Source organism: Myotis myotis, unplaced genomic scaffold, assembly GCF_014108235.1.
Source record: "Myotis myotis isolate mMyoMyo1 unplaced genomic scaffold, mMyoMyo1.p scaffold_m19_p_10, whole genome shotgun sequence".
Taxonomy (NCBI): domain Eukaryota; kingdom Metazoa; phylum Chordata; class Mammalia; order Chiroptera; family Vespertilionidae; genus Myotis; species Myotis myotis.
In genome coordinates this window covers 71,425,341-71,713,698 of record NW_023416314.1, presented here as the reverse complement: position 1 = coordinate 71,713,698, position 288,358 = coordinate 71,425,341, and the positions used below count along the sequence as shown (strand labels likewise).

The 288,358-nt window shown below is 39.2% G+C and overlaps 1 protein-coding gene across 3 annotated transcripts; it reads right to left on the bottom strand.

The window, feature by feature from the left end:
- Window positions 1-96,560: 96,560 nt before the first annotated feature.
- On the bottom strand, window positions 96,561-271,504 carry LRRC4C (leucine rich repeat containing 4C). 3 transcript variants are annotated; one of them, XM_036326154.1, is made up of 5 exons: window positions 239,543-240,150; window positions 239,126-239,445; window positions 193,537-193,616; window positions 123,853-123,903; window positions 96,561-99,473 (listed from the first exon to the last, which is right to left on the bottom strand). In XM_036326154.1, exon 5 carries the CDS (start codon window positions 99,429-99,431, stop codon window positions 97,509-97,511), a length of 1,923 nt encoding a protein of 640 aa, XP_036182047.1. In that variant the 5' UTR covers window positions 99,432-99,473; window positions 123,853-123,903; window positions 193,537-193,616; window positions 239,126-239,445; window positions 239,543-240,150; the 3' UTR covers window positions 96,561-97,508. The 3 variants fall into 3 exon arrangements, with proteins under 3 accessions (XP_036182047.1, XP_036182048.1, XP_036182049.1); XM_036326155.1 differs by lacking the exons at window positions 239,126-239,445; window positions 239,543-240,150 and adding an exon at window positions 271,425-271,504; XM_036326156.1 differs by lacking the exon at window positions 193,537-193,616.
- Window positions 271,505-288,358: the final 16,854 nt, after the last annotated feature.

The following is a 288,358-nucleotide window of genomic DNA, read 5'->3' as shown; positions in this document are numbered from 1 at the left end:
GGCAGAAATGCAGGAATTAAGATGGGTAAGCACCTGTGAAAAGGCTGTTCCGGGCTTTCTTCATTGTCCTTTCCTACAATCTTTTGTGATTTCTCTCTAATGTGAACAAATGGTTGAGTGTTTCTTTTATCATAAGAAATGTGGGTCTTCATGAATTTCTGTACTATTTCTTCTTTGGTATAATTTCCCTCAAAGTGAGTTGAGGAAGAGAAAGTAAAATATCACAGCCATTCTTCCTCCCAAGGGAAAGTCGAATATATTTCCAGTGGGAAAAAATGGATTTTAATTCTAAAATTTTGTGAAATAAGACCAGGGCTTGAATCCAAAGACATGAAATTGAGTCCCAGCTCAATCATTTATGAAACTATGTGATCTTGAAATGTTATATCTCTTATCTGAAAAGTTGAAGATTAAAGAGACTAATTCAAAAGTTGTTCTGGGGATTAAATGAAATGATCAGCATTAAAGGTACGCAAACTGTACTGTGAATGCATGTCACAGCTCTGCTGAAACTACTCACTTGGGGTCACCCCACATAGTTTCTTTCTCTCATGTATTTGTAAGTTGATGTTCATGTGCACAGCCTAATTTAACAAGATTATCTATTCCATTTATCTATTCCTAAGTCATCTATTCCATTGTTAAATAAGCTCTGGAATTATTTCAGAGAAAGCCCTTTCCTTTGAAATGAGTAATACTGCATTCTTTCATATAAATTTTAATTTTTGAAAGTCTCTTCTTCTTACTATACTCCTTCAGTATCTGCCAAATTGCCTCAGAAACTACCCTTAAAAATATTGTCCTAACTTTATGATGCTCTTTCCTGTAGGTGACTTATTTTTTGACTTTAAGTTTTGTAAGTAGGAATAATTATAGTTGCAACCTCTGGATCTCCGAATGTGCATTTTATTTGGACCAACTGACAACACTACTGAACTCTCATCTATAGATTTCTGGCTTTGCTGACCCAGTTTCTCCAGCACTAAGATGAAGTCATCCCAGAGAGAGCAGTACTTTCGCTTGGGAATATATGGCCCCTGGGGGATGGATGAGCCTCCCAATTGAGGAGCATGGACAGCCGTCTGTTAGCCCTAAGAAAGGAATAATGAAATCCATCCTGGGAGGCAGGGAGCTTTGATTAGATTTTTTGTTAGATGAGGCCCTCTCCATCCCAAATGATCTCCTGATTTTAATTCATTTTCTTCAGTGTGACCTAAGTCAAGGTCTCAAAAAATGAAAAACTAACCTGGCACTATGATAGACTTTACTCTAATATTCAGGCTTCTTTAATAATGCAAAATAATAAACACTCGACTATTTTTGCTGAACCATTAATATTATGCTCTGAGTATGTATTTGGAGGCGAAACAAAACTGGAGGTTTATCTAGCACATCATTTATAATATTTAACATACTAATTTTTTTCTTAAACAAAGCTGTTCTATACTTTTATTGTCCTGAAGGTGTTAAATAAATATGAAATAATCACCTATAGCACGAATATATTTTATATTAGTTACTCAGAAGATTTTTTTCTCTATACTGTACATTATAAATTTTCACTTATATATTAAACTAGGGATCATCGATTTACTCACATTTTCCAATGGGCAATGACCACATAAATAATAAAAATGAAAGTATACTAAAAATGGCCAAGGACCCAGTGTAAGTTTTATGAAAATATATGATAATGAGAGGAATAATAAATTATGTAAATTATATATCTCTGTCAATTAAAGCTACCACATCTAATCCTGGGGTTTAAAAATTAATATGATAGAGCAGCCCACATTTATAAAATGATTATGCAAGCATGTTACATTCAATCTTCACATTTCCTTATCCCAAGTGTGTAGAAGAGCTGGGAATATATTAAATTATCAGTAAACATTTTAGAGTCAAAACAACCTGTGTGGGAGGGAGTATTAATAGTTCTATTTAGCAGATGAAAAAATTAGAACAAGTTCAACAGAGATTTCCAGTTTCTAGTGCTGCATGTAAGGAGCTTGGAAATAACTACTGACCCCTAGATTGAAGAGACAGCGAAGCAAATACAGGCTGTCCCGGCTTACCTGAGAAGAGACTCAGAAGAGGAAATCATCCTGGGCGCCAGTGCTGGGCAGTTACATTGAGCTGTAATTGACGAATTACTGGAGGCTTGGTGTTGACAGCTCTGAGAGTTAAAAAACTCCAAAGGGACCCAGTTGCAGGCCCCCTATATTGTGAGTTTTACTAGCAGGAGCCCCACTAGGTACTCACAGTAAATATCAGAGAAAAATCCCCTCATGCTTCTAGAAGGGGAAGGGGAAAAGGAACCATCCTGAAATACACTGGAACATGCTGGTGTTCTTAACAAGGTATTTCCTCAGGAGAACGTGGTTAACCAGAGCCTAATCTTTGGGGGTATTAGAGGGATTAACTGACCTGGGGGGACGAAAAATTCCCAACTAAACATCCCAGCTACCGTCTTCCACATGAAAGAATATAAATACCCAATTGTATCCTACTCTCTCATCCTATCCCATATAAAGGGAAAAAAAAACAAAGTGGGAAACACATGTGTAGTTTATGTCAAGAGGCTTAGTCTCACTAAAAGTCTGAGACTAAACTATAGGATTATCAAATGCTTCCCCTCCCCTACCACCATATTACTAATTAATTATTTGCAAGAACTCCTTTTACCTGGTACATGCCCAATCATCGAGAAAAAATTACACGGCATACCAAAATGCAAAGTAACACACACACACACACACACACACACACACACACACACACACACACACACATTTTGAAGAGAGAGAGAGAGCAAGTATCAAAGCATAAGACCAGACAAGGCAAGAATTTTGGAATCATCAGATCAAGAATTTAAAACAACAGTGATTATTATGCTAAGGGTTCTAATGGGAAACATAGAGAGCATGAAAGAACAAATGAATACTGTAAACAGAGAGAGAAAAATCCAAAGAAAGAATCAAAAAGAAATGTTATAGAGTTCAGACATGAATGTACAGGGATCAAGAATGCCGTTGATGGTTTTATGAGTAGACTGGATACAGTTGAGGAAAGTATCTCGGAGCTTGGGAATATCTTCATAGCAGCATCGCTCTAAGAAAAGTATCCCCTTGAGTCACAAGATGATTGTTGATAAATCTCTGCCTACCTGTTCCTTTTCTAAGTCCATAGAAATAAGTAGAGCTTGAAGAGTGAGGAAGAGTCCTTCTAAGAAATTTCCCACTAATAACTTGAATCTCATTAGCTTCCATTATTTTTGTATAAGTAATAAAGTAAAGGAATTATGCAAAACAAACAAAAAACTCATAGACAGACAAGAGTATGATGATTACCAGAAGGAAAGGGGGGTGGGGGAAAGCAGAAGAGGGTAAAGAGGGAAAAAGAGGGATGGAAGGAGATTTGACTTTGGGTGGTGAACACACAATACAATATAGAGATGATGTGTTATAGAACTGTACACCTGAAGCCTATATAATTTTATTAACCAATTTCTCCCCCATAATTCAATTAAAAAAAAAAAACAACAAAAAAAGATGATAGTTCACTGATGAGCTTAAGTCTCAGCCACATGCTCCACAGTAAACCAATGTTAAAGTCACTTTTTTGAAAATAGGAGGACTACTCAGGGGAGATCTGAGCAACATGGGCATCTGAAGAACAGCAGAGAAATAACCAAGAACAGAATAAGTTGACATGGGAAGGAAAAAATAATGTCTACTTAACACCCAAGCAGGGCATACAGCAATAATTATTATATATCATTGTCATAAGTACATTGTATGGGAGACATTGGTTATACTTATTACACTTCTATAACACAATCCACTGGATTTTCATAACAAATCAATTGAATAATGTCACATTCTAATAAAGCCTAATTAGACTGGCCAACTCATACAAAGAAGATGTATATCTTCAGCACTCAACTTTCCAGATGTTGACATCACACTTTGGCCTGAAAGACTAAAAATAAAACCCAATGACTCCCTTCCTATTGAGTTTCTGCTTGTATTACTCCATCCAAATTCAGGGTGAGAAGTTCCTCTATTTCAAGATAAAAAGCAGCCTGTTCTTGTGTAATTCCTACCACTGAGTACAAATCCAAATGCAAGTTCACCATGTCAACCCTGTGAGTTAGGCTGCAGTGAATCCTTTCACACCATGGGTCTCCAGAGTTTCCTGTTTAGACGCTTTATAGGTTTCAAGAATCTACCTCTTTCCTACAGTAATCAAGGACACTAGGTTCCCTCTACATCCTATCTAATAATAGAGAAACATGGTAATTAACCATAACTTTGCTACCCTTCCCATTGGCTAATCAGCGAGATATGCAAATTAACTGCCAACCAAGATAGCGGCCAGAAGCCAGGCAGCTGAAGTGAACAGGAGGCTTGCTTGCTCCAGTGACAGAGGAAGCCAAGGTTCCCCACCTGCCGCAGCCCAGCTCTGAGCTCCAGATGCAACGTCTGTGGGCTCAGAGCTTAGAGCGCCAGTGATGGCAACAGAGTTTCAATTATAGAAGCTACACAAACCCAGATACCTGCTTTCAGCCAGCCACAGCCTCAGAGCTGGAGCTGGCTCTCAGCTCCAGTGACAGCTATAAAAGGTAAACAAATCCCAGAATAAGAAAAAAAAAAAAAAAAAAAAGAGGCTGGGAGCTTCAGTATCCCACCAGCCTGAAAACGGCCCTCAGCCCCTCACCCAGACTGGCCAGGCACCCCAGTGGGGACCCCCACCCTGAAGGGGTGTGACCAGCTGCAAACAACCATCAGCCCGTCATCCAGGCTGGCCAGGCAGCCAAGCAGGACCCCCACCCTGATCCTGATCACCCTTCAGGGCAAAACAGCTGGTTCCCACCTGTGCACCAGGCCTCTATCCTATATAGTAAAGGGGTAATATGCAAACTGACCCTAACAGCAGAAAGACTGGGAATGACTGGTCACTATGACACACACTGACCACCAGGGGGCAGACACTTAATGCAGGAGCTGCCCTCTGGTGGTCAGTCACTCTCACAGCGGGGAGCTCTGCTCAGCCATAAGCCAGGCTGATGGCTGCCAGTACAGCGGTGATGATGGGAGCCTCTCCTGCCTCCTCAGCAGTGCTAAGGATGTCTGACTGCAGCTTAGGTCTGCTCCCTGCTGGCAAGTGGGCATCCCCTGAGGGCTGCCGGGCTGCCAGAGGGATGTCTGATTGCCAGCTTAGGCCCAATCCCCTGGGGAGCAGGCCTAAGCCAGCAGCTGTTCATTCCATGAGGGGTCCCAGACTGTGAGAGGGCACCGGCTGGACTGAGGGACCCCCTACCCCTGAGTGCACAAATTTTTGTGCACCGGGCCTATAGTAATCATAATAATAAAGAATCAGTTTTGGGGGCGGGGGTGGGGGGCTGAGAGAGGACAATGGGGACAAAGGGGACATATGTAATATTTTCAACAATAAATAATTTTTTAAAAAGTAATATAAACTTACATAAAATGAAAAAAAATCAGTTTAATTTTTATTCTGGAACTTTCCTCAGGAGCTCTAGGATCATTCAGAAAACAACTACAAATGTGAACTGATAGATTATTTTAGTGTTGCTTTTGATCCAAAGAAAGAAGAAATAGTGAGGGAGAGACAAAAGAAGAAAAAACAGTAGAAATGGCTCTGTGTTATTGCCCATATCTAGATTGTTTGGAATTGTTGGAGTCAGGCTTTCTTAGCTCCTTGATACAGCGTGTGTGTTTTTTTCCTGGTAAGCCCACTGAGTCAGTGGTAGAAAAGACAGAGAGTGTTATTAAAGAAAGCTATCACCAGAAACAAACCCCCAGCAAAGACCTTTGAAGATGCTAATGTTTGGCTCAGCACAGACTCTAAACTCACTTTCAATCCCTGACTGAAGGAAGATAACCCTTTTTTAATTTAATTTTCATTTTAGCAGATACTTATTAAGTGTCAACTGTTATTCAGTCACCAGGCTTGTCAGCATTATAGACATTTTATTCTGGAGATGGAACCAGTAGAGTAGAGAAATATTTCCTTGAGTACTTCTCAATTTGCCAACCTAATCTGAATTCCTGTTAAATGACTATAATAAAGCTAAAAAAAAAGTTAACTGTAATCTTGAATACAGAAAAATTAAAAACCTTCCTAGTGCATTGGTAGTTTCTATTATTTATGAGAATCTCAGAGTGAATTAATATGAAGTGTAACAAATTCCTGTGGGAAGGCTGCTAATTGTGTCACTTTTTTTCTCTTTTATTTTTGTGGAGAAAGTGAATGAGGTTTTTCTCAAAAAGCAATATTTTTGGTATCCATATTTTGTAGAGAACTCATTTGCATCACAGGCCCCATACCACATGGCAGGTAGGCAAGTTTCAGGAACAGAGAGGAAAAAATAGGCTTCAGGAATTTCTTACCATGCTGGTATACTTTTAGAACCTTCTGTTTAAGAAGCCAGATCCTTCTAGTACAAAAGCAGATTGCTGCAATAGAGTTCTTCCACATAATATCAAGAGAGACAAAAAAACTCAACATGGATCCACCAGAGAAGACAAAAACACTGAATCTGTCACATCAGTAGCCCCTTGAAAATAGTGAGATAACATTTTAATCATCATTTAAGATTTGTATCCTCAATATAATAATACTGGACTACATAATCTTCAATGTCTTAGTTGACTACATAAAATCCTACGATTTTCCACTCAGCTGGTATAGCCCAATGGTTGAGCATCAACCTATGAACCAGGAGGTCATTGTTCGATTCCTGGTCACGGCACATACCTGGGTCATGGGCTTTATCCCCAGTGTGGGGCATGCAAGAGGCAGCCAATCAATGATTCTCTCTCATCATTGCTGTTTCCACCTCTCTCCCTCTCTCCTTCTCCCTCTCCCTCTCTGAAATCAATAAAAATATATTTAAAAAAAGATTCCATGATTTTCCAAAGAAAAATAAATCTATGAAATAGCCAGACCTTTATAAAATAGGGGATGTTGATAAATTACATTAAATATAGATCACATTGGTTGTAAAATGTGTCAATATTTTATTAGTCATTAAAAGAGAATAAAGGTTGCCACATAATCCTTTTCTTATCTCTTAGCTTACCTCTCAAGCCACAGAAACCCATTCTGTAACTTTTAGTACAGATATTTAAACATAAAGTTTTGAGACAATACCAGGATTCATATTCTGTCTTTTAATGGTCCACCAATGGTTTGTTCACTAAAACCTCAAGAAATTATAGTTGTATCATTGTGACACCTGTGATTGTACTTACAGGCAGCGTTTGCCTTGAAAACTATAATGTGAAAGACACCTGGCAGAAAATAACTTCCTTGTAAGATAACATCCTGATTTTTTTTTAAACATCCAGAGTTTTAATAGTAAAAATGTGTATGTGGTGGGGGTTCTCTTATATATCCTATATAATAAAAGCCTAATATGCAAATTGACCAAACAGTGGAACAACTGGTGGAATGACCAGTCACAATGATGTGTACTGACCACCAGGAGGCAGACGCTCAACACAGGAGCTGCCCCCAGCCCGCACAGCCCCAGGCTAGCCAAGGTGGGTGCCAGTGGTGCCAGCAGGGGCCCTCTGATCACCCCACCAGTTTCCCCACAGAGGGAGGCAACTGGTGGTGGGGGGGGGCAATTGGTGGCAGGGCCGGCCAGTGAGTGGGCAGTGTCAGGCCGGCCAAGGCAGGTGCCCACAGGCTCCCCACCCCCAATTGCCTTACACATCAGCCCTGATCACTGGCCAGGCCTAGGGATCCTACCCGTTGTATGAATTTCATGCACCAGACTTCTAGTATAACAATAAATATTAATGCTATGTGCTGACATAGTTCTTTTGTCTTCTTTCAGTATATAAATAGACATCTATACTTCTACGTGCCAAGAACTGTAATAAGCAAAGAGGACATAATCATGAGCAAAGCTGGTATTTTCTAAGCCCTCAGGAGCAAAATAGAATAAATGAAGGTGACAGAAGGGATAATAGTGCATCCAAAGTCTGGGAAGAGGCTAGAGAGACAGCTTTGAGAGGAAGAAAGGGTGCCCACGAGTTGAGAATAAAGAGCAAGTTAGGGGCCAGGGCATGAGCCTCTAGGTTATCTAAGGGATTCATACCTTTACCCAAAGATCAGCAGGTAGAAATTGAAATGTTTAAAAAGGAAAGGTGAAAGGGTTACATCTGGAAACTATAACTTCACTTATAGTGTCTTCATAAATTATTATGGATATAGAAGGGAGCAGTGGAAGCAGGGAGCCTAGTTAGGAGCATATTATAATCTCAGCGGGTTTAAATTTGGTCTAGAATAACTGCAGTAGATATAGTGAGCAATGTATGGATTTGAAAGGTGATTAGAAGATAAAGTCTATAATATGCAGGTTTTTGTAGGAAAAATAATAACTAGGTATTTAATAAGACATGACCAGAAACAAATTACTCTTTTGTGTACTATGTGCAAAGGTCCATCTGTGTAAAAAATTGAAGATTTGTCTGTAAGTTTCCATGTCCAAATGTGAGACTCACATGTTTTAGTTCACTATTCTTCCAACCAAATATATGAAAATCAAGCTATCACATCTAAAACAACAATTTCAAAATGGATTCATTTTACTAACTTTATTATAAGCCCTGGGATACCATCCATGGGAGGGTTACTAAAATCCCTCTCTTTCTTTCATCAAAGTAGTGATAGATATAATAATATGCCAAACTTTCTGACAGTGAGGAAAGACTAGATAATTCAAATATTCAATTGATTTGATTAATTCAGTTACTGTAACTGCCAATGCCTCTGTAGGAACAATTACCTGAAATGTTTAGAGAATAGAGAAATGTGTTTTTAAAATTATGGGCCAGCTCTGGACAGTTTTTCTCAGTGGTTAGAGCAATTGCCCTCAGACTGATGGGTCATGGGTTCAATTCCAGGTCAAGGGTATGTACCACTGTTTCAGGTTCTATTCTAGGGTCTGATGGGGGAGGCAGCAGTCGATGTCTCTCTCACATTGATGTTTCATTCTCTTTCTCTCTCTCCCTCTCCTCCCTCCTTTCTACTCTCTCTCCAATGATCAATGGTAAAAATATCCTCTGGTGAGAATTTTTAAAAAATTATGGACCGAACAAAGTGTACTGAGTAGATTGACAAATGAAGAAATTTGAGAGTAAAAGGATTAAAAAGAAGAAAGAAGGGTGTAGAGGCAGAAATGAAGGTAAAGAAAGGTTTCACTGGATATCATCAATCTTGCCATCTTGGAAATAAGAAGCTGAGGTCAGAGTTTAGAAGTAATGCCTTTGGAGGTATAAAATTTACAATAAGTAACAACTTAAAAGAAGGAATTTGAAGGTGCCTGGCTGAAGTGAAAAAAAGTGAGAAGGTCCTAGGGAGATGGGACATTAAGAAAACTGAGAGGCCAAACCATTGGGAGGATTAGCATCCATATAGACTTGATATCAATCAAAATTATATGTGCGTTAGTCAAACAGCATGAGCAGGTGCTAAGGTTCTTGATAAAATGTGGAGACTGAAATCCAGCAAACAGAAAGTGAGCATAATGAGGTGGGTAGGTGGGAGGTTTAATTTGCAGAATGGCAAGCATCTCAAAGAAGCAGACTTGTTTGATTTGTTTTTAATATATCAAGATAGAGGATTAATAGCCCATAATAGCAATGAAGGACAATCTTAATCTACTGGAAAGTAGGGGAGCTCTGAAAAGAAAAATGATTAAAGAAGATAAATGTAAGATCCTTAATAAATCCAATCTCATGTGCTCACAATTTCATTAAAGTTTTCAGTTTCACTTCCAGGTCTTTGCCAGTGTACACATACAATGCCTAGTCACACCCAGTGTGTCAAGCTTTCACATGCTTTCATTCATATAGTTAGCTATGTTTATAGTGCCTTCTCTATAGGGCTTACTAGTATAAGGTTCAATATAAGTGAGGCCACCGTGACTCAGTATTTGAGCTTTGACCTCTGAACCACAAGATCATGGTTCAATTATCAGTAAGGGCACATGCCCAGGTTTCAGACTCAATCCCCAGTGGGAGGTATGCAGGAGGCAGCCAGTCAATGATTCTCTCTCATCATTTATGTTTACAACTCTCTCTCCATCCCCATTCCTCTCTGAAATCAATCAATCAACTGTGTATATATATATATATATATATATATATATATATATATATATATATATCTGTTTAATTACATATTGTTTCAGAATAAGCTCAAATGTGTCTTACTCTTCTCAGATCCCTGACCTTCTCCTTCACCACTGTCATTACCATCCATCAGCATATCTGACTGCTCTCAGCTATGTTTTCCATGGCTTTTTGTGCATAGTTTCATTAACAAACTCTACCATCCTGCAACAGATGGTTTCAACACGCTTTCCTCTCCCACTAGACAATGACCACCGTGAGGGCAAGTCCAATGCCTTATTGATCTTTGTAGAACTTCTCTCATTTAGCAGTAACAAAGGATTGCTGACACACATTGAAATTTTTAAAATGTTGGGTCCCTAAGCAGCCACTTCTCTCTACCCTGTCAAAAACATTGAGTTCTTTGTCTTTTGGCAATGGCATATTTATGTATCCATGAGATTTAAAAGAATATAGAATGCAGCTGAAATGAAAAGACTCATTATAGTACCACATTAGAGCTCCTAAGTCATATTTTACAACCGAACTGTGCCACCAATATAATTAGAAGATATTGAACTTTCATTAGTTAGGAAAGCCAGACACCCTTTAATTGTCATTATTTAAATATTTTGCTGACTGTAAGAGCCTCATGAGATAGACATCTCATTTCTGTGACAGACCCAAGGGTCACCAGTGGTATAATTTTGTTTCTCTATACTTCAATGTAGCCCATAATAGTATTCAATATTTAATGCATTCCTAGCTTTCATTATAATGTTAGTCAAGTATAAAGTAATCCAGTTCCCCATTTTAAAATAAAAATTTCTTAGTTTTGGAAGTAGGAGTAATTTATGATTACTCATACGTTTGCATACCTCCACAATAACTCCAGCACAAGTGCTCAGTTCCATGGACAAACACACTGAATGAAGAATTCTCTATATCCCAAGACAACCCATTTCATATCTTTTAAAACTTTAGTTTCATTGAGGAAGATAAGTTCCTATATGAGATGAAACAATACTTTACTCAACAATTCTATTTCTATCACTTGCATAATGCAACATATTTCATTGTTTAATCCCTCTAAAAATATTGGAAAAACAATTCTTAAGTTGCTCCACAAGTCATTATTATTATAGACTAGAGGCCTGGTGCATGAAATTTGTGCATGGAGAGGTGGGTCACCTCAGCCCAGCCTGCACTCTCTCCAATCCAGGACCCCTCGGGGGATGTCCTACTGCTGGGGATCAGGCCTAAACCAGCAGTAGGACATCCCTCTCACATTCCAGGACCACTGGCTCCTAACTGCTCAACTGCCTGCCTGTCTGATTGCCCCTAACTGGCTCCCCTGTCAGCCTGATCACCCCTAACCACCTCTGCCTGCTGACCTGGTCACCCCTAACTGTCCCCCCTGCTGGCCTGGTTGCCCCCAACTGCCCTCCATGCCAACCTGGACACCCCTCACTGGCCCCCCTGCCAGCCTGGTTGCCCCTACCTGCCCCCCCCCCCCCCGCCAGCCTAGTCACCTCACGCAGCCTGTTCAGTCATCCATTTGGTTGTTTCAGACGTGACAGTCCCTGGCTCTTTATATATATAGATGGGCTATTTATGCTCAAATTTCTAAATTATTTAGATATTATTAGTGTTTATATTATCTTGGCTACTCCCTTCCTCCTCAATGTGTTTATAGCCCTTAAGATGATACACACAGAACTTAATCTAATATCTTCAAGGTTGTGTCTATATAACAAAGGAAAACCAGAGCTTCACTCTTCCATCATTAATACTTTAATACAAGATTAATACTTTCTTGTATCTAAAGTATTAATACTTTCTTGTATCCAAACTAGATGGCTTGTTTTTCTGGTGGTGGGTGATGTTGCAAAAATTTTTTTGTAATTTACATCTCACGTTAATCTTTGATACTTAAAATACTGAGAATAAAATGTCAAATGAATATGCTCTTATTTATTTTTTACTAGAGGCCTGGTGCACGAATTCATGCACCAGTAGAGTCCCTCAGCCTGGCCTGCGGGACTGGATCAAAACTGTCTCTCTGACATTCCTTGAGGGGTCCCGAATTGCAAGAGGGTGCAGGCCAGGCCAAGGGACCCCACTGGAACACAATCAGGCCTGGGGAGGGACGCAGGAGGTAGGCCAGCGAGGAAAGGACGCAGGAGGGCTCCAGGGAGTGTCTGGCCCTTCTCGCTCAATTCCAATCGGCCGGACCCCAGCAACAAGCGTCAGCCCCGTGGTAGTCAGTACATGTCATAGCCAGCAGTTGAGCATCCTTAGCATATCGTTAGCATATTGCCCTTTGATTGGTTGAATAGACAACTGGACACTTAGCATATTAGGCTTTTATTATGTAGGATTATATAGGATTGATTTCAATGAGGAAGGGTGAGGGAGAGAAATAGAAACATCAATGATGAAAGAAAATCATGGACTGGCTGCCTCCTGCATACCGCACACTGGGGATTGAGCCGGTGACCCAGGCATATGCCCTGACCAGGAATCAAACCATCACCTCCTTGGTTCATAGGTCAACACTCAACCACTGAGCACTTGGGCTGGGCTCAAGTGGATATGTTTGAGTAAATCAATTTCTATCCCTATGGCTCCTGACCAGAACTACCTGAATTAACAACAAAATAAACAAACGAAAGTGAAACAGGAGTCACTTTATAATTTTAATGTATAAAATTGTTACCTATTATATTCATTTACTTACATGCACTTCATAAATGGTGCATTTGAACAGCCATACTTATTTCGTGTGTCTAGCATACCATTCACCACATTTCCTGCAAGTTCTCTATATGTCTGTCAAACATATGTATGTGTCAAGGTCAGAGCATATCTTGCCTCTATATTCTGGGCGTGTGTTAGAAATGCAGAATCTTGGACCTATCTAATTTCAGAATCTTAGTTTAACAACATCCTGATGATTCTTATGCACCTTAAAATTCTAAAAATACAATTCTAATGGACACTTATGGGTTGTCTCCTTACTATCCATTCCATCCTTTCCTGGAATGTTCATAATTTGGTTTAGAAAAATACATAGTTCCAGCAAGGTGACTCTATGCTTAGCTACACAAACCACACTAAAGTAAATGATACATCCCATCAGAATATCTGTGGAATTTTGCTGGAGATATTGACATAAAAACTTTATTTTAAAATATTTTATGATTTTTTTTAATAGAGAGAAGAAGTGAGAGGGAGAGAGAGATAGAAGCACTGATGAGAGAAACACCAGAATAGATTGGCAGCCTCCTGGGGATCATGCCCAAAACCCAAGCATGTGCCCTGACCAGGAATGAAACCACCAGTGACCTCTTGTTGCATGGTGGATGCTCAACCACTGAGTCACGCCAGCAGGAAAAAACTCTATTTTTTAAAGCCAGTTGGTTAAAGGGTGGATACATGAGCTTGGATATGGTGATTCTAGAGCAGCAGTTCTCAACCTGTGGGTTGCGACCCCTTTGGGGGTCGAATGACCCTTTCACAGGGGCTGCCTAAGAGTATCAGAAAACACATATATAATTACATATTGTTTTTGTGATTAATCACTATGCTTTAATTATGTTCAATTTGTAACAATGAAATTGGGGGTCACCACTACATGAGGAATTGTATTAAAGGGTTGCGGCATTAGGGAGGTTGAGAACCACTGGTCTAGAGGCTAGAGGGGCAAAAAGTAGCCAGATTATTCAGAGAACAATAGCCCATCCTACATATAAGAGAAATTTTCTTTGAGAGGAATCTATTTTGAAAGGGTTTGTGTGTGGGTGACTGTGTGGTTGTGTTTTTGTTTTCTGAAGCAGGGGAGTATGAAAGAAGAGTGAGTTGGATTGACATAACCAGATTTTGAAGACCACTTTGGTTACATGATTGAGAATTAAACAAACAACAAAGCCCTAAGGCAGAGAGGCCAGTTACAATCTGTCCGCAAGACACAGTGGAGTTGCTCATAGTTTGACCATACTGGTGAGTAGAAAAAAAAAGGAAATGAGAAAATCCTAACAAGATTTAGAGGGTAGAATCAATAGCAGAAGTAGAAGTTAGGCTATAAATAGTGAGGAAGTTATTAAGAAAAGTTTCAAAATATTTGGTCTGAGCAATTGTGGAAAATAATCTTTCCTTAGTATGAAAAGCATGGGAGTATGAGCAAAGTAGGGGGCAGGGTGAGGAATTCCATTTTGAACAAATTGGACCCTACAACTGGATTCAAATACCTGCTCATCTCTCTCCATGACTTTTTGTTCATAATCACTATATATCTGGATTGCATTTCATCCTTTAAAAAGGAGGATAATGCAAAGTTTTCTCGATTCCAATTTACCCTTTCCCTGAAACTAGCCGTCATATTTTTGAGGCTTTCCTGATATTTAGTATAACTACTTCAGAAATGTAGGCACATTTTTTTGTTTCTGTAGTAAACATAATTTTAGTGTGGGTAAATTTTCTAAAGGGAAAACATGACCTATAATCAGATCTTTTAGGAGAAAAAGAAATCTTATAAGATTGACTTCACTACTGCTCCATTAATTGTTAATTATCACTAATGAGCAGGAAGTAGAATTTGGTTTAGATCTGAGCAGCCCATAAATCACAATCATCTAGGATGCTGGTCACATGAGCATCATTAGCTCTCCCCAGCATGTGGCCTCCACCTTGTTATTGCAGCTTCCCTGGGAGAGGTTTCCAAATGCTGGAGTCCTCACAACACTGTACACTGAAAGCTGGGCTCCAAGCCCTGAAGGATTACAACTGGCTGCAGTAAAATTTGAAGATTTTTTTCTTCTGTGAATGGATCTTAGAGGGGATAGGTCAGTCTCTGAAAAACAACTACTGAAGAAACATGTACCCCACATGTGACTTAAAAATATCCACGGGAGCCCAGGAATTTCTAAATTTCAGCATTTAATTTTTCATTATTCAGACACTTTTCAGAGGACATGTTATATCTTTTTTAATCTTTTGTGTGGTTTTTGGTTTGTTTTAAAATAGTAGACAATGTTGAGGAGACAATAAGGCAACAAAACTCTTCTGACAAATAATAAACAAATTGATGGTGTATTTATTTAAGCTGCTCCAAATGCTTTTACTCCTTCGAAGATGCAAGTTTTGTTTTTAGAAAAAAACAAAACAAAACAAATAATTGTTTAGCTGCCATAGAACTACCAGCAAAGAAAAAGGGAAAAATTGGTTTCTCTTTGTCTATGTTTCTGAGAGAATAGTATGATTTAAAATTATATAAAAGTGTGCAGCTCCCATGCTGTCTTTTTACTGTGGTAGCTGAAAGGCCCAATCTACACTATAAATGAATATATAGTATATAAAAACAAATATGTAGCTAATTATAACCCCATTATAATTAGCTACATATTAATAGGAAAGGAGCAAAGGGGGAAGCCAGACATAGGCATGCCACTTGGCCAGCTTCACCAGGAAGCTGTGATTTTGCACTCCCCAGGGAACCACTGGCCTAGTCCCTGCAGACTTCTGGGGGAAGTGTCCAACAAAGGGGAGATAGATGCATGCACAATGGTGTTGTGATGACTAGGGAAGGTGCCTGTCAGTCAAACCTGGAAATATAAATCATTGTCCAGAATGGGCCGAGCCACTACAAGCCAAATAAAATTTGGGAATATATAGTCCCCTAAACAAAGGAATTCACTCTCTTGGCTTTTGGCTTTCTGGTTAGTTTGGCTTTGCTCTTGCCCATGTTCCCTCCATAGCCACATGGCCCACAGCCATGTGGACCCCACATGCAATGGACTGATGGATTGTAGTGGGAAACACAAGCTAAACTAGCCTGATGCTGGATTGGACTATGTCCTAACATGGAACAGAAACTTTGGACACAGGTATTTATTTTAGCTCTGCTAAAGCCGAAGCTACACTTCTATGGGGAAATGGGACCTCGGAAGCTCAGAGGTTTAATTCCACAGAAATAAAGCTTTCTACAATATCTCATCCTCCCATGAAGGTCTCCAGAAATTCTTATTCCAGCGATACTCCACAGACCCCACTTCCACTGCTAAAATATCACATATTGCTCTTTAAATATAGTTAGGCCTTCCAAGACAATGGTGTGTGTTGTTGTTTTTCATATGTAAGATGAATATGAGAGTTAGAACACTCTTCATATATATTAAATGTTTTGTTTGAATGCTATTTTCTGTTCTGGAATATAAATACAATGGCTAATCTGTTTTCTGAATTGGCTGACTAAAATTCCCTTAATAAGAGAGACAAACACATAGCCCCCCCCCCCCCATATACACAGAAAGAAAGTGACTATGAAGCAGGAAACTAAACATTTGCATTCAAAACATATTTTGATATTTTTCTTCTAACAGGTGAAAAGAGACAGAGCCCTTTATTAAATTAGATTTTGTCCTAATTATTAGGAAGCAAGGTATTGCTTTTAAAAGTTATCCTAAACTGAAAATACCTTTTAAGTCTTCAAGTTAGTATTCTTAGAAACTAAAGCAATCTTATAAACAAAAATGATTCAAGCATTTTAAAAAATCCATTTTATGAGTATTCAAATTAATACTCATTTTATGAGTATTCAAGTTAAATTGTGTCCAACAGAGTTGAGACTTTATTTTTCTTTATTTCTTATTTGTTTTAAATTAAAATAGAAAAAGAGGGGCAAAGAAAAATAATATTTATGCATTCTTCACCAGGCTAAGCTTCCCATATGTTATGTAATCTTCATAAAAATCCTGGGTCCCAGTATTATTATCTCAATTTAAACAATGAGGAAACTAAGTCGCAAAAAAGTTAAGTATCTCTCTCTAATGATCACATAGTCGCTAAGAGTTTGATTTGAATGTAAATTTGTCCGGCTTAAAGTTCTATCCATGTTTTTTGTTGTTATTTTCTTATTTGTTTTTTTTTATGTTTAGGCTAGCTGCAGTCAAAAGAACTCTCACCAGCCCTAACTGATTTGGCTCAGTGGATAGAGCATTGGCCTATGGACTGAAGGGTCCCAGGTTTGATTCCGGTCAAGGGCATGTATCTTGGTTGTGGGCACATCCCCAGTAGGAGGTGTGCAAGAGGCAGCTGATCGATGTTTCTCTCTCATCGATGTTTCTAGCTCTCTATCCCTCTCCCTTCCTCTCTGTAAGAAAAATCAATACAATATATTAAAAATAAAACTCTCACCAATAAAAATATCTACGAGCATAAATTAAGGACACAAAGCAATGCTGAGAGTGTTTCTCTTAACCTCACAGTTATACTCAACAAAACAAGCATTATTCTTCCCTAGGATTCCAATAACATTGAGTGTGTGTGTGTGTGTGTGTGTGTGTGTGTGTGTGTGTGAGTGATCAAACAACACACCAGGAAGATCAATTTTTCATTGTGATTCCCAATAATACCCCATCTTATCATTTCATTCTACTAGCTATTTAATTTAAGAAGTAACCATTGTGCATTTATTCCTATTTTTGAATAATAAAGAAAGTGTTTTGTGTTTTGATTTTCTCCGAGAAGCTCAGTACCTAGCTAGAAGAAAAAAATAAAGTACAGATATGTAGAAAATCATCAGAGAGATAGCCAGGATGTCAACCAGAGCAGTGCAGTGTGTAAAACAATTTGGAATAAGTATAAAAATTGCTGGCCATCTCCAGTGGAAAACAAGGTATTTTTAACCACACACTTTTTGTTGTTGTTGTTATCTGATTCTAGCCTTCCTTTGGCTCTGAGCTATTTACTATTTTATATGTATCTGTAAGTTATAAATAATCCATGGCAATACACAATAATTCTTATTTAAAGACATAGAAATAAATTTGTCTGATAAAGGTTCAACTGACTTCCCTCCTGCACTCTGTTAGAAGACAGTTTGCCCCCATTTGCACATTCACTTTAAAATTTGACTTCTAAATATATTTGTTCTTGGCATTCTTTTTTGAAGTAGGTGTAACATCTTATCAGTTTCCTGTAATAAGAAGTTAAGTTCAATCTTTATCACATGTTTGTTTTATCTCTGTATGAGATCATGCATTTACTTTTTTTTTGAAAATTATTGTTAACTAATGTCATATAAACATGTTTGGTTGGTGTCAAAAGAATGCAAAGGAACAGATGATTTTTCTCCCGGTGTATGGAAGAGCAGTGATAAGATATATCCACCTGCAGGCTGAATGCCTAAAAACGCTATTTTTTGAGGTGAAAGACACTCTTCTCCATAAACAAATGCATCTGTGATCTATCCACATGATTCAGTCAGGCTTCACGTATTCCAATGAAGTGAATTGATACATCTCTTTAGTGAGTTAGATTTGAAAGAAAACACCACACACACAAAAGGATTACAAAAACATAAATTGGAAAACCTTGACAATTCTGACATTGGTTAACAACATTATATAGTTTCAGATGGACGGTTCTATAATACATCATTTGTATATTGTATTGTATGTTCACCACTCCAAGTCAAGGCTCTTTCCATCACCATTTATGCCCCCTTTACCTTCTTCTACCTCCCCACCCCACCCCCTTCTCTCTTGTAATCACCATACTGTTGTCTGTGTCTTTTTTTTTTTTTTTTTGCTTAATCCACCCTCTTTCTATGTTCATATGATTGAACTTATAATAGAATTGACATAAAATCAGATTAACAGGATAAAAAAATCAATTTGATACATGCACATGAGAGAATCATAACAATGTTCAGAGAGAACTAGTCAGTGTTTTCACCATTTAGACAAAAAAACACACAAAACAATACATTTGTGATGAATTGGCAGGACAAGAAAAAAAAAATTAGTGTTCACTGGAAAGGGGTCTGAACAAGGTTTGGGTATTCATTAGTGAGGGATCTAAACAAAGCTTGGGCTTGGGTAGTAAATGAATCCAGAGGCAACAAGGCTTGCTTACACAGAACTCTTAGCTCTAGGGATGAAGTTGTTTCTCTCAGCCCCCCTAAATCAGAGAGGATGCTTCCAGGGTAGATTTATTTCTTGTATTCAGCAAGACAAGGGAGGGTCAAGGTGACTTTCTGGCACAGGAGGCTGGTCAAGTAACTGAAATTCAAAGTAATCAATATGCTATTGTGAGATATTTGGGGACAGCTTGCCCAGAGTCCTCACAGACTCATCATGTCTTCATTACTTTAACTAGTCAAGACCAGGCTTATAAATCACTTGCCTATTTTTTATAGGAACAGAGAGTTCAACTGATTTCACACTCTAAATACTTCTTTCATTGGACCAATCAGCCAGTTGGTAAATGGAAATGACTCATTTTATGACACATTGGTACACTAGATATATAAAGAATAGTAGATATAAATAATAAATACATTCAAAACATATTTTTAATTTAAGTTCTACCAGTTTACAAGTTATGGCCGCCTACAGGACAATAAAACACGCAGATGGACTAAAAAAAAAGTTTTAGGTAGTTATTCCATTGCTTCACCAAACACATATTAAAGAAAGGCTTATATTAGCTCAGCGTAAAGTCATTTGGATCTTACCAATTATGTGTCCCAAGGAAAGAAAAATTTCCATCTATTAATTCTATAACAACACTTGGTTGCAACTGGTTTAAAAACTTCATTAGAAGCTGTGTCTGGGACATTTACAACTGAAGAAATCTTTTTTTAAAATGTGTTTTTATTGATATTTAGAGAGAGGGGGAGGGAGAGGGATAGAGAGAGAGGAACATCGACTAGAGAGGAGCATCATCGAACAGCTGCCTCTCCCATGGCCCCCGCTGGGGATCAAGCTGGCAAAGTGGGCATGTGCCCTGACTGGGAATCCAACCAGTGACCTCTTGGTTCCTGAGTTGATGCTCACCTGCTGAGCCACACTGGCTAGGCTGAAGACATCTTTAAAGCCTTAAGAGATTAGCCTTTGTAATATTTAAACAGCAGATAAACTAATATTTCAGAATCAAATGATTTGCATAATCTTTTTCTCACTAAAAGATTAAAAATTGGAATTAGTTAAAAGCTCAAATATTTGCTGGAATTGAGGTCTACTATCATCTCCAACACTTAGTAGCTATATCAGCTGTAGAAAGGACCCTTAACTCATCAAAACGACTTCTGTTAAAAAAGGATAGTGATATTAAATTCTATTCATTGAGCTTCACCTCAACCAAAAATTCTGGAGTCTCTTCTTAGCCTTTTCTAATTTGCATTTTTTAAACTAGAAACTGCTTATAAAAATTGTGCCAACAAAACGTCGTCTCTATGGCACTTCCTTAGAAGTAAAAATGTTTTGAAGTTAACTTTTGTGTCTAATGTAAACACATGGAGAAATAATTTGTTGTAAGATGGGAACTGTTTATCAAGATGTCAATGTGCTTGACACAGAATCGTTATGAAATTAATTGTTCACTGAAAGAATAAATGCAAAAGGAAGACCCAGAAATAATGGACAGAGTGTCTCCTTGCAGAATGTGATGAATCCACCATATCATGTGGCTGGCAGTGCCCTCAATTAAATCCAAAGCCAGGGCTGAAAAGGGGAGAAAACTGGTATAGATTATCAAATTGTCAGAAAGAGGTCCCTGATCAATTTTGTGATTAATCAACAGTTATCTCCTATCAAGATTTTTAACAGTTGCACCCTCACTGTAGGGCAAGAACACACCCTCAGAACTCTTGCTACACACACAGGAGATAAATGGAAAAATATCCTGGGGTGAGGATTAAAAAAAGAAGAAGAAGAAAGAAAAAGCATAATCAGAAACCTGTTTTACATTCTGGTACTAGCATTAGGATAAAACTTAAGATAAAACTTTTGCTTCAAAGAGAACACAATTAAATACCCCCAAACTAACTAAAACAAATATACCCCCTATCCTATTGAGAGAACACTTGTAATACATTTAGCAAGATGTCTGGTACCAAGTAAGAAATGGGAACAAGTAGCTATAATCACCTCTCCCTTCCAAACCAATAGGTAATACATTATTAAAAAAGTAGTTATATTACCTCTTAAATGCCAGTAGGAAAAAATACAAAAAACAAAAAAACATTTGAAACTGTGTAGACATTTCCATTACAGTAATTTAGACTCACACCCAATCAATGCAAACATCATTAATTGGGCCCTCCTGCTGGCCTGGCTGAATGGATTGGTACAATGGTGGGAGGCAAAGCAATTCACTTTGGTCTATATTCACGGTCATGGATTACCTAAAGATAGGCTCATTAAAACAGATCCTAAGGGGGAAAACACGTACACTTGACAGTAACATTACTCCTCCAGGGAAAACACATAAATTTGGCCAAGGGCATTGATTCCATATATTTTCTAAAATCATTAAGAAAGGTTCTTGTCCTATTTAATCCTACATGGCAAAAACAAAATGGAAAAACAACATATTCCAAAACCACAAATTAGGAATCAAAAGTGATTTCTGTCAATGAATGAGATGTTAAACCTAGTAGACAGAGAATATATTTTTCAAGGATAAGCAAACATATTTCTCATGAGAAATTTAATCATAAAGGTCAAATAAAGATATTCTCTTATAAAGTTAAAAAGGAATATCTGAGAAGTGTGAAATAAGAGTTTGATGGGAAGCCATTCTGACTTAATCTCTAGGTTTCATTTATTTTTGCTCTTTTCAGAAAGAATAAAACTTTTGACACTCAGCTTGCTAATTATTGAGTGACCTAATTTACAATCTCAGATTTTTGGTTGTTTTATTTTTAATCTTTAAAATAGGGATAATTATGCCAGGGAAACTAAGTTACTAGGGATCATAAAATGAGGAAAGTAAAGCATCTGTCATATCTTCAGTAAACATTACCCTCTTTCCCTAACTCCTAATCATTACAGTAGGTCCTCGGGTTACTTCGGAGATCCATTCCTACCGGGCGACGTAACACGATTTTCGCTGTAAGTCTGAACCCACCTACATAAGCACCTACGTCACTCACATGGAGCACATACACAGCAGTAATGAAGTGAAACAGTAAAAAAAAAAAAAAAAAAAAAAAAAAAAAAAATTAAAAGAAAGATAACAATTCCTGACCTTTACTTGTGGTAAATAAATAATAAAGAACATAAAGCACATATGTACATACGTCGAAATGACGGAACTTTTTTTTTAATATAAATAAATGGGAGGTGGCGACATAACCATGAAATGATATACGTCAAGTCCCACGTAACCCGAGGACTGTCTGTGTTTGGAAATCACTGAGCACTCCCCAATACCTTTCTTTCTAAATGTGTATAGAAATCCAATCCGTGGTTCCACAGGGCAATAGCTAAAACCAGAAGCTATCAAAATCCCAAAGACAAAGGTACTTTATTAAAACTTGGAGGAGAATAAAAAGTAAACAATGACAGAATAATATAAAACGTGAAAGCACCCAAGTTTCTAAAGACATGCCTTTGTCTTGAAAAACACAACAAAAAGTGGTAGAAAGTTTAAGAGGTTCCAAATTTTCTCATTCTTGGATAACAATGGTCTTTTCCCAAAAGTGCTATATTACTTGGCCCTTAATAGCTTCTTTTATTCTTTGAATCCTACCCAAGCAAGAAGGCTCCAGCCACCAAGGGCCCTCTTGGCCTCCAACTATAATACTAGTCTTCTTAGGTGCCAGAGGGATTCCATGCATGTATATTATCCCTTCTCAAAAAAAATGCCAACAAATTAAGACTTTTTATCATCCAATTAATGATTCTAAGATACAATAACCTGAGCCCTAGTGGATCTTCAAATATGATTTAAATTGGAAAAAAAAAGTCACAATGAAAAGAAAGAATAGAAAGATGTTGATGATAATATATTATCCAAGTAATTTGAAGATTATGATTGTTAAGTTTGATACACACATGCATTTCCTTAAAGATGTTTCACACAAGAAGAGATTATCTAAAAGTTCCTTTAGGTTTTCAACGTAAATTTTATTTTAAAATCCGGTACTTAGCTTTGGTCTTACGTTTTTAACGAAAACTAGAAAATATTGACAGTTATTTTTAGGGGGATTTTTACTTCATAATTAATTAAAGTCCCTTAAATATATTTTTTAATTTTTTATTTCATTTTATTTTTTGACACTATCACAGATGTCTCCATTCCTACCCTCCCTTTTCCCACCTCCACCTAGTCCCTACCACCTTTTCCCTCTGGCCATCACCACACTGTTGTCTATGTCTATGGGTTATGCATATATGCTCTTTGGCTAACCCCTTCACCTTCTTTCAAGGCCTTTAAATATTTCCAATGACTCAAGTGGTTTTTATAAACTTAACATGTTCAATTTTCTATGCAAGTATTTCAATACTTTTAACTAGCAAATCTTTTAAAAATGTAATTAAATAGAAATTTTCATTAATCTAAAAATATATTAATAAATATGATGTCACTTTCTTAAAATGTCTTAATAATTTGTTTAAAAACTTAGTATGATTTATACTTTAAAAATTACAATTCTGAATCAATTAACTCATTATATATTTTAAATTGGAAATGAAAAAACTTATCTTTATACCAAAAGAATAAATTCACTCAAATACTACAAATACATAAAATCTGAAAATTTCTTAAAACAAACATTAACGTATAGTTTTGAGTTCATCAGCATCTCTATTTTTGAACATTTCCTACATTTAAAAGAGGCATACCCACTAAGGAAAAAATGATGACATCCCAAAGATGTTTGGAAATCATAACTGCCAGATGTGGTTGTATAAAGACCATTGTCACAATGCTAACCGGATGCATTTTAGGCCACTGTTGGGATGTGATGCTATTTATATCTAGTTTCAAGTTCAATGGCATCTGATTAATTACTTTACTCACTGAGATCTGTAACCCCCTTCAGGCTTCTATTTCATGCATCAACATTTTACTTTTATAATATTTATTTTTATACTAGAGGCCTGGTGCACAAAATCCATGCATTCGGGGCGGGGGGGGGGGGGTGGTGGGCGGTGTCCCTCAGCCTGGCCTGTGCCCTCTTGGAAGCCCTCAGGGGATGTCCTACTGCTGCAAAGGCAGGAGAGGCTCCTGCGACTGCTGCTGTACCACTGCATGAGCTGGCTTCCGGCTGAGTGGTGCTCCCCCTGTGGGAGTGCACTGACCACCAGGAAGCAGCGCCTGTGTTGAGCATCTTCCCCATGATGGTCAGTATGCATCATAGCGACCAGTCATTTTGCCATAGGGGCGAAAACCGGCTCTCCAACATCCCCCAAGGGGGTCCCAGATTGCCAGAGGGCACAGACCAGGCTGAGGGACCAGACCGGTGCACAATTGGGGCAGGGAGGTATGCAGGAAATTGGCTAGCCTGGGAGGGACCACGGGAGGGCTCCAGCAGCAAGCTAACCTACCGGTCAGAGCGTCTGCCCCCTGGTGGTCAGTGCATATCATAGTGAGCAGTTGAGCGGCCTTAGCATATCATTAGCATATTACACTTTAATTGGTTGAACGGCCAACTGGACGCCCAGGCACTTAGCATATTAGGCTTTTATTATATAAGATTTATTTATTTAAATCCTCACCCAAGGATATATTTTTCCATTGATTTTTAGAGAGAGTAGAAGACAGAGGGAAAGACATATAAAAATATCAATGTGAGAGGACCCAGGCCAGGGAGGAGTCTGCAAACGAGGTACATACTCTGGACCAGAATCAAACCTGGGACCCTTCAATCCACAGGCTGACACTCTATCCATTGAGCCAAACTGGCGTGGCGAGGGCTGCACTTATAATAGTTAAATGTCTTTGGTCTAGTTCATAATACTGTAGAACTTGATAAAAGCTTCCGTCCCTTTTATGTTTTACCAATGGTGTAGAAACACAACTCCCAATATCACAATATCATTTGATTGAATTCTGCATAGACAACATATAAAATAAAACCAGGATTAGTCATCTTGGTTTTATTTTATATGTTTTCTATGTCAGAAATTCTGCTACATGTCTTAAATGGATTGTCCAATATCTTTTTCTTTTAATTTTTTATCTGTGTCCTCACATGGCAGAGTGGGAGCTCTCTGGGTTATTTCTTATAAGGCCACTAATCCCATTCATAAGGGCACCACACTCATGACCTAATCACCTACCAAGGAACCCACCTCCAAGTTACATTATATTGAAAATTAGATGTGTGTGTGTGTGTGTGTGTGTGTGTGTGTGTGTGTGTGTTTATAATTCTTTATTATTGAAAGTAGTTACAACAACCTTGAAAGCTGACAGCTTCTCTTCCCACCAACACAGGGATATGGCCTTTAGATTCCTTGGAAAGGAAAGAACTTCACTCTGTGGTCACCTTGACTTAATTATAAACAGCAAATAGGTAACATGGAGGCTCTCATTGCACAATTCTAACTTTCAAATTTACAGCAAAGTTAGAAATCTGATGAAAAGATATTTGAAATTAAGAACTATTGCATTGTCATTACTAACAAAAAGACCTAGATTATCAATATTTTAAAAGATCAGTGTGATTAAACTAGGGTTTGCACTCCTTGGAGAGTGAAAACGCCTCATCTCATAGGGCCAGTGCAGAAGCAGCGGAAACAAGTGTCATTTGTAATTAAAATGAAGGCTTTGGATGTTGTTTAAGGATAAAAACGCAATACCCATCTCTTCAAAATAACGTAATTACACAGATCATATGGGGAATTAACTGAGTTTTGAGGACATTCTTTCAGAGAGCAAAATGACAAGAAAGAAATATTGCAGATGTGCAGATAGTAAAAAGGTCCATGGAAACCAATTATGCATTGATAATCCAATTACCTGTTGCATGCAGATCTCCAATCTGTTAATTATCTCCATTTATTTTGAGTCAGCTTTCAGCCACTGAGATTTGCTATGGTTCATTCAAGTCTTTGCCATAATTCAACACTTTTAACTTGTTTTTTGTAATGTAAGGAAAATGGCCTATCATTTTTTCACAACTTTGATGTGTAGTGTTTTCCATTCCTGTTAAACTGTTTGGATTTGTACTATTTCTCTCTAATGTGAAAGCATGGTCAATCCGAGCTTCAAATGGAACCAACAGTTACTGAATATATTAAGCCAGTATTGACATTGGTTATGGAATTTCATAACCGTATACGGGGCTTTGTAAACCACATAAAAATGTAATCACCTCTCATACGTTAGTATTCATTTTCATCCCAGTGCATATCACCCTGCTATTTCCCTACATGGATGAGGTATGAATAAACGCAGGGGTGAGTAAGAGCAGGTTTACAGTTGTGAGTATGCACAGAGTTTATTGTTATATTATTATGTTATTGTAAACCTACATTTGCCCACCCTGTATTCATGACACAACCCTAAGACAGAGCAGGGAAAATGGAAAGGACTGATTTCTTTTTTTATTCACTAACACTATCTTTGCCATGATTGTGTAGCCTATCAATTTCACTATCTTTGTAGGATAGCCAAAGAGTTACCATAAGAATCTTGCAAACTCTGCAGTAAACCTAATAGGTCTATATGGCTGGGATAAATAGTCAGTGCCATGCTACTAAATGGAAATGATGTTGAAAGGAATATACTGTTTTCTGTAAGTAAAGACAAAATAACTACGTAAACCTGTAGTTCTTTTTTTCCTTATTCAACATGTTTTTGTCCATGTTTCCTAGTTCTAATCCTCAAAAGAGAGATTTGGTGAACCTAACTAATTTGTTCAAAGCTGACCCAATTAATCATGGCTCTGCTATAATATATATCTATATATCCATATCTCTATCTTTATCTTCTCTGTATCTATCATCTATCTATCTATCTATCATCTATCTATCTATCTATCTATCTATCTATCTATCTATCTATCATCTATCTATCTATCTATCTATCTATCTATCTATCATCTATATAATCTATATCATCTTTCTATCAACTATAGTACCTGGGTTTAATCTGGTATAACATGACAACTAAGCTCAGTCCAAAGTACTCCCATTGAAAAATGTATTAAAAAGGTACATGGACCAAAGATCTCCTTTATTTATTTATTTTTTTTTTCTTTATTGATTAAGGTATTATATATGTGTCCTTATCCCTCCATTGTCCCTCCACTCATGCCCTCACCCCCCCCCCCATTGTCTGTGTCCATTGGTTAGGCTTATATGCATGCATACAAGTCCTTTGGTTGATCTATCCCTCTTACCCCCACCCACCCCTACCTTCCCTCTGAGGTTTGACCCTCTGATTGATGCTTCTCTGTCTCTGGATCTGTTTTTGCTCATCAGTTTATGGTGTTCATTATATTCCACAAATGAGTGAGATCATGTGATATTTATCTTTCTCTGACTGGCTTATTTCACTTAGCATAATGCTCTCCAGTTCCATCCATGCTGTTGCAAATGGTAAGACTTCCTTCTTTTGTACTGCAGCATAGTATTCCATTGTGTAGATGTGCCACAGTTTTTTAATTCACTCATCTGCTGATGGGCATTTAGGCTTTTACCAAATTTTAGCTATGGTAAATTGTGCTGCTATGAACATAAGGGTGCATATATCCTTTCTGATTGGTGTTTCCAGTTTCTTGGGATATATTCCTAGAAGTGGGATCACTAGGTCAAATGGGAGTTCCATTTTTAGTTTTTTGAGGAAACTCAATACTGTTCTTCACAGTGGCTGCACCAGTCCGCATTCCCACCAGAAGTGCACGAGGGTTCCTTTTTCTCTGCATCCTCACCAGCACTTGTCGTTTGTTGATTTGTTGATGATAGCCATTTTGACAGGTGTGAGATGGTACCAATTGTCGTTTTGATTTGCATCTCTCAGATGATTAGTGACTTTGAGCATGTTTTCATATGTCTCTTGGCCTTCCTTATGTCTTCTTTCAAAAAGTATCTATTTATATCTGTTGCCCATTTTTTGATTGGGTTGTTTGTCTTCCTTTTGTTAAGTTGTATGAGTTCCCTGTAAATGATGGAGATTAAACCCTTACCAGTGATAACATTGGCAAATATGTTCTCCCATGCAGTGGGCTTTCTTGTTGTTTTGTTGACGGTTTCTTTTTTTGTGACTGCTTGGCTTTTCTGTCTCTGCACATGCTATTTCCCTTATCAGTGATGTCACTGCCATCTTGCACATACAGCCTTTTTCACTGGCTCTTCAAGTATGAAATCAATATCCTCTCTCATGTGACACCTGCCCTGCATCTCTAGTTTCTGTGCTTCCATGGCAGTTTCTTCCATAAACAACCACCACCACAGCAGTAACATCTGTTTGGTTTTGTGTGTGTGTTCTAATGAGGATTTCAATTAAAAGGCAACAATGTCCAGAATGGATCAATAAGCAAAACCCAACCATCTGATGTCTACAAGTGACAAACTTTAAATATAAAACACACAGAGAGTGTAAGTAAATGGATGAAAAAAGATATAACATGAGAACAAAACATAAGAAGGTTGAGCTAGGGTGGACTTAGCCAAGTTCACCTCACTGTGTGTCATTAAGTGTGGGATAATAATAATAATACCTAACTCATAAGGATTTTGTGAGCATTCACTGCGTAAGTATGTAAAATGTTTAGATCAGACACCTAGGTCTAAAAAAGTGGTTAGCTTTGTTTATTATTGGCTTCTATAACAACAGACAGATACACAAAGAGCTTTAGAAACACAACAGAGGTGAACACTTTTGCCTGGTAATTTATTGCAAGAATTCAAAGGAGCGGTAAAGGTACATAAGATTGAGAGGAAACGGGGGGATGTAATTAGTGAACAAAAGTGGAGAGAACATTTTAGAATGTAAAACGTGAAGGAAAGTATATGGTATGTTTGATGAACAGTCAGTGGTTTCACAGATGGAGGGTAAAAAAACAGTGAAAGAGGGAATGGAGACTAGATTGGGAGAGCAGCACAGTTTCTTTTACCGCAAGGGGATTCAGAGTGTTGTCTCTAAAAAGCATGAGACCCGGCTGGGATAGGAGTCCTGCCCCATTACACTTTGGCTGTGTGATTCTTGGCAAAGGATTTCACCTCTCTGCCTCATTTAGTTTATTTCATTGTTGTCGTGAAGATTCAATTAGATAACATGTGAATGTTATAGAGTATTTTTGGAATGAATATATAGATCTATCACTTAGAGGGTTGCTGCATGCAAAACTTAAGAAAGTCAGCTAATCTCTTAGTCTCAGGATCTTTATTTGAAAAAAACAACAACAGGAAGTAGGTATGAAAAACATTAATGCTTATAAAGATAATGCTTGCAAGCTATAAACTACTAGATATACTAACAAATTTAAGTCACCATTTCTTAAATATCTACTAAGTTCTATATCTACTATACTCAATAAATATAAATATACATACTTACTTTTAATCTTTACAATGACAAGGTGACATAGATACTTTTAAAACTACTTTTATCAACAAAGAAATTGAGGCCAAGAAAAATTAATGAATTTTTACAGGTTGACACAGTACATTTAAACACATTTGACTAATTTCAAATTCCATGCTCTGCTTTATTTTACTCTCTTAAACATATTGATATTAGGATTATCATTTATATTCTATTTATATATTTGTCTTTTTATTCTTAGTATATATAACCTGAAATTTAAAAATTGGAAGAAAATAATTAGTTAGGAAATGTTATTACATGAGTAATGGTTTTCACCACTGCTCTTTTCTTTTTTAAAAAATATATTTTATTGATTTTTTACAGAGAGGAAGGGAGAGGGGTAGAGAGTTAGAAACATCAATGAGAGAGAAACATCAATCAGCTGCCTCCTACACACTCCCTACTGGGGATGTGCCCGCAAACAAGGTACATGCCCTTGACCGGAATCGAACCTGGGACCCTTCTTCCGCAGGCCAACGCTCTATCCACTGAGCCAAACTGGTTAGGGCATGCTCTTTTCTTTTTGTATATGCTTGTTAAAAAGTTTCTATGTACTTTTCAAATGTATTTATTTTATTTTTTTAAGGGGATTGTTATAAAGATTAAACTATTCCTCAAGCCATTAGGAGATGTGGGAGGTCAAGGGGAAAAATAGTGATTTTTAACTATGTTACTGTCACAAAAATATGTTCATTCATTCATCAACTTGCTACTGTTGGATCTCCTCATTCATCTCATGTTGATAAGTGGAATAAACTAGTTTTCTTATGAGTGCACCTCTGAAAAGGCATTAAATTAAAATTTAAAGATGTGCAATTTCATGGTAGCTTGCTGTTTGATGTAAATACAGTGATGTCCTCTCCCTTGTTCGTAGTAGAAAACTAAAATATATTACCAAAAGGAAAAATTGCCTGCAAATATATTCAGAGCTTGGCATGGTTGCAAAGCTAAAGATCTGTTGAAAACTCCAAAGATCCAAATTCATGCCTTGGCCAGCATTTTATGTCTCATAGAGAATAAGTAAAAAAAAAAAACACAAAACGACATTATTTAAGGCATTGAGATGGTAGTTAATTGTATATATTATCAACCATTTGAGGTGGATAAAGTTATTATTATTCTACTAGTGGCCCGGTGCATGGATTCATGCACATTGAAAGGAAATTAACTAGACGAAATATTTTAATATTGCTCTTCTCCCTTTCTCTATAATAGAAGTATTAGAGATGAAAAAAAATTAGTAAAATGTATATGAAAATTGTAAAGTGATTAATAAACAACAACATGCTATAACAACAACAAATGCATGATAATTAAAACAACAAAAACATGATATAAAACAAAAAAGATATAAAAACATGATACAAAAACATTGATACAATTATTGGTAAAGTGATTAAACTTATTCTAATATCTTCCCATGTACCACATTAAGAGTAAAAACACTTGACCATAAATGCTTGACTAGTTTCCCTTGTGATGAAGTATTTGCAACTTTAACGTCACACACTCTTTGAGCTCGAGAAAAAGCAACATATAACTGACCATGTTCGAAAATGGGTTCAGGTAGGGATATTCCTATTCTGTCTAGAGTTTGTCCTTATGATTTATTAATAGTCATCGCAAATGCTGGTATCATGGGAAACTGTCTTCGAATGAATTTAAATGGGAGGCCAGTGTCAGATGGGGACAAATATCATGCATGCATAAATCAACATTTATTTTTAAATCGCCAGTGTGTGTCATATGTACCAGCTGGTTGGATGGTCAGATACTTGGTTACTTAGCCTTTTATATAAAGAGATATAGATTATTGATACAAATTAGCCCCCATGAATAGATGTTTAGCATGATTCCAGCACATAATTAATAAATTTTATCTAATTTAAGACTCACAATTTCCTTAGTGATTAATAATCCCTCAATTAACAGGGCCCCGCTCTGTCCCTATCACTCTCACCCAGAAAGGAGTGTTCAGGTCCAAAAAGAACATGCCTGTCAAAACCCAAAGACATCCTTAATTCTGGATAATGCTCCGAGTCCCTGAGATCATGGAATCTTTTTCCTTCCAAGCCCACTTTCATAGCATGTCATTGCATTTTTCTGAGGTCTGTTTTCTACTGGTATATTATAACCTTGGTGGACACATTCTTAGATCAGGAGAGTTGTCAAGAGACAGATATTTGTGTATGTGGGATGTGGATGGAGCTCAGATGGGCTCAGGTTTTTATACATAGATGTCTGAGGTCTCTTCAGAGCAAGTAAGCTGGGAATAGAAAGATAGGAAGGCAATTGCTATGAGTGGGAGACTGCAGACCAGGCAGACCAGACTAGTTCTCCATGTTCAGAACTTTGAGGGATTCAAAAATTCCAAGTTTTAGCCGAAACCGGTTTGGTTCAGTGGATAGAGCGTCAGCCTGCGGACTGGGGGGTCCCGGGTTCGATTCCGGTCAAGGGCATGTACCTGGGTTGCGGGCATATCCCCAGTAAAAGATGTGCAGGAGGCAGCTGATCGATGTTTCTCTCTCATCGATGTTTCTAACTCTCTATCTCTCTCCCTTCCTCTCTGTAAAAAATCAATAAAAATAAAAAAATTCCAAGTTTTAAATTGGACTTTTATGTCATTATGAAAATGACAAGAGAGAGGAAAGGAGAGAAGGAGAGAGAGAGAGAGAGAGAGAGAGAGAGAGAGAGAGAGAGAGAGAGAAGAGAGAAACATCTATCCATCTATCCATTGCCTCCTGGGATTGAACAGGCAACATTTTGGTCTAACATAAAACACTCCAACCAACTGAACCACTGGGCCAGGGCTGCATCAAAGCTTTTTTATCCACTCATATACGAGGGACACAGAGAATTGGGGGGGGGGGCGTAGAAAAGGTAAAGGGAGGTAGAAAAAGGTAAAGGGGAGATAAGTAATGATACAAGGAGATTTGACTTGGGGTGGTGAACACACAATACAATATACAGATTATGTATTATAGAATTATACACCTAATTTTATTAACCAATGTCACCCCAATAAATTCAATAAGAAAGAGGACTGTGTTTTTCTCTCTAAAAAAATAACTTATGGAAATGAAAAACCAATAAACCAAAATCTATCAACCAATGAATCACCTTAATGCAATAGCACCTTCTCATGACACATCTCCTTGGGTGATGCAGCAAAAGGCAAAATTTGCGACTTGCTCCACCATGAATGATCCAGGTAAATGGGTCATAAACTAAGATTTAAAAGTTGAAAAGGAGCCAGAGCTACAAATTGCCGAAGGGCTATGAGCTGCTGTAGGTGGTGCATTGCAGATGCAGGCTCTCTCTTCAGAGGACAAGCACCTGGAGACAGGAGCCATGAACCATGTCAGGGAAATAAATTTAAATCCAGAAAAAGCTCAGCGTGCCTACAGATAAAACTCTCTGCGCACACAGGGGGCCAGCTTTTGTCAGGGTCAATCTGAGGGCTGGCTCTATGGTTGGTGAACCCTAAATGGCCAGTGATAAATGACACCCTAGCTTGGCTCATCCCAGCACTGGTGGGCTCATTTAATACAGAACATTCCATTGGATTAAAAAGAGACTTGACCAGCAGCACAGCATTAATAACCTTTTGTTTTTATACAGGAGAACTGTATAATCTTTTCTCTGGGCTTTAAAATCTCAGATAGGATTGCTGTTGCTTAAGAGTTTTGCTAACAGGAGCTTGGTTAAGTCGCTCATAAGAAAAGAGGCAAGAGCTTATAAATTGCAGACTTCCCAATTCCCAGAGCTACTCAAGAATCTTATACAGTTGAGGGGCATTAATATCTCCTACAACCCTACTGCAGTCTCAAAAAAATAATAATAAAGCGTTATTATTAATAAAAAGAACTCCTTCCTTTCCACCACATGTGCTGCTCTATTATTTTATCTCAGGTAACATTTCCACCGATGATTTTCTTTATGACCTCGGTGCCTTTACCTCTCTAAGCAGGATAATCTTTCATCACTATCAGCCTTGGTCCTAACCTTTGATGACTCTTGGGCTTTTCTGGGACAGTAAATCCTGAATGACTCAGGAGTCTTCCAGTTCCTGCTCCCCTACTGATAAATAGCCATAGCTCTCTGCAGACACCCACTGTAGACTAATGGAAGAACCAAGACAACAGATAAGATAGTGACAAATAGTCTCCCATTGTCTAATCGGTTTTTGAGAGTGTTATTAAAAGTCTAATGAAAGCCATTGTCTGGGGGAGCATGCAAATACCAAGTAGTTGAAAGCATTCTTGAGAGCTAATCTCCCTTGCCACTGATGAGGGATGGGGGTCTGCCTAGTCTAGACTGAAATGTTCCTTATTGGTGGTACCATGATAATATTTACTAAAGTAACTTCTCACTTCTGAGTATCCCAGGAGAGCTAACAGTTAATTAAAATACACAATCTGGCCAGTTATTGTGGCAAGAAATAAGGAATGTTGAGTAACTTAGGAAAAATATATCTGAAGTCTGTCAGCAATCTAGTTACTGGTTCCTAACCTTCCCTCCAGGATTTTCCATGATTGATATAATCTGTTGCTCATTTAAAATTAATTTAAGAAATATTTATTAAATGCCAGTGGCATGTAGGTCAATGTGGTAGGCACTTGGGAATCAGAGAAGAGAGCAGCCAGTCCCTGACCTCAGGTAACTAATAGTCTAAGGAGGAAAAGAAACATTAGCAGATAACACCGAGACAGTATGTCCAGTGATGAACAAAGGTAAGAAAGACAAAGGTGTAATAAAAAAAAAATGTCTATGACTTTGCCCAGAATACCTAGTTGCATTTGATCTAAGGTTTGAGTGATGAATAGGACAGAAGAGGCAAGAGAATTTTAGACAGAAAGAATAATGTGGAAAAAGGCAAAGAGAAGTATGTTTGTAAGGAAGTTTAGGATTGTGGACAAAAAGGGACCTAAAGTAACCACAAAAGATAGTCTGAAATTAAAACCTTTAATTAAAAAGCAGTTTATAGTGGGTAGTCATGTCCTAGGCCAGTATCTTTCCTGACAAAGATCAACTTTGATCTTTACTGAGCCTAAAGTCTTTTTGCATTTAAGATAACATACCTATGGAATGTCAGGATAACTTGTAACTTCCCTTTCTCTGGACCCCTCATGTCTCCAGGGCCAGACCACAGATTGCCTTATTGTTATTATTATCTGTTAATTGTTGACTGTTAACTATCCTGCACCCACCTCTGTAAAAGAAGCATGTCTAGTACGTTACTTTTCATCCAATCCCAGAGGTCCCCCCCTTAGCTTTCTCCCACCTCCCTAATCTATCACCAATGGATTTCTATCACCACTTACATCTCCTTCTTCAATTGTAATGTATAAAACAAGGTGAAAAAATCACCATTCTCTGAAGCATTAACTTAATTCGTTGAGATTCTGCTTCCTGGCATTGTTGATAGTTTGGCTCAAATAAATTCACAAAAATTCTTTACAGGTTTGAATGTTTTCTTACATTAACAGGATTTAGAAAATGAAGAGAAGACTGTACAGTAAGACAGAATGTGTTTTACGTATTAAGCCTAATACAACTTCTGGCCACATTCCATTGGCCAGAAATGATTGTTTTGGGCTCAGTCTACCTACTTGTATGCTTAAAAAGGGGAAACAGTGAAAGAACACAGCATTGCCTCTGCCACAAGACATGCAGGATGGGCTGGAGATGAGTGAAAGAGGAAGGAAACATGATTAAGAGCATTGCTACAATCCTTCGAAGAGATACTAAACATGTGCATTATGCAATAGATATGAGGAACTAGATGGATTTCAGTGATAATTAAGACAAAAGAACAATAATATTTTGTCATAAAGTAGAAGTCAATAATAAAGAATAAGGAAATTTTCAGTATAAACCCAATATTTCTAGTATTGAAAAAGCAAGTAGCTGGTGTGGACATTAACGAAGAGGAGTAGCAGGAAAGGATCAGTTTGGGCAGTCTGTTTGGATATACCCAGGAAATACAATGAGTTGAAGAGAGGACAGGCAACCAGGTGTACATGCTGCAAACCTGTAGAATACAACCACTTACAAGATAAAAGACAGGCTAATAACTGGTTTTTGTCTGAATCTGGACATTTGAATGTAATAATGTGTAAACTCTAGAAATCAGAGTGTCTCCCTACTCTAGGGTTTGCTTTTTTTTAATATATATTTTATTTGGTTTATTGAATTTATGGGGGGTGGGAGAGGGGCTGGCTCTATGTCAAGAATCAGCGTAATGTATAAACTTAAAGTCATCTCAGGTCTTTTATGAACCTGTACCTTTCCTTAGCATGCATGGTCACTGTCTTGTTTTCCCCACATCTGCATTTGCTTTTGAATATCTTAGTCTTTAATGCCTGACTCCCAAAGGGAGGGAATGATAAAAATGAAGGAAACGGAAGGGTGCTTGCCCTTTAAATCTCCTACCTTCCCATCAGTGAGAGGGGAAGGGTTTAATTACAAAGTGGGACGGTCCAACAGTAATGATCACTTACCTCTTTGCACCTCTGAGGTCAAAAGTAGCCATCAGTTTTCAGAGCACAAATTCCTTTTGTGCACCCAGCTCCTGAAATCTGTGTGTAGGCTGCTGCAGGAACACATGCCTGCTACTGTGCTAAAATGTCACATTGACCAAAATTTATGACATTTTGCCTGGCTGATGTGGCTCAGTGGGTTGGGTACAGTCCCATGCACCAACAGGTCACCTGTTCGATTCCCAGTCAGTGCACAAACCCAGATTGTGGGCTCAATCCCTAGCAGGGGACAGACAGGAAGCAATTGATTGATGTTTCTCTCTTTCTCTCTCTTTCTCTCTTCTGTCCTCTCTCTCTAAAAATTAATAAAAACATATTTTTTAAAAACACTCTAGTCAGTTTGGCTCAGTGGATAGAGCATCAGCCTGTGGACCAAAAAGTCCCTGGTTCGATTCCAGTAAAGGGTATGTACCTTGGTTGCAGACTCTTCCCAGGCCCAGGCCCTGGTCAGGGCTCATGCAGGAGGCAACCAATCAATGTGTTTCTCTCACATCAATGTTTCTCTCTGTCTTTGTCTCTCTCTTCCACTCTCCCTAAAAATCAATGGGAAAATATCCTTGGGTGAGGATTAACAAAAAATTAACCACATTTTTTGGAACCAAGCCATTAATAGGCTACAGAGTGCCAAAATAGTTATATCAGAGAGATTTTTCGAGGGCAGTCGTTGTCTAGGTAGACAGACAGATTCTTGGTGCTTCTTACTCCACCATCTCCTAGTGTCCATAATCTGGCCATTGAAAGCATTTTATTTGCCCACATGTTGTTGAATAATTTTAACTATAAATACTTCTAAGGGATAAATTTATTTCTTCCTCGATTCTATCTATATACACCCTTTACACTTTATCTCTTAACTCTACAACAGTGACCAATGAAAGCACTTGAGTTAAGACTGATAGAAAATTGATATCAGTAACTAAAATCAGGATTCATATTCCTGAATGATATTTCGGACCTACTGACCCATTCTTACTGCCCAATATTTGTTTACTAATTTGCCTTGCTAATTACATATTATCTAAATACTTCATGGCATCCATGTTGAAAACTGCATGTCTGTTGAGGCCAACTTATATAAAGGTGTTGCTCAACTTTGGTTAAACTTGATGTAGTTTCAAAATAGGAGGGACTGAGGAAAACAGAGAGAGAGAAACTCATGCACACAGATAACAGTGTCATTATTACTAGGAGTAGGGGGAAGGGATAGGATAAATGGTGATGGATGGAGACTTGACTTAGATGGTGAACACACAATAACAGTGTATGGATGATGTGTTATAGAAATCTGCATATTTTTTAACCAGTGTCACTCTAATAAATTAAATAAAAACATTATCTGCCACATAATTAAGATATATATTTGAGTGGCTTTTCTGAGATGATTTTTACACATTTTTAATCTTGTTCTTCACATTTAATGTCTTTGGTTGTAGTATGTTTTAAATTATCATTATGTACCTCATCACCCATAATTTTGTCACTAGAAATTTGATCTCGAATGAGTTAATAGAGCAATAACCTTATATCACTGTCCACAATATAACTACATGATAGATAAAGCAAGTTTGATGATTAGCCTCTTATATATAAGAATATTTCTTTAAACCTGAACACATTTAACAATGTTGTCATCGTGGACTCATGTTTTCTTTCTTTGTTTGAATTTTTATAGTTTTATGGTAGGCACATAAGATGCATTTGAAAAACATCTGTTGAAATAAATTACATCTTAGTATAAAAAATTTATATGAAAGAATGATAAATCTGTAAATTTCAATTAATTTATTTTTACCATTGATGAATTATGAATCCTGTGCAAGGAGGATTTAGGGTAAGACAAATTTGACAAAAGATTGCTGCTTGAGTAATAAAAATGTATATTTGTGAGAATATACTGTGACTTACAAGGTAGGTACTATAAAGCTTCCTTACATATTAACACAATAGATATGTGATAGGTCCTACTATTGTCCACATTTTACAAATGAGAAAATTATAAGACTCAGAAGGCAAATGATTTGCTGCAGGCATAAAACCTATAGGTGGCAAAGCAAGGGCTCTACTCCATGGTAGTTAGTCTCCTCCTACTCTAATCTCCAGTGTTCCCCAATGCTCTTACATTGTATTTATCTCAATGTTGATATGAACTGCTTTAGCCTGAATGTAGTTCCAATGACTATAAAGAATATAACAGAGGATTTTATAATAATTTTCTATTTCTCACTTGTGTATTTGGCCAATTTCCTAGGTAATGCTTTTCTGAAATGGAGAGGCATTGTGGCTAACTGTAGCAGTCTCTGCATTAGAGCGATAAAGGATGATGTAGATAAGTAGCTAACAATTTGCATTTATCTCCAAGAAAATTATAGCAATGATCCTCATGCAGTTTCTATCACCTCATTGCTCAGAGACCCCTTGCTCAGATATAATCTTTGTTAGGGGGAAAAAAGATCACAGACTATGAGTCACAGAAAAAGCAAACAGAAAACCATGAAAATCTCAACCTTTTTTTGCCATTACTTCATTTCTCATCTAAATGATTTGATCTTTTCTTGCTATAGCCAAACGACTCACAAAAGCTGATGGGGATTTACATGAGCAATGAAATTATTTCCAATGTTATTCAAGGGTGACAAAAATGTTTTCCAGTTGTAATGATCAAATAGGAAATTATGTTTTTTATGTTGCCAAAGGATGAAGCTATTCTCTTCAGCTAAACTACACATTCCTTTAATTAACTCAACTGAAAAAGGTTGAAAAAAATCTCATGATCTTTATCAATTTTTTGTAATTAACTTTTAGACTTTGTTTTGATTGACACATTAATATAAAAAGTAGGATAAGTTCTGAAATATAGTAAGAACTTGAGAATAGAATTTGAAGACATGTAATACTGTAGAAAAGGGTAGGGAATTAACAATGTCAGGCAGATTATACTCTTACAAAAAAGTGAGAGATTAAATTTTTCAGAAGGACAATAAGAAAAATCAAAAGGGCTTGAGATCCTACTGGCAGCACTTAAAATTTACTGACAGAATGAAAATATAAATACTTGGGTATCCAGGTATTTATGAAGAGAGTTGTAAGAAATCTCATTGATCTTTTCATTTTAATGTAAATGCATTACAAATGTTATAGTAATAATTGGATTTAGACTGCTGGAGCTGATCATTTATCTTAAAAACAAACAAACAAAAACTTCTATGTTTAAAACTCAAGGGATTGCTAAAGTAACTTTTCCAAAGAATTCTCTACAGAATTAGTACTGATCCAATTCAACGTTTTATTTTTGTGAAAAAAGATCTCAAGAGAGACATTCTAAAGGAACATGAACTTGAGTTCTGGACCTCCAAGTAATAACTTTTCGAGTCATTCTTGTCACCTATTGTTACAAATTCATCACTTGTCACAATCCTCGGCACACTGACATAGGAGATTCAAATTCTGTAAATTACCCTTGGCCAGGGAAATGGTTGCACTTTTGGGCGGTGTATAGGATACATTAAAATGTTAAGCAAGCCTTAGCCAGTTTGGCTCAGTGGGTACAGTGTCAGCCTGTGGGTCCCAGGTTCGATTCCAATCAAGGGCACATATCTTGGTTGTGGGCTCCTTCCTGGCCTGGGCCCTGATCAGGGCAAATACAGGAGGCAACCAATCTATGTGATTCTCTTACATTGATATTTCTCTCTGTCTTTCCCTCTCTCTTCCAGTCTCTCTGAAAATCAATTTAAAAATATACTGGGTGAGGAAATTAAATAAATAAAATAAAAAAATAAAATAAAATAATAAAATAAAATAAAATAAATAAAATAAAATAAAATAAAATAAAATAAAATAAAATAAAACTGAACTATTACTTACTCCCTCATTCCTGGAACTGACCTGCATTTTCTCACACTAAAGGGCAATGGTTCCCATAGTGAAGCGTGTGACATACCAATGGAGGCTGCAATCTAAACCAGGCTCCGCGATCCAAACTAAAAGCACATACTGAATGGAAAGAGAGGTACATGATCGTCTTGGGAAAGCATTAGCATCATGACCTCATAAGAGTTAATGGACAAGAAGAATGATTTCAATGGGCTGTGTAGAAAAACCTGCTGTTTCCTCTCCACACTTGCAAACCCCAGTGAAACTTTAATGATTAATAGTGATTGGATCCAATAATGATTAGGCAAAGCATCTGCCATGGGCAGCTTCTGGGCACTAACATGACCTTCTGTGTGTTAATTAAAGACATCAGTGATCCAGATAGTCTGGTCTGCAGTATATAACCCCACCACAGGCAGAGGACACTGCCCCGCTTAGGGAGCCATAAAGAAACAAATTGAGCAGGCTTTCTCTTCATCTCAAAATGTAAATTTGACTTAAAGCTTAGTTTTCGCATTTGGGTGAGGAGGTTATTGGCAATGATAAAATTTTCCTTTCAAAGGTTTTGCAAATAAACTTGCATTTATGATTGTAGATATGGATTGATGTGTTTTAATTAGGTAAACAACACTTATCTAAAGGTTTCACCTTGTAAAACACTCCTTTACAAGAAGTTGAAATCCCTGTGCTATATTGATTAAATAATTAGGGTCATGGAACGTGTAAGACTTTGTTCATGGACACCTAATCAGACTGTTAGAGACCTTGGCAATTAAGACCTAATGGAATTAATGGATGAATCAACATTTTGTAATCTAAGCTCTTGATCTGCATGTTTTTTCTTTACTCCAACTCATTCCTTACATGTAGGCTCAGCCTCAGGATTTGGAATACTGGTTCAACAAAAGCCAGGAAAAACAATAGCTTTGTAGTAAACAGAATGTTACCCAACTCTATATTGTTTACTTTATTGTAAATACTGGCAAACCGTGGTTAATAAATAATTATATATTCCTTTGTGATTAAAAAAAAAGACTTAAAGCTAAAGATGACTGTTAGGTGAATTGTATCTATGCCAACTTTAGGTTTTATAAATAGGTGTATGTGGCTATTTAATTGGGTAAGCCACTTAATATAAGTACAAACTATTCAGGCACAAATATGTACATATCAAGTTGCTAATTTGTGGGCTCTCTTAAAGATTAGTCAACTTCTGAATGCAAATAAGAGCATATATACAATATTACATATTTTGAAAAATCCAGAAGGATTTGGAACAAACAATTAGGCACTTATATGGTATAGCCAATGATTAGACTGCTTTTATATTTTTATTTTATTTAATAATAATTTTATTTTATAGTTTATATTTCTAAAATATTTAAATATTTTATTATTCTTTATATTTTATTTTATATTTTAACTGTTTTAGATTTTTAAAAATATTAAATAGATTTAAAAAATCTAATAATATTAGACCAATATTTTCTCCTTTAGTGACTTACATAAAGAAAACCCTTAATATATTTTCGTTCATAACTAACTAGTGGAAACATATGTTGAATTATATTTTAGTAGCATATCAGAACACAGAACAAAAGCCATTCTTAAAATATTTATTTTTAGGGGTAAAAATTATGGGCATTACAAAACATGTATTTGGTAATGTGGGGAGATAATGGAGAGAGAAGAAAGGCATAGGATTTGTATATCTGTTAAAGAGACAATACTCAAATGAACAAAATAAATCATGATTGTAGCAAATACCATATTGCCCTGAACTAACTCCAAAATGCATAAAAGTTAAAAAAACAATGAGAGAAAAGTCAGGAAATAAAGTTTAGTGACCTTGGGGTAATTACAGACTTTACCAAGATGCCATTTCATGTCCATAACACAAGGATATATGAGCTCTAAATTCTTTTCCAGGTCTGGTCTATTATAATCCATGAGTCTCAGACTTGAGCATTTCAGTCAGAAGCTCCTAGAAGGGTTGGTAAAACCCAGAGAACCTGATTCAGTAGATCTGGAGTAGGGCCTCAGAATTTGTATTTCTAGCTAGTTTACCTGGGATGCTGTTGCTGTTAACCATGGACTATACCAGTGGTTGGCAAACTGCGCCTCGCGAGCCACATGCGGCTCTTTGGCCCCTTGAGTGTGGCTCTTCCACAAAATACCACGTGCGGGCGCACATGTACAGTGCGATTGAAACTTCATGGCCCATGCGCAGAAGTCGGTATTTTGTGGAAGAGCTACACTCAAGGGGCCAAAGAGCCGCATGTGGCTCGCGAACCGCAGTGTGCCAACCACTGGTTACTTAAGAACCATTGTAACTTTCATGGATGAAAATGCTAAATAGTTAAAGCATCTAAACAAAGTCATGCTATCGCATTTATTAGATTTTCAGACTGTACTTAACTCCTCAAATAATTCACCAGTTTTCTAGCTGCCATGATGAAGTATCCAAAAATGCGTGGCTTGACCAGGAGAAATTTATTGTCTTACAATTCAGAAGCTACAAGTCAGAAATGAAGGTGTGGATAGGGTTGGTTACTTTTGAGGCCTCTTTTCTTGGCTTGCAGATAGACATCTCCCTATGTTTCACATGGTCTTCTCTCTGTATAGGTCTGTGTTCTAACTTCCTCTTCTTATAAGGACACTAGTCAGACTGAATTAGGACTCACCCTAATAATCTCATTTTAACTTACAGTGGAACCTCAGCTCTCGAACTTAACTCTGGAAGGCTATTTGAAAGCAATTTGTTCAAAAACTGAACAAATTTCCCCCATTAGAAATTAAATTGGATTAATCTGTTCCAGACCCTCAAAAGCAAAACAAACAAAAAACACCCAAAACATGAAAATATTCACAGCACAATTTCTTGAGATCTTAACAATGCAATGCTCAGTGGCAAATTGACTCCTTCTCTCCTTTGTTTGTTGCCTGAGAAACACGTGACTGACCATACAGGTATGAAAGGATTAAGGATTGTCGGGTCAAGAACCAAAGTTTTGTTTGACAACTGAGACTTTTTTTTTTCTGTACACAACTTGGTTGAGAATCCAATAGTTTGATTACCTCTTTAAAGATCCTATCTCCAGGTACATATTCTGAGGTACAAAAGGTTAGCATTTAATCATTTAAATTTGAGGGGAGGGCACAGTTGAGCCATAACAAGCCCAAATCAACACCTTGACAACAGGTAAACCAATATTTTGAGGTCAGGTAGAAGAAAGCCAGAGAAGGAGTCTTCAATTTGGGAGGGAGAGAGATAATGAAGACAGACAATGATAAAGTAGTCACTCGCTATTGCAAGAATTATCCAAATTTAGACAGTAGCATGGTTTTAATCCTTCCTCCTCTAATTAGGGAAATATTCACATTGATGCCACAAGAAGTCCAGAGCTCTTAACAACTCTGAGTGTAGTATAGTCCTTATTGCTGTGACTTATTCTGATTATAACCCTGAGAACAAATGGAGTCTTCTAGATTAGCTTGGAATCTGTAAATTCTAAAGTTCAATCTTAAAGAACAACTTTCCTAAAAATATTATAAGAAACTTGGGACAGAGCAGGGCAAGAGCTAGATAACAGAATGCAGCTAAGTAAGGGAAAAAAACACCTTCCTCATCTATCTGGAAAGCAGTGTGGCTTCAGCAAAAGACTCTGGGTGACACGATGCCATTCTGGGACCTCAAGGCATCCGGAAGTTGTGTGGCAGCCAGCTCTGTACCAGATCAGCCCCACAGTAAATGGCTACTGTGACGATGAGCAGGGGCTGCAGAAATGCCTGGGAAGAATCCATGCCAAAACAGATTCAGCTGCAGAGGCAATTTACCTGCTCATAATCAAGGTCACAGCAGTGAACTTCACAGGAGGGCAGAAGAGGAAGAAAATGGGGGGTGGCTGTCTGAATTTGTACTTGAGCAGATATGAGATAAATACATTGGTTTCATGAAATAACAAGGAAGATGTTGTCACAAGAGCCACTGATGGCAAGACACAGCAAAATATAGGTTATGTTAAAAAAAAATAGGGCGTAAATTGGAGAAAAAAAGGGAAAAATAGGATACAGGAATATGTCTTCAGATGTACAGGAAATATAGCTGTTCAACACTTATACTTTAGAAAATGAAGGACCACAATTTTTCTGATCTGCAGGTTCTCAGTGATTTTTCTGAGTTGAGATATCGTATATTTATTTATTACCCCATAATATATGAATATCCAACTACTAATTCATTTCCCCAAACATGGATAGAGAGCCTGTTTTGTGCAAGTTACTCACATAGGTATTGAAAAACAAAAAGAAATAATACACTGGTCCTAATTTTTTAACAAGTTCATGGTCTAATCAGGTGTGCACGATGCTTTAATAGGCCTTGTCAAACTTGTTTAATGGGTAAACCTTGCTAAAAACAAGTACATGCAAATTTTTAAAAAGTAGCATAAAGATAAAGGAGAATAAACATTAATGGCTATTTCAATCATGTACGTGTACAAAGTTTTTTTTTTCATTTATGTAAGAAATATATTTTCTATTTCTAACTGAAAATAAGCACATATACATATATGTCTGCTTCTCTAGATTCCTGTGTTAAATTATATTAATGCTAGAGGCCCAGTGCATGAAATTCGTGCATGAGTGGGGAGTCCTTCAGCCCGGCCTGCATCCTTTCACAATCCAGAACACTTCGGGGGATGTGGAGCCTTAACTGGCAGTCGGACATCCCTCTCACAATCCGGGACACTGCATGCACCAGTGACCATACTTTTCATGCAGGTGAAAGACATCTTGCTATTGCATGGGCAGCTACATTTTTTTGTCCTAATTATAAAAAGTAGTATATAACATGATCCTTCTGAGGTAGTAGTACCATTTTCCCCATCTTATGGGTGGAAAAACTGAAGCAGAGAGAAGTAATTGGCTTTGTCACACAGTTATAAGTGTCAGAAACAGGGCTGACTACAAAATGTACAAGCCAGAGACCATGCATGTCATCGCTGCATCATCCTGTTTTTTCAGTGTTAGAGTAGCCTTCCAGGTTTTAATTTTTAAATCTAGGAGACTGTTCCCAATGTATAGGGTAGGGTCGCTAGACGTGGCCAGCAATCAGGGCCATCTGTGGGACAACTGGCAGTCATGGCTATTGGGGGCTCACACTGGCACCTGCCTTAGCTGGCCTGGGGCCTGTGGGCTGGGGGTAGCTTCTGCATTGAGCGTCTACCCCCTGGTGGTCAGTGTGCATCATAGCAACTGGTTATTCTGCTGGTTGTTCCACTGTTCAGTCAATTTGCATATTAGGGTTTTATTATATAGATAAAGCATAAGGCTTATGCTATATTATATAAATATGAGAAACAGAATGTGGTCATGATTGTAGATATGTGGGGCCAGCTGTGCTAAGAAAATGAAGTTAAAACAGAGAGAAGAGGCTATAAAAGACAAAGAGAGGAATAACATGGAATGAGCCAGATCCAATGCAAAACAGCCCTGATGACTTTGGTGTTTCTGCATCTATTCATTAATGCAAACTAGTTTCACCCCATCTCTCTGTGCAGTTTGCTTCATGTACCCTTTTTACTTACAGCTAATTGAACTGGTTTTCTTCCAGCTGACTCAGAATGACTCAGAACATATTATTAAATATACTAGAGGCCCGGTGCAAAAAAATTTGTGCCGGGGAGTCCCTCAGCCCGGCCTGTGCCCTCTCACAGTCTGGGACCCCTCGGGAGATAACGACCTGCTGGCTTCGGCCTGCTCCGGGGTGGCAGAGGGCAGGCCCAATCCCTAGGTGCAGTCCCTGGTCGGGCTCAGAGCAGGGCGGATTGGGGAGTTGGGGCGCATTCCCCTGTCATTCACAGAGCAGGGCAGATTGGGAGGTTGCGTGCGATGCCACCCTCAGTCATGCTCAGGGTAGGGCCGATTGGGGGGTTGGGCATCGCCCCCTGTCACACTCAAGGCAGGGTCGATGGGGAGGTTGCAGCGCAACCCCCTGTCACGCACAGAGCAGGGCCCATCAGGGTGGTTGGGGCTCCGTACCCTGTTGCCGGAAGCCGGTCCATCCTTGCTGCTTGACACAGTCGCTGCGGGATAGAAACATATGCACAGCATATGTTTCAAGGGACCTGGCGTATATAGCATACTGTTCTTAATATGTTTGCTCCCCTTAGCGCTGTGTGTTTTAACCAAGGTCACCTCTCCGAGAAAGGTTGTTTCCCCAGGTAGGGATTTTTCCCTGAAGTTAGGGAGGGGATGAAACTCCTTAACTAAGTGCCAGGCGGGTAATTAATCACTTTAACTATAAACAATCATGCTTAAGCTACATAATCTTTACTCCCTGGAATGGAGATAAGAAACGCCCTAACCTTTGTAATAGAAATTGACAGGATTAAAATCAACTGGTATAAATATGGATGTAACAAGACAATAAACAGCAGAACCTCTCTGGAGATCCAGACCAGAACTTGGCTGGAGATCCTGGCTGGAGATCCTGGCTAGGCTGCTGATCAACTGAATACTGTCTCCGTGTCCTTCCTTCTTCGCCGACTCCGTCTACGCCTTTGGGAACCCCTGGACCTGCTGGGGTTGGACCCCGGCACCAGGCGCCCAAACAGGGACCCTTACGTAAGCCCCCCCCGTACTTGGGACGGATTGGATTGCACCGTAGGGTGCTGCAAACCCCCCCCCCCCCCCCCCATAGAGGATAAGTAGGGTAAGCGGGTAGTTAGTACAGAACTTAGATTGACAGGATGGGTCATACTGAGTCTAAAGAAAAAAGACTCTGTATTAATCTTTTAACGCATATGCTTGCTAGCAGGGGAGTTAAGGTTACTCCCAGTCAGACAGAAAGTTTTATAGAAGATGTATATCAATGGCTTCCTGAGGATGGAACTGTTAATTTAGAAACTTGGACTAAAGTAGGAGAGCAATTAAAGAACTATTACAGCTACCATGGCTCTGAGAAGGTCCCGGCAGTTACCTTTTCTCTCTGGAATTCAATTTGTGAAACCTTGGCACCAGAGGCAAAAACGGTTGAACTTTCTCAAACTTTAAATAGTCCCTCGGCTCCACCCAGAGAGGATACATCATTATTGTCTTCAGCTCAATCTAAAAGCAATTTAGCTATGCCTACTGATCGGGAGGAGAATAAATATCATAAATATGACCATTGGTCCTTTCCAGTCAGTAGAGAGGAGAGAGGCCCTCCCATTCAAAACAGGCTCTCCAAATTAGAAAGAAAGCCTGTGGCTCCTATGAGCTCCATGTCTAAATTTCAAAGGGCGATAAGAGAAGCTGAAGCTAATGGAGATCTTGAATTCTCACTCTGCTTCCCAGTTGCATATGAGAATGAGTCTGGTGGGGACGGAACCCCACCTGGGAGCCTATACCTGGACCTGCTGGGGTTGGACCCCGGCATCCTGTCATGCACAGAGCAGAGCAGGGTCAATCAAGGGGTTGGGGAGCTCGCCCCTGTCATGCACAGAGCAGGGCCCATCAGGGGGTTGAGGAGCTCCCCCCTGTCATGCACAGAGTAGGGCCGATAGGGGAGTTGGGGCACCGCCCCCTGTCACACTCAGGGCAGGGCTGATGGGGAGGTTATGGCTCTACCCCATCACACAAAGAGCACGGCCCGTGGGGGGTGGGGGTTGGGGCGTCGCCCTCTATCACCCACAGAGCAGGGCCGATCAGGTGGTTGGGGCTCCGCCACTCTCACACTCAGGGCAGGGCCGATGGGGAGGTTATGGCTCTACCCCGTCACACACAGAGCAGGGCCCGGGGGGTGGGGGGGGGGTGTTGGGGCGCCTTCCCCTGTCACACACAGAGCAGGGCTGATCAGGGAGTTGAGGCGCTGCACCGTGTCACACACAGAGCCGCAGGGTGATCAGGGGTTTTGGGCGCTGCCCCCATCATGCTGATCCCGGTGCCAGGAGGCCTCTTGGCTCCGCTGATCCCAGTGCTGGGAGGCATATTACCCTTTTACTATATAGGATAGAGGCCTGGTGCCTGGGTGGGGCTGGCTGGTTTGCCCTGAAGGGTGTCCTGGATCAGGGTGGGGGTCCCCACTGGGGTGCCTGGCCAGCCTGGATGAGGGGATGATGGCTGTTTGCAGCTGGTCACACACCCTTCAGGGTGGGGGTCCTCACTGGGGTGCCTGGCCAGTATGGGTGAGGGGCTGAGGGCTGCTTTCAGGCCGACTGAACCTCCCAACTGCTCCTTTTTTTTTTTTTTTCATTTTTATTCTGGGCCAGCTTTAGCTCTGGCTTCAGCTCTGAGGCTTCTGCTGCTGAAAGAAGGTATCTGGTTTGTTTCGGTTCTATAGTCGAAACACTGTATAACTCCAGCTCTAAGATCCCGGCCTCGCTGAAAGCAGGTTTCTGGGGTTTTGTTTAGCCTCTATATTCGTTACAATGTTTCTCAAACTGCAGGCTCAGAGGTCGGCAACACAGGCGGGGAGCGTTGGTTTCCTCCATCACTGAAGCAAGCAAGCCTCATGTTAGTTTCAAGCTGCCTGGCTGCCGGCCACCATCTTGGCTGGCAGTTAATTTGCATATCTCGCTGATTAGCCATTGGGAAGGGTAGCGGTCGTATGCCAATTACCATGTTTCGCTTTTATTAGATAGGATATTTCAAAGCAATTATAAATTTACAAATTCTGCATGCTCAACAGTCTTTGCTTATAAAAGCACTGTTTTCATTGACTTCCCAAAGCTTGTGGTAGAATATAGCTGCTTAAACTTTCCATTTGTTCCATCCTTAAATTTTATTAAACAAGCCCAGGCAGTGTGGCTCAGTGGTTGAATGTCCTTGACCCACGAACCAGGAGGTCAGGGTTTGATTCCATTCCCAATGTGGGGCATGCAGGAGGCAGCCACTCAATGATTCTCTCTCATCAGTAATGTTTCTATCCCTCTCTCCCACTTCCTTTCTCTGAAATCAAATATATATATATATATGAAAATCTAGCACAAGTACTGCTACTAAAATATTAGACAAAAAAATATACTTAGAATACTTTGTTTTTGAAGCTTTGGTATTAAATAGATTTGTGAGAGCCAGAATGTTTTGATTTTAAAACATTGATTGTACTATTTTTGGCATAGAATATTAATACTTTTTTTTTGTAATTCTGACTTCAAATTTTACCTAAGCCATTTGGGAGCAATTTAAAAATCCCATGTGTTTGGATTTCCAATGATCAATTTTTTATAGCCACTTCCTTTTAAAGGGTGTCCCAAAATTCATGCAAGAAGTAATTTTGATAGAAAACACAGGTTTATAATTAAAAATTGAAATTTTTTTATTGATTCATAAAGTAAACAGTATAGGATTATGTATGGAATAGCATATCAGGTAAATGGCCTCCACAGCTTTGCTGCCACATACACACTCTTTTGTTGAAATTTTCCATGACTGAAATGCGGCTGCTCAGGCAATAACAGTTAATAGTGCTCGCTATCACGACATGATAATCCAGTTTTTTTGTGCTGTGGAGACCATTTACCTGATATGCTATTCCATACATAACCTTATACTGTATAATTTATGAATCAATAAAAATTTATAATTTTAATTATAAACCTGTGTTTTCTATCAAAATTACTTCTTGCGTGAATTTTGGGACACCGTTTATATAGCAATGTCTATTTCAAAGTGATTTAAAATATAATTTAACTTCATCAAAAGTCTAGGAAGCATATATTAGTTTTATGATTTTTAGCATAGTGAGAATGGACTTGTCCAAGGATGCAAAGCTGGTAAATGGCTATCCAAAAATGACAATTTGGGTCTATATTTTCAGGTTGAGTTTCACTACAATGATCCTGAAGCATGGAGTACAAAGGGACGCTTGTAGTTATCTAATAAGCTAGGTTATCTTATATGCTAATATGCTAGGGTATAGAAATAACTGCATTGACAATTATAAAATAATATAACATGTTATTTTTATCAGTGACACAACACATACACATTCCAAGCAATTTTGATGGAGTGAAAAAGTCAGAATCTCTGCTGGGCTACTTAATAACTACATAAGCAAGATAAAATTCTAGAATCTATTGTAAAAGAAGAATTGAACTGTACTAAACATGTTCAAAATGGCAAGGAAGACTTTATTCAAGAATATTGTAATAGAGGTCAAGACATTGCAATATAAAAGAGAGGTTGAATTCAACTCAGAAGAAAGAAAAAAAGGCTGGAGGCTTTTAAATGCTGGATTAAGTTAAGTGGAAAAGTACTGAGGAATGTTAGGAGAGAACCTTGGTTAATGCGATTATGCCATCTGTATTTGCCAGTTGTCCACCATTAGTTATGTTCCTACCCGCTCACAGAGACTAGAAGACAGGGGTTCTATCTTTACTGATGTTCACATTTCAAAGGATGTCTGCCAGGCCCTTGAGAATGGCATTCCTGAGTTTGTATAGAGGAAGTGGCACATATTTATTGGCAGAATTAAATAAAAAAATTATGAAATGTCTTAACAAATAAAAATACAATATAAATCTAATAAAGTTAATATCCTATAACAATCAAAATTATTCTATTATAGAAGTAGGATGTGCCTCAACAAAATTACTTCTATTTTCCCATATTTTTAACCTTCTTGGCTATCTTCGGATTTTTGAAATTTCATTTTATTTACACTGTCAATATATGAAAGAAGGAAAAGAAGAAAAAAGGTTTACTTTGGTATTAGGGGGGTTTGAATTTCATTATTTCACTTACTAGTAACTTTATACACATGGATTAACTTTCCTGAGCTTCATTTTTCCTGTGGGTTATGTGGGACAATAAAAAGCTTATTTAATATATTTGGAACAAAACACACAACAGATATTAAAAAAATCATATAGCAGGCAAACAATATACTTTCTCGTATTCTTATGGTTTTATAAATGCTGTTCTTCCTGAAATTCCCTTTCCTATCCTGTTTTCCTAGATATGTCCTTCTGATCTTCAAAACTTCACATTATCTCCCCATCAAAGTCATTTCTATCCCCTTACCTCCGACCTCTGCTTGATTTATATGCCCCTGGCATATGCCCATATGGCAATCCTGCCAATGCACTAAAAATAGACTAATTACTTTGGCAAATGGTGAACACATTTTTTAAAAAAATATATTTTTATTGATTTCAGAGAGGAAGGGAGGGGGAGAGAGAGGGAGAGATAAATCAATGATGAGAATCATTGATCAGCTGCCTCCTATAAGCCCGCAACCCAGGTATGTGTCCCAACTGGGAATCAACCATGACCTCATGGTTTATAGGTCAACACTCAACCATGCTGGCTGGGCTGGTGAACATATTTTTAAAGAATTGCTGCTTAAATGTTTTCTCTCCAAAATTATTTCATAGGTAAGTTGTTGTTTTTTTTTCAAATATTTAAGAAATAATTCACATGACAAGTAAAAATGATGGAAAGTTTCTCAATTCATGTTATGAGCCTTGACATAATCCTGAAATCTAAATAAGAAAAATAATAGAAAAAATAAAAAAAATTGCATGCCCATATTCTTTCTAAAATGATGTGAAAATCTTGACTAAAATAATGACTCATAACTGAAATAAAGAATAAATGTGTGGGCTCAGGAAGGGTTTATTTCATGAAAGCTATATTGGGAAATAGTTGATGTAGTTCATCACAAACATTTCAAAGTAGAATAAAAAACAAAATTTACAAAAGATGTTGCGAAAGCATTTGATAAAATGATAAGTTGTTTATTATTAAAAGCTCTAGTTAAACTAGGAATACATATGTTTATCTAGCTCAAATGACTACGGAATCAAAATTAATCATAATATTTTATAGGAGTCATATTTGAAAAGAGGAATTTCAGACTCATGCACCATTACTTCCCTTAAAGTTGTATTCATTTTCTGTTGTTGAGTAACAAATGGCCATCCATTTGGTTGCCGAAAACAATGCCTCTTTCTTAAGTTCCTCTATAGGTCGGGAGTCTGGGTGGCTTGAATAACTTCTCTGTTAGTTTCCAATAGGGCTAAAATCAAGGATTTTTCTCTGGAGGTTCTGGGAAAGGATTAGCTCCTAAACTCAGATTACTGGCTACATTCAGTTCCTCAAGGTTGGAGGACTGAGGTCTCCATTTCCAAGTCGGATATTGACTGGGGGTTAGTCTCATCTCCTAGACACTGCTCTCTGGTCCTTATATGAGGTCTTTTACACTACAAATGTAAAATAAAGGATAAAGTGGAGGGGGTGTTTTAATATAAATAACTCTGGCATAATAAACTAAAAGATACTAAATAGAAAAGTATTTACAAATTAGAAGGTTAAAAAAAAATAAAACAGGGAAAAAAAAACATCATGAGACTCATTAACAAAAAGAAAGAAAAAGGGAAACAACACAACTGGTTTTCAAGCTAATAAAAACTAATAGGAAATAGCAATTTGGTTGTACATTTCCGAGGTCTTAGAGCTGTACCTAACATTTGCCCCAGAAATTCTATCTCATGGTATTTATTCTGAGGAAATGATTAAATATTCAAAAAATCTATAGCAATACTCAGCCTATTATTTTCTATTATAATAGCAAAACTTTGGTAATATGAAAGTGTCCAACATTTCAAGGATGGTTCAATAAATTTAATAGACCCATATATGTGAATGCTATTAAAACTTGTGACATGGAAAAATGCTTTAATAAATGGAAAGTAGGTTAAAAAGCAAACAAAAAAATGTGAGTAGTATTTTCATACTTGGAGAAAACCTATCTTCATAATTGCATAGAAAAATTGTGAAAACTACACATGCATAATAACAGTAATTACATTTGGGTTATAAGATAATTGGATATGTTTATTTTCTTAATAATAGTATGGACTGGCTGTTGAACTGAACATCTCTCCACTAGACTAGGAGCATTTTATAGGAAGGGTTTGAGTGATTAAACAAAAGCCTTCTTCTGTGCTTAATTCTGAGAGGTGCTCAGTAATCGGGTATTGTGTAAATGGCCACACTATGGAGAACTTTCTAGTAATTCTTTTGAAATAAGAAAAATTAATCCTGTCTTATTCCTAGACAATCTATCATCAAATCTCTGTCCATTTTGTGGGAAAACAGCTCATCCTTCTGAGTGAAAGGGACACTTTTGGACTACACCAAAATAAAACATTTACAAGATACTTCCCTATCTCATGCTAAGTAGAACATAATATAATAAAAATAAGTGACAACATTTGTTACTCTGAAGGATTCTAAAACAGTGTTTGACTTAAATACTACGAAACCCAAATTATATAATTGATTTGACACAGTGGAAAGATTTTGGGGTTTACTATGTTTGGAAAGAACTCGAATGGGACCATTTTTTTTCCCTTCAATTTTCAAGCAACACTAAATAAGTGTCTTTGGAATGAACCATATTCATCTTGTTACTCATTTAGCTTATTTTGTTGGGAAACATTTACCTGGTAAAAATTGTTAATGGCATCCTGAGAACCCTGGAGCTAGGAGTAAAGAGATTGCTGTTTGGTGCCAAATGTACATTTTACCCTTTTACTTCTTCTAAATACCTCGATTGCTAATGACTTGCTTCCTCCTGAAATGCATATTTCCTAAGTAATCTGCAAAGGTAGGCTAGTCATGGAGGGACAATCTCTATTAAAATTAGCTGTCTTCCTCAATCAGCAAATGAAGGGAATTTCATTCAGGGGAAAACTTAGTTCTATTAAAGGAAATTGAACTGGCCAATTTTATTGCCTGAAGGGATATTGTCTTAAAGGTGATCTAACGGGCAGTTTATTCATCAAACTATATTGCTCTGTTTCTTTTCTAGATGGTCATTAAGTTGGAAATTTTTAATAGACTTTGTGTTCAAAATAAAACGCAGAAAAAGGCTAAATATAAATATTACCTAAAATTAACGTGGATATATAATGTGGTTCTAATGTGCAGTAAAACTTGGCCAAGTTATTAGAGTTTGAGTTCATTATTTTGACTGCATTTTACTCTATGTACAATCTGGATATTGATGCAACATATGAAAGGGATTTTTCTACAGGTCCCAGGAATTGATAGAGTGTATCTGCCACAGAAAACACCCTTTCCTGACATCCACTGAGATGTGCCTCCCCTTGGCAGGGTCTAGTTGTTAGGGTCTGAGGTCTACTACTGAAATCTATAGTCCTACTGATGTCTGGATGTTAGGTCTATCACAGGGTTCCCATCGGAAAGAATGATGCACTTTTCTTCTGTTCTTGTTTCCCATGTATATCTGAGGTTGGCTTAATCACTTTTTACCATCTCTGAATTTAAAATTAAATGAGGAGATGATTCCAGCCCCTTTTCAGGTACTCAGAGCAATGACCAAATCTAAGCTTCTACATGTGGAATGTTCCTCAGCTCTCTGCTTTAGGCTCCAGTGAGAATACAGTGTGTCTCATATTGGCTCCTGATGAATCATAAAGTGGTCCGCAGATTGGTGTGTGTGTGTGTGTGTGTGTGTGTGTGTGTGTGTGTGTGTGTGAGTGTGTATGTATGTGGTATAAAAATTTCTAGATTTTTTCCATATTTGTTTTCTTTTGTTTAATTTTTTCACATGTTAAGGCTGCTATATGCGTTTTTAAAAAGTGAATACACCTATATGTTTGAAAAATATTACAGAGGAAGGCCAAATACAGTAAAGTGCCAAATTTTTTGATATGGACAGATAGATATAAAATCATCAGGAGAAAATGCTACAAGGGTACACAAAATAAAAATAAAAAAACAGAGCTGAGAGCAAATAGTTCAATTAAGATTGGAAGCTCCATATCTGTTCTTTACAAGATCATTCTAGTCATGGCAGTCTTATATTATGGGTAAGTTAATGAAATAAAGAAAAATCCTATTAATCACCTTATTTTCCAACACTTTTTAACTTAGAATTTATTGTAGAGGAGAGTTTGTTTTTGCCTTAAGTAGCTAGCTCAGCACAGAATCAAGTTTTCTGGGTCATATGTCTTAGACCACATGGAAACCAACAGAGATATTCTGTGGACATTATTACTAACGTTATTATTCTCCTAACTCAAATTGCAAACTCAACTTCCTCTGCTAAGTCATTTCCATTTAGCAGTTAACTGTTCAATATCTTAAAGAGACAGTCATATAAAACTAGTAAGCAGGCAATTTATATGACTGCTTCTATAATAAGGAGGGAAAAATCATAATTGTCTTGTGAAGGTGGAAAGGGTGTTAAGAAAACCTTTAGTCTATACAGGTAATCCACCCAGTCTATTGCTTGGCCCTAGGAAGATAACACCCAGGATTCCACTGTACCTCACAGCTTAGCACTAAATGCTACATATTTTCTAGCTCTTAAATTTGCTCTAAGGAGAGTAAGTAGCATTGATTCTAAGAAGTGCGGTACCTCTAAAATTATTTCAGCACTGTGGGCAAATTTTATGCTAAAATATGGCATTTCTAAGATATAAAACTTAAATGTCAGTGGTTTCACCTCACCTGCTAAAATCACTAAGGCCAATAAGAAAGAAAAAATTATATATATATATATATATATATATATATATATATATGCATAATATGCAAATTGACCAAATGGCCAAACAGCAGAACGACCATCTGGATGACCACGCTGTGACATGCACTGGGGTCAGGCCAGCCCCATGATCAGCCTGCAGAGGGAGGCCCAGGCCACTGACAAGTGGGCTGTGGTGGGTAGGCAGGGCCTCCCTCTGTGGGGTGATCAATCATGGGGCTCCCGGACTGTGAGAGTGCACAGGCTGGGCTGAAGGATTCCCTCCCCCCCCACCGAGTGCACGAATTTCATGCACCAGGCCTCTAATCTCTAATTATCTATCTATCTATCTATCTATCTATCTATCTATCTATCTATCTATCTATCATCTATCTATATCTATCTATCTATCTATCTATCTATCTATCTATCTATCTATCTATCTATATTTGTATTTCATATAAGTTATAAATACCTTTAAATGTTACATGCCCTGGTAAGTAGTTATTCTTCTGAGTCCATCATGGAGACATTAAATTGTTTTTACTTATTGTTTTGTTAGTATTATTATTATTATTTAATACTAATCCAGGGCTCAGGGTTACTTGGCACTGGGGATTCCCTTCAAGAAACAATCCACTTGATGTTCACAAAGCCAGAGCAGTGACAATTGTCTAGATTTCCATCTATAGACTGGTTTCACACAAGGGAAGATCTAAATCTTTGTTTTATTTGCAACCTTATAAAACTGATGCACCTCTTTCAAGGTAATTAAGTTCAAATCACAAAAAGATTTGGCCACGGGGCTCAAGGGAACTGGTAATAAGATATTCAGCCTTTTATCTCCATGCAGTTGGTGTGAGAGTGTTTTGAGCTGATAATGGATAAAAGCAGCAAGTGTATGCCAATGGATTCAGAGTTTCTGCCAGCCAAGTTCATGAATCCATCTCTGTTTTCATGTTTCATTTGTGAACTGGCTTCTCATTTATTGTTTGAAGGGCAGAATCATGCTTTTGAATTCTTCTTTACTTTTAACATTTGATGTCCTTAAATTAAAGTTTATGTGTATCCTCACTATCAACCTTTAGAATAGTCAGAATTATGATCCCCAGTGGCTTCACAGACTAATGACACATTCAAGGACACATAAATAATTATTGTCTAAATCAGTATGTGACCTGAAAGTGACTAGATTTTCTTAGCCACCTGATATGGGCAGTAGCAGTGTGTGAGTGATTTTCTGGCAAAAATCCCAATGCTAAAGTTTATTTACCCAGTTGGAAGATTTTAAAGAATAGGAAAAGGGGTAAATAAAAATGGAATTTATATTACCCAATGCCTTTCATATAGCATTTAGTGAAATTTATTAGTAAGATTTCCTTTCATTTTCACTACCCCTGATAAAAGCATCATCATTTTCACGGTTGAAGTTCCAAGTGGTTGGAATGTATACCTATGCTTCACATAAAAATTTTAGCTTATAAAGATTTGTTTTGTAATTTTTCAAATTAGTGTGATTAGATATTTGAAAAATTAATTCAAATGTATGTTATACCCATAAGGAAAAGTGTTCTTTATGTCTAAAACAAAAAGATGCCCTAGCTGGTTGATCATTGGTTAGAGCATCAGCCCTTGGACTGAAGGGTCTCCAGTTTGATTCCTGGTCAAGGGTATGTAACTTGGTTGTAGGCTCAATCCCATCACATGCAGGAGGCAATCAATGGATGTTTTTCTCTGTCTCTCTCTAAAAAAAAATCAATGAAAAAATATCCTCATGTGAGGATAAAAAATGAAGAAAAGAATGTTTTCTTCCCCACTAAAACTATATTTTTAGCATCTTATTTTAAGTCAAATATTACACCTTTACTTATTTTTTTGTATTATGATTGACTTACTATGAACACATATATAAATAACATATAGATATTTAAAGCAGAACATAAAATTACATCCATATTAACGTAAGGTAATCTATTTTAACATTCTGATGCTTATCCTCCTAGATTTTTAAACAAATATTAGAATATTGTATCTGTTAATTTGTAAGTGATTTTTATCAACAGATTTAAAAGTTTATTTTTATCTTTTTTTTAAATATATTTTATTGATTCTCCACAGAGAGGAAGGGAGAGAGATAGAGAGCTAGAAACATCGATGAGAGAGAAACATCGATCAGCTGCCTCCTGCACATCTCCCACTGGGGATATGCCCGCAACCAAGGTACATGCCCCTGACCGGAATCGAACCCGGGACCCTTCAGTCCGCAGGCCGACGCACCATCCACTGAGCCAAACCGGTTTCGGCAACAGATTTAAAAGTTTATTAATATAATTTTCTGTGTTAATATATAGATACCTTTTACAGCTGCATTACAATCCGTGCTATGCAATGTCAATTTATTAAATTAATCTCTTATTAGTAGACATTAAGATTTTGTTCATTAATCATTTTGAAAACTTTATAGTAATCATTCCTATAAGCACTCTTGTATATTTATCTGAAGATTTTCTTAAGACAATTTGCTAAAGTTGGAATTTCTGTGTCAAAACATACTGATTCAGTACATATTCATCCATCCATCCATCCATTCATTCATTCTTCATTCATTTATCAAACGTTGAGTATGTTTTGTGGACCAGATATGATTTTAGATGCCTGGGTAATATTAGTGAATCAAACAGATTAAAATATATCTAGGCTTGTGGAATTTGCATTATATTAAAGAGAGAAAGACAATTTGAAAAAAAAATAACCTGTTAAATAAGTGTATTATATATTATGTTCAAACTCTCCTCTAAACAAGAGCTGGTGGTGAAACCAAGTTCATCTCCAGGATGAAATCTCAGTCAAACGCAGGAAGATTGAGCAAAAGCAAAATTATATTTGAAGGTTCTCAGGGAGTGCAAGTATGGTGTTTGGGGGATAATTGAAGATCTGTGTGCATCCATCCAAACTGTCTTGTCAAAGACAGAAGACCTCAGAACTAGATGGGGAGTTGTATTTCTAGGCACTTGGTGTCATCCCAAAAGGAGTCAAAGCAAGTCCTGTGAGAAACATGGCATTGTACTAAGTTTGAGAAGCTGAATCAGAACGGCGTGCAGCTTTACCTACTCGGTCAAGGGAACACGATGGAAAAGACCAACTAAAATGCTTTCACTCTAAAATCAGTCATCTGTATACAGCTTTTAACGGGCTACATCAACAGGCCAAAGTTTTAAATTACTTGAATGTGTCCTATTAACTCACCCCTTTCAGTCATGTACAATCATTTACCTCATCTCCTCTCTAGCTTCTAGGTGGCTGATGCTCCGACTCCATGTACTTCTTAAGCAGGGGTTCCTTATTATGTAAGATTGTGCCCCAGAATTTCCTGGGTGTTGCTATCTCATATTTTTTTTTCTGCTTTGCCTGGATACCTAACCCACCTTTTCTCAAATGTTAGTAGCCAGAGACGCCTCAAACATTACTGTGCCTTTCTTTCTCTCGGCTGTGGTGTGGGACCCTAGAGCCTAGATGCACTACTTCTGTTTGTCTACCCAGCACTGACTCATCCATTCAAAACAAATGTTTATGGAACGCCTTTGTATGAACCAAGCCCTATGTAAGGAATTGAGGATACAGCATTGATTCACAAAAGACCATTGCACCAGAGATGTTCCTATCTCGAGAAGAAGACAGGCATGCGCATATGTTATTACAGTGCACCATGGGAAGTTCCATGATAGAGTGCAGTGAGCGGTGCCCTAGGAGCATAGGAGATGGCAGTGTCAGTGGAGTAAAGAGGAGGTGAAGCTAAGAATAAGCAGAGAATTCTAATGACATGTTGGGACTGGAGCAAAACCCTTATTCCGTATCTCTGTTACTCTAAAAGTGTAGTTTCTCGACCATTTAGAGCCTTTTACAATTATCATTTGGGGGCTCTTTCCTGGATATTGCCTTACTATACACGTTCTGGTTTTTGCAATCCTCTTCTTATTGCTCTTCATTAATGGCCAGGCGATCACTTTCCATGACTGTTTTATCTTTGTTTATTACTTTGCCAATATATAGACCTCACCTACATTTAGCACAGACCTGATTTAATTTTAATCCCCCGGTGCTAAAATAGCAGATATACTTGAAATATACATCCTGACAAAAATGAGCTTGTGCTCTGCTACCTCTACCTCTCTGTTCTAACACAGCTGGCATTCTATTAATAAATGCAAGGCATTATTTCAGTTACTTTCCTGAGCATAGACACTCACACATCTTGTGTTCACAGTTGGTGCTGAAGCCTTCTGTACTCCCATGATGCAAAACTTCAGGAGAAGAAAGTGTCTCATTTCCCACATTTTTATCTTTGTTTTAATACATGACTGCATTTTTTTAAATACTCAAAACCTACTTGCCACTCTATCAGGAAAGATGCTTTAAAAAAGTTATCAGGATATTACTTGACTCTAGAATCATCACTCAAACAATATTAGATTGACATTTTACCAAATGTTAGCTAATGTGTTTATTTTTAAAATATTTGCATCACCCTCATATCTCTAATGACATTATTACAAGACCTAAGTAATACATTAATGGTGAGCTATACTTACATATTTTAACTATTTTTATTGATGAGAAAGAGAGAGAGAGAGAGAGAGAGAGAGAGAGAGAGAGAGAGAGAGAGATTTGTTGTCCCACTTATTTATGCATTCATTGGTTAATTCTTTGTATGTGCTCTGACTGGGGATCAGACCCACAAGCTTAGTGTGTCAGATGATGCTCTAACCAACTGAGTACCTGGCCAGGCCTATACTTATATATTTTAGATTAAGAATAGGTGAAAGTTCCTATTTACTTATAAGATGGTATCTGATGTAGGTCTTAAACAATAAAGAAATTTAAACACACACACACACACACACACACACACACACACACACACACACACACGCATGCGCGCACACGCCTCCATGGTTTTGTCTCTGTTCAATTGTTTCAAACACATAATTGTATCTGAGGATTTGAATTACTATAAATATGAACTACCATACACTTAGAATTTGAGGTTAGGTAACATTTTAACATTTTTTTGCCTAAAAATTAATACATAAAATATCCTTTGTAGGTGAGAATGTAGTACATTGTTTGCAAACTATTGCCCCAATCATGCTGCCTAAGAAACACTCACAGAAATTCATGGAATGCAACAAGATAAACTTATTTTACAGAAAGTTTTCTAAATGTTTTAATGAATTTACTGGGGTGACATTGGTTAATAAAATTATATAGGTTTCAGGTATACCATTCTAAAATATATCATCTGTATATTGTACTGTGTGTTCACTACTCCAAACCAAGTCTTTCATCACTAATTATCCCCCCTTTACCTTCTTCTACCTCTCCCACCTCCCTGCCTGCTGGTAATCACCATACTGTGTCTATGAGTTTGTTGTTGTGGTGGGTTTTTTTTTTTTTGCTCAATCCCTTCTCCTTTTCACCCAGCCCCCCAACATCCTCCCATCTGACAGCTATCAGTCTATCATCTGCCTTTAGATAAAATTCCAGCATATGTGTATTTCTGTGATACCCACACAAGAAAAAGAACTTAAGGGCACAAACTTGGAAACCATATTGTGCTGTGAAAATGTTTTGAACGTAAGAAAGTTAACATAAGGATAGGATACAAGAATAGCTAGTGGCATTTGATGACTGGAAATTGTGGGAAAGGGGAAGTAATGATGAAATAGTTCTGACAGCGGTGCCAGGGGAAGAGGATGTTAGGCCAGCAGACATATGACTCTCCAGATGTTTGGATCACATTGATTTATCAGACTACTATGTCTTTTTCAGACTAATTCCTCTGCCTGCTTTATATTCAACCAATCGCATTGAGTTGAAACTAGTTTACAAAGAATGTGTCCCTGTGTCATATAGATATAGACCCGTCAAATACATGTTTGGTGATTTGTTTCTGGTTTGAGAATCCTTAAAGTGATGGCATTGGCAATGAGTTTAAAGCTTTCTCTTGTGATATTATATATTAAGACACTATGATCATGTATTTTAAGTTTTTTAAAACTTCATCTTTCCTGATGCCTCAACATCCCCACGAAGACTCCGTGAGAACCCGGGCAGTTGATCAGGTGCACCAACATGATAAGGCTGGTCTCTGCCAAAAGTGCCCCTTCTTGCCCTTCCCTTACTGTGACCTAGTGACAGTCATATGTACAATGCAATCCCTCATGCCTTCTCTTGTGCACTCTACCCTGGCTCCTAGCGAAAGCACTTGCCCACAGTTTCTGTATGTGAATAATGCACGTGCCACACCCTCCCTACTCCCCACACACCATTTTGTAATTGCAGACAAAAGTAATGAGATGAGACTTGAGTTTAGAACTCTATTCCCACAGTATTTTTTGTCCTGGTGTGTAGGAAGTGTTGGAAATAATAAAGCTATTTTTAAGATACCATTCCTTGGTTTTCTATGGAAGAAGTATCATATCCAGTGTAAGAAAACAATCTCTCCTCAAAAGAATTCAAAAATCCTACCCAAAAGAGACACAATATTTGGCTCATCATAAAGTCCCAGATTTTTGTAAGAATTGTCTTTTTTTCAAAATTGAGAAGAAATAGCACATTTTGAGACTTGTATTATTTTAACAAGCATCACTACAAAAGCAGTTAATTTGTATTGTATTGTATTGTATTGTATTGTATTGTATTGTATTGTGTGTGTGTGTTTAAAATTAAAACAAATTATTTTGACCCCAATATCAAAACAGGCTAAAGCTACATAAGGAGAGAAAGAAAACGGTCAGCTTTAATCTGCTGGCACCACTTTCTAACTTTTACAAATGTACACATTTCCTTTTCTACACCTTAACATACATGAGGGAAGGGGGCATGGGTTCCTGATCATATGAGGAATACAGCTTGGGCCTCTGAAACAAGCTAGAAACAGTAGTATGACATTTTATAATTATATATATATTCAATCTCTGCTTTTTCTGTCTGAGCATGTTGGTTTCTTTTTCCTCTCCAGCTCCAGAAAATGTTCTCCACTGCTTTTCTGTGTTTATATTATAGGAAGATGTTCCCAGTGAGCTTTCCATTTACTACGTTATGTATTCAGCTACCAATAGAGTGAATAATGTCTTTGTCATAGGAAGGGAACCTGATTCAGTTTATAGCTTATGTCCATTTAGCATCTAATTTAAAATGGCCAAGGTGGCTGGTTCATATTTTACCAAATACATCTTGATGTTGGTTCAAGAAGAATTTCTTCAAATGCAGTGGAGGTGTGGTCTGAGGAGACAATGCAGTTGCTTCAGTCATAAATCCCAATTCTGAGGGTAAGAATACAATTCTGATTGTGTAATAGGCTCAGAGTATCATCCAGCTCCTCTTTGCTGTTGTTATTTCAGTTGTATTTCATGCCAGTGTTTCAATGATATATCCCTTACTCTAGGGTGAGATACATTAAAATTACATTTCCATAGATAAAATTTCTATTCCATAGATAAGATTCATTATTCATTGTATATGTTTTCACAACATTGTCACATGTGTCAGTTTTCCTAATGAAACCTATCAATTTTTATTTTTATCTAGAATCTTGCTTTCAGATTAGTATGACTTTTTTTAACGTCGATATAATCATTGTATAGATGATGCAAATGACAGACTTAGCCAAGACCACACATCTTATAAGAAAAAAATGCAGCAATTTTATATTCTCTTTAATGCTTATTTAATTTCACCCTTGGACCTATTTAGTGTCAATAAACCTGTTCTGTGCATTAGAGGAAGAGACAACTTATAGTGGCTAGGTTAGAGTATCAAATTTTCAGAAGAAAATTTACGATAGAACTACCAGCTGTGCAATCTAATACAATTTCATATGGTAACTACATTAATTGTTAAGCTGGGTGCAAAGTTAATGACCCAGTAAGTTTATGAAATTATAGATTTTCTTTATATTTTAATACCTGGAGTAATTGTGAATTCTTCCATGGCTTTAACTGGACATAAGTGGTTGAAAAATGACCTATCATGAAAACCTACAGTCCAGGTGTTCAGAAAGAATTCATTTAGAGTGGAAAATTGGATTTGAACTTTCCTTTAGCAAAAAAGATGTTCACCTGGATTTCACATCAAAGCCTTTTTACATCAAGAAAGGGAAGGAAGGAAGGAAGGAAGGAAGGAAGGAAGGAAGGAAGGAAGGAAGGAAGGAAGGAAGGAAGGGAGGGAGGGAGGGAGGGAGGGAGGGAGGGAGGGAGGGAGGGAGGGAGGAAGGAAGGAAGGAAGGAAGGAAGGAAGGAAGGAAGGAAGGAAGGAAGGAAGGAAGGAGAAAGAAAGAAAGAAAGAAAGAAAGAAAGAAAGAAAGAAAGAAAGAAAGAAAGAAAGAAAGAAAGAAAGAAAGAAAGAAAGAAAGAAAGAAAGAAGGAAAGAAAGAAAGAAAGAAGAAAAGAAAGGATCATCTACCCAATTGATCAAAATAAGGTTGGGAAGGAAGATGGGCAGAATGAGGCCTAAAGAGTTTAAGAAAAAGAAATTGCAGAAACATCTATTGCAGAATTTTATATTTGTGATGGTTAATTTTATTTGGTAACTTGACTGGACTAAGAGATGCCCATATAGCTGGTAAACTTTATTTCTGGGTGTCTTAGTGAGGGTGCTTTTAGGAGATATTAGCATTTGAGTCAGTAGACTGAGTAGGAAAGATCCACACTTACAAATGTTGGTGGGCATTATCCAATCTTCTGAGATTCCCAAATAGAAGAAAAAGGTAGACAAATAACAAATTATCTCTTCTTGAGCTGGGGCATCCAATGTTGTCCTTGCATAGACATTGGAGCTCCTAGTTCTCAGCCCTGTGACCTTGGGCTGAATTATACCACCAGCGTTCCTGTTCTCCATCTTGCAGATAGCACATTGTGGCATATCTCAGCCTCTGTAATTGCATAAACCAATTCTCTCTCTCTCTCTCTCTCTCTCTCTCTCTCTCTCTCTATATATATATATATATATATATATATATATATATATGAGAAACAGAACCAATATGAAATATATATATTTCATATATATATTTCATATTGGTTCTGTTTCTCTTGAGAACCCTAACTAATACCTAATACTGTACTAGAGTGAAGAGCCCTAAAGGTATTATGGCTGGAGAGGGGACTTTTAATTTTTAATTTAAAAAATATTTATATTGATTTCAGAGAGAAAGGGAGAGGGAGAGGGAGAGATAGAAACATCAGTGAGAGAGAATCATTGATCAGCTGCCTTCTGAACCTCCCCTACTGAGGATTGAGCGCATGTGCCCTGACAAAGAATCAAACCGTGACCTCCAGGTTCATAGGTTGAAGCTCAACCACTGAGCCATGCTGGCCAGGCTGGGCAGGGGCCTTTTGAAGTAGTAGAGTAACCTCTAGAATTCGGTCTTTTAAATTACTACATGTCCAAGACTGCTCCTGGCAGCTATGATTAATAAAAGGTATAGACTGATCTATGGAGATCTGAGATTAGTTGTATTAGTGGTTGGGGTTAGCCTTGAGTGGGTTTGATATGTAACACTACAGTGCTTTATGATGCACCATTTTTAATTACTACAATTTTCACTTGTTGTCTCATGAAGATAGGGTTTTTAGGAACATATATTTTTAAAATGTATGACATTAAAAAGTGTTTTCTATTTGGGAAATACATTCTTTGGTCCTGAAACCTTAAGAATATTATGCTGCTCCTCTTTACTCAACCCATGAAGTTTCAAATTAGCCTGCAAGAGTCTCTCATTCTGTGTCTTCTAAATGCCTGATTAGAATTTGACTTTCTCTTTAAAATAGAAATGGTAAGAATACTTTACAACAGACTTGCTGTAGCATGGCCAACACAGAAACCCTCTGTGATTTTCCTGACTTGAGTTCAGAAAGATCTTTCACGTTCCCTACTCACACTGAATGTTCACTTTCATCCTCATTACTTTCTGTTCAGCCTGGATTAGAACGAAATTCACGCTGACGTAAAGGACTCTGGCTGAGCAGTAAACACAAAATTAGGTTTCCTAAAATTTCAGAATTTGTATCAGTGAAAGAGGAATTTTTAAAAATAGGAAAAAAATTAAAAGTTCCTAAGTGGGATTGCTTCTTCTTTTAGATCTATTTTAAATGTTACACATGTTTTTAAATATATACATATAATATTTATTATAGTTGATAAACTCTGAATAATCAAGAAAAAATTTGGATATTCTTATTGTAACATGGGGATGATATGAACTTACTTGAAGGGTAATTATGAAGGAAAAAAGGTTAGATATTGTCTAAAATGCAATGCACACCTTTATGATTATTACTATGTAGATGTGAAGCGCTATCTGGGTTGGTATTTAAGAAGAGGTTACCAAGTCCTGAATGGAGTCAAGAGAATCACAATAACATCTCAAATATAGAATTTGGAAAAATATAAATGCAGAAGGTCTAACCCAGACTTACTGAATCCAATCTTCTGGAGAGGACTCTGAATTCATTTTAAAGTTCCTCAGGTAATTCTGATGGGTGGCCAAATTTGGCTTTCAGTGAATAAATGCACGCTCAAATTGCTAATATTAATACTAATTCTAAGAAGTAATCTCTCTCTCTCTCTCTCTCTCTCTCTCCATATATATATATATATATATATATATATATATATGGCTAATATGCAAATGGTCGTCACACCCTCACACGTAATGACTGATTAGCAGGAGGCTGCATGCACAGCAGGTGCATGCAGGTGGGCAATGCTGTTTGCGCAACTGGTCACCAGGAGATGCATGGAGTACCTCTCGGTCCCTCCTCTCCAGCTCCCGCAAGTGGCAGCAGCGGTGGCAGCTCCCTCTCACCTTCCCGCAGGCACACTGTGGCTCCCACCGGCTCCCACGGAAATGGCAGGAGGCCTACTATGCACGATTTTGCACACTGGGCCACTAGTTTTCTAATAATATGCATTTATGGCTTAGTTGGCAATTTGCCACATGCCACATATGTTACAGTATCATAGCTATCATATAAAGGAAGAGTTACAGGTTAATCTCACCTGATAGATTAAGAAACAGGCACAGAGGTGAAGTAACTGGGACTGATAGCAAAGCTGCAATCCTGGACTTTCTGACTGCAGAACTAGCCCATAAATCTTAACCAGCATACTATCTTAACAATATACTATCCTTCTGAAAACACGAATGCACTTCTGACATTTTTTTCCTATGGAGTTCAATAGTTCTACAGCAACTAAAACCATCTGAGCACATTCTTCTTTGTCTATGTTTTGAGCAATGGTAGGAATGAGCTTTAAACTACAAATCAGAATGAAATTATGAATAGATTTCCCTTAATTCCTCTTTCTCATCCATTTATACTGTCAACACTTTTGTAGCTTTTAGAGATAATTAGAAAACTTTAAAAATGATGAAATGTTCACAAAGCCTTTATAACTATTTTGTCTCTTCCTTTTTAAATACGAACAATAGCAAAGGCCCCTTTTCTTTAAGAAAGCTACTTATCACCAAAAGAATCCAATACTTCCAAGCAATAATCTCTCTCTCTCTCTCTCTCTCTCTCTCTCTCTCTCTCTCTCTCTCTCTCCCCCTCCTTTCCTCCCTCCCTCCCTCCTTCCCTGCCTACCTCCCTCCCTTTATATTCTGGCTTCCATTTTAACTGACTTGCTACTTTCTCAAAACAAACATGGATTTGTTGATGATACAAACCTAGAATTATATTTGAAGAAACAGCTATAGTTACCAAGGAGATGGATTATCCTTGCCTTACTGAGGATGCTGAGCAGAACTTTGTAACAAGAGACCCCAAAACAAAGTGGCTGATATAATAACAAAGTGTACTATTACCTTACATAGCAATTCAGGGCTGTTACAACGGGTAAAAAAGATCAAGCATACATCCTCTTCTATCTTTTGGTCTTTGCCTTCTTCGACGTGTGGAGGCATGGTCCTACTCTTGACTCTACATGTGACTAGATGAATGGCCTTGGGCAAGAAACTGTGTGACCTTTAATGTTGTGGGCAAAATAATGACCCCCCCAAAGACATCCAGGTCCTATTCCCCAGAACCTGAGGACATGTCAGGTTATATGGCAAAGGGGAATTAAATCAGCAGATGGGGAGAAGCCGCAAATCAGCTAACCTTGAAAGACCAAGTTATACTGTGTAATCCTGGTGAGCCCAATATAATCACAAGGGTATTGTTTTAAATCATTAAGTCTGTGGTAATTGCTATAGTAGTAACAGGAAACACTTAGTCTTCATTATTATATTTAAATTCAAAAGTTTTATTACATGACTCAGATTATCTCTGTGCTGCCACACTAAATGCACCAACTCATTTAATTGACTCTAAGAAATATGTATTTGGAAAAAAATTCAGGATTAAGGAAGTTAAACAATTTGCTCAAAGTCACACAGAAATTGATGAAGAAAGTACTCATATTGTTCAAAGGTCTCTGCTGTCTTAAGACATATTTTTTGTCTTAAAAGATCTTAGAGTGGTTCTCATTCATTAATTTCATGATATTTTGAATATTCTAGGAATTTGAATTCTGCCATTGTAGGAAGAAAGCAGCCACATACAATATGCAAACAAATCAGTGTGACTATGAGCCAATAAAGCTTTATTTACAAAAATAGACAGTGGGTCGAAATTACTTCATGGGTTGTTACCAACTATTTATCTAAAATAAAAGAGCTTAAATATAGCGAATTCTTCTATTAAGTTCTTTAGCTGCTCTTGGTCTATAGGTACAGATGGTTAATGAAAGCTGTAACTCATAATGAATTGACTTCACACTAGTACTTTTCGTTGGCGAGTCACGTCCCAGTATGCTACCCTAGCCCCCCACTGCAGCTTCCCTATTTGCACAGCTAACTCCTCTTTTTAGTTTTTCATCAGGTCTCATCTTCTCTGGGACACCTACCCCGATTAATCCATTTAATATGACAACTTTTCTGCTATCTCTGCATGATTGATTACCTGTTACTCTGCTGTACATTTCCCCCTCAGGTATTTAATATATAGCATATTTACTCATTTTGTCTATAGTTTAGTGCCGGCCTTTCCATAATGAAAAACAATCTTTGCCTATTTTGTTAGCAATCTATCACACAAGTGCTTAATATGGCACCTGCTATGTAGCAGACTCTTGATAAATATTTGTTGACTATGCATTGTCCATGGTGCCTTATTTGTTTTTGGTGAGGTCAGATTTGTAAAGCATTAATTTCCTTAAACTTAAAGTGCATAAGTGACCATAAGACATCATTTCATATTAAATTTTGTTTCTCATTGGGATATCACACTTTCACTGTCCTGTAAAATACAAACATGACTGCACTTAACCCATTAAATCTTCCCCCATTCAAATGCATGTGAGGTTTTCTATTCCTATCTCTAAATCCACCTCCTAATACAATGCCAAATATTTGTTGTATTTCTCCCCAGAGAGTCTCACATCAGTGATCATAACACACTTTGAAAATATTTCAGAAACAAGTGGCTATTTAAATGCAAGCTCCAATATGATAATGAAGGGAAGGAGAGACATCGCAAGACACAAGTGGAAGATAGAGCATGCCTGTGTTTATCCTAGAGCTGTATTGGGATTCCAAGAATGATTAATGATGCAATAATATAATAAGAACTCAGTGGCCATGAGGCAGTGGCATTTGCAAATAAAGAATGAGATTGGAAAGTAATCAGCAGCAACTCCGAACTTAGTTAAGGTTCCGAGTTATGCACCACTTTTTATATGATAGTTCATTTCCTTTCATATTACCACCCTAAATCATTTTGCTCTAAGGAAGAAAGAACAGCTGAGTGGAGTATGAAGATTAACGGGCAGTATATCTACCTCAACTTGCTAGGATGAACACCTAAAGTTTAGAGAGCAGACCAGAACTTCTTGGTTTGCAAATTGGACTGGAAAATGCCCCAGCAGACGTTTGCTGCTAAACATACTTTCCAACCCTGGTCATACTGGACCTAATGCAATGACGGTCCTTATTAAACCAAATACAAGCTGTGAAGGGATCACAAATATATTACTAGAAACCTCAGCAAATTGGAAGATAAAACCAACACAACAGGTCTCTACACCACTTTAATCAGGTTGAAAGCCTGATTCTTTGATGCGGGCTATTTATTAATTCAAAGTATATTTCTTCGGACTTCAGCTTCTCTCTTTCTTAACAGCAGCTCCTTTTCAGAAACTTGGACCTGCATTCCTGACTGACTTCTTGATTTCTCCTTCTGGAAATCTCTCCCAAAGACCACTGACACCATAAACCTATCATGCCCACAGTAGAATTGGTCACTCTTCCCTTGGAATGCCTGTTAACAGCACCGGTCACACAGATTTGATTCCTCCTGCTGTGCTTCCATTATCTAATCACCCAAAATCACAACAGTCAAGAGTGTCCTTCAGAGTCTTTCATATTTTGTTCATTCTCAGCTACATTATCCTGATGCAGGCCTTTATAACCTTTCTGCTTTGTCATTGTAATTGCTCTTTCACTTGTCTACTGCCTTCTCTGACAAGGCTTTATCCTGCACCTGGAATAATCTTCCTAAATTATGACTTTGACTATAACTTGTATAAATGCTTTCCAAATCTTCAATATCCAGAAGATCCAGGGTGATGTTGTCTTTGCATTTAAGTCCTCCTAGACATTGTTGAAATACCTTCCCAACAGCATCTTCAAGTTGTAATCAAACACAGAGACCAAACTGGGTCCAAAGCCCCCTTAGCTTTCCAACATTAGTGATATTCTCACAATATACTCTCTGAAATGTCTCCCCTAAACGCTTCTGCCTGTGAAAACTCTACCCATTAATCTCATGCATGCATCTTTTTTGTTAACATATTCCTTTTAAAAAAAAATATATATATATATATATATATATATATATATATATATATATATATCTTACTTTAGTTGAATATGCATAATACTTTGTTAGTTATTTGCCCACTCCCAATTAGGCAAAAAATACTTTGCTGTAGCCATATTTGTGTCCTTATTGGCATCTTTCATGGCTTATCCTACATAGTAAGTGCTCATTACAAGCATGAGAAAATAAGTTGAAGCCAGAAATATGAACAAGGATACGATTAAATATTTCCAAAAGTTAACTTATGGTTTCCAATTTTTTAAAGTTTCACTTTCTATAACAGCTTTTTACCCTATTCTTTAAATTCTAATATCCTATCTAATAATAGACAGACAGGGTAAGTGACTGTGCCTTTGCTATGTCTCCATTGGCTAATCAGTGTGATATGCAAATTAACCGCCAACAAAGATGGTGGTTAATTTGCATATGGTGTGAAGTGGCGGAACAAAGACTGAAGGCGGCTCTGGCCAAAGCAGCAAGGGCTTTGAAGGCGGCACCAGCTGGAGCAGCCAGGGCTTGAAGGTGGCTCTGGCTGGAGTGAAGGCCTGGGTCCCGGGTGCCAGAGGAAAACCGGTGCCAGCAGCCAGGGGAAGAGAAGGCCTATTGCACAAATCTTTTTGTGCAACAGGCCTCTAGTATGTGTGTGATAAATATATATATATATATATATATATATATATATATATATATATATATTTATCAGGGAGGTCAAATATATTAAAATTCAGTTAATCAAATATTTAAAACAAATTTGTGAAATAAAAATTATCTACGTTTTTTGTATAAAAGTACATTAAATAACAAGATCAGAGGGTGGGCTGGCCGGCCCCACCCATGCATGAATTCGTGCACTGGGCCTCTAGTAAGAGTATAAATTCCTATTGTTTTAAGCCACTTATTTGTGGTAATTTGTTACAATAGCCCTAGGAAACAAATACATTATCCAATGTTTCAAAGAAATTCCACATTTAATAGTATGGACAATGATCTCTAATTCTTTTATACCATTTTTTAAGAAAAGCTAAAAAGCCCAAGTATTAATAAGACAAATGTTTTACACCAAACTTACACAATTTTTAATAAAGTGTATAAGCACAATGGATAAAAGCTTGGGTTGTACAGTCAAATAGAACTCGAGTTGAATTCCAGTTTCAACCACTCATTATCTGAGTCTTTGTGTAAGACAGTTAACATCTTTAAGCCTCAACTCTTCATGAACAAAACTGACAAATAACAATAGCTATCTCAAAAAGTTCCCGTGAAAATTAAAAGAGATAATGTTATAAAGTGCCTCTTGGTTACTGGTACATAATAGGCACTCTACGATGTGAGTTGCTATTAATGTTATTTTGGCTTTTACAATATAATTACTACTACATATTATTATTGTCTTCCAGGGCAGGAATTAACTTTTCTCTTGCAAAGTTCCTTCTGTCCCATTAAATTAGAACTTCCACTAGTACGTGCTCTTCCTTTGTTGGGGAAAACACCACTTCCCATAGGCCGTTAATGGTTTTATTTTGCTGATAAGATGGCAAAGGTCTCTGTTATTCAATCTAGTCTAGGCTATATGATATTAACAATCCATTCCCACCCCCACCTTGAACCTCAGAGGTTTAAACCACCAAATGTTTATTTCTCACTCCTCCCACATGACTTCTTGGGAACAGCTAGTAGCTCTCTTCCATACCTCCCACCCTCAGGGACCCAAGATGGCCCACAGTTACCACCTCATGGCAGAGGGTAAGGAGTACCCCTTTAAGAGATAGCATATAACACTTCTCCTTACATGCCACTGGCTAAAGAAATCACAGGGCTATATCTAAATTCACAGGGACAGAAATGTGCAATTTTACCATATGCCTAAAAGCAAATGTATTTGGTGAACACGCCTGATGACTACCACAGTGGAACATGCATTTGTCCCCGGGTTTTATTGCACAAGAGTAAAGCCTTAGAGTTTGTGCCTGTCCTCCATGGAGTAAGTTTACATGAACAGCCCCTACTTCCGCAATGGAAGACCCACAGGTTTGTCTACAGGCTCTGCCTTTGCCCAAGTAGCTCAATTTAGAAGAAAGAGAACTCAAGTTTGAAGGTCTGTTATCTAATTCAGCTTTATAAATAATAAAGCATATGTTTTAATTCTTATCTAACTTCAAAGTCTATTTCTCCATTTTAAAAAAATCTGATGGCAAAGAGAATAATGATTAATAAATGGGATCCCTCAGGAGCCCTAACATTTAAGGGCACACATCATTCTGTACTTTTTGCCAAAAATTTATAACTTGAATATAATCATGAGAAAGCAGGCCCAAATTGAGGTCATTTTACAAAATGTATGGCCAGTCAGAAATATAGAGGTCATGAAAGACAAAGAAAGAATGAGAAAGTCTCTGGGATTGAAAAGAAACAAAGAAGATCTGAAAAGTAAATGGAATGTGGGATCCTGAATTGGATCCACATTCAAAAAATATTTACTTGGATAATTGATGAAATTTTAAATATTATTGCATACATGTTAATTTCATAATTTTTTTATTATCATGTTCACATAAAATTATATCCTCTGGAAAATCTGGGTAAATAATATACGAGAATCCCTTGCTCTTTATCTTTTTTTATGAAATTATTTCAAAATAAGAAGTTAAAAATAAATTTAAAAAGAGAGCACAACCATTTTAAGATGCAAAAACCTGGGCAGAGCCACTCCCAATTTCCTTGTCCAAATCTTTGTCTTTCCAGAATCACTGTGTTCATTTATTCAAAGTATTAACCATCCTCCCCACCCCAATAAATATCCAAAGGGGGGAAAGGTATTCTGTTTTATTACTTTACAATATAAGTATACTATTTAAAATTGCAATTTTGTCTTTGTGAATCCAAAGAAAAAATGTTTTCATTATGATGCCATTTAATCACTATATGTGCAAATATTTGCTTCAAACCCAGTGACAGGTTCTATCCTGGGTGAAGCAGTCAATAATAAGAAAACCAAAGTTACAGTGAGATTACGCAAACATTTGTATAATCAAAAGAGCTAGTTTTTCTAGAGGGAAGAGTGCCTTACTTGTGACTGCTTGGTTCACCTCTCTCACCCAGCTGCTCAGTGTGATTCTTCCTTCCTTCTTACCACGTTTCAAAGGAAACATAACCACTTAGTCAAACGCAGGTGCTTTCACTAGTAGTGTTTCCCCACTAAGTCCAGAAATAACCACTCACCTTAGTCTTCAATGTCTCTTGCCAGGAAGTGTGCCTTTTGAGTGACCTTTTTGCCTACAGGAACACGAACAAACCCACAACATCCCACAAACACACACACCACCCGCTCACCCACTGCTTATCTAAATTATGCATGTAATTAAAAGCAAGCAAGTAAAAAAAAAGTCTACAATGCATTTTTTAAAAAAGGCCCAAACCTCTTACAGCTCAAAGCTCTGCATACCGTGGGGCCTCCTCACTTTTTACCTCCTACAAGAATTCAACTTGCCATTGTAGAAATGTACTTGCCATTGTAGAAATGCTCACAGCTGGCATGCCTCTGCCTGGAGCTGATCCCGCTGCCCCAATACTCAGCCACTCCGCTGACATCAACTACTACCATTATCCTGGAGGCGGTCACACCCCTACTGGTAGCCCAGTTTTCCCTTCTGAGCTCCAGACCATGTTTTCCATTGTTTAACTGCTCTTTTTCAGTTTGATGCCTCAAGGTTCTTTGAATTCAAACAGACCCCAATGGTTTCTTCTACCTTCCCTGACATCCAAACTCGCTCCTTGTTCTTTGTTCTCTAAATCAGTGAACATTGCAGTAATTTTCCCAATTTCATCATTCATTTTCCTTTCCCTTGTACACCTAGAATACATCCAATGCTATATCTTGTTGAATTGAAGACCTGATAATCTCTTGAATCCATCCTCCCCTTTACATTCCCATACTAATGCTCAAAATGGCCAGCATTTTATCTTTACTTATTCTTACTTGTGTATTTTCTCCAGGCTTATCTGTCCCCCTCAGTTGGGGACAGAAGCCTTTCCTGTGTCCTTTTCTAATGTAGATATTAACATCCTCCACTAGACCACTCTTATGCATGTTTTACAATTGTATCTCTAATATTCATTGCTATTTTGTCATTATTTTTTTAAATATGTAAAGCACAGGTGAAAATTAAAAGTGATTATTTTGTTGTCCATGATAAAATGTATAAAAGTGAGTTGTATGACACACAGATTACTTTATAAGAAATCTAAAACCAATGGCTTACTAGTTGACTTATGCAATTTTAGAACATAATAGAGGAAAGAAACTAGAATCTGGATTTGCATGTGTATCTACTCATTTAGCCCTTCACCTCCACAAAGCCCAAACTGGACTGGCTGGTTTGTTAAGACTTTCTCTTATTCTGGACATACCTGCCACATCAAAAGACCTACATCAAAGAATCTACATCAAAGAATCCTGAGGATAAAATACATTTTTCACCTAGATAAAACCTAAAAGGATCCATGGGATATTTATTTATTATTGGACCCCAATTCTAAGATCAAACATATGTCCCAAACTCAACCAGATACCAATCTAAAGTAGGTAGCAATTGAGAAACAAGCAGATGAAACCAGTCAAATGCCAGGACTTAAAAACTTTCAGCCTTAAGACCTGAAGTTGTTGAAGAACTTTCCATTCACTTCATCATAAACACTGCAGCAGCCTCCTCATGTAAGTTCCCTGCTGTGAACCACACAGGGGAATGTAAGCATAAGTTTTATAATCAATAAAATAAAAAACAAAATCTGAAGTCATTACAGTGAATAATCAACAAACCCATTAAAAATCTATTAAATATTAGAATCCCTCTACTGTTTCTTTGTCCTAAGTTTTTATCCCTAAGGCTTTGTATTTGTAATGGCATCATGTGCTGTCCTCCTTTAAAAAGATAAATGCTTCCCTCCATGAGCACAGGTAGAAAGAATATTTACTATTTCTTCAACTTCTTATTATTTGGTTACCTGTTAGTTGTTCATGGATCTTCTTCCTTCAGCTTCATGATCCTAGAGAGCAGGCAGGCTGTTCCTTTCTTCTTTATGCCCAAAACAATTACGCCTTAATGTATCGACTTGCTGAACAGGTTCGTGAAATTTCTGTACTTTAAACTTTATTCTCCCTGAAATCTTCCCACTCTAAAGAGAAACATTCCTCCTGCCGGGAGCTGTCAACTTTGGCTGCAAAATTAAAAGCACCTGGAAAGCAATTCAAAAAACCCCATTGGCTCTTCCCTAAACCAATTAAATCAGAGGAAGACATGGGGATCAAAGATCAGCACGTGTAAAACTTATCTTGGAGTGATTTTAAACTGCAAATTACTGGGAGAATTTGATTTATTGTGCCCAGGTGGAGCATTGAAACCTACATTTTAAGGAGTATTCTAGGTTGTAATTGTTAGAGGTCACGAGTAAATGGCCGTGGTGGGTGTAGTCTCTCTATAATGTATCTATGTAGCTAAACCTGGATTCAACACTGCATTCCAAAGGTTAATGAGGTTTGGAGATATCTTATAACAGCTGTGTACTAATTACATTGGGGAAAGAATCCCCTCCAAAAAAGAATGCATTTTAAGTTGAAAATAATTCCTTTTAACAAGCCTTTATTGTCACCACTATGTTAAGAATTGATAACTGGATTTGGCTATACTAAATCCAATAATTATTTAATTTTTTGTGAATGATTTGTTTTATGGTTGTTCTGTTCTAAACCCCTTGAAATTATAAATGGTTAGAAGCATGGAATACAGAGTTACACATGAATTTTATCCCCGACTCTGTCACTGTCATGATATAATGATGACCTAGTCAAGGACAAATGACATACATGAAGGTGGTCCGATAAGATTATAATGGAACTGAAAAATTCCTATGGCCTAGTGACATCACAGCCATTGCAAAGTCATAGTGTAAGGCGTTACTGTTTTGTGCCCGCGTTAGTCTAACAATAATGATGCTAATGGCGAAAAATGCCTGCGAGAACTCACCTGGGCCTCATTGAGTTTCCCACAGACATCGACCCTTTCTAAACTAATGTTACAACTGGACTGACCCTTAGAGTTCCTATTACAATTGCAAAAATGCCCTTCAGCAAAAACCATTAGGAAACGTTGAAGAAAAATAAGTCTATAATTTACAGGTCCTGGAGTTACCACTAAGGTTGCAGGAGTGGCAGGGCACATGGCCTGGATTTTGCTTTACTTGGGATCTATCATAAGGGTCTAGGTTTTTAAGGGCTTACTCATTATTGGCTTTCACTACCCATCCCCAATGCTGGTGTAGACAAATTTACTATGCTGCCAGTCATAATAGTATAGTACATAAGTTGTAATAGTAAGCTACATCCTCTGGTTATTATAAGTTCACTCTATGATGCTCATGCAACCACAAAACACCTTAATGATACATTGATCAGGACATATCCTGTAGCTAAGTGATGCATGACTGTCCTTTTCTTAGAGTATGTGCTCACATTGTCGGCTCCTCTGTAAAGTGTGGGTACAAATGCATGGATAGGGTAATCTGGGGTCATTTAAGTGAATTGCTTAGTATAGAACATAGCAAGCACTCTATGTATGATTTATTTTTTCCAAAAGCTACCATTTTTTATAATACTGGGCATTTTATAGCTATTTACTAAATAATTATTAATTACACAATAGCAACCTCCCCCCCAAAAAACAACACTAACTTTAAAAAATGTCCACTGGACCTACAGTACTGTGTTAATGTTTTGCAACCATCGTCTTATTTATATCTTACAACAAACTTATAGAAGAGCAGTCAGATAAGGAACTTGACAAGGGTCACCAAGTCTTAATAAAAGAAAGAGCTGAGATTTGAACCTATGGCTGACCTCAATATCAGTGTTCTTTCCATTATATTACAGGGTACCACCCTGGAGAGGAGCCTATACTATGGTCCCATGGATTTAGAGGGCCTGTCTGGCTTTTATATATATATATTTACCTTACCTACTCAAAAAAAAAAAAAATTGAAGTGATTTATATTGAAAGACCAGAGGAAATTGGACAATCAAAATAGAAGTTTTCAACCACAATCAAAGAAGGAAAGAAATATGAAAATGGAGGATGATAGATCTGATAAACAGCAATAAAGCACATACAACTAAGTAGACTGTTCTATTGATATTGAGAATATTTCTTATCTAAGTCATACAGTTCCTTCAGCCCTGTATTAAGAGGAAATCTTACCACCCTATGGATACTACATAGAGTTGAAGCCACACACATGGCTTATTAGCATAACTGGATATGCAATTCTTTCCACCTGAAATTTATCAAGAGCAAAAGGCAGGGCCAGCAACAACAAATGCTCCCTGATAAACTCCGTGCCTAAGAAGGCTTTCCTGCTCTTGAAAATCATCTTTCCTTCAACATCCACATGTGGAAGGACACACTGCTAGATTCTCAACTAGGAAATTGAGGAGGACATTCTACCTCTAAAGGCAACTGAAAAATAATTTCCCAGCATTACATATAGGGTGTCCCCCCAAATGTATATACATTTTTTTCTGATAGCTCAATTGATGTTTCATTCATTTCATATTTAGCCCATTAGAATGAATAATTATTCAAAGTGTGTATGCATATTTTTGGGACACCTTGTATAGGTCTCTGATATTTTCTTGAACAAATTACATATTAAAGTTTTGACCATATTTTTTAAATAACTTTTTTTTCTATATCAGTAAAATTGTAAATGTATGTTTTTTGAGAACTCTAATGAGAAATATTTTCTCCATTGAAGATTGGTTGGTGCATGTGGGTTTGAGGAGAAAAAAATAAGTTTGTTTGTTTGTTTGTTTATTTATTTATTCATTCATTCATTCATTCATTAAATCAATCCATTAAATAGGCATTGAATGAGTGTCTACTACATGTCAGACAGAGGCTAGATGCTGAATAGATAATAGAATGTATATTAAATTTGGCCTACCATTGGTGGAGTTTATAGTTTAATGTGAGATGGGAAAACTTTTTCTATATCCACTGGTGAGTAACTATTTTATGTTTAATGGGTCAAGAGGCAAATCTGAGGCTATTATGTCATAGCTTAGACATCCAGAGGGAAAACAGATTTCCATAAATTTTGTATTGACATGAACCATAAATAAACAGGATGGGGGAGGATGGATTTGGCCCACAGTAGTAGCTGGCTGACTCCTGGTATATATAGTGTGTAAATAATCATCCTTCACCAGTGATTCTTGGCTTAGTGTGAATTAAGAAAAGCTCAGCCTTGATTTATTTTTATGTAAATGTTTTTATCCATTCACTTATTCACTCATTCATCAAAATTTCATAATTTCCTACATTGTGCCGGCCAAATAAAGCTCAATTTTTAGTACATCATGCTACTCTATTTAATCTTAATAAAACTACCCAGTTCATAACAATTGCTATATGGAAAAACATTTTATTCACACAGATGTCAGCTGGAGTAATTCAAACACCATAACATTGAGGGAACATAAGACCCAATTAGGAGATGAGAAAATTTATAGCCATTCCAAGAATGAGAATTCCTTAGAGACATTCTGACTTACCTCAAAGACAAACTTCTAACTACAGCCGTGTGTGGGCTTTCTTAGTGTTTTTTGTAGAGACCAAGAGTGAGAGGAGAGGATCCCAACTTTTGTCCATCCACCCACTTATCCATCTGTCCATCTATCCATTCAGTCATGTTTATTGAGAGCCTCCTATATATTTAGCATTGAGGCTAAGATACTCTATATATCTAGTCGCATGAAACAGAGTACCTAGTGCTTTAACAGGGGCGCCTCTCTCTCCTAAAGGGTAAAGGAAGTTTTCTCAGGAAAGAGCTTGAGAAAATGAATTTATTGTGTTCTTACTGGATCTGCTTATTAACTCAGATGAACAACTCACATCCTCTCCCCCACCACCCCCACCCCACACGGCCCCTCCTCTGTAAACAAAATATCTCAAAAACAATCACTGTGCCCTGGCATTCACACCAATGTCTGTCTTTGGCTTGACTATCTTTCTATACAGAATGATTTTAAAATACCCATCAATTCCACTTAAGTAAAACAATTTTCTGAAATAAATGTGTGACAGGTCTTGGCTCCTGTGGGGCCTTGCTGTGGGCTCTCCTATCTCAGCGCACTGGAAAATAACTCTGGTACAGATTGAATAAAACAACTTGAGAATTCTCTCTTCTAAAATTAATGTTAATCATTATAATAGTTAATTGGTCATAAAAATCAGACTTTATTCATAACTAGGTGCCTGGTGCATGAAATTCATGCACATGTAGGGTCCCTAGGCCTGGTTGGCAATCAGGGCTGATTGGCGCCTCTGGCTGCCAGCTGGAGCCTTCCTTCCCTTATTCCATGCCACCCCCTGGTGGTCAGCACATGTCATAGTGATCGAACTCCCAGTCTCCTGGTCAAAATCCCAAGGGGACACTTTGCATATTAGCCTTTTATATATATAGACTAGAGGCCCGGTGCACAAAAATTTGTGCACTTGAGGGGAAGGGGGGGTTCCTCAGCCCGGCCTGTGCCCTCTAGCAGTCTGGGACCCCTCGGGAGATAACGACCTGCTGGCTTAGGCCTGATCCTGGGTGGCAGAGGGCAGGCCCAATCCCTAGGTGCAGCCCCTGGTCAGGCTCAGAGCAGGACCGATTGGGGGGTTGGGGCACCACCCCCTGTCACACTCAAGGCAGGGTCGATGGGGAGGTTGCGGTGCAACCCCCTGTCACACACAGAGCAGGGCCAATCTGGGGGTTGGGGCACTGCCCCCTGTCACACACAGAGCAGGGCCCATCAGGGGGTTGGGGAGCTCCCCCCTGTCACTCACAGAGTAGGGCCGATAGGGGAGTTGGGGCACCATCCCCTGTCACACACAGAGCAGGGCAATCAGGGGATTGGGGCACCGCCACTGTCACACTCAGGGCAGGGCTGATGGGGAGGTTATTGCTCTACCCCATCACACACAGAGCTGGGCCCGTGGGGGGTGCGGGGGGGGGGGTTGGGGCACCGCCCTCTATCACCCACAGAGCAGGGCCTATCAGGGGGTTGGGGCGCCGCCACTCTCACACTCAGGGCAGGGCCAATGGGGAGGTTATGGCTCTACCCCATCACACACAGAGCAGGGCCCGGGGGGGGAGGGGTTGGGGTGCCGCACCCTGTCACACACAGAGCAGGGCCGATCAGGGTGTTTGGGCGCTGCCCCCTGTCATGCTGATCCCGGTGCCAGGAGGCCTCGCGGCTCTGCTGATCCCGGTGCTGGGAGGCATATTACCCTTTTACTATATAGGGTAGAGGCCTGGTGCACAGGTGGGGGTCCCTACTGGGGTGCCTGGCCAGCCTGGGTGAGGGGATGATGGCTGTTTGCAGCTGGTCACACACCCTTCAGGGTGGGGGTCCCCACTGGGGTGCCTGGCCAGTTTGGGTGAGGGGCGGAGGGCTGTTTTCAGGCTGGGGGTGACTGAACTCCCAAACGCTCCATTTTTCCTTTTTTTTTTTTTTTTATTCTGGGCCAGCTTTAGTTTGAGGCTTGGCTCCAGCTCTTAGGCCTCTGCTCCTGAAAGTAGGTTTCTGGCCTTTGTATACAATGTTGCGAATCTGCTGGCTGAAGTCCGGCGGTATTTGTTACAATGTTCGAAACTGCAGGCTCAGAGGCCTGCAGCCGCAGGTGGGGAACGTTGGTTTCCTCCGTCACTGAGGCAACCAAGCCTCATGTTAGTATCAAGCTGCCTGGCTGCCGGCCGCCATCTTGGCTGACAGTTAATTTGCATATCTCGCTGATTCGCCAAGGAAAAGGGTAGCGGTCGTACGCCAATTACCATGTTTCTCTTTTATTAGTGTAGATTGTTTAGGTGGCCCTGACCAGGCATGACCTTTGCACCTCGGGGTTGCTGATTCAATTCCCATTTGGGGCACGTTCCCAGGTTTCCAGGGCATGCATGAGACAGCCAGTCCGTGTTCCACTCTCACATTGCCATTTCTCTCTCCGTGTCCTTTCTCTCTAAAAATCAATAAAAAATCTTTACGTGCATATCAGCATAAGCAATGGACATATACACCGGGGCACTGGGGGCTTTCCCAGGGTGGGAATGGCTGCCGGGGGCGGGGGGGGGGGGTAATTGGGAAAAAAGGAGACATATGTAAATCTTTGGACAATAAAACAAAATCTTTTAAAAACTAATAATTTTCTAGGTTCTAGGCTCCATCCTAATATTGGAGCTAATCAATGATTTCCAGGTTATAGGATAATTTTCTAATGAGAAAAGACAATAAAAATATTGAGATGCTAGAATTCATGTAATTATATTGGTAAAAGAATAAAGCTATTTTAGGTGTTCTTATTTTCCCCCATGTAAGACATTATTTTCTGTAGAAACATCTAGGAGCTGAATCTCCAGATTAAACCATATTGCTAATGCTAGAGGTGAAGCTCTTCATTCTGCCACCCTCTGCTTATCTTTCTCTGCCCCAGGAGAGAGATATGATGGGAGTACCCTTTGACTGGTTATCTATTAAATTCAGCTTTCTGTCTTCAGTGAAGCTTATATCTTTCTTATCCCAGAAAAGGCATATGACTGTTTCATTTTTAAAGATGACCACTGGTGCAAAATTTATATATATATATATATATATATATATATACTAGAGGCCCGGTGCGCAAAAATTTGTGCACTCGAGGGGGAGAGGGGGTTCCCTCAGCCCAGCCTGTGCCCTCTTGCAGTCTGGGAACCCTCGGGAGATAACGACCTGCTGGCTTAAGCCTGCTCCCAGGTGGCAGAGGGCAGGCCTAATCCCTAGGTGCAGCCCCTCGTCGGGCTCAGAGCAGGGCTGATTGGGGAGTTGGGGCGCCACCCCCTGTCATGCACAGAGCAGGGCAGATCGGGAGGTTGCGATGCCACCCTCAGTCACGCTCAGGGTAGGGCCGATTGGGGGGTTGCGGCACCGCCCCCTGTCACACTCAAGGCAGGGTCAATGGGGAGGTTGCGGCGCCACCCCCTGTCACCCACAGAGCAGGGCCCATCAGGGGGTTTGGGGCTCCGTACCCTGTCACTCACAGAATAGGGCCGATAGGGGAGTTGGGGCTCTGTACCCTGTCACACACAGAGCCGCAGGGCAATCAGGGGGTTGGGGAGCTCCCCCCGTCAGGCACAGAGCAGGGCTGATCAGGGGGTTGGGCGCCTTCCCTGTCCCAACAGAGCAGGGAAGATAGGGAGATTGTGGCCCCGCCCCCTGTCACACACAGAGCCACAGGGCGATCAGGGGGTTTGGGTGCTGCCCCCTGTCACGCTGATCCCGGTGCTAGGAGGCATATTACCCTTTTACTATATAGGATAGAGGCCTGGTGCGCAGGTGGGGGCTGGCTGGTTTGCCCTTAAGGGTGTCCTGGATCAGGATGGGGGTCCCCACTGGGGTGCCTGGCCAGCCTGGGTGAGGGGCTGATGGCTGTTTTCAGGCTGGCGGGTGACGGAAGCTCCCAACTGCTCCGTTTTTTCTTTTTCTTTTTTATTCTGGGCCAGCTTTAGCTCTGACTCCAGCTCTGAGGCCTCTGCTGCTGAAAGCAGGTATCTGGTCTGTTTGGGTTCTATAATCGAAACACTGTATCAACTCCAGATCTGAGATCCCGGCTGCCTGAAAGCAGGTTTCTGGGGTTTTGTTTAGCTTCTATATTTGTAAGAATGTTTCAAACTGCGAGCTCAGAGGCCGGCAAGGCAGGCAGGGTACATTGTAGTCCTCCGTCACTGAAGCAAGCAAGCCTCATGTTAACTTCAAGCTGCCTGGCTGCCTGCCACCATCTTGGCTGGCTATTAATTTGCATATCGCCCTGATTAGCCAATTGGAAGGGTAGCAGATGTAAGGCTAATTACCATGTTTCTCTTTTATTAGATAGGCTATTCCTACACCCCAGGTATCATCTATCTTCACAGTCTAAAATGTATTAACTACTTTTAGCCTTAAAGATTATGATAGCCACTTAGGATCATACTTATGATACAAGCACATGGTTGACCACTGATTACAATGCTCTACATTAGTAGTCAGCTTATGTTAATATATACTGACATTTAGTAAGCCATAGGTAGAACTGGTTGAGTGTAAAAATCACATGGCAAATGCAGTGGCATATACATGTAAGGTATTATTTTTAATCTGAGAAGTAAATTCTAGTCATTTAGTTTTAGAAACTGATTTCATGCATTTTGTTGCTACTTCAAGTGTATTCCAATCTCCATCAGAAACTTTATGCTTTATTTCTACTGACAGTCTCTCTCTTGGGTTTGTCACTTCATAGGATCTGCCTGCCTGTGGTTACTAAGGCATTTACACCAGCAGTTTTCTAGTCAATTGTGTATTTGAATTATAAGGGGATCCTTTAAAAAATGTGGAGCTTTGACTTCACCCTAGGCCAGTTCAATTAAAATCTTTGAAGTATGCATGGAGCTTGCATAGCATTATGCATTCACCAAACAAACAAAAACACAAACAAAAACAAACAAACCCAGTTTTAAAGGTGCTCCTAATGTAGAGTCAGAATTGAAAAAGTTTGAATTAGACATTTAAATGGGAAGCAAAGGCTATGGCTAGAATCTTAATGGGAAAATTATCTGGGTAGGAGATTTCCTTATAGATATGCCTGGATTTCTAGAAAAAGAAAAAATTCCTTATTGCTCATTGTTCCAATTGGAGATTTGAAACTTGTTCAATAGCACTTGGAATATAGATGGGAAGTTGAAATATATGTCAAGTCAGAATCCTCAAAATATTCAATAAAAGTTTTAGTGAATATAGGACACATTTCAACTGGGCTGCCAACTTTCAAATTATCATCCCAAATGTACTTGAAACCAGCTTAATTTATTCTTTTATCTTCTCTTTGATGGACTATAGATGGAAGTAGGACGCAGTGTAATTGTGTTGTTTGAGACAGTAAACCAAGTCTTCTACCGCAGAGAAGTAACCAAGCCATTTAAATGTGTAATGGTTCCCTGAACACCTGTCTGTTTTATTTTTAGATCTTACTATATTTCCCTAATAAGACTAATTGAAAAATACTATTCAACACAACAAATTATGTATTTCTTCAGAAAAATAGCTTTTAACTGAAACATCTAACCAACATATAAGCTCTTAGCTTAGGAAAATGTGAAAGTTACTAGAGAACACTCACATTTAAGAGACATCGGCTTTATTTCTTTCTTTTTCTTTTTCTTTTACAAAAAGAAAACCTTCTTAACCAAAACCCGTTGGCCAGCTTTCTTTTTATAATGAGATGCTTATTAATTTTCTCTGGTGCAATAAAAACATTAAAAAGGCAATAAATTCTGCAGCCAAGGAAGCACCGAGGGATCTCTAAGACAATCGTTTAAGTCATGGGGAGTGTGCTTGTGAATTTGACATATTCATAAATAGCATACTGTCTCAACCTAAAATATCCTAATGGGCAGTGTAGAATGGGATAAGAAGGTAGTTTAAAAAATGCAGATATGGGACTCCAGAGTCAAACTATTAAAATCATTTAATACTACATAAGTGATTGCTCGTTATTGCAGAGACAAATTCATTTCCATACTCTGCACCAGTGGTTGGCAAACTATCTGTAGAAGGTAAATAGTAAATATTTAGGCTTTTTGTGACATACGGTCCCCATTATACCTACTCCATCTGCCATTGTATGGTGAAAGCAATTATAAACAATGAATGCATAAACCAATGGGCATGGCTGTGTTTCAATAAAACTTTATTTATTAGCATTGGTCATTGACAGAATGGTTGGAGTTAGCTGGCCCTGATTCAAATAAAGGGGAAATTCTGGCTCTTGGAACCACATGACTGGACAGTGATTCTATAGAGTTTGCAAGATTTCTGATGTACCTATTGTTTCCTGGTCAGTTGATGTGAGATTTCAAAGGCTTTCTGCTGGCATATTTTAGAAAAAATTGTAGGGATATAATAATGCTAAAAGAAAAACTGACAGAAATAGGCCACATTTAATTCACATCTGGGTTTTCAAAGTCTCTCCTAACCTTTTGAAAAGAAGTTTTAGAGCAAAGCTGAGTAAAGAGTAGGAAGAATATTATGGCATAAAAAAATCCACAAATTAGAAATAAGAGTTTGAACCAATGAAACAAAAGTAGCTGTGTTTTGCAAACGTTTTCTTTTAAATTCACTGACATAATTCTATGGTGTTTGATAACTAGTTCAGTCATTTTACTTTAAAAATCATGACATCTTCACCTGCAACACCTTTGCGTTCCAGTAGAACATAATCAAGTTTTCCATTACTCAAGACCCACAAATTACAGAGAAAAACAAAATGAACTCAAAGTAAACTGTATCATAGTAGACATTTTTTAAAACACTTCAGACTGAAACATACTGCTGGGCAGAATTATGATTGAGTCCAGGAGGTGAGGTTCCAAAGAACTCCTATTCACTAAGCTCTATTTAGTAAGCTTGTCATTAGAATTGTTAAAAAGAGAGAAAGACTTGACATCAACCTTGCCGAATTATAAACTCTGCTTGTTTCATTTACTTCTTTTACATCCCTAGTGGATTTCTTCAAGGCTGCATTCTCAAGGTCTCTGCTTCCAGTCTCTGAACCACATTTTCAAGACAGAAATACTTCAGGACCAGAGTCTTTGTGGGTGATTAAATTTTGGGAGGTATGTTTCCTCTGTGGACCTAAGAAAGACTGAGTGAAATTAAATTGCGGATTTATTAACTGCTTTCCTCAGTTCTTTCTTTGAGGGACTTATTTATCAAACAGGATTGAATAAAGCAGTCTTTTATGTAAGCAACAAGTATAGTGGTAGAGTTCCCATTCCTCAAGAGTGGGCTTTGAGAGAAAGGGATAAAAAGGATCTGCAATTCTGGTCTTAATTTTCCCTTATTTGGAGTGGAATCTTTAAACTCATCTCTTTTCTCTCAAACAAAACAAAACAACAAAAGAAACCAAAAAGCAAAAAACATAGGGTTAATCTTAATATTGGGGCCTTTTGGGAAAGTTGAGGAATGTAGAATCAAATTTATGAACCTAAGACTGGTCTGAGTTGAGAGCTTAATAACTGTTAGCTATTATTATTTTATTAAGATTATAATTAATAGTAAGTATTACTAACAATAATGTAGATAGATGCACAAATGACATATTGGGGAAGGACTGTTTTTCTTAGAAGAAAAAAATAAGGAAAATATATTAAAATATAATGTGGCTTTAAAATCAATGCCATTATTCTTCAATATTTTAAATTTGTTAGAAGCAAGTGAACAGATTAATAAAGAAACACACACACATAATTGGACTCTCTCTTGTGCTGAAGTGTCAAGCTATGAAAATAATAGAAGAAAAACTACTTTTTTATAGTCACTAAAAAGTGATGAAATTTGTGTCTACTAGTAGCAAAAGAAATGAGAATACAAGTATGAGGATGAAGCACCTGTATTTACACGACATACATACATATCTACATACGTACATATACATTCATTCACATAAATATTAGAGTCATATAGTTTAAAAGAAGTCAAATCTTTCCTTTTTTAATGGGAATTTGGAACCCAAAAATAAAAGTTAAAATATTGTAGTTACTGATTGGGTAGCTACTAAGAAAATAAAAACATTTGAAATTGAAAATCTGAATAGTTGGAATTAGAACAGATGCAATGGTTTCTATGATATTCTGCTCTTTTTCTTTGAGCTATGTCTATTCCAAAATTTCTTACTACTGGAAAACAATGACAAATGGGTAAATGCAATGGTGTGTGACTAGATCCAAGGAAAGTATGGCTAAATAACACAGTGTTAGTGCCAAATGCTTAAAGAAAGCATAAGCATATAAAATGAGTATTTTAAAATGCAGGACATTTTCCTTAGCCATACAACAGCTGAACAGAAATTTCCTGGTATAAAAAAAATAAAGAAAAAGAAAAACCATCTGTTTTGCAAACATGTTTGTGGTCATGTTTTTAGGACTAAAAAGTAAAAAAGATAAAAGAAAAACTCATATATATTTAAGTCATTAGACACAGAGTTTAAACGTTTAATGAATTTTACTTAATTAAAATACAGGAACTAAAGGCCATCATCTATAGGCAGGGAGTTTACCTAAATTCTATACTACATTTTCCAGTTTTGAAATGCTCAGATGGTATGAAATGAAATGATGGCGGACTTCTATGGATGCTGTGCTAGTAAGCGTCCAATCAAAGAACCATAAAGAAAGGAATTGAGAGTCTACACTACTAGGTTTATAGGTTTATAGGTTTATAGACTGAGAAATTGTGAATTTTTTAAAGACCCTATGTCTCATTGAAAACTTTTTTTTTAACCTTTACTGCATCCCCAGTTCTGACAGTTATTATCATCTTGATCCAGGTTACCTGCTCATGACTCTTGATTTTTTTTTTTTTTTTTTTTTTTTTTTTTTTAAATATATTTTTATTGACTTTCCACAGAGAGAAAGGGAGAGAGATAGAGAGTTAGAAACATCGATGAGAGAGAAACATCGATCAGCTGCCTCCTGCACACTCCCCACTGGGGATGTGCCCGCAACCCAGGTACATGCCCCTGACCGGAATCGAACCTGGGACCTTTCAGTCCGCAGGCCGATGCTCTATCCACTGAGCCAAACCGGTCTCGGCGACTCTTGATTTTTAAAATTGCTTAATGGTTAGCATAGAAATACAGTAGGTCCTCGGGTTATGTCAGAGATACGTTTCTAAGGTGTGACATAACACGATTTTCGCTGTAAGTCGGAACCCACCTACATAAGCACCTTCGTCACTCACATGGAGCACATACACAGCAGTAATGAAGTGAAACAGTAAAACAAATTTAAAAGAAAGGTAACAATTCCTGACCTTTACTTGTGGTAAATAAATAATAAAAAAAAACATAAAGCGCATATGTACATATGTCGAAATGACAGAAATTTTTTTTTTTATATAAATAAATGGGAGATGGCAACATAACCACGAATCAATGTACGTCGAGTCCGACATAACCCGAGGACTACCTGTCCTCCAAAAATGTATACTCACACTTTGAATAATTATAAAGATATATTTATTAAAGTACATTTCATTTTCAAAATTGAGCTATCAGCTGTATATATAGTGTATATACTTTTGGGGGGACACCCTGTATTTTACTTTGATATGCACCCTAAGAATAGCAAACCAGTTATCAGGTTCTAGTTATCATTTTTTAGTGCTTTTCAAAATGTTACTTATTAATACAAAAGTAATTTGCTAATGTGTAATAAATATACCATGCCATATTTTGCTATGCTGGAATGAGTGGATAGCTTATAAATAACATTTTATGAAAAAAAAAATAAGAAATCACTCTCATTTACTTACCAATTTAATATCATTTCTATTGGAACAAGTATCAAAATTTTGAAAAGCTTTCAGATCCTTGGAGTAATAATACATGAGATGCTAGTAAATGTTAAAGAGAGACCCTTGAGATTGAAGAGATGTATAGTATCACTCCTTGTCTATGTCTTGGTGTTCACAGGAACATGGTTATCTGTAATCTGGTATCTAAAATTTTCATTCATTCCATATTGAAGCGTCCACTACTTTACTTGAAATTATCGTCTATATTCTACTCATGAGTTTAAAAGTCTGCATTTCTTCTATTTATCATTGCTTATATCTGGAAAACTCTAAGCCATTATGACATCAATTAATTGGTTATTTTACAGATGATAACCTAATTCTCTTTCTATAATGGACTCCGTAGTATTTTGAATTTCATGATTTGTTGTTCATTCATTAAATGAAAATTTTATTACTTCATTCTATATCAAGGGATGAAAGAACCTCCTAAGATGGATTTATTAGCCATTTATGAAACTAATCTAAATAATTTGTTTCCTGTTCTTTGAAACAATAGGAAATTATAAGGCAGTATAAATATAGCAGGTCTTCTAATAACATGGTTTCATTCAACAGCATTTTGTTATAATGTTGATGGATGCTGTAGGAACTTAACTCTTATTTACATCAAATAGCCTATGGTAAAATTGGTTTTATTATATGTTGTTTTGCTTAAAGCTGCAGAACCTGTCACCAACATTAAGTGAGGACTTTGTATAGCGATCATGAGACCACAATTCCTCAGAAAATGCTCTTTATTGGCCACTAACAATGCCCAACTCATATGTTATAGATAGGAAAGTTCAGAGCTAGTTAAAAAAAAAAAAATCTAAGTAACTTTCCTGTCATTTCTTCAAACTTAGCTACCTTGAGATTTATACTGATTTCTCATAAATTAATCATTCTGACATAAATGTTTGTTCATATGTGTTTTTATTTTTCATGGTTACCTTTTTGCCTTTAAAGTCTAAATTCCTTAGACTAGTAGCTTCCCTATTCTCTACCTTCACCTTCTAGTTAACATCAATCACCACTTCCACTTTTCAGATTCCTTCAAAACAACCTATCATTGCTTCCAAGTATACCCTGCCAATTAATTTCCTCTTCCCATTGTATTGCAGCCTCTTTTTATCTTCTCACATGGTCCCCACAAACAAATAAGATCATTTCCTAAAACTGTTCTTGCTAAAGTTATCACTCACCAACCATTGCTCCTATAGCCTGAATCCTCTGCCTTGCAGATCATGAGCATTGCAATAAACTCATGTTTCTTTTTTGTTTTAGGACATGCACGTGATTTTGTGAGGAGTAGAGATGGTGAGGCCAGTGTCCTGCAAATTATCTTGCATAATAATATGATTGTTGACATCTCCGGATGACAATCCCCCCTTCAGGGTGAATTGTGCTGGCTGTATTTCCATTGCACTCTATCAAGTGCCATCTAGGAATCATTTGACAGAATTTAATATTACCAGCATATGCTCTTGTTATGACCTTGCTCAACTTAGAAACTGCTTATATGTAGCCAATGTTATCTGCAATTGCCATGAGCAATGAGATAAGCACATTAATAGGAATCATCAAATCAAGCTGACAATTACCAAAGGATAAGGTCAGCAGAAGGGTAACCAGCCATCTTGATTTGCCCTGAACTACGTGATATCTGAGATACAGGACATTCTGTACTAAAACCAGAAAAACTTGGGAAAACCAAGGCGAATTAATCACCATATCACATTGAACAGGACTCTGTTTTGTTCATTGTTGTATATCCAGACCCTTGAAGAGTCCTGGAATTAAATAGGTTGTTCAATTTAAATTCACTGTATGAATGAGGCCATTCTAACATAAAAATAATTGAACTATTCTTTTGTACTTATACCACTTTCGTTTTCTCTTTTCCATTATTTCCCCTTTCCATTCTGTGCTTATAGCTTCAATATAATAATAGCTCTACATATAGACAAATGCACTACACAAGGGAAATTTGATATATTAATTAAAATACATTCACCAAGCCCGGCTCGTGTTGCTCAGTGGTTAAGCTTTGACCCAGAACCAAGAGGTCGCTGGTTTGATTCCCAGTCAAGGCACATGCCCAGGTTGCAGGCTCGATCCCCAGTAGGGGCCTTGCAGGAGGGAGCTGATCAATGATGTTCCTCTCTCATCAATGTTCCTATCTCTCTTTCTCTATCCTTCCTCTCTCTCTCAAAATCTCTGTAAACATATGAAAAATACATTCACCGCCCTAACCGGTTTGGCTCAGTGGATAGAGCATTGGCCTATGGACTGAAAGGTCCCAGGTTCAATTCTGGTCAAGGACATGTACCTTGGTTGTGGGCACATCCCCAGTAGGAGGTGTGCAGGAGGCAGCTGAGCAATGTTTCTCTCTCATCGATGTTTCTAACTCTCTATCCCTCTCCCTTCCTCTCCGTAAAAAAATCAATAAAATATATTTTTTTTAAAAATACATTCACCTACCCTTCTTTCATAGGTCGAAATGAGGAAATACTTTCTACTCTATAAAGCACATTTTTCATCTTATGAATATCTAATGGTATCCCACTAATTTCCAAGGACCCAGTCTATTTCTGATATTAATCTGTAGATTCTTACTCTGTAACATCAGCATTTGCTCTAATTATTAAAGTATCTTTCAAATGACTATTCCAATCACTCTCAGAATTTATTATAAATTTAGTTTTACATTAATTTAAAGGTATTGTCAATAAATTAAAACCATGTTAGCTAATGAGATTTTTATCTAATTACCATAGCTTTCTAATGAATAACCTATACATTTTGCCATTTGTCACTGATAAGCATGGCAAGTTTGTGTTCATAAAATTATATAAATTATGTATAGTATATAAATTATGTATAATCTATGTAAATATTCTGTAGCTTTCAGAGAACTTTTCAATATCATGCAATTATTTTTCTCAGAGGTAGAAGTTGTATTAATCATAATAAAAATATCAGATAATTTAAGTGGTGTTCAAAAGTAAAAATAAAAATGGCACTATGCCTGTAATGCCTAGGAAATTATTTATTTACCCGTATGAGTCGCCCTTAATGTTGTCAGGGTTGGACTCCAGATTACATAACTAAATGCCGTGGAGCAGTGACAGATTCTGATTTTATATTTCTCCTGCAAAACCTGAAAACATTCTGAGAAATGAAAGCCAGGAACAAAATATGCAGAGGATTAGGCTATGTAATGAAAACCCAAAATGCGATTGAGCACGTACAGGCTGGCCTTAATTTTCTAAGGAGAGACTTGTTTGCCACATCCTTGAAAAACCTTCAGATGAGAATACATAGCTACATGGCATTTTTATGGTCAGACTTGACTGCAGTTCATTCTTTAACAGTCCATTTATGTTGAGAAATGTCTTTATAAGCATGTTAGTCTGCTTGAGGGCTGCCGGAAAGAGAAACTTCATTACATCTCTCTTTCATTTGTAAAACTTCCTTTTTTAAAAATAGAACTATCCCTAGGACCTAGGAATCTATTTCAGTATTTGACTTCTGAGGCATTTTGCAAATTTTGTTAAGGTTAACTTTTTTCATAATGATTCCATTAGTAAAGAAACCCATGATTGCCTTCATATTACACATTGTTAGATTTAAAATTTATAACAGCTATAATAAAGATACGTTCCATAAAATATATCATGACTACTTTTATGTATGTTCTAATATATTTCGTTGGATTGAAGTTGCATTTATTTCTTTAAGAGAACTAGTCACTACAAAACTAGCAACCATGCTTAAATCGCAATTGTTGAGTCTTGCTTTATTTTTAACTCTTTTAATGTGGAACTAAGGACTGAGAAGTAAGGAGATATACTCATTGTTACTCAGAAGCTTTACTGGTATAGAGACACGCTGAATGATTGGACTTCCCATGTGGCTTTCCATCATGATATCCCAAAGTTGAAATAGGAGGTTATTCTGCCAAGTTGTCAAGTTAGCAGACAAAAATCAGAATGGGTTCTACTGCCACCATGGAAACCAGCCCCTCTAACTTCAAACAACATTAAATCCCCTCTTTCATCTGGGTGGAAAGCCATATACTCACTACTTCTGCCAACCAGATAGACAGGACTGATGCCATTTAGATAAGTTCAAATACAGCAATTCAGCATCAGATCCATAATAAAGTGTGGTATTAATTACCTGGAAAATAAAATTAAAATATTGGACCAAGTATTCAAAAATAAGCCCTCATGGTTTGGAGTTTCAGAGGCCTTTCTTTTCTATGTAATGTGCAGAATGAATATGAGTATTCTTGTTTTCTGTGTAAAACAAAATTTACAAAACAAATGATTTTTTTTTTCAATATCATGCGTTCTTGTTAAGATGTCTGCTTCCTTTATTGTCTATCTTACAGCAATCGCTCTCTTCCTTTCCTTTTTATTTACTTGGACTGAAACAAAATGAACAGTAGTTTTCCTCACTGCTGCTGAACACTTGTTATACAATTTAATATTATAATTTTATATGTAATGTGGATATATTTCTCAAAGAATGCCAAGAAAGGTTAGGATCTCAGATATTTTGTTGTTAGCACTTGGAGGATCAAAATGACATGAACTGGTTTGTGTAGTAAAATGTTCATTCATCACCTAAATTTGGGTATTAATTGACAGAGCACTTTCCGTAATTCTAGGAGATTTATTTTTTCTTTCATAGAGCCAGATGCATATTATTTTGTATCTTGATAAAACACAGTCAGACAATGTCACATCTGGTTTCTATCTAATACAGAATTTTAAGAGAAAGTAAAAAATACCTGAATTTTCTTAAGGCAACTTCTTAGACTTAATTTTATCTGAAGTATCTTTTGTACAAAAAATACTTTATAATAAAATGTAATGATGTGCATATTGTTGGAGGAGATGCTTTTATGAGATTTGACTCTGTGCTACTATATTTTATGAGAAACAGGCAAAGGGCTTCTTAGACAGATATGACTGCTCACTCAAGCATTCACATGTTAGGTCTGTGATATTTAATGATTATTTTTGATATCCTTATGAAAACTAGTAAGCTGAAGCACCAACTAAACAACTGAACACATCATTTAAAAATTACATTACTTCAGAGCATTACCCTTTATTCAAAAGCATTCATCTGACTCTTCCACTTACCTATTATCTTGAAGATTATTCCAAAGGGTAAAAGATTCAGATTTTTTTCCCATGATGATCACTACTTACCTTGGAAATGTTATATACACTGGGGCATTCCACTTCATATTTATTCGCATTTCAATAATTCCTGTTCCAAAATGCCTTCTTCTTCTCCCATGTAAATAAGCATTCCATTGTCAAGTTTTTTCCTAGCAGACCTATATTCAGAATTTCATAGTATTCAGGTCTCAAATAATATCCTGGTTTTTATCTTATTATAAGGCCTAAGAGCAACCATGGACCAGCAACAATTTTTTTTTTCAAAAAAACCAAAACCAAACAAAACATTGATCAATGTTCAAAGGTCAAATGTCCTATTTCAACCACAGGAAAATATGATATTGATTCCATAGTATTCAGAATATAAGGGGAAGTGATTAAGCCATATCAGGGTGTATGTGTGTGAGCTATGCCAAATCCTCCTAGCACTTTACCAATACAAATATCTAGAAATGTTCAAAAGAATTGAGAAGATTGAGGTCATAGCCAGGTATAAAATGATATAGAGAAAAAAAGTTGGCAAATCTTCTTTTAGAACATCCTTGGTGAATATTCCCAAAGCAAACTGCATACCTTTAGTAGGATATATATCTATAATAATAAAAGCATAATATGCTAATTAGACTGGACAGCTGAATGACCTTCCAGACATCCTTCCGGACAACCTTCCAGATGAAGCTGGGGCTGCGAAGGCTGAGCCCCTTACACAAATTTTGTGCATCAGGCCTCTAGTATGTGTGTAACAATTATTATTATATTACCTTAATTTGGTTAATTATGAATGGCATATTTTGAGTGCATTAAGTATTAGAGAATACTGCCACTGGTTGCCTATGTATAGAGTAAAAAGAGCAGTCAACATAGAATTGTTTTACTGTAAGGATATACCAGATGTATAAATAGTCACAGCACAGTGTGTGATTGTCTTGATCCATCAGTGCAGCTTCTATACTGAGGGGCCAAAAGCCAAGGACGTTATGTGGAGCAAATACAGATATTTCTAATTATAAACATCTAGATTTCAGTGTCCTTTAAATCATACATTTATACCACTTCACCCTTCAACCCCCAACCTGCATGAGAACCTTTTGTCAAATGTGTGTCTATATTCACTGTGGAAGTCAAGTTTGGCGTAACCATTCTTTTATCCATATATATTTGTTTTTTTTTTTCTAAAATGTATTAAATAGGGCAAACATAATCTCTTATAGGATTGAATTGTATGCTTCATTTTCTTACCTAAATTTTTAGCTCAAGTTCACCTTTCATTCTATTCAGTAGGATTTACCTAACTGTTTAGCCAATCCCTCACAGAAAGGAGAATTGCATGCTGGGTCTAACTCCATAGGAATTATAAACTCAAGATGAAAGAAGGGTTAGAGTCAGCAGAGACAGAGCTCCTTAAGAACACAGCAAGTAGAGAAGGCAGGGTTTTTTCCCTTCTTGACTTATGCCACTCTTCTTTATACTAGCACATGCTTGAAATTCCTTGGTGGGTTTGTTTGTTTGTTTTGTATATGGGAATATATTAAGTACATCTGGTACTGAAAAGCTTGATAAATGGCCGCAAAAATATTTTCCTTTTCCCCCCAAGTCTTCTCCTCAGCAAAGTGAATGAGAATCGTTTTCCTAACACGGAAGGCAGGGAATAAGGGAGCAAAAGCCTGAAAGAGAATTGGTGATGAAAACATAGAGGCAAGACCCTTGTGTGATCACATTCATTTGCTATCCATTCCTTCTAGTTCTCTGACCTACTTAGCTAGTAATGATTGGTTTTTCACATCTGGACATCACAAAACTCTGGTGTGAGGTCCAACCTGCAGAGTTAAGTGTGGGTATCAAAGCAGCTCATCCATTAGAACCTGAAGTTTGCTCTAGCTTGGCCAACTCTTGTTTCACCAAAGGGGAGGCAGGTTTTAAGGGTCACTAATAAGAGGTGTAGATTTTCACTTTGCTTCAAAAAAAGGCAAAGTCATACATATATTATATGAAAATATCAGGAGAGTGTCACAGTGCCAGTAACCCCCAAGTTACTCTTTTCCTTGGAAGTTAGTGTATGTTCTCACACTGAAACTTTCTCCAGTTTCTTCAAGTACCTTTAGCAGGTTACCATTGTATTAGCATTGCTATCTCTTGGTATGAATCCAGTCATTCATAACAAGTTCCTTACGTGTACTTCTTTAAACTCTGTAATCTGCATTTGGAAAAAGAGGGGCAGCTCTTCCAGACGGATGGAAGAAACCATGAATCAAGAGGATTCTGTAATAACATTAACCTGATATTTTGAAACACCGGGGTCACAATTTGCAATCTTTCATGTAACAGTAAAACTAGAGCTGTCCCCCAATAACGAACTGATATTTCTTTAATCATATATCACACAGACAGTGATTGACTCAAGGGCATGAACCAGGTCTTGTCAATTGTGTGTCCACGCTAAAAACAATGTTTAACACATGGTAGGTCTTTAATAATTATTGTTAAATGAAACTTAATTTGTTGACACTCAGCACCAAAAATGACTTTTCAACTTGGATAACTTAGAATACCTTTGCATTCAGATGTCATACTTTGCCTAGCCGGCAGAATTTTATGAGATGGTAAAGAAATTATACTAAAACTTTCTTCCAACTGAAATTGAATTTACTTCACAAAATCATGATTTTTAATCTGAGCATTTAAAAAGGGTGACCCTAATGCGAGGAAAAAATACCACAGCATACTTGAATATATAGATCCAAAACTCAAGTCAACCTAATGAGACAGGACCCCATGGTGTTTGATGCTGTGACTGAAAAATAATGTATTTTCTTTCTCAGAAAGTAGAAAATCGAATTACCTTTAAGTTTCTTATATTTGAGCCATACTACAAATGAGCTGTGTCCAGATACAGAAAAACCAACAATATTTTTATTTATAATCTTATTTTTAGCGTTTGAACTACAAATTCTGGTTCTAGAGTTGTTGAAAAGATCATGGGTTTTATAGGTGCTCATATGTAAATTAATCTGTTGTTTGCTTACTTTTTTTTTCTTTTTTCCTTTTCCACTGATGGTCCTCCTCATAAATACAGAACAGGTCATTACATGAAAAATATAAGATCTTGCATTATTTTTCTCGTTCTTTCTTAAAAATCTATTTCTAATATTGCATTCCCCGTTGGACTACTTCATGAGGGCATGAGGGGGAAAATAAAAGAGGGAAAAAAAAGACAAAAATAGACTGGATCTCACCACTAGAATTCACCATAAAAATCTCAAAGTGTAACAGAATTCTTACAAAATTTCCTAGACCAGTTCCTTAGGGAATTGAGATCTATGAAAAATATGGCAATCAGGGAAGGCAGGGACAAGATATGCGAAAATAGGAAATAAGTGCAGCAAAAACAGGTTCTGAGGAATACACATAGTTTTGTCTGCTTTAGATCACAATAGAATTTTTAATAAATAAATTTCTTTTCTTTTTTGTATTTTTTTTGTAAAGACACTTTTTTTTGAAACAGTAGATTTAGCCCAGTCATTTGTGTCATTATTAATAAACTGTCTTTTTTTTTAATTGTTTGTTTTCTGTAGCCGTAAATGTTTTAGATCTGAGTCTCTTGTACATTGTCTTTCGAGTTCATTCGGATCAATAACGGTTCATGCACTGAACTGTGTATTGAATTTATTGTGTTAACTGTTGTTGTGTGGTTGAAGGGAGATTTGTAAGAGTTATAGTGATTTAGGTGCTCATGCTCGATAGCAGGCATGGGCAGGTGGCTTTCCATGGGAGTGTCTCCTGTAATCTCATCATCCACATTAATGATTTCAACAGTCCTTGTGGGGGCGTGATGGTTTTGCCTATGGTGCTGCTTCCTCATCTTGTAGAAAATGACCAGCATCACTGCAGCCATGAGTGTGATGGCCACAAAACAGCCAATGATGATTTTGGTAGTCTTCATGACCTCATCAATTCCTGGGATCCCACTGTTCAGATCAGTCACTGGGATGGTGAATGCTTTTTCTGTTGACCTTGTGCTCTGTGGCATGAGAGAGGTGGTCACATTGGTGGTTTCCCAGTCAATCGCTGGAGTGGGACCTACATTGTTGTCTGTGGTCCGTGCCTCATCCTGAGAAGGTTCCATAGTCTCTACTGTGACAGTTGAAAAGTAAGTAAAAGGAGTGGTGGCTGCTGCAGTAACATTCAGGGTGGCTGAAGCAGTGGTATTTCCAACAGAATTGCTCACCATACATGTGTACATGCCTGTATCTTGCACAGTTACATTCGTGAAATTTAACGTGCCATCGCTGAGCACAGCTATCCTCACTTTGTACGCCCCGTGTGTCATAACTGTTCCATTTGGGGTGATCCAAGATACGGAGGTCAGGGATGTGGAGGCCCGGCATTTTAGCTCAGCTGCCATGCCTTCAGTGACATTGAGGTCTGCTGGGGGCTCCACAATCACAGGAGCATAACATGTGAAATAATTCTGGTCGAGCTCCCCAATGTACCTCCCTTTCAGATTGGGAGGAGTGTTACAACGGGCACAACAAGCTGTGTTGGAGGGGGCCATGTCTTTTATCCACCAGCTGAGCCACAGTATGTCACAGTTACAATTCCAAGGGTTGTGATGTAAGTGAATCCGCTCTAGATGATGCAAGGGTGTGAAGAGGTCATGAGGCAGTAACGTTAGATTGTTGTGCGCCAGGTTGATTTCCACCAGTGACTGAAGGTTATCAAAGGCATTCCGTTCAATCACTTGAATCTGGGACTGTATCATCCACAGTTTTTGAAGGTGCATCAACCCCTGGAAAGAGCCCGGCCTGATAGCAGACAAATGATTCCCAGAAAGGTCTAGCTCATCTAGTTTTATGAGCGGTGTGAGGTTAGGGATTTCCCGTAGGTTGCACATGGCCAGGTTCAAATACCTCAAGTTGGACAGACCTTCAAAGGCACCTTCTGAGATGTATGAAAGCCTTTTCAATTCGCCTAAGTCTAGCCGGCGCAGAGAAGGGATTCTGTTAAAAGCATAAGAAGGGATGCTTTCGATGGGGTTGTTTCGCAACCAAAGCTCCTTCAGTTTAGACAAATATACAAAAGCTCCATTTGGGATGGTAGTGAGACGATTGTCAAAGAGTTCCAGAGTGTTGAGGTTCGCCAGACCATTGAAGGCCCCGATTTCAATGGTTCTAATGTGATTCCTACTCAACTGGAGGATTTCCAGGTGCCTCAAGTGCTTGAAGCTGTTCACTTTGATGATCTGGATTTGGTTCTCATGGAGGTTCAGCAGCCGAGTGTTGGTGGAAATGCCATCCGGAACCTCGCGTAGGTTTTTCCGAACACAAATCACCTTGCTGAACTGGTTGCTGCAGGAGCAGACCGAGGGGCAGGTTTGAGCCCGCACCAGACCAGCCACCACGAGAAGTTGAAGAGCCAGCAGCACCACAAGCAGGGGGTCAAATAAGGCCCTGTTAAACCTAGGACCTATCATTATCTGCTGTGGATGTAAGGTCATCTTGTTCAACATTCATAATTTATCTGGTGTTGGTCCTTCTGGAGCTCAAATGGTCTGCAATACAATAAGAGCAAAAAAAGAGAGAGTTAGATCTCTCTTCCAACATGTCTTTCTGGAACAATGCCAGTGATACAGCGTATCAGCCATCATTTCTCAGACTAGGCAAACAACAAATTTAATATCCTTTATTGAGTAATGAGTCTCATATTTTTATAAAAATGTTCCTGCACTTCAAATTAGCAGCCATCTACAGACCCTATTCCATCAGCTATGCAATCACAGAGAAATGGAAGAATGAAGCGGAAAAACTTAATAGAGTGATAACCAATCAGTGTGAGCTGAATGCATGAGGACAAATGAGGTGTACTCCACCATTCAATTCACTGTCTGATCAAATTGGAAAAGTTCAGAAAATAGAATTTGGGAGCTATACCCACAAATCTAATAGATCCCTTGCAAATTAGTAATAGCTGACATTTTATTTGGGGTTACTCTATGTGCCAGGCACCCCGGGCTATAGGCCTCACAAACAATCCTATCCAGGAAGGCTACATAAGTTGCAGAGCTCAATATAAAATGAAAATGTGGGATGCCTTGTTAATAATTATTAAGAATTTCAAATCCATAACAATAGAGCATGAAGCTAAGTGTAGACCCTTCTGAGAATGGGGCCCTTTGCAATTACACAGTTTGCCTGTCTGATCCTTTCCAAACCTGCATTCCTCTGATGTGGGAACTGTGATATTCTCCATTTTCAGGATGAGTAAGTTTATCATAGAAATAACATGAATACATTCACATGGTAATTACAGAGCCAAGGCTAAGATGTTCCTCTGATCGGTCCAGAAGCATATGATTTCAAATACTCTACAAAAAGGTTGCTGTGAGAATGAAGGCAATATATATATTCATTTCTTTAAAATACTTTTACTTTGGGTGACCTCCACTGTAAACACTGGCAACTTACCTTATGGACCCTGTGAAAATCCACTGAAATAGTGATGTGCATACCTGTACACGAACTTCTAGAGATTCTGCCAAAACCGGTTTGGCTCAGTGGATAGAGCGTCAGCCTGCGGACTGGGGGGTCCCAGGTTCGATTCCTGTCAAGGGCATGTACCTGGGTTGCGAGCACATCCCCAGTGGGAGATGTGCAGGAGGCGGCTGATCGATGTTTCTCTCTCATCGATGTTTCTGACTCTCTATCTCTCTCCCTTCCTCTCTGTAAAAAATAAAATATATTTTTTTTTAAAAAAGAAAAGAAATAGTGATGTGCACACCTGTACACGAACTTCTAGAGATTCTCATATACAAAAACTCATAACATGGCCTACTGCTATCTATAGGTAGACATGCCATAAATTAAATCATTTTCCATAAAGCCTAATGTCTGTTTATAGAAAAGATTTCAATATAACAGAACTACTGCATGTCTTTTATCCCTACTCTTTTAAGTAGATTTTAAGAGAAATGAAATAACTCACTTTCTGCATTTCTTCCAGCACAAGGAGGCATTCTCAAGGAACCTATGTTACCCAGTATATGGCCCACTCCACTGGCATACCAGGCATTGGACACCTGTGTAATGACTTCTCCCAAATCTCTTATCTCAATAAACAGTGACCATTCTATGAATTTCTTTGACTGAGAAAAAAAAAATGGGGGGAGGGGGAAGGTACCAGGAACTGACCATATTCTTATTTAAAACGGCACTAATTTAGTGTTTATGTCATGTTGACTTGGGGAAGTTAAATTTTATCCTTTCCATGGTTCAATCTCCTCACTTGCAAAATGCAAATGTTCAATTCCCCTTATTGTTGTTGTGAGGACAAACTTAGTTAATGTAGATAAAGGGTTTAGAACAATGCCTCCCACATTGTAAGAACTCAATAAATGTTAGACATTATTGTTATTATTATTACTGTTTTTATTTTTGCCCTTAGCCAGGCATTTTACTAACTACTGGGCATATAAAATAGAAGAATATAAACCCTACCCCTGAGCAAATTAAAATTCAAAAGGTGAAATACAGACCAACTGAGGAAGTGAAATAATAAACATTTGCTGTATGTGTTTGAGACCAGGCTGCATTTATACAAAGGCACTGACGGCAGAGCAACTCAATCTGCACTGACAAATTAGGAATTTTCAAAGGGAAGGATTATCTGATCTGTTTTGTAGAAGAAGTAGAGCGTTTCAGGCTGAGAGACCAGCCTAAGTCAAGACAAGGACACATGAAAACTACTAGTCCATCCAGGGAACAGTGACAAGTTCCCTGCAGCAGGAGAATGGAGAAGCCTGGGGAGCAGAATGGGACAGAAGCTGGGGTGAGATCAGGTCCAGACTGTCAAGAGTCATTACACACTTAGGAATCCCTGTTTCATCCTGCAGGTGACATGCTTTATTTTCAGAATGGAATCCTATCATCAGCTTTGTTTTTAAGAACAGCTAAAAAGATCTTATTGTTCCAAGTGAGTCTTGGAGAGAAGTCAATGCCAGAGATGGGCCCAGTTTCTTGGCCATCACTTCCCTGCCCACCACTCAAGGGCTTGAGGTGAAAAGGTGCAAAGGGCTGGCTCTTCTGCTGGTGGGGGGGTTCTCAGTGTGAATTAGCGTTTGTAAATAGCTTCATTTTCATAGAGCACACAAGATGGAGAAGAGGCCCTCCCCCGCCCCCAATAGCAGAAGATGCCTTACTCAGAAAAGGCAGCTGCTATTAGCAATTCTTAAATATATATACACATTTACAAAACCACTGAAAGTGACCAGAGTCTCAAGAAGGTGAAGTTTAAAGTCATAGGTTGCTTTTTGGCTTCAGAGGCTTGTTGACGTCTCTTTCATTATGGCAGCAAAGAAAGTTGACTGATGGGTTCTGAGTTAGTATTTCTTTTCATGGGCTTCCCAGGCAGAACAACATGGGTCCTTCCATCCTTTCTCTGGGCTATTGGGGCTCTCGGTTGACTTTTCACGCCATTCCGTACGATGATCCTTTGTTCCTGGGTCTATTTCCTGCCCTAGCCTATGAACTTAGTGAGGGCAGAGGTCATGTCTTATGGCCTCTTCTTAGCCTGCTGCCAACACAGTACCTACCTTGCTGTCCACACTAAATAAAATGACTGCTGAAATTGTGCAAACAGTTAATATCTAATGACGAGTCTTTGCATATGTGTAAGTGATATATACTAATGTGTCATTCATGTCTGCATACCAACCTATCTGAACCCCCTATGTCCTATTGGGGGTTCTCACATGACTCTTACATTCAGGCCAATAATATCCCTGTGTCCTAATCATTCTAGGGCTAGATATCCCTTTGTCCAGTATCCCCTGAGATGATCATACTAGCCCATCCAAGCCTATTTACCTTGCCTTCTCTCACAAAACACAACAAAGGCTCTTGCTCCACATTTTCCCCTTGCTCCTTCTACCTCCTGGCCAACCCTGGTGTTTCCCCTGTGTGGCATGGCAGGGTCTCTTCTCTTGGGAACTGTCAGTAAACAAATAAACAAACTTTTTTTTTTAATGGTCCTTGTCTCCTGATCTGTTTGTTGGCCTCACCAAACCTGAATTATAATAAAATCTACATTTTAGAACAACTAATTACTATATATCATAGACCCACTCATTATATTAATCCTTTGATGGCTTTATAAGTATTAATGTAGTTGGTAGATTTCATTCCATGAGTCAGATCCTATGCGGTAAATTTAAAAATGACCTTAAAAACACTTTCAGATTTACATTTTAAATAGAATCCTATTTACATTTCCACTAATCATGACCATCAAAGATTTTTCATTTGTGTGACTTGCTGTAGTTTTAGATGTGTTCCCCTTTCCCCAACACACACTTCTTAAGGCAATTGGGAATTTAAAGAAAAGAGAAGAAAGAAAAGAAAGAAGAAGAGAAGAGAAGAGAAGAGAAGAGAAGAGAAGAGAAGAGAAGAGAAGAGAAAAAGAAAGAAAAGAAAAGAAAAACACATAAAATCCCTAATACATTAATTGATTGATGTTTTTAGGAGTAGGGACCCCAGGCCTTGCCCCTCCATTTCTATGACTCCCCCCCCCCCCCCCCCCCCCCCCATCCCATGACTTTCCTTAGAATCTTAGTGTCTCAGGTAACACAGGGTGATAGAACTGGTTGACTGGAAACGGCACAGAAGTGAAGAAGATAAGTCCTTATTCTGCCATTTGCTACCTTTTTTTTCTCTTTAAAATATGAAACAGCAAAAAGTTATGTCCAGTGACCAAGAGAGAAGGCTCTGGTGTGAGACTTTCTAATTCTTTAGGCCTGCTTGAAACTCCAGGACCTTATATTGAGAAGACTCACCTGTCCATACTTCACTTTCCCCATCTGGGAAAGATGAACAACAGTGTTATGCATTCAAAGGCTTTTGTTAAGGCTGTCACGTAATATATGTAACATTACTGGCTCATAATAAGCAACATATAATAAATATTTAATATATATTAGAAAATAAAATGATGGGAATCAGTTTCTTCTCATATAAGACAGGAGTTACAACAATATTTATCATTTGTGTGGTGTGGATTAACTGGTATGATCAGAAACATGCTATCAATAAAACATGCAAACATGATATTACTATTCATTACAGGGTAGATATGCCTGTCCTCTTTTTATCCCCAGGCTGTTCTATTTTTTTACTTCTTGCTTACTTCAAGGTCTTTTTTTCCTATTGCAATTAATAAGATTTTCCATAAATCAGTCATAAGTAATGATTCAAAGCTGATTTATAACCTACAGCAAACAATGCTTAGTACAGTCATTGAATGAAATAAACTACTATCAAGAAAATGTTTTCTACTTTAACATCTAAATTATGTTACTTTACATAAAAATCCACATTTCCACATCTCTTTCATAAGATATTTTTATCACATCAAAAAGAAATCAATTTAAAGGTACGCACTGCACTATCCATTACGATGTCATCTGCCAGCATTTATTTACAAATGGATCTGCATGGGTTTTAAATTAAACTATAATACTTTTAGCCTGGTCCCAGAGGAGAGCTTGACTTTGTCAACAGACCTTTCTTTTTTCTCTACCCTGTGCTTCACTGACCAAGACACACAGGAGGAACTGAGTGCCGGAGAGTAGCTAATGGGGAGGCCTTACTTAGCACAGCATCATTGCTAAGTCAGCATAAATTGTCTAGACATTGGAACTAGTTTGGAAGCAAGGTGGGAGAAAGATACAGTTAAACACAACCATCCAACCCCCCTCTCCCCAATAGACACATACACTCACACTCATTTATAACAACAACAAATCTTCCTAAACACTGAGTACCAAAACCACTTACCACACTCAGCGGGGACACGGAGAACCCCACACCCCATATTACTATGAACATCAACATGACTTTGCTTTTCCACTGTCTTTATAAGCATCTCTAGCCTCTTCTGGGACTCTCCTGCCAAAGCAAATGGTTTGTTTCATTGTTCTTATAGAAACTTACCCAATGATCCATCACCTCTCTCAAGGAAAGCATTAATGGAGGTCTGTGCTATAAGATCTTGAATCAATCATCTTACCTTGCTGTTTTCACCAATCTTGGACTGTTGTGTCAAAACTCTTATGCAGTTCTAATCAAGTTCTTGTGTTGGGAAACCATACAGTTCTCAATAAATTCTGGCCTAATTCTCACCACTTCTCTCACAGACACTCCTAAATCTTTGTGGGGTGGTGTTCTCCTTCACCCTAGTGAACAATAAACTCAGTACTGTCTTGTCAACATGTTGATTGGTGATATTTTGAGAGTCAGCTTTTTACAATACTAAAGGTGGGATATTTATCTAAAACGTGTGTGAACCTCAATCTCTCTTTCTCTCTCTCTGATTGTTGCCTAATCAATATCCTACTCCCTTACTCTTTCCCACGAAAACTTTGTTTAGGAAAATTCACTCCCATCTTTAAAGAAAAAAAAATCACAAAATCATATTATCTGTTTTGGGAGAGGCTGACCCAGCAGTGATGGGTGAATAGAATTTGGTTTAAGCTAGGACTAGACAAAATTTTTCTGAAAAAGGTCCAGATAGTAAATATTCAAGCTTTTCAGACCATATGGTCTCTTGCTGCAACTACTCAACTCTGTGGTTATAGCTTGAAAGTAGCTATAGACAAAAGAGAAATGAATGTGTATAACTATGTTCCGATTAAACTATGTATGGACAATGATATTTAAAATATAAAATTTGAATTTCACAATATTTCATCTCAAAATATTGTTGTTAATTTTCCCCCCAAATATTTAAAAAGGTAAAAACATTCTTATTTCACAGGACACACAAAAACAGATTGTGGGATGCCCTTTAGACTGTAGTTTGCTGAGTTCTTTGGTAAAGAACTTTGGCTGCACCATTCTTATGGCCAGAGACTGGTTAGGTCTGGGCATGTGACACAATTTGGCCTATGAGATGTAAGGATAAATCAGCTGCAAGGGTTCTGGGGAAACTTTTTCTCCCACACATAAAAAGAAAAAAAAAAACATAGGAAAGGAGCAGTTCTTGGGCAGATACGTTCGTTAGATCACTCCTTTCTGCCAGTGGATGCCCCAGAGTAAGCATCATTGGAGTGTCTCCTTCCTCAGTCGTCATGTCTAAGTCAGAGTCTCCCAAAGAGTTGGATTTGCTCACAGATTCTGTGATGATGAGATTCCAAACTCCAAGTGCTCCAGAAGCTTTGGGTTTGTCACATGTGCCAATGTGGAGCAGGTGGATGCGGCTGTGAACGCAGGGCCACGGGAAGTGAACGGAAGAGCTGTGGAACCAGAGAGGGCTTTCACAAGAGACTGGTGCCCACTTAACTGTGAAATAGAATTTTTGTCGGTGGTACTGAAGAAGACACTGAAGAACATCACCTAAGAGATTATTTTGAACAGTATAGGAAAATGAAGTGATTGAAATCATGACTGACCGAGGCAGTGGCCAAAAGAGAGACTGCTTTTGTAACCTTTGATGATCATGAGTGTATACAAGAAACACCATCCTGTGAATGGCCATACTGTGAAGTAGGTTGTGGAAATTTCAGAGGTGGTTGTGGAGGTGGTTTTGGTGGGAATGACATCTTTGATCATGAAGGAAACTTCAAACTCCAGTGGTCCAGGTGGTTTTGGTGTCAGCCGTGGTGGGAGTGGATAGGATGGCAGCAGGATGGCTATAATAGATTTGGTAATGATGGCAGTTATACAGGAGGTGGTCCTGGTTACTTTAGAGGAATCAGAGTCTATGGAAGTGGTGGACAGGGTTATGGAATCTCTGGCGGTGGCTATGGCAGGAGTTGCAGCTTTGACAACTATAATGATGGAGGAGGCAGAGGTGGTTTTGGCCATGGTAGAGGAAGCAATTTTGGAGGTGGCAGATGCTACAGTGATTTTGGCAATTACAACAATCAACATGTGAATGGTCAAAAAACTTGACGACTGTATCTGTGGCTAATTGTATAACAGGTTATTTTAGTTTCTGCTCTGTGGAAACTGTAAAGCATTGCAACAAAGGATTTTAATGTAGATTTGTTTTTTGCACCCAGGCTGTTGATTGCTAAATGTAATAGCCTGATCTTAACACTGAATACATTTGTCTTAAAAAAAAAAAAGCAGCAGTTATTTATTCTGTCTCTGGATACCTTTGTAAGGATAAGATGCCTGGAGTTGCTGTAGCCATCATGTGGCCAAGAGAAGGGGCAGTCTAAGGACAAAGCTGATATATGTCAAGGAAGAAAAATGAAAAGAATTGGCATTATTGATCTTGTGATAAGCAGCTGAATTAATCAATCCTGTAATTGTCTTTCCTCTGCATTTTCTTATTATGTAAAATCATCAATTCCTTACAGTACAAACAGTTATTTTTTCTGGTGACCTATGGTTAAACCTATTCTGATACTTTAATACTCATTCTATTCCCTCTCTATCTCCTTCTCTCTCCCTATATCTTTTTCCCCTTTCCACCTCCTTCTCCCTCTAACCAAACGCAAAGTAAAGACAAATAAGACAACAGAAAAAAATCTGATTCTTATACCATTATAAATCTGAGATCTATCAAAGGAAACTAAAGCTGAAGCCACATGATTTGCTGCTAAGAAAGGAGTGGAAGCCCATCCCCTCATGCTAAGAAGGCTTTCTGCTGCAGTCATTTCTTTGGATGCCTCTTTCAATTTTTAAAAGTGCTAGAATTTACAGGAAAAGGAAAACAACAACAACTCAAATAACTTTTTCTCCAAATCAAATTTATCATACAAATATTTTCTAATATAGTTCGTTTTTCTCCCATTTGGAACACAATTTTGCAAATCTGTTGAGTTTTTTCCACCCCTTATGCAGGAGTATATAGTTCTGCAGGTTTTCAGAGAAAATAATATTTTGTATATATGCCCAAGGCTGACCCTCTAGGCAAATGTAATGGAAATGATACAACATTTAAAGATCTATAACCCAGGGACTCAACCTGTCCAGTCAAAAGCAGAATCTTTGGCCAACTACAATGATCTTGCAATGTTTCTAGAAAATGTTGAAATTTTTTAAGAAATTAAAATTTAGGGTAAAATAATATCTAGATCTGCATTTTAATTTTTCTAGACGACTTATGTGGCTTATGGTAAAAAAATACATATGTTTAATATCTAGAGGTGATGGCATTACAATCTCATTAGATGAGGAGAAGCAGTGAATAAAGATAATGATGTACTAGAAAAAGAGAAACAGGAAAAAACAAAGAAACATGTAGCCATCATGTTGCTATGCTCTGGAGAGTATGAAAAAAGGATTATAAAAGAGCTATATTGGCCAGGCCTTCTAGAACTCCACTATCTTATTGGAGCTATGATATAAATGTATAGGTACATATAAAAAAAAAGTGTACATGTATATATATCTAGGCACTACTGTAAATCAATGCATTCAACATCTAAATGCCATACAGCATTGTCAGAAATCAAAATAGGCACAGATAATCAGAGCAAGTTTTAAGAGAAAGGGTGGTGATGGAGGAGGGAAGAGATTACTTGTAAAAGCAGAGGGGTAGCAGTATGAAATAATAGGAAAGCTGACTTAGTGGAAGCACTAGGCTTACATTGCAGAATTTAGATAGTTAAGTTGACCCAATTGAGGGGCACTGCATGCATAATAGACGGATTTGGATTTTTGTCAATACAGAGACTTAGGAAGAAATCCCAAGGTCTGAAGCAGGAAAGGACATGATGAGAACATTGTCTTAGGAAGGTGCTGTCCTTATATGTAAAACAAATTGGAGAGAGATGATTGGTTGATGGGAAAGTCAGACAACTTTAATAATTGACATCCCTTGCTTGACTTTAGAACTGAATGGAACTGATCATCAATCTGATGACCTAACTACTGAGAAGTATACAGGTTCAAATTAACCCAACTAGTTGAATTTGCACAGGATAAAACAGAACTGAAAGCAAAATTAGCGTCTGTATGTGGTGATCGCATTAAAAATAATAATATATATAAATATATATATATATATATATATATATATATTTATATATATATATCAGTGTATTAGTTTCAGGAGTATAATACCAATTTTTAAAAGAACACTAAAATAACTCAGTGTACACAGAGCAAGCAGGATATCATTTTGGAGACTCATGTGCAAATCAGGAAGGAGGTAGCTCTGATTTCTAGTGCTGCGCATCTCTACTCTGTAAACTGCACACATGGGACTACTTAACACACATTCAGTTTGGACTCCCTGATGGCATCCTGTACTTTCCAACTTGGAACAATGCTGAAGCATAGAAAGCACCTTCCATGTCCCCCCTCTCCCCCCCCTCGCCGAGTCTATATTTGCAGACCTAGAGGAACAAAACCAGATTTAAGATACAATGAGGAGGGTTAGGTTAGCTTATGATTATTGACTGATCTTTGGTAAATTTTTCCCTGGGTTGTGACACTACATCGTTAGTTAATCTTTAAACTTCTACTAGCTTTCTTGTATTCTCTCCAACATATCCCCTGACAAAAAGCAGGCTGAACTCATCAAAAAAAGGTGAAAATTCCAGAGCTAGCTACTAGTAAGTCTGCTCGCAGGAACTGGATAGAGAAGCCAAGGACCACAACTAAAAAACCGGTTTGCACAAGAAAGATCCAAGATGGTGCCAGAAACCAGTTTCAAGTAATTTTTTGACAAACTATTGTTCATCAGCATACTAAAAATCATGCCCAGGAGTGGATATTTAGCATTAAAATGAGACAGGCAATGCGTGGCCAGGCATGTTCCAAGCATGTCTGGAAACCGCACGTGCGTCCCTGCAATTTCATGAACTCCCCATCCTTTTTTGAAAACTCCACCCCTGCCATCTACCTTCCCCCAACCCTTTAAAGCTTTCTGGACTTCCCAAAATTGGAGAGAAGGGATCTTTAGGGCATGAGTGTGTTTTTCATTGTTTGGTTAAGAAGAAATTTCCTGATCTGCTTTACCAAAAACAGTCTCATTCTATTGGTGTAAATGACACTGGCAAGAAGGAACTGGATTTGAGGTCTCTGACTTGCAGGGGTCAGTGACAAAGTGACCTTCTCCCAGCAGCACCTCCCACACCATCCATAAGTGGGAGTGATGATAATAACATTAATAAACATACATTTGGAGGATTATGTCACAGCATATACTGAAAGCAAATCCCCACACCTGCCTCTGCACCTCTAGAAACACCACTATTACACACCCAGTTGCTTGAAGCAAAAAAGTAAAAATCTTGACTTTTGTCTTCCTTTACATCCAGAACGATGCTAGTCATTTGGCTCTATCACTAAAATATCACTGGATCCATCTATGACTCTCCATAGTCACTTTCTAGACCAAATCATCTTCCTGTCTCACTTGGACCATTGAAATACCCTTTTGCCAGTTTCTCTACTTTTTCAATCACTTTACCACAATCAATTCCTCATACAATAATTAGAGTGAATTTTAACTATATAAATATATTCATATCATTCCTCGGTTGAAATATTCCTGTTAGTTCTATACCCTTGTAGAGCATCATGAAAACTGTTTTAGCCTCTAACAAATGATTATCTGACATCTGCCCACTGCCCTTACCTTTCAGCTTTCTTCGAACACACTGGACCTCTTTCATTCCTCAAAAACTCCAAACCCCTAACCTCCCCCAAAAAATATACACAAAAAAACCTTTTCATTAGAGTTCTCTTTGCCTGAAGTACATGCCCTTTGATTTCTGTATGGTTAGTTTTCCTTATAATTCAGGTTTCCCTTTAAATTTTGCCTTCTCGGAAAGTCCTTTTTTGATCAGCCAGCCTAAGTAGCCCCTCTATCACCATCAATCACAATGCCTTATTTAATTTTCATCCTACTACATATCATTATTTGATATTTTCTCACTTACTTGATGTTTATTTTCATACTGCCTCTTTCATCTGAATGGAATGTTAAGTTCCATGAAGTAGAGACTTGTCTCCCCTATTCAGTAGTATTTATTTAGAAAAAAATACTCATCGAACATTTGTCAAAGACATGAATGAATGAATCAATGGGCATTCAAGCAGACAGGAGCAGCTTGTAGCTGGTTAAAGCTATAAATTCATGGAGGACCTAAATGATGTCATATATATATGCTCCTTGATCCCTGGCATCTAGAAGAGTTCAATTCACCTAGTAGGAATTTCATTAATTTCTGGACCATTGCTTGTCCAGTTTTTAGCTATTCTCACAGAAGTCCTTCCTACAAAGAAAAGCTAGGGAGAACAAAGCAATATAAAGGTCATTTTGTTGTCTCCTTGCTCTCTTTTTTGTTTGTTTTTCACAGAAAAATTTTCCCTGTTTCCTCCCTCTTTATCTATTATTATCAATAGCAGCCCTTGTTTTAAGTTTAGCCAAACAATGCCCTCTGCTGTATGTGCCTAAAAATAACACAATTTCCTTGAAAATTCCAACTTGGATGATGCCAAAGCTCTTTTCATGATTTGCTTCTTCACACGTACTTCAGATCTAGGAATGTTTGACTCAACTTTCTGGTCACTCCCATGGATATAACGCTTAGAGCAGAGAACAAGAATTCTCATGGCAGAGAGTCACATCATCTCCAAAGCCCTTTTCAATTGATCATCACATTCCTGCTTCTGGAGCTCATTTGAACATTTTATTAGAAAAGCCACAAGTGCAAAAGATCTCCTGATTCTTCTGCCAGAATCCAAAGGAACAACTTGGAATAAGAGAAGAACTGCGGTAGCTGTGCCAGCCCCAACTCAGTCTTAGCAACAAATAGTGAAATCTACTCATGTTCAAAAAGCAGGCCCAGAAATATAGTCAACAACTTGGCACAGCTAAAATAAAATTATTTTTTTTTCTTGCTTAGCCTCATGTGAGATACGCATACCTGGCATGGAATTTCTGCTGCTTGTGAATCCTTTTGATCATATTCACATTTTGAGGTTGATTATTTATGAAGGAATGAAATATAGATGACTGACTTGTTTTTCAAATTAAAGGGTAGGATTTAAGATGTTCAGGGATATGTTTGTATTTTGATGATCGCTGCTTGCTGTGTTGGTCTAGTGAAATGCTTCACTGAAGAATAAAGCTAAAACTTCAAGCTCCACACACAGCTTGTTATTTAATTCCTCGGGAAATGAAATCAGATTGTTCCAATTATCAGAAATGTGCCTGTTTGTAACAATGCCTGCATTCTCCTTTGCACTAACATTTTTGAGTCTGGAGCCCCACCGAGGCATAAAAATTTATTTCCCCTTCCTTCTTTTTTTTTTCAGATTCAGGGTCACCAAATGACTAAGACATGATATCTTTGTATGCAAAGCTGGGGTTTCCATTACATACTTTTCCTGGGGGTGGGGTGTCTTCAAAGTGACACATTGCAGATTTAGTGTAACAATACACAAGGACCTAGACCAGTGATGGCAAACCTATGACATGTGTGTCCGAGGTGACACGCGAACTCATTTTTTTGGTTGATTTTTCTTTGTTAAATGGCATTTAAATATATAAAATATATATCAAAAATATAAATCTTTGTTTTACTATGGTTGCAAATATAAAAAAAATTTCTATATGTGACATGGCACCAGAGTTAAGTTAAGGTTTTTCAAAATGCTGACACACTGAGCTCAAAAGGTTCGCCGTCACTGACCTAGACAATCAAAGTTCAAGAGAACATAACCCACCAATAGTTCCCCAGTGCTCACAGAATAAAGCCTAACTCCCTTACTGCCTTTACCCACTAGATGCCAGTAGTACCCCCAGTTATGGCAATCTACAATGTTTCCAGACATTACCAAATGTTCCTGGGGGAGGGAGCTTTGCCCTCTTGAAAACCACTACCTTATATGACATGCACGACACCATGAAGCTGCACCATATTGCTTTCCCAGTCCCACTGTTCTCCATAATACAGTCAAGGTTGCAGGCTGTTTCTGATTCTAAAAAAGACTCCCTACTTTACCTCTTCAGGGACTTGCTCCTGTTTTCTCTATGGCCTGGGATGCTCTTCTGTGATTTATCTTTCAGAATTGTACCCAACATCAGAGCCAATTTTGCAATGACAATTTCTACTATTCCTTCCTTGGTCTTACTGGCCAGTATTAATACACCCCTTCCCTAAGTGTCTGTAATGCCAAGGAATTTCTACTATTCCTTCCTTGGTCTTACTGGCCAGTATTAATACACCCCTTCCCTAAGTGTCTGTAATGCCAAGACTTATAAAATCTGTATTTGAATCTAAATATTTGGAAATGCATCTGACCTATTTAATCATAAACTTCTTTTACTGTTGTTAATTCTCACTCGAGGATATTTTCCCATTGATTTTTAGAAAGAGTGGAAAGGAAAGGGAGAGACAGACAGAGAGAAACATCAGTGTGAGAGAAACACATCAATTGGTTGCCTCCTGCACACATCCTGACCAGGGGCAGGAATCAAGCCTGCAACTGAGGAACATGCCCTTGATCAGAATTGAACCCAGGACCCTTCAGTCTACAGGCTGACACTCTATCCACTAAGCCAAAACGACTAGAGCTAATCACAAACTTTCTAAGGACAGGAATGGAATGATGTCTAGACAATCAGTAAATATTTGCTCAATTGCATTTCTGAATGGAGTCCATATTTTAATATCTCTTCAGGAGCCAGGCTAATCAGCTAATCTTATAATAACAAATAATATATCAAGTTCATTGATAAGCTCCATGTATGAATCAAAAAGTTAAAAATGGTATATAACTCACTATAAATGGTAAAAGAGGGCCTCAATAACTAGTCTTTACCCCCACCCCACAAACAATAAAGATTATAAATAAATTAACCTTGTGAAGAAGATTTCCAAATACCAGCAAGTAAATGGGTGATTGAAGACAACAGATGTGGGTAAAAATTTACCCTTACCAGCAATAAGCTGTATGCTAAGTAACACATCCACAGTACAGTACCCTGGGACATTATATATACTAAACATGGATATACTAAATGAAATAAAAAAGGAATAAAATAAGGAATTAAAGAAATAAATAAAAGTAGACTCTAGAAAATATTGGTTATTGTAAATTACCAATTACTTAAATAACTAAATGTACACTAATGAAATATAGAGAGTTAAAAAAAGTCAGAGATACATCTGTGAAACTTCCTAGAGATTGGATATCCTGAATTACATACTCTATTGCTGTGAGGATACATGAATAAATACAGTAAGAAGAACAATTCCTGGTATATATAGTCAATACTGTATGAATGTTTGTCATTGTTTTTATTATTGATATTTATCTACTATTGACAACTAAAGCCCAATTATGGAGAATGATTAATAAATCAGAGTCTTCTAACCTGATGCTAAAGCAACTTGAATTATACAATTAAGATGTTTTTGTTTTATTTTTCATCAACCACCTTATTTAATTATAATTTGCTTTTCCATAGTTCAATCCACTTGTTCCTGAGAAGTTCATGAATGGATCGTGGGCAATTTGTGAATCTCTTTATATGCACATTTTTGTATAAATGTGATTGTGTATTTTTATAGGAAGGTTCTTCATTGGTTTTACTATTATGTTCTCTAAGAGATTTATGACTGCAAAAAAAATTAAGTTCTACATGAAAAAAAATTGACAGATTGAAAAATTTGAAGGGTCTATTATAGCTCTAGCTATAATTTAGCAAATTGGCAGTCTGCTCTAAATATCCATTTCTTCTGTGTTTAGTAAGTGTGAGTACCGTCTCATTGAAAGGAATTTTAGAGATAAAACAACAGGTTTAGAGAGCCTTAGGAATAAAGAGGGTCCCTGGGGGAGGACTGCATAGGTGAGGGCTTGGAGCTGACAGAACGCATACATTTACAGAGGATAAAGAAAAGTCACAGAGTACCGGGAGGAAGGAAACATACTTTCACAGAGAACAGAGAAATTTGGACAGATGTTGGAAAGAGGGAAACATATTTTCACAGGAGATAAAGGAATGTTGCAAGATAAGGGGGAGAGAAAGTGTGGGGTACCACCTGGGTTTTGGACTTTGAAGTTGATATTCTGCGAAAGAGTGACTAATTAGAAAAGCACAGGGTCATAAAATGGGGAAGGGATCCAATTAGAAGGGAACATGAAGAGACAAAGAACTACACAATTTATAAACCTTAGAAAAAAGGGGGCTTAATTGGTTACCCCCTGAAGAAGTCCTCTCTACATGGGACTTTGTATTTGCTTCCAATAAATTTTCACCCTTTTACTAACAAGTCCTTTTAGTCTGATAAATTTATTCTTTAAAATTTGCAAGGTAAGAACCTGCAAGGGGGAGATCCGCTCCCTGAACCCCATGCTTCATCATGATGAGCTACCAATATCACTTTGCTGAAAATAAAAAAATATATATAAAATAAAATAAAATAAAATAAAATAAAATAAAATAAAATAAAATAAAATAAAATAAAATAAAATAAAATAAAATAAAAACTAAGAACTAGACCCAGATGTGAGTAAATTCTTCAAGACAAATGTCTATTGTAAAAGATTCTGGAATGAAGCCTTCCTTGGGTGACAGTGATCCTTGGCACACACTTTAAACACTGGTACTTAGGTGACAATTTGTCACCCACATCATCTCTTTATGGACTTTGTGTCGATGTAAGAATCAGGATGCTGGCGTGAGGAAATGGGATCCTGAGCTTCCTCAAGAGAAAGAAATGGGAACTTCATTGCTCCACATCTTTTCTTCATTTGTTCCTCAAGTGAAAATGAACTGAGATAGCTCAATTGAATTGCTAATGTTAATCTAGCTCTTAGAATATTTTGGGTGATAATGACTAAAGCCGAAGGAGACAATATTATGCTTACTAATATCTGTAAAGGTCAAGTGTATATCGGGAATAAATGAGAAATAATTATATTCCATTAAAACAACTATAATCAAATCCTCTGTAACCCACCCTGCTCCACACTCCCCTACCCAAAAACTCTAATGTTGAGTGGAGTTAAATTGCAGAAACTTGGTATGTTTTTTAGCTACTCAGGATTCACAATAGCATGTTCCTTTCTAGGGAATCTGAGTTTGTAAAAAAGGAACTAAATGATAGCAAATAAAAGAGGCAGAACATTTCAAATTACATTTAATCAAAATATGGAAAATTATGTATCTCCTCATGGCATTCTCCTGTCAGTCTGCAGAGGCTAACAGTTATTCTTTTATATTTACATATATTTATTTATTAATACTAATATTTACATATTTTCCTATACAAGTGAATGACAGGGAAAGTAACCAAAGAAGCTTTTGAAAACATAAGTCCTTGGCAAGGCAGGTAGAGAAAGATTTTATGTCAGAAGTTGGCAATGCAGTTAATGACTTGGCTTCCCATATATCCTTGGGGTTGATGATTAGCTGGGAAGAGTTGATAGCCATTAACCCCCACCTGATCATCAATCCTTAGGAAATGCCCTGTGCAAGGTCATCATTGCCATTATAAGTGAAAACAAACAAATCAACAGTAGCACCCAAAAGGCATATGGATATTTTTTTAATGAGTAATGCAATTTAAATTGCTTTGCAAGGAATCTGAAGAGAATAAATACCACATACATAGAGCCATTCAGATTTTAAAACTACCTTCCAGTGTTTTACCAAATACGTTCTTCCCTGATTATTATTAAAATGTGCAAAGCCATGATTTCCTAGACAGTAACCAGAAAGCACTAAACACATCTGGGATTCATTTAACTGGAGAGTGCTGAGAAAAAGAATCTCAAAAGTCATTTCAGTTCTAATAGTATATCATTCTAAGTATGTTCACCAACACTGTGTGAGCTTTACACGGAAACTCCTTTGACTTGATAACTCCTCCTCACTGATTGTTTAAAACACTGCTGAGACAAGCCTAACATAAAAACAGAGTCATGAACCAATGCCAGAGGGCTACATTAAGTGAATGTATACATGGTGATGTGAATAATGACAAATAGTCTGGTGTTCCAAGGGAACTAGTAAATTTTGCATAGTTAGTGAAGGCTACATGGACATGAGATTTAGTAGGATATGTACTGTGGATAAGCAAAAGGTCTCACATTCCAAGAGAGAGAAAAACACAAGCATTTATCCCCTTGATAAAATTTTCTTAGCCGAAACTGGTTTGGCTCAGTGGATAGAGCATCGGCTTGCGGACTGAAAGGTCCCGGGTTCGATTCCGGACAAGGGCATGTACCTGGGTTGTGGGCACTTCCCCAGTGGGGGATGTGCAGGAGGCAGCTGATCGATGTTTCTGACTCTCTATCTCTCTCTCTTCCTCTCTGTAAAAAATCAATAAAATATATTTAAAAAAAATTAAAATTTTCTTAGAGCCTACTAAGTGTCAAGCACAGTGCTCAGTTCTTGACCCTTGGGGTGAAGTGTCTCACATAAATCTCACAGTGTAGTGGGACAAGAAATTACAATATAGCAGGAAATGCTAGAGGAGAATGAACAGTTTTAGGAGGACACACTAAGGGAGAGAAGAAAGAGAGAGAGAAGGGGGAGAGCTTATTGGAAAATAGGCATGTCCTGGGTGAAAAATGTATGGAAGTAAACATGAGTATAGGCAGAGAGAGGCACAGCAGACTACTATTAGGAACATATACTAATAAGCAGTGGGATAGAAGGAATAATAAGTAACAGCACTGTGAAAAATTATCAAAAGAAGTTAGATTCCATATAAAGTCATAAGATGGGTTGTAGGGACTTGATTTTTCTCCTTTTGTTGGAAAGGAAATAAGACAATGAGAAGAATTCTTAAGGAAAAGCACATTTGCAATAATATGGAGAATAGATAGGGAAGAGTTCATGGTAAGACCTAAAGGTCAGCTAAGAAATTATTTTAATAATTTAAGTATGCAAAGATGAGGGCTTGAACTAGGCTTTTCTTTTTATCTAAAATATAAACTGACATGCTATCATGATGTCCATATCTCTGTTCTGCAATCCTCCCTTTGTAAGACTTCTTCATACTTCACCAGCTCCCTAGACTCCTGGTCCATAATTGGATGCTCTGACTTCTATTTACTCTGGACTCCCTAAAACATCAGAGCAAGTACTGCTCATCTAGACCTGGCTCCCACTGAAGGCCTCGGAGCCACTGCCTTCCAGTTTCAGCATGACTTACGCCTTTAATAAATTCACCAAAATGACCCATAAAAACCTGATAAGGAAACTCTCTTTAATTGAGTCTGTGTTTACGAGATCTGAGCAAGGGAAGGAAACAGAGTAGACTCTTACTGTGGTTTCCAGGCAATGTCACTTAATCAGAATACAGATAGTGGGGATGGCCTCCTAATTAGAACTGGAACTGCTTTCAAGTAACCTCAACACTGTTAACATTGCATAATGAGGAAACCTTGGTGATGACATGTCAGATAATGGAAATGACTGTAATCAGTGATTTCCTTGTTTCCCCTTAATGACCACAAAAGAGGGAATTATAAGGCCAATGCAGGACATTTGGAAATTGGATTCTTATTTATTTACTTAAGGCAGTCCTCATTTTGCTTGGTGCCAGTGTTAACCATAGTTTATTCACATTGGAACCAAGTCCTTTTTCTTGCACACTTCTTTTATAACAGATTTTCACTCAGTTACCATGGAACCTTGTAAAATGAGGACTCAATTGTAATATGAACAGGCTTCAGGTAACACAGTACTTGCAAAGGAAGAACTCCTTCTATTTTCCTGCATCTATTTGCCTACAATGCAGTGTATCTAAAAATAAATCATGACAAAAAGCAGGAATACACATGTAGAGCAATAAGGAACTCAGTCCCCTATGGTACCTTAATGGGATAAGAAAGTAGGGGAGCCTATGATTGGCCCTATTTAAGCCATTAGTCAACTATTTTTTCCTTGGTTTGGATAATGAAAGTTATCTCTTGGTTATTTCTCCCACCATCTTTCTTTATTCTTTAAATGATGCATTTTAGAAAGAATAATCCAATAGAAAGAAAGGTGGGTTCTATAGATGCTAGGTGTCATTAATGAGAGACACCTACATTTTCTGTACCCTTCTGTAAAATGCAGACAGAACATATGCTCTTCCTATGCTAAAGAAATTGGGAAAGGATAAAGTTCAATCAAAAGTAAGTGTGACAAAAATTACAGTACACAAAATGAGGGAAGAATAATATATAGTTGTCACTCCTACACTCCTCAGTCCTATCTTTTAAGCTATAATTGCCACATGAGCAGACATGGAAGGTAGGTGGAGATGTAAGCAAAACTCTAAGATCAATGGTTGGCAAACTACTGCCCATAAACAAAGTTCAGCCTACCACTTGTTGTTTTTTTTTTTTTCAATAAAGTTTTATTGGAACACTTAAACACCCATTCATGGATGTATTGTCTAAGGCTGCTATCACAGTAAAGCAGAATTGTGCAGTTGTGACAGACGATATGGCTCACAAATTCTAAAATACTTAATCTTTGCCCCTCTACAAAAAAAGTGTGTTGACTCTTCTGTAGAGTATAGAGAAATATTCCTTTTCTTATCCACCCTCCTCAGCACCAAACTTACCAAGATGATCCATTAGGGCAGTGATGGCGAACCTGTGACACGCGCGTCAGAGGTGGCACGCAAACTCATTTTTTTGGTTGATTTTTCTTTGTTAAATGGCATTTAAATATATAAAATAAATATCAAAAATATAAGTCTTTGTTTTACTATGGTTGCAAATATCAAAAAATTTCTATATGTGACACGGCACCAGAGTTAAGTTAAGGTTTTTCAAAATGCTGACACGCCGAGCTCAAAAGGTTCGCCATCACTGCATTAGGGCATAAAATAAAAAATGTTAAAATTTATATTTATAATTTGTTTCATCTAAGAAATAAGAAAGGGATTAAGACTTACTACATTGGCAATGGAGCCATGTGTCCCATAACATATATGAGGAATCCTGAGCAAAAGAGGAACTTCCACAGCACAGAGGGGTTACCTACTCTGCATGACCTGTTCATATACTTTCAGCACATCGTGACTGCTACTATTCCTGGGCATCTGGCTAGGTGGCTTTAGGGATTATATTATTTATTTTTAATTAATTAATACAAAATGAAGAAAGGGGTTTGTGAGGATTCTTTCAAAGATAACACAGAATGCATACTCTAGTAATTAAGCAAGCCTAAACATACAACAGTTAAAAATGGTAGAGCTAACATTGTATCTCCTAGTATAAGCTCTTTGAGGCAATAGAATGATTATAATTTAAAGACATGCTCACTCAGGTTAATCCTTTATATATGTGTCTATGTATGTGGGTGTATCCATGTATGTGTGTTTGTGTGTCTGTTCATGATCACGCTCTCCAGCAATCATGCCCCGTCACATCCTTGTCCTAACTGTACACTCACTTCTGAAACCACTGGGTGCTCACCAACATCTCTGCCTGATACCTGACTTGAGTTATTTTTCTTTCCATCCCACCCTTTTTCTCCAACCAGAAACACTCAAGTGTTGCTATACAAAATCAATGCTTCATCTGCCCCTAAGATTGAGAATTGTAATTGCACATGTCCCTTTGAGTCCTGAGGGAACAACCTGGAAACAGGTCTGTAAGTATCCCTTCCCTACCTCATTTTCACCTTCCCTGCCCAAAGTTTTTTCCTCTCACCATAATTAGAAATATGAATTAAAATTGGCTAGATTTCAGCTTTAAAACACAAGTACATTGGACCCAAAGAAGAACAACAGACTTTGAGAGTTTTAATATAAGAATCATAGAGATCTACATAAAAATTTCAACTTCCGCCCTAGCTGATTTGGCTGTGAATAGAGTGAATAGAGTGTCAGCCTGTGGACTGAAGGGTCCCAGGTTCGATTTGGTCAAGGGCATGTGCCTTGGTTGCGGGCACATCCCCAGTGGGGAGCGTGCAGGAGGCAGCTGATCGGTGTTTCTCTCTCATCGATGTTTCTGACTCTCCATCCCTCTCCCTTCCTCTCTGTAAAAAATCAATAAAATATACTAAAAATTTTTCAACTTCCTCCTTCACTGTAGGGAGATCTTGCCAATAACACTCTGGATTTCTGTTATGCTAACCTGTAAAATGGGTGTGATATTACCTGTCTTTCCTTTATCATGATTATCAAGGATACCTTAAGACAGTCTATGAATTATAAGATCATTTTAAACTATCAGTATTGGACTGATTTTAAAGACCAATCATTTTTTTTTACTTTAAATCCATACTAAAAACAAAACAATTCAGAAGGTGGAGGAAGGAGGGAGACAGCAAAAAAAAAAATATATATATATGGTTTTCTAGCTGATATACACTCTCTGAGTATTTTACATATGCAATTTTACTTAATCCTCATAACAACTGCATGATCCTTCAATGAGATGCTCTGATAATTACTTACCCAAATCACACCATCAGTAACTGATCCTACATCTATCTAAATTGACCCATTTTAACCACTGCACTGCATGTACACACTTTATAGCTTTGGATAAATGACTTATTCTTTTGGCAACTTATTTTCCTCATTGTTAAAGGGATAGAGAGAAACATCATGCCACAGGGCACTGGCTACATTATCATCACTAATCCTAATAAAAGTCCATTTTTAGAAGTGCTTTATATTCATGTTTTCTTTGAGAAACTAAGACAGCAATAAAGCACTCTACCAAGCCAGTTGGTTGGGGGTGGATGGTGGAGTGGCGCTAAACTTCAACCACCAGCTCCAAATCCATTTTCCTGCCTGGCGGTGTATTTGTGTGATTAACTAAGACAACCTAAATGAAACTGCATAGCAAAATATCTGGCACACAGTAGGTATACAATATGTAGAGTATGTTTTCTTTCCTAAATAAACTTATCTTTTCTCTTGGAATATAATCAGCATAATAACTATGCTCTATTTAGAAGGCAGAAAATTAGGACTGAAGAGAAACATCAGTCTGGGTTGACTAAATGAAGGAAAAGCTGTTGTTGGGGTATGAATGTAGACTGTGATATGCAGACTGCAAATTTTCCACTAGGTTCCTTCTTGCCAGCATGTGCTATTTGAGCAAACTTCACTCTCAATTCTTTTGTTTTTGAAGAAAAACATTTCCAGCTAATAACACAATTACACTTAAGTATCAGAGCTCATTTTAGTATTATTGCATTTGTTAAATCTAACTGAGTCCAAATTACTTCCTCATTGCTCATAAGAGAAGGGGAGGAGGAAAATGAGGGGCAGGGGAAGGACTGAGGTGGGGTGAGGATTATGAGGGTTAAAGGAAGAGAAGGAGACATATGCACAGAGGGACAGAGACAAAAACAGAGATATCAATGCTGCATATAGCCTCAAGTCCAATAAATGTCAGTTAAACTTGCTGCCCATGGTTTCTATGGAAACCCCTTAAGTTAAGAGTGGAACACAGACATTTTTTGGACTGCAATTCACAAGCTGTTTATTTAATTATGATGAAACATGAGACTTTTTGGGCCAATACTATTATCATACTGATAGCATTTAGAATTCAACAAATAGGTATAGCAAAATAAAAAGTTAGTTTCTTTAAAAAAAAACAAAACTATTAGCTCTATGTGATTTGCATGCAAATAATATGCATCTTGAATTTACAGGACTTCACACATGATTTCCCGAAGGCGAACCCCAAATTATCTAAATGACATTTGCTAAAAGGGAGTTCTTCAGAGGTCTCATGCCAATTAGACACCCCCCATGCCCAGTGAACAAAACCAAGGTCACAGCATATTTTCAATTAAACCCAGGATAGCACCAAAATGCAGCACAGCTGGAAAAGCAAGCTCATTATTACCTCATAGATCATTTGTGAGCAATGAATAGGTCTCTGGTGCTTTGCTGTTATACAGACATTTGAATATAAAAATAAAGAAAACAGCTTCAGATTAGCGTTTGCCTCCCAAAATAAACAACCACTTTTAGGGCATTATTCCTGGTGCCCATCCCACCCCCCCACTGAGAGAGAGAGAGAAAGAGAGAGAGAGAGAAGAAAACACTAGAAGTCATCATTTCTCTGTCTCTAATTAGAAAAGGTTTGCTTTGCCTTTAATTTGGCAACAAGGTACCATCTGAAAGATGGACTCATTCAAACTCTTGTTCCTTCACTAAACAAACAAGTAGTGTCATTCTACTGTGTGTCAGGCACTCTTCTAGGGACAAGGAAGGCAAGAAGATTAAACCCTACTCCCAACTTAATTGTGGACTTTTTAGAAGGGAATGCATTAATGTTGTTGGAAAATATTCAAGGAAGGACAACTATGGCTCATAGGTACTGGACTAAAATAAATCCAGGATCCTGCCTTCCAGGAGATGACAATGTAACGGAGACAAAAAGACACTTGATCATAAGTCACAGAGCAAGAAGTCAGTACTTCCGCCTGATGCCTCCTGATCTCCGCTCTATGGATAGAAATGCCACGCACGGATGCTGTGCTACAGTCAGAGGTAAGCGTGTTTGGGCATATGGCATGATTGGCTGGTGCGGGGTGTGCAGTGAGGAGGGACCTCCAGAAATATTTCCACAGGAGAAACACTAATCCAGCTCCAACCATGAGCCACCACTACCCTTATAACATCTTTAGCCCTTAAAATATGACTGAAGGAGGAGGCACTCACAAGGGAAGGGAATCCCAAGGACAGCCATCTCTGGGGCCAAGCTGGGAACATGAAGGCTGTTTCTAAACTGGCAAAGAGAAACATACAAGGAATTTGCAAAAAATGACTCCACATATGTCTGTTCTACTATATTGCAGCCTCTTTTTAAAAAAAAAACAAAAACAAAAACAAAACCAAAACCATTAGTGGTTTGCAGTTGCTCATGCTGGCAAAGCCAATCATTGCTGTTATTGGAGTTGACAGTGTATAATGAGCCACTGCCCATTAGCTGATGCTGTGGTGTTCAGGATGTTGTGGGAAAGACTGAGCATGAATTGTCACCCACCTAGCTCTCCATTGTGGTCTCCATGCATAAACAGGCAACGTGTTTGACAATCTAAAAAAACAAAAGCATACATTAGAACAACTCAGCGTATTTCTCTATCTGCAGCCACCACTATCACCACAGACAACACTGGTGACAATATTTACTATTGAATCACAACTGTATTTTAACACTCTCCCGGGAAGAAAGCCAAAACAGCTATCTTAACCATTGACCATTGTGAACAATGCATTGCTTAATGCAAATAAAAAATACAATTGGTGTCAGAAGATCTGTAGTCTATACTTGGTTCTGATTTATCAGATGTATGACCTTAAGCAAGTCCCATGTTCTCTCTGTTCCAGTGTCTTTATCAATACCACCTCTGAAGATGAAATGGGATAATGTATTTTGAATATAGATAAGAAATAAGCAGAGCTCTCTGAATTATTAAAGTCAAATGACATGTTAAGAATTTGACATTAGTTTCTGCGGGAAACTCCAATTGTTTCCCACCGCCCCCCCCCCCCATCCAAAACCAATAAAGATATGAACATCTCCTCATCTTCCCCATCCTTCATCCTGCCCCTACTCTCCTCCTAACACTCTGGTGGCCATGGCAGATTAAAATTTAGAATCTGATCTTGAGGGCCTCAGAGTAATCGAAGCAAAGAAACATGAAGAGGTCGAGTTGGCATTTTGCACAGATGATGAAGTAAAAGAAACAATCTTTCATTCCAACAAATACAGTACAGATCTTTACAGCTTAGCTGTGCAGTTGGCATAAGCTGCAAAAAAGAGGAAATCGTGAACAAGAGCAGATAGAAAAAGCCCATGCACTTAGTCATCAAGGCCCAGAGACCGACATGGATATTGAAATCACCAAGAATTCTATCAGGAGCAGGACTGCAGAGAACAACAGGGAGGTAGGTGTTAAAATCTTCAAGGGATGAGGAGGAGTGAAGTGTGTGTCTGTGGTTGACTCCTTCAAGGAGGTGCTAGCAGGTGGTGGAGTCTGATGGTGTAAGCTTCTGAGCTGAGTATTTTACTGTGTGACATGTTTTTTTTTGAAACAGATAACGTAAGTCAAAATGTTTCATAAACTTATCAGCAATATACCACAGATGAATATTATTATTATTCCATAAGTAAAATGGAATAAGATTAAATTTTATTTCTGTGATGATCTGTGCATTTTTTGTCATTGGTTTTAAAAAACGGTTTGGCTGGTTTGGCTCAGTGGATAGAGTGTCAGCCTGTGGACTGAAAGGTCCTGGGTTCGATTCCAGTCAAGGGCACAGGCCTGGGTTGTGGGCTCGATCCCCAGTAGGGGGCATGCAGGAGGCAGCCAGTCAATGATTCTCTCTCATCATTGATGTTTCTCTCCCTCTCCCTTCCTCTCTAAAATCAATAAAAATATATATATTTTTTAAAAATGGGTAACTTAGTCTTATAGAAAGTTTCCCCAAATATCACAGTTTCAAGAACCATTAACTATCCTTCAATAGGGCATATAAAATATGAGTTATAAGTTAATGTGCTTGGGATTTATAATAATGTGAGAGCAAGGCAATGAGTAATGATATACGTGTGTAGAGGGGGCAAAGAAGAGGCGGGAGATACACTTAGGTCCATTGCTAAATCAAGAAGCCAATTCTCATTTCTCATATTAGGCAAAAATTAGCAGCATTAGACCTAGTGACCACTCTGTCCTCCCTGCACGTGGCTCCCAGGAAATCCCTCTCAATTTTTCTCTCACCTCATTGGTCACTCTGCTCAGCCTCTGTCAGTAGCTCTGCCTTATCTCTTGGGCCACTAACCCTTAGAGTGCACCTGGGCTCCCTTAGGGACCTCTTCTGTATCTGTACTTACTCTATAAGTGGTCCCATAGTGGCTTTAAACACCACTACAAACTAAAGACTGCCAAAAATATAAACATCTATAGCCGGCAACACAGATACGTATCCACTAATTTAAGACCTCCAGTTGGAGGCTTTGGAAATAACCTCTCCAAAAGAAACTCTTGATTCTAACTCAGCCTCCACTGCTTCCTCAGGAAACTTGTACTTGCCGTCTCTTCTGCTTAGAATGTTCCTCACCCAGACAGAGCTGTCGCTATATAGGCACATGACAATGGTGCTTCTCTTATCCAAATATCTGTAGGCCTGGCTCCTTCACTTCCTCCAAGCCACCTGCTCAGAGAGGTTTTCCTCAGCTCTGCTGCTTAAAATATAACTGCTCCTTGTCCTCATCCTTCTCTATCCCTTTACTCTGCTTTATTGCTCTTTCAAGCATTTCTCACAACTAGCGATGATGCGTATGTATGTATGTATGTACGTATGCATGTATGCATGTATTTTGTCTCCTAAAACATGAAGTCTCAGGACATAGAGTTCATATGATTTGTTTATTGATGGAGCCCATCAATGGTCCAATGATATAGATAAGGAAACAAAAAACCAGAGAAGTAGAGAAAAGCAGGTGAAAGGGGGAGTATAAACATGGAGATGATGAGGAATCCTAAATCAGAGCATGTGATAGCACACAGAATGTAAGTTGATAAAATTCCAACATTACACGTACTGATTTTGTGACTTACGCAAGTTCCATGGTATTTTTAGCCTTCGATGCCCTCGTCTGTAAAGTGAGGGTGAAAATAATAGAGCCAAGCTCCGAAGGTTCTTTTGTTCATGAAATGGGGTGATGCCCATAAACCAACTAGCTTGGCATATTGCAAGCTCTCAGAAAGAAATAATATGGAGTATCCTCAAAAATGTATGCACACACTTTGAATAATTATAAAGGCAGTGTTTATTAAAATACATTTCATTTGCAAAATTGAGCTATCCGCTGTTAAAGTGTGCATACATTTTTTGGGACACCCTGTATTTTATATTTTCCAAATCAAACGTGGGATTTTCTAGAACAATAAACAATAACTATCAGCAGCAAAGTCTCAATCAGTACCACTTTGAGATTTTAACTAAAAATTAATCTGGTTGCCTGTCGAGGTTATGTGAGAAGGTGTTTATTTCAAACATGGAAAAATCCCTGGGAAGTTAGAGGTCCTATTGAGCCATTTGTATTTTTAAGTTGTTTATTTAGATTCAGCTTTTCTGAATATGGTTTATATGCTGTTGCTACGATGTGACTTAATCTCTCTATCCCTCTGCCTAGTTTTTAATACACTTTAGTGGTGGGGCTGGGGGAGGGGTGGGAAATAAAGCCAGAATATGTAATTCAGTGCAAGACAGGGAAGTTACCCACTTGCTCAGCCATAGCCTTACAGTGCAGTGATACAGCCATTTGCAAATCATGGAAAGCTAATGTGTGCGTGGCATTTTCTTTTACTATAGCTGCTCAGAAATGATTATTTCTCATTAGTTCTATTCTGACTTGCTCCTTTGTCATCTGGCATGCCCACAGAGAGAATTAACCCCTTGCTTCTCATTTTTCCCCATAATATTCTCTTCATTATGCCAGTTACCACCTTGTGAGAACCAAGACTATATCCTATTAATCAGTACATTGCCACTGCAGGATGCTGCGCTGGGCAAACACAGGAAATAAACATTTTTTAAACCTAAAATGAAGTGAATATCTGAATGTAGACATGGCTGAATATATATGCTAATTAAATACCTCTTCAGCCATTAGTGGTACCCTAGTGTAACACCGGAGATCAAGATGTGTGGGAGTAGGAGATGCTACAAAGTGTCCTTGATTTTCAAATAATGACACCAGGTTGACCTCCTGCTCTAGCCCATCTGATCTCTGGTCTGAAAGAACACATGATAGCTGTGGTCTGTGTAAATGTGGCATTTATCTTCATGAGTGTAGTGATGAAGAATGAATCAGGACTGGCATGGTCCTGGCTGACTTATCTCTCCTCACAAATGAAGATAAATAGCACAACATATTAGCCACTCTGCATTATACATATTGATTCCACATTTGCACCCCCACAAACAAACATACACTCGGCTTTCCTCAACCTGATTGTCTTTCACTTTCAAAATATACAGTGAACAATAACAACAGAGAACCTGTGGAAAGTCAGAGGGAAGAAAAATGCTGAAATAACTTTTATGAGATAAGCCATGTGACCTGTAAGCAGATACTGCAAAAGACCCTATCTCCGGGATCTATAACATGGCTGCAAGCCTCAAAATAAGATTTCCACCCTCTGTGGCTGCTGTTGTTAAACTACTGATATGAGAAAGTTAAAAAGACCCCCAAGGTTACTACACTGGGCACTCTCCAACCTATGGAAAATTGCTAAGATGGTGGTTTTTAACACAATGGTTTCCAAGACCTCCTCCTGGTCATCTAACAGATAGTCCTCTTAGTTTACTTTTAATATCAGATGCTATTAAATATCTTCAAATGATAGCACACAGTTTTGATTTCTTAATTGAACTAGTATGTCTTCATTAAGCTTCTAAAATTGTGGTAAGGTGGACAGGGTGCAAAAGGCTGAATACTGATATCATTAGGGATGCTATCCCTGCCCAACTCTCATGGTTAGATGTGGTACTCAATGTCAGCCAGTTATTGGATATTGCCTCTTCTAGGTTCTAATGCTGCAGGATGTAGCATCATTTTAAGTTACTGTATTCAAATTGAAACCTGGCCCTGTTGGGGAGAATTTAGTCCCCTCAATCTAGTTCACTAGAAATGTTTATGTCTAGATTATCAGAAAGCCAAGTCTGTCCTTGCCAAGGCAGTTGGAAGTTCCAGTCTTCGCCCGTTACTGCCCATACCCAAATTTTCCTCAATGTCGTTAGTCCTTCTCTCCATTTAAGAGTGGGCAATGTACCAATGTACCTCTGCCTGCAGGCAGAACAAATCCTGGCCATCTTCTCTAGCGTAATACTCATACTCAGCCTCATGACACCATTGCTTCAGATTTAGCTCTTATCTTATGCTCCGTTAGCTTATACTGTATGCTCTGTCTACTGGAAGTGCTACCAGTTTGGCTCCAACACCATGACTTCATATTTACTTGTGATATTCTTGTGGGACTTCTGTCCTCTTCACTGAGTCTAAATCTTACTCATTATAACATATCCAATAACCCAAGTCCTCAGTGACTTAGGACATGGCTTGTTCTAGACATCCAATATGACCACGTTAAACCCCTCCAGCACTGAGACCCTTTCTGATATGTATCTTATTCAACATTAATTGGATGCTTACTAAATACCAGGGGCTATTCTAGACACTCAGGATTCTGCAGCGAGTCAGACAGTGAAGAATGTAGCATGGAGCTTCTCTTTTAGGGATTAGACAGATAACAAACCAGAAATTATCAGGTAGAGATAAGTATTGAAATAAAAATAAAATAGTGATGATACAGGGAATGACTGAGGGGGAATATTATTACACTGATTTGGTCTGGGAAGACCCTTCTGAGAAAGAGACATTTAAGTTCAAGAATAAAAAGAAAGAACTCAGACATACAAAGATATGGGAGAAAACTGTCCCAGGCAGACAGAGCAGGTTTGAGGGCATTCTGACATCTAAATGTTTGTGACACTCCGAAACTCATGTTAAATCCTAATGCTCAATGTGATGGTATTAGAGTGTGGACCTTTGGGAGGTGATCAATCCTGAGAATAGAGCCCTCATGAATGGGATTAGTGCCTTGATAAAAGAAGCTCCAGAAAAAAACCCTAGCCCCTTCCTCTATATGTGCACACAACTAAGTCTACAACCTGGAAGAGGGCCTTCACTTGACCCTACTGGCACCCTGATCTCTGCCAGCCTCTAGAACTGTGAGACATACATTTCTGTTGCTGATAAGCTACCCAGTCTGTGGTATATTTTTATGGTAGTCCAAGCAGACTAAGACAAAAAGGACATTATACTTATAGAATGATAAGGGTAAAAATAGGCTAGTCTGATAGGAATAGAATAGACAAGCAGAAGAGTAGAATATGTAAGTGAAGAATGTATTAGTTTTCTTTGGGTTCCAGAACAATTTTCACAAATCTGATGGCTTAAAACAATATAAATTTATTCTCTCCCAATTACGGAGGTCAAAAATCTGAAAGCTGGCCCTTGTCCTCATTCCTATGGCTGGCTGTGCCTCCTTTAATGTTACTTCTAGAGTCTGCCCTGCCTATTGTCCAATCTTGTTTTTATTTTTTAATTTTAATTTTATTTACTTTATTTTTTTAATCCTCACCTGAGTATATTTTTTCCATTGATTTTTAGAGAGAGTGGAAGAGAGAGGGGAAAGACAGAGAGAAATACCAGTGTAGGGAAACACGTTGATTGGTTTCCTCCTGCACAAACCCTAACCAGGGTCTGGGCCAGGGAGGAGCCTAGAACCAAGGTACATGCCTTTGATGAGAATTGAACCCGGAACCCTGTGGTCTGCAGGCTGATACTCTATCTACTGAGCCAAACCAGCTAGGGCCAATATTGTTTTTAAAGAAGGCTATTTCATTTATTTTTCATTCCATTGCAGTTCCCTGAAGTATCCAAGCAAAACCTAAGTGATTTGGTTATACCCTGGAAACGGTATACATTCAGGTCATATCCTGAAATGTCAGAGATTTCTCCATTTTCTTCAGGTCAAGGTGACTGAAAACTCCCTGGGAACAAGTCTAACAAATTTCAGTGGCCTGTGTTTGGTACTTAAATCTGTATAGAACTATAGATTTTAGATTCTTTCTACTTCAGGGGCCTCTTCTGAATACATAAAGAGATTAATGCAATCAAAAGAGTACCAATTTAATGCGATCAAAATAATACCAATTTTTATAGTTATGTCTTTTGATGAAATGCCAATTTCAAGTCAAGTATAATTTATCTCCCCCACTAGGTGGAGATTCTGATGAAGAAGTGAGCCTTCAAGTCTTCTGAGTAGTTCACTGAAGGTAGAGGAAAGCACATGGCAATGTGCTGTGACTTGCAATGGGAAGTCCCTTGACGAAGGCTACATTTTCATACTGAGCAGCCATTTAATGAAAGCGTGGCTGGCAACCTATGATATCCTCTTGGATGCTTGGATAGAAACAAACTGACATGAGATCCTTACCATTATTCCTTGACATCAGGCCGTTCCCCTATGAGCTGTTCCCATAAGACATTCCGAAGTGTCTGCATGGTATTTCTTCTGACAAGTGCTTGTCCGGCTTATTTTTAAATAAGCTCATTTGTTCATCATAATTTCAACATCAAAAACTACACTTGTTGCCTGGCTGGGTGGCTCAGAGGTTGAGCATTGACCTAGTAGCAGGGAGTCAAGGTTCAGCGCACCTTCATTGGCAAGTAGAAACATGTATAGATGTTTTGCTGACATTTGGCTCTATTCTTAATGTTGGCTGCATTTAAATAAGGGCTGCTATTTTCATCATGAAGCCTGTGTCCAATCAACCGTGGGTTAAAAATAGGAAAATAGTATAAGAATAAAAATCAAACACGACTTTCTAGTTGGTGAATATTCATCTCTTCACTCATTCATTCACTCATTGTTTTGCTATCTTTAAGTCACCTAAAGCCGACGGAACATGAAATGATTAAGTGGGAATCTGGCAGACAATGAAGTTGGGTGGATCTTAATTATGTCACACTGCAAAGGAGTCAAGTCTGTACTTCTATATAAAGGGAAATCTACTTGCAGATGGAAATTTGGTCACTGACTTTTATTTTTTTCACATCCAAGAGTCTAAATTCCTCCTCCCTTTGTTACTGCTTAGAGAACCCTGATCAGAACCGAAGTCTCAGACACCGAAGAGAATTTTTAACGTGGAGTTAGAGAAGCCATTCTCAGGTTAATGAGCACAGAGCAGCAGGCACTTTGAAGAGTTTATTTGGAGAAAGAAAACGTCTGCAGAAATCAAGTGATTAAGATGTGATACTCCAAGCGAACTCTGAGCCATCTCATTAGCAGAGACTAAGAATAATCTACAAATGTAATAAGAGCCCTCATGCAAGGTCACAAACATCCCAGTGCAGGCCTGTTGGGTGGGACCCACTGTAGAGGAAGACAGAGAATCTGATTGGATCAGGTCAGAAAATATTCCCTAGAAGAGGTGTGAGTTTCTTCCCACGTCTTAAGGGAGGGGGATTCAGAAATGTGTATGAAATTTCCATTGAATATTATTCATAGTTCTCCAGATGTGCATATGTATATTAAAATGTACATACTTTTCTTCCAAAATTTAGATTCGGTCATTCTCAATAATTTTGAATAATTCCTGTATAAATGCCACGTTCTCACAGATTTTCCTTCATGAACTTCCATCAAAGGACTCAGTACTCCCCTGCACATTGTGACTCATCTCCTTTCTCTGAAATTATGTTATTTATTTTTCTCTTTTTAAAACCACATTTCTGCCTTCAAAAGAATATAAGCTCCATGAGTAACAAGCAGGGCGTTTTGTAGCTTGTTTATTCTTATTTCCTGAGCCTAGAATAATGATTGGCACAAAAGTCGCTCTTTGTATTGTCATAAAATCACTATCTAACCTACACCGCTATGTGCTATTTTATGAATGAGAAAATATTGAAATGGAGATTTTTCCCAAGGAACCAAGACACAGGAGATGATACATTCCAAAGAGAATACAGATTTACAATGGAGGTGGCAATAGTGATTGCAAAGCTCATAATCTCTTAGGCACAGCAAAGACACCAATGAACTGGAGAAAGCTCATGAAGATTTTTTTAGAGTTATCCAATGAGTCCCACTCCTGAAGGATGGGGTGGGTGGTTTTACCCACAACTTAGTAGAGAGTGACTTCAAGAAGATTATTAGAGGAGGATTTTTGAGTGAATTGTCAGTGGGCTATGATGTACATCACCCACCCCAAGGAAAACATTGTAGAAGCATTCCTGCCCTTTATCACAAGACTAACAATAGGACTCTAGTGGCAGATAGATATTTTTATTAATTTCAGAGAAAAAGGGAGAGAGAGAGAGAAACATCAATGATGAGAGAGAATCATTGATTGGTTGCCTCCTGCATGCGCCCTACTGGGGATCGAGCCTGCAACCCAGGCATGCGCCCTTGATCAGAATTGAACCTGGTACCCTTCAGTCTGCAGGCTGATGCTCTATCCACTGAGCCAAACCAGCTGGGGTGAAATATCAAATTTTAATCTGATGTCTGTCTGGCTATATTTTTCAATTTTTATTGATATTGCAGCAATGACAGTTAAACTATTAACTTGAGAATAAGTCTCCCAAATGGATAGACAAAAATTATTTTTTTAATCAGCAACAATTCTCAAAGTTTAAATATTTTTAAAATGTCTTTTATTTCTCATGAAAGAAGGGTACATTAGGGGTTATTGAACAATTAGAGGCAATTAGTCCTGTCATGTATTCTGGAAAGAATGTAACTCAGTGCTGAGCAATTTGTAGGATTTGGGAGAAATGAGATCAAACATGCATGCCGTTTTTATAGCCACAAGTTCTTCTGTGTATGTCCTTGCTTTGTTGTTGTGTTTATTAGGGTCAAGTACTATAATTAACTCTTTAGGTAAGGTATGTAATTTACAGCCCTGCAATGATGAGAAAATGATGGCTTATTAAGGTTACGAAACTTGCCCAAAGCTGTTAAGTAGCAGAGCCAGATTTCTTGTCCAAGCTGTCCTGATCCAAAGAGGAGGGACTTTAACTTGAACTTCTAAGCACCACTCTGAAAGAAAGGCTGGGTGGCCTTTGCTGTGATGCTTGTCATGAAATAGGATTTAACTCCCAACGTATTCTTAGCTTTTCTGGAGATGTTCCCATTTGCCTACAAGCTCACATTATCTACAAGCTCCGTTATCCTTCTGATCACGTGCACTACCTATCTCCTTTGTCTTCCATTATAGTTTTGTTAAAGGGCAGCAGCCGCATTTCGCCTACCCTTGATTAAGCAGGCATGCCATTTGTCAGGGAGCTAGGCAAGAAAAGGCCTTACAGTGGTCCCCTGAAGTCACCACTTGGCATGATTCCCAGAAGGCACAGTGCATCTTATCCACACCCACGCCACCTTACTGTGTGCAAGAATATTTATACCAATGAAAAGTTGCAGATCTATTCTGAACCAGATTTTCTAATACAAGCCCAGAGAAAGATAGTTTCACATTATTTTGAAGGTTTGATTTTAATAAAGATTAGCTATCTTTCAGAAGGTTTGTGACAAAGTATGCTGCATTTCAAAAGGAGCACCACCTGCTTTGATGTTCTGAATCGCTCCTTATTCATATTGAAGGTGAGAGTAAGGTGATATAAACTCCCTGCTAAAGGAATCATTGGCTTGTAAAATATCTGCACTGGAAAAGTGACTTAGTGGCAAGGTATCAAGTGTATACATTAAACTGCGGCTGATTCCAGTCCTATGATAGGGTGTGAAGTTAAAAAGAATCTTACATATGTTTATCCGTGTACATGTGAATATGCATATTTTATAAAATTCAGCGTATGATAAATGAATCAGACTGTAAGTTGTTGCTAGAGTTAATATATCCTATGAATAGATGTTGATTTATAATAGCATATAGAAATTATTGGGACCTGCTTAGAAGGATCCCATAGAAAAAAATTCCAAATTGTGGTAGGCACAATTCTAAGATCATCTGAGGTGTACAGGGGACCATCTGAGGTGAGGGCATTTGTCAGTTTCCTGTTGTGGGCACTGGTTATCTGAGTGTGTTCAGTTTGTGAAATGTCATGGATATGTATGCTTCTGATATGTATACTTTTCTTCTTAGAATATTAAATATTAACATACAAAAGTTAAAAGAAATCCCCAGTGTTAGACAGCTGTGATGATCAAACAGGATAAGACATATGAACATGATCTGAGAAAGCTGCAGCACTGCAACCCTATAAGACAATGGTTTTCAAACTAGGCAAGGGCCACTCGTTCGCCGTGGAAGCAATTCCCAGATTATGACCTGTATTTAAAATAAAATAAAAGATAATAGAATAGAGCATATCCAAGTGTATTATACATTGGAATAGTTTATAATTGGCTCATAAACTTATGTGTTTATAACTGGCTTGATATGTAAGTGTACTTCTATTATGGGCCACAGACAAAAAGGGTCAAAGTTTCTGCTATAGGATATCTACTATATATGGGCAGGTAGCCACATGCTAGGCTCACAGAATGTCTCCTACAAATCCTGTCCCTGAAGTGTGAGCCCTTAGACTTCACTGATTCCACATGAATGAAATGAAGAGGCATTTCAACAGGGGAATCCCAGAGTACAATTAAATTACTCCCATTGTATGTTCACCAGTAATGCCCACCTTGGCTCTACCGCTCCTGGACATTGGCCAGAAGACCTACAGCTCTTCCCCCAGGATGTGGTCTAGAATTCTGCAATTGCCCCCGCAACAGGGAAAACTGCTGTACATGGACTCAGTTTCAACCACATTTTTCCGTAACAGTATAGCAGATGTAGTGGGTGGCAGCACTGTGTATCAGTGAAGGCAGGGAATGGAAAATATTGCTCATTTGCATATTCCACAAATAATGGGATGAGGCTAATCATTAATAGCTATTTTTATACCCCTTGATTTAATTAATTCCAGCTGAGATGTTTGTAAACATGTGATGCTATGTTTGGATAAATGTGTCAACGTGAAAATTAGTCACTAATACAAGGCACTAAGGAAACAATTTTTAAAAGCACCAACAGAAGGCAGGCCTAGATAGTCCCCCATTTTTGAGTTTGGGACAGGTTTACCCACAGCAACCACTGGTGGTGAGATTCTATGACAAAAGATGCTCTGGAGAAGTGGTGGGAATGTCGTAAAGGCAAAATCCAGGGCTGAACAGGACAGCGTGAGGCTTAATACTGGACCCTGGTCAAATTCAGGTAGAAAAGCGCAGTTTCTTGAGGTGGGGACCGTTTCACTGTAAACCCACTTATGCATAATATTCTTTACCAAAGAGATTTGGAATAAATCAAAAGACAGAACATGATTGGAGAGAAAACTTGTTTTACTGAGGGGCAGAGGTTATTTCAAAGCTCTTGGCAAAATCAAATATGTACTAAATTTTTTTTTGTTTTGTTTTGTGAATCCTTACCTAAGGATATGTGTGTGTGTGTGTGTGTGTGTGTGTGTGTGTGTATATATATATATATATATATATATATATATATATATATAATCAATGGGGGATATATATATATATCCCCCATTGATTTTCAGAGAGAGTGGAAGTGAGAGGGAGAGATAGAGAGAAACATTGATGTGCGAGAGACACATCTATTGGTTGCCTCCCTGACGAGCCTCAACCAGCACCGGGGATTGAGCCTGAAACCTTGAGGTATGTGCCCTTGATTGGAATTGAACTTGAGACCCTCCAATCCTTGGTTTGGCGCTCTAATCACTGAGAAACGTGGCAAGGATGAATATGCTATAAATAGATTTTAAAAAGGGCTACTTAGAGGGAAAATGGCAAGATGTACAAGTTCATTAAAAGACTAAAATTTAGGGTGAAGGGATGTAGATTGGATTCATGTGACAGAAGGAAAAGAAATGGGGTTCTGTGTAGGAATGTGCAGTGGCCAATGTAGAGGGAACCTTTTATTTTGCTCTGGTTGGGGTCCAAACCTCCTCAGGCTGCACATCAATGACCCCACTTCACAACTGTGTGGACCGGTCACATCTAATAGAAGGAAAGAACCCTGAACATCTCCACAGTGGGCAGGGGCCTTTCTTTGAGCTTATTAAAGCTGGAAACCCAGAGGGCGAAGGTCCCCTGCCTTTTACTCAGCCAGAGGCTCCTGCCCTGGGAAGGGTCAGATGCTCCCATCAGAGTGCATGATCATGGTCCTGCTGGGCTAATTAATGGCCCACACTCCTGTGGCTTAAAACACAACTTAAAAGGCTTCGCACCAGCTGAGAAGTTGGGCTGAGAGAGGAAAGGAACCCAGAATGAAAAAGAATCTTTAATTTTCTGTTAATTACATCTTTTAAATCTATAATTTCCGAGCGGGGCAGGTAGGCAAAATTGAATCAGTGCTGTCACGACACAGCAGTTCTGTTTTAATTAAAAGCCGTCACCTTCCCATTGCCCTTATGTGAGGTAATGTCACCCTGGGTCTCAGGTTTACTTCGGTGTTTCCCTTTCAATTTCTGCACGACCAGTTCTCACCCTTGATGTTATAATGTACCTTTGCTATGGAACATTTTAATTTATAATAGCTATAAAGACTAATGAGTATATACTCCCATGGACTTACGTACATGTATGTACATTTATAGAAGATCCTAAGACTATACAATATTTAGGCTTTTTCTTTTATGGGATGTAGACAGCTTTTAAGTAGGACCCTGGTTTTCTGAAAGAGTGCATGTCTCCTGTTAACTAGCTCATTTATCAGTCACATGGCTGACGGTTCTTTCTATGGAAAACAGCTTCAATATTATAACAGTAAAATTAAAGCACATGGGAGAATACAAGATATTAATATACATATAGATATTATTTTAAAACTCTATCCAGGGGACTGATTCTTATAGTATACTAGAGGCCCGTTGCACAAAATTTGTACATTGGGGGGAAGAGGTCCCTCAGCCTGGCCTGTGCCCTCTCACAGTCTGGGAGCCCTCAGGGGATGTCCAACTGATGGCTTAGGCCTGCTCCTTGGGGCGAGTGGGCCTAAACCAGCAGTCAGACACCCTTAGCACTGCCACAGAGGCTGGAGAGGTTCCCGCCGCCACTGCTGCACTTGCCAGCCCTGAGCCCTGCTTCTGGCTGAGTGGCGCTCCCCCTGTAGGAGTGCACTGACAACCAGGGGGCAGCTTCTGCGTTGAGGGTCTGCCCCCTGGTGGTCAGTGCACATCATAGTGACAAATCGTTCCTCCTTTTGGTCGATTTGCATATTAGCCTTTTATTATATAGGACTAGAGGCCCGGTACATAAAAATTTGTGCACTCGGGGGGGTCCCTCAGCCTGGCTTGTGCCCTCTTGCAGTCTGGGACCCCTCAGGGGATGTCCACCTGCTGGCTTAGGCCCGCTCCCCAGGAGATTGGGCCTAAGCTTGCAGTCAGACATCCCTCTGGCAGCGCAGGAGCCCTCAGGGGATGTCCACTTGCCAGCATGGAGCAGGCCTAAGCTGCAGTCGGACATCCTTAGCATTGCTGAGGAGGCGGGAGGGGCTCCTGCCACCACTGCTGTGTTGGTAGCCATCAGCCTGGCTTGTAGCTGAGCAGAGCTCCCCCTGTGGTTGTGCTCTGACCACCAGGGGGCAGCTCCTGCATTGAGCATCTGCCCCCTGGTGGTCAGTGTGTGTCATAGTGACCAGTCATTCCCAGTCGTTCTGCTGTTAGGGTCAATTTGCATATTACCTTTTTATTATATAGGATGATATGGAGTTTGATTACACAAATATTTGAAAGGTGGGGAGATTCACCTCTAAGATATGAACATTGTCTGAGAAAAATTTATTTAACTATTTAGTAAGTTTTCACCATAGAGGTGTGCACATTTTTTATTTTGGTAGGTAGATGACTGTATGCGCATTGTGCACATAGAAATATGTATATGTGCAATGTGATACGTTGGTTTGATAAAGCCTGCTCAATGTGCTATGCTTATAGTGGGGAAAACAGGCATCTGTCAGTTGAGGTTCTGTTTATCTTTCTGTTGTGAAGAGTTATAATGTTACCTATTATGGATCTTACTCTGTAACCTCTTGACCAAATCAAGTCTCCCACTTAAAAGAGAAGGATATAAAATGCATCTCTGATGAAATTCACACGTCATCCCATTCCTTATAGGCACTAATTATATGGAAAGGCATTTGTTTCTAATAAACCCCTGATGAGCATCAATTATTGTTGGATTATTAGGATGCTAATTTGGGAACTTTCTTTTTTAAAAAAATATATTTTTATTGATTTCATTGAGGAAGGGAGAAGGAGAGAGAGATAGAAACATCAGTGATGAGAGAGAATCATTGATTGACTGCTTCCTGCACACCCCACACTGGGGATCGAGCTTGCAACCTGGGCACGTGCCCTGAACAGGAATTGAACCAGTGACCTCCTGGTTCATGGGTTGATGTTCAACCCCTGAGCCACACTGGCTTGGCTTGGGAACTTTCTAATTGTCCTTCCCTTTTGCAGACCAAGCTATTGTTAGACTAGTTAAAGGACACATTTAGTTTCTTTGTGTAAAGAATACACTGGTAATGCCAATGTGGCTTTACAATAAATACAATAATACAACTCATATAATGCATTCAGTGGTCTCAGATATAGCCTGAATGCAAGGTGTTATTGAACACAGAGTCCTATTTGGGCTGTGCATGATAATAGTGCTAAAACTCTACCTAAAGTGGTGGTAATTGTAAGTTGGATTCTTCTTTGAATATTTGTGTATATCCTCCTGTAGCCCAACACACACATAGGAATTGTTGGAAGGAAGTAAAGCAGTTGAGCCAATGAGTCATCACACAATCCCTGCTTTGTTCCAGGGCGGTCATAGCTGCACATTAATTTGGATGCTAACTCTGTTCCAGTGGTAAACACAAAGGCAAGAACCTTGTGTACCCAAGGAGATGCTTCAGAGGGCCCACTTAGGGAAAACATCTGCAGTGCCTATTTTAAATCAAGGCCTCAAAATTGCATGGTGGGCTAAAAGGGAATATGCCTCATGGTGAAGCTACATTGAGAGGAAGACAGTGGAAATAACCAGAGAGGAAAGGAAAAGAAAAGAAACGATGAGAGGAAAGGTGAGATAGAGAATGGAGGACATTCCTGAAATATCTCTGGGGTGCAAACAGAAGCTATGCTCATGTCTCCACGGTTAGACTGAGGCAATGAGAACTCCAAGGTCTACTGCAAGGACATTTTGTTTCTAAAAATCAGAAATCCAAGGGATGAGAAAAGAGACATTCTACCTGTGGCCACCAAGTGGGAGTTTACCTGTGAATTTACACTCTGCCTCTGAGAAAATGTCAGGCTCACTTTATCTTCCCAACACATGAGCAAGAAATAAAATGAGAGTGTTTTTTGTTCACAGTGCAGTAGGTATAATCTAAAGAGGATGTCTGTGATTACAAACATTGCAGGGATTACGTGTGAAAGTAAAGGAGACTCCTTTGTTGCAGAACTTCTCAGGGCCTTCATATGCTAACTAGAGGTCCGATGCACAAAATTCATGCACAAGTAGGCCTTCTTTCTCCCAACTGCTGGCACCAGCTTCCCTCTGGCACCTGGAACCCTGGCTTCCCTCGCAGCCCCAACTTAGCCCACAGGATATCTGGACGGAAGTCTGTTCTAATTAGCACATTACATTTTTATTATTATAGATAAGCTCTATACTTTCCCAATGTTCAGGGCACAAATAATACATAACAAGAAAGTGGGATCAGGGCTCCCTTTATCCAAAGCATTTACATTGGCATTTGTTCCCCAAAGCTTATTCTGAGAAGGCTAAATTAGATGTTTTAGTTAAGATGCTCATTAAAAAAACTGAAAAAAAGCTATTGTAGGATAATTTTTAGGAATTGTTATATTGTTGGGTAGAGTTTGATAATTATTTCAACAAACAAACTTGATTAGAAACAGATTTCTACACATTTCCATCCTTTCTTTTTACATGTTGGTATCATTTACTTAATCCATAAAATAACATCACTCAGAAGTTCAGCATTAAGCTTTGCTTTAAAATATTAAGATATTAAGTTTAGTGAGGCAGGCAAAAACTTATTAATAGAAATTCTAGTAATAATTAGAATCACCTACTGAAATGTGCACAGGGCACTATTTTTTGCTAGATTTACTAATTTAAAAAATCATTAAAAATAATTTACATTGTGCTTGACGCATGATAAGCACCTGTTGGCAGGAGTTATTTTCATGTTATTGATATTTTATTTCCTATACACATTCAACAATGGAACATTCTGAATATGGAAACAGCTGCCTAGAAAGAAAGGAAAGGAAGTGAAGTGGTAACCTTCCCTGGAGACAGAGTCCACAGAGGTAATCCATTTAAAATGAGGTTGTTAGAGTGGGCCCCAATATGAAATGACAGGGATCCTTGCAAAAGGGAAGATTTGGACAGAGACAGATGTGCACAGGGGGAAGAGTATGTGAAGATACACAGGGAGGAGAAAGCTGTATGACTAGTGATGCATCCACAAGCCAAGAACACCATGGGTTGCAGAAAGTACTAGAATCCAGAGAAGGCAAGGAAGGATCCTTGCTTAGAGAGGTCAGAGAGAGCACACCCTGCCTGCATCCTGACTTCAGACTTCTAGTCTCCAGAACTATGAGGAAATACATTTTTTGTTGTTTTAAGCCACCCAGTTGGTGGTAATTTGTTAAGGTAGCCTTAGGGAAGGAATACACTGTTTTGACATTTCTTTTCAGCACACGTCACAATTGCAACTATTTATTTACTGACTAATTTACTGATTAATTTCAACGTTAGAGGCATCATGCTTCTCTGATTAGTGTCATATCACCTGGTTCTAGGAAAGTGTCCGCAGAGGGTCGGTGCTCATCATACGCAGTAAATTAATGAATGGTTGAATTGAAGGGAAACAATGATCAAGCTTTAAAGACGCAAAACAAGAACAACAACAATCATTTATTGGTTGTTGCGTTTGCTTTTTTTACTCTAAGCATCCTGTAAACTCAGTCCTTCCCAGGAGTACAGTTAATTGTGTCTATAAAGGTCTATAGACTATCATTGAACCCAAATCTCTGAACTTAGTGCCTAGGTGATTATACTTATAGAACATCAGTACATTCCATAAAAAGAGGGAAGAAGCAAAGGATTCTTTGACATGGTAAAAATAGAAAATTATTGCCTGGCCAGTGTTGCTCAGTGGTTCAGTGTCAGCCTACAAACCAGGAGTTCACGGTTCGATGCCTGGGTTGTGGGCTCAACCCAGGGGGTGTGCAGGAGGCAGCCAATCAATAACTCTCTCTCATCATTGATGTTTCTCTCTCTCTCCCTTATTCTCTGAAATCATTAAAAATATATTTTAAAAAATAGAAAATTGCTTTTGCCACCCTCTCCATACATGCATCATGGTTTGGGTCAAATGTTGCTGATGGGAAACTTGACCACATATATTTGTAAACCAAGGCACTCAGTGGATGCTAACATTGGTAGAATATGTTACCTCTCTTTCATTTAGGAGGCAGGAAAGTATTGTAGTTAAAAGCAGAGGTCCCGAGTTCAGAGAATCCTAGTTCAGGTTGCTTATTTACAAAGTGCATGACCTTGTATAAGTGGCATCCTCTTCCAAACCTTTTTGTTTTTTTTTCAACCCCTTCTCCCCAAATTTGGGGAGCAATAGTACTTACCCTAAAGTGTTGACTGGAGCATTAAGAGATGATGTTTGCAAGGTGTTAGCACACTGGGTGACACACAGTAAAAATGCAATAAAAGTGGATTGTATTATTTTAAGTACTGATCACAGAATCCACTGACAAGGTTAATGTCTTCTAGTGTCTGAGGAATACAAAGCTAAAACCCATTACTTAACTCACACATGAATAAACGATTGCAGGCACACAATGTGAACTTGCTTTTAATGTCTTCTGGCCTTGATTACAAACCTTAGGTGTGATGATTTAAATGAAATTATAAACCAGGAGTTACTTTAACGTGTAGAAGCCATATCTACACGTTATTGTTTAATACTAGAATAATTGATTTATCTTAGAATTCTGAAGAAAAAGGAGATAATCCTTTTCAAAATTGTCACCAAACCCTATTAGAAGGCTGACAATGAAACTGAAGGGGGTATTGTAGCAAGTGTACTTGTGTGTATATGCATGTGTGTGTGTGTGTGTGTGTGTGTGTGTGTGTGAGAGAGAGAGAGAGAGAGAGAGAGAGAGAGAGAGAGAGAGAGAGACAGAGAGAGAGACAGAGAGATTTAAATTTTTCCAATATGAAGTCATGTTTATGAAGGAGCCACAGGAAGAGTCCCACGAGTGTTTAATTTTCTTCCTATGCTATAACCATAACAGCAGTCTAATGTCAGATCACATGACAATACTGTTCACAGAGACAAAGGAAAAAGTACAAGAGTCATAACAATAACCGATGGGTTTTTTGCACTACAGTTTATAAAGCATTTTTCTACTCATTAGCTTACTTGATCATCCCAGAGGACAGGTCAGATAGTCCTAAGTAATATTTCCATTTCAAAGTAGAAGGAACTGAGATCCAATGTTTTGATTAAAGTCACAGAGCTATTTTGGGAGAGGGTTGGTACTAAATCTGTAATTTTCAACCTCAAATCTCCTTTCCTTCTGTAATAACTTGCTGCAGTAATTATGTAAAAAGTGATAGGTAGATTGATGATATAGAATATAGTTAGAAAGGGACACTGCATAAATATATCTAGTGCTTACCATTTCCAGGAAAGAAAATTTTAGTTTATCATCTTTCAAAGAACTACATCTTGCCCACCGCAAGTACTAACACCATAAACCGGGACTCGCATAATAGATTTGATTGCGTTGAACTTACATGATGCTGTTTGCCCACAAAGCAAGCACCTTAATGTGACCGACTAAATTTACCATTAAATGAAAATTCAGAAAGTTGTCTGTACATTCCAAATGATTTCAAAATTCATAGAAAAATTGGTAAAAAGAGGTCAATGGTTGTTTTGCTGTCTTAAATCGACATGCAGGCTTCCAGGAAAACCTGAGATCATGTCCTGATTGTCTTGGGATGTCTTCCACTTGGTCAAAGTCAGAGCTGAATTCTTCTACCCAGACAAAATACTGTCCAAAAGCAAGCTGACACGCTACAGAGGGAAGCAATTCAAGACCAGAGACTCATTTTTTAAGGGGTGCTAGAGACTGTCTCATCAAGGCATCCTCAAACTCAAGACGGACCTCTTCCTCTACAAAACGATGGCAATTTCTCACCATCTGGATACCTCAACTCTGGCCCTTCAGGACTCCTACAGACACACTAAATGCAAAGGTTTCCTTAATGCGCTTCAAGAACCTAACAAATCCAAAAGCACTGCTGCCTCGTTTAAAGCTTCCAGAACACAAGGTCTCCTCCCCATTGGTGTATAGTTTGCAGCATTTCAGTCCTTGATTACATACTGTCTCCTGCTCTCTAATTGTTGTGAGTGGTCCTTTCTTATTCCCCCAAAACATTCCTTAGTTACTGAATTCATTTTTAACTCCCAAAACACCTCACCCTGTCACCCTTATACACACGAATTCAGCTGCCCTGAGCTAGATTCTGGGGCTATAAGGTGTCCTCAGAAGCTCCCAGCATACCAATGAAGACCCTCGCACACACAGCTCCTATTGTTACGCTATAAGAGCTATGCCAGCAGGATAAGTACATTGCTTGGGGAGTTCAAGAAGGAATGAGATGGCATAATAATCCAGATGATGTTCCCTGGTGGAAAAGCAGGATGGGGGTGGGAGAAGGTTATTTCAGGTAAGAAGAGTCTAATCAAGTTCTCCTGGTTTTAAAGTGTAGGTTTGGCATGTTTTGAGAATGTCCAGTGATGTAGAAAGACTGCACATGTAGAAAGATGTTACACTGAGTGGTACTCCATACTGAAGGCACTGGGATACTTTTGAATTGTCTTCCCTGTGACAATGCCAGCTCACTGGTGCAGGCTGGGTGTGTCTGTTCACCGGCTCATTGCCAGCATCAGGCACAGTACCTGGCACATGGTGGCCACTTAGGAACCTTTTTCAATAACTAGCTGAATGAATGAATCAATGTGTGAGTGCTAGGTGAAGGAAGCTGCATATGACATTTAAGCAGGAGAATAATAGGATTAGATTGAGTTTTAAAAGACAACTTTATATCCTATCTTGATTCTTCTACTTTCCAAAGTGCTCTTTGCAGAACATATACTTTATCATTTAATGTCTCCCAGTTTTGGCATTTTTCTGCTATAATCCATTCTTAACAAAAAAGAGAAAACATACTGAAAATATAAGTCACATCAGGACCCTCTTCGATCAAAGCCCACCACTCTCTGCCCATCTCACTTAGGGTAAAAACCATAGTCCTTCCAATGGTCTTAACACCTTCATAGGATCCCTGTGTCTTACCTTCTTATCTTTAAATCCAACTTCCCTCCCCCCTACACTGGGCTCCATGGCATTCCCTGAACAAGCCAGGCATGCTCCTGCCCATTCTCTCTGCTTGGAACCATCTTCTCCCATATCCATGGAGTTTATTTCCTCATCTCTTCTTGATCTTTGCTTAAATGTCACTTTCTCATAAGGTCTTCTCTAAGCAATTCGTCCAAATTTCATGCTATATATTTTCCCACCACTATTCTCCCAGCCCTAGTTTTCCTTTTTATATAGCACTTATCTCACTCAATCGTTCTTTATAATCCATATTCCTTTCTGTGTATTTTTTTGTTTTCCATTTTCACTTGACAAGAATAGAGATCATTGTCTGTATTTTTCCCCATTGAATGTCCCCTAAATGTTTATTCTTAGAATTGAGCCTGGCACAGTGTAGGTGCTTTGTTGATGGTTACTGAAGTGCATTAAATGTTTAGATGCTATTTGAATAAGGATTTCCATTTTGATAAATATAAAGCAGTGGAAGCAGTCCAAGCTTGGAAGTAGAAAATGGATGTTATGATAAATGGTAAAATTCTGATAAGAGCCTAAGGTTTCATGAACTAATAAGTCAGCATTTTATTACGAACATCACAAACAGCATGAGTTCAATGGGCCATCAAGTCATCTCATCATCATCTGGACACTGTGCTTCCCAATGGCAGGAAAAGAACAGAGAAGAAAAAGTGAGCCTCCAAGTAATATGGAAATGCTAATGGATTCACTTGAAAAACACATTTGGATAGAGTTTGTGCCAGTTCTGCCCACCTAAGCTGGATGTTTTTAAAAGGTAGATGAGAGAGCAGTTGCGAAATGAGCAGAAGGGAGAATACAACATGAGGATGACTCAAAGGAAAGACTGCAAACACTGGTGCACATGGTTAGGTAATATTACAAAACTACAGCAGCTGGGAACCACCAAGAGCAGGCATGGCCATTTCAGTTTAAGGTATAAGTAAGCTGGAAAGGTTCTAGAATACATTTTGGATTGATGAATTATCCCACCGTTAAACTACTGTCTGGTCTTCTGCAAACATCAACATGCCCTGCGTGTTTTATGTTTGCCCCTCCAGCTCCACTCTCTACCCTGATTGGACAAGGGCTGTAACTATGGAATCCATGGGCACCTTTGTTATCCAATAGGAGACACAGGCAGGAGATTAGAAGGAGGGAAGGGAGGGCAGGCAGGCCATATACTCCCCTGGTTCCATCCTGTGAGGTCAGCTGGGTTCTCTGTGATCTTCAAATAAATGACATTGCTCTTAAGGAGACTGTCTCTGCATAACTCTTTCCTTCTGGGAACCAGTAACCTCTCCCTCTCTCAATCTCTCCAGGCCTAGAAATAGTGACATCTCGCCTAGCCAACATGGCTCAGTGATTGAGCATTAACCTATGAACCAGGAGTTCACAGTGCAATTCCAGGTCAGGACATATACCCAGGTTGCAGGCTCGATCCCCAATAGGGGATGTGCAGGAGGCAGTTGATCAATAATTCTCTCTCATCATTGATGTTTTTATCTCTCTCTCCGTTTCCCTTTCTCTCTGAAATCAATAAAAACAATTTTTTAAAAAAGAAATAGTGACAGCTCTTCTTACACTAGCCCCAGGTTACTTACTGCACCAAATCTTGTGGCTCACCAAACCACCAGACCTTTGAAAAAACATGCTTTGGTACTAATTTGAATGTGCCAGCTGTTTAGTTTCCCATTGGGACCTCCATGACACACATACATTCTTTGAGGCTTAGTTTTCATATCACTACAGTCAAAATAAATTTGCCACCTAGAGCACCAATGACGATTACATTAAATAATCCTAGTAAAATACCTAGCAAAGTAGAAGACCAGAAGGAAAATATTCAAACAACATGCATTTCTTGACCTGCATTGTTTGTAACTTATCACATCCTATATAATAAAGAAGTAATATGCAACCCTCATGCCCTCACAAGATGGCTATCTATGACCACCAGGCCCACAGGGGAGTTAGTGAGGGATGACCAAACTACTGAACAGCAGGCTGTGTGCGACGACCAGGCTGGCAGGGGGGAGAGTTAGGGGCAATCAGACCGGCACACAGAGGCAGTTAGGGATGACCAGGCAGGCAGGCAGGCAGGCAGGTGAGCGATTAGGAGCCAGCGATCCCGGATTGGAAAGGGTGCAGGTTGGGCTGAGGAGATCTCTGAGCACAAATTTTGTACACCAGGCCTCTAGTCTATATAATAAAAGCCTATGCAACCATTATGGTGGAACAACCAGAATGTCTGGTTCCTATGATGCACACTGACCACCAGGGGGCAGATGCTGAATTCAGGAGCTGCCCCCTGGTGGTCAGTGTGCTCCCACAGGGGGAGCATTGCTCAGCCAGAAGCCGGGCTTACAGCTGGCGAGTACAGTGGCAGTGGTAGGAGCCTCTCCTGCCTCCGTGGCAGTGCTAAGGAGCAGTGAGCCAGCCAAGCATTAGGGAGTAGTGAGCAGGGTGGACAATAAGGAGCGAGTGGTCCCAGACTGCAAGTGGGTGCAGGCTGGACTGAGGGAACTCCCTCCCCAGTGCATGAATTTTGTGCACCGGGCCTCTAGTGGTACTTTAAGCACCTGCTTACTTTGTCTACTTTCCCGTGGAGACTAAGAAATTCTTTAAGGGTGAAGTCACAGACACAAAGATCTAGACCCATGCATCTAGCAAGCACCCTGGATGTGTCCATTAAAAGATCACCGAGTGAATATGGTGTGCCAGCAGCAGAAGACAGGACCCCAAGGCATTGCCAGGTAAAACTGGAACATAAGGCCTCAGAATGTGAAGTTATAAGTAGGTACAGTAACAGAATGAGATACATGACATTAATCATTTTAGCCACATCTAGCTAGTAACAATATTGAGAATCTCTGTCTCCATGTGTGTATATGAACATCTTGCCTAATAATAGACAAAGATGTAAATTGACTGTCCCTCCGCTACGCTCACCAGCCAATCGGGAGAGTATGCAAATTAACCCAACAAAGATGGCGGTTAATTTGCATACATAGGTGCAAAGAGGCAGAGCGATGACTGAAGGCTCCAGGCCGGAGCAGTGAGGACAGAAGGCTCTGGGCCAGAGTAGCGAGGATGGAAGGCTTCGGGCCAGAGCAGCAAGAATGGAAGGCTCCAGGCCAGAGCGAAGGCCTAAGTCCCGGGTGCCGGAGGAAAACCGGCACTGGCAGCCAGGGAAAGGGAAGGCCTATTGCATGAATCTCTTCATGCAACAAGCCTCTAGTATTAGATGATTGAGAGACAAGTAGATGGATGGATGGATGGATGATGGATAGATGGACAGATAGATGTATCACAATCTCTTAGCTCTTATTTGACATTTTCTATAAGAAGGACACCTTAGAAATAAACTGTAACTAATTACATAATAATTACACCAAATAATTTTCAATTACCTAAAATCTGTGAGGGGCACTATGAAATGGGTCATTAAAGTAAAAATGCATTTGAGCCTAACCGGTTTGGCTCAGTGGATAGAGCATCGGCCTGCAGACCAAGAGGTCCCAGGTTCGATTCCGGTCAAGGGCATGTATCTTGGTTGCAGGCACGTCTCCAGTAGGTGGTGTGCAGGAGGCAGCTGATCCATGTTTCTCTCTCATCGATGTTTCTAACTCTCTATTTCTCTAAGTGGTAGACAATAAATAAGAGGGATTGGAATATCCATCAATTTGAGGAAATGTAATCCTTGGGAAATTCCATTCTTTGATATTTCTCTCTCTCTCTTCTGAGAAGGGCTAACCAAGTCCGAATGAAGCAAATCAAAATGTTTAAATTTATTTCTGCTTATTAATTTGGAGGCACTTAAAATATAGTCTCTAAAGCAATAACTAAAAATTATTAATAATAACAATACTAATTACAACTTATTAAACACTTACTAGGCTAAGCCCATTACATGCCAGACTTATTTAATTTAATCTTCATAACAGTATTATGAGATAGATATTATGATGTCCATCTTCTCAAAGTATGTTCCTCTCTTCTCGCTATTGCTTTATCCATTCTGGGCTAAACTCCGAGATAGAAAGCTCACTAACCACCTTGCTGTCAGCACCAGAGGAAACAAAAGACAAAAAAAAAGGGAAGAAAAAAACATTACCTCTGGATTCTTTAGGGTACATAGAAATTAAAAAGCAACAAAAACTTGATTGAATGTCTACCTCTTTTTAAGTTCTCAACTTAAGGCCTACTTCCTCACTTAATTAAAATAATTATACTAAGTACCACAGAATAAATCATTTTCTAAAGTTCTTATTTTAGAATGTTATGCAGCCCAAAAGTATAAAAATAATTTTCATCACATGAAAAATGCTCAATGACACGTTTTTAGTTAAAAAGAGAGAAATATACAGCCATTTTTATAGTATGATGATACAGGTACACAAACACACAGATACACAATAGGCAACATGAAGACATTCCAAATGTTAAGTGTGCTCAGCTCTGGGTGGATACATGTATTTGTTTGATTGCTCTCTTTATTTTCACAGCGCTCTAAAATTTTATTTTTAGCTAACATGTACTAAACCCTTACTAAGTACTATTCTAAGGACTTTACATGTATTGACTCAGCTAATCTTCATAACAATGTTAAGAGATAGGTCCAAATATTATGCCCATTTTCTAGATGAGCAAAATGAGGCCTAGAGAGGTTAAGAAGTCTATCAACGGACACAACAGCTATGTGAACTCAGGAGGTCTGTTTTCAGAACCTGAGCTTTTAATCGCGACATGTTACCACCTAGTAATAAGGATGTTAGCTTTATAAATAGAAGAAAAAAATCATTAAAACATTAATTTGTTTTTTTAAATGAACTCTGCAAATTTGGTAACAACCAGGCTAAAGCAAGGATGCACCTACTGGGGTAAGGGCAGAAGGAATTTAATCAAGGTGTGCTTTTCTCTCCTAAAATAGTCATTTCATTGGATTGCAATAGCCATCAGATTTGCTTCAGGCCATTAAAAGGCAAATTGGACATTAATTTTTGCATTTAAGTGCCTTCTTCTTTGTAATTATCAATAATGAAATTACCAAGGAGTCCCCATTAGGGGAAAAAAACAACAAGCCATTCAATTTTTTTCTTCTTTTCTCACATCCCCAGAAATATACCAAGCAGCTGAGTCTGCAGATCCGAATGCTTATCTTGTAATAATCAGTCACCTCATGTAACCTGCCACCTGGGGACAGGGAGGAAGGTTCTGTTACTGAGAGGCCCACCACTGTTCAGGTGTGTGCTTTTAAGACCTTCGGTTCTCTCTCGCAGTTTATGGCCTGGAAAGTGGCTTCCACAACATGATCAAGCTAGGCTAAAGATCTCATTACAAAACCAATCAGAAACTCTGTGTAGCTTGTTGTTGTTGTTGTTCATTGAAAGGTTGGGAAATAATGAGAAAAAAAAAGAAACGCTGTTTGAAGTGCTTGCATTTTGAAAAGGGGAATGTTCAGCAAAGGCCAATATTGTATCCCTTCCTAACCCTCCTCTTCTCCCCTCCCATCCCTGGTCTGGGGCTAGATGTTAGACCTCATGCACATGCTTGAGGTTGGATATCATTCTAAAAGTGAGTGGAATTTGGGATAGCAGCAGTTCAAGCCAACGTCCTTAAGGAGGGTCAAACGTTAAATGCTGGAGAGTTCTGAAAAATGCAATAATATGGATCCCTAAAAGAAGACAGTGCTTCGAGTTAAGAACAATGTAGAAACTGGATTGCAGCCAGAGCATATTAGTAACAAGGAGAATCAGAGGGGAAAATCAGATGATAAGTAGAGTGCTGAGCTATACATATGCTATTTGGGTGACATGACATCCCAGTTGTCCTGGGATAGTTCTTGGATGCACCTGTTGTCCTCCCATAGAGTACATGGACACAGTAAGAATTGCTGATGTGTGTATAGTGGAGTTAAGTTGGCTCATAGGGCCAAGGAAGTTGAGGACTCTGTAAGGAGAAAGAACTGAGGGGCTGTTTTGGAGGAATAATGTTAAATATCAAGATTTCAAATGTATCCCATTCTTATTTTTACTCCTTCGTGGTCAATAACATCCTCTACACAAGCTGTCTCTTTCGAGTGGGAGCAGAGGGAGAAAAAAGGAATTGAGAAGGGACTGTGGTCAATATTTGGACTGATACCAGGAGGAAACAAAGAAATAACCAAAGGAAAAAAAATGAGTAGAGCTTTGGCTGGTCTTACTCAATGGATAGAGCATTGACCTGTGGACTGAAAGGTCCCAGGTTGGATTCCTATCAAGGGCATATGCTCAATTCCCAGTAGGGGGAGTGCAGGAGGCAGCAGATCAATGATTCTCTGTCATCATGATGTTTCTATCTCTCTCCCTCTCCCTTCCTCTCTGAATTCAATAAAAGTCTATTTAAAAAAAAAAAATGAGTAGAGATTAGGAAAATAGCACACAGATTTGAAATAAAGATCCAGAAGACATATAGAATGGAAACTCCACAAGAATTTGTGGTAGTGTTAGCTATTTGCCTGTCATAAGCATCTATAGACCAACTTTTTTTTTTTGAAACATAGTTGGGCAAGTCCTCCATTGCTTTTTTAAAAAATTATTTTTTTTCTTTACTGATTTTTTTTCTTTACATATGTGTCCTTATCCAACTTTAAAATCATTTTTCATGAGAATTTTCAATCAAGAACACCCAAATTGTGTGAAATATATTTATTTTTATAATATCCACTGCAAAATGATATTTTAATTCAACTCAAAATATAGTGGTGTGTGCTATGGTTTCCATTTTGGACACGTGGCAGATAACTGGTTAGAGAGGGCTTTGGATTTCCAAAAGTACTGAAAAATACTGAGTGGTGGAGTCCATATTATCTAATCTAGACTTTAAGAAAGAGGCTGATCTCAGCTAATGCAAAAGTTCATTAAATACACACACTGACACACACACTACTCACAACCATTTATTTCCTATCTCAGAAGAAGAGAAGGGGCAAAATGATCAGATACTGATAACTGCATCTCTAGGAGGAGGATATATAGCCTCGCCACCATCTGTCTTCAATCAGAATAAAGGAATGTTTCACTTTTCTTTCACAAAAGGGCGAATTCTTTCTCATTGTCCTACTGTTAGGACAGACTATGCTCACAGATTGCTGTTGTTGTTGTTTTTTAACAAATTCCAACTCATCCCAAAAGGTAATCTTCCACTTAAAATTTAAATAAGGTGTGCAAGGTGGGAGCTTTAAGCCAGACAGGTATAAACCTTACTGGGAAAACTATCATTAAGAATCTATCATCACTTAATGCCTTGACTGACAGTCAGCTGAGGACAGCAATGGGACACAGTGTGGGCACTTTTAGGAGGAGCAGAGGGACTTGTGGAGGTGAAGAAAGAGACCTGACAAGGAGGCTGGGGAGCTGCTACAAGGAAAAGGCTCTTCTTCAGTTTTGCCATTTCCCCATCCAAGCATGAGCCACCTTGAACTTACTAGTAATTACCTTCAAAAGGATGGTGGGGCTGGAAACCATGATTCCTAACTTCCAAGCTTAACAAGTTGTAGACAATTGTCAACAAAGTTTGACTTCAAGAGCCCAAGAAAGGCTTCTGTGTCACCTCACCCAACATCAGCCTTTCTCAGGCAGAGTATCAACATGTCACCTTCTCACCCCTTTTAAAATACTACTGTCTCTCGGAAGAGTTGCGACTTATACCTTAGTTAGGAATTTCAATTGAAATGTGGAGAAATGAAAGGAGAACTAAGATTTGTTAAGCTCCAGTAAAGTACCAGGTATTGTGCTGGTTTTCCATCTGATACTGAAATAACATTCAATATGGAGCTTATAGCTTCTATTATCCCCATTTTTTTTTTTCAAAGAAACAGCACATGTGTGAGGTGAAGGAACCTGCCCAAGGTAACCTAGTTAGAAAGTCATGGAGACAAAGTTGGATACCTGAGGTCCTGGGGAAGGATGGGCCGCGGCACATCACCAGCCAGCCACACAGTCCCCTGAGCATCTGAGCGTATAACACCTAGGAGCCTGGAATGTTCTATCCCTTTCCTTCTCCCCTTCTCTTGGCAGCTCATTGTCCTCAGTCCTTTCCTGTCCTCATAGAAGCCTTCTCCACCCTCCCTTCCCCCCACTGCTCCCAGTTACCAGTTGCCATACTAGCTCATTTATTTCTTGTATGGCACTTCCTGCAATCTCCATTTAGCCTGCTTGTATATTTGTTTTTAAAGAACCTCTAGGCAGGAAGTGACCTGGTTGCTTCTTCTTCACTCTTCTTGACTCCTCTACATGCGGATCTCGCCCAAGTAGATGCTCAACAACAATTTGTCCGGTGAACTAATGGATGTTTGAATAAATGAATGAGTGCATGATTTAACAAGCAAAGACACCAAACAGGGTGTGGTAAAATAGATTTATCCTATTTCACAGTTTTGCTTAATGCTGTTCTTATTTCTCTGAGTATCTGGCAATTTCTCCTGAATCTCTTATCTTCAAAATGTAACCTTTATTTTACTTTTCTCCCAGCGAGGATGCCAGGGAGAACAGTGACACAGATACACGGGGTGGATGAAGAACAGGACAACAGCAAGGGTGTCTGATCTTCTTCCCATCTCCTCTCCGGACCAAGTCTCCCCGAATTAGAGAAGGCCAAGTCTGTGTGAAACAAAGCCCGAAGCTTTTACCAACAGTGTCTACTGCAGCCTTAGAACTAGATGCCCCTCTGCACTGGATGCCCCTCTGCACCGTCACACACAGGTTATGATGCCAGAGCCTCTGAGTCACCATCACCTTTAGGTTTCCTTCTCCCAAAGACATGGACAGTGCCAGCTTTGCTCCTCCAAATACACAATGACCCTGGGCTGTGGGGCTCAGCCTCATTTTACAGCAGCTCCCCCCAAGCCCTTGCAACTGATACACATCACTGCCAGGCAAAGGTGAGCTTCCTGAAAGCCCATCTCTCCCTGTCATTTCCACCGTTTTGGTCTCCAGGCTCCGGGAGGGAAAGATGCTGATGGACAGGTTTAGCATCTCTCTTTCAGCAAATGCTCTCACCCCTATGCAGGCTGCCACTTGATCTCTCCCTGTGGCTGGGCCCCGCCCCTGTCAGGAAGCATTTAATACAGGAGGCCCTCAGTGGCCCCCCAGTGACAAGGCTGTGCCAGGGGGAGGGAAGCTCGGGATACACTGGCACATTTCAGTCAAGCCAGAGCAAACCTCTGCCAAGCAGAGAAGCCAACAAAGGAGCCCCGGTGACTGGGTGACTGCCTGGGGCTCAAAGCGGATCACGTCTCCCTGTGTCTCCCTGTCTGGGGAAAACAATTCCAGCCACTCAGCAGTGGGGGAGGAGGGGGAAGCCTAAGGAAGCCTGAACCCTGATTTTTTTCTTGGCTTGGCCAGCTGGCCCCAGGCCAAATGCAAAATTACATGTGAACTCTCAGCACCTCTCATGAGGCTCCCTCTCCTGCAGATGAGAACACTTCAAGGTGAAATGCTTTGGGGAGGATTTGTTTTTTTGAGCTGCTGAATCAATGTTCTTAGTTACAGATGTTAGAGTCCTGCACGTCTCTTCATCTGCTCTGTGTGTGTTTGGATGGACACCCCTGTTCCAACTTCCAGGTTATTGGATAGAGTCAAGTACAATGCCTTCTCACCTCCTCTTCTCTGCCCCCAACCCGAGTCGCCCCCAGTTGGAAAGGAGCAGTCAGTTTCAAGCACCCGAGATGCCCACACCACTGAGAAGGCCCCTGGGGATGAAGCAGCCCAGCTGTGTTTGGATGGTGCTGTAGAGAGCACTCAAGGGGCTTTTGCAAGTCAGATGTTTTGATCATTCCCTTGCCCCCTTTGCCTTTCCCACAGCCCACTGCCACCCCCTGGGGAATTAAGCAGTTTCCCTATCACTTGGTTGGATAGAGGATTCCAAACGACTTTCATAGATGAAGGAGTTTTATAATCAATGCCCTGTAGGGAACAGATGCAGCAGCCCAACTCTCACTTCAGAAATCAGCCTTTAGGGAAAAATACATGATGGAGGGAGGGAAACATGGGAGAGAAAGAGAGAGAGAGAGAGAGAGAGAGAGAGAGAGAGAGAGAGAGAGAGAGAGAGAGAGGTAAGAGAAAGGGAGAATGAAAGAAGAGAGAATATTCAGGATTCTTATCTTGGGGTGTAGTGCTTAGGTTTAAAGACCTACTGTCCACAATCCAATATAAAATAATCAATTAGATGACTCTCTTAAAGTGAATACTGAAAGAAATAAGAAAATCTAGCTGAAGCACTAACAAGGCCATTTGTCAGTAACAAAACTAAGAAGAATCAAATGGTATTGTTTCTCCACTTGAATCTTGAGTTATATATTTTTTTAAATGCAAAGGTCTAGGTTATAGAAAGCAAATTGAAATTCTGACTTCCTTTGGTTCTTAATACCCTCAATTGTGCTTGCAAAAGACTTATTCTATATGTCTCTCTCCATTTCAATAACTTTTTATAGGCTTGACTACAGAGGACCTGCATGAACATAATATACTTGGCATCAAGGGATGAGATGTTTAGTGAAAGTCAGGATGGATGTTTGTTCTTAAGTTTCTGTTACCAAAGCTATAAAGAGAAATGCAAACTATTTTTTCATCTGGGCTTAAAGATATCATATTGTGTTGAGTTTGCATTGTTCTTTTACCTTGCACATTTCCATTCATGTATACTTTTATTATTATCATTTTTATGCTTTCAAAAGATTTGAACACAAAAGATTTAAATCATAGCAGCATTTGCTCTGTTCAAAATTGGTGCAGACAGCACAGAGATTTCTTTTTTGTGCTCTACAAAATAAGGAGCTACTAACTATAAATAGGAAAAAAAATATTTTCTACACATGAACATTGCATATACAATATATATATATATATATATATATATATATATATATATATATATATATATACACACACACACATCTGATGCCAATACAAAGTGTGCTCCTGATTCCTGGAAGGAGGCTTCAAAGTGGATTTCAATGACAGGATATGAAGGATGCAAAGCAGTTGACATGAAAGGTTCCTTTTCACACATCTGTGCAAGTCTTTGATACTCTATTGACTCATAATTTCTCTAAGGAATGAATTTTGGCAGTCAATTACCTCCAATAGTCCTGAAGGCTTTCATTCAATCTCTTAAATGTTCTTGCATCAGGGAAAACTCATTATGTAATGGGGAAATATGTCCGTGTCTCAACAAAACCGCCTGTGGATGGAGACCAAGTCTCTACCCCTGTGCTGGGGCCTAAGATTTAGATCCCGCCCCCACAACTCTGATTTTGTCTCATGGTCTTAATGCTTTTCATTTCTATTGAAATCTGGCAAGGATAAAAATATGTGATATCTTTGTGCCTCCTCCGTCACGCTTCCTTTCAATAGTGTCTGGACTATCACCAAACAAAGTAAAGACTTTTCTAAAACCAATTCTTGATCATTGTTGTGTGTGTTTTTTTAACCGTGGGACACAAAATCTTGGTTCTTTATCTACTAGGGTAAACCATTAAATTTCTGTATTTTTGCTTCAAGCAAAAAATGGGACAGAAAAAAAAAAGTATGTATAATAGATTTACAGGGGTTTGTGGTTAAGGAGCATGGGTTCAAATTTCTATTTGGTTTGACAAATGCTTACCTCAGCAGGCCTCAGTTTCCTAAACTATAGAAAAGAGGATCAGCCCTAGCTGGTTTTGCTCAGTGGGTAGAGCATCGGCCTGTGGACTGTGGTGTCCCGGGTTCAATTCCAGTCAAGGGCACATGCTGAGGTTGCAGGCTCGATCCCCAGTAGGGGGCGTGCAGGAGGCAGCCGATCAATGATTCTCTTTCATCATTGATGTTTCTATCTCTGTCTCCCTCTCCTTTCCTCTCTGAAATCAATAAAAATATATTTTTAGAAAAGAGGATCATAATACATTTTTTTTAGTACATATGTCTCCTTTTTATTTTCCCCCTTGACCTTCCCCCAGCCTCCCCTGTAAAGAGAAGTGAAGCAATGAAGAGACATACTCAGTTGTAGGCTTCACACCTCACATATTAGCTACTTGATGGGTAGCAGATTTAAACAACAATCAGAAGAAAAATTAGGTCAAAGTGGAAACCATATTTGATAAACAGAGAGTAACAAAAGATAACAAAAGTAATATTTTTTATTTTATGTATATATGAGGCCTCTATGTGATCATTTGAATATATATGTCCATTTGAAAGCAGAATTATCTTTAGAGGTGGGAAGGACCCTAAGTGGGAACACTATGGAATGTTTTTGATAATAAAATATAATCTGTGAGGATAGAATTGTTGATAGAATTGTTAACTCTGCAAACATAAATGCTATTAAATGTTGTTCATATTATTATCATTTACAAGAACTGTCCATTGTTTCACAGGAGAGCTGCCTGCAGTTGTCCAGCACCCAGTTTCCTGATGATGAAAAGAATAACAATAACTGCCATTTCCAAGGAGCAGAATATTCTAAATGAATCCTTCACACTCACCAACATTGAAACAAAGCCAAATTCTCCCTTGCCTTTTCTGTTTAAGTAAAAACAGCTGCATTTTTCAGCAGGCTACAAAACCCCATGAGAGTGGCGCAAACGGTGTAAAGAGAAATAAGAGAAACACTGAAATGGTATTTTGAAGAAAACAAGAGTATAGAGGCAAATGAACTCGGGGCCAAACCAAGCCTTGTTTCCACTTTATCAAATGACACTCAAATCCAGAACTAAAGTCTCCAATCCTCACCTATCATGAGCATTACCTTCTGGATTTCTTTTTTAAACATTCAAATTTTTAGAACACTGGTTTGGGAAGTGGGGCAGAGGAAATACTGCAATATTTTTTTAAAGTCCCTCCAGGAGGTTCTGAGGTCCTGCCCTACTTGGGAACCACTGGATGAAGGACGGATTATGTCCTTCTGCCATTATCATCAACTCCATCACGTGGTTTGCCCAATGCATAGCTGCACTGCTAAATTCCAGATATGTTTTGATTAGACAGAGATGCATTTAATCAGCAGTTTGTACCATCAGTTAGAACATGAACCTGAAAAGCCACCTTCTTGCTTAGATATGCTTGTAACACAGATTGCAATATAAGTGATGATTCCTGAAGGAAAGGGGTGAGGGATCTAATGAAATCACTAAAATATGAAAGGATGTCACCTGGGGATGCCATTGAGACCATAAAGATTCCTTGAAAACCTTAATAGTTACAGTCATATATCTAGTCCGAGTCAGAGCATCTGGGTACCAGATGATAAGAAAAGACAAATGGGATATTAATAATAGAAAAGCAAAACTTCATTTTTATGTCATTTTCCCCAAAGGATTTTCAAAAGCCACCACTGCCCCATTTCCAAGAAGGAAAGCCTTACATCCAAGGGAGTTGGTAATGTTTGCAGGCTCATAATGTCTTCCATTAGTTTTCTGACCTATTCTTGGAAAACAGCAGCTACTACTGCTGCTACTATTGAAATAATCCACATGCACTTATTTAGCTTTATGTCAATCAACATACATCACATCAATCCACCCCATAATTAATCTTAGAGTTGAGATAAAGGGAGCGCAAGGAGGCAGGAACCAGAATGTGGACCTCGTTTAATGTAACACCAAGGCCAGGTGCCATTGCACCTCCCCTAAACAGCACCGCCCACTCAATTGGCAGTAAAGAGACCCAAGTTCAAAAGACTTCACCAAAGTATCACTTTTCTAATTCTCTTCACCTTCCTAAATTGAATTTTATTTTCAAAATAGGTGTTTCACATTTTCCCATCCACTGTGTAAACACACATTTACCCCACACTCTAAATTTGCCAGACATACAAATTCTCTATGCCTCCGTTTTTTCTTTCATAAAGGGGCAGTTATGAATCCCTTGCATGACTGCAGAAATTCTTTCTCTTGTCACATGGCAGGTGTCACTAATTGGTCATGTGGGCTGGATGGAGTCGCAAGTCTTCCTGGTCAAACCAACTTAGAGAATTTCAGCGTACCAGTCGGAGTTGGCATTCAGAATGAAACCTGTTGGCCATTCATAGTTTACACATTCCCTAAAGTTATACTTGATTTTTTGGTCTAAAATTCCATGAGTTATATAAATCTGTGAATCAGTTCTTAGTTAACTCTGGGCATATGATAACACTATATGGACACAATAATAAACCTGGAAGATATGACCATATTGATACATAAAACATTCCAAGAACAATAAAATAAAAAATCATAAGATTTTCTTGAGTTTCAGACCGCAAAGGGCATTTGACTAGCAAGTCCAAATATATATAATTTCTTAGAACTTCTCGGAGAGACAAAGAACAAGGCTAGAATATGGAGACATGGAACATTTACAAAGCTGGGCAATTTGCCAAAATCACCATAAATGGAATTCTCAATATACTTCAGTAAAAAACTATATCATGTCCTATGTAAAAGCAAATTTATCTTTTGGCTGCCAAAGACACTCTACCTAAACCATGGGTACCATACAGCTTACAGAATCCCAAAGCTTCTAAGAAAGTATTTCTTTAAACGCAAGAATTTTAGAATTCATTGCTAACTAAACTATGCCTAGAAGGAACTTTTAACTCAGCGTGGATGAGAATTGAGCAGGCAAGTGAACTAAACCTTTGACAAGAAAAGCTTAGGAATGGTTTAGCACAGACACTACAAGAGAGAAAAAAAGGATCAAACAAACCAAATGAGAACCTGGGCACTAAAGAAACAAAACCCTCAGGGAACAGATATTCTAATTCTACAGCAGGCATGATTCAATTAGAGAAGCCAGCCTCCAACCAGGTGGACAGGGAAGAAAAGCCAGCTACTGCCATCAGTGTTTAACCAAGAAATAAATGGGGAAACCAAAAGCAAAGCCTGTTGTGTCATGTAAACTGGCCCATGATTTGATTGGAAATGAACCTCTTAGTGGTCCCTTACCCTGTAGCCTACCTTGAAGCTTTCACTCACCTTTCATTTTCCTCTCTTATGCACAACCCCCCCCCACACACACACACACACATGTATTTACACACGCACACATGGGCACCATGGCTCAGAAGCAAAACGCATACAATTCTCATTGTGGGACACATTTCTCATGGGGGCGGGGGTGAAGTAAATCTAAGACTTTACTCAAGTATCCGTTCAGTTAATTGAGACAATGAACTTGTAGTCTAAGCACTGTGTCTGGCATATAGTAGGCAAATATTAACTATCATTATCATGTTAAAAGGACTAATTATTCTATATATACCATTCCATATATGCAATCCTTATAATGACCCCATGATGAGGGGATTAATTGCTGCAGATTGAGCTAAAGTTGTGACTTACCCAAGATCACCAGTAAAGAGGGTTCTCACTCATTTACAGAGGCAGCTGCTTGTGGAGTCTGTTTTTGTTTTTGTTTTGTTTTGTTTTTTTTCTATTGTGTCAGACTGTCTCATAGGGTTTCTAAACACTATTGGAATATTGAAAGGGTTAAAATCATGCCCCACCCCCACCCAAAACAAAATAACTAACTTAATCTGGAACCAAGCACTCTTTTATATTCTATTAGCCTCACTTAGAAACAAAAAAATATAGACGCTGGAGAAATTTACTTCTGCTTGAAAAATTAATGTTGTGTCCACTGAAGCTTCCCGCATTAATAATTCTCTCAAGCATAACACTTGAACTTGAGCCTTCATACTGTGCTAACCTCAAGATGAGCCCCCTTCATTTACCTGCTTATCTGACCCCTCGGAGTTGATGATTAATCACATTGGCAATCACCTATCATATTTATTCACAGGTTCATGCAAAAAATGGGCTTTGTCAATAGACAATCCACACTGCTCTCAGTGGCCAGATATTAATCTTATTAAAATGGTGACTCCATCATGCCCCTTTCTTGCTCAGAAAAGACCAAGAGCTCCAGAGCCCAAGCTCTCATTAATAACATTGGACAGGATGAATCGACCCAAATTCACATTTTCTTATCACTCATTCTTTACCTGGACCCACTGCTTTGGCAAGTCGGAGCTGCACAGGGCGCTTGCTGTTCCACCACACTGCCCCTTTCTTTCCCTTCTAATTCTACTGTCATCCTCCATGGAACAGCCCAGAGGCCTTGGCTATTGCAACAACACAATTATGGCAATCATGCTGTTTCTTACAACCTATATATTGAATTAGACAGCGTCAGGAGACTATATTTTACCTCCACAACAGAATTGCAAGCTCCTGGGAGACAAAGGATCTTCTTTCTGATAATAAATGCCTTTTAGGGCCTAGCACAGTGTTTCACATCTATCAGCACAGGACCGATTTATCCATTCAGGGAACAAGTATCATTAAGCACCTTTTATACACTACGTTAAATATAAGTGTGATGCTGTTACTTTAAAATACAACATGACATGTTTTTACAGAACTGATTTAATAAGGGTGAGCCGATTATTTTTTTGGTGCCTTCAGTAAAATGGGATAAGTGAGAGAAAGTTCATGTTCTAGAGGAAGTGGTGCCAACAGTGGACGTAGGGTGAGAGCTCTTACAGCAGGTACCATTACTCATTGAATGAGTAATTGGGAGAGAAAGAAGAAGAGGCAGGTATTAAAGATTTATAATTACATGTTCCTGAACTTTGGTTGCATATAAATAAACAGACAAGTAAATACAGAGATGGACACACTCATATACACCGCAGACTGTGTACACACATACTCACTGTGAGAAGAGTAGGGTCTGACTTGAACTCGTCAATTACAGCCATCTATTTTCAGCCAAGAGCCACCACCACAATCCCATTACACACTTGCATTAGTGGAAATCTAAGCTCAACCATTCAATTACTCTCCTTACTTGATTATCTATTGTTAGAAGATATACCGATCCTCCACAAGTATTCTATCTTACAATAATATCAATGCATATCAATGCGAATGTCCCCAGGCAGCATAAGATGCACCATCACATAGAATCAGAATCAACCTTTGTATTTATTTATCTATCCCTTTGAGAGAGTTGAAGGCAGCCCATCCTGAAGCTCAAATGAAGTTCCATTTTAAATTCTAGGTTAAGATTCATGCCAGTGTTTATTTCACATATGCACCCACCCGTGTCCATGGGCCTTTCTGGTTCTGAAATATGGAATAATTCTACATGTATTTACACTCTTCCAGCCTGCTTATTCAGCAAGCTTTCTGAATAGAGACTTGTAGGTGCCAGGGATAAATGGAGCTAAAGGGGAATTCAGAATCAGGCACAAGGTCAGAAATGGACCCTCATAAAAGGTGATTACAAAAATACAAACTGTGGACAGGATCACCTTCTGCAGAGACCTCCCCAGAAGGAAGTGAGGGAGTGTGGGTTGGCGATACATGAAAGATAATTGTTCAGTCAGCTGAAAGACAAGTACAAAAGTTCCCAAGCAGGAGAATGCCTATGTTAGAAGAACAGTGATGAAGGCAGGGAGCTGAAAGTTAAGGGCAAAGGGTCACTTTAATTGGGGGGAGGAAGATCTGCTTGCACAGAGCCTTGTGGGACATTATCAATAACAAAGTTCTTTCCCTGACTGAAATGAGCCATTGGTTTTGAGCTACAGAGTGATTTGCTAGACTTTTATTTTTATTTTTAAATATATTTTATTGATTTTTTACAGAGAGGAACGGAGAGAGATAGAGAGTTAGAAACATCGATGAGAGAGAAACATCGATCAGCTGCCTCCTGCACATCTCCTACTTGGGATGTGCCCGCAACCCAGGTACATGCCCTTGACCAGAATCGAACCTGGGACCCTTCAGTCCACAGGCCGACGCTCTATCCACTGAGCCAAACTGGTTTTGGCTAGACTTTTATTTTTAAAGGATTTCCTTTTTCTTCCTTAATTCAGCTTGAAGGACTGATTGGATTTCACCAGAAAGACCAGGCAAGACAATACCTTAACTAGTGAGATAGAAATAATTGGTCATTTTACAAGGATATTAACTTTCCAGAGCTTAATTATGCACTATCACTTTAAAATAGCTTAAGTCTATGAGATTTATTTGTTTATTTATTTATTTTACAATCTGTTGTTAATTTCTTGCAGAAAGTACAAGGGACTGCACCATATGAGCATCAGCCTCAGATGTTCTGCTAGATGACCCCAGGGACCCTATGAAGTAGGTGCTATTTTCCTAGAAAAGAGAAAGTGAACTTGGACAGAGAAACTGTCCAAAAGACCACAGTCAGAAACTCAGGTTATGGAATTTGAACTCAGAACCAAATGCCCCTGTGGGTCCTAATCATTCCTACTGGCTCAACATTTCCTGCTTGATCATTAAAATGTTTATTATTTTAAAAATAAAAGTTCTAGTGTTGTAGTCTTTCACAATTTGGTAAGTATAAATCCATACCACAGGAGCTGGTTGGCCAGATGAAGTTCATGGCCAAATCTGTACTCCCATTGGTCAGACACTCTTGGTTCTTCAACTAAACTACAGCTGCTCATGGAAATGTATGCCCTCTGTGAAGTAGCCTGCTGAACAGACACTTTTGCAACAAGTTGGGTGAGAGTGCAATGTGTGTATTTGTGAATGCATGCACATAGGCACATGCGTGCAAGAGAGGTAAAGAAAGGAAAAGGTCCTGAATCCAGGACTGCAAAACTGTAGCCACAAAGCACATGACTGCATTCCATCCCACAGGCACACAAGGCAGAAAGCACACACCAAGCAGCCTGAACTCGCCAGCCTCACCCTTGTACCTCAGCCTTGGCTGTGGGAGTTGAGGGAGAACCAACCTCATCTTCTTTAGAGTTCAGTTTGCAAATGACAAATTTGAAAACATCAATCCATGGGACTCTAGCTTCTCTCCTAGTCATCCATTCTTTCTTTGACTTGTTCATTCTTTTTTAAACCAACCTTTTTTTCTCCTTGTAAAAGAAAATGCACCTCACTTACTGGCTACAGCAATAAAAGTAAACAAACCTTTCCCTCTACTTCAAAGAAATGATGCCTTTCACTTTTATCTTCCCAAAGACTCTAGTCTAGAATAAAGAGGCTTTCTTTTACCTCCCTCTGCAGTGGGAGTAACAGCCTTCTATTTCAGAAACTCCATCTAGGCGATGGTGGTTTCCTTCTCAAAGGGTCAGTGAAGTCCACAGGGCACACCCAAGTTCAGGTTGAGAATGACCCAAAGAACCCTCACAGAATTCAGGTGTCCATTTTGAACAATAACTGCTTTAAGGATTCATAACTCGGAAGAGAAAAACCTGTTCTGGAGGGAGCAGTGATTTCAGGACAGATGTTCTGGTCTCTAGCGATGTGGGGCAGGAGAAGACTCAAACTTGGGCTGGGACATCAGAGGTAGAAAGAGAGGGAAGGGCTTAGCAGGCAGCAAATGCCACCTCAGGTAGCCCTCACTCCAAACAGTTTGAATCATGCCTTGCATATAGTTTACATGAGCTGTTCAGATGAGGCCACATTAACACAGAATATTGGCTGGGGATGGAGGTGTTAGCATCACAGAGACCCTTGTTCAAATCCCAGTCCCCCCTTTAAGGAGCTGTGTGCTTTTGGCAAGGTGTTTTAACACCTCTGGCTCTCACTGGCTCCTGTGTATAATAGAGCTAGCTAATCACAGACGTGTTGGGCTCATTAAGGAAAACCATGTGTGGGAAATGCTCATTCAATGAAGGACCAGGACAGCCTTCCTCTGAGGACACCTGGCTGATTACATCAAAAAGGGCCTCCACCGTAGACTGGCCAGAGGGAAGAGGCTGTCCAAAAAAGGCACTATTTTGAAAAGAATAACTCATCTACAACCATGTCCCCATTCACAAATCAGCCCCAACATATCCCCTAACCTTGAGAAAATGACTCAATCACAAAGAAATGGTGTCAGTTGGTGGCCATGCCAGGCAGGGAGAGGACAGCTGGCTCATCCTCTCTCTGTGCCCAACAAATTACATTATTAGCAAGGACAGGTCACATCACCTTTCTGGGCCTCATTTCTCTTGGTGCAAAATGAATGAGGTGCGCTAGACTAACCTGCTATAAGGATTCATAACTAGGAGAGGAGAAAAGTCCATTCTGGAGGGACTATCCTCAGAGGATCCAACGTCTAAAGCTCTCTGTGGGATTAATTTTAATCCAAGAGTAGCGTCCATTTCTGATTCTATAAACATGACAGCATTTGACAAATGTCCCTGGTCTCTGTATGATGGTCGGTTATCAATTCCAATTACGGGACTAGAAGAGAAGCAACCTGGGGAAACCAGCCTGCAGAGATATGTGCCTGAGGGAGGGGGCAGAGTTATTAAGGGTAATGATCAAAGCCTGACTATTTAATGGGGAAGCTGTTAGACAAATTCACTGCTCTTCTCTGGGATCATTTCCTTTTAACTCCCTCATACCCTGCAGGGCAAGACACAGATGAGGGCTGGGCTGCTTCTCCCACAAACACAAATGGGACTTGAATAATTTGTACTTACAGTATTAATTGTGAAATCATCTATTTACTTTTTCATCCTCCTTTGCAAATCGTTCTAAAAATAATATCATTTAAATCCTGATCCACTTGCTGTGCCCAAGGGAACTCCCCTGGGAATATCCTAGTCGCCGTGATATTTGAAAATGCCTCTCTAAATTAGCAAGCCTCCAACAGACTCTATTGGCAAATTCAATCATCCCTCTGCCACTCAGTACTGTTTTTTTGTGGCTCCCTTAAAGGGCCGGAGTTCACCTGCCTTCATTTCCACTCAGGCTGAAATGATATGAATATGCTGTGAATTTAGTGGCATCCACTCCATTAATATTAATATACAATAAAGAACCATACCGTATAATAAAAACAGAACCTCTAAAAAGGAGAATAAATGCTTTAGTGATAGTTTCTCTCTTCTTACTATCAAGACTCCAATATAGATCACAGGCGGTTTTAGCATTTATGGTACACAATTTTCTTCCATTCAGGTGAAAATAAAAGGGGGAAGGAGGTACTAGATTTAATTAGCTCCCTAATTCCTGGGTTTCCCTAAGCAACTGAGGGACTTTGTTGCTAAAAGTAGAAGGTATTAATTTTATATTAGAGGCACCACCACATGTTTCTACCTAATGTTGGTTAATATAACTGCAAAGAGATGACTTTTTAAATCTCTGGATTCTACAAACAGGAAATGAGAAATTATTGGGGCTTGTGGAGGAAAGCCATATAGAAGCCATAATGAAGGAAAAAGAACTGTCACAAAACCACATCTCATGTGGAAATGGGAACTCTGATGCTAAACTTTAGACAGATCAACGTTCCATCACTAAAAATGAGGTGGTTCATCTACACAATACGAACAGGCTGAATGGCATAGACCTAAATGAATGAAATTCCTCATAAACCCCCTTTCCTGGTCTGCGTAGCTAAATTGAGGAGACAGGAAATTTCAGTTTGTAAAGTATTTTAACAGTGATCTGTTCTAACCACAGATTTCACATGTGACTATATCATCCATATTATGTGATTGACCGACATGGACCATTCGCTCAGCTTGACTAAACTGTAAACAGACTTCTTCCTGACTCTAGGACCCTCAGTATGCTTTTCTTGCAGCATTTACTTTAGAAAATGTGTAATTATAAATCTCTTCTCTAACCCTTTGACACACAATTTAAAAAACAAAAACGAAAACCTCTTGCCAGTTTTGTCACCCAGAACTGTCTTTCTCAAGGACCTGGGAATCATCTCTTTGAGATGACATCAACCAATGAGATGCCCCGCCCCCTCCCAATTTCAGTGGGAGGGTAGAAACCTAACTTCAGTGGGCATCTTGCTTCAAGCTGAAAAACTACCTCTTGTCACAGGGATATGAGAAATTAGTTTTCTTTTAGATAAAGCCAGTTAACAAACAGAGGGTCCATGGCTTGACCGAATGTTTAGGACTTAGCTCACTCCAGCCCCACCTACTCTTTTTCAGTGCAGTTGAGTTTAGACTTAGTTGTAGCCTCTGTCCCTTACTGCAGTACGTCTTGAGTAGTCTTTCTTGACTGTTTAACTTAGGCTAGAGCAATTTTTACTTTGACATGTCACCCTGCCTATGCTTAAAGCTTTGTGATAAAGAGCAAGGGTCCAACAACTAGTGGGTAGCCATTCCTGTTTTGTTCACCCCTGACTTTAGACAATTCTCCCATTCAATGAACCTCAGTAGGAATTCTGCGAACCAACCCTAGTTCTGCCCTTGGGGTCCATAGAGAATAAGCCTAAAATTTTACACATCATTTAAATATCTAAAGCAGCGGTTCTCAACCTGTGGGTCGCGACCCCTTTGGGGGTCGAACGACCCTTTCACAGGGGTCGCCTAAGACCATTGGAAAACACATATATAATTACATATTGTTTTTGTGATTAATCACTATGCTTTAATTATATTCAATTTGTAACAATGAAAATACATCCTGCATATCAGATATTTACATTACGATTTATAACAGTAGCAAAATTACAGTTATGAAGTAGCAACGAAAATAATTTTATGGTCGGCGGTCACTATAACATGAGGAACTGTATTAAAGGGTCATGGCATTAGGAAGGTTGAGAACCACTGATCTAAAGGCACCTTCCCTTCTCTAGGTTCAGCTTTCCCAGGAACTTGAAGGAGGGCTCTGAGCCTTAGGGCTGGAATCTGGTTTTGTCAAAGGAACTCTGTATGACACAGTACCTCCAGGTCCAGAAGAAGCAATTAGAAGGTTTTTGTTTTATCTCAGGAAATATAAAGTTAAAATGATTCAATAATTCAAGATATGACCCACAGATCAGGAGTCATCAATGATTTGCAAATGCATTCAGTAATGCTTTCTTAACCCTATAAATAAAAGCAATCTAGTGAGTTCTGAGAAGCCCAGGGTAAGGATATCAATACTCCTTTAGACTCCTAAAACCATCAAGGAGAGATACAACATATTCAATTTGGAGGGTGAGGATAATAATAGCTGACATATTCTTTCCTACACTATAGTAAGACCTTAAAAAATTTGTAAATTTAATAAAATTTGTTGTTCTTCCATTTCATTTCTCCCCTGCAGACTTTGTCATAAATACTCCTATATTTACCTTTCCTCTGTAATTATTTGAAGTTTTCCCACTTTAAACTAGGATTTCTCCATTTTTAATGTGTTTCCACATTCTCACTCCTATCAAAAATGTATTCATCTAATGGCCAATTTTATCAGGCACAATTTAAAATTAAGGGTCAACCAATCAATCCAGTAGCCAATCAGGTTCTATTATTTGAAATCACTGGATTCTTACATGCCTTTTCCTTTATAAATGGTTATTACATCCACAGTCTGCTACTCCCTCCCATAGCCCCCTTTTGTTCAGAAGTAATCTTCTAGGTTTACACAGTCTACATAGTATTTCATTTGTATTTTCTTATGGATTAAGCTTTCAAATTAACTTCATTGTACTATGCACTGATATTACCTTCTCTCCAAGGCTTGGAGCTCCTTAAGGGCAAAGCTACTTATCTTAATACTATTGGCCCGGTGCACAGATTCGTGCACATTGAAAGGAAATTAATTAGCATAAATGTTTTAATATCCATATTTGCCCTTTCTCTATAATAGAAGTGTCAGAGAGGAAAGAAAATTAGTAAAATGTATATTAAATTATATATAAATCGATTAATAAACAATAACAACATGATATACGTTGTGCCAATAGTTGGTCTTCAGACATATTCTGTTGAGGATCTCACTTTCTTTCAGCTTCAGAATGTTTACAGAAACAACCGAATTCATGATTGACAATGCCATCAAAACACATGTGTGAGATTGGCAACAGCAAGAGCTTTATATGTATTGAACATGCACAAGTCAACGTTTATTTTTAAATTGCCAGTGTGTGTCACATATACCAGCTGGCTGGTCAGTTGGATGGTCGGATGGACGGACAGTTGGTCACTTAGCCTTTTATATATATATAGATATATAGATAGCCCATAATAACCCATGTAGTGCCTACCACACAGTATATCTCAATAAATATATGTAGATACAAATATAAATAAAAAAAGTATTGTAAAGGAGAAAATAATCAAGACAATTATTCCAACAGTCATATAAAACAGAGAGAGGAATTATTATTATTTTTTTTTACTGTCTAAAGTTTTACATAGTTCTCCTTTTTCCCCAATTGACCCCCCCAGCCATTCCCACCCTGAGAAAGCCCCCACTGCCCCAGTGTCTGTGTCCATTGGTTATGCTAATATGCATGCATACAAGTCCTTTGGTTGCTCTCTAACTCCCCCCTCCCTACCATTTGTCTCTGGATCTATTCTTGTTCATCAAATTATGTTGATCATTATATCCCAAATATGAGTGAGATCATGTGATATTTATCTTTCTCCAACTGGCTTATTTTGCTTATCATAATGCTCTCCAGTTCCATCCATGCTGTTGAAAATGGTAAAAGTTCCTTCTTTTTTAGAGGCATAGTATTCTATTGTGTAGATGTACCACAGTTTTTTAACCCACTCATCTGCTGATGGGCACTTAGGCTGTTTCCAAATCTTAGCTATTGTAAATTGTGCTGCTATGAACATAGGGGTGCATATATCCTTTCTGATTGGTGTTTCTGGTTTCTTGGGATAAAGTCCTAGAAGTGGGATTATTAATTGCCACTGTTCATGGAGGCTACCTGACTTTGCAATATTCAATGTGGGAGAACATCCTCTTGAGTAGTGAATATATAGGTGATTTTGATGCCTTAGGTATGCAGTTACACCTAGATTTTCAGAGTCTGTATCTGTTGAGGATGGGGGTTAATTCTGGTTATTTAGAAGGACATACTAGAAGTAGCCTAAATGATGCTACTGTTAAGTTTTATTATACATGTGTATGTAGGTATCTATGTGTGAAGAGAATGGCCAAACTTACACATCATTAGCTCTCATTCTGCTCTAACCAGATATAACCCATATATTCATTCACTATGGCTCCAGAAGGGATAGCTTTTCCATAATAGGCAACAGGTAAGAGGTATAAATCTATGGAAAAATTATACTGCCCACACTCATGAACAAACAAAATCCTAGTCATAGAGCCTTCCCTTACAAGAAACAATGGTTGGCAGCTGTCTATATCACAAAACTCAATCTCTCAGTTCCCAAATCTTTTCAGCTCCAGAAAGAAAGCCAATGTTTATGAACTTATTACCCATGCCTTGAGCAATCCTAACATACTATACAAAACTGTTGTTGCAGCTGAAATGGCTTTTTATCTTGCCTTTGATGTTCTTGCAAATGGATTCATTTGAGAGTTGAAATGGAGAGTTGGAATGTGGGAACATAAGCGCAGGTAGAGCTGATTTCTAGGCTGTGGGAAACTGTGAATCTGGAACAGTCATGCATAAAGCCAGACACACTGACTTTCCAGAATGAGAGAGTCAAGGGATTGGCAAGTTACTTTTCCTATAATTAAAACATCTTTGATTTCCTAAAAGAGAACTTTAATGAATTCATTAGTCATACCGGATACCAATGAGGCCTGACTTCATCAGCTAAGTTTATCGTTATGGATTTATCCAAGCTCCCGTCATCTTAGGTAACTAATGATTCATTGAGTGTTTCTATGCCACTTGAGTCATACTAGGGGTAAGAGCTAGACTTAAATTAAACTTTAAATCTGTAAACTTCATAAAATTTGTTGTTCTTTCATTCCATCTCTCCCCTATAGACTTTGTCATAAATACTCCTATATTGACCAGTCCCATAGCAACCTCTACATATAGCAGTCAGGCACTGATTCTCCTTGGGGAACTCCCAGTGAAGGGAACCAAACTTCCAGGTAAACCCATGGTTCTCCATATCTGACAATGCTATTGGACACCGAAACCAATCCTGCATTTCAACAACAGTCCATGTTCCACTCTCAGGAATTTCCTAGAACATGTCTAATATCTCCCCTATAGCGTGTTAAAAGAAACATTAAGAAAATGTAAAATCATGACTCTTATGCACATATAAAAAAATTATTTTGTTCAATATGACATTAGGAAACCAAGAAGGTGTTATACCAGTCCAAAGTTGAAGTCAAAACATTACACAATTACATGGAGTAAAAGAATATTGAGCTAAATTGCAGTTGTTGGGGAGAGAGAAGTCAATTGAAATTCCACTGGACAAGATATACTTTGCATAGCCATCAGCTACCTATAAGTTACAGAGGTGCAAAATAGTCCAAAGACAATGAGTAGGACTGGAGTGGAATAGCTTGGATAGGTGTGCTCTAGAGCATAGTTTTTCACTGAAGTACTGCTTTTCTAAAAATATGGATACAAAAATCCTAATACTTTCTATACAATTCTAAATTACAAAAAAAAAAAAAACCCTAAAAACCGAAAGTTTTTATCCTCTATAATAAAGAGGTAATATCCTATATAATAAAGAGGTAATTGACAGTCATGCCCTCGCACAAGATGGCTGCCCCCATGTGGTCAAAAGATGGCCACCACAAGATGGCCAGCAGGGGAGGGCAGTTAGGGGTGACTGGGCTGGCAGGGAGGGCAGTTGGGGGGGACCAGACCTGCAGGGGAGGGCAGTTGGGGACAATCAGGCTGGCAGGGGAGCAGTGAGGTGTCAATCAGGCTGGCGGATGAGTGGTTAGGGGGTGATTAGGCTGGCAGGCAGAAGCAGTTAGGGGCAATCATGCAGGCAGGCAAGTGGTTGGGAGCCAGCAATCCTGGATTGTGAGAGGGATGTCTGACTGCCGGTTTAGGCCCGATCCCACCAGGCCTCTAGTTTTATATATTTGGAATTTATATATGTCTCTTAGTGTCAACACCTATTTATTTTACTGCAGAAATACTAATGCATTTTATTACAAGTATTACCCCAGATACCTCTGAAGGTGTTTCATAATATATACTAGATTTACATATTAGCTTCTTAAAATAAAAAAAAATAAAAAATAAAAAAACCTTCTGAATCCTTAAACCCATTTAGAGACCTGAGGATGGTATACTGACAACTGTGGTCAGCTTATGCCTTAGTCAATTGTATGAATATCTTCCTAACTTCACAATCAATGATTTTAGTTTGGTAGCCTGATTAACCAATGTGGGGTTATTTATAGAGGAAATAAGAAAGCTACAAATCAAGGCTTTCTTGTCTGTGTGTGTGTGTGTGTGTGTGTGTGTGTTTTCTGAGAACCAGTTTTTAGACATTTACCAGCTACCACCTCCCCCAAGGGTTTCAGATAGGGGATTATGCACCTTGATCCCAGCAATTTGCACATGATATGTGAGAATAAATACACTATATTTCCTGTCCTTAAGGAGTTCACAGTCTAGTGAAGAGCTTGTGGTTTAGTAAATACATTTATATTTCTATAAACATCAGATTGTTCTAGGATTTATGTTTCCCCAAGGTGGCTGTTTCATAATAGACATCTGTGTCTACTGTTCATCATAAAATAGATTAAATCTAAGTCAATTCAATTTAAGAACTATGCAGGAATGTGAGGCCACTCAATGCTGCATAAGACATAAATGGTAGATCATATTCAAGATTTAATAGAAATGTGAAAACACACATTTTACTTAGAAATAACTTTTGATAAAGGCTAAAAGCTAAAGGTTAAATGGTTTTTAGAGAGCAAAGATTACATAATCAAAACACAACTTGTTTATATTATATGTACCATAATGTAGACATTAATATTAGCCTTGTCTTTAATGGGCATTTTAAAAATGTAACAAACATATTTAAATGCTTAATATATGTTCCAGGCACTTTGCTACATATCAGCGTTTCAACAGTAAATAAGCATTGCATCTGTTCTTAAGAAACTTGTATACCAGTGGGAAAGTATAATATAAGCATATAAACATGATAATACATCATAATGCCTAATATAAGAGAAGGACTGGGCTGGATACTGATAGAAACAATTAGTTCTGTGAAAAAGAGCTGGGAAAAATCTTTTCAAAGACAATACCATGAGGAAGAATTAGACTTTGCCAGAGAAGAGATAAAGGTCATGCAAGTCAGAGGAAGTGGTGTTTAGCAAAAGATATGAGACAGATTCAAGAATGGAATGGGGTACTAAGATTTTTGTATGTCTTCAAGAGAGAAGATTAACTTAAAGTTGAGCTTTAAGGCTTTTGTATTCTTTTGTTTTGATTTTTGTTGTTGTTAATCCTCACCCAAGGATATTTTTTCATTATTTTTTATTTTTATTTTTTTTAGAGAGAGTGGAAGAGGAAGGGAAAGACAGAGAAAAACAATGATGTGAGAGAAACACATCAATTGGTTGCCCCTGCATGTGCCCCAATCAGGGCCTGGACTGGGGAGGAGCCTGTAACCAAGGTACGTGCCATTTACCGTAATTGGACCCGGGACCAATTGGTCCCCAGGCTGACTCTATATGCACTGAACCAAACCAGCTAGGGCTCAAGGCTTATCCTATCTAATAAAAGAGAAACATGGTAATTGGCGTACGACCGCTACACTTCCCATTGGCTAATCAGGGCAATATGCAAATTAACTGCCAGCCAAGATGGCGGCCGGCAGCCAGGCAGCTTGAAACTAACATGAGGCTTGCTTGCTTCAGTGACAGAGGACTCCAACGTTCCCCGCCTGCCACTGCAGGCCTCTGACCTACTACTCTAAGCAACTATGTAACAAATATAGAAGCTAAACAAAACCCCAGAAACCTGCTTTAGTCTGCCGGGCTTCAGCCAGCAGGATCACAACATTGTAAGCAAAGGCCAGAAACCTACTTTCAGCAGTGGAGGCCTAAGAGCTGGAGCCAAGCCTCAAAGCTAAAGCTGGCCCAGAATAAAAAAAGAAAAAAGAAAAAAAGGAGCGGTAGGGAGCTTCAGTCACCCCCAGCCTGAAAATAGCCCTCAGCCCCTCACCCAGGCTGGCCAGGCACCCCAGTGGGGACCCCCACCCTGAAGGGTGTGTGACCAGCTGCAAACAGCCATCATCCCCTCACCCAGGTTGGCCAGGCACCCCAGTGGGGACCCCCACCCTGATCCAGGACACCCTTCAGGGCAAACCAGCCGGCAACCACCTGTGCACCAGGCCTCTACCCTATATAGTAAAAGGGTAATATGCCTCCAAGCACCAGGATCAGCGGAGCCGCGAGGCCTCCTGGCACCGGGATCAGCATGACAGGGGGCAGCGCCCAAACCCCCTGATCGCCCTGCGGCTCTGTGTGTGACAGGGGGCGGGGCCACATCCTCCCTATCCACCCTGCTCTGTTCGTGACAGGGGAAGGCGCCCCAACTCCCTGATCAGCCCTGCTCTGTGCCTGATAGGGGGGAGCTCCCCAACGCCCTGATCACCTTGCGGATATGTGTGACAGGGTGGGGCACCCCAACCCCCTGATTGGCCCTGCTCTGTGTGTGACAGGGTAGAGCCATAACCTTCCCATCGGCCCTGCCCTGAGTGTGAGAGTGGTGGCACCCCAACCCCCTGATTGGCCCTGTTCTGTGGGTGACAGGGGGCAGTGCCCCAACCCCCTGATTGGCCCTGCTCTGTGCATGACAGGAGGTGGCGCTGCAAACTCCCCATCGACCCTGCCTTGAGTGTGACATAGGACGGTGCCCCAACCCCCCAATCAGCCCTACCCTGAGCGTGACTGAGGGTGGCATCACAACCTCCTGATCGCCCTGCTCTGTGCATGACAGGGGGCGGCACCCCAACTCCCCAATCGGCCCTGCTCTGAGCCCGACCAGGGGCTGCACCTAGGGATTGGGCCTGACCTCTGCCACCCAGAAGCAGGCCTAAGCCAGCAGGTCGTTATCTCCCAAGGGGTCCCAGACTGCGAGAGGGCACAGGCAGGGCTGAGGGAACTCTCTCCCCCCCGAGTGCACAAATTTTTGTGCACTGGGCATCTAGTTTTGTATATAAAAATCTTAATAAGGAGAAGAGAATATGAAAGAAAAAGGAAGAAAAAAAAAAAGAAATCTCCTGGATACACAGCTATAAAGTTTAGGACCCAAAGCTTTCTGAGCTGATCCGAAGTCTCTAGCACCTTGCCAACAGAGAACATTTCCTATTGGGGTTTATCTTCTGATCCTAATGGAGCCTCACACATTGTAGTAGGCAATCATTAAATACATGGTGAAGAAGAGAAAAATAAACACTAAAACATGGGAATGGTCATTTCATTTTCCATTTCGCTTTGGCTGCTGTAGTATGCTAGCTGTATTCTTTCAAGTGCTGGAATTATCCACCCTCTTGGTGCACTAGACTCTGATCTCTCTCCCTATTGAACTCATCTCCTAAAACTCTCCATCCATCCTTGAAGTCCAACTGCCTGGCCCTCCTTATAGTTGCTGAGCACAGCACGTAGAAGTTCCTTCAAGGACATTCCCTGAGGGCATTTGTTTTGCTGCCTTCTCCACTGGAATGCCTACACTGATCTCCTAGTTAAAGATAGCATCCTCCTGCCCCAACACTCTCCCTGACTCTGCTCTATTTACCACACCCTGACATTGTGTCAGATTTGCTTAACTTTCATCTTCCCCCATCTAGTAAGCCCATGCAGGCTGATATTTCGTGTTGCTTACTCTTTCATTCCCAGCTCCTATATCAGTGCCACACATAGAGGGTACGTAGTAAAGTTTCATTAACTAAAATGAATGAAAGAGTAAACTGCACTCCTTGTTCATGTGCTTTGGGGAAGTTTTTTGCAAGCTTTTTAAAAGCAAGCACTACATGTTAATAAACTTAAAGAGAAACAAATAGGAAAAAATCCTTAATTATAAACAGAATTAAAAAAAAAAAACATGGAAATGCTTTACAGGAAGTAAATATATCTTTAAAAAATGAAGTACTAAGGAAAATCAACAAAATACCAAATCAAAATAGTTGCCCACCCAAAGGCCATTCTCCCTTTCTTTCTTAAAAATCCTAGTTTTAGTTTGGGGCTTATAATGAGCCCCAAATAAAAGACTGAGTTCCCTAGAATCGTTTGTACTTAGGTATGGTCACATGACTAAATTTTAACCAAATGGAATATCAGCCAAAGTGTCCTATGAGAATTTCAAATATGCTGCTCTAAAGAAGAAAATTCAGAATACAGATATCTTTGGAATGCCCTATTTGCATTGCCTTTCTGCTTTCTGGAATGTGGACATGATGGCTGGAGAGTTAGCAGCCACTGTGGTTCATGTTTTGACCTTGAAGCTTACCAATTCATTCCAGAATACCAGGAAAGAGACAGAGAAAAAGCCTGGATCCCTCATAATTTTTCACAGACATCATAGCAACTCTGCACTATAGCGGCCCCCCTTTATCTGAGAAGGCAATCCAGGATCCCTGGTAGGTGCCTGAAACCATGGATAGCGTCAAACCCTATACAGACTCTGTTTTCTTTCCTGTACATATGTACACTTCTGATACTCTTTGGCATATCAGAATTGCCAACATCACTACTTTTGCACTTTGGGGCCATTGTTAAGTAAAATAAGGGTGACTTAAACACACAAACGCTGTGATATTATGACAGTTGATCTGATACCTGAGATGACTACTAGTGATGAAGGGCCCAGAGCTCATACAGCATGCATACACTGGACAAAGGGATGACTCATGTCACGGTCGGAATGGACAGGGATAGCAGGAGATTTCATCAAGTTACTTAGAATGGCGCACAATTTAAAATGTATGAATCGTTTATTTCTGTAATTTCCCATTTAATATTTCCAGACGGCAGTTAACCATGGGCAATTGAAATCACAGAAAGGAAAAACATTGATATGGGGGACTACCAAAATAGTCCATGGAACAGAATAACCTGTATATTTGCTTTTCTGTTATTTGCATGAAGTAAAATTCACATTTCATGTTACTATCTTAAAATATCCCTAAAGTTGTGTTTATTTGCCTGACAATCCATTTACCAGATTGGGTAGCAACCATACATGAAACCACACTTACCAGACTTGTTAATGAGTCTGAGTAATTGAAATAGGTACTGTTGTAGCATCACTGCTCTTATTGCGATTGTTGATATATTCACCACCTGTTTAGTGAAGGACATCTGCTAATCTTCATGATTTCTCTAAGTCCTGCATAAATATTAATTAAGCACAATAGCTCTGAAAAACAAACTAAATCCTTGTTATTGTGGACTTACGAGGAAAGCACTCAAGGTAATTACATTCTCCTTTTGGAAACTTCTAGTAGTTTGTAAAAACACAACTTTTACAGGGTAGGCAAGATAAATACCTGAAAATATAAAGAGTGTAAGAGCATTGCAAAAGTCTGGGAAGCTACGAGGAAGCTAAATATTTGGGAATTACTAAATGAGACCTTAGATCTATTCCAGTCTGTACAAAGAGTTAGATTGGGGCTTTGCTCCCAGTCAAAAGATAATAATTTCCAATGCTTCCAATGATACCCACAATGTATGGCATTCTGTTAAGCTCTTTACATATATTAAATGTAAACAGCATATACATTCTTTATGTATAATATATGATATAAACATCACAGAGGCCCTATAAAGTGGATACTATTATTATCTTCATTTTTAAGATGAGGCAACAGAGAGGCAGTTGCTACATAATTTACTCAAGTTCCCACATCCAGTCAACACTGGAAGCAGAACTGAAATCCAACTGGGAAGCTCTAGATTCACATGCTTAGCCCTCAAGTTAGGTTCCTCCTACAAGATGGCATGTGAAGGAACAATAACTTGGGAGGCAACCACTGAGAAATGCTAGCGAAATGGCTGAGTAGAAATACTTCCAACTAAAAGAATCTGGCAAATGATACCCAAGCCATAGAGACTGGGATTGAAATCTAGAGACATCTTGGTACCAGGATGCCAGCAACACCTCCACGTGTTTCCTGCCCTGCCTTTTTGATAAAAGCTGAATGTACTATGCCACTTAAAAGCTAACCTCAACATAGAGCACCGATTCTCAACATATTTTACAAAAGACCAGTAGACCAATATTTTGGGGAGTGTCTCATGTAATCTTCTATAATAACTGTTAGAGTAGCAATGTTCCTTAATAACATCTTTATTCTCACAATTAGGAGATATTCAAGGTTGTGCCTCATCAGAGTTCTTCTCACTTATTGGCCTTTTGATCATTTATTGATCATTTATTGATCATTTTTGAGTAAGAACAAAAGGAATGGAATTTTGGCTAATGTGATGAAACTTGGTGTTGCTGGCACCCATGTGGATATAATACTGAACATTATCTGTGGGCAAAAACCCTGGGAGAACTGGTGTAAGGGGAAAGGACACCATTTTGGGGTCAAGAGGCCAGGAATTTTGGCTCAGCTATTCAGTATCTGAATGTTATTTAGCAGATTCCTTGAAATGATGGTCAACTCCCTTTCCTAGTAGGCAAAACAAAAAGGGTGTTATTAGTTGGAACACCCTGATCCCCAGGATCTTCTTTCTGTCATAAAATCATGATGTCCTGGTATATAATCCTCCTACTCAAAGAGCTGTAAGCATAGGCTGGTCTCATCTCAAGTGGCAGAGAGAGATTGGAGCATTGAATTCATTAAGAAGGAGTTCCTTTCCTATAGATCGCTACACTGATTGAGCATCTACTATGTGCCAAGTTGTCTATAATATGTTTTACATACTTAGGAATCCTTACTGCAACCTACATGGAAGATGACAGTTTCAAATATAATCTCAAATGAGCAAAAGAGGAGTTCAGAGAGAATTTAAGTATTTGTTCAGGCTCACACATCTAGAAAATGGCAAAAAAAAAAAAATGTAAGCCCAGACATAGGTTATGAGCTGGAAAAAAGGGAATTTAAAATCAAACCCCTCATACTCCATGCTGTGGACTCTAGTCCATAGCTCTCAGAGCTACAATGGCTGTTGAACAACTTCAGAAAAATTCATTAGATTGATTAGTCCAATTAACTGAGGAACTGACATACAAAACCAGGCAGGAAACCCCTGCTGGGTCCAAGAAATAAATAAAAACATACCCCTGACCTTGACCGTATGCGTGAAGAGGCCCATGGAAATTTTCCCATGCCGTGAAAAACACTAAGGCAGTCTGAGAAAGGACCAAGCTCAGTCCTGGCTCAAGAAAGAAACAAAGAAAATAATTAAGAACTGCTTAGGAAGGCCAAAAAACAAAAGCGGGAGGTCCAAGAACAGGCGCTCTTTGGCAAGCCCAGAGGCCAATGAACTGAGAGGGAAATGTGCAGAGCATTCAAGAAAGCAGAGAGGGGAAAGGTCTGTGGGCTGAGGAGCACGGCCTTCTTTGTTCACAGCTGGCAAGGAGGTTCATCTGCTTGTTTGTTTTTTGTCAATAAAAGAAGCAAGTAAGAAAAATATGGGGACATTTTCCTTCTTATTTAGTTGCATGTATGCTTATGTGGTTGCATGTACTTTACATAGTATTAAAAGGTTTAAACTACTCAAACATTGATGCTCTTTATATATTATTTTGGGGTGCGGTTCTCACCATCCACTGCTTTGGGTAAAACTGTTTAATTAAGTGTCAATGCAAATGTAAGTCTTCATCTCCTCTGTTTCTTTTTGCATTTCTTTCTCCTTTTTTCTTTCTTCTTTTGCATAAATACGCACCTGCAAAATCTCCAGATTTCTACTATGATTTCAGAGCTGTGCAGAGACTTTCATATTTGCTGCCAGTATAGTACTTGCATAATGAAGATGAACTTGACCGCTTCATTTGTGCAGGATGGTTGACAGAATCTGGCTATTCTTGTAGCAACCATTATCTCCCATGTCCTCAGGGCTAAAATGCACACTTGTTTGTTTTCCAAAGTTAGTCACCCCAAAAGATGAAGACACCAATAGAACACTGATTTTCTTCATTCTCTCCCTGATTATCCCTCTGTTCTGTGAGTCAAGCCTTGGCCTAGGAGGAACAAGGAGGCACAATCTAAGGTTTGTCTTTCTGTCCAACTGGACAATATTTTCTAGAAAAAAAGAAGACAAAGCTTTCATGATACCAAATGGATCATTTTATAAAAATCTATTTTTATTGATTTCAGAAAGGAAGGGAGAGGAAGAGAGAGATAGAAACATCAATGATGAGACAGAATCATTGATCAGCTGCTCCTGCACGCCCCACACTGAGGATTGAGACTGCAACCCAGGCATGTGGCCTGACCGGGAATCGAACCATGACTTCCTGGTTCATAGGTGGGTGCTGAACCATTGAGCCACACCAGCCAGGCCCAAATGGATCTTTTCATAGGAACAGGTTGGTTATCTTCTGAAAGGGAACAGAGAGGTGGAACAAGGGAGACCAGGGAACAAGAACAGCCCAGAAAGAACACAGAATTGCAAGAGAAAGACCCGGGGGCTTCCCAGAAACTAGAATAGGCATGAAATCTTTCTGTGAAATTCCCCAGTTATGAAAAAAAAAGTGAACGTGAAAACAAATGGCATCCTCAACATGCCTGTCCCTGTTCTGCACCACCAGGAACGGAGTTGGTAACAAGTCATCAGAGCAATGGGAAGACCTCAGGCCCTTCGTGGGGGTGGGGAGGACTGGGCTGGACAAGAGGATGGAGTCAGTCCTTTAGAAAACACTAATTACAGGCAGCCGGCAGCAATCGCAGAGCATCTGAGGAGACCCAGGATCAGGTTCAGGTCTGGGGAAGGAAGTCATTAGGAGGCTAATCCATTTTCCTCTATGCTCATTAATAATGGTATCTGGTTGCACATAATCTGTAAATTATGGAAGATCAAAATTTGAAAGTGGTGTGGTTGGGAAGACTGAAGGAACACAAGGGATAGAAAATCTATTTTATGACACCATATGGAGTTAACAGGTCAAATAATTTCTTCCATTTCCTACTTATATATGCAGAAACTTTAGAAAAGAGATAAAAGCTCACATGTATTGAGCGATTACTCTGGTTGAAGCATTTTATTGTTTGTTGACATGGATTATGTCATATAATAATCACAATATGTTTATAACATATTTAATATTAATATCCCCATTTTATAGACAAGGAATCTAAGGTTGACTAAAAGTAAGTAACCTTTTAAGAAACAGTAAATACAGCTAGTAAGTAAAAAAACCAGGACAGAAAAATATTATTTTCAGGTATTAGTAAATTATAATTGAGAGAGACATTGTGATGGGGGGACACAGATTTTATGGTCAAACAGGCTCAGGAAGGAGTCCTGGGATTATCATGTATTAGAAGTGTGTGTGTTTAGGCAAATTTTGGTATCTCCCCAATTTTCTTATCTTTAAAATGAAATCATTACTAGCTACCTTGCAAGTCTGGTATACATATTAAATGAGATAATGCATGTGAAGTGCATAGTATATAGGACAATAATGATAATAGCTACTCTTCACTGTTTTGTGCTTTTAATCTATTTATTAAATGTCACTGAAAAATGACAGGCAGCATCAGTATTTTTACAGACCTTGGCATACAGTGGGCACTCAATAATGTTCATACCTTTTCTCATCCTTTTCCATCTTTCTTCATATAAAAACTATTCATTAATGGGATAATTATCTGATTAATTAAGTAAAATAAGAAAGCTAATTTAGAAGGCAGCAACTTCAAAATATTAAAATTTAATTGAATTAAAATATGGTATATATAGACATATATACACACACACATTTTCTTAATTAAAAAAAAAAACTTAAAAAATGGGCATTATAGCTACCACTGCAACATAATAAAGTTTCTTTTAAAAATGAAATCATAGGCAAAGCCAAAATCTCAGATGAAAGTCTATTACATAGTAGGTAAGTGTCACAATGTGTCACGAAGATTTAACATATGACAGGTATTCTTTAGTGAGATGACATGCAAGATAACACTAAATACCTGAAATTACCTTAACTTCCCGTACAGTGTCATGTGGCCACTGCCCGTTATTCTAAAAATGCTTCGCATTCATCTCTCCTTCTGTACCGTGATTTATTATTCTCATTAATTTTACAGAAGTATCTGCCTATATAAATTGGCTTATTTTATTTCATAATAATACATTTCAACTACATTTGAATTTTATAGATCAACTCAATCCCGAGAAAATAAAATAGCAAGTTTGCTGGGACAAGGACAGACCTAAAGAGGGTTGTGCTCCTAAATATTATTTAGTTTTGTGGGTAATGTAAGTCCCAAGATCTGCTTAGAGAATCACAGAGCATTTAAAATTATAGACACACTTATAAAATAAAAATGTGGCCAGAAAAACATTCTAGCTGACCTCTAGGTTAACAGTTTTAGAGGAAGGAACAGGCTTATGTAGCATTTGAGTCTTAAACCTTGACATTAATTTTAAATATAAATATACTAGTTAGCACATATATTGCTAAATATATGTTTATGTATGCCACTTACATATTAATAAATAAGTGATATGTATATGAATAAATTAAACCAAGGGTGGAGTTCCTGATTCCTCATGATGGCCATGGCCATTCTGGGCCCATCCACTTTGTCCACACGCTCACTCTTGCATCCTCACTGGCCTCCATACCATTCCTCTTTTAAGCCATGCTTCCCACACTCACGGTCTCTGCATTTCCTAGTCCCTCTCCCTGGAAATTTTCCCTCTAAATATCTACATAGCTTGCTCTTTCACGGTTTGTTTGTTTGTTTTTTGTTTGTTTATATTTGCCCAAATGTTGTCTCAAGCTGTCCTCTCTGACCACTCCTTTGGTAATTGCAGTCATTGTTCTCTGCCCTGCCCCCCTCCCCAATATACTTTTCCGCTCCTATAGCTCTCTAATAGACCTTCACTCTCCAAATGGTAACCACTACCCCCGTGTGGCTATTTAAGGTTCTTATTATCTCAATTGTTATTATTACAGTGTTATTATCTCTGATACATAGTTGATAAAAACCGATACACAGAGAGGGTGAGTGCTTCACAAGTGATGGGACAGTGACTAAAACTCTGGCATTTTGACTTAAGTTTCCTTCCTCTTAGCCACCAAACTTTATTGTTTCATTGGAAGTACTTGACCCTGGGCAAATTATTTAACTGCTTGGACACCCATTATTTTTCTCCATTAAATAAGATACATGGCAACTCAAGATTACTGGGCACATTAAATAACCTGTAAGGGTTAGTTACTATTCTTATACTTTTATTAAAACATCCAGGTACCTTTGAAAGGAATGGGAAAAATCCCTTGTGAATGTCAACCATTTACTGTATATCATAACCATTTTCCCATGGCATTACAATTTCTTTGTAAACCTTATTTTAATAACTGCAGTGTAAACCACATATGGATGTGTCATAACGCATTTATTCATTCCCTGTACCTCTAGGCATTTAGATTGCTTCTGAATTCAGTTTTCACTTGACAACAAGCAATGCATTTCAAAGAAACATTTCCTGAATATTCAGTAATATTTATCCATCACCTACCATGTTAAAATGCCTGTAATAGAAAGTTCAGGTAACACAATGAGTGCTCATAATGGGTTGGGACGGGTCCTCAGGGAGGATGCCAGACTAGTGCCGTGAAGGCTCAAAGGAAAGAAGGGAATTTCCTGAAAAAAATAGATCTTGGCTTAGCAGGGAAGCTCAAGGTCTGATTTTCAGGAGATTCTTGTAGAGTTTCAATAGGTAGATAATGTCAATAGAGCAGAAGGAGTACACAGCATGTGAGAAATGGTGGTAAAGGCAGAGGGAGCCCTTTGGGCAAAAGCTGGAAAGTGGCCAAGTATGAACCTGAGTCGTCACCAGCCTGAATGCATCAATAGCACCTGTAGGAGAAGGTGAAGAACTAGAGCAAAGAAATCATAGGAAAAGGCTGGAAATACAGGCTGTTTCCATAGTATAAAATACTCGGTGTGGCAGGATAATGAGTCCATTTGTTATTACGTTTGGAATGGGGAAATCATGATAGACTTCGTTGAGTCCAGTGGGTAACGATTAAAATAGCAAAACCAGCATCACACCTTATCTTGTCGCCAGAGAAGCAATTGAGGCCTGGACTAGTTGGAATGCAAGAGATGAAATGCATAAAGAAATCTTAAATATATGAGAAAGGATGTCTACACTTAAGTAAGCATAGAACACGAGAACACAAGTGCCAGTGTGATGCAAAGATTCAGAACAAACAAACAGAGACTACCAGGTCAGTAGGATGGCCCCTTTCAATATCACAATCTCTGCCATGGCTGAGTAGGGAGGCTTAGGGAGGATAAAGAACCCCAAACTCCCACTCAGTAGAGGTCTGGGTAATGACTCCACTACTTCTTTTTAGAGCTCCCTAAGAAGCAACCACACCAAGGCTAAGCTCAGAGTGTCTATCCAGAGCAAAATGACTGTAAGGTGCCTTTCTCATTTGCATGATTGGACAATCATTAGAGCACCGCTATTTCCTAATGTCACCTAAGAGTCCAGACAAGATGCCAGGAAGAGGTGTATCTGCAGGAATGAAATGTGCCAACCACAATTTTATCTGCAGTGTCTTTTGGGAAATTAATTCCTTGCCCCCTTTCCAAGACCTTCCGTTAAAGTATCCCTTTGCAAAATTAATTATTTTTAAATGACTGCATATTTTCCATCCCACTGTAAGGAGACTTCAGTTTCTATGACTTATCCTACATCGCTTTAGCCTCTATCTACAATTTAATTTTATAAAAGTTTTCTCTTCTAAGATTAAAACCATTATTTAAATAAACTGATGCATGGTTTGTAAAAATTAAAAGTAGCTTTGAATGCTTGTGTGTTTGTGCATGCGTTTTACACAAAGAGATCATATTGGAGACTTGAGGTATGTTTTACCCAATTTAGCTTTACATTCCTCAAGTGTTTTAGCTTCCAGTATTTCCCACGAGATAACTTTCAAAAATCCAATAGCTTTTTATTCTATAGAGGCTGTCAAATACTCAGTAGCCTCCACATTCATTAAAATCCTTATTATATAATGTTGATCTGGGTTATATATAATTCCGGCTCCATTTAGCATTTATATGTGTGGATAAATTGCCTCCCTATATCTTGGGCTTTATTTAATAACCTTTAATCTATTTGTATATGCCACCAAATCCAATTTTTTCATTACTTGCCTGGCTTTTTCATCTTTCTCCAATTTAAACTTTTCAACACTTGTGTTGCCCATAGTAAATGCAATATGACAAATGCAATTTATAAAGACAAGGCAACATAGCCCAAAGATCATGATTTTTAGACCCAGTTAAACCAGATTCTTATCTCAACTCTTTTATCCACTATCTATATGTATGTAAGAAATGAACCTACTCTTTCCTATAAGCCTTCATTCACTGATTAATCTCTATAATTTAAATAATAATCATATTTTTTTCTTAGAGATTTGCTGTTGGGATAAAATATGTTAAATCCTTAGCCTGCATAAAGTAAGTAGTCAATAAATTACTGGCATTTTGTCCCCAAGACAAATTCCCCATTGACAAGTAGCCCATAATGTGGCACTTTGCTGCACTTCCCTTAATTCTAATGATACAGTCTGCTTTGCTCTTTGTTATATTCTCTCAGTTGTTACCTAAAGGGCCACTTAAAGACATGTTTTATGGTTCATCAGTATTGGAGTGACAGATAAAAATGTCATGGCACAAAAGCTAACAACTCATACTCTCCAATATTCCTCTCCTGGCTAATTTCCACTTCTTAAGTCTTAGTTTAAGCATTATCTTTTGGGGAAATATTCCCAGAAATGATTCCACCCCCACATTCAGTTAGGAGAATCTGCAGAACATTTAGTCTGTCATGATATCTGCATTGTATCTAAACTGTAATATAATTACCTCCCCAGGTCCTGCGCCCCCTACAACTTGGAGCAACTTCATATAGAGAGCATACTTTAACCCATTATCTCTATCATCTAGAACCAATGTAATACTGAATAGGCATTGAATGAATTAAGCTATTCTGATTGGAAATCATCAATATGCAAGAAGTTTCATGAACTCCATTCACTTACTTTTACTTATTTTACTTACATAGCAACATAAAGTTAAAACATCCCCCAAAGCTTATTTTGTTTATATCCCATCAAGTGCTATAGGGTGGAAACCCACCTGGACAATGCCAGACAGCTGGAGGCCCATCCATCCTATTAAAAAAAAAATGGAGTTACCACAATAACCCATAAAAATCTGTGGACAGGCCATTATTATTGCCTAGGACTTGAAGTAATTATAAGTATAAAGAGACCAATAAAAGCTATTGTGGGAATGAATTTCTATAATTTCCTATATAAAACCATGAGTAATGCAGTTGAAGATACCTGGAACATTATTCTTAGAGAAACAGACATAAATTATTTGAATAGCAAAAACCTATATCCTAAGAAATCAGAAACACCAATCAAAAAGAATATATGCACCCCTGTGTTCATAGCAGCACAATTTTCAATAGCTAAGATTTGGAAATAGCCTAAGTGCCCATCAGCAAATAAGTGGATAAAAAAAGCCGTGGTACATTTACACAATGGAATAGTATGCACCTGTAAAAAGAAAGAACTCAGCATTTACAACAGCATCAGATGGACTGGGAGACTACTATGCTAAGCAGAATAAGGCTGTCAGAGAAAGATAAGTATCTCATGATCTCACTCATATGTGGAATCTAATGAACAAAATAAACTAATGAACAAAACAGATCCAGAGACACAGAAGCATGGAACAGGCTGTCAAATTTCGGAAGGAAGGTGGGAATGGGTGGGTGGGAAGAGATCAACCAAAGACCTTGTATGCATATGTGCATAACCCATGGGCACAGACAATAGGGTTGTGAAGGTCTGGGGTGGGAGGTGGAGGCGGGCTAGAAGAGGTCAATGGGGGGGGGGGCATATGTAATACTTTCATTAATTAAAATTTAAAAATAAAAAAGTAAAACCTTTGCCATGAACTAGCCTGAATTCCATTTGGGAAATAAAGTGGAAAATATTGATGAGCATGGCTTCTTGAAGACTTTGAATTAAGAGATTAAGCCAACTCTGGTGCCAACATGAAATTAAATAAATGAAAACATAATATGGTAAGCTACAAGGAAGTGAATTTTCCTACAAAAATGAAGCTTCCAAGTAGATTCTATAGTTCTCTGTTTATTTGTTCTTTTTTTTTTTTCAAGAATGACTGGCCACCCATATGTGTGGTAATGATATTGTCTTGAAGTGTGGTATCAAATTGAAGCTACATAATTAGTGGAGGATATAGATTTTTTAAAAGATGTACCTTTTTAATGTTTTTAATTGAGAGAGAGAGAGAGAGAGAGAGAGAGAGAGAGAGAGAGAGATTTGTTGTTTCACTATTCATTCATTCATTGGTTGATTCTTGTATATGCCCTGACCCGGAATCAAACCCACAGCCTTGGCATTGGAATGAAGCTCTAACCAATTGAGCTACCAGGCCAGGGCCTAGAGATGTTCTCATTCATTATATAAACACTTCCTTCTCTGTCTCTGGTCTCTGGAGGATTGCCTTCTACATAACATACCCTGAACATGCATCCTGATTATTGCTGACATCTTTCTTTATATTTAGCTTCAAAATACTATATCTATAGCTGATTTCTTACTATACACATGTCATTATCACTATTCAAAGCAAAAAATTCTACCTGAATGATCTTATATAATTCTCCCCCAAAATACATGACCTAGAAATTATCAGTTCCGTTTTTGAAAAACATTACCTTGAGGCTCAGAGAAGCTCGGTGGCTTGCCACAAATCATACCGTTCGAAAGGGGAATTTGGCTTGAGTGTTTAATCTCAAGTCACCTGATTCAAAGTCCAGAATTCATTCTATTTTGACTCAGACTACTATCCTATTCTACAGCAGCAATTTTAGGCTGGATGAAATTATGCCAATGAATCATTTTTTGGAACTTTCTTTTGGCCAGCTATACAGAAAACCTCCATGTACTTCCTATGAGCAATTTTCCACAATGCCTCAACACAAACACAATCATGCATTCAACTCCAGTCGGTGGTGGAAGGTGGTTGTTGCCTTGGCAAATGATATGGATTGTTGCCAGTAATATTTCCCTAGCATAGCGGTGGCTCTAAGACTCTATCTTTTTCTAGGCCCAATAGGATGAAAAGTCATTTACGATATTTCATGGAACAGTAATAATCCTGCTTATACTTGAAAAGGTTTAAGTTCAATCACAAACCATTTTTCCTTAGTTCTTGGTCATATTCCAATGATTCTATATAGAACATCTATAGTGAAGCAGTCTTTTATGTTGCAAAGAAAACTGGGTCTAAACAGTCTGGGTTATAGTTTGGAGTCTGGCTCTAATAAGCTCTACAATTTTGGGGGAAATAATATCTGACCTCAGGTAACATGAGGGGCCAGCCAAAAGTTCCTTCCAGGATTAAATGTAGTTCATTACACACACACACACACACACACACACACACACACACACACACACACACACACACCTGCAAGTGCTGTACATTTTGCACTTAACAGCTATTCAAATCCCTATTAACTTGGAAGGTATTTATTTAGAAGTAGAGAAATAGCAGTTCTCTGATTTCATAGTCTTTTATCTCAGGATTATGGAGGATCTTACATCATTCATTAATTAAGTCCAACCGCCCCCCCACTTCTGAAAGGTGAGCCCTGAAAGGCTGTTATTTTCTGCCGTCGCCCATATGGTACCATGACATGATATTAACTTTGGAACACAGTGAACCAAGAACCCAGCAACTCACAGGAAGAGCGTCCTGGGGACACACTGTGCAAATGAACTGCGGGGAGGGAGAGGGGAGGAGCTGGAATAGAGAGGTATGTGATTTTAATGGTGGGATTCTCTGGCAGATGAAGTTGGTTTTAAAATTGAGAATAATTTAATTCACTGGTAAATCGATGATCTTTCCTCATCCACCTCCTCCCAGTGGATCATCAAACCCTGTAAAACTCATCCCATATTGATCCCTCTCATTCTATGGAAGCAGGCGATGTTCCTTTGAAGAAGACAATGATGATGATGATGGTTTGGGATCTGTTTACATTTCTTTTCTCTTTCCCCAGACACAACTTCTCGGCAAAGTTAGAATTAGGTCAGTAAGTTTACCACTGATGCCATCCCTCACCACATGTACATATCTGTTTCAAAAAGTCATAGAGCTGAAGCATAGCACAGGTTTGTTAATAACCTGGAAAAAAAAGGTAGATAGAGGAGAGAGGTATCAAATCTGATGGTGATGGAAGGTTTGCAACTTCTCACTGGGATGCAGTACCAACACCAGAATTTTTCAGTCAATTATTTCTTATTGAGAGCAAAGAGTTATGTAATTATACCAACAATGGGTGTTAAAAAGAGAATAAAGGAGTAAAAGAACATTGAAAAAGAAAAAAAAAAAAAGGACTGCAGAATAACATAGGTTTCTAAGCATGGTTATTTGAGAAATAAGAAACCTGAAACAGAACATGGATTTTAATTTTATAGGATTGTTTAAAGCTATGCTACAATAAGAAAAAAATTACCCCTCAGGATAGACCAGCTGTCTGCAAGGTGAAGAGCATAATGAGTCATATGTTACCCCATATAATCCAGAGAGCAACTTGAATGGTGGGTTTATTTATTAATTTTTAATTAAAAAGTGTTTGTGTTAATCTTCACCTGAGATTATTTTTCTATTGATTTTTAGAGAGAGAGGAAGGGAGGGGGAGAAACACACAGAGAGAAACATAGATGACACACATCAATTAGTTGCCTGTTAGTTAGATTCCACATATAAGTGAGATCATATGCTATTTGTCTTTCTCTGACTGCCTTATTTCACTTAATATAATACTGTCCAGGTCCATCCATGCTGTTGCAAAGGGTAAGATTTCCTTCTTTTTTATGGCAGAGTAGTATTCCACTGTGTAAATGTACCATAGTATGGTGATTACCAGAGGGAATTGGGCTAAGGGGATGTAGGAGATGGTAAACAGGGGATAAATGGTGGTGGAAGGAGACTTGACTTGGGGTAGTGAACACACAATACAATATACAGATGATTGAACTGTAACCCTAAAACCTATTTAATTTTATTAAACAATATCACCCCAATAAATTCAATAAAAAAGAAAACATATTAATGAAGGAAGAAGTAAGTCCCATTGTCAGTGTTTCCTTTGGCATTCTGGGAAATAATCTGCTTAGGGTGGCTGCACATATCTATTTGCTCAGCAAAGCTAATTTTAGCTGAGGACAAAAATATGTAGAGAGCAATGACACATTTTTGCTAACAGTGCTAGGCTATCATGCCAGATCAGGCCCTCCCCCCCCACCTAAAAAAACACAAAAAACACCCATGAAATATTGAGACACATCAGAAGTTTCAATTCTTTCAGAAGAGAAGAAAATTATCACTTGGGAGCAGAAAAGAAATGATCCATTTACTTCAGAAATATGCAAAGCAAATTTAATCTCTTTCTCTACCTCTTCAAAGAATAAATGTTTTCTTTATTTTTTCCTCTCCTCCAAGAAGCCTTTTCCTCTGTAGCTATTATACTATTCCAATTAAAACCTCATATTTTAGAGACATAGCTAAATTTTTCATTTTAGCATATATTTAATATTAACCCCAGACCACATATTTCCCAGGATATACTACAACACAGTTTAGGCTGAAGTTTCTTTGGTTATATTGTGGATGTGTGGATTATCCACACATTTAGAAACCATCCACATACTTTATAGCTGTACAATTTTAAACATGTCAGACAGATACCTTCTGGTCATGTGATATTGGGAAATTTATTTAACACCTCTCTAAACTGGTTGTTAAAGTGGGGCTCATGACAGTGCCTGCCTCTCATAAATATGCAGATGAAATGAAAAGATCTTTGCAAAACATTTAGCCCAATACTTGGATCATAAAGAATGCCTACTTATTATTTATGATTGCATTATTATTGCTATTATTTGTGTAATTTTAATAGTTTTCCTGTCTAGCTTATCTTCAAAATCTCATCAGCCATCTACTGCCTCTCTAGATTCACTGAAAATGTTTACTTAGAGGCTATACCATACTTCTAAGTGCCGAAGTAAAGCCATTACCTGGATATAACATAAAGCCCATGGAATATGAAAATAAAGTCATAGGGGGCAATTGTGGAGAGGAAACATTTTATAGTGAAATCCCAGATAAGTCTCTAGATAAGTCACATTACAGTTATAAAAAAGACATAAAGACTAAAAATTGTTTTCACTCTAAGAAAAAAAATCAAAAGACAGTACCAATTTTTATCCTCCCTTTGTTTATAAATCAACATGACACCATATTTTTATCTCTTCGCAATTTTTTTAAAGTAAAACAGTTTTAACAAAAAGCATTGTACTAAACACACACACACACACACACATCCACACACAATAGCTAGACTCTATAGCAACATGTCATCTTCAACCCAATTTCATGAACCTGTTCATGATTTGAAGCCTAAACTTACTTACATGGCCTTCGTTAGTTAGTTAGTTAGTTAGTTAGTTAGTTAGTTAGTTAGTTAGTTAAACTTAGTTTTCACTCTTATTTTTCCACAAGGTATAGGTTTCTCCAATTGCATGTCCTTTGCTGTTTGTATGGGATGCCAGAAAACTGTCTCCATATTTCCATAGATGACCATGACAGGCATAAATGCTGAGACAGTTATAGAGCGAGTGCCCAACAAAGATGGTGGCTACATTCTGCCCATCACAGCTTACAGTGGAAAAGGAAAATTTTCTTCATTCTATGAAACAACTAGCAGAAGGCCACTGGTTCAAAAGTAAACAAACAAAAAACTCCAACAATTCAAAGACCCAGGCTTTGTTTTAAAACATCTTGGCCTATATTTAAGAAAACTAAGTAGACAGCATGAACTTAAGAAAATACAAGGAATCTTTAAATCTCAAGTCAGCTCTTGCAGAGGAAAAAGGAATTCTCTAAACAGAACAGCAGTTGCTGGCTTAAGGAACTATAGGCCCTGCCAAATTGTAATATAGCCTTACATACTCGTCTGTAATTATTGTTTTTCTCATATGACTGCACAGCTCCCATAGAAAGAGATAACATTAACAAATGAATCTTTGCTCCCCCGGAAACTTGTGATGCAGAAACAACACTCACCAGTATCTGCTAACTTTTCTTTCCTGGGCCTAGAGAAGACTATAACGCCTTAGCACCCTCCCACCACTGCCTTCACAATTAGGTGGGGCCATATGATTCCTGACACATGGATTGTAACAGAATATAAGTGTGTCTCTTTTAAAGGAGGCAGAGAGCCCAGCCAGCATGGCTTAGTGGTGAGCATCGACCCATGAACCAGTAGGCCACTGTTAGATTCCTGGTCAGGGCACATGCCCAGGTTGTGGGCTTGATCCCCGGTAGGGGGCATGCAGAAAGCAGTCAATCAATGGTTCTCTATCATCTTTGATGTTTCTATCTCTTTTTCTCTCTCCCTCTCCCTTCCTCTCTGAAATCAATAAAATATATTTTAAAATAGACTCTGGTTATATTTTAGATTGTACACATTTCTTTCATGTGCATTATCTCATTTGACCCCTCTGGCATCCTTATAAACATCATCACAAATAACTTGTCACATGTCATCTAGGTAATCAGTGTCTGAGAATCTGTATCCCAGTGGTACAAAGATGCTTTCCCTTACAAACAACGAAAAGGCTTCTCGTCCTGTAGCCAATGAACTCTCCAACCTCAGAGTGCTCTGCATTATAAATTGAATTTCAAAAAATCACATTATTTAGCAGTGATAATGAATATCAATGTACCTGTAAGACAGAGCTTTACAAAACTAGAAAGATTTACATCTGATGAGCTTAAGGAAAACAGATAAAAAATAAATAAGTAAATAAATAAGTAAAGGAAGGAAGGAAGGAATGGAAGGAAGGAAGGAAGGAAGGAAGGAAGGAAGGAAGGAAGGAAGGAAGGAAGGAAGGAAGGAATAAAGGAAAAAAGAAAGGTCATTAAGTTCCTTGATCCTCCTATATGCCCCTAAAACTCCATGGAGACAATGACTTAAAACCCCAAGTCTTCCTTATCCTTGACTCCTTTGCCCTTGACACTCTATAACCCAGCTTACGCCATACAGAGACACCAAACATGCACATGCTTGATGAAAGCTTTTATAGCTGCCATTACATAATGAATTTGCTGTCAGTCTGTCTAAAATGTGCCTGTTGAATAAATGAGCAGAAAGAAAGCCAATCTTTGCTATAAGCAATGGAATTTTCAACTAACTACAATCAACTTGGGCATACCTACCCTGCACTGCAGTGCATCTCCAGCATCCTTACTCATTCATGACACCTGAACTTTTCAGCAATGAGGAGAACAACATAAGGCAATAAACAATAAAGAAACATTTACTATAGTTTTGTTAAAAAGTTGTTTGTACTGTTAGGATGTAATACAGTAAGTTACCAACCATATTCAAAATCAGGTGTATTTTCCAAATATTTTATCTAAATCCATGCCATATACAGAGATATCTGTACACAATGCAACATTTTTAACTAGAATGTTAGCCATCTTCAAAATGCTTGAACTCTGTTATTGAGGTATATATAGTAAATGCATCATTTTTCTAAAAGGCTCTTGATGATTACAACATGGAAATCTCACTAAATGTTAGGAATAAAATTAAACGTCACATAAGTAGAATTGCCCATTATAGACTTGGAAAGAGAAGGCCAAAGAGGTCATACAACTTACCACAGGTCCCACTGTTGTCTTCACTGACAAGCTGAGTGACTCTGGGTGAGTCCCCTCTCTCTCAGCCTCAGTTTCTTGATCTGCAAAAATGAGGTGATTGGACTAGATGATGAAAGAATCCATACAGCCTGACAATGCCATTATTCAGCAAAACTAGGGGCCACATCTAGAACATTCTCCTTCCAAAGCAACATACAAGAAGATGAAAAGATATTTAAAGGGCACTTGGCACTACTGGTGTTCCAGCCACTGAGACTGGATCTAAACTTGAGACTTCAGCATTGCAGAGGTTGCTGGTGCCCACCACAGACAAGCAAAGCAGGAGACAACAGCCATGGGCATGCTCTTTGCCTGAGAAGGGCTGCGATCGAGTATTGCTTCAGAGTGATGGTCAATCATCTCCTCCCCCTCTCAGAGGATCTGACTTCCTCTGTTGGGCTCTGCCTCAGGCATCTCTCCTCAAGGTTCATTGGAGCCCTGGGAGTCCAGCACTTGACCTAAACCCAAACAAAGATGTATTTCCTTCTGGAAGACTCCCCACCCGGACAAGTCATTCAAAATCAACCTTAAAAACCACTCCAGGCTCCAGGGAGCTGCCTATTTTAGCATCTTTTAATTAGCTGTCTGCCCTTGTCTGTAGGGAAATCTTTGTATTTTATTACAAGTTTATTAGCTTAACAAACAAAGAGTTGGTGTGTTTAGGAAAAAAGGCAGATTGAATGGAGGACCTGCCTTGATCATGGGCCATGCTTTAACCCCTTTACTTACTTCCCATTCCTAACTCTTATGGGAAAGTGTCTTTCTGGCTTTTATTTATTTTAAATGTTTCCATCCCTCCCTTTTTCATATTTATGTTGTTACTATTTTCTAGTGAGAAACCTGAAAGTCAAGCAATGGTTTAGGGTATTTAAAGGATATTTAAATATATGACTCAGCAAGGCAGAACCCAGATTCATGGATGTAGAAGTGGACACTGCCAATGTCCCTATTAAGTTAACCATTAAGCCAGAATTTAATTAATTGGGCTCATTAAAAAAATATGCACAAGTGAACCTGAAGTATTGTGTTCTATTAGCTATAACATATTGAAGAAAAGCTAGTATCGCCTGCCAGCATAGCTCTGTGGTTGAGCATCAAACTATGAAGCAGGAGGTCACGGTTCTATTCCCGCGCAGGACACATGCCCAGGTTGTGGGCTCGATCCCCAGTGTGGGGCATGCAGGAGGCAGCTGATCCATGAACCTCTCTCATCATTGATGTTTCTGCCTCTCTCTCCCTCTCCCTATATATCCTATCTAATAAAAGAGAAACATGATAATTGGCATACGACCACTACCCTTCCCATTGGCTAATCAGGGCAATATGCAAATTAACTGCCAGCCAAGATGGCGGCCAGCAGCCAGGCAGCTTGAAACTAACATGAGGATCGCTTGCTTCAGTGACAGAGGACTCCAATGTTCCCCACCTGCCGCTGCAGGCCTCTGAGCTGCAACTCTAATCAACTATGTAACAAATATAGAAGCTAAACAAAACCCCAGAAACCTGCTTTAGTCTGCCGCTGGTCCGCCGCCGGGCTTCAGCCAGCAGGATCGCAACATTGTTTCGAATACAGAAGGTAAACAAAGGCCAGCGGAGGCCTAAGAGCTGGAGACAAGCCTCAGGGCTAAAGCTGGCCCAAAATAAAAAAAAAAAAAAGAAAAATAAAAAAAGGTGTGGTTGGGAGCTTCAGTCAGCCCCAGCCTGAAAACAGCCCTCAGCCCCTCATCCAGGCTGGCCAGGCACCCCAGTGGGGACCCCCACCCTGATCCAGGACACCCTTCAGGGCAAACCTGCCAGTACACACCCGTGCACCAGGCCTCTACCCTATATAGTAAAACGGTAATATGCCTCCCAGCACCGGGATCAGCGGAGCCGCGAGACCTCCCAGCACCGGGATCAGCATGACAGGGGGCAGCGCCCAAATCCCCTGATCGCCCTGTGGCTCTGTGTGTGACAGGGGGCGGGGCCATAACCTCCCTATCCACGCTGCTCTGTTCATGACAGGGGAAGGCGCACCAACCCCCTGATCAGCCCTGCTCTGTGCCTGATAGGTGGAGCTCCCCAACCCCCTGATCGCCCTGCGGCTCTGTGTGTGACAGGGTGCGGCGCCCCAACCCCCACCCCCCCGCGGGCCCTGCTCTGTGTGTGACGGGGTAGAGCCATAACCTCCCCATCGGCCCTGCCCTGAGTGTGACAGTGGTGGCGCCCCAACCCCCTGATGGGCCGTGCTCTGTGCATGACAGGGTATGGAGCTCCAACCCCCGTCATGGGCCCTGCTCTGTGAGTGACAGGGGGCAGTGCCCCAATCCCCTGATTGGCCCTGCTCTGTGCATGACAGGGGCTAGCGCTGCATCCTCCCCATCAACCCTGCCTTGAGTGTGACAGGGGACGGTGCCCCAACTCCCCAATCGGCCCTGCTCTGAGCCTGACCAGGGGTTGCACCTAGGGATTGGGCCTGCCCTCTGCCACCTGGGAGCAGGCCTAAGCCAGCAGGTCGTTATCTCCCGAGGGGTCCCAGACTGCGAGAGGGCACAGGCCGGGCTGAGGGACCCCCTCCCCCCCAAGTGCACAAATTTTTGTGCACCGGGCCTCTAGTATATATATAATGATCAACCAGGAGAAAAATTGAATAAATGATGTCTAATCCAATAAATAGCAATTTTGTTATTATCATGATTAGGATCATCTATATAAAGTGCTTATTACATGTTGGGCACACTCCTAAACACTTTACATGATTACACAGTTTTAATCCTATAGAAACGCTGCAATGTTAACCCTAAAGGAGGCATGGGGAGATGGAAGAGAGCCAAATAGTGCCCTCAAAGATAGATTTAGTTGTTGACAAGGGACAATCATAAAATTTTCATTGGCTATATTAGGCAAAACCAAGATGGGAAGGTACAAGGAAACCCAGTTTTGCTCAACTGCTATTCATACACAGAAACTGGGAAGCAGATGCTCCCTGTTTGCAGAGAGTGTGCTCATTGCTAAAGGTACTCAGCAAAGGGACTCTCTGACCAGCTCTTGGGGATGCCATAGAAAGACACCCTGGCCCTGGCTGGTTCGGTTCAGTGGATGGAGCGTCAGCCTGTGGACTGAAGGATCCCAGGTTCGATTCCAGGCAAGGGCGCATGCCTGGGTTGTGGGCTCAATGCCCAGTGGGGGCCAAGCAGGAGGCAGCCGATCAATGATTCTCTCTCATCATTGATGTTTCTATCTTTCCATCCCTCTCCCTTCCTCTCTGAAATCAATAAAAATATATTTAAAAATAAAGACATCCTGCTAAGAGATGAAAGTACTGAGAGCCTCTAAGGATCTGCCAAGCCTGCAAGGCTGGACAGAAGTAATATATGAATGCTGAGTGTATATCTATGAAAATCAATGAACCAATCAAGACACAGATGGACAATCTTAGAGAAAATCATACTTGTGTGCGCCTCTCTCATAGCACTCATTATATTCTACCTGTGTGAAATCTATCTGTGTCCTTTTATCTTCATGCTATTAGATGAGAAGTTCATTGAATCTTGACTCCTCACATATGAACTATTAACCTTGGGAAAGATGCTCATTTTCCTCTCCTGTAATAATGGAACCTGTCACACAGGGTTGTCAGGAGGAATACATTTGGTTGTATATTTAAATGATTTAGCCCAGTGGCTAGCACTAGTAACAACAAATAACATTAAATAGAGCTCTTTATTATCATTATTTTTATGACTGTTATTTACTATTATTATTTTTGTGGTTATTTCTAAGCCATATGAATGTCTCAGGTTCCATAACTTTGATAGACAACTTTACATTCTAAGAGATCAATCAAAGCAGCTACATTTTATCTGCCAACCTGCCAATCTTAATTGTCTGAGGAGAGGGAAATAAATCAAACCAACCACCTTTTCGATGAATGACTACATCGAAGAAGAATTCAATAACATGTTTTCAAAGTGCTGCTCTCTTAACTAAAAAATATGGAGTGAACAAAAGAGAAAAAAACTGATATATTTTATTCCATAATGTTAAAATTATTATTTAAAGCTCATTGCACACATGATGAAGGACCATACATTTCTCCTTTTAGTGAAGGAACTATTATATGCCTTTGCAATTAATTAATGTTGCCTCCAATATTCCTATAAAAATGAATGGCAAATTCATTTGAATGTGGCATCTGGAATAGCAGGGCCCCTTGTCCAGTTCTTATGTGTTAATATCAACAAGATGAATTTTAAGTGGTATGTGTGCAAACTGGTTTGAGATAAGCAAATTCTACACTGAAATTTACACCAATATTTTTCCAACAATTTTAACAGTAGAGCTGTTGTTTGAAAGACTATGGTAGGTGTGACATAAGCAAAGCCACTTAAATTCCTATCATTGGCTGAGAAAGTGCCTCATTCTTCATGGAGGTCTTAAAACACATCTTTAGAATCTGAAAGCAGTTAGAAAAACATTCTTTAATAAAAATATCTTATACTATTAATGAGAAAAAGAAGTGCCCAAAATAGGAAGTTATTTGACCATGTCTCACAGCTACTTAATGGTTAAAATTAGATTTATGACTCATTTATTCATTTAGCTCGTGTTTATCGAGAGACCTCCATGTGCCCATTCTGTGCTAGGCTTCCAACATATACTGTGCTTATTTTGTTAATTTATTAAATTTCCATTTGACAACTATTCATTTGTTATCTACACGGTGCAGGCACTGTGTTTGGTACAATGTGCGGAGGTGAATGTAAGTAAGACCTGCTCTCTGCCACAGCACTCTTTTTTTTATTTTTATTTTACTTATTGATTTTTAAAGAGACAGGAAGAGAGAGATTTGTTGTTCCACTTATTTATGCATTCATTGGTTGATTCTTACATGTGTTCTGACCAGGGATTGGACACACAACTTTGGCATATCACGAGGACATTCTAACCAATTTAGCTACCTGGCTAGACTTTTTAAAAGCTAGTGAAGAATGTACCAAGTACAGAAATAGTTATAGTAATTGGTAGAATGTAGTTAATACCAGAAGAAAGCAAGATAATTTGGCAGGTGTTAATTTAATAATTTCCTAGCCTTATTTAAAAAAAACCCAAACTGGCCCGGCTGGTGTGATTCTGTGGTTCAGTGTCGACCTATAAATCAGGAGGTCATGGTTTGATTCCCTCTCAGGGCACATGCCTGGGTTGTGGGCTCGATCAACAGATGGGCAGGAGGCAGCCCATCAATGCTTCTCTCTCATCATTGATGTTTCTACCCCTTTCTCTCTCTCTCTCTCTCTTACTTCCTGAAATCAATAAAAACATATATTTTTTAAAAAGCTGTGTCTATTAACCAATCATCAAAACTGTATTCATCATGCGACATCTGCAAAGAACTAGACAGTTGTAGCTTACTGAGCTAGAAATTTATATGAAAATTTCCATACATATGACATAGATTAAGTAAATAAATTTCTAACTTTTTAATCAATGGTTAGGAAAAAGAATATGAAAAAAATGGGTCAACCTTTTTTGAGACTTCAAATACCCAATATGACTTTGTATTGGGTTAACTCTACAGACTTTTGATTTAGTACTTAATCTCCATGGTGATTAAGGGATGTGAAAAATGATAATGCTGGCATTTCATTGAGGTGCTTCTGGGAGGTGACATATATGACAAATTCATTCTTCTAATTAACTGTGATGAAAGTCATCTCATCCCCTATTAGGGGGAGAAATATAAACAGAAACATGTGGTTTCCTTGATTCCTAATATTTGAACCAGAAAGGAAGATACTAACTAAAAAAGCCTGAAAAAATGTTGTCTGTTATTTGAATAATTCCAGTTTGATCACTCAAATTACTTTTTACATAAAAGGCTATAAGAAGTATCATATTTCCACTTCCATTTTTCATATTATAGATCATTATTTTAATGATAAAATTCACTATTCAATAAAATTTTAAATAAAATATAAACACTAGAAATAATTGGTATGTATGTAATATATATATATATATATATATATATCTATATATATATATATATGTAATCTTCTAGAATTTATACTGACAGAAAGTAGAAAACAATTTGTTTACTATTTCTACCATTACTTATTAGGAATCTGGGCACTTTTAAACACAACTAAGAGGAATATTACCAACTGCTCAGTAGGAGATGAAATGGTTTCCCCAGGTGGAGTTTACGGTTGTCTTATAATCACTCAAGACACCAAAATTTTCTTTAACCTAAACTAAGCTTGCTTGCTTTCAACCTTCCCTCCCTCAATCCTATAACTTTCTCTCCCTCTCTCTGTATATATCTCTCTTTCTCTTTCCCTATCTCCTAATTTAAATATGGACCTTTTTAAATTCACCATGTTTGCCATTAGCAACATTTCAAAAGACATCTTCAGTGCAACCACTGAGTGTATTACATTGGTTTCATTTTGTTAATTGAATGGTTCTTAAGCAACCTCATTATCTGCCCACAGCACTTAGCATTTCCCCATTATAAATCTACCCTAGGAAATGTCTTTCCTGCCAACCAGGAAGGCCAGGATCTGGCTTATAGGGCCTCCCAAACACAGGACTGGTCTTTGAACAAATCTTCACTTATCAAAAGTCAGATGAGGAATAAGTTATTGAGTTTGGACTAACAGAGTCCATACTCTGGGCCACTGCACAGAATCACCAACAGTACCAATGAAACACTGACTTACTCTCTGTTTTATTTGTTTGTTCATTTACTTATTTGTTATTTTTTTCTGTCAGAGAGCCTTTGGAAACCTTAATATCTTGGGTTGTCCAAATATGGGGGTTATGTTATCTGCCAAATGGTTCTAAGCTGTATAAAGTCCTTTCCCTGGATTCCAGTTCTAGGAAGAGCTGGAAGAGAGGAAGAATTAGCAATCTGTGGACACACTGGCTGCACTCTGGGAAAACTGAAGCCGGAAGCCGGAAAGCTTCATCCTGCAAGCAGAACATGAATTTTTGTCTCTTTTCTGAGGAGGTTTTATATACACAGTTTAAAATACACATTAGGAAAAAGCTCCCATATGGAGTGGGTTATTAACCCCATTTGTTTATAACCATGAATTGAGCTCTGCCTTAGTGGTAACTGTGTCCAGTCAAAGCCTTATGGCATTATTAGTTTTCTGTGTTTTGCTCATCTTTGCACCTCAACCCAGAATGTTCTCTGCCTGCCCATCCTTGCCTACCTAAACCAGGCTCAATTTTCTGGGCCAAGCCCCAATGTCAGGGGCCTCCAGACAGCTTTTCAACACTTCCCCACTTCTGGTTATCCATCTTTTGAGTTGCCCCAGCATTTCAACCATGTTCCTAAAATAGCACTTACCACAATACATTATATATTCTAGCCCTACAGACAAGGGTTTTCAAGTTCAGCACTCCTGATTTTTGGAGGCTATATAATTATTTTTTACTAGGGCTGTCCTGTGCAGTAGCATCATCTCGGGGCCTCTACTCCCTGGATGCCAACCAACTATGTCTTAAACCCTTTGAGTGCCAACCAATATTCTAGGACAGTGATGGCGAACCTTTTGAGCTCGGCGTGTCAGCATTTTGAAAAACCCTAACTTAACTCCGGTGCCGTGTCACATATAGAAATTTTTTTTTATATTTGCAGCCATAGTAAAACAAAGATTTATATTTTTGATATTTATTTTATATATTTAAATGCCATTTAACAAAGAAAAATCAACCAAAAAAATGAGTTCGTGTGTCATAGGTTCACCATCACTGTCCTGGGAACTATGCTAAAATTGCCAAGGCGTTTTTGCTGATTTTACAGCAGTTTAGGAAAAAAATTATGAATCACAAGTAAATGAAGTTACATATTCAAAAACTTAAGGAAACCTTTACTACATTGACATATTCAGCAATATCATCATCACTAATAAAAGCAGACTTAGAACCGGACGCCATTTCGAAGCTTTGTTAGCGCTCCCGGTACTTTTGGCAAAAGACAGGAGGAGCGCGATCGCGCTCCCCGGCACTCTAGGGGTTAAAAATTGTCAACTGTCCCCTTCCTTCGGGGAGGGCAACATAGCCCGAATTAACAGCCACTGCTTCAGATCATGAGAACCACAGGGCAGAGAGAATGCTTTTTCTTAATCCTACATACCCAAGAGTGTTAGGCCCCCAGCAGTTAATTAAAATCTTTTGGTCAGAATTAAAATAATCTCATTTCCTAATAACTACGTACTTTATTATAACATGTGCTGAATTCACACTTTATAAGTGAAACAAAGTGACTACTAAATTATACTCTGGATTCAAAGAAAGTGATATCAAAAGTCATTGGAGGTCCAAGTGAAAAAATACTCTTTCTTAAATTTGATTTAAGAAATCAAATTACATATAGTTATACATATGAACTATATTGCATATATGTATACACACATACACATACATACACATATACATAACAGCCTCGCCTGGAAAATTGCATTCAGAAAACTAGATAAAAGTGATGTGCTATTTCTAAATATCCCATCCGAAATTCTCTGTGCACCAAAATATGCAATGAATCTCTAGCTTTTATTCTCCTCAAAGACTCATTCATGAAAACAGTGATGCTTTTTTGGAAATTTCAAAATAAGAGGGACTTGATTAAATACAGAAGCATGGGCACTATGATATCGCCTGTCATCTTGATAAAATATTCATTTCTTCCCAATTTAGTGCAGAACAATTTAGAGTCCTCCGACTCTGCTGATTTCTGCAGACCAGTTCACCACTTATTTGAACTGAAACCCAGAATCACTGTGATCAGAATGCCAACGTGTGATGAGGGACTTTTCCTCACCTCAGAAGTGGACTGGCACTACACATCCTCACTTATTTCCTGAGCTAAGGTTTTAATTCTAGTTTTAAAAGTGAGATAGATGTGTCTTTTCAGGTTTCGCTAGTTTCAAATCCATGAAAATCTCTTCTTCTCACTGGGATCCTGCAAGCAGTAACCGTGCATTGGATACGTCTGAGTAGTTTTTGCAAGGAAGACATGCAAAGACAAGCCCAGTTCCTCCTCAGCAGTCAGAAAGGAGGTCACTCAGAATCAATGTGCATAATCTCCTATAAATTACAGGAGACCATAACTTCAGTGGCCACATTTTATTGGCTGCCTCTTTTTGGTTTTAGCTACATGAGTTATGCTTTATAATGATAATACTATAAGATAGAAGTTATTCCTGCTCCTATAAAGAAGAAGTAATTAAATGCCAGGATAACTAAGAAATTGTGGGGTGCCATTTAACGCCTCAGTGGGTGAGGCAAAATTCACTCCAAGATTCTTCTCTGAGAGTAAACAGCGAGCACCTCAGAGTACACAGACGATTCTTTTGCATCCACTCCTCTTCCAAATGTGAACCACATTCAGAAGCTCACCCTCAACCAGAGATACTGCAATCTTCCTCTCTCCATCCCTCCCCAGACTGTCCTCAGCCCCATGCACAAAGGCATGCAGAAAGAAAGTAAGAGTAACTGAGATGCAAAGGACTACACATTAATAGAGTTCCATTCAGAGGCTGAGGGGCCTTTATACCAGAGATAAGAATGAAATTTGAAAAGTCACTTTCACCTCCTCCGTTGACACCAAATGGATCTCCTTTTCTCTGATTCCAGTTGGAAGGAGTTCCTAGGCACCAATAAGTTACATTGACTGGAAAGAGTTTATATCCTGACTCACACAGGTCGGGGTCCTTCGGATGCTCTGACAAGCCAGTCCTGTATTGCCGTTCTCCTGTAGCCTTTTGTGACACAACAGAGAGGACATGCTTATCGTGGCCTTTGCACATGCATTGTGGAAGGCCCCCTTGGGAGGTGAAGGTTAGGAGGCATGTTAGGCATCTGGACACTGCTTCTGATCAGCATCATGGACTTATCATCTAGATGTCCTGCCTATTAATCAGAAGACTGAAATGAAATGATGCGGGCGAAAGAAAGCATTGGTTAAAATCAGAGAACAATTATTTTCTTGTGGTGGTGGTGTTACTGCCAATCACTTCAAGCAATCGTGTACACACACACACACACACACACACACACACACACACACACACACAGGTACATACTTATACACACAAACACACACAGAGCACCCTATGGAACAGAGACTGCTCAAGACAAATGGATCTTACCACACACTCTAGAGTTCCAAGTCAGCACAGAAAGACTCCATTTTACTGACAGGGGTATGAAAAGGGCAAGTATTGATTTAGGTTTCCAAGAGAAGGCACAACATAAAAAGCCCTTTCTAAAAATATTTACTACATTTTGCTTCCCAACATGATTTCTATGCAGAGCAAAGATGGTTAGAAACCCACAGGATGGCAAAGATAAAATGGTCCCAAGATAACTGTGGGCATAGAATCGATTCTACTTGGCCCTATGACCTTTCATACACAGAATGGAAAGCTCCTATACTGTTGAAGTAGAGAACATATCAGAAATAAAAGTAAAGCAATCAAAAGCTTTATGTAACCCATATATTGAAATATATGGCATGTTTATGTGTATTTTCATAAATAACATATTTTACCAAAGCTCTTTCATATAGACCTGTCACTGTATAAGATATTAGCACTTCCTGTTCATAAATAGTAAACTTCAGACTCGTCTTCCCATACCTTAAGTGCCTCTCAGCTCCTAAATGAAGTATTTGCATCAATACATTAATGATGTCTGAGTGAAATATTAGAGATGGCTGTGACACTGGCGAGAAGAAGTGTGGCTCAAAAAAATTTCGCCTAATCCTCAAATGGAAAAAGAATGGCACTTGGCATTTATACAGACAGTAGCAATTCCTAAATGTCCTTACTGCAGTTGCAGAAGCATTCAGTGCTTACTGACAAAGTTACTGTTTACTTGGAGTCCCAATCTATACTTTTGTGTTCAAATATCTAAGGCTACTTGTGGACTAGAAAATCCAATAGGAGTTGTAAAGAGATTTTATGTCTCTGGACTATATTTGACTTTATAAAGTCAGTATTAGAAACCAGAGGTATACCAGAACACTCAAAAACAACTTCCTCTTATTTATCTTTATGCTTGTTTACTTGATGTTTTGAGCTAAATACCGAGCAAAGAAGCAGAATGGTACATAGAGTGGTATAAAATCAGGTAAATCTTATGTTACATCCCAGATATGATACTTTCTAAGACTTGTTCCTTAATCTCTCTAAGTCTCAGTTCTCTTGTCTATAAAATGAGAATTACAGTTTCAAAAAATATTCTGGTGTTTAAATGAGACTACCAATGTAAATAACTTCGATTGCCATACTCTTACTTCTCTTCAAAAGTATAGGGTGAACATGGTTTGTTTTCAGTAAGGGAGGTGATAAAAATAAAGTGATTTATGCACTATATCCAGTAACTACCCATCGCCTTAGGTTCAAATCCTGGTTCAGACATAAACCAGCTGAGGTACCTAATATGAGTCATTTAATCTTTCTCCATCTCTATATTATTATTTTGAGGTACCCTTTACATTATAAAGAGTTTGCTCCTGCTAAATAACTTTTTATTGCAATAAATCATGCCTTTGACTCCTTGTCTTAATGCTGAAAGCAGATTTTCAAACTGCAGAATGAATCAATTTCTCTGACTCTTATCTTTAAGGTTGATAGTGAAAATAGCTGTCTGGTGAGCAAGCCTGACTCCTGGTCCCAATCTTTTCTTATCTTCCTTTTATCTTCACAGATTTCTGGTTGTATTCCCAGATATAAGCACCAAGGCTGCTAAACCCCAAACTGGCAAAATCCCAAACTGCTGAACAAAGCTCCAAACTTCTGGAACAAATGTTCCTCATTTTATCCTAACTCCTATTAAAAAGATGATAGAACTATTAAAATAAAATGATGTTAGTCATTCACCTTTTAGTTAAAATGAGGATTTGGAAGCAGACTTTGATGAATGTTAGGCAAAAGAGTACATGGGCCCTGAAGGTCTAAATGAAGCACAGAATATGCCATGTACTGGGGAATAAGCAGAATGAAAGGGCTGGACAGGAAGTTTTGAGCCACTTGCCATTCATTTCCATACTTCTTTGAAGATATAACCCTTTGAGAAAAAATTAACAATACATATTGACCTTCACTGCCCTACACATGATTCAAAACTAGGACCTTGGCCTCGTAAACCTTGATGTGCCCAGCACAAAATTTTGTCTAGAAAAAATCAGATACTCTTAAGTAATGGCATAAATATATGAATGAATGAATGAATGAATGAATGAATGAATGAACAAATAAAGAAAGGTATAAATCAACCCATCAATTAACTATAAAACCACAGCCCCTGAACACTTACAAACCTTGAAGGAAGATACAATACCCCTTTCTCATAATTTATTTTACCAAATACTAAATAATGAAGTATTCACAACTGCAGATGGAGAATCTATCTTATCTCTACAGCCAGGATCTGAATTTAGTAGGCACAAAGATGAGGTTGAGAAATGTGCTCCCAGTTACTCTGGCAGAAGGCAGGAAGTCATTTTTTCGACCAGGGCTTTAGCTTCAGCCACAGTTATTCATTCTCTTTTACAGGAGGAATTCATTTATATCTTCAGGCGACAGATGTATCAAGCCATTGGGTGTTTCTGCCCATCACCTCCTGCCAAAGCCCTGATGTTTTATTTCATTAGTGCAGGCACTTTTCATTGATTTGGATACTGTTTAAGAGGGTTAGTTCCAAAGGACACTGTTTTTTGGCTCTTCTATTTTGAAAGGCTATTTAATACATTATTGCAATGAGTTGACCCCTCGCCAGGAAAGAAGCCCCGGCCACTCAATTCTAATAAGTTTCTGACACTATGATTCTAATACGTGATCTAATGATATGTTTTTCTCATAAAATTTGTTTTGTTTAATCCTCACCCAAGAATATGTTTTTATTGATTTTTAGAGAGAGAGTAAGAAACATCAATGTGATCAGTTGTCTCCCATATGTGCCCAGACCAGAGATCAACCAGCAATCTGGTATGTGCCCTGAACAGGATTCTAAACCACAACCTTTTGGTGTATGGGACGATGTTCCAATCAGCTGAGCCACCCGGCCAGGGCCTAATGATATGTTTACTATGCTATATCTGGAATTGACAGAAACATATAGAAAAATTCTATTGGATGAGTAGTGAAGACTAAAGAACACATATCATGCAGGTGTTTTTCTTCCTTTTTTCCTTCCCTCCCTTTATTTCTTTCACAAAATTAAGAGCATAATAGTGTTCAACTACATGCCAAGTATAATAGATATTATAGATGCCCACAAACATGGATCTTCTCCCATCCCTTTTACTTCCCAAGTAAACTACAGCTTTATTCAGGTATCGATCCTCCTCCACACAGGTCTACAAGCAGCCTCCCCAAAGAATGGGTCCTGACTCATCTGAGGCAATTATGGTTGTCTCATTTTCTTTGCTAGTGATTGGATTGGACACAGAGATCTAGCCAATATGACATACAGGGAGGCTTAGTGGAAATTTCTGGGGAAGTTTTCCTTACTCTTAAAAGACTCAAGGAATAAACAAGCTCTTTTGTCCTGGCCTATGCCATGTCCAGGTCTGATGCCAACAACTGTCATAATCTTCTTTGACCAAAGGGGAGTTGGACTAAAGACAAAGGTGACCAGTGAAGAACAGTAAAGCAAGGTGATAGGAAGATGTCTGTCCTCAATGCTGCCACCGTTGAACCAGTGAGATGAACAGAAGCACTCTCCTTAGAACTTCTTGTTCTAGGTGAAAATAAATGTCCTTACTTTTTAAAGCCAGAAGAGATACCTTTGTTAAAGGATGCACAGGGCCCTGGGTGGAACATTAACAGATATATGATTCTGTATTAAAATGAGCCTTCAATAATTCAAGATTGACCAAGTGAACTGCTCCATGTAACATATTGCAGCAATGTGCTCAACTCCTAAGAATAGCAGAATTGAGCACTGTGGTTCCTTTGTATCATGCTTCACAGTCTCTCGATGAATCACTCATTTACACTACAATTGCAGCGATTGCAATCAACTTTCTGGTCCTAGAGTTTAGATTTCAAAACAATTAAATGCTCAGATTCTTGTGTGAACTTTCCTCATCCATAGCTGGGAGTTTGGGAAATAAACAATCCACCTCAAAAACAATCTCTGCCTAATCTCTACAATTATTTTAACTCCTATTAGTTTCTCAATTTTGTCAGTATGCAATTGGAGAATGGTAATTATTTAAATTACCCAATTATAATATGTATATTATATTAATATATATCTGATTTCCTGTGTGTCTTAGTCTTTTTCACCAACTAGAATTTAAGATCACTAGAAGCAATCCCTATATTCTTATAAGGAGCAAAAAGTTTCCTATAGAGAAAATATTCAATCATATATTGTGACCAGCTAAGTTACCAAGCAGACATGGGAAATAACAGTAATCTCAACCTCTTTTTCCTTCAACCAGAAATGTTTAAACTTATATTTAATTAAGCTTACAATTACATCAGACTATAGCCTAAATATGTTCTGAGTTGAAAGAGTGAAAAAGTCTGGATTCTTCCCACTATTCTTTCCTTAGAATTCTGCTGTCCATCTTACACTGAAGTAGATAACACAGAAACCAGGAAGGAATAGTTCACATGTTGCAGAAGTCTTCTCTAGGTCAACAAACCAATACATCTGACAACCAGTACATCAACACAGGCAAAACAGAAGGATTATCAAACAAGTCCACATGATCACGGCAATGAAGAAAACAATGACAAATAGCAAAACTGTGTCAGTTGCTAATCACGTGCCATGCACTGCTGCACCCATTAACTATTTTAATCCTCAAAATAACTCTCTGAGTTTCATCCTCTTGTTATCTCTATTTTGAAAATTAGGTAACCAAGAGACAGGAAGCTCAGTGACTTGCCCTAGGTCTTACAGCTTAAAATCCTATGTTAGAGCCAGAATTTAGGGAAGCAGGTTGCACCTTAGCCTATGTTCTAAAAATACTTCCCCCAGTGTCCTGCTTCCATGTAGGTGAGAGACCTATAGAAATAAAAGAAACACTTATCCAAGGAGCTTTCCTGGGAGATGACAGGGACAAGCATCAAAGGTTTATTATTCATGTAACCACATGGCCTAAACCATTGACATGTATCTCATGTCTTCTGTCCACATTTCCTTATTTTTAAAATTAATTCTGCCTCTTCCCAAAAGATAACCAAAAATGCAAAACATATGCATATACAAAGCACCAACTCTAAAAATATTATATAATAAATTAACAACAACAACACTGAATGTTACTGGTAAAAATAAAGAAAGTATTAAAGTTTACTGAAGTTTTTCTCTCTCCCATAATAAAGTACCTCCAAAATGAGTAGGTTTTTATCGGAAGAGAAGACCATTCCTTGTGGTTGATATATTTTCTATTGCTGAAGAGAAGGAAGCATTGGGGTAGCAAATTGTGCGACTTTACTGAAAGTTTATGGAAACTACCTTCATCTTGCTTAACCAACATTTAGAACGATTATAAATCTGAGTGATAAAAATGAGTTTAAAAAGTTCTGAGGTATGGGCATGGCATGATACAAATACTCAGGTTCTATCATAGGAAACAGATCTTAGAAACAGAAACCTTTGCCACATAGACCTAGAAACGAAAATTCCACACAGTGATGGAGCTGAAGAAAGGACTTTTTTGGCAAGAGGTTGAAATCTCCAACATGTGTCTAATTAATCTAATTAATTCAGCCACCCAAACCCGCATTGGAAATAAAAAAGACACACACACACACACACACACACACACACACACACACACATATAAATTAAAAAAGACAAGACACTCACTACTCAACTCCCTAAGCATAGTAGGTTCTTAATAATACTGTTGTATTGACTGCATCTAATGACTAAAATAGTAGCAACAATATTAGTTTATGAGACAGAGAAGAAATAGAGTAGCCATTAAGAGCACAAATTCTGTGGAAAACCGAATTCTGTGACTGGGTTGCTTGTAAAGCTGAAGATAAAATTGGTAGGTTATTTTGAGAGTTAAATAAATTAATACATCATGATAGAAATTGCTTATTTTCTCCCCACAGTCATTCTCCCAGTCTTCCTTTTAGTACCTTCCAAGCAGCCCTGCTCCGTTACCCAACCTCAGGAGTCGCCATTCTGGCTATAACCTATAGAAATGGCAATCTCAAAAATCATGCAATACCGTGACCCCTTGTCCCACATCTTAGCAGAATCCGAGGCTACCCAGCTAGAGTCCAGACTCCTTTTCTTCCATCTCAGAAAAGGCTGCTCCTGGGAGTGAACTCTGGGTGACAAAATGTGACCGCAAATGATGAATGCTACTGCAGGGTCGCATTTGTAAATGAAGCGGCTGGGCCTACAGCCTGAATGCGGGCATGGCTTCAGAGAGCCAATACCACACAGAGGAAGATCAAACCAAATGGATGGAAAATGACTCCACGAAGGACCCTGGGTCCCAAGAGAACCCTGCAGAGAAATTCGCCTCAGCTTCCCAGACAATGTTCTTTCTATTGTGGGCAAGAACATTGCCTCCAGTGCACAGAGGTCAAAAGGCAGAGCTATGTGCTAGAAGCATGTATTTGGTCAACACTTTAAAAATCCCTTAGAAGTTAAAGAGTTTTTCCCACATTCCCTGATATTTAAAGTTACCCTCAATTCAAAACTGAGATTTTAAAAATTGGTTTTGAAGTTAACTTGGTGAATAAATATAAAGTTGTTGTCATTTGTATTTCTGACTCACCTTAGTCACCCCATAAAACACAGTGCAGTGAGAAAAATAAGGGCATGCAAAGAACTACCTGCACATTCTTTAAGCGGGATTCTCAGTTAGCTTGCATCCTTTGGGCCATAAAAATGTGTTTATGTTTGTTTATTTGTTTGTTTGTCTGTGCTGATGAATACAGGCTTAGGCAAAAGTAGGTTTACAGTTGTGAGTACTTAACATAGTCTATTTGTGTATTATCATTGATTAATTATTGTATTATTTTCTATACAAACAACTGTAGACCTACTTTTGCCCCACATGTACATCCAGGCTCCCTTTGAAGAGCCAATTCCGCTACCTGATCTGGATGGTGGTCCATATCCATCATTCTTCCTCTCCTCTCAGTGTTTCCCCTGAAAACTGCCAAGAAGAGGAATTTTATCTTCAGGATAAATTGTGCTTGCTTCTTCGGAGTCTGTTCCCATTCCCCATCCGGTCCAGGAAGCGGGGGGAATACTTTTCACATCTTCCAGGCATCCAGATGCTCTTGTCTGCCCACCCCTTTGGAAATGCAGAGATGTGAAACATACACAGACCATCCATTACTACAGATATGGCATGACTAATAGGCTACTTCAGGGAAACACAGGACCCCATTGTCCCATACTGCTTTACAACATTGAATTAAAAAGCTGAAGGTCGGGGTCTCATGCCACATATTTACCAGGGCAGCCTAAGGGTTTTATTTGTTGTTGTTGTTGTTGTGGGAACAACTGAGAAATCTGCTGTTTTGAAGGCAACATAGATTTAAATAAGGCCTTCTCTTCTTTTCCTCAACCCCACCCAGCTCTAGCACAGTGAGTGTTTCCTCCTTCTACTCTCCCATAGCACTTTGTGCAAAACTCTATCAGCATTTCCTGCATTGTGCTATACATATCTGCTCCCATGTCTTTCTTCCTTGAGTGGACTCTGTAGGTCTGTCTTTCATTATCCTCTTGGGATAATTAATCTCATTGCTGTGCCCTTTTACTTTGCCTCCTGTATGTCATATTCATGCTTTGCAATGTCATTTTATTATTGCACCTGTTGAAGTAATTTAAATGTGCTTCAAGAATATACAGGACGTTGGGAAATATTTTTTCAAAGTGAACATCACAGATTTAGATATTAACAAAGGGCTTCAATTTCTCCCTGCTTTCTAAATCCTCCATAGTCTAAAAATCCCATTATCTCCTTTGCAACCCCAAATTGTCTCAAATGAAAAACCACACTTCAGCTGAAGTCACAACCAATGAAGGGGATGGCGTTGTTCTCTTTACTAGAGGATAGTCACTGAATATTTCAGCAAAACTCAACTCCTAACAGCACTAATGGTGCCATTTGGCACTAATGCATTGTCAGAAATTAAAATCTCAACAGCACAGTTTGGAGCAAGAAAAAAATCAATAAAATTCAGCTCAGGCATACAATTACGTGGTCAGCATTCGATGGAGGGATTATATGAATACATAAATAAACCATTAAAATCCATCAGCTAGAAATCTGTTCAATTCACGGTGATTTCAGTTGATGTAGGGGCAACAGCAAATCTAAACATAATTTGTTTGTTTGCTGATTGAGAAAGAATAATTTGACAGATTTTAAATACATGTAGATAGTCCATTTCTACATTTTTAGGATGGTTAATAGAATGTTTCAGTAAAAATGTGAAGCACATTTTTCAATGTGTTTTTTTTAATGAATAAATAAATTTAAACTGCTATAGCCCAGTTTTATTCCAACAGTTCCCAAGGCACCATCTAAATTCTTTGGTAAGTCTATCATGCCCTATAATGACTACAATATTGCTCAACTATGGATATGAATGGAAGGAACAGACATTTATTGAATCCTGTGCATAGGTAACTTATGAAATCCTCACAACTCTCAAAGGCAAGTTTATAAACCCCATTTAGACATGAAAAAACTGACTAAGAAAGGATTCATGTCTTGCCAATGGAATTTACTTGGTAAATAATGAAGACAGGATTTAGTCCAAGATTGCTTTGGTTCTTTGCTTTATGCTCATTAATATAAAACTCATTTTGGAATGTTGGATTTTAGAGCAGTAGCCATTCCCTCTCTGTCCAACACAAACACACATCATTTTTATTCTCCTTTCTATTCTGTGCCAGTTTATGTGTTGCCTTCACTAAAACCTCCCCTTTCTGATCTTCAATGGCATGTACTGCTTCTATTACACAAGTCTGTTCTTCAGAACATACCATCATTGTAGGGTTTGGTAACTATTTCTTCGAACTAGTTTTGTGTTCTCACATAGAATATATAATTTTTAACTTGAACAATATGTCAAACTCCATTTATACAATCAATGGCATACATAATCATGGCTTCTAAAAAGTGTTTAATCAAAACTTGTTAACTTACTGAGTTATTATAACTGAATTATTATATTATGTTAGTGCATGGAACTTTATTTTACACACTAGAGGACCAATGCACAAAGATTCATGCAAGAATGGGCCTTCCTTTCTCTGGCTGCTGGCATTGCCTTCACTCCAGCCTGGAGCTGCCTTTCCACCTTCCCATGCTGCCCAGAGGTCTGGAGAGGCTGGGGCGGTGCAGAATTCCTGTGTCCAGCCCCGCCCCTGGCTGCTCAGTGCCTGATTATGCAAATTGACCCACCAACTTTGTTGGGTTAATTTGCATACCCACTCCTGATTGGCTGGTGGGCATCATGAAGGTATGGTCAATTTGCATCTTTCTCTTTTATTAGTGTAGATTAGAGCTGCTTCCTCATAATTAAATGCAAATAATTTTTATGAAGCTATTGTGTTTAAATGAGGTGCTTAATAGGACCTCATAGGGACCTTTTTGTGTAAAACTAATAATCAGACCTTAAGGTACATGAATTTGCAAATGCAGATGGTTCAAGACTTATTTACTTATTTATGATTTTTATGTATTTATGATTTTTCAACTTCATGATTGTATGAAAGTGATAGAAAATCAGAGAAACTGCACTTCTAATTTTGAATTCTGATCTTTTCCTGAGCTAGTAGTGATATATGGTACAAAACTCTCTTGTGATCCTGTGAAGTGGCCATGTGATGATTTTTCCCAGCTGTAGGCTAATGTAAGTGTTTTGAGCAATTTTAAGGTAGGGTAGGCTAAGCTATGATGTGTGGTAATTTAGGTATATTAAATGCATTTCTTAGTTTGGATATTTTCAAGTTATGTGGGTTTACCTGGATGCAACTCCATTGTAGGCAAAGGCACATCTGCATTAGGTTTGTTTTCAAATGGGACTAGAATTATAAACTAAAAAGAAAGGTAGGAAAATACAGACTGAAGTTCATAAAAATAATGTTAGGTTTGTGTACTAGAAAGTGTGATAGACTCCCTGCTACCTTCAAGAACATATTTAACTTTCTATAATTATTGGCTTTCTGCTCCATAAACTCAGTACTTTAAACCTTAATTGATTTTCTTGTTCCTCTTCCATCTGGAGTTGAAATTATATATGGACAGCAAGCCAACAGAAGGAAGGAAACTCAATCTTTTAAGAAAATGATATGGAGCTCCCTAGGCAGCGAAGGAACTTCACCAGTTTTCCATATAGTACAGGAAAGAGCAAGAATGCCTTTCTGGGGAGGGTGGAGTCTTTTCCTAAGCCCCATCCTACCAGAAGGAGAGGTCCTTTGAACACAAACAGTGCTTTGTGCTTCGTTGGTGACTTGTCAAAGCACCTCGTACATGCCTTCTTACAATGAGAAATGAATACCATGAACTGTTGCAGCCAAAGATACTTCAAAGTGAGTCACAAGAGGGTCATGGGTTCATGAGACATCACAGACCTTCAATCCAAGATGACTTGAAAAAAAAGCATGCAAAGCAGACTCTTTTTGTGATTCTGAGTTTATATTAGGAAAATGTTGCATACGGTTTTATGTTTTTATGATTTCATACAGAACTTTAAAATTTATCATGAAACTACATTACTGTATTACATCTTTTTAAAAAGATAACATGGAGAGATCTTGAAAAAAATCAATAAACATTATTTAGGAAAACTCCATGATTTCCGCAGACTGGATTCACATTTATGTAACATTAAACTGTGGTATCGGCAAAGAGATTGTTAAAAATATGATTGCCAACATATGACCTTTTCGGACTCATCTGGGGAGTCTACTTAGATCATGATCTATACCATGATCATCAACACTGGCCAATGGACTTCAGGATCACTCATGGAGTTTTGAAAACATTCTCATATGCAGACCCCCATCCCTGTAGAGTCTGAACCAGCTGGTGAAGCTCCTGTATTGATAACTTTATATTTCCTCAGGAGATCATGATGCAAAACAGGGATGGCGAACCTCTGGCTTAGAAACCTGAGGGAGCATCGCTGAAATATCTTCCTTTGCCGAGCCCTATTGCTTTCAACACTTATAAAGCTATTTTGAATTCAGTACTCCTCAGCTTTTGCCTTCTGAAAGACAAAGATAATATTGGTCCTTAAAGAGTCTGTACTTTAGATAGAACTTTAGCTTACAGGCCTCAAATAGGATTATTTTGAATTTATTTAAAATCTACAGCTAAATGTGCTATTTAGGAGAGTGTTCAGAGTCTCACCCCAGCTGTACTCCTCATGCTACAAACACGATATTTCTCTAATGAGAGGTAACAGCAAGGGTGTCTAGCAGTGAAGTCAACATAGTGTCTGTTTCACCTCAAAAGCATCCCAATCCAAAGAAGTGTTGAGAGTAAATATTATAAAGAACAATAGTATCAAAAGCATCTATTTCTTACTCTGTACCAAATAGTAGGCTAGGTGCATACTCTTTTTCACTTAATAACAGAATGAAGTGGTTTGCTCTTGTACCTATTTACAGTGATTTTTTATGCCTATTTGCTATTATCTCTATTGATGGTGATAAAAAAACAATATTTAGGAAATATAAGTTCTGAAAGAGTTTGAAGTAACAGCATTCAACCAGGACAAAATTTGAAGTCTAACGTACTTCAATCTTACTCATACCACTCCAAACTGACTATTATCACTACCCTACAGCAACAACAACAACAACAAGATCACACTAACACAATTCCACCTTTTCTTTCTCCTTTATTTAACCTTAACTGGAATGGAGAGCTCTGACTTTCCATGGAGAGCCATGTTTCATTGAATGCTACACAATAAAGCTGTACAAATATTGAATACACTATTGATACAAAGCCTTAGTTTTGGGTATTCCAAGGGATGTACATTTCTTACCCCTGTCCCATTCTGGGAGTAAAAGATCCCTGAATGGCTAGTTGTAAGACTTAAAAGAGGGCCTAAGGCAATTCTTGTATTTGAGGCAGACCCTGAAACATCTGGCTAATAAATTCTCTTTTAAAACGTGCAATTTCTCCTTAGACTCTATTCTGCAGAAAGGAAGGAGGTTGTATTACCCAAGACAAATAAAACTAACCCATGTGGGGCTTCTAGGATTAATCCAAGGATTCTCCTGAAAGAGCAACTCTTATGTCCTCCACCTCCTATTCTAGTGAATAGCCAAGCAGATGATCTATACCTACTGAAGGTAAAGATGAGAGAATGCATTCCTTTAAGTGGTTACATACATTCTTCCATTATTAAAGCCAGAGCTCTCCATTCCAGTTAAGGAAAACACTGTCATCTTGGACTGCCATAACTAAACAATGCAGTCTGGGCCACTTAACCAACATAAGTTTATTTCCTCACAGTTCTGCAGGCTAGAAGTTCAAGATCAGTGGGTCTGCAAGTCTGTCTTCTTCTGAGGTCTCTCTCCTTAACCTGGAGACAGCTACCTAATCACTGTTTTTGCACATAGACTTTCCTCTCTGCGCCTGCAAGTCTGTGTTCAAATTTCATCTTATTTCTAAGGTTACCAATCATTTGGGATTAGGACCCAACCTAAAGATCTCATTTAACTTGATTACCTCCTTGAAGACATAATCTACAAATACAGTCACATTCTGATGCAGTGTGGAAGGCAGATCAAAACCTCAAATATACATCTTGGAGGACACAATTCAGGCCATAATAGAGTTTCTATTCCTTTTTTAAACAGAGAAAGACTGTCTTTTATTTTATTCAACTTTTTCAACCCACCAAAGAACCCAATTCTTAAGAAGAGGCAGAGGTAAAGAGAGGAGGAGGGGAGGCCATTGACTTTTATTTTCACACAGTTGCTCCTTGCACAGTCAATTGGAAGCTAGGAATTCAATAAACAAGGATTTCCGCTACTACTGGGTCTACAGCTGCAACTAACAAGATCATTGACTGTTTAAAGGCAGAACGAAGTTGAGAGTTATCATGCGTATCTGGTGATTTTGATCACAGTGCTGTATACAAACAATCTGGGTAAGCCAGCTCTAATGCATTTTTCTATTTTTTCCTTCCTCAATAAGGTGGCTACTGGGAAAAGACTGAACAATAATGACGTTGGAGCATCTACTTTAAGCCAGATGTTGCCACAGAGTTGTAAACCTTCAATTTGAGTAACCTTTAAAAAGTTCTAAGAGGCTTTCATGCACTAAAGGGTTGGACGCATTTTGGATACCCCAAAAATAATTTTCATCCACATGCCCACACCCAGTTCAAGCCAGATATATATCCTACCTAAGGAAAAGCAAGCCTGCTATTCCAAAACCAGTCCCCAGGGGAGCCCCTCCTTTCCAGCAGACTGTAAACCCTAAGCCTCTTGTAAATAAAAATTCTGTAGTTTCCTCCACTTCACCATCTGTTTCCAGCCTTTCAGCAACATGAAACGGGGAGAGACAGCAGGGAAGCTGCCTTTTACAGACCAGGAAAGCGCTTCAGAAGGGTTCAATGATTCTCCCTAAATTACAGAGCACAAGGCTGCGGATACAAGTTACATTTCTTCCCTTACTAACTCTAAAGGTCTATGTCAGGGGTCCTCAAACTACAGCCCACGGGCCACATGCAAATACAAATATTGTGTTTGTTCCCGTTTTGTTTTTTTTACTTCAAAATAAGATATGTGCAGTGTGCATAGGAATTTGTTCATAGTTTTTTTTTTAAACTATAGTCCGCCCCTCCAATGGTCTGAGGGACAGTGAACTGGCCCCCTGTTTAAAAAGTTTGAGGACCCCTGGTCTATGTCATAGACAGGATTTCATAGCTAGCATGTGTTGGTAGGGGCTACCATACCACATAGCAGGCATTCTATGTCAAATATGCTCAGGTCCTGGCCCTGCTTCAACAAATGCAAACTCCCTGCCTCTTCAAGCTACTAAAACAATATTTCTCTCAACCCTAAGCTCCTCCTTGAGGTATGACACATTCATTCTTCACTTGCATCAACTCTCAATGTGGACTCCAATCTGTCAATGTGGATGAGAGGAAATGAAGATCTCACAGGCAAGGACCTTCGTGGCTGACACATATGGGTGTCATGGTGGAATTAATGGACTCATTCATAACTGCATCCCAGATTCAGGGAATCATATGAGAGCATTTTATGTTATTGCAGCCTATGATTTAACAAACTAGGAATGAACCAAGGCCACTTGCTTTATCTCCAAACTCATTAAATCATTAATTTAATTCCAGGCAGACTAGCATGAAGTCTATTCTAAGAGATTGTATCTAAAGTTCATTGCTATAAAATATCATTAAAAACCTTAGCATGAGCCCTATCCAGGTAGCTTATTCAGTTAGAATGTAATCCCAGTATGCCAAGGTTGCAGGTTCAGTTCCCATCAGAATCAACCAATGAATGCACAAATAAGTTAAATAACAAAGTGATGTCTCTCTCTCTCTCTCTCTCTCTCTCTCTCTCTCTCTCTCTCTCTCTCCCTCCCTCCCTCCCTAAAATCAATCAACCAGTCAATCATTTTTTTAATTAAAACAAACAAACAAAAAAGCACCTTAGCCTAACACATCAATCCATATCTGCATATTACAACGGGCCTCTTCCAAACTGAATATAAACTAACACAAATATACTCAGAAGTTTCAGAAAGTTGACAGGTCTCATCAAACAGAATATACAGAAAAGAAAAATGGAAAATATAATGAGAAAATATTTCTCCCAACCCTAAACTCCTACTTGGGGTATGACATACATTCTTCACTTCCATCAACTCTAAATGTGGAGTCCAATCAGTCATGAAATTTCCATGAGAAAAAAAACAAAAAACTATTTGATAGCTATTTTATAGTTAACATTTTTCTCCAGTGGCCTAAAACAAAAAAAGCAAACAGCAATATATATATATATATATATATATATATATATATATATATATATATATATCTCCACAAAGTACAGCATCCTATGAATCCAATTCTGTAACTCATGGAACAAGATAAAATGACTATCTGGAAACACAATGGACTCAAGCTTTCCTTGATACATCCATGTCTGATTTAAAAAATCAAAGTCCAGGATACATATGTAAGAAGATTGCTATGAGTGCAACTTTTTAGGTGATTCATGTAACTCCATCCCAAGAATCACATATCTTTTATCCAAGATCCATGGAATGATTCTGTGAGCTCCCTGCGATAATTGAAAAATTGCATGTGTAGAGTGGAGACAGTAAAAGTCCCATAGCTTTTACTATATTTGTAAGGTATTTAAGACCCAAAAAGAGAAAACAATTGCTCCCAAGCCTGTTTAATATTAGTGCATCCAATAATAATAATAATAATAATAATAATAACAACATAGTTGTGAGTGAGTAATCATAATTTCAATGAAACATCCTCCTTTGATTCGAAGTCTCAACCAAAAATAATCTTGGAGGAAAGCAAGTCTTATAAAGGCATTAATTAAATTATTCAAATTCCATGAACAGAGTGTAAACCTATGATTCATTCTCTTTTTCTATCACTGAAAAGACACCAAATGTATTATAGTATCAAAGGGGGAAAATTCCTGAATGATAATTTATCTTTTAAAAAGGGTGTGTGTGCTCAAATTCAAACCCTTAGACTTAGAATTGATTATCTGTGTTTACTAGCTTTTCTACTCTTAGACACAGATCATAGTTTGTGGAATGCTCACATTTCCCCTGAGTCTATGATTATACAATTATCAGCCAAAGTACTCAACATTACTTTGTAAAACTCTATTTTACTGTTATCAATTATTATAGCCCAACTATAGAAAGACGTCAGGAGCTGAAATTTAGCAGCAAATTCTCAAATGGAAAGCAATGTGAACATTTCTGTAACACATACTCTTTTTTTTTCTTTTAATATTTTAGTTGGGCTAGCATCTTTGCTATGGTTAAAACAATGGTACCTGGCTTTCAAAGGAATGTGATTTTCAAATATTTTCTTGTACAAATTATTGAAGGAGCAATGATTATACCTAACTTAATTCCAACTATGAGTACATCCATCTTATAATAAAAAAAATACCTTTCTTATACAAATTAAAATAAGCCGTCATTGCTCTCTAAGCTCCCATTCTAATTGTTTTAATAACAGTATAGTACTGCTACATTTTAATATCTTGTACAAAAAAAAACTCCAGAAGTAGAATCCAGACTTCTAAATTATGATTTACCAAGATGTGCGTGTATGTATACTTATATATACATGTATGCATATGTGTAAATATATGTATATACACATACAATCAATTTCAAATATTATTAAATGAGAGCTTTTCTGAATTTGAATGCAAAGTACATATGCTTATGTTTATACTATAGGATGTTAAAGGTAATTAACAATTATCAATATAATTTGCTCCACCTAAGACAAGCCAATGTAACTTTAGGTTTCTTCTCTCTGTCTCTGTCTCTCCTAGAATAAATTTACAAGTAGAAGATGATTACACTCTAAAGATTAGACTTTGCTGATTATTTTGAGAATATTTTTTCTTAAGTAACTAAAAATTGATGACTAACTTGGTTGAAACTAGTTCCTTGAGTTTTATTGATTCAAACTCATTTTTCAAACCATGCATATATGTTTTAAAACCCATGCCAGTGTCTTAAAACACAAATGCATGCAATGAATTTAATAGCACTATTAGACACAATCATTTCAAATATTGTGATATTGAATTTTGCAAAAGAAAATTTTACTCCAACTCTCATTGCATTATTACTACAGGAATTAAATCTTGCTTTAAACAATTTCCAAGGTTTAAGTTTTCATTTGGTTTCTTTCAACATTGATTATCTACTATGTATCAAAGAGGTACACAGAGATTTATAAGGCAGGTACCCTACACAGACAAAGCTCAGATGATGTGGAGAAGATAGAGAATAAACATATAATTACTAAATGATTGGTGCCATGGTAGATGTGTGTGTGAAGTGCCGGGGATGGGGATGGTGGTGGTGGTGGTGGTGGTAGAGAACAATAGAGGTCACTCCTAATGCTGCAAATGAAGATAAGGTCAATTTATGCCGATAATCAGTGCCTACATTTTAATACAGGGAACAAAGAAAATGAGCTGTCTTAAAGCAATGACACTTAGTTCAGGACTTTTAACAGGGGTACACAGAAGAGAACATATAGAAAATCAGAGACCATATATTTAGTGCATTTGTCTTTTAATTCAATTACATTAGACCAGACCCTGAACTATTTGAATGAGCTCCAAGAAAAGCCCCATTTACGATGGATGCCACTCTTACAAATCGCATTCCACTCTATTTCATCATAGAACATATTTTATCAGCTAGATGCTATTTGTAGGTATTTGAAAGAAGCCATGAACTCTTACATAAATGGAAAAAATGTCAAAAAAATGTAAAGACAATTTTGTGACAAATGGCCACCATACCCATCATTCACTTGTGATTACTGTGTGATAAAGAAGAATGAAAAAATATATGATTGTTGGAAACAGAAACAAAAATAGATTTGAAGTCAATGTGTTATTTTTTAAAATTAGTTGGTGATTCTGATCTGTTCAGAATCCTACATATGTTCTTTCTGATGGAAATGAAGTGAAAATTTCAACCACTTGTGCAGACCTACTTTCCTCAGGTGGGCAGCAGCTGACATAACTAGTTATCCCTGAAATCTCAGTAGGCAACAAAAGGGAATTCTCCAGATATATTACAAGTAGAATTAAAGTTCTGGCCAGTAAGCTGGGGAAGGAGAAAAAGAACAAAGAAACGATTCTTTCCATAGTCACAAAGAATGGAATTCTTGTGTGATGCAGCTTCGGGGGTCCTTTGGCTGATCCCCAGATGCATGGATAGATACTTCTGAGAAACAGCCAGAGAGCTATCTAGTGTGGAAAGTCACAGCGGGTTCCAGGGGGAGGGAACATTCCCAGCAAGCCTCTGGCCACATCTAGAGCTTCTCTTTTAATGAGTTAATATAAACTTCAAACCAAGTGCTGAATCAATGAATTCACCTACTTAATTTTGTAGTTAATTAGTGGAAGCAAGTCTGAAATGAAGTGCTTATCCTGCGAAATAGCCACACACACAGACACACACACACACACACACACACACACACACACACACACACACACACAGTGGCAACTCTAATGTGAAGAAGGACTTGGTTAGATAGAGACAGGAAAAAAATAAATTTGACAAGCATGATGAAAAAGGAGACAGAGGAAAGCGAGAAGATGGAAGAAAAGGAAATAAGTCATCCAGAATATTTGAGAGGGAGAACAAGAAAAATGAATTTCTATTATCGCTGACACATATAGTCTTGTTACCTGTGAATAGTTCCACAAAATGCCTTAGATTTTGGAAAGAGAGAGAGGAAAAAGGGTCTCAGCAGAGCTTCCAAACCAAACTTTTCATGTCACAGCTACAGAAGGCTGAGAGAGGGGAGGGGACTTGCTTGAGTTCTGCAGCCAGCAACCAGCCTGGTAAGGTTAGCTCTGACCATGGCACTCAGCAGGGAAAGGGCCATCACCAGGCTGCTGCTGGGGAAGCCGTGGTGATATGGGCTCCATTTCCTGTTGTCTCACAACCACCAGCTCAAGGTCTCTTTGGGGCTCTAACGTTTACACCTTATGGCAGCGTTCTTGACTATCGCACTATTGAAGCTAATGACAGACATGGCGGTCATTGTCATAGACTTATATGTGCATATACTACTATACTGCAGGGACAGGGAAAGCAGGCACTTGTATATTTATATATGTATAAATATATGTGTGTGGGGGGGGGAAAGTAGGTTTACAGTTATTCATATGGAAACTAATACAATAATTAATAAATAATACAAGAATAAATTCTGCGTTTTACATACTGACAACTGTAAACCTCCTGTGCTCCCTCCCTCCTGGATGGATATATATATATTCTTTTCCTGCCAAGTGATTACATTAAGAGAACATATTTTAAAATACCATATAGCATCCTAACCATTCGCCTTTATAAAAAGCACATGTTTAACCCTAATAAAATACTAAGAAAAAAATAAAGCTCAATTTTTAAAGCTCAACTTTTTAAATCATAAAATTTAATTTTGTGAGAAACATTTTGCTTTGTTTCCTCTATTTATGATGGCAAACTTCATCAGGACACCTGCCCATTCTGTGGGTTAGCTGTAGGAACCAATGCTACGTACTAGAATAATATGCAAACAGGGGCAGGAGATTTAAAACATTAGGAATAACCACTCCATTACACTCCTTCTAACTTTCACAGACTAGGGGGTTGGAAAAAAAACTCTTGCACACATGAGCATGTATCGCTTGAGAAATCCCGGGACATCCATCACCATGTAGCACTATAGGAGGCAGGAGCAGGTAGACCTCTGAGGCAGCCAAGCCTTTACCCACAGGAGCACATTGCTTTGACTAGGAAGGGTCACATCCCTGCTAAGGAACAGCCACAGGGAACCTGGAGCGCTGAACCACTCCTCTTCAAATAGCAGATCTCTAAAGGGACCCCAGAGGAGACTCAGAAAAAGAAAGTTCTTTTTTATTTCAAAGATGGCACACTGCTAGGTGGATACCCCAACGGAGAAGGTCTCCTTGCCACTAGTAGACTCTCTGAGGCCATCTATTTAAAAAAAATAATAAAAATCTAATTAAAAACAAACACTGCTTGAAAGAAAAAAAAAATGAGATCAGCAGTTGGAAGCTTGTAAAGCAAAACATCACAATTTCAATGATGAAGCAGAGACAAAGCATCCTCTATGTGTGAGGCAGGGAGGAGAGCACACAGACCTGTGAGTCAAGGGGCTGCCCTCAGGGAGCCTTCCCCATAAGTAGAGAATCAAACACTAGGCATACGTAACAATTACCCATGCAAAGTAGGAGACAGGAAGTGGAAAACAGTATGGCACAGCCAACAAATACCAACTAGAATTGAGAGAAGAGGAAGAGCTGAGAGGTAGAGGCTTGGAGCAGAGTCCAGCATTCACCCTCCCAGTGAGGGTTGGCTGGCACAGAGGCAGTGCCTCCAAAAGATAAACAACTGATGATGGGGATGAATGGAAGGAGAAGGCAAATCAGGGCGTGAATATAGTGATCTGGACCTGATAAGTGCAAAAAGCCTGAATTAGGGTGGAACGAGCATGTTCTAGAGATGAGATGAAGCAAGAAGCTACTCTGTCTTGCCAGCCCCAAGGGACAGGAAGTAGTAGTTCAGATATTATAAAATAGTGAGTAGCACCAAGATTCTTCAGTTTTTGTTTTAAAATATATTTTTATTAATTTCAGAGAGGAAGGGAGACGGGAAGAGAGAGATAGAAGTATCAATGATGCGAGAGAATCATCGATGGCTGCTTCCTGTACTCCCTGCACTGGGGATCGAGCTTGCAATCTGGGCATGTGTCCTGTCCCAGAATCGAACTGTTACCTCCTGGTTCATTGGTTGATGCTCAACCACTGAGCCACACTGGCTGGGCCAATTTGTTTTATAAGAGCCTGAGATTGGGGGATAAGAAGTCACTCTACATTCTTTGAAAAGACGATACTGGATCAAATGGATAGTGGGCAATAAGAAGAATTCTCAGCTGTTAAGCCATGCCCTGAGTCCATAGTCTATTGCCCCCATAGGCAGTTCTTTCTCCTTGTATCTTGGATAGTAGAGAAAGGTGAATGGTGCATATCTCAGGAAGGACTGCCAGAGTCAGGTGGGATTCAGGACACTGAGGTAAGCTAGTGGGGCCCCTATCTGTGTACATGTGCACATATGTGAGCAAGGGTTGGCTTTCACAGATCCCACAATTGTAGCATGTTGTGCCTGCTTTTCCCATCCCTGCAATGTCTGTCTCATAAGTAAAAGGGTGATATGCTGAAGGAATAAGGAAATTGATTTGAGGCATTACTGCCTATCTGGCCCATTGCCCAGATGAGCTGAGAACAGCAATTTCATTTAGTAGCTTCTTAGGAAAGGCAGCATAAACAATGTCCAAGAGCTGAAGCCCTTCTTCCTCTCCCACATACCATCCTGGTAGGGAAGAGCAGAGAGTCTGAGGAGCTGTGGGCAAAAAGGCCCAATGCCTCTTTTCTATACATGGAGGAGGCTACTTCTGAGACAAGAAATGTGTGGTACAGCTTTGGGCAGTTGTGCATGTGACTACCGGTATCATCGCATCTTGAGGAAGAAGGCCTGCTCACGACTAATATCTGTAGATGTTTTGAAAGTTCAGTTGCCAGGAAACCAGTGGGATGTGAAATGTTTTTTCACTCTCCCTAACCTATGACAAACAACAAGGCCTCCCCAAGCACTCTGATGGTTCACTTGGGGTGATCTCCAATGGTTACATTTAAAATAAATGGTGCAGACAAGCCTCACTTTCAAATATCTGGAGTTATGGCTGGGAGCTACATTAGGCCCAACGAGAGGCTGGAAACTACTGTGTGAGAGGGTCAAAGCTTAGGAGCCTGGGAAAAGAGGAGAATAACTTAAAAACAAGTGAGGTTAGAGGAAAGAATGACAGATCTTTGGTATGTTTTATTTATTTACTCTTAAAAAACAAATATAACATGCTTTTTTGTGTGTGTGGGGTTTTTTTTGTTTTGTTTTGTTTTTTTATTTAAGTAGTCTCATGTGAGAGACAGCATAGAACAGGATAAAAACCATAGGGTGGCCCAGCTGGTGTGGCCCAGTGGTTGAGCATCAACCTATGAAACAGGAGGTCATGGTTGGATTCCCGGTCAAGGGCACATGCCCAGGTTGTGGGCTCAATCCCCAGGAGGGGGCATGCAGGAGGCAGCTGATTAACAATTCTCTATCATCATTGATGTTTCTATCTCCTCTCCCTCTCCCTTCCTCTCTGAAATCAATAAAAATATATTAAAAAGAAAAGAAAACAGGGTGTACCAGTTCAAAGTTGAGTTCCATCATTTGTTAGCTCAGTGACATGGGCAAGTCATCAAACCTATCTAAGCTTCCCCTTCCCCATGTTTTTTAAAAAAGTGATTATTGCCTTGTGGATTCAACGTCATTACAAACATAAAACATTTAGAACAGTGTCTACATATAGTAATCACTCAATAAATATTACCAATTATTGATATTTTCCATATTCTTATTGTAGCCTTTGTAAGGGCACAATGCGATAAGATATGTAAGATAACCCACTACAGTTCCTACCATATACCAGGTGGTCAAAAAGGGCAGTCTTCTTCATTGCTTTACCTTTTCACAACTTACTCTACCAGCAGTTTGCTCTACAAGAGATTTTATGAAAAGCACCTGAACTTGGTTTAAGTTTCAATTCAGAGCACGTCACTACATAAGTAAGAACAAAGCGTCTATACTTTGTATAATATGGTACACACCATGTAAAGACTGCAAAATAGATCATTCCAAGATCTTGAACTTGGCGAGCAGTCATGTCCTTTGAATAGGCCATGTCCTTTAGTAAATATTTGTATCCAAAGCCCAGATAAGCATTCTCTCCACTTTGCTTATGAAGAAGCAAACAGCATCATGCCATATTCCCTGGACCACTCTCCCTAGGGAGGCAGAATGGAGAGTTCAAGGATGGACTATGTCACTACTGAGTTCTTTGCTGTGACAAATTAGATGAAATCAAACTTGGATAGAAGCACAGCCATAGCTGTACAGATGGCCAGCCACGTGGGTGTTCCAGACAGCTTAGAGAACTTCTACCAGTGGACTTTTATTGAGTGAAGAGGATTGTTTTGTTTTTGCTTTTGTGTTCTTACTTCCAGAAAAGCCTGTAAATTCTCTTTCAAAAACAAGAACCCGTTCCTAGGAGATGAGAGGAGCAATGCAAAAATAGCATGAATGTGGCTCAAGTTGTTCCTTTGAAAAATTGATAGCTACAGCCAGATGATCTGCTGGAAGAACAAGACTCCTTGGATGGTTATTAAAACTTCAATACCTAAATGCAATGGAGCATTACAGAGAAGCAAAAACAAATTAACCCTTCCAGCAGCTTACAGAGTGAAACATAACTTATCCTTTCCACTTTCCACCATTATTAAACTTACGGCATTTATTAGTGATTATCTCTCCAGCACCAAATTCCTCTTGTCTCTCAATAGCCCCTGAATTCTGATGCCTTTGAACATCAACTCCATTCCCTTGAAGCCAGTGTCTGGTCTGTGAGTGGGCATATGGCCTAAGCTAGTCCAGTCAGCTTAGATCTCAGGATGCTCTCTGGGAATAGTGGGACAAAAGTGAGAACCTTTCTTGAGTGGGTGGGTGAGGGGGTGCAAAACAATAGTCTGAGGATGGAAATGGCCCATAGAGCAGAAGTCCCTTTGACATTGTTCACATCTGGATCAAATCACACTTGAATTTCATAACCATGGGACTTTTCAATTGTATTTGTCAGTAATTTTTTTTTTCTGAATCTAGTTAGATTTAGTTCCCTTGTTTCCAACTGGTATCGCAACTGATACCATGACTGAGAGATGAGTCCCACAGGAAAACTCTGCTATGGATGGTTGAAAATCATGAATCTGGCACAAATGCCACAGGAGTTTATTCCAATGACCCTCTCTATTCTTCTTTCTAAATGGTAGCGTTACACCAAAAATGTCAGGACCTTTACCATTTCAAACTCAGAAACGCATTGTCTAACGCTCTTTTCCCCTTTCCATTAAAAACACTGCCCTACATTATTTCTAACTTCATTCTGCCAGAGGCACATGCTACTGATTAATTCATAATACTGTTGTATGAAAATGCCTTATATTTTTTACAAATAATAGCCTGAGTGTTCTCCACGTGCAAGCACTCTGCTAATAAGCATTACCTGCATTGTTTCAGTTATAACTCCCCACAACCCTGTAACATACTTATCTCCATGTTGCAGGTAAGACAGTTGTGGTTCATATGAGTAAGAAAAGTTGCCCAGAGCCACAAATGAAGAAGTGACAGGGCTCAGCTTGGTCTGGCATCTGTGTTTTCATAGCATCAACCTTGTGGAACCACTGGGTGCGCTAAATAAAGAGTCATCATGCAAAGCGCCTGACCCACAGTACTCAGCATAAGGCAACTATTATTAGTCCTGATGGTGCTACATTGTGGGAGGTAGATTTTGATGCTAACATCACTAGAATATGAGTCTGAGAAAAAACACACAGAGAGTTCCTCTGTATCTAATAACACAAAGGTCTCTGAGGACGTCTTTGGCTCTGAACTCCTGCTCCCCTCCTTCAGGTAAGTATCTGGGCGTATTTGCAGGGAAGCCTAGAGAGACAGCCTTGACGCCAACTCTGGCAAGAAGAGAAGGAATTTCTGGGTGTCCTCACCCTTTGGTTGCCTCAAACCAACCAGTGATGCTCAAAATCCCTCCTCTCTCCTCTGTACAAACACCTAGGAGACGTGTTGTGCCTCGTTCCGGGCTGGACTGAAAGGCCCAGGGGCGCCTCACAATGAACAGTAGACAGAGAGCGATGGGACTGAAGCTTTAACACAGACAGAGCCTCTGTCCCTTCTTGGCTGCAGCCAACAGCGGCAGGGTTGGACCTGAAGTGATGGCCCTGTGCCGGCAAAGCACTTTGGCACATGCCTGGATGTGAACGGCTCTAATGAGACCCATTTCACAATTCACTGGCCACGTGCATCAAGCCGGCAAAGGCTTCTTCCTACCAGCCCGCAGTATATCCCATGGCCCAGGTCTGCGATAGGGTCCCCCACCGCCCACTCAACCAGATCTCTCCCTGTCCCCTCACTTCTCTTTCTCTGGTGGTCAAATCAGCTCAATGAGAGGGGCAGCTCTCTTAAAGGGACAGGAGGCATTTCCAACCACAGATCTCTCTCAGGGTCTACAGGAAACTTGCAGAGACCTGCAATGCATGCTAATCCTTCCCCTGGTTAAGAGAGTGGCCTCCTTCATAGTAAAACCATTGTTCTTTCTAATTGTCAGAGACTGCTGCTCTGCACTTGCCTGGAGCGATCCAATTAACATATCACCACAACACCAACCATTATAATATGTTCTGTGTCCTACCAACAAGGGAAAGCCCCAACTCTGCTCACATCCACAGCTTCCCTCTAATGAGGTCTTTAATACATAAACAAACAGGGGAATAAGAAATCCAGATAGAGGCTATATGTCTGACTCACTCTCTGCCTAAAGGCGACCTAGTGAAGTTGGACTATTTTTGTTGTTAATGGTAATAAGTTGAGAAAGTGAGAGAGAAAAAAAGAACAGAAGGAGGAAAAGGATGGGGAGATGAGAATTAAGGACTGAGGGAGATAGGAGGGTGGGAGGGAGGGTGAGAAAGAGAGGGAAAGGCTGCTGGCTGCTTTGGGGAATTGGAAAAACATGTAACTTCTGCTGGAAACTATTGCCATGGCAACATTCTAACAATATAGAGAAGGCATTCATGGTTCCATTCTTGCCTGCCTGAATACCACTGAGTGAATGTTAACTCTTTTAGGGTGACTTCTGACTTTCTGCCTTTTCAGTTAGAAGACATCGGAGTCCCCTGGATCACGCCCCATAAAGCATTTAAATTAGTTCACCCACACTCATGCTCTGGTCCCTGCCAAGGTGACTCTCACTGCAGATCCTCTAAACTGTGAGTATTCTTCCTTCCCAGATTAGAAGAGCCAAGCTCACAGAAATCAGTCCTCTTCTCTTCTCTTCTCTTCTCTTCTCTTCTCTTCTCTTCTCTTCTCTTCTCTTCTCTTCTCTTCTCTTCTCTTCTCTCTTCTCTTCTCCTCTTCTCTCTCTTCCCTCCTCTCCATCCCTTCACCTCCCCTCTTCTCCTCTCTCTCTCTCTCTCTCTCTCTCTCTCTCTCTCTCTCTCTCTCTCTCCTAAAATTAGATCTGGCTTAGATTCAACTGTACGTCATTCAAGAGAGACACGTCTTTACACTTTCAAATGCCATGCACCTTTCTCAAAAACCCCATATTTTATTTATTGAACTTTCCAACATCATTATGAAGTCCTTGGTTCAATGAAAACATGTATATTGTCCTGAGAATGAGTCTATTTTTAGTAGAGTGTTTCTTAGGCTCAAAAATAAATAAATAAAAAGATAAGCTCTACAAACAATAGGCTATCTATTAAAGCACCACAAATCAATCAACTTGTTCAAGGCAAGGCCACCTTTACAATAACCATTGATTTTAATAATTATAGGACAGCCTTAGTCATCATAAGAAAAAGGAACTTACTCTTTTTGAATCTATGAAACCTAGCCCTCCCATCACAGGTAGCTATCTGAGCAACAAATAAAAGAAATATAATCGCATGGCTAAATTCTCCTACATCCCGTACAGTGACCTGGTTAAAATCGATGGAAGGAGACAAATGGAGCCCTGCCAAGAAAACAGCATCATCTCAGCAGTTCGCAGTTTGTCAAGAACCAGAGACCACACTGGGCACCGGCTCTTGGAAGTAAAACTTCCCTGCACACCTTCTGGTGCTGCACCGCAAGGGATGGAGTAGACAGGGAATGTTGCCTTGGATGTTCCAAGACCAACATGTTGAGAAGATTTAAAGGGATAGCTCCATTTACAAAGCACTGTGAAGCAACACTGTTAATGTTCTCTGCTTTACTAATACTAATATTAGGTTAATCACAGCAATCGCTAAACTGGAAAGAAATCATCTAGAAGTAGAAGAAAAACTTTATTAAAACGAACTGGAACAAAAACAGATGTCCAATGCAACCGAGTCAAGGCATCTACTAGTCCAGTCAAAGACTGAAGAATAAAATTAAACCATATTAATGGTGCCTTCCCATTTAGCACTTCCTTCCATCTAATCCAGTGTCTTCTGCTATTACTTAGGAGAGGATGGAGGAAGCATAAAGCATGAAGGTGGAATACCTCCTGAAAATGCATAGCTGGCCTCATAAAACCAGGTGTGTACATACTGTGAAAAGTGACTGCAGCTCACTTTTACTAGATGCAGACACTTTTACTAAGGAGATCATTTTTATTCTCCCATGGTATGACTCCATATTTGGGCATTACTCAAATTTAAAATCCACAGTCTTTTACCAATAGTCTGTGAACAGGAAGATCCATTTTATATGACTGTGCAGCTTGTGAAATGCACAACTTCAAGGAGCACCTTTATTTCTGTGAACAATATTCTTTGAACAATGCCATTGAGGAGTGTGCATTGTAAAGCCATTAGCGCATCCAATTAGCACTAAAGTGTATTTACAGAACTATTATCTATATTTCAAAAAGCCAACGGAACACCGTGCATGTTCTCACACAATTGCATACAGTAATTAAAACATCTTTTCTTTCGGCTCCATTTATATCAACTCATATTAACAATGTTCATCCAGTGCATTTCAAGAATGATGATTGGCAGGTATGTGTTTTCAATTAGACAACATGGAGGAGCAAATTGCAATGTATTTATTAGGCAAAGTAGTTTTGAAACATAGGTCCCTAGAGGAAAAATTATAAAAGGTGATATCATTGGTAAAAATATTGGAAAAAGAATGGCCTACACCATAAATGCAATTGAAGGAACTTCCTCACCCTAAAGATATGCATCCATCCCACTCATGTACTGGCTCTACCAAAAAATATTGAAAAATTCTAGTAAGGTATGTTAAATGAAGGAGATGACAAAATGAGGATCATATCTATATATATAAAAGCCTAATATGTTAATTGACCCTCCAACTATTCAACCAGCCACTATGAGCACCCACAGCCCTGGAAGGTTAGCTTGCTGCTGAGGTCTGGATGATCAGGACTGGGCGAGATGGCCAGACATGCCCTGGAGCCCTTCGCAGTCCCTCCCCGGCCCCAATCGTGCACCAGTGGGGTCCCTTGGCCTGGCCTGCACCCTCTCGCAATCCAGGACTCCTCAGGGGATGTCAGAGAGCCAGTTTGGGCCCGATCCCTGCAGGCCAGGCCAGGCTGAGGGACCCCACCAGTGCACGAATCTGTGCACCGGGCCTCTAGTCTTCAAATAAGTCACAACCTAGTGGGTTTTGGAAAAATAAATAGATATGTTATAACAGTGATAAGAGCTATCACACGTGGATAAATAAAACGCTGGTGTACAGGCGATGGGGAGACTCAGTGGACCAGGGGGATCTGGGAGACTTTCCTAGAAGAGGTAACTTGCTCTGAACATTGACATTTAAAAAGTATGTCATAATAAATACAGAAATTCTCAAAAATTTGGTGCCAAATGTAGCCTGGGATATCTCCAGAGGTATAAAACATTCAGAATGGCAGGCAGACAAGAAATGACATGAATAGGTTGGCCAGACCATATTATCAAGTGAAGAATCTGGATTTTATTCTATAAGCATATTTATAAAATACAGAGAAGGGGTTTTTTTTTTAGCATAATTTCTTAGGATAATCCTTTTGAGGGAAGAATGAATAATGGACTACACTGAAGAAAAGTTGATGTCAACTGAAAGACAAGAAAGTAAAAAAGAAGTCTAGAACAGTAATGATAGAATCTGAACTGAGAGATAGAAAAGCTGTGCTTAAGACAGTGCATGGATTTGATGAGTGGTTGGATCTGAGGGAGCTTAAAGAGACAACAGCATCATTGAATCTAAAACTATACAGCCTCCCCTCTGTTCCACCTGTTAAGTTTGCAAGGCCTACAGAGACCAGGGAAGGAAGTGGGTCTTGATGGCGATGGAGATTTAGGAGTCTTCAGCATACACAGGGGACTGAGGCCAAGGATCTGAGTGTCATCTCACAAAACAAGCCCAGCTGACATCTCTCAAGGATGCAGAGACACTGGGACTAGGACAGATTCCAAGGGGAAGCCCTGGACATTTAAGGAGAGAGCAGCAGTAGAATGAAGCCAAATGAATCGGGAAGCAAAAGCAACCAGCCCCTGGAGCCCTGGAGGAGTTTCAGGAAGCCAGAAGCAGCGATGCTCCCAAGTGCCACAGGAAGATCAAACATGACGAGGACTGAGATCAAACCTGTTGGGTTTGTAGGATATTGGAACTAAACTTCACACTTATTATTAGCATTGACCATATTTCTCAGACAATTCTGAGTTTCCAGATGACCTCAAAGCATTTTGCAAAACTTTTCTGTCTATTACTTATATTGACTGAGGAAAATTTTTCCCATCTTTTTGAGAAGTTGTCCCTTCCTCACTTAGGGGCACATTTGAATATTACTGAAGACTGGCAGAGGTCTATGTGACAACCTTCATTTCAGGAACCAGGGAAAAGGGAGGCCTTCTCCATCTCAATTAAAAAATGCACACTGACTACCAAGTTAGATGACAGAGAGCTATCATGCTTATGTGTTAGACTTACGTCCACAAGTCTGATTCTGATCTAATCTCTAATGTCAGAAGAAATGTAGTTTCTACTTCCAGGTCCACCACCCAGTTGCCGCAAAACCTTAGGCAAGTTATTTAGCCACTTTGATTTTCAGTTCTCTAAGTGAGAATTAAGGAGAAAACAATGTTATATATTTTCAATATACTACCTGTGTATATTAAACGCTCAATAAATCATAGTAACTCTCGCTGTTGTGAAATTATACCCATAACCTCCATAAGAGTTGAAAGCTTCCATAAGCACAGGAAGCTGCCATCAGCTTATGAAAAAGTTGAAATACAAGTTTATGAATCATATATATGTTTTTCATCTTTTTTAGCCTTCATTATAAATCCGATTTTGACATTGGAAAACATTATAAAAATATTATTACCAACTTCAATAGCAGAATCAGCAAAAGATTTTCATTTATATACTCAGTCACTGTGACACATAAAACACTCACAGACTTTCAGTTAAATGTTCCCATTTCAGCGGAAAGTAGTCAAAAGTTTCAATGAAAGGTGAGCTAGCATTTATTGTGTACTGATCATGTGTCAAACACTTATACATGTTAATACTCCCCCAAGGTCAAGAACAGTGATCTCCAGTTTTATAGTGAAGGAAACTAAAGAATAGCAAGGTTCATTGGCCCACTTAGGATCCCTCAGCTCATAGGTTTAAACAAAGTTGGAATCCGTTGTTGGTCTATTCCAAATCTCATTGTATTTCCTCTACAAACCCTCTAGAGATTTCTTTCACCTTTTACTCTATATTTCAGCCATTATAATACCAATTCTGCCTTTCTCTCAGAATACTGTGCTGTTCCCCTCCACAGTTAAAAAAACTAGTATCAGGATGACCAAAAATGTTATGTTTTTTTAATTCCTAGGAATCATGAATTCCTAGGTAGTCAATTGCAAATTCAGATCCTAAAATCTGAGTGTTTAAAGAAATCTTAGATTTTACTTTTATTTAACAGAAAATGTAAGACCAACCTAAGAGAGGTGAGATGATTTATATAAAGTATTACAGTCTATTACTGACAGCATCAAGGATAAAAAAAAATATATGAACATTGCACCACCATTCGGGCCTCAGCTTTCCCAACATAAGGAAACCACTGCACGGTGCACACACACACACACACACACACACACACACACACACACACACAGTGTCAATATACTCATTGATATTTCTCAATAAACTCCTATAAGTTGCATGGGTATATACCTGCAGTTGAGACTTTTGGAAGAAATGTCTCTTAAAGTGAGCTCAATTAGTCAAGGAATAGTCATCAGAGGCACAGTATTTCTCAAACATTTCTCTGAGGAGCTGAGGACAGACCAGAGCAGAAATAAAATCCTTGCCCTCGGAGAGTGTTACAAGCACACTATCTTCGCCATGAGACCTGCCCAATCAAGTTTCAACTGGCGAATTGACCCTTCTCCAGAGAAGTCATTTTGAAGGAAGGTGCAACAGGTCCTTGATTCCTCTTGGAGAATCTTCCAAACACCCTGACAAGCCATCACCTTTTTTTATGTCTGTATTAGAAAATACTTGACAACCTAATGACGCTTTACTTGGACACGGAGTATGTTTTCCACAATTCACAAAGTATATTCCCATGTTTCCTGAGGGAAGGGCATTCACCAAAGCACTCCCAAATGTGCTTTAAAAGTACAGGGCCTTACAAAAAGGGTGGCACCTGTTTGCATTACGACAACCGTGATCCCCTCTATGTATTTCTCCTTTGTAACTCGTCTATGCCAACGTGGTTTTAGATTAACAGCTTCTGTCAAACAAGATCAGACTTGTATTTTTTTTTTTACAAACTGTGCATTCCCTGGACTAAAATCAGAGATGCCCAATTTATTGAACGCCTTCTGTGCCTGGCATATATAATCTGACAAATTCCACGTGGCTCTTTACAACCTCTCTCTTACAGATAAGCATGCAGCCTCAGAGAGGCTAAATGGTGCATATACCACACGTGATCCAGTGGAAAGATGGGCATTCGAACTCACTTAACATGCCATGGTCCAAGTAGACGGAATTTCTCAGCCACATTTTTGAAGCACACTAAAAGGTAAAATTTATCAAATGGTAAGGATGTCCATAGATGGTGTCTTCTTAAGATCAGTGAAGATGGTTAACTTTAGGATACTTTTCCAAAATGAACACAGATTTCAAATGGACTTTGGAATTGAAAAGAAGCAGTATAAGATTCCAATGGGCAACTCTTTCGCCTGACTACATGGTTCTAACCTACAGAGAGGCCATCATCATGAATAAAGCAACTAAAATGGTAGGACCCTTTTTCCCTCAAGAGGGAACAGGTCTCTGGGGGCGTATTGAGGGAATGGACAAAGCACAGAGCTGCTTTTGTAGAGGATGAAATGATGAGCAGAGACCAGGACGGGCTGCCTCAGAAAACCATTATGGAGTTGGTGTTGGAAGATTTGCACATGCAAACAGTAAGACACTGTGTCTACATGAAGTCTTGATTCCAAAAACCAGCAGGCCTTTATCAGATCACAATGTTTAACTAAGAAGATGTTTAACTAACCCAGAACTCATTACAACGAGGAAGGCTGACAGTGAATCCAAATTGTGAGTTTGGAGGCCTTAATATTAGGAATGGAATTTTATGCCATCTAATTAAAATGATAGTACTGCCTAGAAATCTGCATTTATTCTGTGCAGTCCAGGTCCCGATGATGTAATATTCAGCTAAAATTATCCATTGGATGTGCAAAATCTGTCATATGCAACTTTGAGACCAAAATAATTGCAACACAGTAAGAGCCTTTATTTTCCCCTGAAAATCTCATTTAAGTATTATCTCTGCTGAGATTTATGTTTTCTACGCTTTAAGGAGAAAATCTTGATTTCCAGTTCCCAGCTTGAAGCAGCTTTTCAATCTGAAATGATTCTTGCAGCCAGTCTGTCCTGTTAAGAACTCAAAGGGAGAATCTGGCAACCACTGCAAGGCCAGTCGCACATTCCCTCCTCCTCAAGTGTAGCCACTAGACCTGGTAACGTGTCTGGCCAGCCTGTATTCATGCCCAGAAAGTTCATCCAAATTAATCCCAGAACAGCCATAGCAAACAGCCCTCTTCAGAGTGCCTATTATGCTCAGGATTTTGCATAACATTACTCTGAATTCACCAAACCATTCAAATTGAGCTGAATTCTAATTTGTTGATATTACCAACCCCATCCCACAGATGAGAAAACAGAGGGCCAGAAAAATGAAAGGTGTGGCCCAATGCACACAGCTATTAATTAGAGGAGGGAGCTCATGTAAAACGGGAACTTCAAAACTTGCAAAACCCAGCAGTTTCTGGGCCCCTGGACCTCAGCAGAACCCCAGTACACAGCCACCGGCTCAGACACGTTATTTCAAGTTGAGCTCTGAAATAAGCTCAGGAGGTAAGTTTCCAGGTCTCCCGTGGCCATCACTCTTCCATCAGCGCAGGAACAAGTTGCCTAAAACTCCGAGCCAAGTCTGACTGCCAAACCAAAGGAGCTAAATCCCAAACCGGCCAACGTGTCCCTCACTGTAGCGCAGGGGAAATGAGTGATTCATTCACCAGATGAAAAATGCTGTCCTCGGGTGCTCCGTCCTCTCCAGATATGAGGAACCCACAGAAGTGGAGGTGGGTGGGAGGAAACATGGCAGCCTGCAATTTTTTAAAGACATTCACCACCACCCCTTTCTCTCTCTCCCCCTCCCCCAACCCCTTCCTCCTCTCATTCAGAAAAGCTTGCACATGTATGTGAATGTGGGGCGGGGTGGGGGGGGGTGACAATGTAAAGGAGAGTAATGCACTTAGAGGTCTCATTGGTGTAGCAGTGAAGAAATTGTATGTCAAGAAGAAGAAGAAGAAGAAGAAGAAGAAGAAGAAGAAGAAGAAGAAGAAGAAGAAGAAGAAGAAGAAGAAGAAGGAGAAGAGGAGGGAGGAGGAGGAGGAGGAGGAGGAGGAGGAGGAGGAGGAGGAGGAGGAGGAGGAGGAGGAGGAGGAGGAGGAGAAGAAAGGAAAGGAAAGGAAAAAACCTCTCCTGATTGGCAGAGGCCAGGCCAGGCTTCTCCTGTGAAGCCCAGAGCTGAACTACGCAGTAAAAAACGTCAAAGCACACTTTTTTTTTTCTTTTTCTCTTTTCTCAGTTGTGCTAAGTTGCAATTGAGCAGGAACTTGAGTCAGTCTATGAGCAGAGTGGTAAATTAACTGAGGTCATGTAAAAACAGAGCAAACAAGCAAATAAAACAGACAAATAGAAAAACAAACAAAAAACTGCATATCTTACATAAATAAGATATGCAAAAGCCTACAGAGATCTTGGGGGGGGGGGTGACACAGAAAAACCCTAGATGATTATTTTCATGGGTTGGTGAATGTATTGCCTGATCTGTGTCCCTAGAGAAAACATGTGTCCAGGAAAATAAATTAGAGAAGTGCCCAGCTGTAGGCTAGTTTAGTTAAGGAGTAATGAAAAGGATAAGAAGAGATGATGTGAGTGGAAGAACAGGCTTTTAGCCGGGTGTTTCTGGTTTCTATTATCACCTCTCGAGTATAAATCTAACTCCATGGTTCCTGAACGACTCCCCAGGGACCACCACTCACTGGACTAAATATGCCCGACACCAAGCAGGGACCCCGGAGAACACTGCCTTTTATCTCCTTCAGCATATGCCTGAGTTGTGGATGTGGATCCTCTCATTTTTAAAAATAATATTAAAGCGAGGGTTATCTGAGTTCAGCCATTAAAAAAAACACAAAAAACAAACTCAAAACGGATATACATGTTGGGGGTGGGCTAGCCTTGAGGTCCAGCCTGGCAGGAGTTCAGTTTGAGCTCTCAAGACAGATACTTTCCTTGACCCTTTTAGACAAAAATGGCAGCTGTGGGGACAGAAGTAGCAGCACCGTGTATGGCTGATTCCTACCAGTTTGGATTCCAAAATGAATTTGTGTGCTGTTCTGAGGCCTGTGGGAGTCACCTGTCCCATATGGTTTGGCCATTAACCGAAGAGTTATAGCTTCTCTATGCCTCGGTTTCCTTTTTTTATTGGCATGAGATCTCTGAGGAGTCTTCCGGCTCTAAAGTTATATGAGTCTATGATCCTGATAGAAGGCCCCAGAGAGGAATCAGGAAGGGTGAAGGGGAAGAGTTCTGCTAGAGATGAAAGAAAGGAAGGGGATGGAAAGAGGGGAGATCCTACAGGCCCCCAGGCTCTCCAGGCATGTCCCACCTCTTCTTATTTTGCTTTCTTGGCCTCTTTCCCCCCAAACAAACCTGTCACATGAGCAGCACTGCTATGCAACACACAGACTTTTTCTTTAGCTCTTTTACCTAAGTTACCACACCGGATACTCATTTCCTGCTTTTTTTCTCAAGAGCCCTGTCCCAGTGATATTGGGAAGGTTTCTGGCAAAACCCAAGCCAACTGCCCAAGCCATCTACAATATAGGTACAGCCTCTCTGTTATCCAGAGAAGTGGTGAGTTCGAAGGAGGTGGGGTTGAAGAGAAGTGGGTCCATCCCTCATCCTTAGCCCTGGCAAGAATCCAGGTACTCTGGGCCACATTTGAGCAAAAGAGGCTGGGGAAAGTGTAGCCACCTCTCTCCACCACTTCCTCTCCATTCTCACACTTCCTCCCTCCATCCACCAGGAGCCAAAAGCCATCCTTCATCTGCTGGGTTTATGATCATATTTTTTGGCGTTAATACATTCGGTTGATCTGCAGTGTCAGGTTGGATAATGACATTTAAATGAGGCCCCTTCGATTTCCAATGGCTAGACATGTGTGCATCCAACTCCGGGGCTACCATGCAACTTAAATGCATCCAGGAGTGTCAATCACACAGCACGGGCACCCCACACTGCGGTGGCTTTCTTGGGGAGACGTTTTCCCCCCTGATGAACATTTGCAAAGGCATTTGCCCGGGATGCAGACAACCTGCATCGGTGCAGCAAACCGGCTTATGCTTGAGCACAGGGTGCTGGAGCAAATGCGTGGGCCACCCTCTCTTTTATTCCTGGCTCCCTAGTAATGTCTTTAAGGACCACACTCGGAAGGCGAGGGGAGAATGAGACTAAGAACGCTAAATTAAAGGGTCTTTTTCTGCGTTAATAAATAAGAAAGTAAGGATCACTCACTGTATTTCAGACTGAATCACAGCAACATCCAGCTGGAAATCCAGGTGGCTAAGAACAAGCGAAAATGCACAATCTTGACACCAAAAAGAAAAAAGAAGAAAAAAAAAAAAAAGAAAAAAAAAGGAGGTTGATGACAAATCCAATGGCAATTATCCATCAATTTTAGTCAACACAGGCACACATCCAACTGTGCTCTGCGGGGTGCCTCTCCCCCAATCAATGCCTCATTCTGCCGCGGTCAACTTTTTCTTCTCCACAATTTCTTTGCGGATGGATTATTAATTTCCTCGAAAACACCACCATATCAGGTCTTTACTTTCCTAAAAAAAAAAAAAAAAAAAAAAAGCCCCAAACTTTTCATTCCAAAAATATATATCCTTGGCTTACTTTCTCCTGTGTAGAAAATAACGAACATACTTTTTTTTGTGTGGCTCCTCGGTTCTCCATTTCCAGTCATCCTTTTTGGGGAGGGGAGGGGGGAGCAGCGGTTTATTATTTATTTATGTCGGAGCACACCGACTCCCGCGGCTCTGACATTGGTCTATTTCATGTTTCAATGCTCCCAGTGGGCCCAGAGACACATGCGTGTGAAGATCCAGGTCTCAGGGGAGAAGGCTTCGCTCTTCCTGCTCTCCCGCACCGTCCACCGCGTTCTGTTCCCAGAGGGAGCTGCGTCCCGCATCCTTCATGTTGGCAAGGCACCCAACTGCCGCCGCCGCCGGGAAAAAAGTCTCCTTTTACATCGCCGATTCCTCTGTCCAGCTCCCCCCACCCCCACCCCCTTCAGAGAATGTGGGGATCAACTCCCCCCACTCATCACCCTCTTGGCCGGCCCCTTCTCCCAAGATCTGATTAGATTTCTCATCACAATCCAGTGCGCAATTGGATTTTTTTTTTTTTTTAATTTCAGCCACCGGGCCAGCCACCTTTCCCACTCCCTCCAAATGCCCTGTTAGATCCCGTCTCCTTCCCTCCACCGCCTCTGCAATTTCATAATCTCACGTTAAATGGAGGGCGGGGGGCGGGGGCGGAGGTAGGGGAGGAAAATTTCAGGGCTCCGTCAGCTGTCAAGAAGAAATCCATCCTCCACCCCCCCTACTTTCTTTCTCTCTTTCTGAAAGGCTCCGGGTGGCTCTGGCTGCCTCGGTCCCCGCCCCCACCCCGGCACCCGTCCGGTTCCTGCAGGTGTCGCAGAACTCGGGGAGCAGGGCCGGGATCATGGGGGAGACGCGTGACGCGCTCCCTCGCCGGTGGCCCCCGCTAACCCCGGGGTCCCCTTCTTCTCCATCGGCGGGCGGCGGATCTGGGGGGCGCCTCGGGAAAGGAGTTCAAACTGTGCTTTAATTTCACACGGGGAGGGCGAAGCGGGGGAAGGACGCGGGTTAGGCAGTCGGAAGAATCCTATGGAAAGGAAAGCGCGACGGAAAAGGAATCCCTCGTCGCTGGCTCCTCGCAGCCTCCTGGAATGAAACCGCAGCTTTCATCTCCTTCCCAGCTGCGTCGGGTGCATTCGGGAGCCACAAGTTGGTTCCTCGGGGCGCAGACCGTCCCCACGCCGGCTAGTCCTCCGCCAGGAGACACGATCCGAGGGGCGCAGCCACCCCGCGCCCCGCCTCCGGGCTCCCAGCACGGCCAAAACCCCGGTCCCCGTCCATCCACTTCGACTGGAACTCTCTTCCTTCCCCTCCTGCTCCTCTCTCTCCTCTTTTCCCCCAAATAAATAAATGCGGTGCCGCCAGCAGCTCGAGTCTAGGCTTTCCCTCGGCCAATGCCACGTCCACACGTTCAGGGTCCCAGCTCCCCCAAATCGCCTCTCGGACTGCACCCCCTTTCCTTCCCCTTTCCCTTCCCCTCTCTCTTCTGTGATCAGTAAAATACAATTACCCAATTACCTCCCATCATCTTAGCACTGATTGGTCAATTGCATTAACACTTCAAGTCGGGGAAGAGGGCATTGGCGCCTCTGAGGTGGGGCACTGCTGCCACCTAGAGGGCAGAGCCAGAACTGCTGCGTTTCGAAGCAACCCCCATGCTCCCAGGTTAGTAATTGGCAGGGAAACTCAGGGGCTGTGTGGGAGAAGTTGTCTTTTTTTTCCCCCCTAAAAGCCTGCCTATTTTCATCCTGCAAACCAGGAGCTGGAGCTACTATGGGGGAGACAATGAAACCAAATTGCCACCGGAATTCAAAACTCTCACCAAGCACACCACACAAAGCTGCTGCTCTCTGGCTGCAGGGCAGGGGCCTCTGCCCTCCCTGGCCCAGCAGGTGGGTCACAGGTAAGGGTAACCCAGTACCCACTGTCATTACCTGGGATAGGCTGGTCAGGAGGACTCTAGGGCAGTGATGGCGAACCTTTTGAGCTCGGCGTGTCAGCATATTGAAAAACCCTAGCTTAACTCTGGTGCCATGTCACATATAGAAATTTTTTGATATTTGCAACCATAGTGAAACAAAGATTTATATTTTTGATATTTATTTTATATACTTAAATGCCATTTAACAAAGAAAAATCAACCCAAAAAATGAGTTCGCGTGTCACCTCTGACACGCGTGTCATAGGTTCGCCATCACTGCTCTAGGGGCAGCTGGAAGCTGCAAGGGAGGGAGCCTGCTGTCCAGCAGGATAACTCAGCAGGAGGAAGCCCTGGAAAGGCAGGCTAGGAGCCTTCAGCCCATGCAGCCTGGCAGTAAATTGGCCTGTCCCGCTTGTACAAGACATCAGGGCAGTTTGACAACTCAATTGCAGCATCCCTGGCTCCTGGCTGTGGGCCTCTCCAACAAGTCATGGGGGTGGTGGTGGTGGGGGGGGCACATTTCAATTTCACTGGGTCTTCTTAGGTGGAGGGGCCCGCAAAATAATATTATGAATAATGTATGTATGCTGGTTTCTTTCTCTGCTATGTAATTGTCCTAAGGCCCTTTCTGTAAGCTATGATTACTCATTTTATGTCATTCAGATATGTAACCTTGAGATATGAAAAGGATAACATGGGGAATGTTAATTCAAACGATAAAATATTATGCATGTTGGGGAGGAAAGCAGATAAATATTTCTCTTTTTCAAGCTGTACAATTAATGACCTCTGTGACCAATTTCTTTTTGTTTTTGTTTTACTTGTCAGAGATCGGTATATGTACTTGGTTTAAAAGCAGTTTCAAAGAGGCTGTAGGTTACTCTATTCCAGCACAATACGTAACATTTGAGTCTTTCAGTGGCAGATCATAATGAGGAGTGGCATTCGACAAAAAGCAGAACAGTTTACTAAGGCAACATCAGAGGCATATCCAAGTTCACACCAAATGTTCTTTTTCTTCTTTCCTGTTCCCGTTATAGTACAAGCATGTTTCCTCACTTAAAGATTTAAAAAAGAAAGAGAATTACATCTACACATTCTTGGGGTATGATGCACATGCTCAGATGTATTTCAGATGTCAGCACCTGCAAGAGGAATGCTTTTCTTAACGGAGAGCTTTTGTATTATGGCCATTTCTCCATCTATTTGGAGAGCCTCAATGTAGTTACAAATTACATGAATATGTGAATTTGTTGAGGGGTAATGTCCTTGCTTCTGTTTTAAAACAAATGCTGCATTGATTGATTTAAAACACTAGTGGGCAGTTGACTATAACTTTAATTTGCCTTTTGAAGCTTTTGTGTCACATATGCTGATTACAGTTTATCAATGAATACACTATTGCCCTAACCGGTTTGGCTCAGTGGATGGAGCATTGGCCTGCGGACTGAAGGGTCCCAGGTTCGATTCCAGTCAAGGGCATGTACCTTGATTGCGGGCACATTCCCAGGAGGAGGTGTGCAGGAGGCAGCTGATCGATATTTCTCTCTCATCGATGTTTCTAACTCTCTATTTCTCTCCCTTCCTCTCTGTAAAAAATCAATAAAATATATTTAAAAAAATAAAAAAAAATAAAAATATATTTTTAAAAATGAATACACTATTAAAAAGCACATGCACTAGCTGCTCTAGCAGCTTCAGAGGCACCTACGCTCTGGTTCTGAGGTCAGCTAGAAGCCACTGGAAATGAAATGTTTCTTTCTAGGGGCTTTAACAGCAGGGGAAAGAGCAATGATTTGTTTTTCAACGTTGATGATTAGCTACCTACCAGACATCTTGTAAGCCTTTCATAATGAATTAGTCTCTCACACAGAGCAGCAGGGAAGGAGCAGTGCTATTCAGCCAAAAGGAAGAAGAAAAGGCTTCCCCTTCCAGTTTGCCTTCCCATTCAGCAGCTGCCATTTGTCTCCTCACCTCAGCTCCCCATTCACACGGTAGGACCTTGCACTAGTCATCCGGCTTTTATTTTCAGGCTCAATCCGTGATTATTGGGCATCCGTCTGGATAGGTCTTTTTGCTGACTTCTCATTAACATCACTTTATCTAAAATGCAAGACAGCCCCCCGAGAGATTTTAAAGACAGGGCAAGTGAATCTAAAGCCAAGTATTTGGTAAATGACGTCGATAAGTTTTGAATCCAGATCTACTCCATTCCAATTCTTCCAATTTTGCTGGTTTTGAGGAACAGGGGCATACATGTAAGACAGTCATGAGCAGGCAGGCTGCCTTTATCAGCTCTGAATCCCAGAGGTGAGTTTGTAACCCTGTGGGGGAATGGAATTGTCACATCTGTCACCGAATGCCCTTACTCAAAGAGAACTGCAGGAAGTAGTAAACAAGCTAACTGTCATACAAAAACACATGCAAGCTACGTTGTTGTTAAATAGCAACATAAATATATTGACTCCGTAGAAGTCAGGTACTGTCAACAACAACAGGGTAGAAATAATAATTGCCCAATCAGCAATGAATTGATCACATTGTCACACTTCCAACTAGTCCATGCAATTACCAAAAAGCAAGGAACAGGACAAATGCCATTGAGACAGGATGACACCGGAGAAGGGGGGTGCAGTGTGAACCTGGCAGGTTGGTGCTATGAACGCACAGAATTCTGTTTGCTCTCCTGTCTGATTGGTAGGCATTTGGGTGGGGAAACAGAACTATCATGTCACTTCACTGTGTGCTCTACCTGATGTCATCTTTAGCAAACTGCAGAGGACAGCATCTTGTGGTCACGAATGCAAAAATAGCAAAAAAAGAATGAATTTCGTAACTTGGCTTAAAACTAGAGAAAATAGGGATGTGTCTATTGTGTTTAGTCATTTTATTGAATAGGGCATCGGCTACTATATTCAAGCACAAGACATACCTAAGATTTGAGTCTTTATGTTACAGACTCTTTTCATTTTCAATACTGTTAACGGAGGACCAGACTATCCTGTGAGATAATCTTACCAAGCTTGCCTCTGCTGTCACACATAATGAAGGATGCGAATTAACTTCTTTAGAACAACTTTGGAAACTACTTAAATGATAAAACGCTGTATTTAGTGGAACTCACTACATGCCTTATGCTAGATAATAATTCAAGAATGCTGCATTTCAGGGATAGAAGATATCCTGATAGGAATCTATTTTATGTTCCTTGAAATATAGACAAAGATACTAAAGTCAAGTAGATTTGAAAATTTTGGTGTTTTTTAAAAAATATCTCCTCTACAGTGACTACCCCTCTACCCAGGCCCCTCCCCCCTCCCCATTATAGTCATGTATTAATGTTTTAGTCAATGGCAGATGGAAATATCTTGCTCATGTCTATGTTTCTCACTAAACTATGATTGATTTCATGAGCATATGTTTGGTTTGTGTTTTGGGGATTTTGTTGTATTTCTAATACTGGGCACATAATTGAATGAATAAATGTTTATTATGACATTAGGAAATCTGCATTTTTTGTCTCTTACTGAATATTCTTTTCACTGTGGCACACAAAATATTAGATGAGATACTGCAGTTACTAAATAGAAAAATGAATAAAAATGCCACCAAATAGCCTAGCCGGCATGGCTCAGTGGTTGAGCGTTGATCTATGAACCAGGAGGTCATGGTTCACTTCCCGGTTAGGGCACATGTCTGTGTTGCAGGCTCGATCCCCAGTATGGTGTGTGCAGGAGGCAGCTGATCAATGATTCACTCTCATCATTGATGGTTCTCTCTCTCTTTCTCCTTCTTTCATCTCTGAAATAAATTTTTTAAAAGACACCAAATAAAACAATTTCATCAGAGAATTATAAGTTACATATCAGTTAGCTCTTACTGTATAATAAATAATCCAAAACCTTGGAAGCTGAAAACAGCAATCACTTATTATTTCTCATGAGTCTATAGGTCAGTCAGAGACTGGTTAAGTGGCTCTTTTGATCTTGACTGGTTTCACTGGAAGCTGATCTAAAACGGTCTTAGCTAGGACACTGGGCAACTCAGGTCTGTTCTATGTGTCTCTCTCCATTCATCAGCTTGGTTCAAGCAAATTTCTTGGCATTAGAAGAAGTCCAAGGGAGCAAGTAGAAAGGCATGAGTACTTTTCCAAGCTTCTGTGGAAATCATATCTGCTGACTTCTCATTGGCCTAAGCAAATCGCTTGGTTGAGTCCATTGTTAAGCAATGAGGCAGGTCATTCCACCCACAGTGGAAGGGCACTCTGAAGTTAGATGACAAAAGAGAGTGGAGAATGGTGATCTTTGCAATTAACCACAACTTCTCTTACAAATAACAAATTCCCTTAATGATTACTGGGCTTTACAGGAAAGAAAAGTTTCAACATGAGGGACCATTCAATTAACCACTTATTTATTTCAACAGATGGATATTACCCTACCAGGATTTTTCCAGGGTATTTTGGAAGTTATCACCAACTCCTCTGCTACCCCCACTCTCCTGACCACATCTGTTAAGGCTGATTAAGGAACAGCTCACACATCTTCCCAATTCTTTCTACTGTATTCCTTTCCTGTGACCCCTCTCAGGCTCCTCTGTGGGCTCTTTGGCACTCATCTTTCTTCTTACCCATACCATTTCCTCTCTAGGACTAGTTAGCTTCAGAAAAAGAAACACTGTGAGAAAAGTTAAAGGAAGAAACAACAATGGAAACATATGTTCCTTATGTACAATAACAAGAAATCATAACACTGGGAAAATCAGTGGCAATGCATAGAAGAGAATTCATTCTAAATATATAAGTACTTCTTAGAAATAAATTAGATGAATGAAATTACAGATGTGTGGGAAAAATACATTGCTAGTCAATTTCCCAAGGAACTGGTTTTGTTCATGTTTACTGGTGACCAAATACCACAGTGTCTTTGGTCTCTTAATGTATATCTTTGATTCATGGATGAATGAACTGTCTACTTGGTTAGGGAAGGAAAGGGGGCAAACAGTAGGTACGACAATTGCAGGCAATGGTGATACAATATGCCCAGCATTTTGGTAGATGGAAGTGTAAAGAACTGGGAAAGCAGAGGAGGAAGTAGCTACCTCTATGTTGGACAATTCCAGAGGATTTTACCAACAGGAAACCTAAATGTGCTAAAGCTTCATGAATGCTAGTATACAGTTGATGGATGCGGGTTTGTTTGTTTCATAGCCAGAGGACAGAGAATAAGGTACATTTTAAGAAAATATAATTTGTGGCCCAAAGATTAGCAGGGGTAAAGCTTAGCAAAGTTACAGACTAAGCTATGGTAGAGGTGACCAGACTATTAGATGTCATGTGAAAATAAAGAGCGTCCAGATTTTGAAAGTTGTCTTAAAATATTCTTTCTAGGAGACTATTGATCCCAAATGACATCTGGTAAGAAAGAGCATCAATGAAGGGGAACATTTCCACTTTGGGGAGGATTCTTCTTTTCTCAGACCCACTGGCCCACATGACAAATTCTAGGAGTGACTTAAAGTAGTAAGAAGAATGTGGATGGAAACAGTCATATGACAATTTGATTCCCAATTTTGAAGCAATTTAGAGCCACTTACATTTTAGAAGTCTTTTTTTTAAATGGTGACCCAACCACTTCTAGAGCACAATCTCCTTTATCAAATGTTTCTATGGGAGGCGGTATCTGTGCAGAGAAAGTAGATGGCGGTGTTTATTGTACTGTCTACATTAGGATTCCTTGCACCGGGGAGAAAATTGCCTGCAAAGGTATCTTTAAAATTCCACCAGGAATTAGTAGATGGTGTGAATCCAGCTGTGTAATTTGGGAAGACAGCTGCATTTTATCTAGCTAAATCAGCCCTTGATACTAAACAACTCCTAAAGAATGTCACCCTACCTCAGCATTAGCCATGCAGTGCATCTTCAGTAAATGATAGCCTTGTTTTCCCACACTATATTGCCATTGTGTCTTCAGGAAATGAAGTGCACAGATCTCAAAATTCAGTTCTCTTCACATCGAACATGCATTAGCACACCTGTGATTTCAGGCCTCCAGCTGATTTAGTAGCACAGGATTCAAATAATGTTAGACAATCTGCCTTTTTAGGTGCCCAGGTTTCTAACATACATAGCATTTTAGAGGGAAGGGAATGACTGTCTAGGAGATGCTGCATATTTCTCCTAGAAAAATTCTATTGTCTTTACACAGAACATAAAATCGTCTTGATTGTTTGAGTGAAATGATTCTTTGAATACCAAAAATAAGCACAATGATACCAACAGTATCCTATATAATAAAAGCCTAATATGCAAATTGTCCCCTCAGGCAGTCGTTCAACTGGGAGTTTGGCCAGGAGACTGGGAGTTTGACCACTCACTATGATGTGTGCTGACAACCAGGGGGCAGCACAGAGCATGGTGAGCATTGGCGACATGCTGAGACCTCTCGCTGGCTACCTGGGGGCAGGGGTGATGGGGATGGAGGTGCGGTGAGAATGTGGGGTGTCCGATGAGCTTGCTCTCACTCCCCCTGCTACCCTTCCAGAGGATGACAGGGCTCACGTGCTGGGGAAGCCCCATGCTCAGGTGTTGGGCACCCACGAGAAGCCTGCTCTGCACCCATGTGGCCTCTTCCTGGTGAGCTAGGCTGCAGCCACTGGGACAGCAGGGGCTGGTTTGGCTCCTTGTGGGTTCATACTGTGCCCCAACCTGTGGCATCTGGCCACGCTCACCGCATCTCTGTGCGAGGACTCTGGTCCATGACTCAGGCGGAGGAGGGCACGTGGGGACCTGGGGGCCCAGGTGCTGTCCAGGTCCCAGAGGTCAGCTGGGACCTGCTCTTCCATGACAGATGCTCATGCTTCAATCGCTGGCTAGGCCTTGGGACTGCCACCATGTATGAATTTCATGCACCAGGCCTCTAGTTTCTTTATATGTGCTTACTTTTTATATTTAAGTAATTATTTCATTGAAGCAATAAAGAGACATATGAAAACCTGCTCAAAGTCACAAATGATTGGAGAGATGCAAATTAAAAGGACAATGAGGTATCACCTGTCAGAATGGCTATCATCAACACATCAACAAATGACAAGTGTTGGTGAGGATATGGAGAAAAGGGAACCCTAGTACAGTGCTGGTGGGAATGCAGACTGGTGCAGCCATTGTAGAAAATAGTATGGAGTTGTCTCAAAAAAATAAAAAAAATGACTTCAAAAATACAACTAAAAGATAGAACGGATATCACCCAGAACCACAGGAAGGCTGGCTGAGTGGAAATTCTACAACTAGAAGGAAAGAGAAAAGCATACCGAGACTCAGAGGAGGTGCAGTGCGGAAGTAAAATACTAAGGTACAGAGGCACATGCGGAGCAGGCTGGCAGGTGAGGGCCCTGTTGTCTTTTTCAATCGGGAGGGAGTCTCAGGCTCTGAGCTCCAGTTCTGGGCGAGTCTCTGGGGACCCAGACTCATACGGGAGAAGCGGGACTGTCTGGCATTGGTCGGAACTCGAGGGCAGCTTTCTCTTGGAGGTACTTGCAGCAATTGCTGGGACACTGAGAAGCGGGGCCTCTGAAGGCAGGACTGAGAGCAGCCATAACTGCTCGCTCCACCCACCCTGTTGATCCCCTGGGACCCACCCCTCACAAGCCTTGCACGGAGGCATTTTCTGGATAGCCTCAGGCAGAGGTTAGATTAGCACCTCCCTAGAGATTCAGGACAGAAGTTCTCCCACTGAAGACACAGCTGATTCTCACAGCCAATTGGCCTGGAGGTCAATCCCTCCCAGCGATACCTACAACAATCAAGGCTTAACTACAACAAGACTGTGCACAAAGACCACAAGGGGGTGCACCAAGAGTGTCTTCCTCAGGTAATTGGGGAGGCTGAACCACTGGGCCCTAGAGGACACTTAGCACAGAAAACCACTTTATCAACACAGGGAAGCATAAAAAATGCAGAGACAATGAAACAGGACACAAATGACAGAAATGGAGGAAAGCAAACTGCTGGATATAGAGTTCAAAACCACACTTTTAAGGTGTTTCAAGAACTTGCTAGAAGCTGCCGATAAATTTAGTAAGACCCTCAAAAAGACTGGTGAGACCGCCGATAAATGTAGTGAGATCCTCAAGAAATCTAGTCAGACCCTCGAGGTTATGATAAAGGACCAACTGGAAATTAAGCATACAATGACTGAATATTATACAGACTCCCAACAGCAGACTAGAGGATCACAAGAATCAAGTCAAAGATTTGAAATATGAAGAAGCAAAAAACATCCAATCGGAAAAGCAAAATGAAAAAAGAATGCAAAAATATGAAGATAGTGTAAGGAGCCTCTGGGACAGCTTCAAGCGTACCAACATCAGAATTATAGGGGTGCCAGAAGAAGAGAGAGAGCAAGATATTGAAAACCTATTTGAAGGAATAATGACAGAAAACTTCCCCTACCTGGTGAAAGAAATAGACTTACAAGTCCAGGAAGCATAGAGAACCCCAAACAAAAGGAATCCAAATAGGACCACACCAAGACACATCATAATTAAAATGCCAAGAGCGAAAGACAAAGAGAGAATCTTAAAAGCAGCAAGAGAAAGAAAGTCAGTTACCTACAAGGGGTACCCATACGACTGTCAGCTGATTTCTCAACAGAAACTTTGTAGGCCAGAAGGGAGTGGCAAGAAATATTCAAAGTGATGAATGCCAAGAACCTACAACCAAGATTACTTTACCCAGCAAAGCTATCATTCAGAATTGAAGGTGAGATAAAGAGCTTCACAGATAAGAAAAAGCTAAAGGACTTCATTACCACCAAACCAGTATTATATGAAATGCTGACAGGTATCCTTTAAGAAGAGGAAGAAGAAGAAAAAAGATACAAATTAGGAACAACAAATACACATCTATCAACAAGTGAATAAATAATCTGATGAACAGAATGAACGGGTGATTATAATAGAATCAGGGGCATAGGAAGGGAATGGACTGACTATTCTTGAGGGGTGGGGGAGGGATGTGGGGGATGCGGGAAGAAACTGGACAAAAATTGCACACCTATGAATGAGGACAGTGGGTGGGGAGTGAGGGCGGAGGGTGGGGTTGTAACTGGGTGGAGGGGAGTTATTGGGGGGGGGAAAGGAGGAACAAATGTAATAATCTGAACAATAAAGATTTAATAATTAAAAAATAAACAAATAAATAAAGAAAAGCATATTGAACATTTATCAAAATAAAAATAAAATAAAATAAAATAAAATAAATTAAAAAAATGGAACCCCCATATGACCCAGTGATCCCATTTCTAGGAATATATTCCAAGAAGTCAGAAACACCAATAAGAAAAAACATATGCACCCCTATGTTCATAGCTGCACAATTTACAATAGCTAAAATTTGGAAATAGCCTGCATGCCCATCAATAGATGAGTGGATAAAAACAAAACAAAACAAACAAACAAAAAAACTGTGGTACATCTACACAATGGAATACTATATGGCTATTAAAGAAAGGAACTCTTACCTTTTGCAACAGCATGGATGAACCTGGAGAGTATTATGCGAAGTGAAATAACCCAGTCAGAGAAAGATAAGTATCACATGATCTCACTCAGATGTGGAATCTAACGAACAAAATAAACTGTTGAACAAAATAGATCCAGAGTCATAGAAGCATGGAGCAGACTGACCAATCTCAGAGGGAAGGTGAGGGTGGTGAGTTGGGTGGAGAGTGATGGTTATATGGTTATATGCATAGCCCATGGACACAGATAGTAGTCTGGTAAAGGCCTGGGAAGGGCAGGTGTGGGGTTGAGGGGGTCAATGGGAAAAAAGAACCAAAGGGGACATCTGTAATACTTTCAATGATAAAGATGAATTTTATAAAAAAGAAATACCATTGGAGTCAACTTTTAAAATGAGAGGAGTTTGAGAATCTTTGGCTTCACTAGAAAGATCTTTTTAAACCATCAACAACTGTGTGGGTTTTATAAGAGAATGAAATATAAAATGAATATGCCTGTGACAGATGAAGAATTTGAGGTGCATCTTGAAGTTGAGGTCTTTCTTATGAACAGTGTGAACACTGTTGACTTTTAAGTGATTGAGTGCTTGACATTTTACTATGACTTTCACTTAACTATCTTCCTGAAAGGATTTTTATTAAAAATTTAAGAATTTTTATAGAAGTTCACATTTTCAGTTGGATAATAATTATGCCACATTGCAAAGGACCTAAATACTTGTTTTTCCACAGATGGCCAAGAGGAACAATGAAAAGATGCTTAGCATCACTAATCATCAGGAAAATGCACATCAAAATCGCCACAAGATATCATCTCACACCTGTTAGAATGGCTATTGTCAAAAAGACAAGAGATCAGTGTAGGAGAGAATGTGGAGAAAAGGGAACCTTGTGCACTGGTGATGGGAAACCAGAATGGACATTTTTCAAAAATAAGAAAGAGAATGACCATATAATCTAGCCATCCCACTCTGGGTATATATGAAGAAAATGATATTTGGATCTCAAAAAGATATCTGCACCCCCCTGGTTATTGCAGCATTATTCACAACAGCCAAGATGTGGAAACCATCTAAGTGCCTGTCAGAGAACGAACAGAGAAGGAAAACGCATATGTATATAGGAGTATAATTCAGCTATGAAAAACAATTGTGACAACATGGATGGACCTTGAGGGCATTATTCTAAGTGAAATAAATCAAACAGAGAAAGACAAACATTATATTTTCTGACATATGTGGAATCTAAAAAAAAGCAGAACTCATAGAAACAGAGAATGGTGATTGCTCGGGTCTGAGGGAGAGAAGACTATAGGGAGATGCTGGCCAAAGACTATATACTTACAGTTATAAGATGAATGAGTTCAAGGATACAGTGAACAACATGGTTACTATGGTTAACAATACTGTATGATACACCTGGAAGTCGCCAAGAGAGTGTATTATAAGTGTTCTCAACATACACACACACACACACACACACACACACACACACACACACAGAAGTATGTGATGATGGAGGTGATGACTAACTGTACTGTGGAAATCATTTTACAATGTATATGTGTACCAACACATTTTAAATTTAAGGTTACACTTACACAATGCTATATGTCAATTATGACTTAATAAAGTTGTAAAAAAGTAATGAAAGTGTACAGAAAAGAATTATGCTACACTGAAATGTGATTTCTTACTTTCATTCTTATGAATGATTCCTCAATGGTTTTTGCTGTTGCTATTATTCATATTGATTTTGGCAGCTACATAAAAAGACCACTTTTTTTATTCTCAATTCTGCTTCTTTTACGTCTAGGGTTAGAGGGAGGCACATTATGATATTGGGACAAAGCTTATCCTTGGAGAGGCCCATCCACCCTTTCTGTATCTTTTCCTTTTTTCATTCTTCTGTGTACATGCCTAAGGCCTCAATGTTAGGTGCTTCCCTTCTCCAGGAAGAAAGATACTAAGTAAAAAAGAAAATGTGTATAGGTGCTATTAAACAATTGAGTTCAATCTAATCTGACTCATTTATTTATTTATCAAATTTTTATTGAGTATCGATTTCAGGGAGTTATGTATACTACATCTGGGCAAAGTATTAGTAACTTTTCGTTATTTTTCAGTGATGCTTACACTTTTTGGAAAGGGTTAGTGTATTTTCAGAGGGGATCTGCTTGATCCCAGGACAGAACACAGAGCAGCCCATTGGGCATTGCATAGCCCTGAGTTTGAATTTGACATATACTCCTTGTTGGTACTTTAGGAGAACCGCAAATACTTTAGGGCTGGAGCTTAAGGGGAGTGTATAGCAGAGAAGGAGGTGAAATGCCAAGAAATGGACCTTAATATAAAGCCAGACTCAGGAATTTTTTTTTAAAGAGTTTATCCAAAAAGTAATGGAGCATCATTAAAGCTATATTAAGCAAAGACATAACGTGATAAGTGTGTGGTTTTCACAAGACATTACAAAGGGCAATTTGCAGATGGATTAGAGGATAAGAGGAAAACTAGACATACAAGAGCAATGAGGAAACCATGAAACTGTGGAGGTTATGGGACCCAAACCAAGGCAGCCGCTTTGGGGTTGGAGAGAGGAAGATCAGTGTAAGAAATGTCATGGTAGAATCTACAAAATCTTGTTAATTTGCATGTTTGTTGTTTGTTCATATGTTCGTGTGTGCATGTGTGTGTGAGAGCATGTGGAGTCTATACACAACTTCCAATCAACGTAACAAAGCACTTCCTGTAAACTAAGCTCTCAGGGGCTGCTTTGTAGCCCCTATTGGAGTCGCTCAAGCACAGGCTGCAGGCTATGGCTGGGTCTCTGAGTCAGGCTTAGATGAGGTAAGGAGTTCCCAGATATCATCCCAGTTACATTTCCATTGGTTCACTTAGCAAAATGAGATGAGTATGAGCGGTATAGTGGTGTGGTCCTGTTAACTAGTGAAAAAAAAAGTAAAAATCTTCAATTTGTGATTAATTCTTTCCTGTGTTTTTACAACTATACCTCCTTTTCTACTTGTATTTAATAATGCTTTACAATGTATATATCTGGCACAACCAAAAGTTGGAAGCACTATTGAGCCACTGCATATGTTTTCATTTTGATGACAGGAAAGGTGTTAACTCTGGGACCTGCTGGACTGGTGGCCTTTGAGGTGCCCTTTGGACTCTTCAATTTGACGCTTTTATCAGAATATGTCTACCTGGAGAAGTGCCTTCATGATGATCGACGGGATGGTGTGATTGACATTCCTCAACCTTTCATAAAACAAGTCAGTTGTCTCAGACTATGACTGTAAAAAAAAAAGTTCCCAAGGTTTCCAAGCACAGCCGTTGTTTAGAGAGCAAAATTCTAAAGTGAAATTGACGACGTCTTACAAACATTCCCTCCAATGTTCCTTTCACAGCCAAAGACAACAGGGAGAAAACGTTAGAAACCAAATTGCCAGCATCACTCACCAAAGTCAACTAGTTTGGAGGACCCTGCATCCAGGTCCGTGGGCCTGGGTCAGGCCACTTTTCATATGTAACTTCAGGGTCCTGAGCGGCCTGATGGTAGGTGCTGCTGAAAAGCAATAACACTGAGCTACGCTTCAAGTCCTAGGAAGGTGCCTCTAAGTGCCTGTACCATCAAATGCCACAGAATCTCAAATGGAAATGACATGAATTAATTTCCTGAGAACAAAAAGAGAAGGGAAATCAAGAAGAAAGTTTCTTGCAACACAATATGCAGTTTAATGACACCCACTGATTGATTGAAGTGTCAGAAATGTGTCTTTCAGAGATAAATGAAGCTACTGAAAGAGTCTGGGAGCTCTCTAGCCTCCCATATTCACATGAAATATTAACTGATAAAGTCAAGGCAAAATTATGAACTTTCTGTTTTATTTTGTTTTGGGTATCGAGTTTTTTCTCTACCCCAAACTCTAACCATCGCAACAGTAGGCTCCTGGGAGAAAGAGCATATGATCCACACTAAGACATCTCCTTGTACCAAAAACAAAAGCAAATTCCTTATATTGACTTAGGAAATCCTACTTTTCCTGGCATCAGCCTCCTCCCAGCCATCCTTTAACCTTATTCGTGCATCACCTGCTCCTGCGCCTTAGTTTCTCCAGCCATCCAGGCCTGCTTTCTGTGTGACAGTAGGGTCTTGGAAACACCTGTTCCCTATGCCTGTACATTTCCTCCCTTTGCAGGCACTGATCCTTCTTTTTTTTTTTTTTTAAATATATTTTATTGATTTTCTACAGAGAGGAAGGGAGAGAGATAGAGAGTCAGAAACATTGACGAGAGAGAAACATCAATCAGCTGCCTCCTGCACATCTCCCACTGGGGATGTGCCCGCAACCCAGGTACATGCCCTTCACCGGAATCGAACCTGGGACCTTTCAGTCCGCAGGCCGATGCTCCATCCACTGAGCCAAACCGGTTTAGGCGGCACTGTTCCTTCTGATCTCCTAAGACAGGCCACCTTTTCCAGGCTGCCAAAGTACCTTAGTGCTTATCACATCACTTTATTTTAATTTTGTATACAAGTCTTATCTGAGTGTCTTTTATTATTATTATTATTACTACTACTACTACTACTACTACTACTACTACTACTACTAGAGGCCTGGTGCACAAATTTGTGCATGGGTGGGGTTCCTTGGCCTGGCTGGTGATCAGGGCTGATCAGGGCCAGTCCTGATTGGGGCCAGCCGGCCGGGGCGGGAGGGACTGCAGGAGGTTGGCTGTGGGAGCGCACTGACCACCAGTGGGCAGCTCCTGCATGGAGTGTCTGTTCCCTGGTGGTCAGTGCATGTCATAGCAACTTTTCAACTGGTTGTTTGGTCAACTGTTTGTAAGGGTCACTTAGGCTTTTATATATATAGATTATTATCTGCCTCTGCATGAATGTGTTGTTCATGAGGGCAGGAACCCTGCCTTCCTGTGTCATGGCTGTGTTCTCTACTCAGAATTCCCAGAGAAGATGCTGAATTCAAATTTTTGACAGAAGAGCCAAAGGGGTAAAAGTTAGATTTGCAAGCCAACCACAGCCCTGAGAACAAGACACAGTTGAGAGTTGAGAAGGAGGCATGCTGTTCCTCTCACAATAGTCACCCTTAGGTAGGGTTATGCATCCAGTCTTATTTATATTTTGTCAAGTACAACAAAGGGAAGAATTTATGCATTAACTTTTATCTATAATATAAAATATTATATAAAACTTGGGCACTTGAGTCCAATACTGAGGTTTGAATATTGCCTCCACTCCCTCCTAGCTGCGTGACCTTACGTAAGTCAAGTAACCTCTCTAAGCCTCAAAGACCATTTCTATCGCTAGTCATATCTATCCCACACAGTAATGAGGACTAAAATGAAATAACACATGTGAAATAACACAGATGCTGGCATCTGATGAGCACCCATTAATTATTAGTGTTATTTTCTATTATTAATAAATATATCCACCTTTCAGTTACCACGGATCCTCTCTCTCTGCCCTTCCACATGTTGTTAGCTGGCCAGCCAGCTCTGTTTTTTATTTTTGTTTTTTGCTATCCCCTAATAATGCAACAAGGATGACAATGAAAACAGACCCTCACTCTTTAGGAAATCTTCTTGGGTATCTCATTCAGCCATGATGCCTGACTAGAGATTAAAGTTACTTTCATCTCTACAAATAGATAGCAAAATGAATGTTAATGCTGTTTTTGGAAGCATATCAAAGAAGATGTTGTTTAGTCCTTACTTTTTCTATATTTAGTTATTGTATTTTTTTTTTAAAGTCGAACTTTTCTTCTCCCTAAGTTTCTAAAGAAATCTTAAACTGTGGTGTAACCTTGAACTAACTGTTTTCCCTTTCTGGGCCTCAGATTGTCTGTTTTAAGGAAGTATAATAAATCCCAGCATGGCAGCCATTCACATCATGGCAGTGAGGTGAAAATTAGTTTCTCATGTTCAACACCAGAGCCGTCTTCAGAACTCTCCCTGACGCACGCCCACACCTTCATCCACTTGTCAGCTCTGTGGTTCCTCCGTGGGTAACATTTCGTGTGTGTGTCCCTTTCTGTACACTCCACATGCTGTCACACCAGTTCGGCTCTGAACACTCTGCCCTTGTCCCCGACCATCTCTTAGCCCTGATCTCTCCCTCTCCACTCACAGCTGGTGCATCGCTGGTAACACCAGCTGTCATTCAAAGCAGCCAGGGCCATCTACCGAGAGCTTACTATGTGTCAGGCACTGTACCAAGCTCCTGACATGCATTATCATTTAGCCACAGAGAATATCATTAGCTACTTGATTATATCCACATTCCTCGCTCTCCATAATGTGGCCCTAACCTCACTCTATCATTTACTATTTAATGATTGATGTCAAGTGAGACTTGCAATCTCAAAAGACCTAAATTTCTTTATAATTAACATAAAAAAATAACAGTACAACCTCATAATGCTATTGCAAGGTTTCTTAACTGTAGCACTGTTGGCATTTGGGGTTAGATGAGTCAGATAAAATTCTTTCTTATGGCGGGGGCTGGGAATGGTCTATGTGTTGTAGAATGTTAGCAGCATCTATCCCTGTCTTCTCCCCACTAGATGGCAGTATCCCTTCTCCCATGTCCCACCCCCTGCACCTCTCCCACCCCCATTTTGAAGATGGGAGTATCTCTGGACAATGCTTAATTATCCCCTCACCACAATCATGTAGAAGACTACTAGATAGAGTGCTGGGATGAATGAATTAGAGACTTTTACATGCTGGGTATAAACAGTCCCTCAGTTCTTGGGACCATCGCGTATGTTCCCTGTTCCCCAGTGTAACCAGAGGCCTTGTGGCTCCCAGGTTTCATTTCATCCCAGGTCCCCCACCCTCCTTCTGCCTTTCCCACTCTTACCCATCCTCCAGAATGCTTCCCATACTTCTCCTACCAGAAGTTTCCAGCAATTCTTTCCAGCTGACTAATATTTCTCCCTCTACCTACCATAATTCTCGTACTTCAATAATTGCCTTTACATTCTGCTGTCTTGTGTAGTTATTGGTGTAATTGTTTCATCTCTCATGTTGGGATCAAAAGTTCCATGAGAATGAGATTATTTGATGCTCTGTCTTTTTAGCTACTGTAGAAGTGAGCACAGTTTCTGGCATATATTAGTAGCCCATTAAATGTTTGTTAAATTGAATTTAGGACACAAAAGAAATAGACGCCATTAAAAAGGCAATGCCTATGAATGTTAAAGTAACCTAATAAAAAGTTAGAGAATAATAAATTAAAATTCTATCCAGATGCTTGTTGAAATAATCAGATAATTGAGCCAAGAGAGGTTTATTGCTTAAATTATTCATGCTACTGCCTTAGTTCTCTACTTGTCTTTGCACATGTAGGAGCAGCTGAGAATTATAGTTGTTATTTGAAAACTATTAAATGATTTGCCTATTGATGGGATCAGTATTTTTCTGCTAGAAACAGAATTTATCAAATAAAAGAGATCCAAGCAAATCTACATCACTGCTTTGTTAACCAAGAGGGAGGGTCAAAGAGGCAACTGCCAGTGAGAAATGATGCAAATTACAAGTGAAACTGAATTTCCCTACTCTACCTGTCCTCTTAGAAAAAGCCTCTCCCCACTCCCCCGACACAAACTTATTTGCTAGAGTAGGTAAAACTTCCTGCCCTCTAAGGGCTTGAAATCTAGACAGGCTTATACACAGCCACTGTTACATGACACAGTCGTGATAAAGTAGAAAAGAGTTGGATGTCCTCTTGGGAAACGTGGATTGAAGACTCTACATTACCACTTAATACCACTGTGACTATGTTAGGCTGAATAATGGCCCCTCGGAGATGTCCAAATCCTAATCCCCAGAGCCTGTGGATATGTCACTTTGTCACTTTCTGTGGCAAATGAGACCTTGCAGGTGTGAATGAGTCAAGATTTTGTAACGGAGAGATTATCCGGATTATCTAGGTGGGCCCAGTGTAATGACACTGATCCTTATAAGAGGAATAAAAAGAATATTGACTTTTTTTTCTCAGTATTCTCATATAAGAAATTAGAATAAAAATATTATCTCCGGGCTGGTGTGGCTCAGTGGTTGAGCTTTGACCTATGAACCAGGAGGTCACAGTTCCATTCTTGGTCAGGCACATGCCCAGGTTGTGGCTTCAATCCCCAGTGAGGGGTGTACAGAAGGCAGCCAAACAGTGATTCTCTCATAAATGATGTTTCTATCTCTTTCTCCCTCTCCCTTCCTCTCTCTAAAATCAATAAAATCTATTTTTTTTTCCCAAAAAGAATGACAATGGTATCAGCCTCAGAAGGTAGTTTTTAGGGTTAAATGGATATGCAAAATTAATATATGCAAAATATTGGTTACATGCAAATGCAGTTTTTGCCATTCCTATAATTGTTAACAGTTTTATTGAGATACAACTCACATGCCATGCAATTCACTCATTTAAGTGTAGAAAATCCATGATTTTTAGTATAGTCACATTTGTGCAACAATACCACAATCTTGTTTTAGAATATTCTGCCACCTCAAAAAGAAATACCCTAGCCATATTAGTCATTCCTCATCTTCCTCACCCTGCTTTAGGCCACTGCTAATCTACTTTCTGTTTCTACAGATTCACTATCTGTATTCAAATTGATATAGAACTATGACCATATAATTTTCATGTTCAACATTTCCTATAAATAAAATCATGCCATCTGTGATCTTCTGGGTCTTATTTCTTTTACTGAGCATAATGTTTTCAAGGTTCATGTATGTCATAGGACATACCAGTATTTCATTCCTTTTTATCACCAAATAATATTCCATTGTGTGGATAGACCACATTTTACTCCAGTAATTATCACTGTGGGATAGACTATTTTTGTCTGTAAATAAAGGAGAAGGAAGGGGGAGAGGTATGATCTTAATGGATGTCCAGCAACCCAGAAGAGGCAGGAAATTATATTTGACTAGAGAAGGGAAAAGGTGGTTTGAAAGAAGCTGAAAATTTTACTCATATTCTTTCCAAGCTGGCCCTGCCTGGGGTTCAAGGTAAACAGTTGACTCATTCATTCTATATGGAGGCAAACAAATGCAGAAGAAATCCCTGCTTTCTCACTAGCCCTGTACGCAATTCATTAAATCCCTTGAAATGCCAGTTTCCTCCCAACAGCTCCCCATTCCCTCTTTACAGCCCTAGGCTTACCTCACAGGCCCATTGTGAGGAGCAGATGTTCATGAAGGTAAACATATTTTATTAACAGGAATATATTTTGAAGTGCAGAATTGCTTCAATAGTACATTGTGCCAGAGGCATTTTGAAATATTTCCTGTTGACCAAAGAATGCGTTAGCAATCCTTGGTTTTCTTAGGAATTGAAAGAGAAATAAAGAATAAGTCAGGACTCCCAGTTAGCCATGGTGGGGAGTTGAAAATGGTCCCTCGCAGATGCTGACAGCCTGGCAGTAGGACTCTCCAATGTTTATCACTGCTCCACATCACTTGCTCCAATTCTAGGCGAGGGTAATATCTCAATAAACTCATTTTGTTGAAGCAAAAACCCAGTTAGCATATTACAGCGTGTCAATCGGTGTGTGCATGACTCTCATGTTATCTTCTTCTCAGTGAAACAGTAAAGAGGATTTATTGATAAGAACCTAGCTTACATTTAATGAATGTGTACTACATTTTGGAAGTGTGTTAGTTTTTCACATGCATTGACTCAGTAACCCTCCTTTGATAAAGGACCTAAAGATGAGAGAAGTAACTTTTTTAAAGTTTAAAATTATTAAACGAAACTGGGGCCTTTACCCAGTTTAATCTAAAGCCAAAGCGTTCAAAAGGACTTTGGTTTACTTTTATTTATTAGAATTAAGTACAATACTTACATACCATCCTATATAATAAAAGCCTAATATGCTAAGTGTCCGATCATCCAGTTGGCCAAAGTGTAATATGCTAATGATATGCTAAGGCCACTCAACTGCTTACTATGATGTGCACCAACCACCAGGGGGCAGACTGGTCGCCCAGTCACTATGGCATGCACTGACCACCAGGGGGCAGATGCTCCGACTGGTAGGTTAGCTTGTTTCTGGGGTCTGGCCAATCGGGACTGAGAGAGATGGGCTGGACATGCCTTGGTACCCTCCTGTGGTCCCTCCCCAGCTGGCCAACCTCCCATGTCCCTCCCTGGCCCTGATCGTGGGTTCCCTCGGCCTGGCCTGCACCCTCTCGCAATCTGGGACCCCTCGGGGGATGTCGGAGAGTCGGTTTTGGCCCAACGGTGAAACTACCAGTTGCTATAATGTGCACTGACCACCAGGGGGCAGATGCTTAATGCATGAACTGCCCCCTGGTGGTCACTGTGCTCCCACAGGGGGAACACTGCTCAGCCAGAAGCCAGGCTCATGGCTAGCAAGCACAGCAGTGGTGGCGGGAGCCTCTCCTGCCTCCACGGCAGTGCTAAGGATGTCCGACTGACAGCTTAGGCCCACTCTTCATGGGCCTAAGCTGTCAGTCGGGCATTCCCTGAGTGCTCCAAGACTGGGAGAGGGCACAGGCCGGGCTCAGGGACACCCCTAAGTGCAGAATTTCATGCACTGAGACTCTAGTATCATATAAAAGACTGCAGACTCCAAAGAAAGTATCTGGAGAGGGCATTTTGTTTTGTTTCATTTAGACTCAGAAATATGCTGAAAATCATTCACATCAATTCTGATATGGAATCCTCCAATAAAGGGTTCAACTGACCTGTTTCCTAATTCAAATTATAATCCTTAAGAAAACTGAGATCTCTTCAGATCCTTTGTGTCAAAATAGGAAACGTCTCCATATTCTGTGCCACCATATTTTATTCTGTCACTTTTTTTAACCAAACTTTTCAAAACTACTTATCCATGAAATCTTCTGCCATCGAGGCGGAAGCCACCCCGACATTCTGTTAATATCTTCAGTGTGATTGATATTTCCCTCCTGCAGTGTGGCAAGACAGCATGTGTGTATACGTGGGCAAGTGTATAGATCTTTATGTTAATGTGCATCTGTTCCTCTCATTGCTACCATATACTATTAAGATATTAAGCTCTTAGGGTGTGTCCCTGCTCTCCTCCACTGAAGAAGACATTTGTTCACCTGCCTAACCCCAATGCCTAGCTCTGTGGCAGGTGTACATGTTCATAAACATTTATTGAATGAATGAGCGAGTACTCAATGATGACAGTGACATTCTTGAAGGAATATCTTGCATAGAGAGAAAACAAGATCATGTACAAATGGAACTGCAAATGGCCTGTCTATTTTATTCTTAAGCATTCTCAGCTAAAATCACTGTGGCATAGCTGAGACTTAGCAGGTAATTTTCATTTCACCCACTTTCCAAATGTGTGCCAAATACAACATACTAGTATTTGACACACATTTGGAAAGCATGTGAAACATACTTAGAGCATGCCTTTCCACATTCAGATACAATACTATGACCATGTGCTATATTCTTATGGGTGTCTTTCCCTTTTAAAACTATGGAGTTCATTCATATCTTGTTATTTACCACTAGTGGCTCAGTGCATGGAATTCATGCACGGGGGGGGGGGGGGTTTCCCTCAGCCCGGCCTGCACCCTCTCTAATCTGGAACCCCTTGGGGGATCTCTAACTGCTTGTTTAGGCCTGATACCTGTGGGATTGAGCCTAAACCGGCAGTCGGACATCCCTTTCACAATCTGGGGCCGCTGGCTCCTAACTGCTCACCTGCCTGTCTGCCTGATGGCCCCTAACCACTCCACCTGCCAGCCTGATCACTCCAAATTGCACCCCCCCCCCTGCTGGCCTGCTCGCCCCCAACTGCCCCCCACTGCTGGCCTGCTTGCTCCCAACTGGCCCCCTGCCAGCCTGATCACCCCCAACTGCCCTCCCCTCCTGGCTTGATCACCCCTAATCTCCTCTGCCTCAGCCCTGCCACCATGGCTTTGTCCAGAAGGTCTCTCAATCTAATTAGCATATTACCCTTTTATTAGTATAGATAGATGCATCCCTTGGTTAGGGCAAATGGAGAAATCTAAAGAGGAACAGTGGGATTCCTCATTCACTTCCTTTTTTTGTTATTCCAAAAAATCTGAAAAGTTGAAATTCTGAGTCCTGTGAGCATCTTGTTTGACTATATTTGATGTCAGTCTTTTAAAATGATCATTGTTACTTTAAACAAATCATTATAAATAAACATTATAATGTATTCTGTTTCACACAGAGTCAGAAGCACTACCAATGCTTAAGAATATTTCAATCACGCTGTGTAGATTTTAATGCCATGCTCACCTCCTTTCTATTAGAATGACCTCAAACAGATTACTTAGCTCCTTCCCTTTCAGTGCCTTTATCTTTCACGTGAGGTAGAAAGGATGCTGTGAGGATTTACTGAGATAATTCACTGAGAAAAGGCTTAGCTCCAATTATATGCATAGGAAGTTCTTCCTCTGTTACTGTTACCTGCCATTATTTTTATGATCATAGTAATAACAAATAGACTGAAATAAGTAGACTCCTCCACAAACAGGCTGATTCCAACCCTCTTAAAAAAGAGACATTCCTAAGCTTTCATGGCACGAACATGGATGCATCTAAGAATGCTAAGTGAAAAGCAATTTCCAGGGGACCTAGAGCTACAGGGTTGCTCCCATCCTAGCTTTGAGTATCAAGGACCCATTCTTTACCATGGGGACATGAACTGTTCCATGGGTGCAGTATGGGAGAGTCCCAATATTCTAGGACAAGGGGTGAAGTCAATAACCTGGAACCAAAAAAAAAAAAAGAACAGAAAAAAGCAGAAACAAACTCACAGATACAGCAGAGAACAAACTGATGTTTGCCAGATGGGAGAGGGGTTGGGGGCTGGAGGACAAAGGTGAAGGGAATAAGAAGTACACATTTATAGTTAAAGATTAGCCACAGGGATGTGAAGTACAGCATGGGGAATATAGTCAATAATACTATAATAACCATATATGGCCTTAGGTGGGGGCAGATCTTATGGGGGACCAATTCATAAGTTATATAAATGTCTAACCACTGTGCTGTACAGCTGCAACTAATATAATATTGAATGTCAAATGTAACGGAAAAATAAATATGAAAAATAAAGTCTCTAACAGACCTTAGAAAAAGTCTGGGTGAAAGGGTAGGGGTCTTAGCCTGATGGGCATTGACTTCAGGATTTAGTTGCTTCTTAAGTCCTGATAATAGCTGTACAATGGCTCAAGGTCTCCCAAGTAATATCCTGGTGCCTTCCCTACGCCCTTTCTTTTGCATATTATAGGATAGCAGACTTGTGAGACTGTCACTGTCCTCACTGTGAGCCTCAAGCACCTACCACACCAGAAGTAATTCCGGCTTTACTTTGTTGCTGAGAAGCACATATATTATTGTCTTTCCTTTACAACTATCTTCAATGTTTCTTTTCAATCCCTTGCCCTGGCATTGAAAATTATATCTCCCATTCTTCTTGTTTAGTCCTATTTAAAAATGGCCCTCTCTGGTTTGGCTCAGTGAATAGAGTGTTGGCCTGTGGTCCCAAGAATCCTGGGTTCGATTCTGATCAAGGGCACCTTGGTTGCAGGCTCCTCCCCTGGTCGGGGTTCGTGCAGGAGGCAACCAATCCATGTGTTTCTCTCACATTGATGTTTCTCTCTGTCTTTGTCTCTCTCCTACACTCTTTAAAAATCAATGGAAAAATATCCTCAAGTGAGGATTAAAATAATGATCAACTGGTTTAATTCGTATTAGTGTTGAGCCCCTCCCCCCCATACTTTTTACCATATTATTTAGAAATTCTGGCACTTCAGTTCTATGACTTTTAATAGCAGGCAGAAGATATTATTACTGTTATAAACTAGGACAATAGGAGTCATAGCTCAGTCCCATTCCCAGAAAAACATCATCAGTCCACAGATCCATCTCCTTCAAGGCCTGCTTCTGGAGTGAAAACAGCATGGATAATATAGAGGTAGTATTGGGTGTGGCTTTTAAGGAAGTCAGAGGGTCATCTTGTAGGGAAGGACTCTAGGGTCAAGCCTCGGGCTGACCTGTGGCAGGGCCACAAACAGGTCCCAGCCTGGAGGGCAGAGCTCTCCCAGCATAATTAAGCCTGACCTTGTAGCCCCTCCCTAATTCCTTCCTAAGTAGCTAATGGGTTGTGGGAGGTGCAGCAAGTGTTGCCAAAACAAGAACATTTGTATACATGTTAATTTACCCTTGTTTAAATCAGACTATAAAATAAAGCATCTGCTTTCAGGCTGGGTCTTTTGTGGTCTCATCCAGGCACAGGAGATCTACCAAGCCCCAGCTGTATTCTCTTGTCTGTCTTTTCTTCAATCCTTCACCACCCCTCCTCACGTTCACCCTTGGCCGTGCTGGTGCAGCACATCATCTATTGTCCTTTGAAGAACTGTTCGTTTGTGATTTATTTTATTTTCTCAATTTATAGACTTACATATCTATTTCTTTTTTAAAAAGAATATATACAAAGAATAAGCCATAATTCCATGACTCATATATTTTCTACACAAGCAAGTGCATACTATCTATAATAATAAAAATGTAATATGCTAATTAGACCAGACATACTTCCAGATGATCTTCCGGATGAAGCCGGGGTTGCAAGGAAAGCCTGGGTCCTGGGTGCCAGAGGGAAGCGGTGCTGGCAGCCGGGAAAAGGAAGGCCTACTTTTGCATGAATTTTGTACATTGGGCCTCTAGTATGTAATATATAAATTATTGCTATCGCATGTACCTAATTTTCTACAACCAGGTCTTTAAATTAATAACATCTTGTAAATATACTTCCACATGTGTACAAATAGAGCAACAGCATCATTACGAATGACTGCATAGTGTTTTATCACACCAATAGGCCATGTTAAAGTGCGGAGTCCAACCCCAGCAGGTCCAGGGGTCCCCAAAGGTGTGGATGGAGTCGGCGAAGAAGGAATGACACGGAGACAGCGTTCAGTTGATCAGAAGCCTAGCCAGGATCTCCAGCCAAGTTCTGGTCATGATCTCCAGAGAGGTTCTGCCTCAGATCTCCAGCCAGGTTCTGTGTCCATGTTCTCTTGCTAGGTTCTCCAGCCAGGTTCTGTCACCAGGTTCTAGTCAGGTTCTCTTGCCCATTTCTGTAGTCAGGTTCAGTCCAGGATCTTTTGCCATGTTCTCTCCAGCGAAGTTCTTCTGTCTCTAGTTCTGTGTAGGAACTGTCTTCTTCGTTCTGTCTTCTGAGTTCTGAGTCTTGCTGTCTTGTTACATCTGTATTTATACCAGTTGATTCAATCCTATCAATCTCTATTACAAAGGTTAGGGCGTTTCTTATCTCCATTCCAGGGAGTAAAGATTATGTAGCTTAAGCATGATTGTTTGTAGTTAAAGTGATTAACTACCTGCCTGGCACTTAGTTAAGGAGTTTTATCCCCTCCCTGACTTCGGGGAAAAAAATCCCTACCTGGGGAAACAACCTTTCTCAGAGAGGAGACCTTGGTTAAAACACATAGTGCCAAGAAGGTGAGCAAACATTTTAAGAACAGTATGCCATATATGCCAGGTCCTTTGAAACAGCAAGGATGGACTGGCTCCCGGCATTAAAGCATGTCCTTTATTTTCAGGTATTTAAGTTTTTCCATATGTTGTAACTGTTTACAATGCTCCCACGATTAGTCATATATATATATCTCCATTCCTTTGTCTAATGATTTCTTCAAGATAAATCTTAGAAAAGGAAATGTTAAGTCAGGGGAAAGACACATTCAAAGATTTTTTGATAGCACATTGCTTTCCAAAAGGGTTACACCATGTTATACTCACTCAAAGGCAGTTTTAAAAAATGCTCTTTCTTTATACGCTTGCAACTACTGGGTGTTTTAATTCAATTTTTAATTTAAAGAGCGAGGAGGAAGCATCCCATAGGGCTGGAGATGTCCCTGACTAGAGCCACATCAGATTTATGGTACAGAGGATTGTTAACCAGGGCCTGAGTCATGGGAGTGTGGCATGTTTTTTTCTATTACCAAGAACTCTATGAATCAGATCTAATAACTGTTTCAGTCACTACCAATATAGCTACATTTCAGAGACAACCCGAACTGGAAAAAGCTATATATATTTTTTATCAAAAATTCCCGTGGATGTGATAATAGCAACTGTTCCTTTAGTTCTTTTTAGATTGGGGCTATAATATTGTTTCATTGGAAATTACCTACCTCATTTTACACACTGGGGGCTCTAATTTATAGATATATTTCCAGAAACAAGTGGAATTCTATCTGTCCCTAAATAAAAATGTCAATCATAAAGGAATAGCCACTACTATTTAACCATGTAGAGGTCTGCCTCTTATATACGAACTAGACCCAACCAACAAGGCAATTTGGAACCTTACATGTTCCATTATGTTTCTCTGTTCATTTAATCACCCCTTACAAGGCAATAATTCTCAGTCCCTTTAGCAAGAAGTCAGAAATAAAGTTAAGTACTGATAGAGCCAATTCATATTAGGATAACAATTCTAAATGGGACAAAAATCCCACATGGCTTACGCACAACAGAAGGGGAAGAGCTGTGATAGTTCATCAAAGGAGGGTTGCGATTCTGATCTCTCCTAAGATGTTAATACACTTTTGCTAAAGGTTCTTGGAAAATTTCCCTGGATATGCAAACATTCCTCTAGAACAGTGGTTCTCAGCCTTCCTAATGCTGTGACCCTTTAATACAGTTCCTCATGTTGTGGTGACCCACAATTTCATTGTTACAAATTGAACATAATTAAAGCATACTGATTAATCACAAAAACAATATGTAATTATATATGTGTTTTCCAATAGTCTTAGGTGACCCCTGTGAAAGGGTCTTTCAACCCCCAAAGAGGTCGCGACCCACAGGTTGAGAACCGCTGCTCTAGAACCTGTTCTTCATTCCTTTTACTAGCTGATTCTAAATATGATTAGAAACTTTACAACACGCCAAACACAATTAAAGTTAGAATGTTTTCCGCTATGATCTGATTTTATGTTGCTGTGATTTGTTGATGCCCAGAACTCAGATAGCTTGGAACTTCTGAGAAAAATTCTTTAGGAAAGATCTATTAGGGGTGGACATAGCTTAGTCATATTACCCGTATTTCTTTATTTTTTATTTTGGTTTCCTAATATTCTAAAAATGATGTTGTAAGAGTTTGAGTATAAGAGAAAAGAGACAAATTATCATGAACTCATTCTGATATAGAAAACAAACATGCATGTTTGGGAAAATAGGCTCATATATTCATAATTAATTTAATTAGTTATCCAATCATATGATCAACTAATGTTAACTAAATAGCAACAATGAGCACATCTTTGGTTGATTGACCTAAGACCACATTATCCTGCTTGAAAAGTCTTTGTTTTGTGAAAGATTATGAGGCTTGGTTCCCCAAGGAAGTCCCAGTCTTTTTATTTCCTCTCTCTTTCCTTACTTTTTATTTTCTTCTCTCTTTCAGTATAACATTTTTCATCTGGGGCCTAGTTGATTTCTCCTTGGGGACTAGCTAATTCCCCCAGGATCTAATTGTAGCTGGGTACCTAGTCTGGCGTCCTAGCAGAAGAAAGTCATGGCTTACAATTCTAAAGCTGAAAACAGATCACCTATTTGCCCCATTTATCTCTAATTCATACCTCACAGACAACAGTAGGCATGCCAAGCAAGGTCCCCATTTTGTGCATTTATGGTCATACTCCCTGACTCCCAAACCCTTCTATATCATCTCCAGTCTAGGCACGGAAATGTCTTTGGTCCACTCGACATGCTCCTCCCTGGGATCACCTCCTAGTGACTATATTTCCCTTTCCATTCCTCTTATATGGCTTCATTAGTTAAAGCACAGGTTTAGGCCCTCATTACCAAGATGACAATACTGGTTATTAGGCATATATTTCAAGTCTAAAGTGCTTCCATTCCATACTTGAATGGAATAGATGGGAGAAATCAGGCTCCAATTTTGAATGCCTGAAGTCGTCCACATCCCAGGCAGAGGCAGAGGTTGAGTGACAAGGAATAGTCCCTTTCTTTCAAAGTGAACACAAGATGAGATCAGGACCTTTATAGATTCAACTGTACTTTCTAGCTAACATAATAACTTGCAGAAGTGTAGGATTTGAGTGTCAATTTTTTTAAATTGATCTATTTAGCAGCACCTTGACATAGAGACAAGAGACCTTTGCTAATAAGAAACTCTCTAAATGGCACTGTAATCCACACATTTTTGTGGATCACTTGGTGTTAATAGGTGATATATCATATAAATAACAAGGTAGTGAGTATTAAATAATATCAAATATAGAGCCCTCCTTTCTGATGATAGCTCTGTCTCATGGTTGATGATTGAGTCTTCCCCATGATATGTATTCATGGTGAGTGGTAAATCCAGATGATTTCCCTTCCATTACAGAAGACAAAATTTCCCAATTCATTATATTTTTTCCCCTTTGCTACTTTAGTATAACCAAGCGGAGAGCAAATCACCAAAATCTGACCACATCAAATGACTAAAATAATAAAACACTTTTTTTTTTCTTGCACGATCTTGAATCCCAGATGATGAGACACAGATATGAAAGGAGCTGAGTTCATTTATTCTAGAGGCATCATTCAATTGACGATATTAAGTGGGCGCCGCCCCCAAGGCCAGCTTCATATGCTTAGCTTGGTACATGGTTCCATCCCAAGTCTATTATTTTACTTTTCTTCAAGCTTAGGGTTCTTTTTTCTATACTTTTAATATGTTTTCTTTCCCTGGTTTTATTTTTGCCAACAAATAAATCCAAGTGACATAGATGATTTATTAAATTACAATGACAAATTCCCACGGAGGAGTTCGCTAAGCTCACTTACTACCTAGATAACTATTTCCTGTACAAAATAATATGATAGCATGCCTGAGAGTTAAAAAATCACTCTGTCTACGATGTGTGTGTTTTTCGTTTTTAAAAAAATAAATCTTTATTGTTCAGGTTATTACAGTTCCTCTTTTTCCCCCCTTAGCTCCCCTCCACCGGATTCCCACCCCACCCCCTCCCCTTACCCCCCCCACTGTCCTCATCCATAGGTGCATGATTTGTGTGTGTTTTTTTCTTAATCCCTTCACATTTTTCACCCAGCCTCTCATCCTTCCTCCCCTCTGACAGCTGTCAGTTTGTTCTCTGTCTCTGAGTCTGTTTCTATTTTGCTTGTTAGTTTATTTTCTTCATTAGATTCCACATATGAGTGAAATCATATGGTACTTGTTTTTCTCTGACTGGCTTATTTCACTAAGCACAATGCTCTCCATGTCCATTCATGCAAAAGTTCATAGACATAAACAACAGTATGGCGATTACCATATGGGAGGTGGTAGAAAGAGTAAAGGGGGAATAAATGGTGAATGAAGGAGACTTGACTTTGCTGGTGAACACAACACAATATACAGATGACGTAGTATAGAACTGTACACCTGAAACCTATATACTTGTATGAATCAATGCCATCCTAATAAATCCAATAAAAAGAAAAGAAATACTGTACCTAATGGCTTCTAAAAACAGCTATACTCACAAACCCTAGTGGTCTACCATATATCTGCTCTATGACAATAAAGACAACATGTTCATTGTGACTCTAAAAACACATAACTTGTAACAGGCAGTTGGTAAAAAAAAAAATTCTGTCTAGAATCTGACTTACATCCTAAAGCAGGAGACGTCCCAGGGCTGCGGCCGCCCCCATCACCCAGGAGGCATCTGCCTAGAACTAGCTTATGTCCTAAAGCAGCAGAAGTCCCAGCGCCGTGGCCACCTCCATCACCAGGAGGAATCCTCTAGGCATGCTACTAGGTTAAGAGAATCCTGATGCAGCCCCTTCTGTTGGCAGGCCACTCCTATTCTTCTGTGGTTTTAGGAAAGAATGCTTATTCCCTATTGCTATTTTTTCCATGTGAAGGACACTCCATTATATTACCTGGCCTGGCCTTTTTTGTTCCTTTCACTCTCGCCATCCCTTGGTCATTAGAGTTATGTATCTGATTGGTGAACGTGGGAGCAGAGCAAGGTTTTGTCAGTAATAGTTTAACCCGTTCTCTTCACGTTCATCTTGAGGGCAGGCTATTTAGAGATGTATTCGAGCCTGCTGCTCCACACTGGACATTTTACAGGCCAGGCTGCCATGTGAGGGAAGCCTGCAGCTGCCCAGACCAGATGGGTAGATCTACCTAAGGCTGGGGTGAAATGTCAAGAAGCCTATTGTTTGCCACAGCCTGAAACAGTGTCCTCAGATAGTAACTGTATCATTAATAAAAGTCGTATCTGGTTCTCCATGTGTCTGTTGTTTTGACTTAATAAACCTTTTTTGTTTGTTTGTTTGTTTGTTTGTTTGTTTGTTTTGAACTTGGGCAACTGGAAGGGAAGCCCCAAGAAAACAGATGAGTGGTACTCAGAGCCTACCTTATCAAAAGGTCTCTGATAGGTCCTGGTCTTCCTGAAAACCTGGAGAAGTTAAAGAAGTCTCCTGGATTTCTGAAGAGGATGTTTCTTTTACACCTGGAGTAGGACAACACAAATATCAGATTGTTAAATCATGTTATACAAATGAAAACAAACTGGGGTTAGACATTCCTGCCTGCCACACTCCACCAGTAGAGCTGAGTGATTTGAAATGATGCAATATTGCAATATTCATCTTTCTAATATAGATAAGTATATATGTATATACACATATAGTAAATCCATTTTAAGATTTGCTAGTTTTTTGGTCAATGTTCATTGTGCCGTATTATTGAAATGTGTTATGTGTATTTCATCGGGGAAACACTTTATCTACAAGTCACTTTCGCACACATATAGGAGAGACTTTTTGCTCTTACCTCACCTCTCTATCAGGAGCTCAAAACAATAAAAATAAACAAAACAATCAGTTTGTTTCAACTTTAAATGGACATAAAAATACTAGAGTGCATACACTGTAATTTCCAGATTTCTCAGTTGGATATAGCAACAAGAAAATAAATCAATATAGGTATCAGACTGAGAATCAGAACTAGAGTCAATTTATAACTCTACCATAATTAACCAGGCAACTTTTGGCAAGTGTCCAATCCTCATTGAGTCTTAATCACTACACATATAAAATTTAGGGTTTTCTACAAATTGCATCTGAGCCCCTTCCCTCTTTCATATCATGTGATAATTTTCCTCCTAAGGATGTGGTTTGATGTAAGTAGAATGGTCAGGAAGAATTTGTGGTAACAAAACTCACATATTTAAATACTGCCTAATATTTTATAGATCTCCTATATAATAAAAACCTAATATGCTAAGTGTCCGGTTGTCCAGTTGGCCTTTCAACCAATCAAAGAGTATATGCTAATGATATGCTAAGGCCTCTCAACCACTCGCTTTGACATGCACTGACCACCAGGAGGCAGACAGTCAACCAGTTGACCAGTTGCTATAACATGCACTGACCACCAGGGGGCGGACACTCCGACCGGTAGGTTAGCTTGCCGCTGGAGTCCAGCCAATCAGGACTGAGCGAGATGGGCTGGACACACCCTGGAGCCCTCCCATGGTCCCTCCCTTGCTGGCCAACCTCCCACATCCCTCTCTGGCCCCAATAGTGCACCAGTGGGGTTTCTCGGCCTGGCCTGTGTCCTCTCACAATCCAGGACCCCTTGGGAGAGGTTGGAGAGCCAGTTTTGGCCCAATGGGGGAATGACAAGTCGCTATGATGTGCACTGACCACCAGGGAGTAGACACTCAATGCAAGAACTGCCCCTGTAGTCAGTGTGCTCCCATAGGGGGAACACCGCTCAGCCAGAAGCTGGGCTCATGGCTGGCGAGTGCAGTGGCGGTGGCGGGAGCCTCTCTCGCCTCCTTGGTACCACTAAGAATCCTACTGCAGGCTTAGCCCCGCTCCTGGCAGTCAGGCATCGCCTGAGGGCTCCTGGACTGTGAGAGGGCACAGGCCGGCCCGAGGGACCCTCCCCCGCCCCGAGTGCATGAATTTCATGCACCAGGCCTCTAGTTTATTATATGGATCCAATTACTGGCTTCTATATCTTATAGGCAATTAGTTGATTGTTGGTAAATTACACCAAAGTGACCGCAATCAATCAATTTCAGCTTCACCTACTGATTTGAAAAGAAAAATCAATTGTGTACCTCATGAAGCTGAGTAGGTTTTGATTTTTAACTCACAGGATTTATCATCTTTTGTGGACTAATGTCTGGTGGTTAGGCTACTATAGTTCTTCTCCTAATGTAGAAGGAAAGACATTGGAATTCCGAAAAAAAAACCGAGAGATTGTAGGCAATTTGTAAAAGAGACTATAGAATTTGGCATTATATCATCACTGTTTTATACCTCTCAGATACTTTCAAAGGGGGGGGGCATTTTGGGTGAAATAGTCATATCTAGTTGTTTTGTTTGTAATTATTTTTCTTTTTTAAAAATATGCTTTTGCTGATTTTGGAGAGAGAGGAAGGGAGAGGGAGAGATAGAAACATTGATGAGAAATATCCATCAGTTGCCTCCTGCATGCCCCCTACTGGGAGTTGAGCCACAACCCTGACTGGGGACTGAACCGGCAACCTCTAGGTCCACGGATTTGTAAACACTGAGCCACACTGGCCGGCCTACGTGTAATTGTTTTTCAAAAAGAATAACAACTCCTAGAACTGAGAATAGAGTGACAGCTGAAATTACGACTTACACACACACACAGATAATTTTAAGACACATGAGATTTTTTTGTTGTTGTTGTCAGAATAATGGAAGCAAATTTAAGCCTGTACTATATTTATAACACTGGAATAAACTCTTTATATTATTATTAAGCCCCATGCGAACCCTATGAGAATTCTGAACCATGATTCTCCTTTTATTGGTGAGGAAAGTGAGGCGTGAATCAGTTGTGCAGAGGGAGATGATGTATGGCAGCTCTAGCAGGTGTGATGGCAGAGCCTACACCCCTTCTTACTATGCTGCATATCCATCCCGAGGCCAGTAAATATTCCATTTCAGTAAGTCCTCTCAGGCCTATATTTATCAGAGCTTCTGAATGCATTGTTACCATTCATCCTTTGATATATGAAGGCCTTGTCTGGTTTCTCTTCAATACTATGTGGGTTTTTTTTGTATTTTATTTGTATGTTCAAGGGAACAAAATGCTGCTTTTTTTCCCATCTTCCAGCCTGAGTTTTTTTGTTTGTTTTTTGTGGGTTTTTTTGCCTGGTATTTAACATGTTTCAACTCACTGAGCGAGGTGGGCTGCTGCAGGGTCAGAGGCACGGGTGTGAAGAAGCGCCATGGTGGGTGGTGGTGAAGAGAAAAACCAGGCAATGGGTTTGTCAATCGGAACAAAGTGAATCATATCATTATGCAGATTCATAGAATGTGGGGCTGGAAGAGGCTTCACTAAGCCATTTGGTCACATTTTACAGTGTGTAAGGGAAGGAGGTAAGATGCAACGTATTCGTGAACTAGAAACAGGTTTCTGGATTTCATCCATCCACTCAGCTTCTCAAGGGCAGTGTTGAATCCTCACTTGTATGTTTATGTGCATGTCTTAAAACAGAAATTCACTACTCTAGGCTTGCATAGGTGCCGGGGTCCAACCCCAGCAGGTCCAGGGGTCCCCAAAGGTGTGGACGGAGTCGGCGAAGAAGGAAGGACACGAGACAGCATTCAGTTGATCAGCAGCCTAGCCAGGATCTCCAGCCAGGATCTCCAGCCAAGTTCTGGTCTGGATCTCCAGAGAGGTTCTGCTTAGGATCTCCAGCTAGGTTCTGTGTCCATGTTCTCTTGCTAGGTTCTCCAGGTTCTCCAGCCAGGTTCGGTAGCCATGTTCCCTCGCTAGGTTCTCCAGCCAGGTTCTGTCCAGGTTCTCCAGCCAGGTTCAGTTACCAGGTTCTATTCAGGTTCTCTTGCCAATTTCTATAGTCAGGTTCAGTCCAGGATCTTTTGCCATGTTCTCCCCAGCAAAGTTCTTCTGTCTCCAGAGAACGTTCTGTGTAGGTTCTGTGCCTCCTGGTTCTGTCTTCTTAGTTCTGTGTTGTTACATCTGTATTTATACCAGTTGATTCCAATCCTATCAATCTCTATTACAAAGGTTAGGGTGTTTCTTATCTCCATTCCAGGGAGTAAAGATTATGTAGCTTAAGCATGATTGTTCGTAGTTAAAGTGATTAATTACCCACCTGGCACTTAGTTAAGAGGTTTTATTCCCTCCCTAACTTCAGGGGGAAATCCCTACCTGGGGAAACAACCTTTCTCAGAGAGGAGACCTTGGTTAAAACACATAGTGCCAAGAAGGTGAGCAAACATATTAAGAACAGTATGCCATATATGCCAGGTCCCTTGAAACAGCAAGCATGGACCGGCTCCCGGCACATAGGTTGGTTGCATTGTGTGGTTAAAGACCCACAGAACACAGTGGTGATGAAAAAGACCTTGGAGTCAGCCCATCCTGCACCCCAGGGTCAGCAACACCACTTCTTGCTTGGAGAACTTTAGAAAAGTTCTTTCCATGGGACAGTTTCCGAGTCTGTAAAACAGGGCAATGAGAGTGACCCCTCCTCTCTGCTGCTCTGGGAATGAAGGGGGAACTTTTTATAAAAGACTTTGCATCAGGGTCTGGCACAGAGCGAGTAAACGTACACAAGATTTTCCAGGTATCATTCTCGTCATTATTATAGTCAGCACCAGAATTTTTTTTTTTTATGTGAGCCTAACACAATACAACATCCTTTGAAAACTGTTTTCTTTTTAAATAAGAAAATATAAATCTATTTCAGAATGGTTGTCATCAATAAATCAACAAACAATAAGTGTTGGAAGGAATGTGGAGAAAAGAGAACCCTCTTGCACTGGGAATGCAGGTTGGTACAGCCATTGTGGAAAGCAGTATGGAGTTTCATCAAAAAATCAAAAATGGAACTGCTGTAGGACCCAGCAATTCCACTTCTGGGAATATATCTGAAGAAACCAGAAACACTAATTGGAAAGACTAACTGCACCCCTATGTTCATTGCAATGTTAATTACAATAGCCAAGATTCAGAAGCAGCTCAAGTGTCCATCAGTGGATGGGTAGATAAGAAATCTGTGGTTCTTACACAATGGAATACTACTCAGCACAAAAAGAAAAAAAAAAAAAAAAGGTATCCTTTGTGACAGCATGGAGGGCACTGGAGAGTATTAGGCTAACTGAAATAAGCCAGTCAGAGAAAGACAAGTAGCATGTGATCGCATTCCTATGTTCAATCTATTGAACAAAATTGACTAACAAAATAGAAACAGAGAGAGAGAGAGAGAGAGAGCGCGCAGACTGACAACTGTCAGAGGGGAGAGTTTGCAGGGCTGGGTGAAAAGTGTGAAAAGGTTAAGAAAAAACCCCACAAAACTCATAGATGGACAACAGCATGACGATTACCGAAGGGGGAGGGGGAGCGGAGTGAGAGGAGGTAGAAGAGGGTAAAGGGGAGATAAATGGTGATGGAAAGAGAGTTGACTTGGGGCGGTGAACACACAATACAACATGCAGATGATGCGTTACAGAATTGTTCACCTAAAACCTGTACACTCTTATTAACCAATGTCACCTCAATAAATTCAATAAAAATAATATAAATAAATAAATAAGGAAATAGAAACGTCAGTGTAAGGAGATTCTGGCTGAAACTAACAAAATAGACTGAGGTCACCAGCAGGGTAATGAGGACTTTAGTTTTCCCATCAGTGAAAATGGAGGGACGCCAATCTTTACACATATGCAAAATGGTATGTGCAATACTCTGAGAGAATAGATTCAGAAACTGATCTTTATGCTCCGTTCGATCCAATTCCATTGTTCTCAACAGGAGGGCGTCTCATAGCACCTCACAGCTTGACCTTTAATTCAAACCAATACTTTTACAGGACAAAAAGAAAGAGAAAGTCTCACTCTTTTCTTAATCATAAGCTGTTGTGAAGGGACGTCCATTTGGATTCTGTTGTTAGAGAGCTCAGTGATGCAATGTGCATGCAAAAATAGTTCCAGATCGATGCGACATGTTTTAAATTTACATTAACATTTAAGTTAATGAGAAGCTCACTGTGAATTACAGAGCTTTAGATGTTTAGGAGTATGTTCCTTCGTGCCAACTTGGAACAGAGTCTATTGACTCACCTTCTCAGTCTCATAAACAGCCTCCAGAATGTATGTGTTTGTAGTGCCAGAGGATTTTCAGTCTGGTGAAAGTTGCCGTGTTAACATCGCCAGGGAATTAAGTTGGCTCTATCCGCCTAAGACGTAAAATGCTTCCAGCAACTGCACACATTTTCCCTGAAGGACAGGTTGCCACAGATGGTTGTTTGGCCTGGGAATGATCTAGATGAGTGCTCACTCCATTCCCTCTCCTCACTCCCCCCATTAATCTTATCCCACAAATAATTCTAGGGCACCTGCTATAGACACAGAATTGTGCTACAACCACACAGATTCTACATTAAGGACCACATAGCCCATTAAAGGATACAGTCACAAATATAAATGATTATAGAAATATGTGACATGTTCCCTGACAAAAGAAGGTGCAATGAGAGGCATCTGAATAACAATGGAGGAGAATCAAGAACAGCTTTCTGAAGACAGGAGGCTTGAATGACAAGTAGACATTAGTTAATCAAAAAAGTTAATCATAATGTTTGATTTCTGCTCTCACCATCAGAGAAGAAAACCCATAAAAAAAACCTGGCACACCTGTACTTCAATAAACAAAAAGTTCTGAATGATTAGCATGTGAAGGGTGGGGTGTGGGGTGTGTGTGTGTGTACACATGTATACAAACAAGTCTGGGTATAACAAGTTAACATGCACCATTAGGCAGGGGCAAGTTTATAAGAGATCTCATATGCCATGCCAAGGGGTTTGGACACTATCCTTAAACTGATACAGATACTGATGTATTTTTCTGTGTTTATTTTATTTTACTTATTTATTTTTTAAATTATTTTCTTGATTTCAGAGAGGAAGGGGGAGATAGAGAGAGAAACATCAATGATGAGAAGTAATCGTTGATCGGCTGCCTCCTGCACATCACCACTGGGAATGCCGAAACTGGGGCATGTGCCCTGGCCAGAAAGAGACTGTGTTTTGTATATGAACCTTATATCCTGCAACCTTGCTATACTTGCTTAGTACCAACAGGAGGTTTCTTTGTTGTTGCTGATTCTTTCAGATTTTCTTCACAGATGATCATATCATTTGCCAACAGACAAAAGTTTATTTCTTCTTTCCCAATCTGTATACCTTCTAATTTCTTTTTCTTGCCTTATAGAATTACCTAGGATTCTGATGGATTTAAGTGGGCTTGATTTAAGAATGATCACTCTGCCCATATTGTAGAAAATAGACGGAATATGAGCCAAGTGGTGCCTCTAGCAATGTGTGGACTCCCCTGTGCATCCATGTAGAAGGCTGCTGTTTCCCATCAAAGGGCTTTCAACAGAAACTACTGTGTGGAGGGCACATGCCCTTTGCAGTCTTGTGACATGCCTTGTTCACATAGGGAGGCCACTTTCCTGTGCATGAATAGGAATATCAAAATGTCAGTATCAGGGAAGTATCAGTAGCTCAGATTCATTTCAAATTTGTTGAGCCTTGCGGTTCTCTTGTAGAAAATGAATGATCATGAAAAGGACTTCTATCCTTATCTGCCATCATTAAAAAGATAATATTCATTAATAGCTATGGAGCTTCACTATAATTCTTGGCTCTTAGTTCAGTCTATGAATATGTTTTCAGAGTCATTGATTTAGTCAGTTAGTCAGTCCATCTGTCATTTTGTTAGTCAGAAATTCTTTTAGTAAGCATGTATCATAAATTAGCCATACACTGGGCCAGGTATCAGAGATGAGGGTTATATAACTTCTGTTTTGCTTGTACATTTCCTAGACAGTTAGTATTAAACACCACCAAAAAAAAAAAATCTCAAATACAATTCAGAAAATGAACTTCACTGCACCCTATATTGTTTCTGGGACTATTGCAAAAATAGATGATTAAAGAAATAATAAAGTCAATTATCTTTATGTTTTATCTAAGAAACTTTACATTGCTTAAAAGTCAGATTTTATTTTCATTTTATACTTCCAATGTCTAATTGTGAATGTACTTAAGGTCTTTTTTTAAAAAAAATATAATGGGTCCAACCTTTATATATACACTAGAGGCCTGGTACACGAAGTTCGTACATGGAGGAGTGGGCAGTCCCTTAGCCCGGCCTGCACCCTCTTGCAATCCAGGATCACTGGCTACTAACTGCTGGCCTGCTTGCCTGTCTGATCGCCCCTAACCACCTCTGTCTGCCTGCCTGCCTTATCGCCCCTAACCACTTGCCTGCCTGCCTAATTGCCCCTAACCTCCTCTGCCCCAGCCCCATCGCCGCGGCTTTGTCTGGAAGGACATCCAGAAGGACGTCCGGAAGGTCGTTCGGCTCTCTGGTCTAATTAGCATATTACACTTTTATTATTGTAGATAATTTCATAAAATTTACATGTTAACAGGCATGTAATATAGATAACTGGCTAAGTTTATAGACTATTCAACCTGAAATCTTTTCACATACATTTTAGAAGAATTTCTCTTGCATAGGAGCACTAAAAAGAGGTCATTTACACCAAATTTGCTAGATTACTTTTCCATGGCCTATGTAGCTTTGAAAAGAGACCTCTCAACATCTGTGCCTCAGAGTTTTTATCCAAAGTGGAGTTAATACTATGCAGCCTCTTGAAACTGTTCTATTCCACATGGAAAGCAGAAGCTTGGTGTCCATGATGTCTTCTAGGCTCTTTGGTTTTTATCACAAAATAAAAAGGGCATATTATTACTATCCTTTGTACTGAAAATGGTTAAGGAATCAAGGGGTGAATTGCCAGAAAAATCAGATCAATGATACAGGATAAAAAGTCCACATATTGTGATATATACAGTATGTGTATGTATTAGAGACCCCTAAAGCATTTGACAAGTTATATATATAATTTTCACAGAGTCATGTTTCCTCTTGTACTTCTCTAAGGCAGGCAGTAATAGTCAACTATTAACTCTTATTTGGTCAACATTTAACAATTGAGGTACAGGACATTCTCTAAAAATACAAGTGGAAGTTGGAAAAATTAACCACTTCAGGGATTTCTGGGTGATATCACATTTTAGTTTCTTTTTTCCCCCATAGATTAACAATACCATGATGATTATTCCTGTCATGATTTAAAAACCTGAGAGAAATGATATCAGTTCAAACAAAGAATACTGTATGGGTTATTTAGCTTTTGGAGTGCTCAGAAGACTAGTTTTAATTTAGACAATACAAGAATGTGAAAGAGTTAACTGGGTAAACGCAGCAGATGGGGAATAACCCCTAAACGAATCTGCACAAAATACTGCATCTTTTTATTTAGATATATCAATCTATTTTAAGATTTTTATGATGATACCTTCATAATTTATAAAGAACAAACACTACCCCAGTATTTCTATCTGTCTGTGAGGAAATATGAGATCTCTGTGGTGAGCCATAAAGTAAGCTCAAGGATAGGAGATGGAGTGAGTGACAAAATGCTACTCTTGGTAATTAGGGCTGATTCGTTACCCCATACGCTCTCATTACGTATTCTGCTAAAAGCACAAGGATGGGAAAGTAACAGTTCTGTAAGAGCCTGCTGCAACATTAAGATTTAATTAAACTTTGTTTTCCCTGGGCAAGCTAACCATGTAGCGATGTCACGGGAGAACAGAGCAGGACGTTGTAGTGACTGCCTAGCAGCGAGCAGGCATGGAGCTGAAATGCCAGTGCACATGGTTAGTGTAGACAAGCGGCGGGGAGCGGCTGCACCAGTGCTGTGAGCTGGAACCATGTCACACTCGCCAGGCTCCAAGGATGCGGGGTGTGGAGTCTGTAGAAAGCAGATGGTGGAGGACAGGGGCCAAGGTTCCTGGCTTGTTCTGGAAAAGTGCAATTGAAACTGGAGTTCCTCAAGGCCTAGAGCACGAACCCAAAGTGATGGTGATAGGAAGTGCAATCTCAGCTCAAAAAAATGCCAAAGCCATGGAAATTATTTAAGGGTGCAACAGACTTCCTTTAAAGTGGCGGGTTTATTCTGTATTCAAGTATAGGGTGCATAGCCGCTTGGTAGCTTCTCACTTGGCATAGTGTTATTCTCTGAATCCAACCAGTTAAGCCACTTAGGGATTAATAAAAAAGAGGCAGTTGAATTCATACGAGTTTTAGTTACCTATGTGGTGGAGTTTGGCCCAAGTGCCATAACCTATAGATGAACACAGGAGAAGCAGTTTTTTTTCTGTTAATCTTTCTTTACATAAGTGGCCTTTCGAAATGAACTACACTTTAGCAGTGTGTTAGTTTCCTAGGAGTGTTGTGGCAAAGTCCCACAAGTGGGGTGCCTTAAAACAATAAAAATGTGTTCTCTAGCTGTTCAGGAGGTCAAAATTAAGATTTGGGAGGGACATCAGCCAAATGGCCAAGTAAGAGGTGCCCCTTGCACACATCCCCTCTAAAAAATAAAATGTGGCATCCATCCACAGACAAAGGTGCCTTCCTGGTGGGAGATGGTGAAACCCCAGTTTAGTCCTAGACCACTAATAGCCCACCAGGCTCACAACCAGGCAAATGACCACTGTCCTGGCCACAGAAACATGAATAGCTCCAGACTCCTAAGGACTTGCTATAACTCCTTTCATCTTTGGGTCTGTCACCAGCACCATATGCCAAGAGACCCGGAAGAAGACACACCCACTCATGTATCAGATAATACCCATACAGACTTCCATTTTTGCTATGACCCAGAAACCAGCTTCAACACCTGTTGGCCACAGTCTGGGATCACCTGGAGGTAAGCCCACCAAATTTGGTCATTTGGAAAAAGGCCCTGTAATTGAGCTTCAGTCTGTCCCAACTATGGTTCACGATCATTGTCACTGGCATAGGGACCCTGCTACTCCTGGCTGAATCCCCAGAGATCCTGAAGGGGCTGTATACTAGGCACCAGCCCCTGCCCAGCTGTAGTGCCAGGAGCTGGACAGCTGGCACAGGGACCAGGCAAGAGAACCTCCCATTTGTGCCACCAGAGATCCTGAACAGATCCTATCCCTGAATCAAGCTTCCTCACAGCCACAGTTAGCCAGTCTGCCAGCAGGAGACACTCCTGTCTGTGCCCTCAGAGATCCAAGACCCTCCACTTGGCTCCATGTCTTCCAGCCACTGAAAGAGACCAATCCAGTCTCAGGGAAGACATTGCAACTTATACTACAGAAATACAAAGGATCATAAGAGGCAACATCTCCATCCACATATTTTTCACTAAGCCAATTATGAGGCCATATCATTAGTGTTTGTTTACATTTTTCTTTCTATAAGAAACTGTATGTTACTTAAAAGCAGGGATCACGTCTATCATTTATGACTATGTACTGAGTGAAGTGGATTTAGAGATGACTGAATGAATAGGCAGACAATGGTCCATGCTAGTGTCAAAGACAACCCAAATGTGTGAGGAGTTCTAGATATTAAAATTAAAATAAAGCCCTAGCTGATTTGGCTCAGTGGATAGAGCCTTGGCCTGCAGACCAAAGGGTCCCGGGGTTCAATTCAGGTCAAGGGCACATACCTTGGTTGCAGGCTCCTCCCTGGCCCGGGCCTTGGTTGGGGTTTGTGCAGGAGGCAACCAATTGATGTGTTTCTCTCACATCAATGTTACTCTCTGTCTTTCCCTCTCTCTTCCACTCTCCCTAAAAATCAATGGAAAAATATCCTTGGGTGCGGATTAAAAAATAAATTAATTAATTAAATCAAATTAAAATAGATATAGAGAGTGAATACCTAAATATCCCACCTTTAAAACAATTTGTTTGTAACCTCTTCCTTTGACTAAAATAGAACAATAGTCAAGGGAACCCTTACTCTTAGACTCATTTGTTTTTAGCAGGTAAATTCTGATTATTTAGTAGAATTATTATTATTATCATTATGCATCCATTTATACCATATTCTTTAAATATATATATATATATATATATATATATATATATATATATATATATATATATAGTTGTAAAATAAACTAAGGGAATAAAACTTCCTGGTGTTTGTGCTCCTTCTGTTTGAGTTTGTACGGAGAGAATGCCACTGGGGAGCCCGCTCCATATTATATTGAGGGGCACCTATAACGCTTTTAAAAGTTTTTGGGTAAGACAGTTATGTGATTTCTAAACACTAAGTTTGTATCTACTGGGAACACTTGCTTATTACCAAAGACACAGTAGAAACATTTCAGTGAAACCTCTAATAATGGTTTCAGAAGCCACTGTCAAGAAAAGCATGCCACTGGGTACCGTTATCCATAAGGGCAGGAGGCTAGGGTTCAGGAGAATCAGTGAGGACATAATAAAACATTTTAAGAGCAGCTTATATCACAGTAACACACGACCACGTGTTAGTAGAGGAGGAAGGTAATTATATTTTATTATGCTATCTACATGCTATCTCATTGGGAGTGTGCACTCATAATTGTTTTGTAGTTACTTGCAAGAATCAAGTGCCATAATGAACAAAGCATTCCGAAAAGCACTGAAGTCACCAAATATATATAGTTGACCTTTGAAAAAGGTGGGCCTTACGTTAAGTTCAGTTGGCCCTTTGTATCCATGGGGGATACCAAAATCTGTGGATGCTCAAGTTCCTTATATAAAATGGCATGGAGCAATGCATACAGTTGGCCCTTTGAATCCATGGATCAAAAATGTACATATACACATATATAAGCAAACCAGCCAGTCAGCAGAGAGTGAGGTATAATAAAGCATAAACATAAATGAGGTTATCTATCTCACATTTTTATATTATTTTTTTCTCTCTCCCTATGCCCCTCCTCCCCTCTCTTTTATTCCCTTCATTATTTATTTATTTATTTATTTATTTATTTATTTATTTATTTATTTTAACTTCATTATCTTCTCTGCTACAGATCACCAACTATTACTCAGGAAAACCTAATCTGAAAGCACTGTCCAACATTCTGATATTCTGGGCTCACCTTTCAGTGTTATAGCCCTTTTCCTAAATGGTAATTATAACGTGGCTGAGACAATCCCTTGGAAATACCAGAGAACCTGCTTTTACTCTTCTCCTCAATTTTGAAAAAATCATATCCCTTTTCAGATTCAAGACTTTCAAAAGTCTCAGTACTAGTGATATATAACTTAATGATTCAAAGCCCTTCCACATTCCATATCCCAAGCAAAATTGTGAGAGGGTAAACAACAGTTACAACAAAAAACAGCAGCAAACTGGATAACCGTGATTTGGCCACTGGAAATCATTCACCTGGTTATCCTATATAATAAACGGCTAATATGCAAGTGACTGGTTGCTATGATGCACACTGACCACCAGGGGTAGACGCTCAATGCAGGAGCTGCTCCCTGGTGGTCAGTGTGCTCCCACGGAGGCGGGGGCGGGGGGGGGGGGGCGCTGCTCAGCAAAAAGCCAGGCACACGGCTGACGAGCACAGCGTGTATGGTGGGAGCCTCTCCCGCCTTTGCAGCAGTGCTAATGATGTCCAACTGCTGGCTTAAGCCCACTCCTAAGGGCTCCCGGACTGCGAGAGGGCACAGGTTGGGCTGAGGGAAACTAGAGGTCCGGTGCACAAATTTTGTGCACTGGGCCTCTAGTTTTCCATATTCTTTAAGAACTGTTAGGTAACCAGTATCTAGTTGAGCCACAAAATCCTAGGTACTTATAATTTTTAAAATAATGACACAGCTGTAGATGTTTCATTCATAAATACCATAATTTATACAAACTTAAAAATCTACAAACAAGAAATTCAGAGCCTTTCTAAATGAAAAGGTTTGATATAGTGCCTCATGATTGATTATTCTTATTTCCTGTGCTCCACCTTTCTTAGGTTCTGAAACCATTACCCTGAACTCAGGAGTCAGGATGTGAGCTATGCCTGGGCTAGAAGGCTTACTTTACATGTATTTATATTAAATTAAGAAGGATGCAGGATTTTGAGGGTGACATTTAAAGGCAGATCACAATAATAGATTTCAGAATTAGAATTTAGGCTTAACATTTCTCCTGCAGTCTGTACACTTTATACTTAAGTCCTGTCTTTATTAGGATGAGAGATAGAAGGTGGACTTTCTTATTAAAGGATTTCCAAACATCATTCCCAATAAAATAGCCAAACCATTAGAAAACAGAGTATTAAGTCCTGGCTGGTGTGGCTCAGTTGGTTAGAGCATCATCCTGTACACCATTCCCAGTCAGGGCACATACCTAGGTTTAGGGTTCAATCCCTGCTCAAGGTGCTTACGGAGGCAACCAATTGATGCTTCTCTCTCTCTCCCTCTCCCTTCCTTCCTCTCTCTAAAATCAACTTTAAAAATAAAAAAAAAATAAAAAGGATTAGGCGTGAATAAAAATTGAATAAATTTTAATTTTATTTATTTTGTTACAAGAGGAAAAACGTATTATGTGACCAGGATGGGGAAGCAGGATATCCTAGAATTGTAGTTAGGAAAACTATTGGATGTGCCTAACTCAGGTGCTTACCCAGGATAGGTAACTATTTTTCACTCCCCTTATAGTGGAAAATAAGGAAGAACTTACTTTTGATGAAGGGGCCATTTGCAAATAGAATTGACTTGCTAAACTTGAAAATTCCCACTTGTATAGTTATTCATTTCATACATATAGAGAGGCATTGTTTGAAGAAACATAATTTCTGGATCCAGACAAACTGAATTCACATCTCTACTCTGACTTTTACAACTTCTATGATCCCAAGAGAATTTTCCATCATTTCTGTGCCTCACTAACTTCACCTGTGAAATGTGACAGTAAGAACACCTACCATATAAGGTCATTTTATAGTGTTTTATGTAAGGTGTTGAGACCCATGCCTGACAAGTATAAGCCTCATATAAATATGATGCTTTTGTATTACTTATATCTAGTAGAGCATTTACTATGTACCAGGCACTTTTCTAGGTGATAGGGATATAAGTTGATAAAACCAAAATCCCTGCCTTATGAAATTTACCTTTTAATTTGAGTGATGTGACAGAACTTAAGAAGTGGTTTTGCACCAAACCTCTTTATTCTCCCTTCTTCCTCAATATTTATTTATTTTATAAATAATTGACATCTAACATTATATTAGTTTCAAGTGTACAACATGATTCAACATATGTACCCATTGTAAAATCACCACAATAAGTCTAGTTAACATCCATCACAGCATCTTTACAATTATTTTTTGTGATGAGATCTACTCTTCTTTTTTTAAAATGTGAACTTTATTTATTTGAAATCCTCACTCTAAAATATGCTTTTTATTGATTTTAGAGAGAGAGAAAATGAGAGGGAGGGAGAGAGAGACATCAAGGTGATTGGTTGCCTTCTTCACGTGCTCCAACCAGGGATTGACAGGGATTGAACCCACAACCTGGGTATGTGCCCTGACCAGAAATTGAACCCTCCATTCTTCAGTGCATAGGATGATTCTCCAACCAACTGAGCCACACTGGCCATGGCTACTCTTCCTTCTTGTCAGACAGCTGAATTACATATCTAAATCTTCCTACAGTGATTGTTGTCCACAGGACTGAGTTGTAGCAGAAGTATTGTGAGAGGAAGTGATGTGTTCCTTTTTCAGATATGGCTCATATATTTCCCAAATGCCCTCTATTGACTCTGTATTGCCTGCTGGCTCTAACAAGGTGCCAGAGTGAGCCTTAAAGCCACAGGTCAATGATGTCACTCAGACCCCTGTCCAATCTCCCTGCTGCCACTGACATTTGAACTTTGTATAAATAGGGAATCTATCTTTGTATAAATAGGGAATCTATCTGTATTATGCTGCTAAAATTACAAGACTTATGTCTTGTAGCATTTAGCATTACTTCTATTACTAAGTAAACAAATCCTATACAATAAAAGGATAATATGCAAATCAACAGAATGTCAGAACGACTGGTCGCTATGATGCGCATTGACCACCAGGGGGAAGACGCTCAATGAAGGAGCTGCCCTCTTAGTCAGTGCACTCTCACAGAGGGAGCGCCACTCAGGCAGAACCCGGGATATCAGCTGGTGAGAACAACAGCTTTGGCAGCAGTCGGACATCCCCCAAGGGCTCCCGGACTGCGAGAAGGTGCAGGCTTGGCTGAGGGACCCTCCAAGTGAACTAATTTCATGCACCAGGCCTCTAGAAAATATATAACATCTTATCAGCCAATGCAAAAGTGATTGGTAGAAAAGAGAAGCAGGAAAAGGTTGCAGATTAGAGAAGACTGATCAGGGAAGTCCTCATTTAGAAGGGGACCCCTAAAGCAAGACTTGTGTAACTGAAGTGGAAAGACACATGCATAGCCACTGAAAAATCACTGGAGACACAGGGAATCACAAGAGCAAAGACTGATATAGAAATGTGCTTGTAGTTTTCAAAATTTATTTTGAAAACCAATGTGAGCTAGAATTGGGGAGTAATTGAGTTCAGAGGCAACCAGTGACAAACTAGGATTTCATAGACCATAGTAAGGATTATGGGTTTTATTGGAAGATTTTCAGTAGGGAGATGAGACAATGTAACTAACATTTAAAAATAATCATTTTAGTTCTTGTGTAGAGGTTGGGTTAGGGAAAGAATGAAAGCTGAGAATATAAGTGATGAAGTTATTAAAGTAGTTTTGAAAACAACAAAATGACAACCTCAAAGCAATGTTTTTGATTCTTACTTTTTTTGGTCCAATTTACACAAAATTATAGGTCATTCACTCCTCCCCCAGTAGCACTTGAGTTTGACACCATTTTCCTTAAATTCAGCCAGAATTAAACATCATCATCCACATGTGATCCACAATTCAAACCTCCTTAAAGCTGGACATCGCACTGTTGTATAATTCATCAAATGATAGAAATCTTGTTTCATATTTTCTACCCTTAAGCCTTATCACATTTGTTCTACATTTCTGCAACTGATACTTTTAAAAACGCTTTCAAAAATTATTTTTAAACAGAGCTAGTGTAATTTAATTATTGACTCTGTGGAACTATATGGAAAATACAAAAATGTGGCTATTTGGAAACTTAGCTTAACTTCTTTCTACCATAATAATTTAGTCCATGTCTCTAAGGAACATACTCTAAATGGAATAAATATTTTGATGTAAAATATTCTCAAATCAAGTATATTTTGGGTTCATTGAAGGAAAATAAGTGAATCAGATCCCATTTTTATAGGGCAGTTCAGAGCATTTAACATGATTTCATGCATTATGATTCTCCATGAGGTGAGGGATGTGGAGTATT

Bases quoted from the DNA above. Each gene is read 5' to 3' on its own strand.
- LRRC4C (XM_036326155.1), bottom strand. From the start codon at position 99,431: ATGTTGAACAAGATGACCTTACATCCACAGCAGATAATGATAGGTCCT.